The 208248-nt window shown below is 38.2% G+C and overlaps 7 protein-coding genes and 1 long non-coding RNA gene across 12 annotated transcripts; 4 read left to right on the forward strand and 4 right to left on the reverse strand.

The window, feature by feature from the left end:
• Positions 1 to 215: 215 nt before the first annotated feature.
• tmem26b (transmembrane protein 26b) lies at positions 216 to 8409 on the reverse strand. 2 transcript variants are annotated; one of them, XM_088634925.1, is made up of 7 exons: positions 8089 to 8209; positions 7603 to 7741; positions 7224 to 7320; positions 6902 to 6976; positions 3877 to 4082; positions 3428 to 3504; positions 216 to 2280 (listed from the first exon to the last, which is right to left on the reverse strand). In XM_088634925.1, the coding sequence occupies exons 2-7, from the start codon at positions 7626 to 7628 to the stop codon at positions 2012 to 2014; spliced, it is 750 nt and encodes a 249-aa protein (XP_088491051.1). In that variant the 5' UTR covers positions 7629 to 7741; positions 8089 to 8209; the 3' UTR covers positions 216 to 2011. The 2 variants fall into 2 exon arrangements, with proteins under 2 accessions (XP_088491051.1, XP_088491050.1); XM_088634924.1 differs by lacking the exon at positions 7603 to 7741 and having other exon boundaries at positions 8089 to 8409.
• An 899-nt stretch (positions 8410 to 9308) lies between these two features.
• cabcoco1 (ciliary associated calcium binding coiled-coil 1) lies at positions 9309 to 27138 on the forward strand. Its single transcript, XM_088634926.1, has 8 exons — positions 9309 to 9572; positions 11531 to 11631; positions 11838 to 12007; positions 12675 to 12825; positions 16568 to 16640; positions 20900 to 21022; positions 22014 to 22157; positions 24977 to 27138. The coding sequence occupies exons 1-8, from the start codon at positions 9480 to 9482 to the stop codon at positions 25058 to 25060; spliced, it is 939 nt and encodes a 312-aa protein (XP_088491052.1). The 5' UTR covers positions 9309 to 9479; the 3' UTR covers positions 25061 to 27138.
• A 10128-nt stretch (positions 27139 to 37266) lies between these two features.
• On the forward strand, positions 37267 to 106482 carry arid5b (AT-rich interaction domain 5B). Its single transcript, XM_088634928.1, has 10 exons — positions 37267 to 37760; positions 38063 to 38317; positions 45117 to 45351; positions 61176 to 61406; positions 82312 to 82433; positions 83380 to 83581; positions 85263 to 85315; positions 87640 to 87737; positions 99254 to 99446; positions 101744 to 106482. Exons 1-10 carry the CDS (start codon positions 37740 to 37742, stop codon positions 103931 to 103933), a joined length of 3600 nt encoding a protein of 1199 aa, XP_088491054.1. The 5' UTR covers positions 37267 to 37739; the 3' UTR covers positions 103934 to 106482.
• LOC148661338 (uncharacterized) lies at positions 87732 to 108640 on the reverse strand. The gene is made up of 4 exons (XR_015939506.1): positions 108451 to 108640; positions 95313 to 95442; positions 90782 to 91119; positions 87732 to 89137 (listed from the first exon to the last, which is right to left on the reverse strand). It is a non-coding gene; the product is annotated as an uncharacterized LOC148661338 (long non-coding RNA).
• Positions 108641 to 111756: 3116 nt separating this feature from the next.
• rtkn2 (rhotekin 2) lies at positions 111757 to 123361 on the reverse strand. Its single transcript, XM_088634929.1, has 12 exons — positions 123077 to 123361; positions 120826 to 121025; positions 120471 to 120529; positions 120106 to 120159; positions 119466 to 119583; positions 119018 to 119218; positions 118236 to 118330; positions 117333 to 117439; positions 116446 to 116577; positions 115761 to 115926; positions 115057 to 115164; positions 111757 to 113281 (listed from the first exon to the last, which is right to left on the reverse strand). The coding sequence occupies exons 1-12, from the start codon at positions 123209 to 123211 to the stop codon at positions 112719 to 112721; spliced, it is 1938 nt and encodes a 645-aa protein (XP_088491055.1). The 5' UTR covers positions 123212 to 123361; the 3' UTR covers positions 111757 to 112718.
• Positions 123362 to 123493: 132 nt separating this feature from the next.
• Positions 123494 to 130782, forward strand: znf365 (zinc finger protein 365). 4 transcript variants are annotated; one of them, XM_088634931.1, is made up of 6 exons: positions 123494 to 123575; positions 125417 to 125529; positions 126369 to 127026; positions 127534 to 127705; positions 128332 to 128378; positions 128715 to 130782. In XM_088634931.1, exons 3-6 carry the CDS (start codon positions 126380 to 126382, stop codon positions 128908 to 128910), a joined length of 1062 nt encoding a protein of 353 aa, XP_088491057.1. In that variant the 5' UTR covers positions 123494 to 123575; positions 125417 to 125529; positions 126369 to 126379; the 3' UTR covers positions 128911 to 130782. The 4 variants fall into 4 exon arrangements, with proteins under 4 accessions (XP_088491057.1, XP_088491060.1, XP_088491059.1 ...); XM_088634934.1 differs by having other exon boundaries at positions 128332 to 128421; positions 128715 to 128826; XM_088634933.1 differs by having other exon boundaries at positions 123575 to 123593.
• Positions 130783 to 170678: 39896 nt separating this feature from the next.
• adoa (2-aminoethanethiol dioxygenase a) lies at positions 170679 to 172205 on the forward strand. Its single transcript, XM_088634935.1, has one exon. It carries the CDS (start codon positions 170987 to 170989, stop codon positions 171752 to 171754), a length of 768 nt encoding a protein of 255 aa, XP_088491061.1. The 5' UTR covers positions 170679 to 170986; the 3' UTR covers positions 171755 to 172205.
• Positions 172206 to 180592: 8387 nt separating this feature from the next.
• egr2b (early growth response 2b) lies at positions 180593 to 183667 on the reverse strand. Its single transcript, XM_088634936.1, has 2 exons — positions 183254 to 183667; positions 180593 to 182654 (listed from the first exon to the last, which is right to left on the reverse strand). Exons 1-2 carry the CDS (start codon positions 183429 to 183431, stop codon positions 181525 to 181527), a joined length of 1308 nt encoding a protein of 435 aa, XP_088491062.1. The 5' UTR covers positions 183432 to 183667; the 3' UTR covers positions 180593 to 181524.
• Between the last annotated feature and the right edge of the window lie 24581 nt (positions 183668 to 208248).

Consider the following 208248-nt stretch of genomic DNA (forward strand, 5'->3'; position numbering starts at 1 on the left):
TAACTTTTAAAATATTATAATCAAAATCCACCTTTGGAAATAACTACTGTATTACCTACTAATTACTCAACAATAAAACCATTAAAAAATGCTACCTTCAGAAACAATATTTGCATTTGCATTTATGAGTTCACCCAGTAAAACTGATTCCCCCCAACAGATAGTTCTGTTGTTATTGTCTAATTATTTTTGTAATACAGTAAACACTTCTCCAATTCGAGTTTTATCTAAGCGAATTTAATTTACAAACTGAAAAACACCACAAATTGGAGGACATGGTCAAAGGCAGTCTGTCACTACTTCGCACAGTTCTAGAATCTTCTAGTAATGTCTTCCACATAGCCGCGCAACCAAGCACCACAACTTACACGGTCTCGTGGCGGTCTGCTGTTCCCGACGGTGAAGTGGTGTTTTTCTTCTAATTTTTGTTTTGGCTGATGGCCTTGCAAGACAGTATGGACTCAGAATGTAAGACACTAGAAAGTGGAAGTGTAATGAAAAAAAAAACTTTTTTATGTTTTGGACATTAGCATGAAAAGTAAACATCCTGGATAAGCTGCTTGGAGATGAGTGGCCTTTCTCCATTTTGAATTATTCAAAGATAATTGTTTTAGGTAAACATCATAGATATAACATCTGTGATATCTACATGTCATAGATGTTTATACTTTTATTGTACTGTAATGCATACGGCCAACATTGCAGGTTGTGCGAGCCGGCTTACCAGCGCGGTGATGTCACCGCCCTTCCTTGTGAATAGCAGGGACCGCAGCTGTTGAGTGACACCGGAGGTCTAGGTTCAAGTCCCCATCGGTGGGGGGCCGACCTGAGGCGGCAGCGGCGAGGGCACATACCCACATGAACCCAAGAGCGCTACAGTACTATATTTTAAAATTATTTTCATGAAGAGTTAAGTATAGGCAGGACAATTTATTTGTGTGGAGTATTTTGCTATATAAAATGTAGGTATTAAAGGTATTAAAGAGTAACTTTGTTCACATATCCCTATTTATCACATTAGGTATTAAGTTTCTCTAATGTGAATTTGTTAATGAGTTGCTTTGGAGAAACATAACCCCCACATTGGACAAGGGTCAACAGTAGTTATCAACTGATTTCATGTTAATGAGGCATTATTATGTGAGGAACAGATGCCTAATAAATACCTATTAACCAACATCACAGTGACCAGTTCCAGTGAATTTAGATCAAACATGTCAACAATTAATACCTGACCCATGTTTAACTGGCGGTCGGGCCCAACTCCGGTCCTCAAGGGCCGCTGTCCAGCACCTTTTATAGGCCTCTTTTAATCTCCAGCTTCTCAAGACCAAGGAATGGCTTCAACTTGTCCAATTAAGAAAATAATGAGTTCATGGTAGGTTATTAAGGGCTCATGTGGAATGAAAATGAAGAAGCTTTGTGGCCCTCCAGGACTTGAGTCGTGCACTTCTGCTGTAGTGTCTTTACAGTACATAAAGTATTTGATGTGATTATATAGTGAGTACTCTGTGTAGTTCATTCTGGAAGAGCTGCCAAGTGCCTGTACAGTGAATTAAAACCTGATGTTGATTTAAAGTAGAAGTATCGACTTCTGCAGCACACATACGAAGAGCAGGCTTGAATTGCAACACCATTGCTAGGCATTATAAAGGATAGCTGTTATGGCACACTTCCTTCAGATTTAATACAAGCCTGGAACTGTGTTTTCTTGCCGTACTATAACTAGATGAATCACAGTGATATGTACAAAGTACAGCTGTCTTGGCCACATATCATGTAATTTCAACACTCCCCACAACAGTCTTAAGCTATACAATATAACTTCAAAATTCTATTAAGATGAGTCAACAGTAAATAATGAAGTATCACTGTTAATGTGTCAATAAGTCCTCTTTTTGTGTACTTAATTAATGCTCATGAGGATATCTTAATTTGTAATACTGAACTTGCTTTACACTTGAGTATTGTTAAAATGTGATTTGCATACAAGCCCAAACAAAGGTTCCCTTTACAGACCGTACACAGAAGATCTGTAGTCTTGATAGATGACTAGAAGGCGGTATACCTGTAATGATACCACCAGCAAGTTTTTAATGGCGAAGAAGGCCAGCATCTGATTGATGACTTTGTAGTACGTCATCACCACCAGGCGTACCACGAGGAAGGGGCCGTCGTGAATGAAGAGGCTCTCCACGATGCACCAAATGTCAGTCCTGTGCCTTTGCAGGAGGGAGTCTGGTTGCCCTTCAGTAGTGTCCTCAGGTCTTGATGTCAAGACTGTTATTGACAAACAGCCACACAGCACACAGAACAATAACACAATGAGCAAATGATTCCTATCCCTTCCCATCCCATCTGCTTTCAACAGCAGTGTAGGAAGAAGAACATTGACAAAAAGGAAGTGGAATATCTGCACTAGAAATGGACTTCTTAACGAAGGCTTCCACCACACTTACCAAGTGTTACTTTTGATCAGGTCTAGTCAGGCTTTAGCATTACCGAGTATTTGTTTTTGATTTACAGAACCTTTTTAGGCTAAAACAGGTCAATGGGATGCTTAAACAGAAGGTGAAATATGAAGTTAATTTCATAGCTTTTGGAGCCATTAACCTCTAGAATGTGAAATTGACATTAGGCCCAGACTTAAATGCATGAGTTTGCCTCAGTTTAGCCTATCTATGCACTATAAAGATCGTTTAGTCTATCTTCACGTCACTCCAGAAGGGTGGAGGTCTGGATGTCTCTTCTGAGGATGTGTAGCCTCAGGGGAAATGAGAATCCATGACCCTGGCACAGTGCTCTCTCAGGGATCGGAGCCTCCACTGACTGCTTATGTGGCACTTGTGCCCAGATTGCATTCTCCTTTCTCTTTTACTAGTACACTAGAGCAAACTGTAACATTTGTTTTTTATACTGCATTGGCCCATGCGCTCGCGTTCAATCTCTTGTCTGTCTTTTGAAACTGTGCTGCCTCCTGTCTCTCTTTATACATGTCCTTGGGCTCCCCACTGCTTGTTCTCAGTTTTCCATGTCTTCCAATCCCTTACCCTCTGTGCCAGAAAAAGGTGCAGCTCTTTTATTTGTAGTCCTGGCACAGAGGTAGTGCCAGGATTACTAATAAAAGAGCTGCACCTTTTTCTCATACACTTTTCACTTCTGAAAATCCTGCTGGCTCAAACTACATTGCAATGAACCACCAAACTGCTCTGCTGCTGACATATTTTACTCCACAAATACTAACATGTCTTGTATCTGCAGTTGTTGTACTTGTACACTATTTCCTATGCAACTTATACATCTTGTTTATTTACAGTGATTATACTGTATATACAATGAGGTGTTAAACTTCTCATAATCCTTGTATAAAGGCAATCAGTCAAATTAAGAAAAAAGAAGTCTAAAAAAAGGCAAATCGGAGACAGACCTGCAAGATGAAGAGGAAATTGTAGCATACTCCATGTCCACACTGCAAGAATCGCATAGACCAAATTGTTGTTGTCCCTGCAGGTAAACAAAGCCCAGTGCTGTGAAAGCATTGTTCATGCAGTGTGATATAAGACAACTCCTTTAAAAAGATATATATATATAGAAAGCAAGATATGAATCTTGAAAAGGACAGTAGCACAGTAGCACTTTATTCAAAGCGGACACTCTGTGACTTTTCTAAATACTGAGAGCAGGGTTTTCAGTAACTCACAAAGCTGAAATTGAATGCAATTTAACTTGATCTTTGCTGGTAAGGGATGCTCAAATTAAGATCACAATTTGTGTCTGACCGAACCCTCTCCTCCCTCTGATCCATCTATCATTACAGAAAACAAATGCTGTCAAATCATGTTATGGATACTGTGGTATGAATGTATTTAAACTCACTTGACGTCCGAGAGAGTTTCACTAGTGAATTCGAGGATGTCCGCTGCTATGCCGACAAAGATGAGCAGGAGCTGTGAGAGCTCATCCCGGGTGATGCCTGCTCCAATCGGGAGCAGCCACTTCCCTATGATCAATAGAATGAGCAGGATTTGGTGGAGCGCCAGTGTCCAGGCATCATCGCACAGATTAGACAACTGGGTAGAGTTCTTTAGACAAAGAGAACACACTAATCAACACAAAACTTCCCCAGCCGTAATGTGTATAATAATCAGTTAATCTAATGAGGAATGTGACATCATTGCCAATAAGTATTTCCTGGAATCACTCCACTGAGTTTCTAAAGAAATCCAAGAGATTTGCAATGGTCTAAAAAGCACAATGGACAGACACAAATGATTTTAGTAAGTTCTGTCATGTTTAAATGGGTTTGACAGAATGTGTACACAAAGGCTTGAATACATATTTGCACGTGTTCAGAATCACTGAAGCACTTGATAATGATATGCCAGTGCAACATGTCTCACTACTATTGCAATAAATATTTTTACAAAATGAAAAAAACAATTGGCAGTCTTGTAACACACACATTGAGGACAGCGTTTTCTTTGGAATTAGAATCAAAACAAATCTTTAGTTCTAGTGAGTCATATATTGACAAGTGTCTAACTGTTTCAGATTTAGTAGCTGTGGATATATTCAGTAGTAATGAATGTCAGCTTTGTAGTTGATATTTAAAAATGATATTTCGATAATGTTGCATTTCTGAAACGAAGACCATCTTTACATAATTAGATTTGGATGTTCTCCTCTTTATTTACCTTTTGCTACGATATTAGTTGTTTGGAGGAGAACGAGTTTATATATAATCAGTAAAATTGGTGCCTTGGTATTTTGGCTTGGTATAGCTTAGTTCCTGCTTGTTTTAACAAATACATTTATCAACAAAATGTCTATAAATAAAGCAGTCAGATGTTTATCTCGAGTCTCTCAGCCTGTCCTCACAGCTCTAATAGCAACTTCTAATTATTTCCATGTGGAATGGGTCTCATCCTGTATACTGGGTATATCACTACCAAAGATCCTCAAAAATATTTGAGGATAGACTCATCAGCTGCTTGCTTTTGGTGTACAAACAAACCCAATAGGAGAAAGAGTTACACTTGTCACTCTTGGTGCTGTGATAATCTGGAGGAGAAGAGTGGAGAAAAGTGTAATAGGTCTCACAATGTGTAATATGTGTCTCACAGTCTGTCAATCCTCTGAGGTACATGCCTTATGGCATAAAATAAGACTGCTGTGGTGTATTTCACTCTCCAGATGTCTAGCAGCAATCTAGGCCACTGAATATATAGGATAGCCTTCTGGCACAGCAGGCCTATCTGGTGCTTGTGGGGACCTGAATGTGAATGTGAATGTGATGTGTTGAATGTGATGAGCCACATACTGTACACCACATATGTATGATGTCTGATGATAATATAACAAGCTGGAAGATTTTCCTGATTACACATTCATGACAGAACACAAATCTTTTTGCTCTGTACGGAGGATGTGGTAACGATACCACTGCTTGATTCATGAAATAAAGCTGTTGTCTACAGGGATTTGTTTTTACATAAAATCTTTACATTAAAATAAACTTGGAAAAGGAAACAAAATTGGAAATATTAAGCAGGTGTTTGAGTAATGAATTAACATGCATACAAGCAGATGCTACAACATCAAAATCCTTTGTGGAGCCATTTGTTTTTTTCTTTACGGAGAAAAAAGACTAATTTTGCTCCCAATTGATTTGTCTTCGGAGCACCAGCAACCCTTAAAGGTAAATAGTTTAGGTAGGAATAATGTTAGAAAGCTGGCAGCTTTAAGCAGTCTAGTATGACTTTAGCACCTTTCTCCTCCTTAGGTCTGTTTGATAAATTCAGCCATGAGAAGAGTTTCCAGGTTTTTTAGAGAAACCCACTGGCAAATCAAAATCTAACCAGCAACAACAGAGATGCAGTTTTGATGCAGACTAAACAGCATTACTTTGATGTGCTAATTGCAGTAATCACCCCCTTAAGGCATCTCTAAATATTCTCTAAAACTAGCTAGACCTTCATCCTTTCCTTTTGTATTGGAGTGTTTTCAGCAAGGTAATGTTGTCCTACTGATAAGAGAATGGATACATCAGTACAAAGGGTTAACAACTGGCCAACTGTTAACCACTGCAAATAGAACTTCAGCCTGTCAAGATATTCATTCTCGGCTTCTCAGAATGTCAGAATTCAGACTTCCCAGATCTGAAGCAATCCTGAAGATTTACTGTTATTACTATTATATAGTAGTGTTTTGTTAAATCAATAAAAATGATTGCACTTGCCATTCTCAATTCCATTAACTGAAGTGCACAAGCACCATCTTCTGAAATAAGCTACAGTATGTGCTATTAGGGCCATTAGGTCTAGCTTTCACCACATAACACTACTGTCTATACTGCTGTCATCTGATCAATCACACATTGCATTACACCATTGCACACATGAGACCAGATCGCTGTGAAAAGTCCAGACCAACCTGAAATGTTTAACTTGATCCAGAACCTTATTGTACTTTGTGGGTAAATTGTCCACTTCAAGAGTAAATAATTTAAACAGTTTGCCTATTGTGAAAAACTGCATTGCTTATATATTGCTTATATAACCTATAAGGCAGCATAATTGATTTGACAATATGATTCTTACATTCATGTTATACTATGTTATTAGGGATTAATCACACTAAACCTCTGTTAAAATTAATAGGAAGTTTAATGTATTCAAAATCTGTGGGAGAGTGATTCATTCACCTTTTGTACCTGAATCCTATTATTACTTATACTTAGAAGTTGAATTAATCAATCTCTTTCTTCTTAATTATGTTTTTTTCGAGGTACATTCCACAACTTCAGCAATCATTTGACTTTATACATTACTAGTATTTAGAATTAAATCTTTAAGACAAGAATAACAAGCAAGATATATACAATATAAGGTTAAAAAGTCACCTGAAATGTTAAATTTCCACGGCTCCCAATGGGTACAATATCCTTGATGCTCTCATATGAATCCAATTTTTTACACTAGAATAGTAAACCAAATATAATAATTAATAGGAATCAACTGCAAAAAAAATTCAGAATGAAGACAGAATAAAACACAAATGAAATGTCTCTCTTTATAAATGACAAACTTCTCTTGCAACTTTTTTGAATCATGGACGGGTAGGTAACAAGTTTAGATAGAACAGTAGCACTTCTCTACGCATAAATGATATACTGTACGGTGTGTTAAAGGTCATGTATAAAACAGTGCTTTTTACAAACCTACCTTTTGATCTATAACTTTATTTTGATGGGTGTGCAGTTCCAAAATCCAGATGGATGGTATTATACTGACAAGGAACAGCAAGATAGCTGGAGAAAACCTGTTTCAACACAATGGGTAATCGTAAACTTGGCTTACAGAGCACATAGAGCACAAAAGAAGCACTAATCAGAGAAGGACAGAAACTTCATATGGAACTGATTAAGAAGAGTGAATCTGGCGAGCACAAAACTGCAAGAATTAGTTTAAGCTGCAGCGTTTAAAATGTTTGAACAGGTAGTGTATCTTCGTGACTCATTCAAAAATAAACGTTCACCAGCGTATGGCCATACAATAAGAATTAATGCAAAAAATGAGAGCAATGTGACGTTGTTTTTTTTACATTTGATGTCTTCGCAGGTTCCACATCCTGGGTTTTGGAGAAAACCGGATATTTTGAGAAGTAGGTTTTGATGTGGATACAGTTTGTCAGAGTAACTCCAGTCTGTATCCTGTCTGCAACCCCCTCCGCCCCCCCGACCCTGGAATTCAAATGTTTCTGTGAGAAAATTATTTTTTAAAAACGGGTAGTTTTAAAAGAAAATACAAAATAAACATCCAATAATCTTTCAATATAACTAACAGCAACTATCAGTCATATTGTACAGGTCAATTTGATGCTTAATCAATTTAAAAACACTGTATGCCTTATGCAATTAATTTTACACAAAGAGCATACACTTTTTTAACAGGACGTGTTACTATTGTCTATTTAGTATCCATCCACAGTCTCTACAAATCATGTCGTTTTATGAAGAAGCTATTAAATTAGTGCGTTCTGTGTCATTTACCACTCGACGAAAATAATTTTTGTCTCCAGTCATTTTACCATTTGTAATCTTTCCCTTTTCTTCTTTTCAGAGTGTAAATCATCTCAGCGACGAGGGGCAGGTATAGGATGGTCAGTAACCAATACAACTTATTTTTTTTCACTTCAGTCACTCTCCAAACTCCGATGAGAGAGAGAAGGATGAAAAAGAATCTGGTGACCACGGCACACACGAACTTCACAAAAATCATGGTTTCTGTGCAAGGATTTCTTTAAAAACTTGGAAAATAATCGATAAAGCCGGTAGTCTTCAGGTTAAAGCCTTTTTCCCAGATTCATTTCATCCGTAGTGCAGAACTGGCGAAAGACGGACCTGACTCATAAGCGCCGCCTTTTAAAAAGTTTTAATCGTTCAAAGTGGGTGGGCTTTGCTTTCCTGCTTTTCCTGGGTCGTACATCCTTAAAAGCTTCCTTCAGAGTTGGAAGTCGTGTCCGTTTAAAGTACTGTACAGTAGCTTATTGTCACCTCTCTGGGGATCTCTGTAACAATTTCAGGCTGGATCACAGACACTGTATTTGACCATGACTATAGAAAAGATTAACTTCGTGAGATATTTTAATAGCTTCTTCTTTTGGAATTACTTTAGGATATTAAGACTATTGTTTTAATTATAGACTGACTTCCTCTTGTTTGTAAACTATTTTGGCAACAAAATACAGTTTGCTAGTCAGTGGCAAATTACATCAACATATGGCTTTGAATTTACATGGCAATTTAATATTTTTCCATATAAATATTTAAGTATCTTAATTAAAATGTGCTGTTTATTTCAACAATTCCCCGCTTCCATCCTTTCGTTGTCGAAATCAAATTTAAGTGAACTTTACTGACAGTATTGGAATATATATTGTAAATGGCAAACTATGAAACTATCAAATTATTTTGCTGTCACTGCAAGAACTTGGAAGATAATTTACACAGTCGCCAAATTATTTAAATTAAGAATCCACAATTCTAATGCAGTTACATCTGAAGAAAAAAACAAATTACACGTAGACGTAACAGGTTTCATCAACGAAAGTTAAACAGTAAACTTAACTTGTAAAATATCCTGGACTGACAGGCTTCTAACGTGACATGTTAAAGGATCATAAATGTGCTAAAACATGAAACTGAAATGTGAATGGAAAACAATTTTATTCGCCCCTGCAATCTCAAGTGGACGTTTCGTTTGAGAAGGGATCTTTTTCAGTCCCTTTAGTTCTTCCATGATCGTTTGCAAAAATAATAATTGGACTTTGGCGCAGAGCTCCTGCGTACGGGACATGCTCTTGGACTCGGTGTGTTGTCAAGACAGAGGCGGTTCCCAGTCGCACGTGCGGTTGTAGATCCGCCCAAAGGCAGATCTTAGGGTTCCCATGGCGACTACGGGACGCCAATTTTCCTCAACATGGCAGGAAGAGAAAAGGCCAAAACTCAGATTAAGTCTCAGGTGGAGAATTCCGGAGCTAGCGCCAACGAAAAGAAGCACGCGGAGGATCATGTAAGTTGTAGGGACGCATTTAAATAAGGCTGAATCTTTTTCCTCTTGCAGACTATTCCTTTGAAAGGTCTGGTGGGATTACAGCCAAGGCCTGTATCCCCAGCACTGCAAACACACAGAAGATGAGACGACAATTTACAGTGCCTTGCGAAAGTATTCGGCCCCCTTGAACTTTTCAACCTTTTGCCACATTTCAGGCTTCAAACATAAAGATATAAATTTTTTATTTTATGTGAAGAATCACCAACAAGTGGGACACAATTGTGAAGTGGAACGAAATCTATTGGATTTTTGAAACTTTTTTAACTAATAAAAAAATGAAAAGTGGGGCGAGCAAAATTATTCGGCCCCTTTACTTTCAGTGCAGCAAACTCACTCCAGAAGTTCAGCGAGGATCTCTGAATGATCCAATGTTGTCCTAAATGACTGATGGTGATAAATAGAATCCACCTGTGTGTAATCAAGTCTCTGTATAAATGCACCTGCTCTGTGATAGTCTCAAGGTTCTGTTGAAAGCGCAGAGAGCATCATGAAGACCAAGGAACACACCAGGCAGGTCCGTAATACTGTTGTGGAGAAGTTTAAAGCCGGATTTGGATACAAAAAGATTTCCCAAGCTTCAAACATCCCAAGGAGCACTGTGCAAGCGATCATCTTGAAATGGAAGGAGTATCAGACCACTGCAAATCTACCAAGACCTGGCCGTCCATCTAAACTTTCAGCTCAGACAAGGAGAAGACTGATCAGAGATGCAGCCAAGAGGCCCATGATCACTCTGGATGAACTGCAGAGAACTACAGCTGAGGTGGGAGAGTCTGTCCATAGGACAACAATCAGTCTTACACTGCACAAATCTGGCCTTTATGGAAGAGTGGCAAGAAGAAAGCCATTTCTCAAAGATATCCATAAAAAGTCTCGTCTAAAGTTTGCCACAAGCCACCTGGGAGACACCCCAAACATGTGGAAGAAGGTGCTCTGGTCAGATGAAACCAAAATCGAACTTTTTGGCCACAATGCAAAACGATATGTTTGGCGTAAAAGCAACACAGCTCATCACCCTCAACACACCATCCCCACTGTCAAACATGGTGGTGGCAGCATCATGGTTTGGGCCTGCTTTTCTTCAGCAGGGACAGGGAAGATGGTTAAAATTGAGGGGAAGATGGATGCAGCCAAATACAGGACCATTCTGGATGAAAACCTGTTGGAGTCTGCAAAAGACCTGAAACTGGGACGGAGATTTATCTTCCAACAAGACAATGATCCCAAACATACAGCAAAATCTACAAAGGAATCTACAAATAAACGTATCCAGGTGTTTGAATGGCCAAGTCAAAGTCCAGACCTGAATCCAATCGAGAATCTGTGGAAAGAGCTGAAAACTGCTGTTCACAAACGCTCTCCATCCAACCTCACTGAGCTCGAGCTGTTTTGCAAGGAAGAATGGGCAAGAATTTCAGTCTCTCGATGTGCAAAACTGATAGAGACATACCCCAAGCGACTTGCAGCTGTAATCGCAGCAAAAGGTGGCTCTACAAAGTATTAACGCAAGGGGGCCGAATAATTTTGCACGCCCCACTTTTCATTTTTTTATTAGTTAAAAAAGTTTCAAAAATCCAATAGATTTCGTTCCACTTCACAATTGTGTCCCACTTGTTGGTGATTCTTCACATAAAATAAAAAATTTATATCTTTATGTTTGAAGCCTGAAATGTGGCAAAAGGTTGAAAAGTTCAAGGGGGCCGAATACTTTCGCAAGGCACTGTAAATGATGCATTGTATCTGCAATGGGGTCAGTACGTTTTCGTGTTTAAAACCCGGTATATTCAGCATCTGCGCTGGGACCAGTAACGTGGTTTATTATCTAGCCACCGTCATTCATATTTCTGTACTGAAGTGCAGTTGAAACTTGCTTTGCTTTTCGACAGAGATTAATATAATTTTAATTGTCTGAATAGGATAAAGATACCAGTGAAAACGAACACCCCCTTGCGTGGAAATTCCTATCCTATTCACAAGTAAACCTCCTGCTGCAATTGAGTGCTGAAGAAGTGGAGAAGTAAGTACAAAGAGGAAAAACTAAACTCGCTCTGATGTCTTGAATGTGCCTTTCAACTTTTAAATTGCACTGCACCTGGTAACATTTGTGCATATAGACATTTCTGTCACAGGCAATGTCAAGTGTAGGTTGATGCTTCATTTCTCAAACTTGAAAGAAAAATAGTGTTAGTTTTATTAATGCATTAGCCTACGTTTCTTTTCCAGGCAACTGGAGGAGATCCTCAACTTTAATAACCATCAGACGTGTTTGAAGGAAGCAGCTTTATTGGATTATTATGTCTCTGGGTTTAGGTGGGCCAAAGAAATGAACTTCACCTGCCAGCAAGTATCGGGGTTCATGACCCTTTTATGCACGGCGTTGGAGAATATTAGGGGTAAACTGAGTTTCTCTCACGGTATTTTAGCTCTGACTTCTTGTCATCTTTTTAATAATTACAGTAAATTAGTTTCTCAAAGTGAAAGTGGACAGTTTGCATTTTAGGAAATAGTAAAGGTTTACCCCATGCTGAAAATTGAAGAAAAGAAACACAATGTTTTGGCCGTCGAGCCGCCTTTGGGTGTGACACAGCCGAAACGTTGTGTTTCTTTTCTTCTTCTTTCAGCATGGAATAAACCTTTACTTGTTCCTTTGCAGCCTACAAATGCTGACGCAGCTACATACTTGAACTTAGGCAAGCAATCACACCATGTTAAGTGTATAAATTGATAAAGAGGTGGATTATTAACTTTTATTATTATTATAATTTAACTAGAAGGAAAAATATTCTGTTGCTCCATACATTCTGATGTTCCATGCATCTATTTAGATGTTCTGATCTCTAGATTATTTGTTCCTGGTACATTTAATCATTTTTTGGAATATATAATATTTTGAATTTAAACCATAGTCCAAAATGTGAAGACAACGGCAAACCTGCTGTAAATATGATTAATTTTGTATAGTCCTTGCCATCAGAGTTCTGAATTTACAGAACTAACTGCCATAACATACTGTATATTGCAATATGTTTATGTTGCCTTTCTTCGTCATCTGTTTTTCAGATAACCAGATGCCATTAGCAGAAAACTTCAAAGAGTTTTATAATGCAGTAGTGGGGACAAGGCAGTCAACATCAGCGGCAACAGAGGATGGTGACAATGAGTTCTTCAGTGTGGGACAAGTTACCAGTATTACTGAATATATGAAGTCCAGGTAATCTGTCCAGTCCTCCAGATTACCTACCTTCTGTGTTGCGGCTGCTTTACCCTATCAGGCGAGCAATATAGTGCCTCTGTAATTGTCATTGTTTGATAATAATAATTATTAATTAATCATTGCTTGCACTTATATAGCGCTTTTCTGGACACTCCACTCAAAGAGCTTTACAGGTAATGGGGACTCCCTTCCACCACCACCAATGTGCAGCATCCACCTGGATGATGCGATGGCCGCCATAGTGCGCCAGAATGCTCACCACACACCAGCTCTCAGTGGGGAAGAGAGCAGAGTAATGAAGCCAATTCATAGATGAGGATTATTAGGAGGCCATGATTGGTAAAGGCCAATGGGAAATTTGGCCAGGTTGCCGGGGTTACACCCCTACTCTTTTCGAGAAAACTGGATTTTTAATGACCACATAGAGTCAGGACCTCGGTTTTATGTCTCATCCAAGGACGATGCGTGTTAACAGTATAGTGTCCCCGTCACTATACTGGGGCATTAGGACCCACATGGACCGCAGGGTGAGCGCCCCCTGCTGGCCCCACTAACACCTCTTCCAGCAGCAACCTTAGTTTTTCCCAGAAGGTCTCACATCCAGGTACTGACCAGGCTCACACCTGCTTAGCTTCAGTGTGTTGCCAGTTATAAGTTGCAGAGTGATATGGCATGATAAAGGTATAGTTACCAACATTGTCTCTGGAAGAAGGAGGTTATTTGTATTCTTGGCCACATACTTGATCTCTAGTTTACTATGTTGCCAGAAGCTCATCTTCAACGTCTCTTTTATTTAGTAGTTGCTAATGATTTCCAGTGTGGAAACTCTGAGCTATTGTGATGTAATAATTTGACAAGCTCAGGCTTGTTGTGATGTAATTATCTGACCCATTACTGCATGGCAAATCTCCATAGATAAGTGTGAAATATAAAAACAATGACAAGTAGCTAAAATAAAAAAATTTTGTGGCAATGTAATATTTTTAAAAAATTATCCTTAACTGAAATGTTGCATCTGCATTTCAGAATTTACAGATTGCAAAATTAGTATGAATATAATTCTGCCACCATTTAAAAAAAATGTAATCCTTGATTTTTAATTTATTTGAAAGAAAAGATCATGGTTATATTTATGATATAATTTAATATTGCTGTCAAATAGGTCTTTATTTCCTTGTATATGTAATGCTGATTGTTACATCCACCATGCAAACCTAAAGTTTACCAGCAAATAATTGTGCTTTTGTTGGTGTTGGTTAATATTATCTGTTTACTATCTGAGGTTATAAGTGTGGTAAAAACAAAACCCTTCACCCTCAAGTCACCTTTTAATTGCGTACTTTGAAAAATTGAAGAATAATTTTCTTTTAAAAAATGTACCTTCCGTTTTCTCCTGTTTGCACTGGCAAAACTGTCATGAACCTTCACTTTCACTCTGACTTTCTCTTGGCTAGTTTTCACCCTTTGTGGTTTTCAGATTATTCTGAGCATTTTATGTTTTAACAAAGCGGTTCAAGGTGCAACTCTTTATCTGACCTGCGGGTGAAGCTGTTTCCTTAAATGTTAAATGTTTGCTTACCAAAAAAGAAGAGAAATGTGGGATTTGAGTCAGCAGCAGGTTGAGTTTGAAAACTGGTGGGTTTGAAAACAGTTAGCCTTGGATATTTGAACAATCATTTATTTTCACAATGGTCATTTTTGTGTGAAGACAATAGATGCACTGTTGTTGTATCTTATCATCTCCCTGCAGCATCTGGGAAAGTGTTTCAAAGCTTCACATCACTGTCTTTCTCTAGTTAATCAGGCTCTAAAAGATGTTTGCACACTTCTGATTTTCAGGGGATGGTATATTTCATTATATAAGGATTGCAAGTTTAGAAAGACCTTTTACCAGGATGTGTATTTTGTGGTGTGCAGAATTATGGAAAAATCGCTAGCTGTGCATCTAATTTAACAAGATTGGCACAAGCAAAATACTGAAAGAACTGCTCAAATAAGGCTATATAGAAAGCCAGCAGCTGACTGGCCATTTCTTTTAAACAGGGAGCCTGAGAAAGGGCAAAGGAAGTATGTGGTGAGTGAGTTTGTGGGGCAGAAAAAAGGAATTCATTAAATATTTTAAAATTGAAACTTTGTTTTATTTCAGTATAGAATTCTATGTGTAACCTACATTTGAAATTGGAATTAGTTCATTATGACTTCTTGTTAACTATGATTATTATAGACATTGTATTTACTATTCAATCTCTTCAAAAAGTAGGAGCTTGGCAGTTTGTAGATTTTTCTTCTTAGCCTTAGACCATTTTTTCTTTGGCCTAATGTAACCTATTTATGGGACTAGTCCTTAAAAGATTTTATTACCTAAAACAACATAAATTGATTTACTATGATATAATAGAGTTTCCCTTAGCGGATGAACAAAGAGGGTTAGCTCCATCGCTGTGCTATGTTGATAAACACTTATTATGTGATTCCTAAGCATCTCTAACAATAAACACACTCGCCAAAAGTGCAGGTTGAGCTCCGAGGCCCAGACTGTAACCAGGATTTCCGAAGGGCTGATGGGGTATGTCGGAATTTGTTGTCCAAGAACCTCTCAGCTGTTGGCTCAAGGGAAATTCCTGCAACTTGCCTGGTGCCTGCAGGCTTTCAGTTCAAGGGAGAGATATGCTGGTCCTTCAGGCTATGTGCGCTACTAATAATAACATAATGCAATTTTATTCCTTAGTTCTTTTCAAGAAACCCAAACCATACATGGTAGCACACATGTAATACTTTTTACACCAGTAAAAATAGAAAAAAGAAGAGCATGGACAGTTCGCTAAGTAAAACCAAGGTGGTAAATTAGACCTTAAAAGCTAGGGTGAAAGAAAATGTATTTAAGTGCATTTCAAATATGCTGAGAGTCACAGTCTCTCTAATGTATATAAATGATTTCTGTATACACTGTATGTTGCTGGAAGTGAGAAGCCTCCATGGCCCATTGTGTGAAGCCTGGTCTTCTGCAGAGTAAGAAGACCTGAATTCACACATCTCAGATTAAGTCTTAACCTACATTCAATGCAATACAGCCTTAAAATAACCTTAATAGAGACAATTCTCGGCCTTATTGGTGAGAGCCTAAAAGTCCACTCTAAACTTCAGGTGGAGCTAATGCAAATTACAGATAAGTTATGTGTTGCTGCAGAATACTTTTGATTAACACATGAACAGCAAAATTCTAGACATGATGACTCATACTTTATACCTTAGATACCCCTCTGAGTAAGGAATTACAGTAATCTGTCTAAAATGAAATAAAGGCTGGCATCAATATTTCAGCCTTAAACAGGCAGCAGAAGGGTCTTAATCAGGCAATGTTGTGCAGGTGGAAAACTGACCAAGTGGTAATAAATAAAAAGTTATTTTTTCTCCATATTTTATCATTTCCATCACATTAGTTAACGTTTATCTTGGTATCCTCTATCCATAAAACTGTGTTCCAAAACTCTCCTGGCTCATCTTTGTACTTCCATGCAAATTCAGACGTATGGTAGAAGTAATGTCATAGTTCAACAGCATCTCCTAATTAGGTGCATGGGAGAAAGCTCTCCAGGGACATAGGGGGGTTTTGAGGTCACACAATGGTTCTCACTCCCAGTGTGGTGTACGAATGTGGGTTGCCATACAGGAATGAGAACTTTGTGTGGAATTTGTGAGAAACAGTTTATTTAATACTGGATGTCTTTTTTCTTTCTAGTTTATTTCAGCATTACAAGCTGTATGAATTTCTCTTCACCCATCCACAAGAGCAGCTTGTTCTTGGTATTGAAGTAAGATCTTTTTCTTTTCTTTAGCTTGATGTATTTAATGAATAATGCATGTCTAAAAACAGCTCCATTGCTTATTACAGTCTGTCTCTTTAGTATAATGAAAACAATCTATTGGTGAAAATCCAGAGGCAATTTCCTGATTTGTAATGCATAATATTTATTTTTCTGCCATTCATCTGTGCATGGTATAATGAGATTTTTTGTAGATGAATGTCATCCAAAATCACACTTATTTGGTTGTACATAGTCTTGCATATCAGCTTCACTTAAGTGTTGGTGTTCATTTACTCAAGTGAAGAAATCTTTTGAAAAGTTGGGGGACAAAGGTGTACAGTATGTTTTTTTGTTACATTCACAAACTGTAATTGAACATTCAGTGTTTTATCCTAGTAATTATCAATTTGCATATTCATGTCTGCTTATTCTGCAGTGCAGTGTGTTTAATCAAAGCCATTTCAAATAATAAAAAAACTGAGAGTAAGTCTCAGTTACCAGGTGGCAACAGCTGTGGCAGTAGGAAGGATCCATAAACGTTTAAACACTACAATTAATTTGCTGATTAAATAATATTTATAATGAAATTTTAATTAGGATAAAAACCAAAAGTGTTGAAAATGTTAAAGAGATAAAATGGTAAAGGGGTCAAATAAAAATATTACTGCTTTTCATTGCTATTGACTACCATGCAAATAGATGATGTTCTGAAATATATGGAGTGGTCAGACAATCTGACTCCAGCTTCACTCTTTTCTCATGTTGTCGTTTAAAATCTAGCACTGTGATAAAACATTCATGTTCATCTCAGGTGTGTGTCCCGCTTTAAATTAATAAATGAATGTTTCTTTGTTCAAGAATGTCAATATTTTATGTTTTCCTGACATGGTTAGTCAGTATTGGTATAGTAATTTGAGCAGAATTTAATTTTGAAAGTACGTAATTTCAAAAGGATCATACTGTATTGCAGTTATGAAATGTTATTTTTAGGAAATCTAAAATAATATCTTATGCATTTCTTTAAGATGTTTTATAGACAAATTTATTCAAGTTTATTTACCATACACAAACATAGAAATAGAGCACATAACACATTGAGTTACTTAAAATGTAGTCCAGCATTTAGTGCAAAGATACTTTAATATGAAGTAATTTGACTTCTGAGGTATTATGCCCTTTGATGTTGTTCAGACTGTTTCTTCGCTTGTGAAAAATATATTAACTGCAGAGACGTTACCCCTTTGAGAGGAATGTGATTAATATTAATAGGAAGGGCAGTGACCTCTGCAGAGGGGTAAGCCTTTCCTGCCTTTGTTCCGAGTTGTCTTTTGTCCTTTTTCTTAATCAGAAGTTAAAGTAAAACTGAAAAGTCTATTTTATGTATATAAGGATTAACAAAAATGCACAGAAACATTTTAGCAAACTGTGACATTGTTTATTTATAGAGGAGAAAAAGAAGGCATCTTTCTATGGACAGTGATTTAATTAGTCAGTTCTGTTTAGTTTCCAACTAGTTCAAGCCAGAAATCATTCAGTAGGCACATTTCATTGATGTTGTTTCAATTATGTAAATTAATTATTCCCAGAAAATGTTGCATGACTCAACCCACTTGGCTTATCTCATGTTTAAATGTATTTATCAAAATTGCATAAACTTAGGAAGCAAGATTCAATGGATTATTAAAGAAAATGGCACTAAATTGTTGGAAGAGTGATTTAGGATAAGAATTGAGTTGCAATGTGAAAATATACACAACAAAGAGAAAAAATGTATACAGTGTTGCTTCTTCTAATATAGTGTATGTACAGTGTATGTGACAGCTCTGTTAAATGCCTAGCATTGTAGATAGACGTGAGATTATTCGGTTGACAGGGTTATGTACATATTAAATAATTATTAATTTAATATGTTGCACTTATATATACACGTTTGCAATAAGACAGACATCTTTATGGTCTGTTTTTGGTGCTCTTAGTCATGTTTTATAAAGTAGAATTCCATCACTTATGAAAAGAGAAGACCATGAACATCCATTTAGTGATCAAGGATAATAAGCAACTATTGTTTATAATTGACAGATAATCTTATACTACACATGTATACACAGCAAAAATATAAAGTGCTGAGTGGTTTCTTCTGAAGAGAAAAGAGGGCTATACAAGAAATGTTTTCTCGTGTATAGGTGTATAATGGTCATAATTGCAATAGTTTGTAATTATATATATAACTGTATCTTATCAACCAAAGCAATGTCTTATTCAGGTGATCTTTGTTTTTTGTATGAATTATATGCAGATTTTATTTCAAGGTGAACTCTAGATTTTGTTTTGTAATGAGCTTCAAACAGCTTGGAGCTAAGCCTAATGTGTTTTTTTTTTTTGCTTTTCAGTTTCTGTTGTACTTCAAGAAGCAGTCATAATAGGTGCTTACTGTCAGTTTGCATAAATTGAACCATATTTCATTTGTTTTGATTGAGCGTGTAAGACATTTATTGAATATCAATAAATATATTCTCTGAACTGAACACATTTAAGAACGACAGTCTGAAAATAATGCAAATTACATGAAAGTAAAAAAATGAGCATAGTGAGCAATATGCTTTGAGAATAGAGATTTGAAATTTTGTTTTTCTGTGATCAAAATAATAACTAACATTAATTAAAAAATAATTAGTATAAATCATATAGGATATAGCTACGTTATTGATGTGGCTTCAAAAGCCAAATTGAATTATCTTGCTCATAGTCTTTGTTCTACATCTTAATTACCCACTCTGTGTAAACCTTAGAGTCTCTGTGGGCTTCCAACTGATTCTGAATGCAGTTTACATGTTTGCTGTTTGGAAAACTTTCCAGACAATATATTTGTAGATTTTTTTCAGCTTGTTAGGCTAAAAGTTTTTCTCTCAGATACAAAAGGGAGATATTTCTTTCTTAGGGTCTCAGGAAAACAAAACCGGAAGAGATTTTCTGTGAGGATGTGGGGGTGGGGTAGAGTGGTATTTGTGTACAGTATATGCCATTTCACAGACATTAGGCTATAGTGATCTTTTCAAAGCAAAAGCAGCATGTACAGTAGCACTACGGAATCCTTTTCAGGTACTGTATTTTGATGTCTTATTATTCAGACAGTGTTTTGATTTAGAGCAGTAACAACTACACCAACATTAAAGGACTGGTTCTCTGTCCTTCTCCCAGGTGACCTCTGGTCCTCTGTCAGGCTCATTGATCTCAATATTCTATTTGAAGCCTGTTTTAAAATGTGCTTTCAGGACTCAGAGTCGCTGAATGAGATTTGTATTCAGTATCAACCCTGTACTAATTAGTGATCTTCACAACTGCTGTAATTCAGGTGTGCGAGATGCAATGTGATCAGCTGGATAAAGCAGAAGGAAAAACACTCCCTGTGGGAGTACCTCAATATACAGAAAAAAACAAGCAAGTAGGGCACATACAAGAGCCAACCAGCACTGGTTATTAAGGGCCCAAAACCAGAAATAAAACCCAGCAGAAACAGGAGTGTCTAAAGTTTAGCACCAGGATTGACAACCACTGCATTAAGGCAAGATGTCCAGGATTCTCAATCTTCCTGAAAAATACTATAGTTCCACTGTCAGACTACAGGTGGCAGTAGTCTCTGAGATTATTTGAATTGTAACCAAATCTGCTATAACTGTTTTTAACAGTTAATTCCAAGGCAAAATATCTGTAATTCTGATTTGAGATATACAGTACAGTATATGGCAATACACCTACAAATTATATATACAGTATATGCTGTATCTTCTAAAATCTCTAGAGGACTCATACTGAATATTTTTTCAGTTGCATTGCAAAATGCACCCAAGCTTATTTTCTGAATCATTAAAATGAAACAGTTTTTGAAAACATATTCTAGTGAGATAAAAATATTTTTCTTGAAATAATTCTAAAATTATAACATAGTTCTAGTTTACATATAGACAGTTTTTTTAATGCAAATGAAGCAAGAATTTCAGTACAGAATGAGCAATATCAAAGACATGCAGCACACTGAATGTTTGTATTGCATAAAAATTATGTTTTAATAGTAGTTATGTTGAAAAAAGTTAAAACAAAGGACAAACTGGATGTCTCTTGAGTAGTAGCAGTTGTGATAATTTGCTTGTCATGCTTCATAATTTGTTTTGCTTTGTCTCTGTAGTGATAGGGCAGAGACACTGCTAATGTAAAATCAGATTCGAATCAGAGGATGGCCTGAGACTGTCTCTTATTCTGTTTTCAAGGAAAGTGTTGAGGTGCTCAGATCAAGAGACTGCTTAGTTGTGGCACCTTTGGAAGAGGGCATGCCCTGTGAGGCCTTCACTCAATACGTGGCCCCAGCTCCCCCTGAACACAGTGAGGATGAGGTATCGGCACTCTGATGACATATTGCCTTAGATACACCATGGGTTTTGAATCAAATCAGAAGTTTGGACACTCATTTTGCTAACATAAGGAAAACCAGGATTATCATGAAACAGTAAATCAATGTTTATCAAACGCAAGCAGCAAATGGCAATAGAGGTAACAACGTTTATGAGGACCTGTCATGCGCAAATTTCTCTACAAGATTCATTGTCTTGTATTACGTTCATGTTGAGAAGGACTGTGTTGAAGTTAGCTGGTCACAGTAAGATGAGAGTAAATACAGTAGTTCAAAAGAAATTGGATGGGTCAGTAATTCAGGTCAAGAAATTAATTTCTCCATAAATAAATAAATCATGGGTCAGTTTGAAGCAAGTGTGGTACAGACGCCTTGAGCTACTTTTATTTTACATGTATTTTTTCACTTAAATCCACTGACTCATTGATTTTAAATGTGTATATTTTAAATAAATGTGTCATACAAGGACCACATTTCATAGCAGCCACTATGAATTCTAAGAATGTGATGCACTATGCTGGGCTTGTGTTAACCCTTGTTAGGGCTCACCAACATGCACAGCTAACTTCAGCTAGTGAAATGGCTAAGATATGCTTTATATTATATATATATTGATTTGTATATATTAAGTTATTTGAGTTTTAATTAATTTTCTATTAATATATTTGTTTCAAAGTTAAAGTAATTTGTTTCATTGTACATTAAAGTTTCACTGTAAAATTATAGTTATTACTATACTTATAATGTCCTTCTACATTGCAACTGAAGCTTGCTTTGATGTATTTATTATTATTATTTAGCCAAGTCATTGCAGATACTTAAACATCCAAGAATGTGCTTTGAATTCTGCCTTGAGGTTCCTGTGTAATGAAATTGCATTTTTTACATATTTTCAGTCTTACAAGAGTATGTACATGCAGTCCTTTGTTAAAGGTTCAGCTTGTATATGACACAGAATTGTTTGAATTTTGCAGTTTACTGAAGAACTAGAAGGAAACTATGAAGACAAGCAGAACAAAGCTGACAATGAAGCAAAAAATGCATTTGAAGGCTACGCCATAGATGATGTAAGATCAGTGCTTGGACCACTGACAAAAGATGTGCTGGGAAGTTTTCAGGTATGGTATTGAGCAATAAAGGATAGATGGCAGTCATATATTCCCATTCCATTGTTACTTAAAATTAGAACAAGTCAAGAATCATTATTGTGTTGTAATCGGAAAATATTTGTTTTCATGCAACATTTGTAACCATCATAGGGAAATTCTAAATACAAGAAGACGTCGGATAAGCAGGTAAATCACAGGTGTAGAAGGACATGTCTTGTGTTTTTTTTTGTTTTCATCAGTCTGCAGCTTTTTGTTTAACTACAAACTGACCAGTTATTCTTATCAATCAGGTATTGTAAACGGATAATGGAAACCCAATATTAAGACAAAAAGCCTTTTTAAAATATATTTACTTTATCTGATTTCAAACATTGTATAAAGTAGCATAGAAATCACCTGGAACAAACCCTGTCCCTGTACATATACTTGTGTCTGACAGATTTTGTGATCATGAGTTTTAGACTAGTTATGAAATACAACAATCACATTTCATTAGTGATTATTTGTATTAATTTTCTGCTTGCATTGTTAAGCATATGATTCAATTAAACATTTTTACAGCAGCCATTTAAAGTACTATTGAGCACTTTTATACAAAGGGTTGTTAGAGCTTCCCAAAATTTATTTTCGTCACACAGAGAAATCTGAACAGAAATTAGTTGATTTAACCTCAGTGAATTAAGGCGCTTTGATCTATTTAAATCTGTCAGTACAATTAAAATATGGGATAAATACATGTAAAAACAGTTTATATTTGTAACCATTTTAGTATGATTTCAGCATAGGAAATCACTCTTTAGCAGATACAATATGTACTGGTTTAAACATATTCTACTTAAACTAATCTAGCTACCACTTTATCTCAAATGGGATATCTGAAGTTATTTTCAGTAACTCACAAGGGCCTACCCCACCTTAAAATCTGTAGAAGGCCAACATATGCTTGGTTATGTTTCCTGAGTAGTAAAATTGGAACATTTTCCTGCACAATGTTTTAAATAAAAACAAGGGGAAATATGTATTTTCAAGAAGTATTATAAAAATAATACATTGGTTTGTTACTTGGAATCATCTGCTCAATTTTTATCTGTTAATAATATCTGCAGGAAAGACATTTGTTACTAACAGAAAATCTCCTGTTTAGATATATTTAATTTGTGTGCATTAGAAGGAAGCATATGAGAACAGTATATGTATTTTTCATCATTAGTAAATATAATCTTAACTAACTGAATCTTTGAGCCTACAGTAACAACCATAGCATTATTTTGTTTTTTCTTTTTTTTTCAAGAGAACTTGTATGGATTGATGCCTCATCTGCTTTTTTCCTTTTAAGAATGATATTTAATAATAACATCCGTTTTGTAAAGGATATTTTGGTTGTGAAATTTCCCAGGAGCATAATTACTCATGTGGGTTTCATCAGTCTGAACCTTATATGGTAAACTCTAAAATTTACAAATCTCGTGAAGACTGTGGTTGAATTCCTTATTTTTCATACCATATTGTTAAAATTCCATAAGTGGATTGGTAAATTAAAGGTTTTCAAAATGCAAGATTAAGGAAAAAAGTAACACTGAAAAACTAAGCTAAGAATCTAGCAAAGTTTCTTCTCTTTTCTGCTTTCCACCCACAGATGTAACAGTTAGCTTAAAACAGTGGTTAGAAAAAAAAACAATTTTGTCTAATTACACAATCACAAGAGTATCAGAAGTGTTTATTTAATGTACCATTTCAAGATACAATTATTTAAAAATAGCTTATTAAACTAAAAACATACTATCAGAGTTTCTTTCTAAATTGTAGTGTCTGAGGTCAAAAGGCTACACTGTAGTTTTAAATGAATTACGCTTGATCTTCCAAATTTAAGGGTTATGTTTAAACTGTAAGTCACATATGTAAAACATTTGCAGTGATAAACTGAATGCAAATGGATAACATATGATACATCTGTAGTATTAAAGCTGCTCAAATTCTAAATTATTAAACAGTGTGATTAATTTTTATCTGAGTACCTCTATCATTTACAGACCATTAAATTTAATGTAAGTGAAAGTTACATTTTATATACTTGCTGTTTTAGCTCAGGTTTGAGAAGTGAATAGGCTGAGGTAGAAATAGGGAAAAGAAAGCAATTTATGAAAATAGAATAAAACAATTGATAAAAATAGAAGAAAGTACTGTTACCAATTAAATGTTAAATCACGTTTTAATATAATATCTGAAGGGAACCAATTTTTTCATTATTAATGTAAAATACATCTTACTAGTATTTTCTTATGTATCGTTATCTGAGAAATGCTGTTTCTGTACTTGCTGATAAAGGTGTCTTGGGAAATCACATAGAATAGAATAGATCATCTTCCTTTCACTTGGACTGATCTTGCAAGGTCCTTGAAAGGGTGTTGGTGTACTTTAAGACAATCGGAGGTTATCGCTCTCAGACTTCCCTAGGCTGCCTGATGTCTGCACAGGAGGTGCTTCTTGGATCAGGGATTCTGTAGCAGGGCATTTCAGTCACAGGGGAACAAGGGGAACTGGTTCTCTGAAGAATGGTTTTATTAATAATTATTATAATAATAATTGCTTACACTTATATAGCGCTTTTCTGGACACTCCATTCAAAGCGCTTTACAGGTAATGGGGACTCCCCTCCACCACCACCAATGTGCAGCATCCACCTGGATGATGCGACGGCAGTCATAGTGCGCCAGAACGCTCACCACACACCAGCTATTAGTGGGGAGGAGAGCAGAGTAATGAAGCCAAGTCATAGATGGGGATTATTAGGAGGCCATGATTTTGACCATCTTCTTTTGTCTTTACAGATGGAGATCAGTGAGAAGCTGCGGGTCCAGGAGGAGCTTTACACCGCCAGGATAGACAGACTTAAAAACTCTTCCGACAGTTGAATATTGTAGGAAAAACATAGCTCTATTACAGAACATTTATGTGTTGTATGTGATTTACTACTAACATTAATTTAGCATTTCACGTTTCAGCTATGCATCATTCTGCTCTTAACAATTTTCTTCTTGTTAAAAAAGGCTGAAATGCAGTGGGCTTCTCTTGAGAACTAGAACTATGAATTCCAAGCATATGCTTCAGGTCGTATAAAACATTATAATCAAATGTATTTATCTTTAAAATCAATTAATTTTCGAAATTTAGCTGTGTTATCACATTTGATTTTCTTAGAGTACTTAAACAGCTATGAATGTGGCCAGTTTTTATTAGGTTATAACTTCTTCTTTGTTCAGCTAATTTTGTCTGTTTGTTGTAAGTTTAATAAACTAAAGAAAGCAATAAGACTTTAACCATGTAAAACACTATATTGCAAAGCAAAACAAAAGTTCCACCTACTGTATGTCAGCCAATTTACCTTAAATCCATCTAACATGCTTGTTGTGCTATTTACAGCAATCATTCTCGTAAGTCATTAACGGTCTTAAATATACTCAGCTGCCATGGCAACCCAGTGCATTTAACTCACAGCGTAGACCACTGAATTGGCTTTCTGTGTGATCTGTTATTCAAGCTGAATAATTTTACTTTAATTCACTCCTAAGGACTACAGAAATATTAAATGGGTTTTGGAACACAGAAAATGTTGATCATGTTTTTCCTCTTTATTGTGTGTTTTTGCATACACCCACACACAACCCCTACCTAACCCATTGTTCTCTTTTTTTATGTTTTTATTTTATAATATAAAGTAAAACAGCTGCTATAATATTGTGTATATATAAATATTCTTCCAAAGGTAGGTTGGTAATCCTTACCCAAATTCCCAGAAAGCATGAGCAAGATATTTTTTAAAAAAAACATTATTTCTTGTGCGTCCTTGATTGCTTAGTTGTAAATAAACCGTAGGTCTCCTTTCACTGTTTTCTCTAAAGATCTGCGGCGGATGTGGAGCTCTTGATATATGTTGCCCTCTTCTGGTGAAGCTGTGGAACTGCAGCATCGGGTCATATTCGGTTTCTTCAGTTCGGTTTTCCTGTGCTGCTAAGAAATTTCACACTTACTCATTAGCATACAGATATAGTAGATACATATTAACAAAATATCACCAAAAAGGAATAATGTCTCTCGAGACAAATATCAGTTTAAGAATCACGTTAGCGAAAAATGCTAAATAATACAACTAATTATCTTGCTATGTTAAATATATATTTCTCTCTTAATATTACTAAGCAAATGTGCCCCACATTACCCACAGGAGTGTGTAAATCCATGTAGTAGATGTTCTCCTCCAAAGTGCAAAATACAGTGCTGTAAACTCTGCTACTAAATACTGTTTGTGGTCAATGTCTGTTCATATTGTTTATTTTAATTTTTTTAACTTCTCTCTTATACAGTATGTTGCTTTTGTCTCTAACTGACTCTTTAAAGCACTGTTACAGTATATAATGATTACATTGTTTAAAACTGTAATCTGCCTGCTGATAGATGCACTTTGTTCTGCACACCAAGAAACTAGCTGTATAAGGCAGGCAAGACAACATTGCAAGATGTAAAACTAATTCACAATTCTTGCTGTTCAACACTTAAAAGTAATTTATACAAAGACATATTATATATTAATGGTGATTTGATGTCATTGCCTCATGCAGTAGATGCATGTTTTCTTGGCTGTCTTATTTTTAATATTTTAAATTAAAAGTACAAAATCATCCCTTGGTTCTAGCAGTGAAGGTTACCTGAAGACATGTTGAAAGTATTGTTATAAAAACATCTGGTAATGTTTGGTCATTAAATTACAATCTTCATTTCCAGCTTCTTAAAACAAAGTAAAGCACTGTATTTTACAAGTACAATGTCTTCTTCTCTTTGTCTCAAGCTGCACGTGAACACCAATGAGCAATTATATGGTCTATATATTGTTTTATGTTGAATTGTTGAATTAATGTGTTGTTTTCATCATTTATATCTGCTTTTGTTTTGATCGTTTTTTACTAGGGTAAATAAAAAATTCCAGAAAATCAAAGCTGATATTTCACTGTTTATATTTATGTAACCATGAATGTATATGTTCATCTATCCTTTTGGTTGCTTTAACAAGTCAGCACAAATTCCTTTCTTCTTGGTAAATATTAAGTATTTCCAATGTAGTGTAGAAAATACGAAGAATACAAGCTTGCTATTTTCATTATTAAAGGTGCTTTGCAGACAGCCTTGTTTATTTTCTTGGATTGCTTTAGCCGCAGGAAATTCTAACATTTTCTCTGATCTCTCATCAGATAAAGACTTAACACTTAACATTACGATGGAAAATAGCCCTCATGGGCTAACTTTAAACACATGTCCATTTCAAACAAACAAATTCCTGCATGGCGCATTAGGCATTTGTAATTTTTTTATTGACTCAAGATATTCAAACTAGGGCCAGAATAATGAACAAAGCACGAAGGGTTTCTTAAATCTAAAATGAATCAAATGCTGGAGCCACCTGGCTTTCATTAGTCATGTATGTACCATTGTGAATCAATATACAAGCTATAGATGACTTAACGTCCAATATTAAACAATATTATCACAGTTTGATATAAGATAAGCTCAGCTTTCTGTTTAAAAAAAAACTAAAAATATTTCCTTTGTGATCTGAAAACTGTAATTGATGTTTAAATTTATTTAAAGATATAAACACTTGGTCTGACCTCGCCATAAAACCAGATGTTTGATTTTTCTTTTGTACAGAAAAGTTATGAGGGTTATCCAAAACTCTTGACTGTTATAACAGCCTCTTGGCTTTCCACTCATTCCTAAATTACCATGTAATTTAAAACCTTGTTTTCATTGCAAAATACTGGAATGCCCCATTAAATTTCAATGTGGTTGCAGTCATGTTATAGAACACAAAGATAATGTTTGCATTGTTGAGTAGGACATAATCAGTCCTAAAGAGAAAAGAACAAAGAGGTAAAAAAGTACTGTAAGGCTGAATTGTTTGATTCAGAATTCATACTTGTAAGCTCTTGCAAATAATTTGAAGCATGTTCTTTTTTTTAGAGGGTTACTTATTGTTTCAGTCATGGACGAATGACAAAGATTACTTTGTCTTATTTACATCATCTTCATGTGATTTCAGTCCCTGTTTCAAGGTCACATTAATTTAAACTTTGGTCCCGTTAAGTAATTGGACACTTATTCAACAGAAAGAATGTTTCAGCTGACTTCAATAAAAACACTACCCACAAATGAACCCATTAAAGACATCTTCTGTGATTGTTTATATTCACTTCAAGTCTCAGTCACCACCATAAATGTTGCTTATATAACAAAATTCATTGTGACTTAAGGATTTGTTGTAAATTATTAATTCCTCCCTGTAAAGGCAGCAATAAATCAACTTCATGATGTACCTTTCTCCTCTCATTTGTCGGAGTTATTCTTTTGCAGTGCTTACATGGTTTCTACACAATACCAGATTCAATGTATTACTGTTAATCTTATCAGGAGAGATATGCTAATGCACTTACTTCTTTGATTGTGTGAAATGAAAAGGCTGTGGCAAAGTTCAGACCTTATTGACACACTGCCATTTTCTCACAGATATCACAACACTGTATATCTATAGTATGTTACATACCTAGATCTGCTTAAATACAAATGCCTGTATAAACATGTTTTAAGATGGATTATATTTTTTCAAGCAACCTGTGTACTGAAATACAGTAAAAAATATTTGGCATGTTTCTTAAATCGAATCTTGCATTCTGCACAAGGACTAAAATGAACAATAGTTGCTTATTACAGTTTATCTTTCCAGGTAACTGGGTTAGTGCTGATAATTGCCTGTTCTTGTGTAAATACATTAATAATATAGTGCTGCTAAAAGTTGTTCTGTCTGTAACAAATCTCAACTTTATTTTACAATAAGAGTATCTGTGTTTTCATTAATAAAGATCTTCTGTCATAATTAAACAGAGCTACTTACGTTACACTGACTAATTGCTTTCAGTACAATGATTATATTGGTAAATTGGAGACATTTCAGTTTACTTTCCAGTTATATTAGAGATAGAGAAATGTAACATAATAGCCATCTTTTGTCATTTTTGTGGAACATTTGGATTATTGCAGCAAATAGAACACACTGTGTCAGTCTGACAGATTTCTAGAAAATTGCTTTTTATAACTGCTATAGAGGCCTAAGATTTGAACCAATGTTTTCGTGGAATTGGTGAAGGGAAATCTGGTAAGTGTCTGTTAACACAATTGTCACTGGTGCCAGGCTCATAATACAAAACCAAAAATAATGTTCGTCTTCAGGCCATCAGTACAGTAGACTGAAAATGTAAAACTTTGTCTCATGCCCAGAAGTTAGGTATGCACTAAAAACAAATATCTTACTTTAACTAATAATTGAAAAACAGCTGAAGAACTTATGTTTTGGAGTATCTCACTTTTTTCTCTGAAAAATAACATTTTCACATTTCAGTTACAGTATGTACTAGGATCTGTCAATTTGCTCAGGCTGTGAATATGACTTTGTTACACAACAAATTAGGTTTAAGAATTCTGATTTATGTATTTCCTTTCATTTAATCAAAATACAGGACAAAGATCATTTTGTTTTACGTTTATGAATTCCATGTTTAGTGTCCTGTGTACCTCTTTATATACTTCTTCTACACTTACCTCATCCACGTGTGATGAGCCTCATGCATCTTAATCCTTCTTACTTGTCACATGTTTGTTTTCCCAATCAGGTCATTGATAGGAAAATAAATTTCTATGTGGAAAAAATGCACAAGATTTATATTTTAACTTAGTAAATGGCAGCAACATATCACACCACACAAGTATTACCTTCTATCTGTTCTTGTAATGAGCAAGGCTTGAAACAATACTTTCCACATTAGGCCCCTACGACAAACAAGGTCAAAGCATGTGTGTCCTTTCAGGGCCTGCTGCATGGGCGACAACAGCAAACAGCAGTTAAAATGCTTAATACTACTTGCAAAACAAACGCAGAGTTAGAAATCTGAAAAACGAAGTATTTTCCTCTTTGTGAAAAAAGGGGCCAGTACATTTTGTGTGGGTTTCAAATTGTAGATTAGACATGACAAAAAATATTTACCTACAGTCAAATGTGGCTAAGCCGCTAATCTCAAAAGCGCTGGACTTCAAAAAGAATGGTTAGAAACATGATAGGTGTGCGCAATATAATTGAATCAGAAATTTTAAACCTCTGTGAGTAATGAGGTCTGATGTTAAAAGTTAGCCGGTATGCATTATGTTTAGTTCTATTTTCCCCTAGTTTGCTTAAACCTTTATTACTTCTGATAATGTTAATGCTCACATTATTTAAATAGCCTTTATTTGGGAAGGTGACAACAGTAATATACATAGTGTAAGCTAAAGAACGTTGAATTTTTAATAATGTTTCTTAACCAGACATTTTACAATAATGCTTTTTTATCTTACTAAGAGTATAACTAATGTAACAGTTTTTGCATTGCAGGCAGCATACTTAGCTTGATTTAATACTTGTGCGGTAAATGGATGAAACAGTTTGGGGTAATCTTTGGGTAAAATTCAGTCACAAAACGAGCATGCTGGTCTCTAATGAAACAAGTATCAGCACAAAACAAGCAAAGTAAAAGTAAAAAGAAATGTAAAAAGAAATTTTGGATTATATCCAAAGGTAGAGAATTATTATTAGATTATTATGATTTATTATTATTTAAAGCTGTTCTGATGGTATGAAATAGTTGCACAATTAATGCACTCCTAGGCTTTATGCTTGTCATGTTTATTTTCTGTTCCTTCTTTCTGTGATAGTGCAGTTTCAGGAGGTCAGAATGTACAAACCCCAGAGGATCTCACAGACCCTCGATAATTGATTGCCTACTGAATGGGCAGAACTACATGACTTGTAGGCTTTCAGACAGAGGTTTATTTTGATATAATATACAATGGCTAGATTAAAATGTCAAAAAAATTTGAATGCACTATTTTTCAGGAAACAAATGTCAGATATCTGTGCAAGAAAATACAGAGGGACAGACATTTTTAATGCTCAATTTGAAGTCGCCACAATATCCCTGTAAGATCTGGCCTTGAATGAGAAATTCAGAAGGATGTCTCTGTGTGGATTTTTTTTATCTCTGAAACATTGACATTCCAACAAATAAACCTCCCTATTAGGAATGTCTTTCTTGTTATCTTTCTGAATTTGTTTAATTTGAATTTTAATTAAATGCACTCATCCAAGTGCCATTAATCCTTTCCCTTCCAGCCCTGTTTATTGTTGGACTTTCTACAATCTGATTTCAATGAGCATTAATGGAATTAAAAAGCAGATTCAAAGAATTTCTTTAAGACATTAAAAATGCAACCTCCGTGCAAAACTGCTTCATTATTATCACAACTATTAATAATTATTCAGAAAAGTTAATATTTAATTTCTTCTCTACCAGAGAAGAATTCTCCCATGAAATCAAGGTAAACATTTTGGCATATTTTTTAATGCTGTCACCTCGTTCACAAAATTATTCTCAGTAGTATTACAGGAAATAGCTGTTATTTTTGTTCTTTGCATAAGCTAACAATCATTGTTGTTAGGAAAATTAACTTTGGTAAAGCTGTTCAGTAAGCATTTTAATTCATCACATTGAATTAACTGGGGGTTCATCAAGGAGAGTTGTAATTCATTTTTGTATGATTTGTCCAGATAAGAACCTGAACCAAGAAACAGGGCCTGGGTGGAACCTAGTACCACTGATTTAATTAGTTAAGCTGTAGCATAACGTAAATAAACCCAATCCAGTGCATGTCATACATCATTAATCTGAAAATACAGATGTGGGGATAAATATGGATTAGTTCTTATGCAAGATTTTTAGGTTATCAATATCTTGCATACTGTAGATATCTCAATATCTATTATCATCTCTAATAATTTTTATTTCTTTTGTATATGTCAAGCACGTGGTCATTGCTCTCACTTGGCTTCTCTAAACGTAAATACAATCTATTTCAAAATCTGGAAGCAGTTTGTACTGGCGTTGATTTGTAAAAATAACTTGCTTTTGAAATTAACTGAAGTTTAAGTCAGAGGGGAAACCCAATACAGTAAAAGAGAGGGGCTATAAAACTAAACACGTGCATTTTGTGTAATAATTGTCAAAAACGAAAGGAGGTTGCAAATATTTTATGCTACTTTTGGAATTCCACCACAACGTGTGGAATTTCTAATTAAAAAAAAAAGTAAATGATCACTTCTGACTGTACAGCTAGGCCAAAAGGTTTGAGAATATGTGTGATTCCTCTGACTGGGGACAACTCCACCCAATATACGTTCTATTAATCTAGAGGAACGGTATTTTACTAACACAACTGATTGACCTAATCAGCAATCCGCTGGTTGACATATTGAATAGTTTATTCCCTAGTTGTAGACGTATGGAAAACATTGTACACACATATACCTTTACCCAGTGATGGAGGTCTACATAACTTCCATTTCATGATATCATAGTAAAAGTGCATTTACATAACATTCTCCATCCCAAAGTGCTTCCACATTTAGGAGGGAACTGACTATGTCCAGCCCTGAAGTTTTATCACCCTCCTGAATGATGCAGCAGCCACTCTGCACCAGCAGCCCCACTGCACAGCACTTCAAATCACCACTCCAGTTAAATTCAAGATGCTAATCAGACTGAGAGAGGTAGAAGTATGTGCTAATGACATGTCTCAGCAATATAAGCATTCAGTCCATTGTGACTTGGATTGTTGTCTTTATTACAACGACCCCAGCTAGTTCATTCCACAGGAGCAATATACTATGATAGACTATGAACTAATTTACCACCGTATTTAGGTGAGAGATCCAATGTTTGATGCACATTATCAGAAATGTTGTCAAACACATCAGAAGTGGCAAATCATTATATCCAAGGCATTGTACAAGAGAAGCTTTTTGCACCACTTTTGTAGTAAAATGCACTGCTTTACATTTCAAAAGTATGTTTCTTAAGGATCAAGCCAAAATCCACTTCATCACATTCTCCGTTTAGCCTCCACGTTCCATGACTGTAAGGTCTACTGCTCGTAGCTCGTGTGTTGAGCAGAACTGGTGTTTTCACTTTGGTGCTTTTAATTATGGCCAGTGCAAGGCATAAATGACCCAGACCCCTGGTGATAATAGGAAGTGACAACATTTCGGTTAAACCATTAGCAATGAAAAACCTAATACACCCGATGTCCATTCGTTTTCCAACAGTATATTCTACTAGAAAGTTTACTGTCCAGTAATATTATACCCATTGTTGTGTAGTTGATTAGAAATACAACACAGAACTTCACTGAACTGGTCGTTAACTGCAAATGTGCGAAAAAAAGTGAAATTCAATTTTTTTAGCTCTGAAACAATCCCACAGTTGCAATAGGAGAGCGTAAGAAATAGGTACAATAGTATTAGAAAGGGAAATCGACTGAGCGATTGTTCTCTCAGGATTCTCTTTTTAATCTCCATCACTGAAACTGCTGGGATAGAGACTCAGATTCTGGTACACCCATCCTGATGCAATGAGGAATCAGAAATTACTTTATTTCCCAGAAGACATACTTCAGCAATTCCTGTGCCACGTTTTCCATTGTGAGTGTTGCACTCCTTTTGCTGTCAGTCTCACTTTTTAGCTTGAAACCGTAACCCTACAGTTTTATATGTTTCGATTGTGATGAAAATGCACTGTATCTGTAAAAGAAAAATAAATACAAGGGTTTGTGCCACAGACAGTGCTAGAAACAGACAGCCAGAGTGTAAAACAAAATGACAAAAGGTTGCAGTAACAACTTCTTTCCACTGGTGGCGGTATAGAGTTTGTAAAAGCTTGTCATTAATTTATATACCGGTATTATCTCCAAAGCATGGAAAATGCTGACGATGTGTTTATGCTCATGTTCTTTGAATTACTTACGGAAAGGTGAATAGCTTCTGAAACCCCAAAAGCAATCATTTTAAAGCAGCAGTACTCTAAATTCAGAGCAAGTTTAATAACCTCTACAAAACCTGTATAATTTACACATTATATAGATATGTTGCATAAATATGTTGAAAACAGAAATGCAGAAAATTGCAAGTTACTTCCTGCCTTAATCTAATTAGTCCTTACATGAACATGACTGTCCTAGAAATCAAACAATTAAAATCAATACATTTTATATCATCACATGAAATTACTCAACTTAATTGTGATTGGTTCCTAGTCTTCAATGTTATTAACCATTTATGTTGTCTTGATTAAGCAACGTGCCAGAAAGCACAATTACATTACATTGTACATTAATCATTCAAAGCAATATAAATAATTCAAAGCTAGGATAATATCAATTACAGCCTTACCTGGCACTGATCATTTGTGCTGCTATGTTTATGTATGTTTGAATATACTTGTATGCACATTGTATATACACTGTATATAAAGGGAGGTGCAATTTCCCACATGCCCTGAAACTGCACATTTCCACTGCAGCTCAGGAAAGAAGAAAGATTAGGCTATCAATCTGCTATACTCATATTGTCACCTGCAAGAAAATCTGTGCTGAGAAGGAGATACTGAACCATACAGGGTGTAAACCAAATTATTCCCTGCAGCGATATCATCATTTATTATTAGTCTTTGATGTTTGAAGCCATTAACCAGGAGAATAGCAATATTTGAATAGTGTGTGTTTGTGGAGCTATAGAGAAATTAATTGCAATAGTCTATTCCTGTGTACAGCATTATGAATCATTGACAAGCTTTCATTTACTGTCTACTGCTATTTAATAGTTGCCGGAGCTTTAACCGTAAAATGTATTCATTTGAATTGCTAAAACTGCCTATAAAGAATGAGACGTGATCTGACTGATTATCAATTAAAGCTGTTCAATAAAGTAAACATGAACAGACTCTAAATATGTTTCTCTGCTGGTAATGTCATTTGGTGTCACGAACTGATAGCTTCATTCACAAACATTTTCTGCTTCCAAGTATTTATTTCATATTAGGAGCAGTACCGCACTGCAGGAGCATGCCTTCCATTCCCCGGTGTCACTGTGTCAGTGTCTGATGTCTTACATCTGCTGGGTGATTGATGGTGCCTTGAATACACATACCATTACCCTCTCACTAGCTCAAATCAAACCGCTTAATGACTACATCACTTTATAATACTAGCCTCAAAGTTAAATATATTTACTGCCAGCCAGGCACAACACAAAAACCAGAAGACAACAATCAAAAACCGGAATGAACATTTCCGCACTGTTGTGAATGCGTTAGTTATTTCTAATTACCTTGCGACTTTAGCACTATTTAAAACCCTGTGTTACGCTCCACAATACTGCTTTTAGGTCATTTCACTGGGCTTCCATTTGTTAGCATGTGTGCACATACAGTACATCTTACTGGGAAAACGACCTGTCCTGAAATATAACGATTATGTATTTATTGATTTATGGGTATCTGTTTGCCTAGTATCTGGTTGGTTCACTTTACTATCAATTTCAAAACGAACACAAAGGGTACTGGAGTCCAATTTCACATTTCTATTTTTAAACACGAGTCGTACAGTTTACGTTTTACCCGGGTAAACATGCTTCCCTCCATAATCAAATAACCGTCCGAATCAATTTGAACATAAAGCTATTACCTGTTTATACCCAAAGAAAGAAAATGTAATTATGTCTTACATAATGCATCAGTGAATCTAAATAATGAGTGTTTTATACATTGTTTGGACTCAATTATAACTTCATATTGCTTCGTTATAGCACAAAAAACTGACATTTCTTTGTCTAACCTCTTTCATTTCCTCGTTACGCCTACTCAACTCAATTATAACATTTTAGTCACATTCTCTCTTCGCATGCTTCATCCTGCCGGCCCTCCCCCTAAAACCCCCTTTAATCTATATGTAATTAATGGCATTCTTATGTTTTGATCGTATACACACTTTTGAAAATGCCACATGACGCGATCATTGATTTCATGGTGAATAAAAACAACACTGTTGTGCAACGTTATTTCCCCGTTTAGAATTTAATCAGTTTCTTTGAAACGCACTTGTTTAATAGAGCTTTACAGTGTCAGCGATCCTCGTGACTTCAGATCAAACATTGCATAACGTATAAAAATAACCGGCGTAAGCGCCATATCCTGCAATTTATTCAACATTTTCCAACTTTCATATGGTAAAACATCAACACGGTTCCTTTAAATCATCTGAAGGGAAAAAAAATCGCCCCGGGGTATTGCTAAAGTTGCCACACCGTAATGTAATACTTAAACAAAGACTTATTTAAAACCAAATTATATTTTATAGTCAGACGCTTGGGTAGTATTTAGTCTTGTATTTTAACTTTTTTTTTGCTATATTGACCGCGCTTGTTCTTTTGTAGCTGTTTCTAGACCTTTACATCATAATCTCGTTTGCCAAACCATAAAAATGCCCAAAGGCGGCTTAGGAACAATAAACCTACATTTAGATAGTGTTATTATCTAAAAATGTTAATACCCATTGATCCTGTTTTGCTTTCACGAGTTATTCATGCGCTTTAACCTAATTGCAAAAGGCCAGCGTATGCTTTTAGGTTGATGTAATTAACACAAAGCACTTTTAAACATTATGAACCGCAGTTTCACCGACCCATAATGCTACCTAAAAGGGACTGTACGCACAGCTTAAAACGTCATTTCTATTTATTTTCCTAGCGCAGTCTATATACAGGCATTCGCTGCCTGTCACGCTCGTTAAATATTCATGTTCATAAGCATAATGGCAGCAGTTCGCCGTTGCTGTTGTTGTTTCCATATCTCATGATGCCTGTCTATGCTGTGCATTTATTGCCTTCTCCCCACGCCGCCCGCTCCCTGTCGCTACTAATACAGCCCTATCTCCATAAGCAAGCATGATCAATACTCTACAGTCATATTACAAAGAAGCTAACTGATTAGGGTACGCAGTAACGCCCCGGTACTATAAAACGTTCATATCCAAAAACTACTGCACACAAGTCAAACTCTAATCTAATACAGTACACGCATTCGAGAAAATAGGAAGAGCGCCCCTCAATCTCTGCAGGAAATGTTCTTTCTATTATACATATACAGACGTCCTCGCCACAGGTCCTGCTAGACACATATCACGATAATGATGCAATAAGGTCTCACAAAGTCAAATATTCCAAATAATTAATTCTTGCGGGCGCTCGGCGTAATTCAAACCCACGTTTCTTTCTTTTGACAGCAAAACCTGACGCGTTAAGAAGGGCTCGAATTTTAAAACACGAATACTACGAGCAGATATCTGCCGGATCCCGGCGGCACATCTGCCATTTAGAATTTAAAAGCGAGCGATTCGGGGGCGGAAATGTTAAAAAATTAAGGCATTCTAAACTAAACGAAGTGGGAAAATATTAGGGACCATTTTCATACATTTTGTGACGGTTGGTTTCACAACGTGCGAGTTTAATATTGGGAGCTTTGCCGGCGTCGGACGATTATGGACTTTTCCCTTCCAGGACCGTTCGCAATCCATTCAAGCCAACAAGTTTGGAGAGAATGTTGAGTTTAATCAATTCAGAACGTCGAGATGGAGCCCAACTCACTCAAGGTATTATTATCTACTCTCCTTGTGTTTGATTTTACTATCATTTTGGGGGCGCAAATGTGGAGCTTTCGCATCCATGTACATAGACTACTAATTTCTGAACATCTGAAATGAATACTGTAAACTTTTAATACAAACTTTAAATGTTAGGATTTCTAAAAATATGCATTTTTTAGAAAAAAACCCTCCAATAGATCAAATTGATGTTTAATATGCCGGCCGTATTAATGATTATTTAATGACCATGAATGTACTAATTTATTGATGAAATCATTGACTTGTTATTATTCTGGTTATTTCCGCAGTGGGTAGGCTCACCTTGCGGTTTGCACGGACCGTACGTTTTCTACAAGGCTTTTAAATTTCACCTTGAAGGCAAACCAAGAATTCTGTCCCTTGGCGACTTTTTCTTTGTAAGATGTAAGCCAGGGGATCCCATTTGCATAGCAGAGCTACAGCTGTTGTGGGAAGAAAGGACGACCAAGCAACTTTTATCCAGCTCCAAACTTTATTTTCTCCCAGAAGATACTCCCCAGGGAAGGACTGTCCGTCACGGAGAGGTGATTACAAATATTTTCTTGTTGTTATCGGTTTCCCTAAAGTTCGCCTCAACCTCATGGCTCGCATTGCATTGAAAAAAAAAATAACACCGAAGCGTTAGTGAAATATGACCTATAAGTATCTATTCTCCTTTCTATTTGCAGTGACGCACGGCAGTACCGCACGTAGCATATTTACTTTCATTTAGGATTTAGGTGGATTTATCAGTTAAATCATATTGAAAGCTGTCTTTAAGGCGTGAAAACGTGCGTAGAATGAATCAAAATTCACTTCATCCTAAATATTGTTTGCTTGTTGGCAGTGTGGGGTTTAGACTGTCTGTTGTAGCAGGGGACTGGCAGATTAAAAATAGCACCTTTTGATTATGTTTAGCGACCGATCTATTTCGACACTGTACTGTAAAGTTATTGTGTTCTTTTTTTTCATGTTTAATATCAGCGGTGTGTAAAATAGGGCGGAAATTACGAAATGGAGGCAAAGAGAGAGATCAAAAGCGATCTGGCTGGCAGAGGCGTATTGAATAAGGTTATAAATGACAGGTAGTACAATCATAAATTCAAATCACTAGCTAGATGTGCCTGGGCGTATTTTTAAACAGACGTGTAGCTAACTAGCACAAACACGTTAAAGAGTGAGCAAAACATTCGCGCTTTAATCCATAATATATGATCTGTCAGTTTTAATTTACAGCTGAGAATGTTTTACCATGCAATCACTAAGGCTGAAATTATATAGCCTCAGACAAGAAGTATTGTAAGCGGACATTTTCTCCGCAATCGTTGAACTGCTTTCGGTCAGTAGCAATTGATTAATAATAATAGCAAGCCGATAACGCAGTCAGATGCGATGCCTTAAAGTGAGAGTGACATTTATGAAGGTTATTATGTCAGAGCGCTTCATTTTCATTTTTGGTTCCCGATATGCATGCTTGTTTGTGTTGCTGAAGAGAAAAAAAAATGTTAATGCGTTTTCTACACGATTGTTTAACCATATAATAGCCGATGTGGTGAATGTACAGTATCTCTATTATTTGGATTTCTGAACTATTTTCGTTTGATCACACAGGAATCAGATTCATGCATGTGCGCACTCAACTGATCATTTATTTTTATAAAGCCTTTTTTTATTTCAATCTGGGGATCAGGTGAAAACAGTTAAAGGTTACAAACACGTAACGTAATGTGAAGTGAAACTTGTGTCGTCTTGTCCTGGCAGTGTAAACATGTTACGATGTCAGCTTTCCAAAGAAAAGGGCTCTTGTGTGCTGAGCGTTTAATGTGCTTGTTTTCTCTTAAGGAGTTGACTATCGGATTTCCATTTCTTAATGTGCAACAGGTTTCCTTTGTGTCTGTACAGAACTATCAGATTTTAAATTCACAAAATATGTGCTTATGCGAGGAGTGAGTTGTTCACAGTTGTTTGTTAAAGCCATCTTTCTGACTGACATTTGAACAGTAAATACAATGTAACTGGTTAGAGTGGAGGAAAATGTAAGAGACTTGACCTCCCATTTACTCAGATGATCCATTCCGTTCTCTATTTAACTTTTCATCTGTTCCCTCTGGTTCCCCTCCCCCACACACCAGAAAAGCGAATTATTTGCTTTTCAAATTTATTTCGTTTACATGATTGCTGATCTGGAAATGAGGTAGGCTACCCGTCCAAGGACATTGCTCGACATTATATATGCTTAACCTAATTAAGAGGATAAAAAAGGCAAAGCGCTGCATCGTTGTTGAATGAGAACTTGTCGCAAAGAATTACGTTAAGATTTCTGCATTACAGAAATGGTGTTCTTTTATATTTTAACCGTTTTGTTAATTTCACACCTCTTCTGATTCAGCACATTTGCTCTCTATTCCATGCCCCCTAGTAAACATTATCGTACGTTGTGTGCATATGTGAAGTTTTATCCGAACCTTAGATTTTAAAGGGCTTTGGAAATTAGTAGCATATGGTAAATTTAAATAATAATGTGATTTTTGGAGCAGTCCCTTACTTGTGGTAACCTGATCTCTAATCCTACTGCCAGTCACACTGCAATACTCAAATTGAATCTGTTCTTAATATACTGAGACCTAATCAATAATGTGAAACTTAACGATTTGCTGAGGAGTTGGACCAAGTCTCTGTCATGTATGACTACCAAATTTGAGATTCTGTTTCCTGCCCTTGTCAGTAGAGTGTTCGCTAGGAATTTGGTGACATAATATTCTAAACGGCTCTCATCTTTCAGTTTACTCTTTGTTTCTCTTCTGGTATCCACCTTCTGGTTTGTGATGACTCCTATTGGTCACAATAAACCTTTCTCCTAGGACTTGTCTTGAAGGACAAAGTTTTCTTTTCCCCTTCAGTTAATTATTAGCTTTCAGTTTAAGCACTTCACCCAGAAACTCTCTGCCCTAGTATTTTTTTGAAACCTTATCCTTCTATAAGACAGTGTGTAAATCAAGGAACTGTAATAGTCTTTAATATGCTAATTTAACATGTGCGCAGTAAACAGTTATGAGCACTGTGATAAAAGCAGGTAGTATGTTTCCAGATGCTTTTTTTTTGTTGTTGTACGCCCAGGTGATGTAATTTCCCCTCTGGCTTGAGTTAGTCATTCATTAGCAGAATAGCAGCAGCAGAAATGGCAACAAGCTCCCAGTGATCTGGTTCTGGCAGAAGGCCTATAGAATCTAACACTTTAGAGCTTAAACCTAGAGAGGGCAACATTACACTCTCATTAAGACATGTGCTGTTTTTACTTTGTTGAAGTGACTGTATCTTCTTTTCGAGGTCAGCGCCTGCCAAAACTCACAAGCATTGAACTACTTGCTGCCTGACTTAGAAAGCAGACAGACATGAACTGTCTTCAGCTTCAGGCTTGCTGGCAGCATGTAACTTGAATTTTATTGATGTTCATTTACAGCATCACATCAGCACTGTTATTATAACTATTAGTAGTGTTGGTATTATTATTATCATCAAGATTATATATTTTCCACTAACCTCTTATAATACTTTAATGCTTTCAGAAAAGCTCAAAGATCATGGGGTATGTGTTTTTCTAGTCATATTACACTAGACTAGACTATTATTATTAAGCACTAGCAATTCCTTTATTAATAATAATTAGTTTACTTTTAATTTATCTTAATTGCCTTGTCACATCATGCTGATTGTTGATTTATTTTTATTTGTAATACAAATGGTACAATTGAATCAAGATAATTTTCACATTTAAATGACACGAGATGTAGCTAGCCATTGGTTTTCATAGACTAAATATATATGTACACAGTAGCTGGAGGATTAAAAATGTCTAAATGGGTTTCCAAAAATGGTAGTGCAGGTTTAATAACTAGGGCTAAGATGGTGCAATAACAACCTACATTTTACAAACAAAGAAGAAGTAGGTTCAGAAGAAACTGTACAGTTTCTGGAAGTTTTGGTCTTGCTTGAAACACTTATCCTGAAAATAGCTGGATGTGGAACAACAATTGAGCAGTATCTAATTAGTTTTCTGTTCTGTGCTATTTTTTGAATTACAAAGCAGTGTGGTTTGAGACTTGTGACTTGAACATTATTATTGCAGAAGAATTCAATGGCACGAGTCCAGAGATCCCTCTGCTGTTTTGGCAGAAGCCCATGTTTGTATTTAAGGGTGCCCGGGATATATTTATAGTTCAAATGAGATAACCTGTTTTTGTGTTTTTAAAGTTAACATTCTTTAAAATGGAATATTGAGCAGTTAAGATTCAAAGACACTGCTTGAGACATGCTGTTCCTGCATACAGTACACAAATGCCACATACTCAGGGTCTGATTTATTTCATATGGGCTGTGTATGCATCACACCACATGACACAAGTCTCAAATAATGGCAGGAATCCTAAGGACTAAAACAAATCGCTCTATCACTCCAGTAAATTAGTGTGAAAATCTGTCTTGCAAGAATGAGTGTAAATTATTTACAGATTTTGACCTTTGGCCATATGATCATCATTGCTTATTTTCATTGTAGCTATGTAACACAAGAAATACCATGATACATTACGTATCACTTGCAGCTCTCATTAATTCCTTCAAGATGATTGCTTATTATGTTGTTTATTGACTTGAAAGATGAATTTGCATAAATATTAACATTAATTAAAGTTACTAAGTTAAGCCAAAGAATGTAATACAAGATAGTGACACATCTGAGTTTATATAACATTGTCGTCTATTACTTTGCCTTAGAATGTCTTTGACAAATTGAAGTCAGAACATTATGAAAAGGTCTATCAGTGTCTCAGGGGTTTGGTACAAGTTAGTGCATTTTGTGTGTAGAATCTGTAGTTGATTTGGCTGTTGGGGTGTATTCAATTATAAGTAAAGAAAATTACTTATGTAACTTTGTAACTTTACGAAAAAGACTACTTCTTTTTATGTCGGGCACATTTTTCATGTTACCAGGTCAATAATTCCATAGACATGCAAGCAGGTGTACAAATGTGCTCTGACCTGGGGAATTCTTGCACTGACCTCTAGGAGCAGTGAAGTGAAACATTCTCAGCAGGACACAGTTTATGGGCTAGCTGCTTTACTGCTGAGTTCTAGCCAGATAATACTTAAATTCCTCTTAATATGTAATAATAAGTTGCAGAGTTTTCCTTATAACCCAGTGCGTAACCTGAGAACCTTACCCAAATGGCATCAATTATGTAAAAATAATTAATGAATTATTTATCATGTAAATTAAAAATGGAAAACAAATCAGTACTAACATTGAGAGGAAAACAAACATTTTCCAAATATACCCATAGCACAGCAGCTCTGCAGCGCATAGAACATTAGTTTACTATGTTACTAATTGGATTAACAACTTTTGACCCATTTAGTTGTGTAGCAGCATGTAAACAGAAGGCTTTAGAGGGTAGATGGTCCTGTGAGGTTAGGACTAACATTTTCTTCTACCAGATCATTGTATACATTGCTTTTACCGTCTCTGAACACCAGGCTTTAATGGGCCAAAGAAGAGGATTGACTTGATAGTGATATTGTGCTTTCTTTAGAAGAAAGATTTTCATTGTTACTGTATACTACATTGTTTCCTGTGATGGAATTATTATAGCAATTGCACGTATATGTTCTCTTTAATTACACCCATATCATCCCATAAACACATGCGAATGATCTGAAATTACTGTTTTCTTTTGTTTCCCAGAACATTTGGAAAATACTACTTTTTGCTTTTCTTTTTTAAAGGGTGTTTGTTGTAGTACAGAGAGTCTCATTTGAGTGAATGAGAACTGCTTTCATGATTTACTGCACTTCGGCTGAAAGACAGAAACAAAAACCTTGACATGTCTTTAATAAAATCTTTAAATGGGCCTTTTCAAAGATTTTGACAAGGACTTCTCAAGAAACTTAAATTGGAAATGTTTTGTTAATTATTTCTTTTAAATCTAAAGGCCTTTTCAAGCTGCATTACTAGACATGTTTTTTGTATTAAATTAGACCGGCGTTGTAATTAGAAACAGTACAAATATAAGGGAGGGGCCTGGAGTGTGGATTTATATTAACTCCGTAATTTCAGACACTTTTGCTTTTAGCAGTAATTTCATGAAATCATTATACCTAACTCAAAACATTGATTTTCATTTTTTAAACTTAAAAAATAATCCACTTACATCATATTGTAATCTTTACAAGAATTTATTTCTTAAGCTTGGGGCTTAAGACTGAAAGCCAAAATTATGTTTTTTAAATGAGAAAACTATTTAATACACAGTCATCTCTCATTATAATGCAATGGTATTAAAGCCTAAGAGTATTTTTTAATGAGGTGGAATCTTTGCTAATGACTAGAGGCACGGTAGTTTTACAGCTGTTACTGAGTTTAAAATATCTGCTGTTGAGGATTGCTAAACTGCAAACCTAGATTATTCAATGATTAGAAAATATGAATTAAAAAAAATCAACTTTACAGAGCAGCATGTTATTAAATGTTCTGATACTAGATACAGTATGAGAAATAGAATGGGAATTGTTCAGTATCCTAGTAAGTAGTGTGTGTAAATTTAATCAGCCTGAAAACCTGTAATCCACATTCTAGTTAAACCTTAACCTTTTACAGAACCTTCTTCAACAATGTTTGCCTTGCATTTCATAATGTCAGTGAAGGGGTTTATCCCCAAAGATAAAAAGGAGAGTGGGATTGTGATCCACATCAAAGGTATTGATGTGATCTGTTGCTACTCAGACTGTTGAAAACTTTACAGTTTAGTTTTAAAAGATTAAAACATCTGCTTTCCAGATACACAAGCTTAACAGCAATCTTTTGTGATTCTAGCTTGGTTGACAACAGGTTTCTGGTTTACACACACGAGAATGCTCAAAAAGTTTAAACTGACCTTACTGTACTAATAGGTTTTAGGCCTCTAACACAAAAGTGTATTTTAAAGATTTGTTGTGTTCTATAAAACATCTGCTTTAGTACTGAAGAATAAGAGTAGCAATGTAAATTTCCTTCATTTTATTTTTAATTTAAGTGTTTAGTAATCCTAGATTATGCAAACATCCATAACTAACTGTTCATTAGGCCATTGGGTGTTGTCCTTGTAAATTACAATAATTTGCGTTCTGCTGAAGTAATTGTATCACCATACAGTATTTGCATTGCTTCTAGGCCGTCAATCATGAAACCTCAAGCATGCTTGTCCTTTTAAAAAAGGAGCCAATTTAAGAAATACGTGGGGATGTCGTTCAGATGAACCTATGTGTTAAACAAACCTTATGTTTATTTAATGCTGTGTCTGTTCCTCACAGGATGAGATTATTGCGGCCTCGGAGAAAGTCATTGTGAAGTTGGACAACCTTGTGAAATGGACCAGTTCCGATTTCTCAGAATGGAGCTGCGGTCTCAAAGCGGTGCCATTAAAGCCATCTATTCAGAAGGAGCTGGGTAGGATTGGACAGAGAGAAGCCTTGCAAAAATACAGAGAGTCAACACTCAACAGCGGCCTCAACTTCAAAGATGTCTTGAAGGAAAAGGCAGAACTGGGTAATTTCTGTTTATTGATCATTGTTATTTTCTGTACTGAAACAATTTAGCAATGTTTTCACCCGCATTAGGTAATTTTGCTATGCTAACCTGTCTGTGTAGAATATTATGGGAGATTGTGCTGTGCCTGTGCAGTATACTGCAACTTGCGTTGCCCTTTTGCACTCTTGTTTCATTCTGAGCGTGAAGTGACAAAAAGAGTGAGAGCACCTGCATCATGAGAAATATGCACTCTTGTGATTGCACACGGATAGGTGATGTTTGCTCCCACAAAATGATTCACAGGCTTGTCCATCTCTGTAGAAGAAATGTGAAAGGTGAACCAGTAGACACAAATAGAAAGAAAGCGGAATTGCCTTTAAGACTTAGACCATGTCTTTACACCAAGGGTTGTGGGAGTAGGTTGTAGAACCCCAAATGGGCTAGATTGTCTTTCTCTTCTTGCTTATCTAGCAGCCCGACATCAATGGGGGGTATTCAGGGTATAGTTGTCCACCATCACTAGACTTTACCTGCACTTTCAGCTGATGTGAAACTCTTGTGATCAACACGGACTCAGATATTCATACGTAACAAACTTGGCTGGATCAAGTGATGGGCCATGTCTGCACAACAACATCTGGGCACCGTGACAGTTACAGTCAATTTACCCAATTACAGTCACTGGCCAATGGCTGGTTTCTGATGTATGTGCTGCACCACCAGGCTGCATGACTGTAGGTGGCACATGTACATGAACAGCTCTCCCCTTGTTACGTAGGCTGTCATTGTTGATGTAAACCTGACTGATCACCTCTGGGGCAAATAATGTTGCTAATCTGCCAGCAGCAATGCAGATTGACTGGAGGAACAAACCTTTGTTCCAATTGCAATATCTCTACAGTCTTTGTTGCACAGTGTGTGTGTGTGTGTGTGTGTGTGGGGGAGCTACCAGTGATTGCCGATAATTGTGTATAAACAAATTAGATGAAATACAGTAATTGTTTGGTTTGTCTGTGATTCTTACCAGTTTTTGAACCAAACTATAAATGAATTATAATCAACCATGGCAGACTATAAAAATAAATAATTATTAGGGTGTGATCAGTAATGGCTAACACTGAAGTGGGGAACTGAAAACATTGAATGCTCTTGTGTGTTTTAAATCACAATTGAGCATTGTAGTTGACAATTACTAGAAAACATCCTGGAATGTGAAGAAACCGCATTCAACTTTGATTTCTTATGAAGAAAGGCAGATTAAATGACGCCGTGAAAGGTTATGGTTATATTTATTTTACTGTAGTTAAGGGTGTAGTTTAAAACTATATAACATGTATTTATACTTCTCTTTAACATGCCACAATTCTTGCAGAGTCCTTCGTAGTTCAGTGTAAAAGCAGCAGTGTAAGTTTTATTGGCTTATAAATGTCATTTTTGGACTGCATTTCTATGCAGCAGATATCTGTTTGAAGCCAGGAAAATGTTCCACTACAGGTTGATTTTCAAAAGCTTGTAACTGTCATCCTACAATTATATCAGCAGAACACATTGTGTTTTTTGCTGGGAGAAATATAGAGCTCTGTCTGAGCTCCATAGCATTTTATGGTATTTATGATGCTGAGGGAAGACAAGTTTGTAATTTTGCTCTTTACCAGACATCTAGACATTTGCTCTTTAGACTAGATGCAGATAAATAATCACACAATGTATGTACCCCATATCATGCTCTGTGGAAATTTTTTATCTATATTTATCTAGTAATTGATTGTTCTCTTATTTTCCTTTCCCAGGCACTGGTATGTGCAGTCACTGCTTTGTTTCAGTCCGTGGAACCAAATGTTGTTATATTGCCCTTGAATCGTGTCTTTTATTAGATTCTTATATAGAGATTAGATGGGGGAAATCAATAATAGATGTTTTGTCAGTTACTTAGAAGTACAGCTGTGTAAAGGATCAATAGTGGAAAAGAGCAAGTGTGTTAATGGATTTATTTATTGTCAGATCTATAACCTTATTATTTGTGTATATATGTTTTTGTAATGTTAATGAGTTGTTCTTTAATGACTATATCAGCCTGTTTGTGTTGTCAGGGAACTAAATGCAGTTACTCAAAATGCCTCTGAATTCGCTGGGTAAGCTAAATATTTTGGCAGGGTACCAGGGGCCATCTCTAGCTTAAATTTGCTCTTCTTTGTTATGCAGAGAAAGAAAGGGATAATTCAGCAGCGCATTATGCTTTCAATTGCAGAAAGCAGACTTTAAAAAGCAGCGTAGCTGAATGAAATGAATCATTAATTTAACAGCCGCATGAAAGAGCCAGCAACTTTGCTCAGAGAAAGGTGCGTTAGTATTTGAGTAAAAGCTAATTTATTATTCAGAGGTTTATTCAATTATATTAATTCCACATTAAGTGCATTCAAAGTAACCCTTTCATTTAACTTGAAATATTAAACTTAATAACAAAATCAAACCATTGTCTTATTTTAATTCTCAAGTTTTAAATTAATTTTCTCCTTCATCTGTGTTGCCCCTTTTTGGTGAAAGCCAACTGCACTGTTTCTTTAGTTCATGTAGAACTTTCTGTTGGTGAAGTGCTTTCAAATATCTGTGGGGAAATCTCTATCTGTGAAACACCAGAGCACTCATGTTGACAATGAAAGAGTTAAATAATAATTGAAGCAGTTGAATATAGAGGAAATATTCACCTGATGAAATCTAGTGTTTTTTAATAATTAAGGAAAGCTGTTTTTTAGTACATGATCACGTACAAATGCCATGGCAACATGCCAAGGAGAATTAAAGTGTGTCGGTAAGCTTAGATGGCTATAAAAATGTTTTCTCCAATTTGTTAGAAGAGCTCATTGGCAGAGCTGTTGTTTTTGATCAACATAAGATTTGTGAGTCATTATTTGGCCTTTAAAAAGTCCAACCAGAAGACTTTTCAAGTTGAGAGAGAGATGAACTAGGGTCTGTATCAAATCAAAGTTAGATACATAGCTGTTCAGCTCTCTTTGGATTTCCGAATGTCTTGGTTTTTTTCCCCTCTTTCTCTTCCTTGTGTAACACTGCTCTGGTTTTCTCATTCAGATAATACATACAGTACAGTAATTAGTGTAAGAATGGCCTACCTACCCCTGTACCCAAGTGATTATTGCACTGAAGCATAGAAATGGTGTTATAATTTAAGCACCATCTCTGGGGAAACAGCAGAGCTATAATGATTTTCACACGCTAGACTTGGGTCACGATGGAGCACAAGGGGTAATAATAATATTGAGGGTATCTTTGCAGATGTGATTGAAGTAATACCTTTTTGCATTTAGATTAATTGAAATTCAGTTCAGAACTTCTTTGGAAACCTGCTACCAACCCTCCTTTGTTGGAATGGTTGTTTTTGTGGATTTGTGGAACAAGTGTTTCATATCTGAATGGAGCCATGAAGGAAAGAAGGAAGAAAATATTTGGATTACCTTAATGCCTTTATCTCATGAGAGCAGTTCATGGGTGAAATTTCTCGCCCAAATTCTTCTCTAAAATAAAGGCCCCTCTGTATCTTATTAGTGAGAGTAATGTCGTTTTGTCCCTTTTTGTTATTAGTCATACTGAAAGCTCTTGAATTCAAGGAGTGAAAAGTTTGTGAGGCTTTTGCTTGTTGGAACAGGAATGCGAATGTAATCCACTGAAGATACCTACTTTGAGAGGTACACAAATATGAAATTCCTTATCCGTTCCTGAATTGTTTAAAATGCCATCTCATTGACCGCGGTAGCACTATTCTGCAGAGGTGAGGGTAAGGATTGTGCAAGATTTTTTTTCCAGAGCTGGTGAGCGGTGATGTAATCAAAACTGGCTTTTGGTTAAGAAAGAAAATGTACAGGCACAATAGCCTTGGAACCAGAATGGCTGACAGTTGTAATCCTTAACTATTGTGTGTTTTGTAAAATGAGACATCCTCACCATTAGAAATATAGAAGGGAGCAAACCAATGAAGGTTCTTACAAAACCTTGTTGATTGGTTGCCAGAAAGACATTGGTTTGATTCTCTTTTCAGTTTTTTTCAGTCTTTGCACTCTGCAACAGGTAGACCCTGCTGAACAGCATGTTTTCAAACCTTTAACCATTTGTTTAACTGCCCTCAAGAGCAAGACAACCAATCAGCCAACAGAATGTGAATAATAGCTCAAACTGGAAGAGAATATGAACGGAATTGGAAAGCTAGACAATATAAATATAAAGAAAATGAGAAATATAGAATCGATATAACCAGTAATCATGAAGAACTTGTTTTAGAAGCATCAGGTCTAGATCGGAAGGGAAACCTTTGAAGTTGTGTTTACAAAACTGTTTCAGAAAAAGGAAGTTTGTCTCTTTTTATCTCTGCATCAGCTCTGATATATGCAAAATATAACAGCCTTAATAAACATGCTGCTTGTTTTAATTCTGCACATATGCTGCAGTGTCCACTGATGGAGCACAGAAATGATGTGCTGCAGAAAGGAGGCTGTAAAGACTGGACAGACTGAAATGCAGCTTTACTGATAAGCTAGCTGGATGGGCACTTGTGTTCTAAACTAAAATGGACCCATACCTTTTGCCCAAGAGAAAAAGTCTTGAAACATGCTAACTCATCACAAGCGCTTTGAAAGCACATATTGCCCATTTTGTTTCATGTGCAGGGATTGATGGATGGGAGTGTCCTGTTTGCTTCCAGTAAGCTTGTTGTGGAGCAGAAAGAATGAACAGTGATTTATCTGTTAACTGTGTTTGGCATGAAGCCCTTTTGGACGTCAGTGCTCTGAAGGAACTGTGTTTGGCTCATGCATTTTATAGGCAGTATTCACTGACCCTTCTGTCTCAATGACATAATACTTAAAAATGCCATTGATATCAACGGTTCAAAACAAAGATCGACGTGGTTTCACTGACGTCTTTGCCTTGTTCTTCGGAATTGTGGCTTTCCTTGAATGTGTGTGCTGACACAGGCAAGTAGAGAACTGAAAAAGTAAAAACAGATGACATGTTTGTGCTCACAGGCCAGGTAATTTATTCTGGTCTAACTACAAACGATTTCATATTGCAGTACCGTTGATTGTGTGTAGGAAATTGTGTTCCATTTAAAGGCAACCATAAACAAAGATATTCTTATGCAGATGCTATGAATTTAAATGAATATGTTTTAACCACGACTCTCTGACACACGGTTACTCAATCCAATCCTCATTACTTGCAGATTGCAAAACTTGACCCTTCACTGATGATTATTGCTTCGCTCAGTAAATGATATAAACCATGTATTTCTGGAATGCACTTCCTTTAAACTAATTTAGAAGTCCAAACATTCTGAAGTAATTAAATTAATGTTTTATTTAACATTATATTCTGCTACATTCAGCTGAACAGAATTGAGTGGTTTAGTGTTCACTCTGAGCAGTTTTTAGACTGCCTCTTTTATAGTCATCATGTCTTGATTATTTGCAGACATGTTGGAAGTTTACATGGGCTTTTTTTCTATTATAGCACACTGATCTGTTCATATCATTAGTTCCCTTATGACTAAAGTTTGGAAGCGAGCCAAGAATTCTAAATCTGTAAGCAGTAAATTGTGTGCTGGAGTGGAATAAACTCTATTAGTTGCTAAGAAAGTATGAACAGCTTTGAACATGCAGAAAAACATGGCATATGTTTAATCATCTCATGTAAAAAAAAAAACTTTTGTTTTTGTTGCCAATTTCTGTGGTGTTTCAGTCATTTGCAGCTCCTTGTCCTCTTTTTGTTCAGTTTGCTGTGGGATAATAGCTATGCTGGTAGACTGTTAAACAATGTGCACGTCTCCAAGGGGTGACCTTTGAGGAAATGAATAGTTTTATTGTCTGTCCATTACTCTGCCTGAAAAAACAGTGGAGTTATTAATTTGACTTCTTCTATAACACAAAAATCCCAAAACAGCCAACAGCTTTTGTGAAACAGACTTGCAACCATAATAGTCAAATATTTTCATTTATCCGTTTTGTTTGTTTTCTATAATTTCATTTTTTCTGCTCTAAATTTCAGTTAAATGTAATGTTGGATGGCATTGTTCATGTAATAAGTCACCCCTTCAGGCTACTACAGTATACTGCCTTTATTAATTTTAATCTGAGGGCACATGCTTTGTTTGCTGAAATACTGTGGGGTTGTTTGTGATTTCTCCAGCCTAGCTTCATTGGGTTATGGTGAATAATGACCTGGTATTTATCCTCCACTACAGATCAGCATAGTGGTTTTCGAAAAATCAACACGTTTTTTATGAATATTTGTAACCAATTTACAAATATATTCTTTGCCGCAGGTATGAATTGACATTGAGACTGGACAATAATCTGTATTGTCTAGTCTCGAGCAGCTATGTTTTGGAAGAATGTATTTATAATTGAACACATTTTTGGTGCAATCTTAATACAATACATAAAATATAATAAAAATAAATACAATAATATTATTACGCTGATATGTTGAAAATGGGGGTGGTTTGAGTTAAAGAAATGAATGTTACACTTTGCTATTAATATGCTCTATCATAAGCAAGTGGTGATCATCGTGTGAGCTACACATACATTTAGACACCATACATGTACAGTAATCCATGCATCCAAATATGTGAAGTTGACCATTTCAGAGTACTGTGTTGAATGTCAAAAGTATAAGGATTAGTTAGATTCTCGTCACTTGTGATTGGACGATAAGATAAGCGCTCTGCTGTCACAGGATGAATGATGCTTAACATGAAACACACCTGTTCCGGCCTGCCTGGAGTTTCAGCACCTAGGCTGGAGGAACAGAGGGGGTTTGTCCTGCAGCGGACTTCTCTTCATGGGTTTAGAAGATGTGTGAATGGAAAGGTATTGCTCACTGATGTAGGAGTAGATGGCTTCTGGCAAACAGATCCCTAGTTTTAAGTATGTTCAAGCATAACCATGCTTTCTTCTGTGGGTAGAGTGCTCCTGAAGTATGGGCAGCAGTGTGGAGCAGTGGTTAGGGACTGGTAACTGGGAGGTTGTGTGTTTCAGTCTACGTGAGACACTGCTGTTGTGCCCTTGAGCAAGACACTTCACCTGAATTTCTTCAGTAAAACTATCCAGCTGCTTAAACGGACACAAATGTAAGTTGCTTTGGATCAAAACATCAGCCAAGTAAATTAGTAATATGAGAGAACATCCCAGGGATCCCCTGGCCTTTGTTGTCATCTATCATGACTTTAACTGAAGGCCTTTGTTGCAAATTTGGTTGTAGGCGGCATCGAATCTCTGAAATCGAGCAGTTCTTCTTCTCCATGAGTGGAACATCATGCTCAACTTCTTGATTCAGACATGTAAGAACCTCCCTATCTGCCAAACACTGTAAAAGGCTCCCTATCTCCCAAATCTAATTCTAAACTTAATTCTTTAATTCTTAGTCTGTAAATACAATTTATATCTGAAGGGTCATATTGAATGAAGTATGAAGCATATTCCTCCTGATGTGTAGCACAAATTGCTTTTTGTCAGTCCTTGTATATTTAAGCCCATTACTTAAGAAGTGACAATGGAGAGCGATTATGGGAATTTAGCACAGATGCAAAAAAATAAAGAATTGTCTTTTAAATTAATTATATTTCATTGTATGCAGAAGATAACTACCAAATTCAGACCCATATCCAGGGTTCTTTAAATGCTTTTTGTTGTTTGTTTTTTTTTTAATTCTTCTGCAGATAAAAAGGCCTTTAGTTCAGCAGGAATGAATGTAACCAGTCTACATAGGAATTAAATAGCTGTACTGTTAAGTATACCTCCCTGAAGACAACATACTAGTCAAGGGTTTCTCGAGTTTAAATTTGCAAAATAAAAACTTTATTTATTGCCAGTTTGATTGGTTCAGGACCACATAATGTTACATTTGTAGCTGGGGATGTGTTTTAGGGAATAAGCAAAACTAAGGTCTGAAATGTTTATAAAACTAATACATTCTGTAATATGTGTGTTTTTGGTGACGGGTCGTAGCATTTTGAATGATTTATTCTTTGGACAATAATTGAAAAGGCTTGTCTAAAAATGACGGGAAATAAAGAAATCAGCACAATAGTGCATTGATAATGTACTATCTTGTTATCCCAGCCGTCATCTAATCCTTCCTTTGTGTCAGATTCTAAATGCTGTTTAATTGGTTTCATTGAGCAATGCTATTATTCTCTGCCATTCTTCCTGTTCTCAGGAAAATTGTAATCATTTTACCCACTCACAGCTGAAAAAGGGGGTACAGCCATTGTCTAGTATGGCTTGTTACAGTTTAATTTTCCTTTATGAAACAGGCTTATGTTAAGTGCTCTGACGTAATAGGTCGCAGTTCGTTGCTACTGCCTTTTATGACATCTACTTCTTGGTTAATAAATATTTAAATTGCTAATTAAAACAGGAAAAATCATTTTTTCATTCGAAGTGAACGGCTTGTCCATATAAAAGGTTGCTTTGATGTCCCTTGTTATATATGATGCAGTTCCCACTATGCCTGTGTGCATTATAGAGAGCATCTTCATTTCAGGTGCATGTAGATGTTTGACCGTCTTCACTTCAGGATGGATAAGTAGTAGGATATGAATATTCAAGCAGCAATGAGAATTCAACATTCATGTTGCAGTGAAGAACAGTGAAATGTTCCTAGAGGGTAAATAAGGGTAACATATCGTATTGGAGGCCTTTAAATGTTTGTTTTAATTAGCAAAATATATGTATTATGATGCTGGCATTAAACATCAGTTATATTTATCCTTCTTGCAAGCAAATAGCTAATTGATTCGTAATTTTATTTTTTATTGTTGTTTGTTTTTTGCTCTTCAGTGGAAGTTAATGGCTTGTTTGTGTTATTAACATAAGGGTAAAAAAAGAATGTGAATGTTGTTTGTTTGGAGTAAAGTATTTAAGCAAGTATTTGGACTTTGTTTCAAAGCTGCTTCATAGATCTGGTGATTAGAGAAGTGGAAGATAACATTCTGAACACAGCCATTGAGTAGCTACTTCTCCCTCTCTTTCTTATTTTAGAATTTTGATTTGGCTGCTTCTGGGGAATTTCTTTTTTCTTAATAAGTAATCTTTTTTTCAGTTTTGCTTCCTTTTGTATCTCAGAGTTGTTAAATTCAGTTTGTGACGAAAGGATCGTAAGCTGTTTAATAGGATTTTTTTTAAGTGCAGAGACAAACCTCACTAAAAATGACTTTGGAAGAATAACTTTCCTCTGACCCAATTCCATATCTTCCAGACTGACAGTTGGTCCACTGTTTTTTGTTTCACATGCGTTTAAAAAGGGGAGGAAGCTCTCTACTTGTGTTAAAAGCAAGGACTAATAATATATCAAGGACTAATAATAGTCTGCCCATACACAATTGCCAAGTGTTAGAAAAGATGGCTTAACAAAGTTAACAGGACAATAAAATATTTTGTGCAGGTTATGCTTTTGCTCAGAAATAAATCATTGTTCCTCTGCTGCTTTATATTGAAGACAAAGACATTTCACGTTGGAAAGAAATGGATTGGAAAGCCTACATGGAGAACAGACCAAATTCTCTCTAAATTGACTGACAACTCCTGAAGCGCCTTCTGACAAGCATGTGTTTCTCTGTGTGTAACTGATGCAGAGTTACATTTGGAATTGGTTTTAATAGACAAACAATACTATCTTTGTCAGTCCAGAGGATTACACAAAGGAATGATATTAAGCTGTGCTTTGTGCAGAGATCTTATTTGAGCTGTCCTCTGCCGACTCTTGATAAATACCCTTTTTCTATTTTTACTCACCGTTAGATTAGTTTAAAATAATAATGGCTTTCTGGTACAGACATTTACTGGCTCATTTGGGGGGGAAAAAAATCCTGATTGTATTTTAAACAAAATATGCTTCGTCTAGCATGGTCTAATATATTGGTTCTGTTTTTAACAGCAATCTCTTTGTCAGACGAAGGAACGGTTTGGCATGAGGAATTTTATATAATTCTGTCATGTATTACAGAAGCTATTAAATGCAAACTTTGCAATCTACCAATCAATAACACAGACACTTAAAACTGGAATGTTGCCAGCTATATAAAAATCAGTGCAGAGCTTTTGCTGGTTGCTAGGGAGCAACTCTGAAAGCAGAAAGCTTAGAGAATGGAATGTCTAATGTAATAAAATAACACTAGGTAACATAAATCATCAAGAAAGTGTTTTACATTGACATTAGGGTATATTTTGGAAAATGTGGTTTGAGTCAATTTGAATTTGAACAAAAAGGAATCAAATAGAGCAAAAGTTATTGTGGCTTTGGGAGAGATGTAGAATGCAGTTGCTTCTATGTGCATTTTCAGCAAATTGGAATACATTAAGCTTGAAGCTTCAGATATTTCTTTTGGCATCAAAAGCACAATCACACAAATGTGATTAAGGTAACTAGCAGGCAACGTGTGGTATATTTTGCAGTTTAGGTAATTAAGTGCAGGAACAAACTTGCACAGTATTTTTCCAGGCACCATTTTTATATAGAAAGTTTCCTCTAGATTCGTGTAACCTTTGCAGAAATATGATATGCTTTAAAGACTTGTGTACATGCCCTGAATGATGAAAAGAAAGAGAGCTGGTGAAACTCCTAAAGGATCTTCATAAATGCTTCAGCATTGAAGGAGGAAGTTCTTGCGTTCTTATACAGTGCATGTGGAAGTTCAGAGAGTGCACAGAAAACCGCATTTAAGTAGTGGTGGGATCTTATTAAATTCATTTAAATATGAAAAGGTTTTATATCTTGTAGCAACGTGAAACTGTTGCTGAAGATTGGACATCTTTACATTCTTTTCACATATTTTACTGGCAGCTCCTATTTTTAAAATAAAGACTAACAGCTTGAGGAGCTGCTTGCATGCTGCTAACTGTGTCATGTCTTTTGTTAAAAACTGTGGATGTTGCAGAAAAAAAGGGTGATGCAGAGTTGTGTTATACATATGAAAGGGGTCTGGTTAAATGAAAATATTGCAACCCTGAAATCAATACTAGTAGAACAGCTAATAGCACCATATACTGAATACAAAGCAGCCTATTTCAGGGTAATTTGTTACTTCAGATATTTTTCTTGCATTATATTATACTACTGTGGTTAGTATAAGAGCACATTACAGTCATTAACCCATAAACAGGCCTCAAGTGATGGCCTGGATGTAAATGCATACATAATCTGGAAATGTTGGTGAATAGGGGGGAAAAGGATTCAGTGTAATGAAACAAACTAAAATTAAGTCACTCGCTCACTCATTTGTGTAGTATGAATAATGACTTTATTTGTGAAAATTAAGCAGTCGCATGGCTTAGTTCTCCGGCAAAAGTAGTTTTAATATAAACGAGGTAAAACAAGACTGTATTATAGGCAGAGGTTAATGTGTCAGTGCCTGACCTGTGCCAGATATGGGTTAGAATTGCTTAATCCAATTATCGGATCTATTAATTGTGTAAAGCAATGAGGTGAATAATAACAGTCTAAATGTGTAGTGTCATCTCGGCATTAACATCATGACTTTTTCTTGCCTTTGCAATGTAAACAAACCATTGCAGGGTGCAATTTATTTGTATTTCATGTTGTCCGAGTTGTTTTTTTTCTCCCACTAGCTAAAATAAACAGGTACTTAACAACACTGGGGGAAGAGATGGTTATTAAAATTTGTTTTTAGACGCTTGGCAAAGTAACTTTTTTTAAAAAAAAGTGTAATACTTGCCTGTTAGGGTGTGGCTGAATAGGAGTCTTTATTTCAGGAGCAGTGTTTGTCTTTCAGGGAACAAATGTGTGATTTAGAGAGTCTTTGAGGTTTATGCTAAATCTGCAGTAGAAAAGGCAGGAACACACTGCAAAGTGTTTGCACAGGAATTCAATCACTCAACCCTGCTGTCTAAAAAATGTTGAAGGGCCATTTCAGAACAATAACTTTTTCTTTGAGATAGTGAACCAGTGACCTTACAATAGGTTTATTTTTTGTTATTGTTTTGGATTCAAATTGAAATATATTTTTCTTCTCCAAAGTTTAATTAATTCTGAACTTCAAAAGGCATTAGAATCAACATTTTGAAAGCATATACAGTAGAACTTTTAAACCTTAATCTGGTTTGGTTCAGGGAAATTCTCTGGAATTATCTGCTGATCAGTCTGCAATTATGCAATTTATTTTGTAAAATAAAAGCTATAGAGTTCATTATGTCATATTTGATAGTAGGTTGAATATTCACTTTGTACGTTTATGGAAAAGAACGTCTCAGTTAGTGTTTAATATAAATCAGGTTTAGACCCTTAATACAGCTAAGTTAATGTCACATGTTAGTAAAGATTTGTATTGCTCTTATTTTATTGTGAGAAGACATTGGTACTTAACTATTAACTGAAGAAAAATATGTTTAAAAAAGGCCACAGTGAGAATTGAGAAGTGGAAAATTAGTTCAGCTTTTTCTTGAAGGAGCCCCGAGTTTGAGCCTTACTCACTTGTTCCAGACACCTACAACTCTTTGAGTACAGAAAAGTTTCCTGTTAGTCCCAAATGAATTCCCTTTTTGTTTTCCAATTGTGACTGTGTCTCTGTTTCAACACTGAGGGTAAAACTGTCTCATTGGATGAATCTTATCTAAAATCATTTGGATCAAATCGCCTCCCAATCGCTTTTGTTCTAGATAGAAAAGGCTTAGCTCCTTTATTCTGCTGTGCATGACAATCCCCTCAGACCAGTAATCATTCTTGTTGCCTTTCTTTGAACTTTGAGAAGTACTAACTTCATTTTCATTGAAATAGACACAATAATCTCAACTAGGCACCATTTCTTGGCACAGTGTGAAAGCTTTGTCATATTCCAGAGTGTCCAAACTGGTTTTCTGCCTGCTGTCTATGAGTCTATGTGTTTGTTTTGAAAGTAATCTGCATATAAGTGTACAAAATTGTCAAAGGTAATGCAAGATGTATCAAAAGGTATTATGTAAAAATTCCCTCAGGTGACTAGACATTCTGCTTGAATACCTGGGTGCACTTGAACACTGACAGAGTTAAGAGTCTGAGTCCATTTTCCCTGATCTGATAAGACATGTGAAGCTTAGTCAAGCAGACTTTATTTTGCAACCAATCGGTGCTTACCTAGGTTCTTCACAAAGACTGCTTGTCAGAAGTATAACAAGAAAATTGCATAATGTGATTTTCCTTGCTCTCTAATGGTAGTGCAGCCCCAGCCAATTAAATTGCTTATAGAAAGATAAGAATCCCTTTATTTAGGAAGGGTAGATTTTATGAACAAAAGGGCTTCGAGGTAGAAGGAGCTGTAGCTGGGGCTTCTCTCCCTTCTCATCTTTGCCTACAGCAAGACAAATTGGCGAAACATAAGGAAGATACTTGATAAGCAGCACCAGCATGGCAGAAAAAAATGGACATTTTAAGACGAGCTCTAGTCCCTTTAATTGCATGTGAAGGTGGGAATTATCTTGTTGTCAAGGGTTTTCCGGTAATGAAGACTTTACTTTCATTGGAGTATTTATCAATGGAACATATTCTAAAGGAATGGTCCCCAATTTACCCCAGGGTATACAATGTGAAAACCACAATGTGTCAAGGAATCTCAAATGAATGGGTATATTCTCTGGGTTGTATACAGAACACTTAATCAATGCCATGACACAACAAGAAGAATTTATTTTTTCATTTTCTTCAGCCTTTTCTTTTATAGGGGCACGTGGATATGTCTGTAGAAATACACTGGGTATAATGTTATGAACACGGAGAAAAAGCAAACTGTATACTGTAGCTGTATTCGGTTTTAAAACCCTTAATTGGTTACATCTAGAAACAAATAAAATGCTGCATTAGGGTAAGTTGTTACATTTAACAGGAAGGTTTCAACACCAAGAGAATCAATTTGTCACTGTCATCATGACCAATGTGATGTTTCCCAAAAAAGAATTCTTGCTGTTCCATCTCACAAATGGAGAACTCAGGCTTCATGTATCTTTTGTTTCATTATGCACAGAGCCTTTGCTAACATACAGGCACAGACACGAGATCAGAAAAGAATATCGGATTCACATAACATTGACAGAGTCTAAATGACACCAGGATTTTCCTGCTGTGCACTTTTCAGGTCTACAAGAGGGTGCAGATGTATTGCACCTACGGGGACAAATTCATGCATAAAGCACCATTACAAGGATAAGCCCAATAAACAGAACATTTTAATGTTTGCTTTATTCATCTGTCAGAACACAATTGGAAGTATGAAATCCATCTGAATGCATCTAAGTTGCGGGTGCCATGGGCCATAGTGGATCATTGACTGCATTATTGCAACTCACAATTTTGTCTTTTTCTTCCCGGAATGATTCAATGACGCTTAATTTAATGGTGTATATAAAAATAAACGATTGACTTCTGTTCTCTAAATATATACTTTATTGTGAGGGAAACATCACAGCAAACCACTAATGACAACTATCCTTTTTCTAATGTCCTATAGCTTTAAATATCCTTTTCTAATGAAATTCTAAATATTCACCAATGGGAAATTCACAGATTGTTTTTTGGATTTGCTCCTGTCTGTGGAATGCAGTTATAATATAAGAGTATTGGCAGCACTTTTAGTTTATGGATACATTTATGCCCATGGACAACAGCTGTAATCTTGATGTGGCTGTATTGAGTGCGATATTCTCTGAGCTCTTGGCTTCAGTTTAATGTAACAAGGGGCCAAAAAAATTAGAGAATGTCTGTAAAAGCTGAAAGCCTTTAACACCACAATGTTTGGTTCACGCAGCAGCCTTGTAACTTTGAAGCTTGATCTCAGAAGCTGACCGATGCTGGGTTTGGACAGGACCTAGGGAGAAAAACCAGGCTGCAGCTGTAGATAGGGTGGGTAGACCTGTAGGTGGCACTCTTTATCCTTGGACGTGAACTTTCAAGCCAGTGCCCCAGTGTGTTTGGACACCTGTGCTGTAATTGGTTCCATCCTTAGAATGAGATGGGGAAACTTGATCAAATGGCCATTAAAATGGCGCTCTGTTTAAGAGGAGGGATGTTACAATCTGTTCGCTTTCTACTCGGTGGTTGTGCGGTCTGTCCTCCTTACAGTTAAACCTCGAGCCCCCTCTCCCACCTCTCCCAATGTGTGTTGGTATAATTGCTGCCACAGTTCACCCAGGTGGGCTCGGGGACTCAGTGGTGGATGACATAAGTCCCATACCTTGTGTAAAGCACTTTTGGATCCTTTGGGAATGAGTGCGAGGGAATATTGATTACATAGAACTTCATGCAATTCAGATGATCTTTGTGATTGTTGCAACAAATACACTATAATCGCACTATAAGGCCAGGGCAGATTTAGTTTTTGAAGAAAAGAAACCTTGAAAAGAACATCTTAGATGTAAACCGGTCACAGGGAGCAAAAGATTTGTAACACACTTTGAGATGTCTATAAACCTGTAATTCATAAAGTATTTTGGGAAAAAAAAACATAACTTGTTTCCATGACTCATGTTACATATATTGAGTAACTCCTGCTAATGTGCCTGTGAGCTGAAATTCTTCTTACACTTGTGAGTCTTGAAAAATATAAAAAGTAAAAAGCATCCCATAGTCAACTGAGAATTCATGAGCTTGAGCTGTTTGGTGTTACATCAGTTACTATGGAATTGCACTCAGTTTTGCTTACAACTGATTTGGCATTTTGTCGTGGTCATGTATCGCGCTGCAAATGGTGGATTTTGAAATAAGTTTTTGTAGAGACATGCATTCATTTCTGTTCTACTGTTCAACCAAAATAAGAAGGAACGCCTTGCGTTTTGTTTTTGTCTGTGCAGGCGAGGATGATGAGGAAAAGAACGTGCTGGTGCTGAGCTATCCTCAGTACTGTCGCTATCGTTCCATGGTCGCACGGCTGAGAGAGAGGCCGTCATCTCTGCTGACGGACCACGTTGTCCTGGCCCTGGGTGGCATAGCGTCCCTGAATAACAACACTCGGATCCTCTATTGTCGGGACACCTTTGAACATCCGACGCTGATCGAGAACGAGAGCATCTGTGACGAATTTGGTAAGTCCACTTGCTGTTAAACTACATCCGCGCTCAAGCGGACTCTTGTGGTCTTTGGGCATTTTGCTACACTGGTTATCGTTATTTAGCTCCATCTTTTCCAGCATTCAAAGAGCAACCCCTCTACTATAGAGAGTTTAGGAGAATAAACTCGAAACGGTAAATCCAAAAACTGAAAAGCATCGACAGTCCGTGCAGGCTGTATTTTCAGCACTGCTGAAATAATTTAGTTCAAAAGATGCAGGGAAAAGACCGTCCTCTCCTACAGTACTTACAGGAATCCCAAAATGCACCATATCATCTTAAATATGAAAAACTGTATGGGTCTGTGAGTAATCAACAGTATTCATTACTGTGGATATATTTCCATATTATGTTCTGTATGAAGTTTATTGAAGCATTGAAAAGAGTTTGTAGAGGCCAGTAGTTTTTTGTTGCTGGACAATGTTATTTGTTAATAGCATATTTAGGGCAGTGAAGTCATAGTAATTCTTAGAAGTACCACACACTGTATTTATTAAAAAGGGATAGGCTTGAATTTGAAAGTGAAACATGTGCGACAGAATACCTAAATGTATATATTTTTTAAAAAAACAGAGTGACAGTTACTTGGCTTTAAAAGTAGATGTTAACATCCAGCTTTTTCAACTATGTAAAACTGGTTTGTACCCCATAGCTGTGGCGAAAAAAGTCAGGCAGTTCTGAAAAATGGCCAGGGAGGTTATTGAATTTTAAAAATATCTTACACTTAGGAAAAATGTTTAGTATACTCACTCATGGCCTGGCTTTCTTACAAGTGTTTCTAATAATCCCAAGGCTGCTACACATAGTTAACCAAGGTTTTCTCAGTTTGACGGAAGTGCTGTGGGCTGTACAGTACTTTGAGCACATACCGTGTGTTCTTTTTTTAAGGAAACAGTTGGTTGTAAATTCACTAAAGTACAACCTACAGTTTGTCTGGTTCAGTGCCAGGTGGGTGAGTACTAGTAATCACTGTAAGTAATTGGCTCTGTTTATGGTGTTTAGAAGTGCTAACCCTGACCTTTGGAATTCTCAGAGCTCCTTGTAAGAGCTGCTACTATTCCAGTATGTTCCAAATGGCTTCCATGGATTTCAAATTCAGTTCCCTTATTAACACCCTGTATTGAGCAAACATCACTGGGATTTGTAATCCTACACTCAAGTACAGAACAGTCAATAATTCCCATTCAGAGCAGCTGGCTATCTAAAGAAGTAGAGAGGAGCTTGCTGAATGAAGTGTGTGGTAAAACCTATAATGTAAAGGATTTGTTAATCATTGATCCGTTTTTTTCATTTATAAACGTAATCATTACTGTTCTTATTTAAACATTCTTCATAAGCCCTTGCTAGGTCTCTAATGTACAAACATGGAAAGTTAAAGATTGAGATCCATTTTTTTTTTCTGCAAGACCTGGTCTGTAATTAATATTCATTACTGAAACCTTAATGTTCTCATGTCTCATTTCCTGAAGAAGGATTTTAAAGTGTTAATTGACCTTTTTCCTTTTAAAGGTAAACAATACTGATATCTATAGCGATGCTCATAGCAGTGAAGTCTGGATTAATGATTTTTTGCTGCTTAGGGCAAAGGTGGATGCGTGTGTATAGTTTTTACTTCAGGGGGTGTTAGTAATTTGAATTATTTCAAATCATGTGACACTTGGATAAAATTTAATCTTGCTTTCTTGAAAGTGCCATTTGTGTCAAAAGTAATTGTAAATTCGTTTAATGATTTGTTCTCTGTCTTCCACAGTAACTGCTTCTGGAAAAACATAAAATAGATAAAGAGTTTTTTTCTTAAGTGTCATGTTTTTGCTCTTATGAGTGTACCAAGATTTCTTTTTTTGGCAGCAGTGTGCCGAAAATATTTCTAGAAAAAAGATATTTTGCTTTTTTGGAAAACCCAGTACTTTTCTTAGACTTCCTGCCTATTACTAGTTTCTCTGCATTCATAAAGACTCATATTTTTGTTTTGGAATAAAGCTGTTTATGATTACTGTAGTACAATATTTTGAGCACAGCTCTCACATTCTTAAAAGAATTATTCTGAGTAATATAAATATCTCCAGGCCCGATCAAAAAATGTTTTGCCTGACAGAAAAAAAGCAATATGAAATCTGTTGGACTCTGGGAAGCTATAAGGAAGTGGGTGAGCTATTTTGCTGAGACCATGTGGTTCTCATGGAACATTTGAATAATTAGACACTGGGCAAAGATTTATCATTCAGTGTTTGTAAGCATTTGTTTAGAATATTGTGAAATACCAGGCACTCTAATGTAAGTTGTTATTCTTTACTTGCAATAAAGTAAAAAATAAATCTGACTGAATTACCTCTTACCCAGTTCCTTTGCAATCTGATACGGTGCACGGGCATGCTGTTTAAATAAACAGTGTATTTTTAAATCTGATTGACTATTTAGTTTTCTACTTATTTGTAGACGTTCTCATTTTTTTCTATTTATAGTGGATTTTTTTTTGTTGACCACATAGGATATGCATTTGTCCTAATTTTCCCTTAGAAAGAAGATTAAATACTAGTGGTTTGTTTGTTTGAAACAGTGCTGTTTGTATTTCACAAAACATAAGCATTTACTGAAGTGGGAACATTTTCCAGATTCCATCTGAGACCTTTCTCTTATTTGGCCAGGGTAGATTTAATGCAGGTTATTAATGCTGTCCAGATGTTCCAAACAGATCTATTTCTGCAGTGCTGTGAAACTGTGGACATTCCTGAATATAAATGATATAATCATTTAATACTCTCAAGAAGGGATTGTCTGAGTAGGGAAGAAAAAAATTGAAAATAATAACTGTTTTCTGTCTACACACCATGTAATTAGGACTGTTAAAGAATTCTATAGACTGATAATTTGCATTATTCTTTAAAAAGAGGCATAGTATTAAGTCCTGGCTTTTTTGTAGCCATTGGAAAAAACTCCCCAAAACTGAGTTCATACTTTCTTTTCATATACTGTTCTCAGGATTATGTTGGACAAGTTGGAAGTTTCTTTGCTTATTTCACAATCTGGATAGTGTTACCTAAAGGTCATACATTTTTGAATAACCATATGTGTATCCCTTATGTCAGATTAAGATTTTAATAATAGACATACGTGATGTAAAAAAAAACTTCTTTCTGCACTTATATACTGTATGAAGGAGATAGAGGTTTTATATGAAAATGTTCTATTTTGAGATGGCATTAATATCATTAACTGTTTAAGTGCATGATACCTATAATTCTAACTGAAAAACATCCAAGATTTCAAGATACCTTGAGTAAACAACCTTGAAAAATAATTGGCAAGGGGTTTAGTTAAGGTTGTTTTGACATAGAATATCAGATATTTAAAAGACTCTGTCAATTTTAAGTATACTTAGGGCATCATAGCACATCTGTAGAGTCTGTTCAAATCACTAATACAATGACCATGTGTTAAATGTCCTTCAGCGTGTTAAATTTCATATGTTGTGATGAACATGCATTCAGACAAACGTATTTCCTTGAAGACCATTCATATCTCCAGGAAGCCACAGGCTTGTAAAGACAATAATTTGTTGACTCAGAGATCAGATTTACTCTTTATTTCTCTGCAAGTTTACACCTCAAGAAGTCCAATCAAACTTTCTCAGGTTTCCACAGTGTCCCTGGACCACCATGTATGCTGTATCTTTTTAGACTTTGCCTTGAAGGTGGTTTTAAAATCTATCATCATTTGAACATTTACATTCCTAAAGTCCCTCAGGAGTTCCTCTATTGTGGCCAGAAATTACCGTGAATATATACTGTATAGAAATTCAGACTGTTAATGAGTGCCAACATTCCTGAGAACAGTACAATGGAAAAGAGAATTGGTTTATGTTAAAACACGGTCACATAGTTAAGAATACACTGGCTTTTCAGAAGAAAAAAATCAGCCATGTAATATTTTCCAGTAACTGTTTATCGTGCATTACGTCAAATTAAAACCAAATTGCTATTATTTCCCCTAATGCAGCTTGGGGCCTCTTCAGTTCGCTGTGCACTGACAGCTAAGAGTTATATGAAATACTCTATTAAAACACTGTGAAACTGCTGTGTAGGAGGATATGTGTTGTTGAGTTCAAAGTCAAAAAAATATTTACTTAGCATAGCATAACAATTTTCTGTTATTTTTTAAAGATATACTCTCCTTGTTTTGACTACACTGCAGTAAATTAAACATCTGTTGGACTGCTTTATTTTATTGAACACAACCACTTCAGAAGGTTCAAATTAATATTAAATGTGCCACACCTTTCAAATAGGTTGTGACAGTGAATTCTTGTAAACTGCAGAGTTATTTTTTTCTGAAGTAATAAAATAATTTGCTTATGGGAATGGCTTGTATCTTAGGTCGGACATTTGAGACTCTGCAGTTATTTTTAGTGCTCTCCTTTGTGATCTGGACTAATTATGCTCCTGGCTAGGAGCTCTTAAGTCAAAAAGCTCATCCTCAGCAATAAATCCTCAGAGGAGGATAAATTGACACTTCTTGTTCAAAAGTATTGCTTTACCTTCAAGAAAGAACACTGCATGTCAACACTTGAATGGCTTTTGTTGTTGTTATTAAGAAACTTCAGAAATGTACCTATGATGTGCATTGATTTGGAATGCTGTGTTGAGAAGAAAAATATTGAGCTTGATTTTTAGTTGGTCATATCCCCGACTGACCACTTACAGTGAAAATAAATAATTCATGACAAAAAAATTGAGTCTTACTTTCTGGCTCTATGTTCTTTTTTATGCAACCAATAAAAACTTTAGGGTTTTACACTTGAGTGAGGGGAAAAAAGGTCACTTGAAACCGGATGGAGTATTTATTTTTTTAATCTTATCTTATGCTTTGGAAGGTCATACATTAGTTCAGTTTCTAGCATTATTTGTGGCATTTTAGCTGCAGTAGAAGGTTTGTGATTTGTTATCGTGTTGACATCTGCACGGCTTTTGCTATAAACATTTAATGAGTCTAGATAATATGGATATTAAATAACTCACAAGAAATATCTGATAACACTTTTTAAACAAATTGAATTTGAAAGGTTTGTCACTGTAAAAACATTGCTTCCTTATTACAGGTTGAATTCTTTTGTTTTCATTCTTTATTTGTATTGTTTTTCTTTCAATGGAATTAGTCATTACTCAGCTCACTGAGGCTTTTAGGAATGTGACTTTACAAAGATACAGTCCTCTGTTCCGCCCCAGGGAAGAAAGTTGCTTAATCACACTAACCTGACGAATAGTGACAGTGTTGTGTGAATGCTGTGTGTGTTTTGAATGGCCTAACACCGTCTGTGGAAAAAATGTGAGATTTGAACTTCGTTTAATCTTTAATCCTTACATTACAGATAATGTATTCCTGTTTTCAAACATCTGTGTAAATTACTCCCTCCAAAGCCCCTGCCCTTTTGGACTAGGAGCAGTTGACCAGGAAAAATCCTTTTCATATTATTCTCGTCTTGTAGATTTTTTTCCCTGTGTGTTGTGGTAAGAACAATGACAGAGCTGTGGTTCGAAGTGCTGTGTAACAGTTATTGACCTCTAACGAAGAACATACATCAGGGCTCTACACAGCCACTCCCCTGGGACTCAGATTAGACAGAACATAAGTTCTGCTCCTAAAGAATGATTGAAAAAAGGAGTTTATTAGTGGTACTCTGAATACTGAAACATACAAAAAACCTTGGCTTAGTTAAATTACTTGTATTCACTTAAAGGTTGCTGCCTCAAAGATGACTTACAGTATGCTATTTCTTATTTAGTATTTTTGAGTGCTTGTTTTCAGTCTAGTATATAACCTGAGGCTTTTGTGTCTCATTTTTAAGAGAAACCTGGTATTATTGCTGTACTGTGGTTCTATGTAAAACAGCTTGATTTAATTTTTCAGCTATTCCTATTTTGTGTTCTTTCAATCTGTGAATAGTATGAACACTAGAATGGCCGAAGGGTCGTGTGCTTTAATTCCAGTGTAACGTTTTTAATGCCATACAATGTGCTATATTTAGTGCAACCCAAGTGCTTTAACATCAATTTTATCCTTAAAAGGGGATTTTTTTTTCAGTCTAAACAATTGCCAATAAGCACAGGAGCTGTAGCAAATCTGCTGTAAGAGGAACTTTAATAGCATGTGAAATGCTCAGATGTGTATTTTTAGAGCAGGATACTGATTAATCTTTCTTTCCTCTCTTTGCCAACAGAGTCATAAAACATTTTAGTATGGGGTAGGGGGGAGGGATATATGACTAAAGAACACAATGGGAATCTGGACTTAAATGAAGGTTGAAGTTATTAGTTTAGAGGTCAAAGTTCTATTAGCAGAACTTCTCATCCTGGCAGTGTTTCAAAGCTCTGAGCATTGACTCTGACTGTGACGTGCATTAACTAGTAGTTGTGACACTTAATGGAGATCATGAGTTTGTCACATGAACTCCAGTGCATCTTAAGACTTGGTGGGTATTACATTTTTTTTTTAGTAACACAGTTAAAAGATTAATTAAAAAAAATACCTGGAATGCCACTGAGTAAGGGATGATATTTGAATTATTTATCCTCAAGGAGCCTTAGGCTTTGAAATTTGTTTGCACTTCTTTATTTTATATTTTTTGGAAGTCTCCCACTTATAAACCATATGCAGCATACATTATGAAAGAGCTGCAACTGACTCCTTGATACCGCATATTATTTTTTTGATGGACATGAGACAGTTCTACACTGGCAGACAGGTCATGGTGAAACCCAGGAAAAAAAAATCAAACATCTTTCAGTCTTTAAGTTTCTGACTTTTAAAATTTTTATTTAGGCATTAGAGAATTTGTACATCATATTGTAAATTTATTTGGACACAGCTGAGTCGCTCTAAGCAGTGTAATAGCTGCAGGCTGGTGATGCACAACTCTGTTGTGTACGTGAGCTGGGTATTAACTATACTGAAGTGTCTGTTTTCTTTTCTTGCTGGAGCCTGGAACAAACGAGGAGATCCTAATGTTGGCTTTAGCATTTCAACTTCACTTCAGTTCCTTGGATGTTGAGCCCAAAATCATCCTCTCTGGCCACAGTGATAAATGAGACACTGTAGTCTTTCCATCTGCCTTTCATTTGAAATAGTTTATGTGGAACAGTATTAAGTTCTTGTATTTTCAAGCAAAGTGGGCATACAGCATAGGCACTGCTTATCGTGCTTTAAGCTATAAAGTTGTCTTTCTGGATAACAATAGCATTTGGTGGGCTGGTCAGTGTGATAGAGTTCATTGTACATTGTATTTTGTAAATGTCAGCACCTATTTAAATGTATGAATGCTTATTGTGTTGTAAAACCTGTTTTGCGGTGTCTTTTACACTGGGTATTCAGTATGTGCTTGTGTTGGATTGCAGCGATACTGTACCTGGCGATACCCACCCCCTTCACGGTACTCTACCTATAATTATGTTTAGTATCTGGCAAAGATGTTTAGTTGAGATTTTAATGCAACTACCATTGTGAAAATGAAGTTTGAAACGAAAGTTCAGAAGAAGGTCAAATCCTAATCTCACCTACCTTCACCCTAACAGCAGTACCTTGACTTGTCCATATTGTCCAAGAGCTCTAATCTTGGTTGTCTTCTGCAGTTACCCAATAATGCTCATTCATTTGATCACACTGTTTTGTCTCAGTTAGGGTCTGCGTCAGCTACTGAAATAAGAATTATTGTGCAAATCTAAAGATTCAATTTGTACACTAAAGAAAGATTTTGATTCCAAGAAGTGGTGGTAATTCAATGTGTTTTTTTTCTTTTAAAGCAAAGGAAAATTTCTGTGAGCATCTAAGAAAGCTTTGAATGTTTTGAACTCCCTCTGAATTTCTGAGCAGGAGAACAAACCTTTGAACCTTCAGATTTTCGCTGAAATACTATTTGAACCAAAGCACCCTACATTGATCCTTGAGCATTCGTATCACAATAAAAACCCTGAATAAAAAATAATTTCAGTGTGTGCCATTAATATTCTGCTTAGGCTGTAAATCAGAATTTTCTTGTTAGTCATGATTGTGAAACGCATTGTAACTCACAGATCAGATCTGCTACATTCACCTGTTTTTCTCTTTATTTCTCATACATTATCTGGTTTCATTTACCATGTTAAACTTGCACATTCTTCCAGTTTTTAACTGGAATAAGGTGGGTGTTAGTGTTGTTCATTGCTGTCATGCTCCATGCTAAGAACTCAGCAATTGGGAAATTGGTTTATGTCTGGGATAACTTAAATATGATACATGTGGAGTCTCAACATATTGGAATTTCAAAACATGTTTGTCTTGTCTAAACATTGCAAAATACACATAGAAATTCAAACAGTTTCAGTTCCAAGTATCAACACATCGACAGTAAATCTCACTTTGTACCAAAATGCTAATGTGCTTCAGTACAGCAAACAAAAGAAATCATCAAGCATGTCATTTTCATCAGCTTATAAAATTAATGTTCCCCAGAAGAGCTGAAGCAAAAAAAAACCACCACAAAGGGAAGGCATTATATGTTTAGCATTCAATTACTAAATAAGGGAAAATCTCTTGTTAACAGGAAGAATAATCTAAAAGGTCAGTTTTTCACACATTACGATGTGAAACTGCACATTCTTTTAGCTATGTAAGTGAAGTTGATATGAAAGCTGGCTAAAGTAAACTGTGTTGCATATACCCCTGGGCTCAACTGAGCTCCCTCTGGCATCAAATCAGATTCTCTGAAATGCGCAGGGAAATTATGCTGAACTCATTCTCCCCAATTTGACTGAGCACGTAGTCATGCTATAGGACAGTGAAGCTGGGTTACCTGTAATATAAAGCAGACTTCCCCTGAAAAGTCTAATGATTAACCAAAGAAACAAGAAATCAAAAATGTTACTGGAATCTGTCACATAATATTCTCAATCAAATCATAAATGATAAGATAAATGGCATCTTTAGTTTTATTTACATATATTTTGCTTTGTATTTTGAAGGTTAGATTCATTTATATTAAACACAGGGTTCCACTATAAGCCTGTGATTACAATGTTCTTTACAGAACGTTTTGACATAGTTATATCCTTTGGGGGGCATTTGATTAGTTTTTGTGTTTCGTTGTAATTAACTGTCATTAAATAGAGCTGCCGGGGATGCTTAGAAATTCAAATAGTTCTTGAATGAATAACATGATAATTTATCTTTATTTGAAATAACAACAATATTACTTTATTTATTGTGTACATTTCAGATTTATCATAACTAATTTAAAGGCTTCCTTTGACTAGGGAGTTTCAATCTATTATGAGTTAGCATAGCACAATGGCATTCATGCAGAAATAATAGACTACCATTTTGAAGAGCTGTACGACTGCAGTCTTAATAGCCCTTCAGTTCAGTTCAACAATTAATCGCGGCATTGTGTGCCTGAGTCTTTGAAAGCACAAGGATACTTATCCAAATCACACTAATTTTGAGAAAATTAACATAGGCGTAAGTGTAGAAAGTGTGGTACATCAACAAGGTAATTAGAAAGTATGTTGCAAGGAATAGCTGAGTTAAAAAGCATGCCTCCAAGATGCAGTGGTCATGTAGCTGTTGGTGTGACTTGCAGTTTGTTTTTGGACTATATCTGTTCTTTCCACACAAGTGAGTGTGTGTGTTTTTTATTTTTCTAACTCCTGGCAGCTAGTAAGTAATCACCAGCCAGGAAACATTCAGTAGTATTGTAAAACTGCAAGGCTGCATACCTCAAAGGGTCACATATCACAACGCACATACTTTTACAAGACCAGCAGCAGATTGTCCTTCTGGTACATAAAAAAACAATGGCACAAAAGATGCAGGGGTAAGCATTTGCATTTCTTTTCGTCAAACAAGTGAAAATGAACTCCTCCTTAATCAGTTTTCGACTAGGATAATGTTGTTCTTTTGAAATAAGATTGTGATGTTTGCATAATTCGGTTCAGTAATGATCAAGTTCTTATGGAATGCTTACACAATACGAAAGCCTCTGTATTATGTCTCTTCTAAACTATTATTTTACAGTCAGGCATACTTATCCCATTTTAAAGGTCACCACTATGTTATAGAATTCTGCAAAGACCTTATGACATCTCCAGCACTCAGAACTCTGTAAGATTATACATTTTTGCACACTGGTGTGCAGGGTTAGTATGACAAAGGTACTACATTACACTGGATGCATTAAATAAAAGGGTGTAAAGTCTTGGTTTACTTATTTATTTACATAGCATTTTTGTGATTTTGTTTTCCTCTGGTTTCAGATACAGTAGGTGCCAATGGATACACTACACTTGTGTGGTGTATTGGAAAATATTCCTAAGCTGTAAAAAGAGAAATTGGATGATCATAATTTTCTAATGACAATAATCATCATAATCAATGACAATGATCAATAATTGTATGAATGACAAATTTGTTTGTTCTTGTATTCCTTGGCCTTTTTCCGTTAAGGTTAAGAAACTACTTTATGCGTCTTTGTTGCCACTGAGCATGTTGGTGCTGTAATAAGAGTATTATGATTACAAATTGAGTTCAGTGGAAAATTATGCTGTAACCATTGCACTTCATATTTAAAATATAATGTAAGTGCTTGAAATAGACACAAGCATAAAAGCTTTCCTGTTATTGGTATAATAGCAGAACTCTCAGCTGGCCCTATTTTTGTGCAAATTAAAACCTATTTTCTGGAGAAAACTCTAAATTTATTTCTAACGATTAGTGTCCTTGAACAAAAAATTTATTGTATCTTGCCTAATGGAGTTGTTTCTTACTAGTTCTGAATCATTGTACTTGGTATATATACATACAAATTTTCCTCTTGAGCTAGTCTGCCTTTAGAAATTCAAAGTACATAAAAGAAATGTGTATTCTAAGCTGTTTCTTTATTGAAAACAACGCTTCATTAAAGAAAATGTACAGCTGTAATCCATTGGCCCTTGACCCTTAAATAGCATCCCTGTTTATATTGCATGTATTTCACAACGTTGCTTCTTAGCTGTAAAAAAAGGGAATTTAGGCAGTTTGAGGCAACAAATTAAACATCCTCCTTTATTTTATAACATCTAAGTAAAGCCAGACTCTTTATCACATTAATCAGAATGCTTTTTATGTTAAACACTTACTGTGATTCCACTGAATGACTTGAAAGTATCTGTTGGTTGCACTGCACTTAAGGGAAAAAAACAAAATGGAAAAAAAACCTAGCTGTTTACAAACTACAGTGTCTCAGCAGATCTGTTATGCCATTTTGCAGTGAGTGTACAACACTGTGATTCAGGCATTAGCAAAGATATCCAGGTAGGATAATTGAGGGGTTGTGGATTTATTTCCAGTCATTAAGCGCTGTGCAAGTATTTGTTCAGGTTGGTGGTATATTTCCTTGCATTGTGAACACTGATGTGTGTATGGAGAGGGGGAAGGGGAGTGAAACAGATTGGCTATCATCAGATTTCCCAAGAGGTCAAGCTTTGGCATTGTTGTTTTGTTGGTTTGTGTCCATCTGTCTGGTGTCAGCAGATCTGGGTCCTCCTGACAAGCTTATGAGGTAGAGGGTTGCCTGTGTCCAGTGACTGTGCCATGCCTGAAGCATGAGGAACACAAGTTCCAGTGTGGATAAATGACTTTATTATACCATCAGCAAGTAACTTGTAGAGACTTTGAAGAATTAGATTACTTTCCCATGCTCTCTGTTGCAATATAAGGACATTGGCAAAGGTGGGCATTAATTTGAACAAAAAAAACCTCGACATCATTGGGGTCCAGTTTTCAGAATCGATAACGAAAGTGACAGATCCAGATCTTTCTCTAGTCTCTTCCAGCAAACTGTGAAGTCTTTAAAGCCTAACAACTTCCTGTTCTGTTTTTTTAGGGGTGTGCAGAAGCTGAGGAAAAGGGGGGGAAAAAGGAAGGAAAGAAGTCTTATTTTGTAACCTAACCATCAGCTAGGCAACAGTCAAAACACAACCACCTGATCAGTGCCTAGCATGATGTCATCATTTGTAAAACCAATAGAGATGTGTTATTCTATCTAGGGCCCTGTGGGCGGCAGTTTTATCTTGGTACTTTTAACATCCCTAAAAAATAATATGAGGTGTGATTAAAAATCCCCTTGATGTCAGTGTGTGTGCGACTTTTAATGGATTAAGTAAATCTATCCAGTGAATGTTAACAGCTCACCTGTAGGAGGGAGACTAACATCAAAGGTGTATTCAATTTCATGTAAATATAAGTGCAGTAGTCGTTGACGGTGGGTTTTTCCAGCGCAGTGCTGAAAGTCGTTGGGGACTCAGGTTACGAGGCCTGCTGTTTAGTGTGTAATGGTGATCATGATGTAGCCCTTGGCCCCAAACATAAAATAATACATTAAGATAACACCAGCGCTTGTCTGTCCTTTCAAAGGCCATCTTTTGTTGAGTCTTTGAATTCCTTCTGAATTCAAATATTTCTGACTTAGGGGTATTATAAAGTTATTAGTGAATTTTGAATAAGTGTATATCTACTGTACAAGCATAGACACATACACAGGCATACTCCTGCTGTTGCAGTACGTACAAATACTTTTCTATAACAAGTTAAGAATGTTTACTAATGACAGGAGGTCTTTTAGCCCACCTAGGTTGTTTGGTTGTTAAGCAGCTAATTGATTCAAATATTTCATCCAGCCATTTCTTGAGTCGTCTTCAACCATGTGGCGGGGTAGCTTGTTCCACACTCCCACAGCCCTTTGTGTAAAGACATGCCTCCTGCTCTTGGCTTTCAATGCGTTTCCCTGTAGTTTTCACTCGTGCCCACTAGTCTGTGTTTCAGTGTTGATTCTGAAAGGCCCATTGGGTTACCTTTGCAGTTGAGGATATTGAATATCATACTGGATCCCCTCATATTCTTCTCTTTTCAACAATAAAGGGCTCCCTTTAATCCTGGACATGCATGTTGCTCTTCTCTGGATTGGTTACAGAGCAGCTATATCCCCTTAGTAACATGGGGAGTGCACAGCAGTGTAAACTAGGTCTTACTAGTTCATACTGTAAATCTCCTGAAAATTAAACTGTCCTTTCACTTGTTGGAAAATAATCAGGGGTGAAATGTATATTAAAGATGCTGTGTGATGTGAATACCGGACTTATTAAAAACTGACCATAGGATCTTTTCAGCGTGATAAGACGTACAATGTGCTGTGTAATTATATGCACTAGAAATCAAAGTTTGGGAACCAGTAGGAAGGTCTTTTGTCCGCTGCCCCATCTCCTGGCTAATCCTTTCCAGGGTGGAATTCACATTGTTTGACTGAGATGAACAAACAGACGTGGTCATGTTGTCAGGCAGCCAAAAGCACAGTTTCGTTGCATTGGCAAAACAGGGTGTATATTTCTCCAGGTCCCCTCCGAATGATTAAATAAAAATAGTTTTGGGGGTAAAAAACACAAAATGTTCAATGGGAATAAATTGAAAGTGACATAAAGATTCTTAATATATTTGTAAAGTATCTATTTCTAGCCTGAATACACAATGTTTTTTCATGCTGAGTATCTGTTTCAGGCTTTTCATGAAACAAACAGCACATAGCTTGAATATCTTAACTTATGATGTATTACAGCTAGTTTCTCTGCAGTGCTTTTATTTCATTTTTGATTTTTCCCAGTTGGCGTTTAGATTAATACACCTTGCTGAAAGAAATCAAAATGAAGACTGCGAAAAGCAGTCAGATGGGTTTCACGCTTTTCTACACTTGGCTTGAATGCAATATTGGTCTGTATCTGAAAGAATAAAAAACCAGTGTATCCCAAAAGCCAAAAATGATTGCTCTACAAATAAAGCTCATATAGCTTGGACATTTGTTTTTTCTTGAGGTGAAAATGGATCTTTAGTTTAAAAACAAACCAGCTCCTGCACTAAGTAGGAACTATACAATAAACACTGTGTGACTGAACAGATGCTAAAATATCAGATGCAGTGTCATCACTAACCTTCTCTTCAGCTGACTGCCTCAAGCTTACTCCTAAACAAGTTTGTCACTGCACAACGTTAAGATGGAAGAGCAGCCTGGGGAGATGCACAGTGCAGTGTTATATAAGGTCTGAGAGCACATGCATTAGTAAGAACACAAGTACATAGTTTTAATAGCTGTCTGCTGTGTATGCCTTCCTTTTAACATGATTGCATCTATCAGCCTAATTGCTCTCGCACTGCTGTGGCAATAATACTGTTGCATCAGCTATTCTGATGTAAATTTTCAATATGTATGACAGTTTCCCCCAATGGATATGCAATTCAAATGAAAGAATATATTACAAGTTGTATGGTTCTTCTGTTGTATATTCATCACTTGCATTTCAATATCTAAAGTAATCAATCTCTGTATATTTTAATGTTCAGAACTGACATTTGTGTTCAAAAACACGTGAATGCACTATACATACACTGTATATGAATATAATTACAGATTTTAAACATGTTTTCCTCTATGCTTGGAACAGCTAGAATTATTCAGATCCATGACAAGACCAGCATAAATTGTGTTTTCAGAAATGCTAAGTGTTCCATCAAGATGTGATTAATTTTAGTTGAATAATTTTGCAGTTTAAAAAAATCATTGTATGGTAATTAATGGACTGTGTATTAAGTAGGTCTGGATGGAACAAGATCAATATACACTATGGCCATTCCTAAATCTCTCTTGTGTGACGTTTTAAGTGAAGACGAAGTTAAATATATGGAAAATACTCCAGTGTAGGTATTTAGTTACACAGCATCTGTTGTTCAGCAGAGATCGTTAATTTGCGTGTCTATAAATCATATTGTTGTGTGCTGTTCCAGGGTTACTGAACCTTGGACCTGCTGAGGCTGACCCCTTGCCAGTGTCCTTTCACAACATGCATGCTTAGTGCTTGTGAAAGTGTCTGTTGCAAACTGAAACTGCAGGATTAATAGGGAGCTTGAAGACGGTGGAGTCCCATTAGCTTGTTGTTTGTAGCGATGTTAAAAGCTGGTGAAGACATGTCTACTGGAGTATACGTCTTAGTAAGTGTATTGTGTTGTTCATTTTTCCCCCCCTTTTCATTTATTTTTCTAGAAATGGGTGTGAGCTAGGAGATAAAGCATGCAAAGAAGAAAAGATCTTTATGCTAATCCTGCTCGGTGACAGTTAAACAGCCAGAACAATAAGACGCAGGCATTCCTGCATGCTCCAGATCACTTTGAATTTGCAGTATATACTAAATAATCTAGTCATTGTGAACAAGCAGAGGCATAGTTAATCACAACTAAATAGGCTAAGGGCTGTTTATGTCTAGTTTTATATTTTATTGCTTTCTGTGAGAGGAATATAGTAATAACTGATCAACAAACATATTAAAGTGTACCTGAGAATTCAGGAATTTTTTGCTTTAAATAAGGGACCTTAAAATTGTAAAAATGAATGTTAAAAAATGTATCTGTACATTACTGGAGGGGGGAGAAAAGAAAGCAGCACAATGCATTCCTTTGTTCTTTTTCCGTCATGAAGATGCAGAAGGGAACAGGCATCTGGAATATGTGTTTAGAAAATTGCTATTAAAAGAAATGCTGTTTACGTTTTTTCTGACTCAACATTTGCTTTCAATTACTCAACTTCTGGGCCGTAGGTATTCTAAATGAGTAACTAAACAGTTAATTAGTCTGAAAACATGAAGCTGTTTTTTTCTATATCTCTTTTTGTCAGTGCCTCAAAGACATGTATATGCAATATACTGTATATTTTTCCATGTGTATGAGGTCATTGTTGCTTCAGATCTAAGCAATACACATGACTGACACTAGAGGGCAACTGTTTGTCGATATACAGTACAGAGGTTCGTAACACAAAGGATATAAATAATTCAGTGAAGTTTTCCAGCCAGCCTGCATTTATTTTCCTGTCATCATTTTTTTAAAATAATTCTACCTCCAAGGTTATAAAATTAAAAATACATTTGCAAGCTAGTCATAAAGGAAAATATAGTCATCATGAGAGTCAACTAAAGTTAACCAAATAAGGATCTCTTTTGTGTGTGTGTTTGAGAGGGAGTGAAGTCTTTCTGTGTTCGATAATGATCAAATGACAGTTGGTCATGAGTTAATAATGCTGGTTGATGAAATATGCTGCTCACCATGTGGTACAAAGAACTTCTGTGAGTAAAGAAAACCACAGGCTAGAATTAGACACACACATAATTGAAAGAGTCATATTTTTCATTTACGTGAAAATGTAGTACTCTTTGTTCTGCTGTAATTCCCCGCTTATTGTATTTCACAGTTTTACACCTCTCTGACTGTGTTACCAGTGATACTGGATGACAGAGTGCATTGTCTGAGATGATACGCTGCACTTTGATGGACAAAGCATTCCATCTTGATAATTAATATGATTTAAGACTGCCTGGAAAGCTCTTGCCCCTTTTGCTAGGGCAGCCAAGTCTTGAGATCACAATGGATAAAATTGATTGAGTTTGGCGAAAAGTTCAAAGTTTTCATGGTTAGAATTTCACGACAAATAAAAAACATTCTAAATAGATATCGGTGCTTGTGAGCTGCAGCATGTCACGTGTTTTTATTAATTAAAAATATATGAAAAGGGTCAAATTTATCCTCGAATTATTCTCACACAGCTGAGCCAGTTTAAAAACAGACAGGGTACAATGGAGCTTGAAGACATGCTTAAAGATACCCAGCAGGCACATGTCTTTCTGTGCCAGTGGCATCCCAGTACAGCACTGGCACAGAAAGACATGTGCCTGCTGGGCATCTTTTACAGCATCCCAGTGGTGCTATCAGGTGTACATTGCTGTGATTGCCTGTGCTCCACTCATTCACAACTCCATTAGCCTTCGCTTCATCTCATCCTTATCAGTGGTTGGTGTGCTGGGTTCTTCTGTTCTCTAGTGTCATTTCACTTCATTGTTTTCTGGGAGCAATCCTGCATAATTCAATTATTTAAAACCCACAAATTTATATTCTGTGAATGTAGGAGTCTAAAAATATGCAGAGTTTACAGAGTAACATTTTTCATTTGGTAAAATATAGGTCTCTGTTGATTTAGAGGACACTACATAATTACATAAGATTTAAAAAAAATAGAACAGTTGCTATTTTAGAAGGGGATTTAGAGGCGTAGAGCATTATTTCAGTGACGAACGTATCATTTATTCATCGTGTATGTTTTTTTTTTTCCTTCTGTGCTTTGCAGTGCCATCTGCTGTATCCAGCAGTATGGAATCGCACAGAGAGAAAATAAGGGGATTGATTTTCCATATTCCAAATACAGATGGTGCAGTGTGTACAGTTTAGTCAGCTTTGGAAAGAGAGAACTGTTTTCATAATTTTACATGTAATGTTCTTATGTGATATTCTTCATTAAAGTATTTCATCTCTGCATACGGTGTTGGAAAACATGTGAGCAAATCTGCAAAAAGCAAACAACAGTAAAAAGCTGTAAAATCTTTTACTTCGGCTTTGACTGATCCTGGTGTAAAGTCTGAGCTGAGTAACGGGGGTTAATTTGTGCCAGTTGGGGTAATTTAACACTTGACTCAAAGAACATCTGCCGGGTGTGACTGATTCCCCCATGCAGAAATTGTTAGTAGATCACACGTCTTCTGTAAATACGCAAAGCAAAGCCAGTAATTTAGAAACATTGTTCAATTATAATAATGTTTCAATAGCTTCTCTAGTAATGCGACCTATTGTACTTTTCCTTGAACTCAGAACTGTATCTCAAATGTAAACTAAAGGAAGGACTAATCCCATAACCTCTTGATTTCTTTATCTTTATTTAAAATACAGTTTGTCTTAATTTCTTTGTGGTGCCTTTTTTCATTTTTTCTGAAGTCTGGATGCATTTGTTCTAAATTAATATGAGACCTTGTATTTAAACATAGTCATACATTTTGAAGTCTGTTCTACTGTATTAGACATTTTGTTGTCAGAGCTGTCTTCTGTAGTTGCTCTCTTTTCACATTGTCGTTACCACAGCACTAGCAATATACAGTGCAGAGTAATTGCCGTGAAAATGGAGAGTACGGCATTGCCATACATTGCATTAGTGAGCGAATGGAAAATGTGAGTAATGGAGTCAGAACTATTTCAGCAATGTCTTGTTCATATCCTTGTTCAGAGCTCTTGTTTAAATGCACAGCTTGAGTTTTCTGTGAGTGTGAATCACATTTGTGAGCTTCAAGTTGAGGATTGTTTTTTTTTTGGCAAGAGGAAATGCAATAACTGTACATAGCAACACAGAGGTATAAAACATAATTCTTTTCATAGTGGATATTGTCTTTTAAAGTTTTTTTTTTCATTTGATTCAATTTCCTGACAGCCTTCCGTGTAGATTTAGAGATCTGCCTTTCCAGATTCTGGCAGTGTCCAGAGGTGGATTTTAAACTTAAGACATTTCCCCCACAAAAACTGCACACGGAAGGGGAAATGTTTTATATGTATTGAGTGACAGTAAGACAGTTTCTTTTTTTTTTCCTGCTAAATCTTTCTAACCTTCGATAAGTAAAGTGCTGCATCATTGTTAAGCCCTTAAAGTAATGCATATGCTGTCAGGGAACGTGAAGAAATAAATTACATGTGGAAAAACCTGAAAAACAATTGCTCAATTGTTCTTTACAAAAGCAACAGCACAAAATAACAGACTTAATTTAACTGTTTACATAGTTTGCTGCATTATCTAGCTAGTGATTACATTTCCAGTTGGCATTCTTAAGAGGGTTTCATAACCATTTCTTACGAAGAGCTAGCTTCCTTGTGGTTGTTTGTCTTCCATAAGTAGTACAGTGACGCAGCTCCAGTGTGACTGTGCTGGACAGAAGTGTGTGACGCTTGCTCTGGTGCTCACCAAGCCCAGAAAGTAGGTCCAGCTAAAGTTGGTCAATTGAAGGCACGAGGGTCACTGGCAGCCTGGTAGCTGAATTCCACTGTCTCCCGCCCAGCCCCTTCATTCTACCATTATTTGCCAGTCACTAATCTGTTTATGTGTGAGTAATGGAGTGCTGTGGAGACCTAAAAGAAATCATAAACTGAGACCAGAAAGCCAAACTGTTCACACAGTCTGAGGCGCCAAATGCCTCTAAAATGCAGTGCTGCTCTGGATTGTCACACATCATGCCCCACTTGTTACAGGCTCCAGCAAGGACTGGGTAACGTTTTTAGTTGGGGTTTTTTTAAGTGGACTTTGACGTTTTTTTTTTTCCTTTCTTCGCCAAGAATTTTAATTGATAAATTGGAACGTGTTTAGATGATGCATTTATCCAAAGCAATTTACATTTGTAACCATTTACACAGCTGGGTGATTTACTGAAGCAGTTCCTGTGAAGTGCCTTACTCAAGGTTACAACGTCACTGTCCTGTTTGGGACTTGAACCAACAACCTTCCAATTCGGAGTCTCAAGTCTTAACCACTGCACCACACTGCTGCATTCATATGTATGTTTGGAAACGTTTAATATAATGCTTGAATAGTTATACGTTTTATTTAGGGACACTTTATTTAGCATGTATTTGTATATCGCATTGCAATAAACAGGATACTAGCCATTTAAAATCTATATGTGCAGAAATGTGGAAACAGTTCAGATTTATTGCATAGTAAAACAAAGTAGAATAGAAGTTAATGTACTTCAGTTGTCATGAGTAATTTGTTAGTCATGAGTTTGGAATGTAAATTGTTATAAGGCTTGTAGTGTTGAAAAAAAGAAGTATTAATCTTCTGGACAAACACAACTGATATTTGAGAAACAAGCTTTTTATTTCCAAATATGTCTCTCTACCCCTTGTGAGGTCTGTGGTTTTATTCTGAGGCCTGAACAAACGTGTTTGTTACAGTGCTGCATGAAGAAAAAAATAACCTTGTGGTTGCCAAGGTGATAACATGTAGTAAATGTTTTCTTAGTAAAACTGTTTAATTCTGTTTGCCATTTTGTGCTTCTGGCTGAAAGATCATGAGGGAAAATGCCATGCTGTCACAATAGATTTTGCTTTCTGTAATTACTTCATCTCTTATTTTAAAAGATGATTATATTTTGATTTAAACTACAATGAAAATATGATCTGGCAAATAGGTATTACCCGTGGGCTTGCTATAACCTTGGATATGATTTAATTATCACTCTGCATGTCATGTTACTTTGAATCTCCTCATTGAAATTATTAGATTCGATTTCTGCCATTCCGTTCTGGTATAAATGGCTTATCTGACTTTTTTTTTCATATGGCCAGACTGTCTGTGCAGGTGGCATATAGATATTGCCGTTCCAAAAATGTGATTTCGCTGATTGTTTAATAACACGCAGCGGACAGAACGAAGCAGTTAACGGGCTGATTGCTTCTCCATTTAATTGACCTGACAACTGAATCATTAGGGATACATTGCCCTTTTGTTTGGACAAACGTTGGTCTTTGCAGGCTCTTTTTTTTTTTCCAAGGAAGTTTAAGATCTTATCAGACAGTTAAACAAGGGAACATTGTATTGCAGTGTGGGATGTAATCTTATAATGTGCCAGTCCATGTGTTTTAATTGTAATGTAATACTAGTGATAATAGCCCACATTTGGGTTTTCAATCAGTAATTCATTACACCACAAATAGAGTGCTTGTTATTCATCACTGGAGTATATTTACAGTTCCCAACATATGGTGGTAAACATTGCATTTTCCTTACGTTCTGAATACAGTTTTTGAATTGGCTTTTGAACACATTTTTGCCTGTTGGAATGAACCAAAATGATTGCCTTTTTATGTACTGTATATGCGCTGGCACTCTGTCAAGCGTGCCATGCTTGGTAGCCAAGGTGGCGCAAATCCCACTGGCGCAGTGGCGTCTGAGCCGCCTCCTCTCCCTGCGTTTCAGCCCCGAACCTCAAAGGCAGGCCCCGCAAGAAGAAGCCCTCGACGTCCCAGCGCCGCGACTCCCAGGTGCTGAACGGTGTGAGGGAGTCCAGCAGCGCGGGAGAGGGGAAGGCCTCTGCCAAGGTACACCACTATTCACGAGCTTCCCTTCTCCCCATACGCCGCCTTCCAGTCCTCTGCCGTTTCCATGCCTGGCCTGGGACTCGGGTTGTGCTTGGATGAAATTTCGGAATTAATGTTAACATCAAATATTTAAAATATCCCGGTAATTATTTCCTGTTATTATGGTGACCTCTGTTCCGCATAATGTACGATTTATCCATTACAGGAAAAGGTATTGCATAAAACCCTCCTCCTGTTTTTTTTTTTCTTTTTCCAAGAGGCAGAAAGTCAACTTCCTTGTGATCTAAGCTATCCGTAACTGAGCTTAAGATCTTGGTGTTACCATGTAGGAGTATGGAAAAATGAACATGACTCACATGCAATGTTCAATAGAAAACAATGTAATTAAAAATCCAAGAATTTTGTTGGTTGTTAATACACAGTACTTTTAAAAAGGTCATAAAAATACCGTTGGCCACCTTTTCCTTTTGTTGCGTTATGTGATTGGAAGATGCACATTGTTAACGTGTCATGCTGAACACTGGATTTCTCTGAACATACAAGAACAAAAGAAAGGTTACAAACGAGACCAGGGCATTTTGCCCATTTAGGCTGTTTTGGATGGTAGTACCTCTGTAACCTGAGTGTCTCACCCAGCCACTTCTTGAAAGAACCCAAGGTATCGGTTTGTTCCATTCTCCCACAACCCTTTGTGTAAAAGGGTTTAAGCCCTGGAATGTATCCGAGTGCTTTTCTCTGGACTAATTATAGAACAGAGCAGAGCTCTGGAATGCCAGTCTGCATTCCACTCAGATGCATGTGTTCCACCTACTGGCAGACACTCAGGTAACAGGTTAAATTTTTGACTGAAAAGCCACATTAACCTGTTGTCTTTTTTTATGGAAGAGCTTTTGTGTGCATTTTTGTTGCCTCTTTTCTCATCTACCCAAACGGTCTTTAATTCCAGGTAAAAACTGAATCTAAGGCAGTTGTGGCCAAACCCAAAAATAGCAGTAACTGTAAAAAAGTGGCAGCCGAGGAAAAGCCTCAGCTTGGGGCAGGTGAGGAGTGCAGAGCTGATGAGCAGGCTTTCCTTGTAGCTCTGTACAAATACATGAAAGAAAGGAAAACACCCATTGAGCGGATACCATACCTTGGTTTCAAGCAGAGTAAGTAGAAGCAACTATTTACTATATACAATACCAGCATCAAATCTGAGCTGTCTGCAGGGGGTAATGTCTATAACCCTGGTTCAAGTTTTGTGTTCTAAGGCATTATTATGAAAGCTGACAAAACCTGGAAAAGTGGGCATGGTATATTGATCTCGAGATTTTTCAACTCAGTAAGATGGGTGTTCTTTACCATTGCAATCTCTTGTACAAAACCTACTTTTGTTCTTAAATAGGTCAGTGTAGAAAAAATAAATTAATGTTGCCCATCTGACTCCATGGCACAAGGAGGCCTCAGCCAAAGCTAATTACTTCAGCATCAATGCCTCCAATGACAATATGGAGAGACCTTTCTGTTCTGAGGGGTGTCAGAAACAGCCGTCTGAATCTACTGAAAATATGAAAAGAATGTCTCTTCCCAGATTGTATTCACATCTTCCTTTGTGTACTAAAATACTTCTGAAGTAACAGAACAGAGCTGCTTACGGGAATAGATATTGCAACTATTGGCGACAAGAAGCTGTAAGGAAAAATGAATCACTTTGTTTTGTACCTCACTAACAGTAATCCATGTTTTAGCAATTTGTATCCTAATATTACAGCACACTTCGTTTGTTGTACCAGCTGTTATGTTGTTATGTTGGCCATGGGGTCCATTTAGTTATATTTTCCATCCTGCTGAGAGCTTTAAAAGCTACTAGATTTCTACAGGGCAGAAACAAAAAGACAGTAAGTCAAAATGGACATGATTGCCTGTCCGGAAGCATGTTGTGTTTTTCTCTCCCAGGAGTAACACAACATCTAGATCCAATAAGCCCTCAACTAGGAATATTATAGAGTACTTGTGAGACATCACCGTTAAAATGTACTTGTGAGACAACACACTTAAAATATTAATTGTCTGGCATTCAGTTCAATAAATAGGAATGCCTACAGTTACTCTTTAGCAGTGTCCTTGTGAAGAGACGATGACATTTGTTATATTGGCATCTTGCTCTGATACCCTTCTCAGCGTTACAGATATTGAAAATATTTATTGCCCACATTGGAGGTGCCTGGGTCAGATGTGTGCATGTCTGCAATAATGCTTTTTTAGAACAAGAAGCTGAACAGGACAAGGAAATATACAGGATTTGATCATTCTAACAAAATAGTACTACAGCAATCACCGTTAATGCAAACCTTAAAAGTGTTAAGTCCTAAATGATTTAGCTGAATCCCTGAAGTCATTCACCATGGTAAAAAATAACTCCCTTCGTTATCCCTGTGGTATATTTGTAACAAGAGAAAAAAAATCAATACAGGCTTATATGTGGATAAGAAAATGTCATTTTGAAAAATACAAGGCTTTGTGTTTGTGTGGTGATTGACTCTTGATTGATTACCTTTTGTAGAGCCTGTATAATTTATTGGCAGACATTTGAAAACTTAACACAATCATTTTGAATTAAAAAAACACCATTTCGTTGTTTCTTCAATTCTGAATGCCCATTAATCTGACAACTGTGTGGGAAAATGAAATGTCAGGAGTAAAGTGACTTAACTATGACAGTAAAATGTTAACAGACAATAGTTTTATAACAAGGTACTAAATAGTTTCTAAAGAATATTCTGTATTGTGTAGGTGACTGATTGTTTGGTATTGTATTGTTGATCTAAATGCTTATTGTCCCTCTAACAGTAAACCTTTGGACTATGTTTCAAGCTGCTCAGAAACTAGGAGGATATGAACTGGTAAGTACTTAATTTTATTGCCATTCAGTTCTCTAACGTTAATGTTTTCCTTTAGGTTTTTAATATTTAACAATAGCAGAATCAGTGTCCTATTTTAGACTTGCTGTCAGATGTGTGTTTACTAGACAAAGCTTGGATGAAGCTTCCCCTTAGATCTGCATTTGGCAAAACGACGCAGTTGTTGTAAAATCTACAAGTGGAAAACATATGTAACTCTTTTCTGTCAAGGAAATTAGTAGACTCTGTAATTTTTTCCCATGTTGAGATTCAGAAGGGACTATTACTGTACAACAAGCCAACAGCACAATAAAGAAATTTCACTTGGCAGCATACCTGACATCTGTTCATTTCCAATATGGGGGGAAAAAAGTATTTAAGACTTTCAATTTAATCAGTTAAGGCCATTAAGATATTGTAAATGATTCTGCCTTTGTTAATTAGTTTTGTAAAAAGAAAGAGAGAGTGCTAGCCAAGTTGTTTACGCTGTGAATAAACAGGAAGTTATTCATGATATTTCAAAGGTTTCTTTCAAGCTTTCTATCTGCTGGTTTTATCAGGTAGTTTAGCCTACTTCTTTGTGTACAGGAAGCAGAGTGGTTTGCATGTGTACTGTACAGAAATTATTCAAAATGCAGTTATGAGTTGCAAGTTACCATTAAAATCATCCATTTCTCTGCCTACTTTCAATCGGTTAAAAGCAGATGACATCTGTAATAAAAATCAGTTTACACAGGAAGATGATGTCACTGGAAATATTTACATTGCACACAATGATCAGATTAAGCTCCACAGCTAGCATAGTAGTTTGTCAGACAATACTTTATATTCTAGCCAAAAGTCAACTTTAAGCCTTACTTACAGATAGTAGCAACATGAAAGCAAACAGCAGTGGAGTAAAAGTAGAGCCCAGCAATTAGGATCTGTGCCACAAGCTGAAGTAAATGAATTCTATGCATATGAGTTCATATTTTGACCAAAACCAAATTCAAATCCGTAGAATGTAAGTAATAAAGTGAAAGGTTACACTATAAACAATGTATCAAGTGGTTTTACTCAACTGCTTGAGAAGGGTGACGTAGGCTGTTTATACAAAGGCACCTTAAAACCTTTGACATCTAAAAATGACACCCTAATTGCCCCATTTCTAGAATGTTTTTTTCTTTCACTTCTCATACTGTGATTGTATGGTAACAGTTCTGCAGATAGCGTTCTGTTTCTACATTTGTAATTTAAATCAGATCTTTGTGGATAGATTTGTGAGAGCTCTTTCTAAAGCTTTCATCTCCAACCAGACAAACAGCACATAAAACAGCACTTCAGCGGCATCTCCAGCTGAAAGCTACTGCTTTCACACTTTTCCAGATCAAGGTTGTTATTAATTGGGAGACTTTAAGGTTTTAACTCAGTAACCTCTGGCTTTTCAGTGCTAGTTGGATGCTGGGCAAGAACACCATCCATTAAAATGTATGGACCATCCCATTGGTTTCATCAGGAGAGCTCCTGCATGCCTTTCAGGGGTCCAGCCCTTCCTGTAATTCTGAAATTTGACAAACCCATTTGTCCTCGTCTGAAGGGTACTGCAGTGTTAGCACGCAGTCTGATAAAACATTACTCATGTATTCGAAATTTTCATTTTAAATTGTAATTTTTCACTTTTACAGTTTCAAAACAGTAGCTGTCAGTTCAGTCAGTTTTTATTCCTTTTTTGTTCATGTTGCACGTTATTTTGTTAGTTAAGAGGTTTTGGGCATTTCCCAGCCCGTATTCCCATTGGAGCATATCAAATGGTGTAGCAGAACTGCATCTTTCAGATTGCATTTTGGATAGAAGTAACTTACTTTTGATATAAAGTTGATTTAAATGCTTATTTGTTTAATAGCAATTCCTTGCATCTATATACAGTGGGTCTCTTCCCAAAAAGCACTTTACATACAGGGGGTGGCCCACTTATTGTACTGCTTATCTGGGGTGCTTGTTACTTTTGAGTTCTGCAAAGACCGTGTAGCACTGATGCAAATATTGGAGTGTCATCACAGATCACCCTTGCATCATTGTCCAATTAAAAGGCATTAGCTTTAATTTCCACAGTGGCCTGCTGCTGCTGTGTCAGATGTACAAGAGCTGTTCAAGGATTGGCTGCTGTAAAGATTTTTGGGGGGGCCTCTTTTTGAATACATGGACCTCAGCAATGGCTACAGGTCATCAGGGATGCAGGTCACAAGGCCCAGAAATAGAAGGCAGACTGAACTGGAACTCCCCTTCATAGATATGGCCTTTCTGTTTTCCTGTCTACCTAATCCCAGCTGTCCACTCTCTCTTCCCAGATCACGGCCCGCCGCCAGTGGAAAAACGTGTACGATGAGCTTGGCGGCAACCCTGGGAGCACCAGCGCAGCCACCTGCACACGCCGGCATTACGAACGGTACGGCCGTCCGTTTCCCTGTTTGCGAACCATCTGGGATTGGGGACCCACTGCTTCTCCTGTGCTGGGTGTGCTTGGTAATCAGCCAGAGGAAACGATCAGCGTCAGGCAGCAACATAATGTCAGGCCTGGGCCTACTAGCGTTTGTAAGTAGGGCTACAGGTTCCTCAGTTGCAGTGGGAGTGGCTAAGGCAGGTGTTAAAAGCTTGGCTGGCCAGGTTCTCCACTGGTTAGATGGGGGTCTGTGGCAGGACGGGGACTGTAAAGCAAAGCAGATTAGCTCTGGCAGGTGGGAACAGTTCAGAGGCCGAGGAAGCACGTGGTCTTGATTTGGATGTAGCCTTGGCGGATGGTAGCTTGCCATCTCAGCAGGCTCATACCTCGTCCTGCATCATTTAAAAAACCGATTCGGTTCTCGGCACGTGAAATAATATCGTGCGGAGTAAGGCAAAGAGAACTGTGACTCTGAATGGATGGTTTGCTGATGCTTTTCAGTTTTGCAGCAGCAAGTGTAATTAATGAAATTAATTGGTGCTCTGAATGAAGCTGTTCTTTCCTTCAGTTGAGGGTGAAATATGAAGCAGCCCGTGGTGAACTAGTCTATGCTTTCAGTCCCCAGTTGGATCTTTGCTTTCACATTGCAGGATGAGCAATGGTTCTGCCTAAAGTCTCCAGTTGAGTTTTAAACTGCGATTGCCTTGTCATGGAGTTTTACTGACAACACAGCCATCGCAGATCGGAATATTAATTGTTCAGTTCCAGCCTGTTAAAGACAAAAGATTTTTTTGATCTTTGTTAAAAAAAGGTGCCCGTGCCCAGTCAATATGTTTTTCCTGGCGAAAGATAAATTGGTGTTTCGAGTCAATCTTTCACAATGGAATAAATAAAAAAAAAGCTGCAATAAAAATGTTTTGACCTTCTCATCATCCCTCTAATTCTTTGAAGGTGCCCATTGTTTTCAAACAGATTTTCCATTCTGGATATCCTACAGAGATGTCCTGTTTTGCAGCTTCCAGTCTCATAACGTTATTGTAAAGTTTCTTGGTGTGGTAAATTTTTATTGTGGCTTAATTAGAAATCTTAATAGTGGCACAGAAGTTAGTGGTGTTGTCTCAGAGCCCCTGAGTTCTGGGTTTGATTGTAGACGGGAATCTTCTGTGTAGAGTTTGCACGTTCTCGTCCAGGTTTGGTTTTGTTCCTGCTGTAGTAGGTTGATTGCCCTGTCCAAATTGCCCCCTGTACGTGTATGTAAGTGCATGCCCATGTGTGTGCCATGTGATGGACTGGCCAGGTGCATTCTGCCTTGCTCTTATTGCCTGCTATGTTAGGCTCTGGCTAACCACAGCCCTATATTGAAGTAAGCAGTTACTGAAGATGGATGGATATATGGAAAGGTGAATCTGAAATTCAAAATGAGAAAACTGTTATATTCCCCCAAATATTGCTCATGGGAACACTGATGCATTAATGTAGATAAGACAGAGAAAGAAATGATTAATGCAAGTGACTTTTCTGTGGTTCTTCTGCCTAAGCAATTCTATTTCACTGTTCTTTCTACCAAGAATGGGAGTCAGTAACTAACGTGTACAATATCCCAAACTCCATCCTGTAAGTGCTTATTAAAAAATGTATTTAAGTGGTTCCCAAGATTAGCTATCAGCTGTAATGCTTAGATTAAAAAATTAGGTCATAAAAAATTACATTAATAACCTTGAAACAGACTGCAATTTCTTTCTCCTCCATTTCACACTGCTTTTTTTAATTATATAGGTCAATGCCATTGATCAACTGTGACCCTGGTATTTATTTAATCTTATAGTTTACCGAGAGCTTTCTGTTCTAGAAATATTCAGATTAAAATACTGTTCTACAGATAACAGTCCGCAGGTCTTATTGTGTACTTTATATCGTTTTAAAAATATGCGTACTTTTTATGTACATAATTACATAAAAGATCCATGGCAACAGTGTAATTTATAACAGTTTCCATTCTGTGTGGGGAGCACTTTGTTCCCATTGCTGGAGAATGTAATATTTCACAGAAACTGGTGAAGCCCACAGACCTCAATTAAAGTTCTCTTTAAATTGCTATCAAATAGGTATTTTTGTGAAAAATTCAAAGGATAGCTTTATTTAACGTTTAGCTGATAAAGTAAAAAAGCTCTGTACTGTGAAATATACTTACTACAAGGAATTGAATTTCAGAAAAAAACAGGCACATCAATTCTTCATAGTGCTTTATTGATTTTTTTTTTATTCTCATCTGAATTAATGTTTGCCCTAAATTCAGATAAGGTATGGTTCAGTGAATGTATCTTTTAACCTATGGTGAGTAAGGCAGACTTTAATGTAGGGTATCTGAGTGTATTTTAATGATCTAGTGCAGAACCACTGCTCTTAAACTGCGTATTAAATCAACTGTTCTTTTCCCCTGGAGATTAATTCCTTATTCACCATTGCTACTGCAGTAAAACACAAAGGGGGAAAAATGTTTGTTTAGCAGATTTTAGATGCCAGGCATTTCATGTTATTGAAAAATATTTTAATATTTTGAAAAGCAATTTAGCTTTTTATGTAATGTCTATTATTATTCATGTATTTCACCATAAAATTAATGGTTCAAGGTAATTTCAATTGTTTTGTGGGCGTTATAAATAGAAAAACATACTTAAGTGAATCTCTGATTTGTCTAATGACTTTGTCACCTTAATTAGCATAAATAATTACATCCTCATGTGTCCTGCTAAGCTGTTGCTGTTTCCATTCTTTGACAGCAGAAAAGCGCCTGTTCTAATGGCTTAAGTTGGAGATGATTAGCAGTACAAGAATTTTAACGTATCGCAATTAGACAACTGCTGTTAGGTGTTTTGTCTGGGCTGTCTGCAGTTTGCCTTGCCCGACTCTCATCTTTATTCCATCTTTTATTCTGCTTAGATCAATATGCTAAACCAGTTAATCCTACTCTCTCAAGTAGATATTTTGCTCATCTGCCACAAATGCGTAAATGGAGTTTCCTATGTGTCTCAACCAGTAAGGGCACTCACCCAAGTCCAGGTGGAGCTCTGTGGTCACGGGTTCAAGCCTGGGTCATGTTGCTAGCTGACTATGCCCAAGAGTCCCTGAGATGTAGCACACAATTGGTTGAATGCCGGGAAAAGGGTAGAGTGGGATCAGTTGGGTTGGGTTCTCTCGACTCTCCACGACCCCTGACGTCTCCTGGGCACTTGCGGGCAGGTGCTGTGTAGGTGAGTGACAGGTGCCTTGTCCAATCAGCTCTGTGCTTTGCCAGTGACATGTCAGAAGAGGAGGGGGTAGTATGTGGGCGGAGTCAGAATCCACCTACACTTCCTCATTCTCCCCTGTGTGGTCTTGGGGTTCATGGCTGCAAGCAGAAAACACAATAGTAATTGGCGGTTTCAAATTTAAAAATTAGAATTAAAAAACTATGTGTGACCTGTGTTACTATAGAGGAAGGCACCACAGCTGTCTTTTCACTTTTCAGCATGGAATTGATTAATGGAAATAATTAACCTCTCTATATTCAGTTAGAAAGGTTCCACTTCCTTCTTGTTGCTTCCAGTATTTGCTTACCTAATCTGAAGATGATGACTTTTCTTCAGGATTTAGTTTTGGATCACAGTTTTATTTGTAAGCAGACACGGAAATGGTGTAGTTTCATGTACGACTTGTGCCACTGGCATGTGTCTTCAGCAAAATCAGGGTCTTTGTTTGTATTGCACCAAAAAATGTTCCTAAGGACTTGGCAGAAAGACAGAAGCTTTGAATTTTATGTGTTTTTAAAATCATTGTTAAGAAAATTGGCACAAATAGAAACTAAATCAAACAGCAAATTCTGCCTATAAAACTGTGAAGAGAGCATTACACAGGGCATTATTAAATACAAAAATGCAGCACTTGCAGCAAATTATTCAACACTTTCAATAATTAAAGTTTCCTGTTCAGACATTAATGGGTTTTAGCCTTTGGGGATCAGTGAAGTAATTTTAGGCCTAAAAAGTCAGGCATGACAGAAGGCGTAGTTTGGCATTCCTTAAAAGCCGTGTTTAACTGCGTGAATCAGAATTAGTTCAAGGGTCAACTTCTTGACTAAACCTTTGAGAGAGCTACCACAGCCTAATGCTGAAGGACCATGTTTTTTAGTGAGTGTCTGAGAGAGAGAGTGGTTCTTTTCGGCAGCTCCATTGCTAAAGAGAGATCTTAAATTTAAAGGGACTATATTATCTTAATTATAACCGTGCTAGTTGAAATCATGACTTTCCAGAAGTGAGAATTGAAATCTTGTTTTGGCTTTCACCATAAGCTACAGCAGGTAGCCCGAGGCTCTAGGTCTGCTGCAGCTTCCATCGTGTCCTGATACAGTTGTTTGTTTAAAATTCATTTAGCATCAAAAACCTGCTGGACTGCAATCTACAAGTGGTTCCCTCCTGCCGCCTCCCATTGTCCCTTGCTTTTATTGCTGCTTGGCAGTAATTTAAGCTGTCAGGAACCCACATTTTAGAAACCTCTCATTCACTGGCCCCCTAAATTGAAATATTGGCTGGGATATGGGGAAAGAGGCAACTCAAGAATTTCTGCTCAGAAGCAATGCGTTTATACAAATTGTGAAACTACATGTCGGAGGATATGTGTAAAACAAGTGTAACAAGTGTAGTATGGAAAAGAAAATGTAGTACTGTAATTTAACGATACAGTAATAACTAATAAATAAACAATCACGGGCTGTTCAGGGTATTAAATGTTTTGGTTACCTGTTCTTACAGTGGGCAGTGTGCCCTCTAGTGACCATGAAGAGTAATTGCATATTATTATTATTATTATTTGTCATTTTTGTTGTTGTTGTTGTTTTATGAGTTTGCAGTTTTGTTTGCTACAGAAAAGCTTGCATTACTTGGTGATGATGACTTACAGAGGCTGGTGACTGAGACAGAACTGCTTTCATGGTAGAGAGGATTTGTGAGTGTGTGTTGCTGTTAATGCTAGACCAGGCTGAGACAGCCATTCTTGTATCACAAGTGATCTGGGCCACGGTCCAATCACAGTACTCCAATGTGTGAATATGGAGAGGAGTTCAATAGCAGAATCTGAAGGAAATTCATTGTTATCATGGTCATGTTACTTTCGAGAAGTAAAGTACAACTGTGGTATGACAGGTAACTTATTTTTTAACTTTTTGCTTTTGCCACATTTGTTTTCACTTGCCATGTGCTTTTCATTCAGTGTGAGTTTTTTTTTTAAATCAGCTTGTTTGACTGTTACTCTGGACAAAGCAAAACAATTGGATGTTTAATTTAACTGCTGAAGGAGGGCTGAGTGTATTTTTTTAATAGGAGAACATTATCTACTGTAGGTAACATTTCTGAGACACTTAGTAACACGGGCATAAAATGTAAAAAAAAAAATCAATCACCGCTCTGTTTTTTTCTGTTTATGTATAACCATACAGTAATGCACAAATGAAGGTTTACGTGCAGATAAATACTGTATAAATACTGTATACCCCAGTGCTTATAGAGAATGTTTTTCTGTCCACTTCCTCAGTGGTGGTGAGGTTGTGGTTAAGAGCTGATGTTAATAAAGAATCACAGGCTCCGGAGCCCAGCCGTTACTTTGTTTCTGTAAAAAGGGCTTGAGAATGGAAAGCATCATTTATCTAAATGAGGCCCGGCTTCCTTGATTCAGTAGTAATGATGGTTTTCCAGGATATTGTGAAATGTGTTTGTGAGGCTCTCTGAAATGAAGCTGTGTGGTGCCTTGAATAAAGTTTCCACTGCCCTTTCAGGGAATTACAGTTTACATAAACCGTTTTTTTTTCTTATTGGTAATGAAATGAAAACATTTATTTATATTGGGTCGCTTTACAGTGCTGTTAATACATGCATTGCTTTTTTTTTCATTCTACTTTATATTTTATAGGCTCAGAATAACCTGCCGCTCTTTGTGTAATTATTATGTTCTTTGAGTAAGATTATATAAAGAGCTATGTGCTGAATACTTATTATGAAAATTAATGTTATATAAGATTAGGCTTAGAAGCACTGTTGAAGCAGACACTGCAAAAGAATCTTATTACACACTCAGCAGCACTCCCAGTGGAATAACGTAGCAAAGACCTTAGCACAGATACAGAATGTGCACAGAAGAATTTCAATTCACCTTCGTTTTGGAGCCATGCATCTGTCTTTTGAACAATGCCCTTATCCTTTGAGAACAAAGATAAAAAAACAAATGTGTAACGTTTGTAAGTAATAACAAGGTTTATTTTTTATTCCAACTTTCCTCCCCGTTTTCTCATTTTAGAAAATAATTACTAGTAAACAAAATTACATACAGGAGATTCTTATTTTAAATATTTCATTGAATAAGTACTTGCTTCCTAAATGATAAAGTTATTGACCATGAATTAATTCATCTTGATTTCTCTCATTTGCACTGTGGAGTACTATTCAGCTCTGTGGATGTTATGGTGTGGGAAGAACATAGTATTTGTAAATAGAAATATTATACATAGAAACATGGTAGTCTTTTTTTCCCTTGGGTTAGTGGGCAGTGGCACAATGAGAACATTAAAAATGCCAAATGTAGAAAAAGAATAATAAAAGAAGCAATATAATGCACATTTGTTGTATGCTTCAGGAGAGATTTATTACCCCCATATGTCAATTAAATTACTGTGTACAATGCTTTGGTCTGCTCTGAATGTCATATGGTCAGTGATGATCTTTGACCAGCAGGCCAGGAGTCACCCTGACCCTGCTGACACCCAGATGACACTTAGCCACTGTGGATTAAATTGACTTGGTGTATTTTTCCTCAGTCTGTTTGGTGACTGGTTTTCAATTTCAACATTCACATTCTCCCTTATTTTAAGAAGGTCATTGTCTCAAAAGCAGTGACTATGTTACCCCGATCCTCAGCTCTAAAATCCTGTGTGTGTTTTCGATGCTGATTTTGCAGTGAACTCTGTAATTGTGAATGCAGTAGTATTAGGCACCGCCTAGTTAAATTTCACAGCTGCAGCTGTGCATGCAGACTGTGGGCCATAGTGAAACACAACCCCCAGTGGTTACTGAGACACTTCTGTAAATAAGTGCATACATCCTGTAATGGAACTTTTATCTGAGCTTGACGCCAAGTTTCTTCATTAAAAAAAATGTAAGAGCTAATATTGAGTTGCAAAAACAAAAGTGGGCCTTTATTACATAACTTTTAAATCTGGGACAAAGACACCTTGTAAGTCTTTTTATGGTCCTGATATTTCTGTAGAAGTCATTTGGTTTTTTTCAGGGAGCTTGTACACGCACAACAGAGGCTCTGTCAGATTGTATTTTAAGTAATATTAAAGCTAAAAATATTTATTTGCTTAAAGGACTCAAAAGAGATTGGTGTGTCTGCATCCAGCTACGAATCTGTATATATGTTTTTGTTGTATTTTATGCTTGAACTGCCCTTTATGTGTATCATTTCCAAATGTTCTTGAGTTAAAACATTCTATTCAATAAGTATAAGATGTTTGGTTTATTATAAAAAAAAATCAGGATCGTTTTCAGAGGTTACCTTTGCCGTCCAGAAAATAATCAAAGTATTGGGACGGCAAAATCAAAGCTGTTATACTTCCTCTTCCAGAAGTGCTCACAAATGCCCAGGTCATGATATTACCTCAGTACAAAGATGATCCAAGAGAGAACTGGAACCAAAGAAACAAAAAGGACAGATGAAACCTTGATAAACTTTTAACTAAGTCATGGACATATGTTAAACATATCCTGGCTTGGGCACGCAAGGGCATGCCATCCCTGGAACTGGTCACTTGTTTTTATTTATGATGTAACTTCAATAACGATGGCACCAGCAGAAATTTAGTCTGACGTTTACAGAAACATTTTATCTACGTATGCAAAAGAAAATGCTTCCATATTTATTGGGTGGTACTTACAACAATGACCCCAAACATATAGCCAATGCAACTGAAGAGTTCATCAAAGAGAAAAAAGAGTGTAAAATCTGCAGATTTAAATCCAGCTGAGAATGCATTTTACAAACTGAAAACATGCGAGCTCAATCAGTTGTAGAACTCATGAAGTTATTGCCTATGCAACCAAATACTCACTTTTTAATACTGAAATTTACTTCATGTTTATGTGTCCCAATGCTTATGGTCACTTGAAATTACTAGGTTGAACAGAAAGTATGTTTTTGTTCCAATAAGATTAAGGGTATGCATGGAATTACCCAAAACAAAATATATATTGTATTGTCTTTACCATTCATATTAATCTTATGATCACAAATATATTTGATTGTAAAGAAAAAATAATGGTTTTGAATTAACTGTCCCAATTCATTTGGAAGGCACTGTAAATGTTCCTTGCACTTCCAAGTTTATGCCACGATTACACCTGAACATGTTAATTTCCCACATAATGAAAACATGGTTTCAGTATGTTTAAACAGAGGACCTTAAATAACTTTCTAAGTCGATAATTACAGCCAGATTCTCCGCTGTGGTGCAGCTATTTGGGGAAAAAAAGGAATTTCATATTAAGGGTTCCATTTACCAAAAATTCTTTAGCTGCCTCACATGATGTGTTTTTCTGTTTGAAAGAGAACATAATTATACCGCTTCCTTTGAAAACACTGAGTGCATAATTTTTAGCACATCCTGCATCTCCAGAGAGGCTGTTTATTTTTATTTCTGAAATGCCCCAAATGATTATTGAAGAGAATGTTCTGTGTTAACATTTAAGTCCGTAGTGGCCGTATAGTATTACAAGACTTGCCTGACATGTTTTTACAGCTCATGGTTAGGTTTTTATGGCCTTACATAGTCATATAGCTCATTATCTTATTGTAACTTTTTTTTCAGTGCTCCTTAGCTAGTACATTAAGCTTTACATAATATCACCAATAACATGATACAGAGTTAACCATAGTTTACTGTTATGTGTGCATATTAGGTTAGATGTGAGTTTAAAGAGATTAAATCAGTTACTTTAGACATGGTGTCAAATGTTGAAAGAAGGAAAAAGTCACATCCTGTGGGTAGTTCTTGGCAAAGAATGTCCTCACTGCTGAAACCCTTGTGAGTAAACACAGTAAATGGATCGCGCAGTATGGGCACTTAAATTATTTTTTGTAGCCCAGAGCGAGTTCACATCATGAACATCATCTTGTTTTTGGCTTGTTTCTCAGTGAACTGTTTGTCCATTTGCCAAAGGGGCAGTATTGCTGACGAGAAACAGAAAAAAAATGAACAGCGTATCACCATGTTTTAAGAAATAAATAACAGCTGATAATTCCACCCTTTTCTTTCCAATCTTTCTTCCTTACCGTTTGTTTCCTTTTTCTCTTTGCCTGTCTGCCCTTCTCAATCTTTCTCATTCCTCTTTTTATTCTCTCTCTCATAAAGGAACATTTAATTGCAGATTTCCTGCTCCTGGCACTAGGCCTTTGACCAGCTGTATGAAATGTAGTTTTACTGCTGTCTTGCTGCCAGCTGCTGAGCTCAGTGAAAAATAACAAAAATTAAAATCTTGCAGACCCACTTGAACTCTTAAAAGCTTTTTTTTCCTTCAGAAAGGAAATAAGCCACTCTACCTAATTTGCAAAGAGATGATTTTTTTTGCCACAGTGTTGTTTTTTTCAGTGCAGTACAAGAGGAAAGGGGCTGTTACTTAGACATATCCAGAGTCAGGAATGTGGAAAGAATGATGTTTTTTTTTTCTCATTTGGTTCTGTTCTATGACTTCTCACCTTGCTGAACGGGCCATTTCCACTTTTGTTTAAACACTCTCGTAAGAAAAAAAAGAGTCAAAAAGGCAACAAGGGGAATTTTGAAACTAAAAACACAGTGATGCAAATCTTACTCTGCAGGACTTAAGAGACAGAAATCGGGTCAAAAGGTAAAATTGTGCCATTTAATACAACTAAATGAAGGCAATCATAAAACCAGAGTAAATACTGTGAAGCTAGGCACAGGTTCTAAGAGACACACTTAGGTTCAGATTTTCTGATTTTGCAGGATTAGCTGTGAACAGGGTGAGTCTTTGTGCGCATTATTATGCTTTCATTATATAAACATTAAGTGAAACATTACAGTGGGAATCAGGTATTTGGCAGCTGTGTGCTATTTTGATTTGTCTGCATAGAAAGAGCGTTTACCAGTTTTAGCAGCTGTAACATGTTTAAACTCTTTTGGTAATGGGATCTGAAGATGAATGTTCCCTCTGGGCTCCTGCTTAGATTCATTACTGGACTGCTGCCAAATTGTAGCCATAGTTTTAATTCATGCTTCTCTGCGCCATGCCTGAGCATGCTCACTGAAGGCTGTTTTCTCTTAATGCTGTGCTAAGGTCTGGGGGTCTGATCTTGGTATTTGGGTAAATATTACAGAGGAATTATCTAGTTTCATGACGTCTTAAAAAAATCATTAAATAAATCTAGTTTGTTTAGTGCGGTAGAATTTTTAATAACTCCTTTAAAAAAATTCATCTTGTGTTATTTATATTCTGACAGCATTACCTAACTCAGTGCTGCAAAATCTGTTTTGACTATGTCTCCTGTAGCAGAGTTAATATTTATAATTCTCCACGCTTTGAATTATTCCCACTGTGACTCATTAATCACACAAAGCACATTATAAAAACTTAAAACTGCTGGAGCAGAAACTGATTACAATGCAATATATGCCCTCCAATTACAAACTCTGTATCAGGTTTTCCCATCAAGAATGTGGAACAAAACAGATTAAATGCAAAATATCTCCAAAGTGTGTTTAATCAGGTTTGAAAAACATTACATAACGCTTAAAATATACAGTGCTCTCATTTCACATTATCCTTGTGAGACTGGCAACACTGCACATTTCTGCACATTGCAAGGACCTTCAGAGAAGGGATTTGATTAGGATGTTGTCAGTGTGCGATGCAGGAAAGAGCTGTCCTTATATTAATCGGCAGCTATGACCAAAAAAGGCTTTTAATTGAGATCAAAAGCACTAACCCGTTCACGGTTGAGTGACACAAAGGCTTTTGTTGAATGTCATTTAAAATGTGCTACTTTATTATCTCTGTAACTAAATATTTTCCTGTTCTCTTACTTCACCTGGGACTAAATTGACCAGAAAGTGCCCTGTTCTTTGATTGTGGAATACTTGAAACGTACACTGACAGAAATACATTAGTGTTAGTTTCTGTTATTGCAGACCTGAGGCTGAATGGCCCAGTTTTTACCAGGTACTAGTATGTGGTATCCAGATCGAATTTGCATCACATTAAATGCTGCTTGGCTGTAAAGTGGGGGCAAAATATGCACTCCATTTTGGTCTAGACAAAAATTGGACTGTAACATGCTGTAATGTCTTGTCTGGAAACGGTTTTCTCTTGAAGGGCGAAATTTTCAATCGGATAAGTGCTTCTGTTCTCCTCTCTCTGTGGTGGTTGTGGAATTTCAGGGGCTTAACTCTTCACCTGTTGCTTTCTGCCTTTCCTCCCCTCCAGGCTCATCCTCCCGTATGAGAGACATATTAAAGGGGAAGAAGATAAGCCCCTGCCCCCCGTGAAACCCCGAAGACAGGAGAGCAGCTCTCAGGAGGGGGGCTGCAAAACAAAAGTCGCCACAGCAAAGCGTCTCAAAGGAGAACCCAACCAAAAGCCAAGAAATGAAAAGGATGTCTCTCAGCGAAACGTGGGGGTCAGTTACTCATGCTCACATTTATTTCATCCCAGCCCGGGGGCAGTTTCAGCTTTCTTTTTAAAAAAATACAATAAATGAGAGTATACTTTAGATGGGACCCTTTCTTTATTTAACAAATAAGCTGTCAAAGTCTTTCCAAAATAGCACTGTCAGGAACAGCTGGTTTTAAAATAATTGTTTTAGCTTGAATAGATTTTTCTAACCACTCCACTACATCATGTTAAATATAATGGAAGACTGAATAATTTCTTTGCTTCGGCAACTCCAAACAATTTGCATATTTGTCTGGAGTTGTGTTTTTTTTTAGGCTGGAGTAAAACACGTTCTTTTTGCTTTTTTTGCATTATGGGTGTGGGTGCTATTAAGCTTCCCTCAGAGCAAGAGAAATTGCACTGCCAAATTTATTATTATGAACAATATTTATTCCATACAGAACAGGACAAACTCGTGGTTACTGTGGAAGTGCTTTATATCAAATCTGATCAGCTATTATGTGGAAAGTGAAGTGATGCCATATGTTGGTCTTACATAAACCACATGCTATTTTTGTCCCAAAAACCCAATAAATCCAGAGTGATTTTCAAATGTCTTTCCAGTTAAGTACAAATAGGAGGAAAAAAAACTCCTTAAAAGGAATACAAAAAGGGAATATTTTTTCACATATAAACAGAAATTGATTACAGGAAAGAAAATGCTTTTAAGTTTTATTCTAAAGTTTTATAGTATTGCATTAAGACTCGTTTCCAGAGCACCTCCAAAGCATATATTAATACTGCAGACGATAGGATGAGTGATAGGCAGAAACAAAGAAGCCCATTAAAAACTCCAAATTTTTTCCTGTGCCATGCTTTGCTCATCTGTCTGGTATGTTCTGTAATTATAAAGACTCCTGAGATCATTGATTGTACATTGTAAAAAAAAAATCCAATGCAGGGAGAGAAAACAAATCACAAAAGCCACCCGACAAAACTGAAGCTTTAAATAAATCTTGTAAACCCATGTAATGAGTTTATATCTTTTAAAATACAACCTATGGGATCTCCAAAACTGATCCTGTATAGACGTACAGTACGTGGGTGTGTTTATGTTTGAAGTAGAGGCCTTTGCATGTAAATATTGGTGCAGGCTGTGACGCTCAAGTGACTATTCATTACCACTGGATTTAAGGCAGATGTCCCAAACTATAAATCCCGATCACATCTACAGCACCCAGTCATGACTCCTTGATGAGACTCTAATCTTGACAGTTGTCACAAGAAACTAAAAGGCTTCAGACAATGTGTTTCTGTGTGTTGCCATAGAAAGACTACAAGCTTGAAAGGGGCTGTCACTCAGCAGTGCCATGAGTGGAGTTCTGCTGTGACCTCTGGGGTTAAAGTGCATTGTCTATACAACAACCTGAATATCAGGATATGTGCACACAAGCATTATTACTATAGAAACATGCACAAAACAAGACCATTTCATTACTACATATACGCAACAACAAATACATAGATATTTTGTAACTTTGCCTACTCTGACACTAATTTATTTTTTAATCTCCTTTTTTCAAAGAATTGACAGTGATGAGCTTGAATGATGTAACTGGTTGATGCTGTGCAACATCTGTTTGAGTTATTGTTGTCAATGTGAATAGATTAATGGGGAAAAAAATTGGCTTTTTAGATTAAAAAAAATGTTTCAGTGTCTTGTTTATATTAAAGACATATGATGTGTGGCTTTAATTTACAGAAAGAGTACTTATTATTTTCCAAGGATAAGCAGATGTCTCTCACATTTGCAGCCTTTGAGGGTTTTAAATTCTTGCTTATACTTTACAAAAAAAACATAACTAGACCGTGGAATTAATGTGTGTACCTTAGCAATGCAATATCCATCCTGGCTAGAAGTTGCACAACCAAATCATTTATTTAAAGCAGTCTTCTACTTTAAGGACGTGAAAGACATGTTTTAGTGGCATGTCACAGATAAACTTGATATTTACCGTTGCTGCATTTTACCTGACTGCCTTAGTCATCCGTCAGCCACTGTTGCTTTACATAACTTAGTTTTATTTTGCTATTCACTTTGATGTTTGCCATTTGTAAATAATGCACCCCACTTGTTCTGAATTAAATGACTTCACTCTCTGGGTTAAGTTTCAGTTAAGCACATCCATTTTTTTAAAAATCTGACTGACGGATTATTTGCTTTAAAGATGACGATCAAATACTTGTCTTTGCATGAAGACTGTGCACACTAATGAAGTGAGCTTTCTGCAGAGGATAACAAAAGGCCATGTCTTGTTCCAGGTGCCTGACAGCAAAGAGGGGTTCCCCGAGATGGCCGACGTGAAGCTGGTGCCCCAGCCGCAACAGCAGCACAGCCTGATGAAGGAGGAGGTGAAGGATGAAGAAGAGGAATTGGGGCTTAGTGCAGAAGAACAGAACCTCGAGCACAAGACCAAGGAAGACGCAGCAGGATGCAACACACTTCTGAACATGTCCGCGCCCTCTGAGAAGACTCCGTCAGAAAGGGCCAGCAGCGACGCCGCAGTCCCTTCTCCTCCTGCCGCTGTCACAGTGGCCACACCAGAGCAGTGCGGACACGGACTCCTAGACAAACTAAGCAACGAACTGCAGGAGAAAGCTGCCAGTGGCTTCACAGTGGCCGCTCCCCAGTTGTTACACGTCTCCCACATGCAGGACCAAAGGCAGAAGTGCGTGCCGGAGTACAGTACGCCTTGTGTGGTAGGCAAAGTGGACCCATCCATACACAAAGAAACTCCAAACCAAGTTGGCATGGTTTTGCCTACGTTGAAGCAGCAGCCTCCACAAGCCCCGACAGCTCCAGAGAACATCCCAGAACAAGATCTACCCGACAAGGAGGACTCGTGCATTAGTTACACACCTATTTTGTATCCAAGGGCTAATCCTGGAATAATGTCTCCCTTGGCCAAGAAGAAGTTGTTATCCCAAGTTAGTGGAACGGCCTTGCCCAACAACTATTCATTTGGCCCACCTCCACCATTAATTAAGAAGGGCATGAATAACAATGCTGACGATTTAGCGGCGTTACATAACTCACAGGTTTCCAGTGCAGAGACTATTGTGATCAGCAGACCTTCTGTAATCCAACATGCGCAGAGTTTCAAAATCCGAAATGCAGAGGAAAGGAAGCCTCTGGGTGAACCACTGAAGCACGACCTGTTGGGCAAGTGTGAAGCATTTCCCTGCGATCTTTCCAAGAGCCAGCAGAGCTCCGCGGGGGAGACCAGCACGGAGAGAACGGACGCTCACGACACCGTGGACAAAACCTCGGAGAAATGGACAGCTCCCCTCTCCCAGTTACCCCACTTTCTGACAGAGTTCTACTCCTCTCCTCACCTACACAGCCTTTACAGGCAGACAGAACACCACCTGAACAAGGAGCAGTTGTCCAAGTATCTGAACAGGGAAAGCCTCTTCTCCAGAGAACATGAAAACATTTCTTGTTTCACACCGACCCAACATTCGGATAACATTGGTCTGAGTTATTGTTCTCCCTTAAGTCAAAAAGAAAAACTGACCTCTGCTAAAATTTCTTCAGATGACCAACCGACGGACTTAAGTCTTCCTAAGTCCTCTGCTCACAAACTGCCTTCATCCAAGCCTTCACCGTGTGGTGTCCCTCAATCGGCAATGCAGCAGGACCGCAAATCCCCGCCGCTCTTTCAGGTAGCCGTTAGCCAAGCCTCCAGCCATGACTGCAACCCCAAAGCGTGCCGTGTGCCACCGATGACCATGTCAACCCCGAAAAAAGCCGCTGATCCTCCTCAGAGAGCTCCAGGCACGACCCAGAATGGCCGGGTGGAGGATGTCGTTGTGCACAAGATGGACGAGATAGCGCGGCCCATTCTGAGTGTGAAAAGCAGCCCACAGAACATTGGGGCTGCTAGGCCTCTGAAAAGGAATCTGGAGGAGCTGGAGACTGGAGCTCCGGAGAAAAAGATCAGGGCTGTGACCCCCATGCACGCAGTGAAGGAGACAACAGGCAAAGCGCACATGTCTGAACAGGACAGTGAAGTGGGCAAACCTGTAGAGTCTGCGCATGCTGTGCATGCCAATAGCTTCCTGGATAGCCATAAGCTTCCCTTGCATTCCCCCATTTTCCCGGGATTGTACCCTGGAGCCTTCGTATCTCAGGTACAGGACATGTGTGACAGCCTGGGCTCCCACATCCCCACAGGCTACTCTCATTCTCTGCAGTACTTGAAAAACCACGCTGTCATCTCTCCGCTCATGCCTCCCTTCGCCATTCATTCCTTCATGATGCAGAGACAGCTCCTCGCCTCCTCTCCAAACCCCCCTCAGATTTACAGGCACCTGACATCCACAGCCCCTGTAGGAACCTCCTATGGGGACCTCTTGCATCACAGCCTGTACCCCTTATCTGCTTTAAACCCTCAACCTGCATTCAGCCCCTCCCAGCTGTCCTCTGTTCACCCCAGCACCAAACTTTAATACAGAAAAGACAGTTTTGCTCACTGGACATCATTGATTTTGGGCAGAGCAGTATAAGAATCTAGTATTTGTTCCCCCGTACACGTGGCTATGGTATTATATTTACAGACAGTAGATTAACTGAGATGCCTGAATCTGGGAACAATCACTTTTTTGCACCAGATTTTGCCACTTAATACAAAATTTGCACATTTCTTTGAATACGGGCCAACGGCTGAGTCCTTTTCATTCCTGCGGCTTCAGTGTAGGTTTCATGTAGTGTTCATTTTCAAATGTGTCTAAAGGAGGCATGAGCAATAATGCCATGGAGCTTCTAGCCAGATGACAGGTGGGTATTATGGTAGTTATTGCTGGGTATCCAAAGGATAATAAAATGTTGTAAGACAAATCAATGCAATGTACAGTGCAATTATGATGGATTCTGGGTTTTCTTGTATCTGAGAACACTATGAACTATTGCAGAACACTGTTTAATCAACTGTATTTGAATCAAGGTTTACTGTCAGAAAAGTTGTAATATTATTCGTTATTGCGCATTTATTTTTATTTAATTGTAGAACCACAGAGTCCTAGCTGGGGGAGTTCATTTCAAGGAGACTTCTGTATGGGGAGTGAGCATTGGTAGTGACTTCATGCTGTTCATGCTGTTGATTCCAATCACACTGACTGGAAGGTTGCTGTAGGAGTTCACCCAGATTCATAAGAAAACAAGCAGACTGGTTGTCTTTGCTGAAACAGTTTTAGCTGTGTCCTATACTACAGTATACTCTACCCTACTTGTAAGTAAGTTACATTACTCAGCTGATTTGAATTTACCACAATGCTGTAAAATACTTTTTGTGAATTATTGGACTAAGGTATTTGTATAAACTTTTAAGAGAACTATTCCAACATTTTATAATATTATAATATTCACTGGCTACTCCAATTCCTGACTGTTTAAAACTACAGGTTACTGTGTACTCATGTCTGTGGGGAAAGCTTCAATGTCCAGGACTGCTTGGAAAACCAATACTTTTTTCCCCAGTTTTTCCAATATTTTAGAAATATGTATTCAGGAGCCACTGCTTAGTTATAGAATTCAATGGAAATTGTTTGTAAGGCTTTTAGGAACCTTCTTATGAGCACTTAACTAAGCACACAGATCGGAACCTTCACATTTTTAGAGCCATTTGAAGGAGGAGGTGGGGAGAATTTAAAGCAGATGTAATGGGGAAAAATACAGCTTGATGACAGCAATCAATGAAAAGATTATGTACCATAATGATACATAATGTTGTCTTCAAAAAGGGTGTAAGCAGTGACGAGTAATAGGGGCTTATGTCATTCTTTTTGCACAAAGGATTTTGGGAAAGAAGAAAAATGGTTCAAATACATGGTAAGATAAAAATCCAGTTTTGTCAGAAATAATCAATTTTAGTGTGTTAGTGATACTTAAATATTAGCTGAGAGAAATGTATTTGCTCCAAAATGTTTGGAGTAACACTCAAGGTTGCTATGTAACTTTTTTTTAAATAAGTAATAAAATATTTTATAAGCATTACAAGGCTGATGTCTGTCCAGTTTGCACTGCTTTTGCTGTGGGTTTCACATGACTTTAAAATCATTGTGTTACTTGGAGTTTGGTGCATACAGTTCTGACATATTCAACTGTGACTGTTCAATATGGAAAGAATTGTGTTCAGTACATTTCTGCTTTGCAAGTATTTGTGCCTTTTGTACTTGGTTCTAAAGATCTGCTGTTTGGAAAAAGAAAAAAATTAAAAAAAAGTTGCAGAAAACATAGAGGTGGTCTAATTTTTATCTCTGTAGAGAACATTGTGGTTTATAAAAAGTATGTTTTAACACTGGGATTGATGAATAAAATCAGAGAGGTGTGCATTTCCCAGCCTGGAGTCTCATACCGTGCACACTCAAATCGGAAGAATTCATGACTGCTGGGGTCCTGTACTGGACCGCACGTTCAAAAAGCCCAGAGTGGGGCGCGTCTGGTCTAGTTTTACAATGATCATTATAAATATAATGACTGGTGGGAAATTCTAGACTGCTCCCCCTCCCACACCCTCCCCAAGTCGAATGTTTGTCATGAGCACTTAATGACCCCCCTCTTTCAGTGTGGGATTGTCTCACAGAGTGGTGTGTTGGTTTAAAAGGTTAGCTCATGCTATTCAGGCTTTTGACACAAAATGTATTTCTTTGCTGTTTGTTGTAAATAATGTTTACTTTTGTCGGTCATCTTTTCACTTTTTGTTATTATGTTGTACGGTGATTATTTGTATATAGTAAAAGTAGAACTGGTAACACTATAGTTCTGTTGTTGTTCTTAAGGTTACTGAGTGACCTTGTTATTAGTTTAAACACTACAGTTATGAATACTGAGCCAACTATACACACTCAGTTTTTTTGGTCTGTTTTTTTGTTTCCAAATTGTACTTCTTGAAATGCTTTTGATACTATGTGCCGTTTAGTTTCCTGATCACACAGCTGGCAAAAAATATTTTGTACTTTATGATCCACTGTATATTTAATTAAAAATATTTTACTACCTACTTCGATGTGTTTTTACTCAGCAGTAGTATTCTGCCCTATTGGCTTTCTTAATCGTAATTACTGTTTATCGTATTTTTTTCCAACGGCAGAGAAACACTTCTTAATTAGAGCCATGTTTAAAATCATGCTGAACACACAGCCTCAACTAATGATTGTCCAGTATGGGTATTACTGTGAAACCACTCTACCATAATGAGCAATAAATAGTGCACTTTTATGTAGTAGCTACCTATGAGAACCACGTTGCTAATCTAGATTTAGTGGTTTGCAACCTTGAGTAACTGCTCCCTCTAGTGTTCGAATGCATTGTTTTGACACACTTGTACAAGAAAAGATTGTCCCAGCAACTTTACATCTGTCGTGATCATACCCGCTCATCTGAGGAAAAGTTAACGTAATTATCATATTCCCAGTTTTAAATATATATAGTTTTAACAAGGACAACTGCTTATTTCTTCAAGAACCGTTTCCCCCTAAAGTCTGTTCAGAATTACATCCCATGATTTTATATGGACTGAGATGAGCTAAAGATTCAACTAAAACATTTTCACTTGTGTATTGTGTTGTGAAAGCTATTTTATTACTAATTTCAAGAAATATGTTGCATTATATGCAGCTTGAGGTGTTAGTAGACATTTTTCCCCTTCCAGGGCTATTTTATTGCTTGAGGGCTGCTTACACAAGATGTGATGGTCATAGATTAGGAAGTGCACTGGTATAACAGAGAATGTGTTAAATACTGTAATTTGGGTGCAACTACAAACCTGAGACAGCCTTTTATCGTTTTATGCATGTCTTTTAATATCCGCTTAGGTTTCCTTGGTGAATTAAGTAAATACTCTGACTTCAAGATAACAATTCCTCAATTTCACTGCTTCATTGTTTGCTAAAAAATATTGGATGTTCTAATTTGAGTTTGTTCTCATTAAAGTTGACTGACAATACTCAACCGGTATATGACCATGTACTTAACTCCTGTACTAATGAGGTTTCCTAATAAATTCTCTTTGAATGTATGTAAAATGAATCGCTTGTTTCTGACATCTCATTTGTATTTACAGGACATCCATGGCATGTATCTAGCCCACTCTTTATGCCTGGAAACATTGATCTGTTTCCTGAAATGAAATGAAAAGATTGTAATTGATATACTGACCATCAAAAGAAATTTCACTTATAACTGCAAATAATTCAGAAAGAACTTTCAGTAAAAGGACTGACTCTTTTCCGTATTAGGTGCACTAATGTTTTAGTGAACGCATGCCAAAGATCAATTTAATTGTGCCAGATAGCATTTGTCAGCAATAGGATTGATCCACTAAGAATCTACTGTCAAGGTCACTCTCTTGACGCGTGGCCACCATCTGTGACACATGCTTTGTAGAAGCTTGCAGATGCTGTCTTGTCTTGTTGGAGTCTGCCCTGTTCGTAGTGTCAGGACAAGCCACACCCTTTCACTGGTCTCTGAGCCCAAGACGCCCCATTTCATCCCAGCTCATCCCACAGGCGTTTCCTTGTGACAAAGCTGGGGAGTAGAGACATCCATGGCATAACTCACAGTCCCACCCAGACATTATTCCACAACCTGCATGAGGATGTGTGCTGTGCTCTCCTGCTGGAAGGCTGGCATGTCAGGATGGTGCTACAGAGAGGGCAGCAAGTGAAGTCACAGGATTTGATCAATCACTATAAGTGATCTATGCAGGTGAAGCATACAGTGGCGCCTCTCTGTTTTAGTCTTTTCAATAGGCTGGTCATTCGACAGCCTTTAAATCGCTTCTGCCGAATCTCAATAATGAGGTGACCTCATGTTTGTGCAATAGTTACAGTCACTCCAGTGTATCACGGTCAGTAAACACATAATCAGGACTCACAAATGGTATACTTTGTTTTCTTTGAGTGCCCTTACATTACACATAGTATAAGCGTATATAACAATCGGAGAACATAATGTCTTTGGTACTCACCAAATTCCAAAACTGTCACTTTCTTAGTACTGACTTATTGCTAAGAGTGTGTTTACGTGGAACAAACATGTCTTCACCAGCAGCTACAATCCCTTCGACCTCACGGGGGGGGGGCAAATGCGGAAGTGATGGCAGAGCCCTGACTCCGCCCACCCCCGAGCCACTTTTATCTGGAAACAGCGCCGATTGGAGAAGACCGGCGCCCGGAACGCCGCAGGGGTCGCTGGGCCGCCGGGCCGCCGACAGCCGAGAGAGCCCTGGCCGACTGATCCCGCTGCAGCCTCGCCCCCCCCTGTTTGGGGAATGCCGCTCACAGTCAGCTAGTGCCTTGACGCAGGCTCGAACCTTCGATCACAAAACTCGGCCGAGTGACTGCACCGGTTGAGGGCTTCGAGAACCGTCGAAAGTATTTTTTGCTTAAATTAAGAATATAACGAAATTAAAAAAAAACATTTCGGCACCTGCTGAGCAGCTGAAATCTTTGTAATTCCCATGGGAAGCGTTTTTGCTTTTAAAATGTCCACGTTCAACCATTTAATTTCAGGGATTTACCAGCAAATTGTGAAGTACTTTTTAAGTAGTAGCATTTTTTTCTTCTTATAATGAATAAGGGAGATCTGTCGGTTCAATTGTGTTAATAACCGTTGTGATTATAAAGCATGCCACTGTCCTACACTGAGTTTCTACTCACGCTTCTTTAGTTAAAAATTAATACAGGATGTATACACAATGGAAAAATGTGTATTTCAGCAAACAGAGCAGACCTACAGTCAGACAAACCTAGATCATGCGGTTAACGTGTGATCTGGTGGTTTCAAAATTAGAAGGTCACACTTATACTCTGCATATTTCAAAAATCAAATAGGAAGAGCTGTTTTTTTACGTTATCATCACTTCTCGTAACCATCCTTTGATCAAGTGCATAATTGGTGTGTATTTCCTTTAAAATATCACGTCCTATTGCCTGAGGCATTAAATTCTCCTAGAATTTGGTTCGATGTGTTTTTCCCTTTCCATTACCAAGAAAATGGTTTGCATTTTTAGAGGCTTTTCTTTGATTTTTCAGATGAGAAATATCACTGTAATTTGTCCTGACTTGACATTTCATTTGTTTCTAACTATACTGGACTTCAGGTTAACGTGTTCTGTAACAGCTATCCGCAAGCTTCACTTTCCTAATTAAAACAAAAAACGTTTTTCATTCATTAGACAATGTTCTTATCTGTCTCCACCTCCAAGACTGTAATAAAGCATGTGAAGCTGCTTTAGATTCGGTTAAAACTATAATATTCCCTCTTGTAAAGCCCGAGAGAACACAGACACATAGCGCAGAGGCACATAGCGCAGAAGAGCTACACGAAATCTAAAACTAAAATGGTTTTAACGGATTTGTAATCGTGCTCCGTTGGATTTTTTCCACTTGTCATTTCACTGTTTTGCGACAGGAACGTAATCTCATACAGAATCTCAAAATCTAGTGGAGATCTCTTCTCAAATTTGTATCACAATGTGTGTACTTTTACCGCTTCGAAGATGGAAGTGTTCTCATTCTATTTACCCATTCCTCCGCTTACTTAAGGACATAGCATGGGCAGCCACGTCCTTTTGGAGTGCAAGCGTTTACCCGACTAAACCAGAAGAAAAAATACCCTCGACTTTCTCCGCTCCCTATCCAGGATACACAGCATGCCGCCATCTGCCGGTAATGTGCGGGTATGATTATTGGTCACATTCGCCTTGGAACACTGGCTGCTCCGCTTAATCCAGAGCAACACTGAAGCGGTTACATGCAAAACAGCATAACACACTTTATTCACAGACTCTGATGTCATTCATTCAACGAGATTGGCTGGACTCGTTTACAACTCACATTTATTATAAACTCATGCTGAATTTTTAATCTGAGTCTAACTGTCGTTACAATGTAACTATTCACTAGAATACAGAAAACTCATAAAATTCCAAGCTGGAGTCTTTGAGAGACTTCCAAATCAGTTTGAACCTTGTTTAAGAGTGCAGTGTTAGTTCTCAGCAATTATAGTTTATAAAAAATATTAATTTAAAAATTTCTACCACCTTAGCTATTTCCTGTTTTTTTAATGTAACCATTCCAGCTTTCACAAGGGATATAATTATTAAAGCCAGCAAGTCCTGGCACAGCTTTCTCCCTGCCTCAAGACACATTTAATCAACAGCACATTGTTATTCTTGGAAGAGAAACCTCAGCAGAGTCCATTAAAAATAAACTCCTCTTTTAAACTTACCCCAACAATTGTTTTAGAACTTGAGATTTGCTTTGGCTGTTTATGTTATTTAACAAAAATATTTCATAAACATTTCCAGGCAAGAGCCCAGTTTGCAGAATGAAATGCCTTCTAGGCCACTGAAATCTAGTTATTTGCTTCTCCAGAAAAACACATAATGCGATTGTACACATCTTGCCTTGTCCCCGATCAGCAAGCACACTGTATCTGGCCTTTGAACCTGGCCAATATCTTTTTAATATTACATAAAGGAAACTCATAGTAATAAAAAAAATCAGTTCATATATGAAATCAGTCTTTTAACCACTGGATAGCAAACCCAACCAGGTGAGATTAAAAGAGGGATATTCCCCTCACAAGAAGATCAGGTCTCTTCTGATCATCTACGTAGCAACAAGCTTTCTGTATTCTTCCTTGTATGAAACCATCCTTTTAAGAGCAATTAATGAAAATGGAAAGCCATGTAAAAATACAACCCCCTTTATTTCTGCATCCGATTTTGTTAAATGTGAACTCGGGGTGGACAAATCGAAACTAAAGTCTCAACCACAGAACCACACATGGATTTTAATTACTCAATCTCAGTTCAACATTGTGCATTGTTTCAACTTTTTGTTTTGTTTCTGTTACTGTGATTTAGGACTCTAGGAGGCTAACATGTTAGAACCAAGAGTTTTAATTATTTTATGATACCTCAAAATGACAGACTAGCTGTTTTTTCAATAACTATACACCCAGCGTCACCAAATCTAGTATATACAATAGATGTATAATCAATATCTTGTTCTACTGTAGTAAAGACTATATTACAATTAAGGTAATATAAACTATAAGAAGGGGTAAATGGAAATTGTGCTGTCATCCCTAAATGAGATGTTCACAATTTAAAATAGTTCATTAGCACCAATAAGAGTTTGTACACATACACATTGCTTAGTAGAGCCACTACAATTTTGTAAGGAAAATGAAAACTTAAATTGCCTAAAACAAGAATAAATAATTACTCTAATGTGAACAAAACCAAGATGAAAACAGAGGCGAGTTTTGTGTTTCATAGAGAACAAGCATGTTTTTAATCCTTTTCTTCAGTCACAGTAGGTCCGGCCTGTGAAGTGGTCATCAAGATAAACGATGATTAGTCTTGCTGAAAGCAGGCAGTCACTTTGCATGAACAGGCTCATTTGTAATGAAGGCATACTTTAAAGTATTCATCCTAGAGGACCACAGGAAAAACCATGAGATCGCACAGCCAGGAAAAACAATTCTATGGGAAGTAGCAGCTGTATAATGTAAAAAACAATTAAGCAGATTAATTACACCCAGGAAAAACTGAAATGAAAGGAAAATGAATTGCACACATTGCTTGTTAAAGAAATGTAAAACAAAATCACAGCTTCTTCTCTTATGAGAGTTCCCTCCCCATCCCCATATCGTTTCCTCACATTTGTCCATTAAAAAGAGAAGATATTACCTAATTTAACTTATACTGTAACAATACAGAATAAGTCACAATAATATCTTCCGCAGTTAAGGTACAGGCTAAAGATATTAGTCTCAATGCAACAGTAAATTGCTAAAGAGACATCTTTATGTAGAAGTTCACAGCTGTAAGAACTATGATTTTTTAGGATGTGCAAATTTTAAATGCAATCTGAGAAGGTATACCAAAACTATACAAGCTACACAGATTTAAAACAAAAAAACTTTGTACAGAAACACATAAAAAGTAAATGACCACAACAGACATTCAATGTGACACAGACCAACTGTTTAAAAGATCTCCAGGGATCCTTCAAGGAACAGATGGATCAATGAGCTACTAACACCTAAATGATCGGTTTGATATGCTCTTATGTTTAAACTCTACGGAAATTCACATTTTGAAAGTTACAAAAAAAGTTTCTGTTGCAAGGGCCTCATCTCCTGTATGGTGGACTGATCAGAAAACCCGCGAGACCGCCACGCCAAACGGGTCACAAGGCATGAGACACGGCCACAGTGGCTCTAGGAGGCCATGCCGTCCAGAGCTGGGATCCGAGATTTCGGCTTCATCTTCTCCTTGAGAGAGCTCAGTCTGGGGCGCGGGGCGGGGACCGGCCGGGCAGGTAACTCGGGGGGGCGGTTCTCCGCGCCCGTCTCCTCCTGGTGCCTGGGGGGCTTCTTGCGAGACGGCACCGAGGGCCTCTGCAGCTGCTGGATCACCGCGGAGAGCTTGCTGTCGAGGGAGGGCCTCCCCGCCCGCACCGCCGGCCTCCTCCAGGAGCCGGCCTCCTCCCGCGGAAGGGCGTGGCTCGCCGCGGGCCCAAGAGCCGCAGCCTTGGCGGGAGGCGGGGGCGGGGCACGCCGTTTCTTCGCGGCCGCGGCAACTGGGCTTGGGGTCTCCGAGCCCCGGGCGGGGGACAGCACGCACTTCTGCACCACCATGGGGTGGGAGCCCTCGAAGAGTGAAGCCCAGCGAGGGGCGACGGGGTCTTCCTCTTGCCCAATGAGAAAGCGCCCTCCCGTCTCCTCGATTTTATGGTGGATTAGATCCGTCAAGCTTTCGAGCTTCGTCGGGGAATCAATACCTGTGTAAAGAAAGGAACAATAAGAGGACTGTGATCGCAGCAGGCCAGCAGTAGTTACCCCGGTAATTTCACAACAGGTCGTTTAGGCCTCTGTTGCGTAAATAGTTTTGCATGTGGAGAATTAATTAATTGGTTAATTGGTGAAGAGGATGAGTATTGCATTCTCACATGGGTTTAATCTAGAATAGTTTAGAACATAAAGGGATTCACAGTGGTAGTTGCTGCTGGGTTGTCAGCGTTTCTTTCACATGTGTATCTCGAGGAACTTTACTAAAATTCAATCTTTGTTTCCCACTGGTGTTTGTTCATGTGCTCAGGCTTCACAAGTCACCTGTGGAGGGGTAGGCCTGTCAGTGTTTTTGTTTAATATTCCATTTGGCAGCAGGGCCCACTTTATCACCATCACAACCCACCTCACACGTCACAACAGTGCAAGCTTATGCACAGCCCTCCACACAGCAACACTGTTTATTTCATTTGTGAACACATCGTTATACATTTTTAATATTCTTCCAAACCCGCCCACACATGCTGCCTTCCAGCTTGCTACCAAAGGAACCCTAGGATGGTTCTAAAGCTCCTCTAGAAGTACCATGTAATAAATATTTGACCACCTGAGCAGCAGAACTCAGAACTGTCACCACCTTTCCCCACAGGCGTCACGGATTCAAGCGGCAGTGACCTCCATATACAGGACATGTCAGGACAGGGCAGGACCCAGGGATACCAGGACAAGGAAAGCAGAGGATCCCAACATCTTATTAAACACAGCGGGACAATTGCAATGAACTTTCAGATTCATCACACAGCTGCGTACTAGGTTGCAGACTTGTTAATACAGTACTGGCGATCAACTCCAGCTCTGAGCTCAAATGCAATGAAAAAAAAAGTGTGGAATGAAGTTGGAGACTACTCGAATGTGCTTAAAGCTCAGCAATGTTGTTGTTCTAATGAGCACAAACTGCAGGGGGCTCAGAATCAGAACATTTCAATTAACCTGGCCACATTAATATGTAATTATTACTTTGTCTCGTGTTTGTATAGAACTGAATGTCCCTGACAATTTAATATTAGTTTTTGATTGAAGAACTGCATTTATATTAAAATAGTCCAGATGCACTAATGCGATACTCAATAGCAACTTGTCACAAAACAGCAGCTGCCAAGCTCATTGCAATTGGTCTAAAGGTAGCCCTCTAGTTTAGCACTGAACTGTGTGCGACCCATGGAATGAACTCCAGTTAGTACACTGCTTTCAGTTCATTGGGACTGAGCCAGTGAGACTAACCAATCCGACCCATTTCTGATACTATAAAGTGGCCAATACTGGAGTTATCATTTAGCGTGACAGCAAGGAATATCCTTGCATAGAATCATAAAAGTGATTAAGACCTAAAAAAAAAAGGAGTAAGACCTAATCCCTTTTGAACATTTCCAAAACAAAAAAGATGCCAATAGAGCTCTACTGACAGTGTCTACAGTCAATATTCATATGATCTTACTGTTCATTACTGCACTATTTATATAGCACAGCAATGCAACCTATATGCCACATTTAGCAAATAACTGTCTGGGAAGTTTCCATTACAGTGCTTTCTTTTTCTATTTCATTATTCAAACATGTAGCTTCTTGATGTAAACGACATGCTTTGAGGTCTGTACTGCAACAAATGGTGAATGGATCGATGCGCCCTTAGCATCACTGCAAACTCAGCATCAAAAGTGTTTCTCAGGTACAGATTAGCAGTTTTTATGGACTAAAAATAAACACTCACTTAGATCATGGTAGACCGAGGTGGCCTGTTTTGTAAGGAACAAAGGGGGCCTTCTGGGAGACACGACCTCAATCTTCATGAGATCGCTGCAGCAGTGTTTCCATTGGCCTGAAAAGAAATTTGCAGTATATAATGACATATTATTCTCTGTTAGTTTAGCAAGGCATTGTTTGTCCTTATTACCACCGCTGGGATTCAATGGAAAATAGGTGTGTTAAGCTTCTTTGACGGAGATCACACTGGGATAACTGGAAGCAGCAGAACAAAACATGCTTTTCAGAGACCAGGTGTGCATTTTAGTCCACTGTGAAAACTTCAAGGCACATAGCAATCTGAACTATTGACTATTTTACAAAAAGCCTGCTCAAAAACCTGGAAAATGTTAAAAAAGTAGACAAGAAAACTTTAAGTTGACAACTTTTTGTAACCGATATCATAATCCTGGCCAACATTTTAGGACTATCTAAAAAAATATGAACCGCACATAAAGAGAAATGCCTTTAAATTCTACTGGTTTTCCTCACCATGTGCTTGAATGTTATTTTAAGGAAGCTGGGGTTGTAGAGAATTCACGACTTCTACGCCACGATTCCAAATGCCAGTTAAAATTCCACACTGGCAGCTGTACGGATCCAGTACTCTGATCTTTCTTTAACACTGATGAACTTCCTTTTGAAACCAATGCTCTTGCACACTGTACTTACTCAGATCATAAAAATGCTGCCAAAAACCCTCCATCCATTTTTGGAGCTCCTCTTTGCACTCGGCCACAAAGACATTAGTCACAGCTTCTCCGGCTCTAGGGTTGATAATTGTGAAACTATGGGATCTTTTCTTGGAGTCCTTATCTATTGCTCGTATCCTTGTTTCCTGTGTAACAGAGATCAAAGCATTATGTCACTTACCCCTGCTTTGAAGTCCAAAATTGTTCTTTTAACTCTTTATAATACAGGATTTTACACTGTTTTGTCTTGCCCAGATATGCTTATTAGACCAGTCCTCAAGCCTCATCAACCTGGCGGTGAATGTAGTGACGTTAGTCACTTAGCAAGTTAGTGAAGCAGAGCCATCTTTTCCACAGAATACCAAAACACTTTGAATGAAACGCATTTTATATTTATGAAGAACTAACACTTGACCATTTATGGCTCATCATTAAATCAAACCTAAAAAATAACAAAGGAATGACAAAAGATGCCTCAAGTCCTCTAACATTCAGTAGACAGACCTAGATTCAGAGGACGCGCTGACACACCATTCACTCATCAATTGCTCAGCTTTCTCCTCAGAGATATTCTTTGAATGTTTTATTTTTAAGAAGGAAAGCTCACAGCATATATGGAATATGTGGTAGGATGAACAATACACACTGCACCAGTTCAGTGTTACCTTGTTGATAGGAATGACAATGGCAGGATCCAATTTAGCTTCAATTTCCTCTGGGGTGTAGTAGCAGAGGAGCTGGCCTGCTCTAAGAACACAAAACAGTCTGCTGCACCTAGGGACGCCCACGATGTTTTGCTGAGGGAAAACAATTGATCAGTAAATGCTTTTACAAGGTACATGACACAGCGCAAAATACAAACTTATAACTCTATTTAAAGTGCCAATGGTGAATACATTCACAAACAGTTAATACTTCTCTGAACCTTGAAAAGAAGCATGCCTTGAAATTATGTATTGCGCAAGATAACACAACCCAACAAATTGCCAGCGCTGTAATCTCAGAGAGGTTTTGCCATCACTAAAACAACCCCTCCCAAAGGTTTCTAGCCCAAGACACCTCTTATTGCTGACAGTCAGCAGAGTGCATCACACCCACTGGGAGGGAATGTATTTAAGAGAATTATTCTACAAAGCTGCAGAGGTTGGTTAACAGCTGTTGGCTTATGCTCTAAAGCATGGCACCCTTTATTCTGTAAAACTTTCCTTATCTCCAGTTACCACTATCTGCCAGATGACTGAAAAAGAAATGTCAAGTATCTGAAAAGGTTATTAAAATGGTAATAAAGGGATGATGATGTACTGTACATGCCAGCACAAAAGACTAAAGGTTTTCAGTTGGTTGTCAACTTCGAAATGCTAAGAAATGACAGACCCACAAAAATTAGGACAGTCAAACAAAATAAAAGGCAGGAATTAAAAAAAGAGGATTCAAATCAAGGTCTTTTGTTCCATTTGTCATCATGTTTCCTGCTCCGTACACCAGTGCCTCTAAGGAGTAAAAACTAGCTGACAGCTGAATTAATCACTTGAGTGTGCTATTTATGGATTACCTGCTGATTCAAGAATCCACTCATCATATCCTGTGTCATGCACTCAGGTTGTGCCACCAACCGGCAGCACACGTTGCCATACAGAGGCAGCCAGAAGGAAGAGTCCTCTGAGGAAGAACAGACAGAAAGACATCCTCACTGGCTTAAAGGTTCGCAATTCTTAAAGCAAATGTGCACTGAGAGCAGGGAAAACTTACCCTATTAAAACACTGCTTTTAAACCATAAGAAAATGCTTTTTGTATTCAGTACTCACACCAAACATTTCTAAATTGACATTCTCCTATGAAGAAAAACATCTCTCTTCCTTCAGAAGGTCTAAGGCTTTGTTCTAGCTAGTGTTTTAATGCAACAACCATGGGTCTTTTATGTCAGAAAATACTGTACATCACACTAGGTACATGCTGTCCTTTTTGGGGTATATTTCTGAAATTCTATCTGTAACAAAAGCCTCTCTCTTTGATATTGGTAAATCCATTTAACATTATTTGAGGAGAATGCATTACCAAAGCCAGTAAATAATTTAACAGCAGATAATACACCCAAGATTGCAATGTAAGCAATGAAATACTATCGCGGATCTATAACTCACCACGCTCTTAATGTCATGAAGAAATATCTGCCCCTTTGATAAAGATTTGGCAGCACTTCAGCATGCTATTCCATCCTAATTGGGGTTTGTAAGCTTTCCATATCAGATAAACGTGAGCACCAAATTCAGCCGTGGAACCAGCTGTGGGTTCAACTATGCTTTCTGGATGTATGATTTAAAAGCTTAAAGGCCAATTAGGACTTTTCAATATTTTCTAGCCACATAATTAACTTTTTTTGGCAAATAATATCACCTTAGGAATGTTGTATAAAGCCAGAGAAGAGAGGGCTTATTTAGGCTCGGAATGACTTACCGTTTGGTGGTACGGTGAGCGTATGGGACTGGAAGCCCTCCTCAGCCTGTGCCAGGCCCAGTGTGGTATGAGCCAGCAGGCTATATTTTGCACCTCTAGGATGAAAAGAAGTATATTGTAACGCATACGGCCGCCATTGCAGGTTGTTCGAGCCGGCTTACCGAGGCGGTGACGTCACCCCCCTTCCCTGTGAATAGCTGGGACCGCAGCCAGCGGGCTGATGGGAGATTTCTCTTTAGCTCAATTGGCTGGGTCCCTGTTGAGTGACGCCGGAGGCCTGGGTTCGAGTCCCCAGCGGTGGGGGGCTGACCCGAGGCGGCACTGGCGAGGGCGCATACCCACGTGAACCCGAGAGCGTTACAATATGTTGCAACACCCCTAGTGTACAGGTACTAGTGGTACTGTACCAGCAGTACTACTCTACAGGTATTATTTTTTTACAAGACAAATCATCTAATCATCTGTATTCAGATGTCCCATATTTCTAATAAATAATGACATTGCAACTTGATCTTTTGGAAGAGCTTCCTCATCATTTAGCAGGCATTAATTAGCAGACTTAGAAATGAAGAGCAACATCCATGACTTTAATATCTAAAGAGTGAAATTCAGAGAGCATTCACTATTGTATTGAAAAGAGCGAAAGAAGTCTGCATAAAGTTTTCAGGCCAATGCTTCTGATATTTACTTAACTACAACTTTTAGTTAAAAAAAAATCCAAAGTTTCTCTCGCAATCCTATTTGTGTTTTAAGTTGCAAAAAAAAACAACGGGGAAACATACAGAGCTTGGAGACTGGACTGAAAGAAAGACTCAGGATCTCCTCCCTCCTGAAGAGGGCAGTGTTTCTTTCCTGTGCTCTTGCTAAGTGAATTCCCCAGCTTCTTGGCTAGTTTTTTAGGAGTGTTGACCAAGGACATCTCCTCCTCCATGGCACAGCTGTAGACCTCCAACTTCAACTCAAAGTCTGGAGATGCCTCTTTGCTGCAGGAGAATGAAGAATGAGCAGAAAAGTATATTACTCTTGAGTCTATGATACACAATGGGCTCATGGGGGTGTCACCACTAAAACGAGAAATGCCTTTTGGGTAACTCTGAATAATGGAAATCAGTCATATAACAAGATATGAAGGGATTCACTTCTAACGTCATTTAAAACAAAAATGATTAAACAGTCACAAACTGTACCAGAGATGGACGCCGGCAATGGCAAATCGCTCTAGATACTTACAAAATAGTTAAACCGTCGAAACAGATGTCCGTCACAGATCGATCCACAATGACCATGTCTGTGTCAAAAACCTCTGCTCCCATCTTCATCAGGCAGAACACAGCCACACGGCGTGAGCCTGTAGAAGAAAAAGAAGCACTGGGTTTGCACCTTGGCGCTGACGTTGCTCTAAAGGTGTAGAGCTGTTTAATTATGGGGGAGGGTGGCATGGTGGCGCTGTAGTAGGCACTGCTGTGTCGCAGTGCAGGGGCCCTGGGTTTAATTCCAGACCTTCAGTACTGTCTGCATGGAGGTTGTTTCAAATCCCAGCTGAGAAACTGCTGAGGTACTTCACCCAGAATTGCTCCAGCCAAACATACAGCTATTTAAATGGGTTTATAAGCATAAGTCACATTGGATAAAAGCCTCCCCCAAATAAATAAATGTAAAATATAAGTTGCAAGTTGAGTCATATGCTTACATGTTCCTGTCATTAAGGTGCCTTGGTTGTTTTTACCTTTTACAGGGTACAACACCGACTACACAGAAAGTCCATGTTTACTAGACACCAAAAGTGGCAGGAATTTATTCAAGTTTATCTCACTATTTTTGCAGCAATTACCCATCTGAATTTTTGTGCATGGACACAAAAAAAACTCACTTCCTCTGTTGTTGAAGTGGTCAGTATCCTTCCACATCAATGGTATCCGAACACCTGAAGAGGAAAACAGAATAAGTTTTTTCGCCATTCTTTGAAAATGTGAACTCAGCCAAGTATCCGTTTAAGAGTTTTTACAAGGTTTTTTAAAGACAGCAGATTTAAACTACTGGCCCTGCATTGTGTAACCACATCCAAACAAAACCTGTTTTATTGGACACAGAAACTGCATTAACAGGTTAATGAAATCTCACTCAGGTTAGGTTAGATAGACCAAATATCCAGGATATTATTCCATCATTTACTCCCTGCCATAACAAGGAAACTTGCTTCAGCTCGGAAGTTTATAATGTGTGGCTTTTACTTACCAGATATGGCCACTTTACCCTTACATGCTATGCGGTCCTTTGGAACACCATCAGATGATCTGTAGACCAAAAATATAAATTGTAACCTTTCAATTTTTTAACTTGGATCCAATAGCAGTTGATATTCATACCACAGCCATAAGCGGAATTAGGTAACTGACTTCTCAAACTAAAACCAAAAACTAAAAGCCGATATTGTGGAGCATCTTTACTAATAAGGACCACTCAAATAGGACATGCTGGCATTTCTAATGGTTATCACTGGAGGTCAGGTTCTAGGCAAAAGTAGACAAGATACAGGAGAAAGAAGTAGACAAGAAACTCGTACTGCACAGAAGAGGCCAGAGAGCCTCACCTCCTAGCTGCATTTATCAGGATGTGCACCTCCCCCTTCTTCTGAAGCTCTGCCATGTAGGCTTCTATACGAGCGTTGCAGGTGAGCAGATTCTTGGAAGCACTTAAAACCTGGTCTCTCTGTGTGCTGGCGACAAGCAGCTTGTAAGCCCCTTCGCGCATCCGGATCTCAAAATCGATTTTCTCTTGGAGGTCGCAGTCCTACGAGGAGAAACGGAAAACCGCGTGGTGAAACACCTTCTCGCGCCAGAGCGCGGCGGCACGCTGCTACACCGAATGCTGCAGGTATTCGGCCTAGAGGCCGCCCCTGACGTTAACCACTAAAAGACACTCACGAGGTGGGCTGGGAGAGTGGGATGAGCCCCTATGTGGAAATGAATAACGATACATGACTGGAGGCAATTTTGTTTTTAAAAAAAATCAAAATGAAGAGTGCAGACGAAACACACCTTCACCGACTTGCTTAAAATACAAATCTGGCGATTCCAAAGAGGAAAAAAAAAGAAAATATAATTCACTTCCATCAGCAATTTTGCTGGAAAAGGATTCATCCAAATGGTTGGCTCTGAAAAAGCAGATCTGCAATGAAGATGAATGTTAACAGACATCCCTAAAACTGTATATCTCTCACATTAAATACAAGACCTGGCTGGGGATAGGAACCTAATTAGGTGACAGAGTATGGCTTTTAAAGATGAAGCTAGGCATGTTCAGTGTTCCTTTAAGTTTACCTGCCTACTTTCAATCTCACGTTCTCTGCTCATTTCAGATTCCTCCGGCTGTCCCACCAATTAACTTCGTTCACAACCCCTTCTTTACTGACCTACAGTATCTACTTTGAATCCTGAAGTTCTTCATGAGAAGTAGCTTCGGAAAACTATGAGCAATTGAAAAGAGCTGAATTTAAAATCATGAGTCTTCTTTCAATTTATTTCATATAAAAAAACATACCATTTCCTTTCCATAACAGGATAAAGCCAATACGCACAAAATTGCCTTTGAATTCTCTCTGATGGTGAAACAGGTGCAACCGTGACAAACTAACACAATAAAACTGAATCCACACAGTGGAAAAACGTATTTGATGACGCTTAAACAGAAAATGAGTTTGTGTGAATTTTCTTTTTACTGACAATTCACAGAATAATTTAAACTGGTCTTTTAAATGTACAGATCAGAATGGATCATGTAACATTTTTTTCTAAGGAAAACGATTGTTTGCATGTGGGAGGCAGGGCAGCAAAAAAAAAAAGATTGTTCTTACATAACTAGTAGTTTACAGGTATAAATCTGACTAAGAACACAAATTGCAAAACAAAATGATCACAAATTTAATCTCAAGTGTGGACACTTGAGAAATCAATTTTGACTTCCATTTTGATTGCATTTGAATATTTTGTTGTCATTTAAGATTGCATTTAAGTGTGCAATCTTAATGCCAATCCAGTGTTTTTGGCCTGCAGTGTTTTCACGAATTGTTTCAAAACAACCTACTACGGGCATCTGCCTGTTTCAGAAAATAGTATTTTCAAACAGACAGGTATTGAAGTTTCTTCTCTGTCACATTAGTTGCTACCTTAATTTCTTAGAAATCTGTCGAATGTACAACAGGTTCATGTCGTGTATAATCTGAAGAGTGTCATTCAGGCTCGTACATCTTTTCGTGTATTTTGCCTGTAAAGAACATTATAGTTTAAAGCAGTGAAAGAAATAATCTGTAAAAATCGAAAAGGCAGAATAAACTATACACAAAATACACGTAATGAATTTATCCGTCTTTTTTTGTAATTCGCAGTTATCATTGGTTTTACTTTACAGGGTATGCAAACATATGCTGGCATTTATGAAAGCATAAATAACGTAACGTTTCAGAAATGTCAAAGCAACCTTAAAGCGATTGATTTGATGGACATTGTAGTGTGCATCCATCTCCTACCAAACCCGAATTAACGTGCAACATTCTGCTCTGACACAAAAAGCTTTTGTTCATTTAAAAATCGCACTTAATTTGCATATGAATGGATAGTCCTGGCAGTTCAGGGGTTTGTCATTTTTGACTCAACATCTTGAATCACCTGTAAATGACTAGCAAATAAGGAGATTCAAGGCTCAGGATCTCTCCAAGTGTATATATTCTTTAATTAACTGCAGCAATCAACCTTTAGTTGCAAAGCTCATCAAAATGTGTATATTATTTGCACTTCGCAGAGTGGGAACGTATCAGATTTAAGTAACTCCGTTGAAGTCCTTACCTCCTGCTGTAGAATGACTGTGCTCTCCTTGATTTTCTTTCTTTTGATCTCCATTCCGAGTGAAGAACAGGAGGACACTGTAACCCTCGTCCTTTCGTTTCTCTTAAAATTTTGAATATCCCGCCGCTGATCCATTTTTGCTATTCGCCAGCGGCGCCTTGACGAAAACAGCTTCAGGTCTGAGAGAAACACTATAACCACAGTCCTGGGTCAAAGTTCGGCACCGAACAAACAACAATAGGACTGAACCATCTATTCAAATTTAAAAATATATAATTTTACAACCGAAAAATCATATCTGTCTCATTCTCAAAAACTGCGATTAAAATGGGCAGGTACAAATGGGAAGGTTTGTGTGGAGGGTTTTTGGAAGTTCTGAAGGTTTGCAGTCATAATTGCGAGATTTGTATTCGCCTGCTCCCCCGTCTGCTGAGAAATGGTTTCGTTCCATTGTCCGTGCCTTCTGTCTGTGTTTTCAATCCGCAATGGAAGGAAGCGTGTAAGTGAAAGCATTAAGGTGTATATTTGTCCGTGACAACCTAATCTTCAGGCGCTGTAATGTGAATATATCAGAGCTCTACACGTTTTGATGGTTCGTCGGTTTTTCTTCGCACAAAGCGATCGAAATGCGCAATGGAGACCTTTGTTCATGTATTCGCAGTGTAACAATAGTTACATTGTGCGTGCATCGAAAAGTGATATTATCTGATATTATAGGAAGAATGGTAAATGCATTCTTTATTGGTGCAAAGATAGTGTTCAAATTCGTACGATACCCTGTACATAATTCCTATTTCAAGGTCCCTTCGAAAACCTTAATTATTAGTTTTAAAGAATATGATTAGTTACATATTCATTCGCTTGGAAAATTCGAATTGTTTCGCATTTTTATATACAACATATGACACAACTACATCCTCACCCGTGCAGAAATGGGGGGACTATTTGCACAACCCCTATTTCTTTTAACAAGGCGTGTTTTGCATAATTGAGTTTGTAGACCTGTGCTTTTAATACTTAGAAAACTCCTAGTTTGCCGATTGGTTGGTCTAAATTGTCAAGCTAGGTAAAGCAGGTGATTTACCTGACAAGAATTAAAAGCAATAAAACTTCATTTTTTGTAACATTGCGATCGTACAGGTAAAATGTCGTGGGCGCATACCACGGAATTCTGTTTTTTCATTCTTTTAAAATACAAAGTGTTATTTTAGTTGATTATCCTATTTACATTTTATGCAGAGATCAAAAGGCTACTCAACGTATCCACCTCTTTCACTGACCAGTTGTCATTCAATTAGCCCATCGCATTTTAAATGCAGGTAGGGATAGATATAGAGAGATAGCTTCATTTTGCTTCCAATATACAAGGTATCTTAACACTCATTTGCGAATCTTTGTATGTTTGCTTTTCTCTAGTGACTTGTTATGATGTGTAAATTAGACTGCGAATGGTCGCGCTAAACTCTAATTAGGATTGAACTGCCAGAGGTTTTTTTTTCAGTCTGCTTCTGTTAGTATTGACAGCGCTGAATCAGTAGACTGCGGATTATCTGCAGATAAATCTGAAGCGTGCTATAATGTGTGGTGCATGTTAATAATATAAAAATAATATTATTTTTCATTCCTACATCGGCTGTGTTCGTGAGTTCTAGAGTGTAGGGCTTTTCCCCAAATTGTTACTGGACTGTTTTAATTATTTTTTTAAGCGTCATGTAGGGAAAAACCATTCATGCTAGTGTCACTTTTTCATTAACGAGCAACTCGAATAGCTGTTTAGCGCTTATTACTACATGTCTGCTTGTGCGCAGGAACTGTAATCTTTTAAACCCCGATACACTCTAGACAAGATGCTTCTTCAGCAGACTTCAGGGGTTCAAAATCCAGCAGGTTATGTCTCTTGAAATCGCCATCAGCCGAATGCTGTGGAGGGGAGAGGAACGAGTGAAAATTAACCAAGCTGGATCAATTGAACTCTTCTGCCAGGCTAATAACAGCGGGAAACAAGGAAATCCTACTGGATTCTGGATCCCAAGGTCTCTTTCTCCTGCGATTCTGTGAAATGGACATTGGAGAATTCTGAAAATCTGATTCATGAGGCCTGGTATTCCGAAACAAAAAATATTTTTAGCCCTTTCTACTGCTTAGAAATACAGACAGGAAACCAGGGTATATTTTAGAGTCTGCTAAAGGATTATCTACATTATGTTTTTCATACTGACAAACATTTTAGTATAGCTTATAGTACAGGGTTTTATGAACCTTTTTATTAATGGTTCCATAGATTGCTCTATGATTATTGTCAGCTCTTGCCAAAGATGGGACATTTCTTCATTTTACTAGGTCTCTCCAGTCCAGGCTGCAGTGTGGAGTAGTGCCTTGGGCTCTGGAGCCGTGACAAGGGGGTTGATGGTTCAAATCCTGTGTGAGACACAGCTGTTATATCCTTGAGCAAGGTAGGTAACTCGGATTGCTCTGGGAAATAAAGTACCTTTCTTTTAAATGGTATTCTCTGGGCCACCATTCTAAATAAGAATGTGCTAGTTCCAGCATTGCCTAGTTAAGTAAGGCTTGGCCTGGTCAGTTTAGGATGGTAGATCTCTTGGGTTAGTGGTGTTGCTGGACCAGTAGGTGACACTCCTTTCTCTGGACTAGAATGTCCAAACCAGTGAACAATTGGATGCACTTCACTGTGATGAACAATAGTGCACAATGAACTGTATATGTAAAGCATCTTGGGGTGAACAGTGCTGTTTAATGCAGCCATATTACCCGGAAACTCACAACTGACAACCCAGTGAAGCTCAGCAGATGTGAGCCTGGTCAGTACCTGGATGAGACCTCTTGGGGAAAAACTAAGGTTGCTGCTGGAAGAGGCATTAGTGGGGCCAGCAGGGGGCGTTTCTCAAAAAGAGTACGGGTGAAACCCTGGCGTCCTGGCCAAATTTCCCATTGGCCTTTGCCAGTCATGGCCTCCTAATAAACCCCATCTATGAATTGGCTTCGTCACTTTGTTCTCCTCCCCATTAATAGCTGGTGTGTGGTGAGCGTACTGGTGCACTATGGCTGCCATCGCATCATCCAGGTGGGCATTGGTGGTGGTGGTGGTGGTGGAGGGGAGTCCCCATTACCTGTAAAGCACTTTGAGTGGAGTGTCAAGAAAAGTGCTATATAAGTGTAAGGAATTATTCATAAATGCGAGTGATTACTATTCTGAAAATGTCACTATGTTTTGTGTGCATGTCTGGGGGGGGGGGGGGGTTATGCAGTGATTTAAAATTGTTTTTCACTTCAGGTTTCAATGAAATGCAGCAAAAGCTCCACGAGCGAAACTCTCCCCTGTGCGAGGAGACGGCAGAGGCCTGCGTCGCTGGTCGGCGGCTACCCTTCCGCTGCCCGAGATGCGGGGAGCAGGAAAGGTTCCGAAGTCTGTCTTCCCTGAGGGCGCACCTGGAGTACAGCCACACCTACCAGGACGCGCACGGCGTCCGCCCAGCGGCGGCCTGCATGCCCAAAGTCTTCCTGCTCGAGAAGAAGTTGGGAATCGTCCGCTGCACGGCCCCGTCAGTGCGATCCGGGGGTCAGACGGAGGAAGTGGGGAAAAGGAACGTCGCCTTTCGGGACATGCCTGAGAAGCCGGAGCCACCCCCCGCCCCCTGCAGGTCAGGAGGGGATGGCAGCAGGGCCGCTGGGACGAGCCACGAGAGTCGAGGGCTGGGAGCGGCGGACGGCACCACAGAGAAGCGTCTGCGGAGGGTGACCAGCGAGCTGGCGCAGACCGACTCGGAGCTGGTGCGTGCCCGGGCCCGGTCCAGGCACCTGGCGCGGGAGAGGCAGCGGGTGTACGAGCGCGAGAGGGCGCTGAGCCGCCAGGTGGACACGGCCGTCGTCGTGATCGCCGCTCTGCGCCGGCAGCTGGCGGAGTCCGAGCAGGAGCTGGAGAGGAAGGAACAGTGAGTTCGCCATTGGAAGTTGTTTAGAAACAGTGCCGCACAAAGAGCTCATGTTAGCAATCCGTTGACTTTGTATTGCAGAGTGGCTGGGAATCCCTTTTTTAACACAGCACTTTGTGACTTGAGCAGCACGCTGTGTTTTTTTTAGAAAGATGAGGAAGAGTCCTTTGCATACAGTCTCATGAGGGGACTAGATTCTCCATGGACCTTCAGAATGTTGAATATTACTGGATTGATTGCGTCTGTGGCAACTTCACACGTCGCAAAAAGTATCATTTTCCCACAGAAAATCTGGGAGTGAAAAATGACAGCTTTAGAACAAATGCCATGTCTTAATGGGTAGGCTTACTCTTTTATGTCTGCCTCATATAATACTGGCAGACGAACCTAAGATTCCTTAAAAATGACAAATGGAAGCCAAACCAGAGAGCTCTTCTAAGAAATGAGTCAAGAGGTACTAAGCTTTTCATTTTCTGCATCTTCATATGGTTATTTTTTTTTTTCCAGGGAAGTGATCAGTATACATAATTTTCTGGAAGCGGCTGTTCAGCATGAAGTCTGTGGGAAAGTCCGGCTTCAGCACTTCATAGAGAATCTCTTACATCGGATAGCTCTGGCGGAAAAGCTATTGGAATATTATCGAAGTGCTTCCAGTCAGCCCAAATGCAGAACGTGTACTGTAAGTTATCAGATGAATACGGCCTGCCAAGTTCTTTGTTGCACTGAGATGAGCAAAACTCTTTCTAATCTATACATGCACTGCAGTTAGTATTTATTGGTAAATGACTTCTAATAACAGTGTTTAAGATTCTTATTCATCTGGAAGATTTCTCCTTTTCACTTCTCTTTGTACATGATGTATCTATTACACAACAAAGTTCGTATTGCTTATAATGGGGTTTTTCCACACCTGTCACATAATTGTTTTATTTAATGGGATGTCATGGAGCTTGTTTTTTGTATTGTCTTTGGTTGCACTGTATTGTATATGGTATTTGTTATTTGAAAAAATGCTCTGAGAAGATTCTGATGCTCCCGATTTTCTAACAGGGCTTCAAATGTGGTTTGTACTGCAGTGGTCTAATGGCTTTTCCATTTTTAAACGGTTTCTGGTTGAATTCAAAGGAGAAGAGGGAGGCTGTATGTTGAAAATTAGGATTACCTGTTTTGAAATCTTCTTTTTCAGAATAGAAGCAGAGGAGAAGAAAGTTACAAGTAGACAATTAAAGGAAACTGTCTGACAGGTGTACCTGATATTTAGATTACGTGAATGTTTCCCATTGTTTTTATTTTGGTGTTTTTTAGACAACCAAGACGTCTGAAAATGGACCCCACAGAACAACCAAAGCCAGGTGTGGTGAGAGAACATTTCAAACACTATTGCACTATTAAAATGTAGGGCATCATTTCTTACCTTAATGCTTGTGTGAATGTATTGTCTGTGTGTATTATAAGTGGTTTTCTGTGCGTCCTGAAAGATGATGTTCCTTAAATGTGGTGTTATTCTACTATGTGACATGCGTTTTCCCTTGACTATGGAGTCCTGCTGCCTTCCCTTGCATTAAAGCCTTGAAGAATCCCTTAAAGCATCGCTTCCGGGACCATTTGCTTCTTGTTGCCTCGAGAGCTCCAGCTTTTCTCTGCAGTGTCGAAATGTTCATGCTTGGGCTCCGGGTCTGTGATTGCAGGTCACCTAGTGGTCAACCAACAGCAGCTGTTCCAGAAAGGAGAGGGCCTTCGCTCCAGAAGGGCAGGTCCTTCCCAAAATCCTCAAAGGAGAAGCGTGGCTCCGGGCAGAGCTGCTCACATTCAGGTCTCTATAAACCTGATTATGCAGGCGAAATGTGGAATCGGCAGAGAAGGTTATTGGAGGCTGAACCTTAAGCATCCTCATGCAGGTCACATTAAATGTAAATAGCACTCTTGCCCTGAATGTCTTGAGTCTTTATAGCAGTTGATTTGTAATGCAAACCATTCCACTGTCATGGAGAATAAACTATAGATTTTTTGCCACTTGAGGAAAGTTAAGTTAGCATTCAGAGCCTGACATTCTGAGTTGTGCACTCCACTGCTGGCTGTTTTTCAACTGCCCACTCTCTTCTCTGCCAAGCGTGGTGCCTTTGTGTTTTTCTTCTCTCTTTCACGTGCGCAGGCACTGTGCATTAACGAGGGGAAAACATGTATTTATTTTAAATTGGGCACAAACGCGCTTCCAAGTGTGCCTGTGAGGTCGCAGAGGGAAGAACTACTTGACTGACCCTCATTCTCAGGCTCTGGTGAAAGCTTTGTATTACAAATCAACACTTTTCAAATGAGGTAGCTTGAGTTTTCAATACCTCAAACATTTGTGGAGCAGAGGATGCAAGTTATAGTATTGGGTTTTGTGCCTGCAGTTTGTCTGTGATGCTTAAGACGTTGGCTGTGTTTTTAAACCTTCTTAAACTCATGTTTTAATTATAAAATTATCCACAAACGGTGGGATGAGAATCGCTGTCAGTTACAGGAGTAGTTGCCTAGTGCCATAGTTTGCCTTGTATAACAGGGTAGTTTACAGAGTGCATACATAATGCATTAAGTTTTAACGACTTATTTTTGCAGTTGTGATTGTACAGTATGTGACAAATTTAGTTGAAGTCCAGTTAAATATTACAAATTGTAAATCATTTGGTGGGAATACCAAAGCTAGAGACAATAGCAGTTCCTTATTTCCTTGTTGTGCAGCATCTGTCTTTTGTTTTATAGCTAAATCGATCTAATAGTAGAGCCAAATACGGGCATTTCACTCACCGTATTTTTGTTGGAAAGCTACTGCCTGCAACCTGTGTTGTGTTGAATGAAGGATTTGAGATTTTGAGCAATAATCCATGAAAGTTGATTTTTATTTTTCCTAATGTAGATGCATTTCTAACCCCATCTTGAAATCTCAGTCATGGTTCAGTCCTCACTCCTGCTGCACCAGTGCACTGTCAGGAAATCTACACACTGAACAATACTGTTTAGCACTTAGCAGTAGTGTGTGCTGTGAAAAGTGTGTTTCGAATCAATGAACATAATAGTGCAACCATGTAAAAAAATATATTAATGAGTGGTGTAATGCAGTAATAATATTATGTCTATTCTTATCAGAAAACTACAGATTAGTTGTAAATGTTGTGGTGTCATAAACCTGTCTGTGATGCACAGGACAGAAGTTGCATTTTATTTCATTTTAAAGTAAGAAATAAAATAGTGGATACGTGAGATTCTGGTCCATTAAATCCTGTTGACCTTTTATAAATGTCTTTTAAAGAAGTGTTTCTGGTGCAAGGGGCATGAGATGCTGGTATATTATTGGTGTATGAGCTCTGCCTTGAGATCATTTAGTCTGTTAGGTTATGCTTAACTTACGCACAATCCGTTCACGTATTTCTCATGTCTAAAGCCATTTTTGCACTAAAATAAAGCTGTGGGTTTGAAATGAAACAGCAACACTTGCTAATCACACAGCTGGAGGAATCTTCGTGACTTATGTGTGTCTTAAATTTGTAGGCATTTGCATTATTGGGCTACAAAATGTGTTTGTTTAAATATTTGGTATTTAAAATGTAGTTTCAACTAGGTCTTGCCAGACTACTCAGATGTGTGTGCCTTCCTTTGCTAGAGTTTGTAAAGCACTGTGCTAATTGAAATACTGTGAATGTCCTCACTTAGGAAATAACCTGTGCTGCTCTGTTACACTTATTCTAAAAATAAAATCCAAGACCATATGAAACCGAGTGACTTTCATGTATCTTGTCTATTTTTTCAAAGAGATCTATTACATGGCTCCTATGCCATTATGCCACTATTGTTTTAAGATGTACTAACATGGATACAGTTAGTGTACAGTATTCTGAAGTGATATTTAACTTATTTTTTGTGCATTGCAGTTTAAGTGAGGGGAATGAAAAGTGCACACTCCCTTTATATTTACATTGAGCACCTAAAAACAAAAGACCAGGTTGTAGTTTGTGGAAAAACAGGCAAAAGACCATTTGGGCATTGTTGGCACAGGACAGAATAGATTGTCAGTATCCACTTACTTGTCTTATAAGCTTTTCATGACATCTGCAACTTGCTATTCAGCAAATATCACATTCTGAAATCTGTCCATCAATAATGGATGTGACAAGGATATCTCTATTTGACCCTCACTTCAGTAAGAACTGTATTTTCAGAGTAGTCATGCTCATTGAAGTTGTAAACTGGTAGATTGACAGAATGCACAAAAGGCCACAAATGAGAGATGAGGATTTTTCATGTGGTTATTTTGACAGCTAGTAACTTATCCAAATCCCCCCAGCTGTTGCTTGAAAGACTCTAGGATGTTGGTTTCAGCAGTAGGGTTGGTAGTTCATTGCAGAATCCCACCACACTTTGTGAGGATAAATGCAATTTTTTCTCTGTTGTGCATGTGGAAGCTAAAGAAAAAAACATCTATCCTCTTTGTTTCTCTCTTGATCCTTATTATTTATATGTAGGGGAGTGGGAATGTTGTAATGTTGTAATCAGCATCTATACCTGTCCACATCCTGCATTTACTGTGTGAATGTCAGATTCTTAAGGCACCGACGGATTTAGACTACATCTAAACAATTCATTTTCTGATGAAATAGACAGCTGCCAAAAGACCAATTCTTCAGCTGGTTGGTCTTTGGCACTTTGAAATGTGTAGGATCATTGGCAGGAAAGTGTAGGTAAAACATTTGGTAATATTAATAGCTGGGCCATAATCTTAATTTCTGGGACTGATGAAATTGGTGGAGTACCTCAAGAATCTGTATTACTACCTTAGGAACATATTATTTATGTCACTTATCTACATTCTGGAATAATTAGTAAACTAGTTGGGTTTAGCCTGCCTGCCTGTCAGCAGCAACAAAAATTCAGAAAGACTACAAACACCTGGCAAGTAACATTGAATGTAGAAAATTGCATGAAAAATATTTAGTGTTCTTGTTGACTTATTACTTATTTCTTCCAGACAATGTGTGGAAGCATGAAAAATGGCACATAATGGTAGGATACTGTTTATAATTTGAAAAGTAGAGTTAACAGTGAGGGATCCTAATTCAATTGTCTAGTAAGACCACATGTAAAATGTTATGTATGACTTTGGTCACGGTGTTATAGAAAAGCTATTGCTGGAACCAGTCCAGGGAAAAGGAATAAGATACCAGGGATTAAGAGAATGTCCTATATTCACAAACTAAGAGAATCACATTCTGTTATTCAATAGGCACTGACAAAAGTCAACCCAGTAGATTTCTGCATCATCAGGAAATGGGAATTAAAGAGTACACTAGTGGAAACTACATGCATTTAAAACTGAGAAAAGAGGGTCTTCCTTATGCAAACCATTATGGGAGTATGGGCCAAGCTAATTGGATGTGTTTTTGCCAGTTCCTTCAAAATCCAGCTGTATAAGATCCTTGGATCAATTAGCTACTAACTACCAAATGTTCTGGGATGGGCTGAGCGGTCTCCTCTCATTCGTAAGATATTTTAAGATAAAATACGAGGTTATACTCACCAACTGTGACTGGGATTTCCTGAGCATTGCCGGGTCAAAATCACTGGGATAATGGGTGGATTTAATCAGACAGGGTCTCTCTTGGTTTCCACCAAAATAGCAATGAAGACTCGAAGTACCTGAGGGACCTGCCTCTCCCCTCTAGCCAGTGATGCGTTGCTGCACAGCCTGCGGGTGTGAAGGATCCTGTCCATACTTCCTCGTTCAACCCTCCCTGGGTATATAATAATGAAAACTATTATCAATTTCTTTGAAAAACAATTCAGTATATGTACCAGAAATGTACATGTTTATTTTGAGAAACACGCCTCACACGTAGACCTAAAACCGAATGTACCCCTCTAATAGGTTTTACAGCAATTGCAAGTGTGCTTCACAGAACATGAAATGAGCTGCAGTTATAGCTGAAATAATCTGACATGATGGTTTCTTCCTCCTTGCATCTACTTGAGCGGAATCCTTCCATTCCACTCTCGGATTTTGCGTCACTAAACGCTTGCTCTTCTTTGCTTTTGCGTCAGCCTTTGTTGATTATTCTCGTACATCCTGTCTGAAGTGGCTGGAGTACACTATTTTTGTGTTTCATGCACATGCAGTGGGGTTTAGAAACATTATCAGCTTTCCTGAATGAAGCATCCAGTACACTTAATTAAAAACTCCTATAATATGAGTGAAATGCCCCTTCAAATTCCTCAGACAGCTGTTTTAAAAGTCTGACTGTACAGCCTTTACAATATCTTCTCCATGCTCCTTTAGGAGACTATTACCAGAGTAAATGCTTTGCTTTGTCTTTAATACAAGTTAAGTATAATAAAATCTGTTTGAGCTCATTGGTCTCACTAAAACGTGGAATGATAGAACAAAATTATTAGGTAAGGAATCAGGTAAAAAACCTTTTGCATGTTAACGTTTGACCTTATGTTTAATACAATAATGTGCAAGTAAAGCGTTCTAACATTCTGACAGTAATAATACAACATTTGTAATAAGGTGATTATTTCAGATCTGCATGTCTGTGTCTGTGTGTGCCTTTCAATGGACTGGCTTCCAGTCCAGGGTGTATCCCACCTTGCAGCTGTTGCTTGCCAGGTTAGTTTCTGGTTCCCCCGCAACACAGTACAGGATCAAGGATGGATGAATTGCTCCAGATCAGATACTCTCAATATGATTCACTTGATAAAGCTACCCAAGGCTTATGGTTAAAGCTGATGCTCTGGCGTCTTTCAAGAAACAGCTGGATGAGTTCCGGGGATCAATTAGCTGACTGACTCCAACCCATCTAAGTAAGACAAGAACGTGGTTAGTTTTTTGACATCCATAAAACATCCTGTCCACAGTTTCCTAGCCTGAATTCAATTTGACCGCACATTCTAAGAGAAGGATTTTTTCAATGAAATTAGTTTGTGGCCCCAGTAAAGGGTGGCTCCTATGTAGAATTTGTTTCTACATATTGATGCCGATTGAGTGAGACTGTATTGGGTGTCATCAGTCATAATAAGACATATTATTATACATATAATATTATATAACAAAAAGGAATATCTTTGGTGTCACATCATCTCTGACTGTTTAGCGTTTTAGTGTTTAGGGATCAATTATTCATGTCGCGAGATGTAAAGAGTTTCAGTGTTCACGTTATTGTGGCATTCTTTTTTTAAAATGTTTGCCTTGAATGCCTAGAGGATGAATTCTGTGTTCTTACTTAAACAAAACAGTTTCAATGTGTTAAAAATAAGGAGACTGTAGGACCTGGACTCCCAAGGCTTTACTTAAAGGAGAACCCGGAACTGTGGCTTTAATAAGTGTGTTACTCAGCACAAAGTCAGTTTCGCAGTAGTGTCTTAACATGGTTGAAAGAGAGGGGTAATTATTTTAATGGCTTGAGATTTTTTATGCAATTATCATATAATAGACACTTTTATTCATTCATTCACATGCACTGCCTTTTTCCTTTTAGCTGTGAGTATAAAAATAAAGAGCCTGCTCTGAGGTAAACAGGATACAGTAATAGTAATACTAATAGGATAATAGTTGCTAGATGCAACTATTCAGACACTGAGTACAGAGATTAGGAAGCAGATAGGATTCAGTATCCTACACGGATTCCACACTGGCTCGGTTGTCTTTTTTGTCTTTGCTACAAAGTAAAAATAATTGGTGAAGTTGTCCTTTTGGGGTGGTAGAAAAATCTGATGCTCGGAAACAGCTATTAAATCTAGTTTTTCCAGCTCTGAGAAGGTAGAAAAAGAGATGGCCCAGCTAATGTTTATTATGTGGGAGGAGGACAGCGGGAGCGACGATACCAGTTAAGAAGACTGGTCATTCTTAAAGTGATTTCTCAAATACACAGAGTAAGATAAGAGAGTTAGCTTCTAGGGAAACAAATGAGTTTCAGCTCATCATTAAGCTGCAAAAGAGAGGGGCTGACCACAGTTCGGAGAATTGGAGTACTTTCCTAATGCAGCCCATTTCCACAGAAACTTGCCTGCATGCTGTCATCCAAGTCAGTTAAACCTTTGAATCAGAACACTGAAGTGCACGCAGTACATTATGTCAGTCTGTGTATTAAACAGAGGTCCTTCCTAACCAGGCAGCCTATAGAGCTCATTGAGAAACCCGAGGCAAGCAAGTTGTTCTTGGTGAAATGGAATGCACTTGAAAAAGTTTTGTTTCTCAAAACAAACGTGACGTGAACTGACTAAGATGTACATGTTTTGAAATACCTGTACTATAATAAACAGTGGCTGGCCGAGTATTAGGACAGAGAGTGACATTGATACAAAGCCAACGTGGTAGGTGTTGAGTTAGTTTTGTGTACGGAAACCCAATAATACTCACGCTGGCCGCCAGATGTCACAATTTTTCCACGTAGGGAGTATTCTAGTACTCTACTCCTGTCTTTTACTTGTCATTTCATTCAGTTTTTTCTTTGTATGAACTTTATTTATAGCCCAGATTCTTTTTTGATTACCGCAAAATTAAAATCTCTGACTTGACTTGAAATGCAAATCACATTAATTATTTGGAGGTCTACACAGAATATATTTACATATCATGTAAATGCCTAATACATAATTATATGATTAGTGCTTTGTGCCTGTGTCCATGCATTATTGTCTTTTTGAACATTATTATTTCAGTGATTGTGTGTGATTTTTTCATTAAGGTTCCACCCAGTTTATATGAAATGTAGTGTACAATACTGTATATGCTGTTTTTCTCTTTCTTCTTGCTAAACAATAATAGAAGTGGTTTTGGATAAGTAGTTCTTTTTCATGTTAATTTGACAAACTTGTTTAATTTTTAAATTATATTCAAACCAAATCAGTCTATATATTTTTTATTTGTAAGAAAAAAATGATTAATCAACAACCTCACATTTCTTTTGAACATGAAATAAATTTGACTTTTCAGAGAATTGTCAATATTGTTTATGTCAGCTTTTAACATCCAAAAAACAGAAAGACAAATGAGAGATTACATCATTAATGGTCATCAAAATCATCACAATGGAATTGGTGTTAAAGGCAGTAATAAAAGTCATAGTATAAAGCCCACTGTCCACAGGGGAACATGTGATTAAAAACAAATATACTGAACATCAAAAGAAACTTATCACCCTATTTTATACATGTGTTATAAACTGTACAGATATTGGATATTGATTAAATGGCATTCTAACTAATTGATCACTCAGGACAAACAGAGCATTCAAACAGTCTTAACTGTTGCATCAGCATTAAATTGTCTCATTAGTGCGAGAGTTGATTGGGCGCAGGTGAGGAGGTGACTTAACCTGTTGAATGTCAATACGGTTGAAAATCAAACAGAAAACACAGAAAACAACCAATGTGCCTGGTTTATTAAGAGAGACCGTCCATGCCATTGGTAAATCAGAGGCTGGACTAAGTGAAAGAACTGTCACCCAACTCTGGGGTGTTAACAGCCAGCAGATTCTAACATAGCAAGATGTCACAGACATCACAGACAGGTCAGGATACACGTGACCATGAGCCGCAACACCACAGCTAAAGGAGGTCCAAGTGTGCTGGTCTGGGCAGGTGTGTCTAGTTGCTACAGATCTCCCGTTGTAGCGATTGATGGCAACAACGACTGCATGGCACTACAATGATCAAGTCCTGGGACATCACCTGCTACCTTCCCTATATTACAATGTTCCAGCAGGGCAATCCATGTCCTCATCCTGCTCATGTAACAAGGGCTAACCTGTGAGATGAGAGTGTGGTAGTGATAGTTATGTTGTGGTTGACCTAGTGTCCAGACCTGAGCCCCATCGAACATGTGGGATGGACTGGGATGACACGTGGCATCTGGTGCTTAGAGACCTGTGAACAGGCATGTGCTTGTCTGGACTGAGTGGATTGGAACAGAATTTCACAAGACAGCTCTACATATCCGTCACAGATGGACTGTATTGCTTCTAATGATGGTTACAGGCTACTGGCCTGTAACGTCCACAGTTGACCTATTGATCTACCCTGTTAATGACAAACCAGCATCATGAATTTACCTGCTGTACAGTATGTAACAGCTGTCCAGTAAAACTTCAATGCACTTGCTGCAGAAAGGATTATTTTTTCTTTTCCTGAAAATAACTTCGTGATGTTTTTTGCTCAGTGTAGTATTTAAAAAACGGAAGTCGGCTTAGCACGCTGCCTTTGTGTTGAGTCAGAAAGTATAATTTAATCACACAAAGCCAACTCTATTACAGCTTCACAAAGGGGAGAGCGTAACGGGACTGTAATTGTTATTGAATCTATTGGTGCTAACTGATCATGCCCAGCGAAGTTATTTTTAATTGATCGTGTAAAGTCTCACATATTACATACATCTTGCTGTTCTGGAGCATTGAAAATGTGTGGGAGGTACGGAAATAGATAATATGTTTTTAAAAGCAGACGGCTCAAAGGAGTTGAAAATAGGAAGATCGGAAGTGATGTGAGAGGGACTGACCACGCAGATACAGACACAGCTCCAGTTTCCCTGTGCAACTGAGACATCAACAGAAAAGGAACACCAAGTGATGGCTGTTGTTGATATCCCTCTGTGACAGAACATGACATCCGTATTTTGTTGGGATCCCCTTCGGCAGTTGATATTGAGACCCAGTTCTTCTCATCAAGTTTTATAAGATAAGAGATAAGTTAGAGGTGTTGTTTCTCTTAACAGGAACATACCACTTAACGTGTATCCGTAGCCTTTTAAAAATATTTTATTCCTACAAATAGGCATTGTAGATGAGTCAGAAAACCAACTTTAAAAGGGTTGCAAAGAGGTTATTTGGTTCTATTTCTCTATAGACAGCCATAACCTGTGGTAAACCAAACTCCCTAAATATGAACTCCTTAATTATTGAGTGGACAATTTTTGCTAATCGAACCTGACCTGTATGTGTTTTAGGAGGTTGGATAAAATCAGACCACCCTGTGAAAATCCACGTGAATACACAGAAAACATACAGACTCCACACAGACAGGTGCCCCGAGATTAGATGACGCAGATCCAGCCAGCAAACTGTGAATCACAGCCCAGGCACCTGGCGATGGACATCCGTTGCCATTGACAAACAGGGGCCTCATCTGCCAGGCCTGAAACCTGCAAGAGGCAGGACGAGTTTACAGCTGTGGCCGAAACAGGCCCACGGGTTCCCTGTTGTCTGCGATATCTAGACACTTCTGCCTCGATGGTTGCGGTTACGTTGTGTGAGAGTATCCGATAGCCAGACATTTTCAGGCAACACAAGATTCTCTTTCCAGATATAACTTTCGGTACTTAAATCCAGTGTAGAGACTTCTCAGTTTAAACTGCTATAAAACCGGGCATGAACAAGGTGACGTGATTGCTGCGCACTACCCGCAGCCTAGGGTGAGTGCCGCCGCTTCGTCAATGACAGCCAGTTCAGTAACCAGCTTTACCCACTAGGTGGCGCCAAAAGCTAACCAACGGTGAAATTGAAAGACTAGGAAAGCGCGCTACTCCCAAGTCATCGTAGCAACGGGCTGTAATTTATGCAGCGGACACAGCAAAGTCCTGATTTTTAATGGCTCTCGTATAACAGGCACTGTTCTACTGTGCGCGTTTGTGTGTGAGTTTCTGATGAAGGGGGGCTGTGGAGCTGTTGTTCAGCAGTTGCTTCGTCTTGTCACACAACTTTGCCAAACGTATTTTATAGCATTTTGCGCCACATGGAGCAAAACAATTTGAAAGCTTATAATTTTAAGGCTGGCTTGCTTGTAATTAGCAATGCAATGGGTATATTTTCAAGGAAACCACAAAAAATATTTAAAATGTTATTAGTTGCCTTCTGTGTGGAAAAACAAAACACATTCCAGTTCTTTTGTCTTTTTTGAGGTGTAGTTGAAAAAGTCATTACACCCATTTCTGTTGTTGTCATTGCAACAGTCTTGTGTGTCTATGGTCATGATGGTTGAGACACTGTGAAGCTGTAGGTCATTTGTTTTGACTGGTTTAAAAGAACTGGTTTAAAAACTATTAGGTTTGTACTCTTTTCTGTGAAATTACCTTTTTACTAGTAATGTGTTTCAGATGACAATCCTCAGCCTTCTAAGTATACAAACTTGGTGGATGACTTGAAGCATTTTCTAAATTAACAGAAGAGTTTTGATCTTGCAATGTGAGTTTCACCATTTATTTGAACAAAGTACAATAAAAAAAACATTTGTGTCTCTTCTACCAAATATAAATGTATGTGCTTTGCAGTTTGAAATTCAGTAAGTGAGCAATTCAGTTCCAGATTGTTAAATACATACTATACAGTATAACTGCCCCACCCTTAGACCATTAGATATACTGTACTCTAGCAATTCAAAGGTTTGTGTCAGTGGATTCTAAGAACATGTGCTACTGGTTTCTTATGCCAATACTGAAGTATTTACAGAGCTGGGAAGGCTGTGGATTGAAGACAACAGTATCTTCATAGTAAAGGCCATGCCTCTGTTAGTGTTATTCAATGTAGCTCTGATGAGTAGCTTTAGGCCCAGGTTCTTATAATGATAGACCTCATAGTGGTAAACAACTCATATACTGTATAAGAGTATGCTGTAGAAGATGAAGCAACACTGTTTTGGCCATTTCTGACATTCATGCAAATCTATGGATTTACAGGTTAATACTGTTGACTAATGTCATTAATAGTTTTTGCGTCTTACAAAAACACTTAAATACTTCTATCAACTGATTGAAGTGCATATGCGCTCTAATATTTTCATGAAAAGAAGAAATTTACTTTAATGCAAGAAGAGCAGTTTGAGCAGAAACAAAGCAAATGAGGATGAGTCATCAGTCTTATAATTGGGTTCAAGGTAGATACAGCCACTTATCTGCACTGCCTAAATGAGCCTTTTCTTTCTTTAGCAACACAAGTGCACAATCCATTAATTTGATGAAGTTCAGTTTAAAGCTGCAGTGTCTAGCTAGTGTCTCTCTAACCACATGAAAATATTCTTCTTGGTGTGATTTCATGACGTTTTCCTGCAGATCATGCACTACAGTGCAGTGTTGACTTTATTTCCCTAGAATAATTGATCAATAAAAATTAAATATGTAGTCAAATGAAACAAAAACATTTCTCAAGAAATATATTTATCATATAAAAGACTGTAGAGTAAATAATCAGACCTTTTCCAAGACTGCGATTATTAAAGGAATGGATTATACAGGTACATATAGAATTAATTCAGCTATCGTTATCCAAAATGCATGTATGTTTCAATCAGATGTCAGGATTTTTTAAACTACTTCTTCACAAGTTTAAAACTGTGAAAAAAACAGATTAATTGATTTTGCAAATACACTGTATGTATTCCAGTTCTTATTCTTAATAAATAACTCTCCATCCTGGTCACACTTTTCAAGGTGCTGCTGTGCTATTATTTATTTGTAATAATTGCAGCACTACACTACTGTACATGTTTTGCAATTTTCCCAGAGTAGCCTTGATCCTCCAGCCTTCTCATGTTGTTGTTGCACCATCATGGGACTCAGACCAGCTTTGAAGTGAAAAAGAAGCACGTTAACAACAGACACAAGTGCAGTGCTTGAAGGAGTGTTAGCATGTTCCAACTAAAGCAGTAATATACTAATTAAAGCAGAGAGGGATGCGTATTCAAAACGCATTGTTGGGGTATTTTTAAAATTCACAGTAGATTGCAAATAGGTTGTTTTTTCATCATAGGCACACAGACAATTGTGAAATCAAAGGACTCATTACATTCACACATGATATCAGCATCTGCAAGATAGCGAGGAATCTGTATTTTGTTTAAATGTATTATACATTTTGCGACCGATGTATATAGAGAGGAACTGACCAAGTGAACTTCTTGGTGTCTGCAGACAGCAGGTGACATTTTCCAGACTCAAAAACAATGCTTTTTTGTGACATTGTTCGGCAAAAAGGGTTTTGTCTTATTGTTATTCAGCTGAATTAATTATTGAGCGTCTAAGCATGAGTAACATGTAGACTCAACATGGGAACATCCATGGATTTCTTGTTGTTTCCAGTGCTTCAGGGACGTACTGTAGGATATACAGTAGATTGATAAGAACTGAATCCTGTGGGACACCATGTGACATGCTTCTCTATCGTCCTGCCAAGGAGACTGGTTGTACACCCCTTGACAAAGAGGCAACACTGATATGTGTGTTGTAAGGCAGATCCATGTACAGTATTTGTCAAGATGATCTAAGGGAATTGCATGGTCAGGTGTCAAAAGTATTAGTTAGATCTTCAAGAAAAACAAGTGAGGGTGCATCAGATCACCATTAAGAATCAGATTGTTCACAATGCTCAGGGTGAAACAAAGAGTTACTATAAACAGTAGTAAAATGCCTCACTTTAGGACACAGGGCAATGAGTCTGTCTTGTGAAGCTGGTTGATAACGCAGTACAGATCCTTATCCATAAAGTAAACCAAAATGAAATCAGTAGGCCACGAATCATGCAATCATGTTGAGGGATTTGATTTCTTTTTGTAGATTGCACGCACTGTTAAAGGAGACCAAAGTAGCAGAGCACCGGTAGTTCAGGGCATGACAGAACAGATGCTGAAGAAAGAGAAACTGAGGATGGTGCATAATGAATCGAAAGGAATGTAAGAACACAAGCAGAACGTGGGTTAGCTCAGTTAATGGATGTCCTCACCACTCACAAGAGTAAAGATCTGGACAAAACCTATGAAAAACACATTGACATAACTATAGTTGGTTCTGATGACAAGATAACTGCTGTTTACAAGCTGCGGTTTCTATCTTGCCGTTTCTGTTGCAGAGTTTTTTTTGTGAAAAAGAACCTCAGTTCCTCTTAGGTTTGTAAAATGAATTATCTTAATTTCATTTGAACTAAATACAGCAGCAAATTACCATCAAATCTATAGGACAGATGTGATACAGGTATTAATGTCAGCACCAGCAGTGAGAGCAACAAGATAGGAAAGAGGCTGCATGCTGTTCGGCAAGGAAACTGAAGCCACGGTGGGGTGATACAGGTAACAGGTCAGAATGTATCCTGACACTTAGGGCAGAAATAGAGAATAGTGGTACTTTTCTATCCCAGTAGAGAGCAGACAGTTCCTTGTTGTTGCCTTAATATCACATTTTGTCCCATGGTTCCCTCACAAAGGGAAATGCTTTGTAATGAAACTCTCAGTAGGTTCTTATAGTTATTGGACATTGGTTCTTTTCTGTGAGGTCCATACTCTGGGTTTTACGTACATCCCTTGACCTACAAAGCGCTAAAACTTTTCTTTGTGCTGTCAGGGGGGAAAAAAAACATGTTTCGGTATTGTAGTGAAGGAAATGAAATTTCCGAGAGTGGCTGCCTTGTGTCCTTGGTGTGCATTTGGCGAATCAATCCTCCCTTTCTTCCGTTTCCCGGGAAAGGTTGAGTGGTTCACAATTCTCGAATGAATGAACATGTTGTGGAGGGAACAAGCAGCCACAAACTTCAGGATTTTTAAAAGGCAGTGAGTTTGCCCTGGGTAAAATGTGATCTTTGAAATTTACAGCAGTGGCTGTAATGAATGAATGACATAATGCTTGCTCCCTGAAACAAAACTCCGATCATGACACTGTAATGTACAGCTGATTCAACTCAATGGACAATGGGACGTTGAGATCATTGAAGGAGAAAGGAAAACTTATTTCCAAGTCAGATTTTTATGGTGTTCCAAAAGGGACCGTCATATACAAATTTAATTGGGATGACGGTGGTGGGAATTGGGATGACGGTGGTGGGAACCTTTTTACTCCATAGGAAAAATGAGTGAATGCTTTGATTCTAATTACAGGGATACTGCTAAGCCATACATATCAATATCTGAACTTTATGGCTGTAGAGCCTTCTTCAGGTGTTTTCTTCATTGACCTTTACTTGTTCCCTTGCAGCCTCAGTTCACCGCTTGAACACGTGAACAAACATACACATGCACACATACGTAGTATTATTCATAGTAGTGAATGTAGTATTTATGTAGCATAGTAACATACTGTACATAGTTGGACCAGACGCAGTGGTGCAGACCTGTAGTTGAGCTGCCTGCTGATGCCTGTTTGTGTGAATTATTGAGTGGTCTCACTCTCTCAATGGGTGCTAGCACTTCAACAGAACAGTACTTCAACAGTGAGAGGGGCCGAACACTGGTACACATCCACATAGCTCCCTCACATCATTACGAAAATGTCGGGGACACAATAGACTCATTCACATTTTCAGCGAGAAAGCAGAAAAGCTGTTTTGCTTTGAGAGCTAACGATCTGAGGCTGATGGACTTAGACTGGGTTACCACAACACAAACAGGCCAAAGCTAAGTCCACGGAATAGAACACAATTCTAAAACGAAGTATTTATGTCCTTTGTGACTACAGAGGAAATGATACCAGTGTTGATTTCACCTGTCTGTTCTTCACAACAGGCAGAGAACCTCATAATTAGGATGGTGAATATTGGTGATGCAGTGGGCTGATGGATTACTAAGCAGCATTTGAAAAGCTCCACTCCTGATGTAAATACGCCCTGCTCTGTCCCATTCACCGCCGCTTCTGACTCCTACTGAGGGTGGTAACTACCCTCCTACAAGGTGCATTGTTTGTTTAAATGTCAAAAGGAATGTGGAACACTCTGCTTCCTCTCCCATAGACTGAAGAGGTTCTCGGCTAATAAATGCTAATGGGCCCTGCAGGACGACAAGCAGAGCAGAGAGAGCTGAGTTCATTAGCAAGTACCACTAACCATTTAGTTTTTTTCTACTTAGTAGAACTGGACACATAGAAATGACTAATCACGCAGTGCCTCTGTGCTACATGCACAGCTTGTATTCTGTGATATTTCCAAGCTACTGTACACTTGGCATCAAGTTCAGTGTACTGCTTGGCTCTCTCTGCAATACCTTTAAGGATACTGTAAATATTCTATTTGTTACCTATGATCCACAAAGCCTTAACATAAGTGGGTTTTGGCTAAAGCAGGATAAAGCCTGAGTTTTCTGATAAGTTAGCATGCACACTGAATGGCTTCCACTGTACCAGTACGTACTGGAGACACCGAAAGTGACCAACAATCTCTTCTGCAGTTACAGTTTACTCGGTCATGTGGCCACATGTGTCTCTGACTGACAGCTGCACTAGAATCTTCTCATTGTTTTTATATCCCTGTAGCCTCCAACATTATTCATAGCCTCGATGAGCTGGAACTAAAATGGGATTTAACAGCAACTCCAGGTATAGATCAAGCAAGATAATGAATTAGAATGTGTGGAAAGGTATGAAAATGAGCAATGAATATGTTAATAACAGAACTATAAAAATTAATGACGTATTTCTAAATACAAAATGTTCATTTTTTCATGCCCTGTTAATATTTTGTAAGTAACGTCATAATGTAGTGTTTTTCAGTCATCAGGTAGTTTCACATTACAGTTCATAGAAGCTTTTGGAAGTCTTGATTGCCACTGCATATTAAATGAGATTGAACACAGATGCAAAACTCTCATTACCACGTCATCACAGGGATAGTTAGAGAATATTCTGAATATCAAAGTTCAAAGGTATCAATCAAAAACTCTATTAACAGCTATAAAAAATCCATAAACATACCAGTTTATACTGTGGTGTCCGTTGTCAGGAAGTTCAAGGCTAATAAGGTGGTTTCTACTCCACCAAGAAGAGGACTTAGGAACGTTTTAACCAAATGGTCAGAAAAGTGGTTTGGGATAGTAACTCACATCCAAGGGCAAAATGTGGGAATCTTCTAAAAAGCTCTGGCATCTTCAGGGTATAATGTCAAACTCCCATTTGAGGTTGACCTCATGAATATGGGCTATGTGGCAGAGTTGAGTGGCAACATGAAAAGACATGAATTTCCTAAACAGCAACCAATTAACTGCTAAGTAAAATGGGAAGACATACAGTACAAACTGAGATTTTGGGCAGTCTTACCAGAAGTATGAATAGCAAAGAATAGTGCAGCTCGTGATGAAAAACTGCCATTCCCTCAGTGAACAGAAACAGAACTATTGAACTATTGTCATTCAGGGCTGATTGGTGTTCTGTGGTCCTGGTGTCCTTTTTAGAACTGGTGAACAGATGGGAAGTTTTTTTTAGGATATTTTAGTCTTAAACCTGTGAATTCTTTTGAGAAGCTCAAGCTTAACTGCTGATGGACTTCATGATAGGGCAACCATAACAAGTATGCATAAGACTCAATGCCGATAATCTCTGAAAGCATAAACGTCAGGATTGTAGCAGATCATCTGCAGTATGAGCTAAAGACAGCAGATCACAGACACAGCGTGTGCGCCCTGGAGAAGCTAGAGAGATTCTGCAAGAAGGAGTGGTTCAATTTCATTTATAAGAACTTTAAATTAAAACCATATATATTTGCTACTAGCCACATCACCTTGGAATTCACAACTGGCAACCCACTGAAGCTAAGCAGGTGGGAGCCTGGTCAATACCTGGCTGAGAGACCTCCTGTGAAAAATTAAGATTGCTGCTGGAAGTTGTGTTAGTGGGGCCAGCAGGGGGTGCTCACCCTGTGGTCAGTGTGGGTCCTAATGCTCCAGTATAGTGAGGGGACACTATACTGTAACAAGGCCCCATCCTTCAGACTCTGTGTGGTCATTAAAAATCCTATTGTGTTTCTTGAAAAGAGTTGAGATGTAACCCCAGTGTCCTGACCAAATTTCCCAATGGCCTTTAACAATCATGGCCTCCTAATAATCCCCATCAATGAACTGGCTTCATCACTCTGCTCTCTTCTCCACTGATAGCTGGCGTGTGGTGAGTATACTGGCGCACTATCGCTGCTGTCACATCATCCAGGTGGGACTGCACATTGGTGATGGTGGAGGGGAGTCCCCATTACCTATAAAGCGCTTTAAATGTGGAGTGTCCAGAAAAGCACTATATAAGTGTAAGCAATTATTATAATATATATATATGTATTACTGTAGAGGGCCCCAACTAATGGGCCAACATCCATCCACATCCATTCACATCCATACTACTGTAGAAAGCTACAGGAAGTATCCCCTAGAAGTTATCAAAAAGCTCAGAAATACATTACAAATACATTTGAACATTATGCATGTTAGACATACAGTTCAGTAACATATATACTATAACTGTTTTTGACAGTTCTGCTTACACAAATAAAACTAACTGTCATCAAGTCTTTAGTCTTTGCCTCATTAGTATCAGAAAAATGGAAGGTACGACTGTATTTAGTTGTAGATCAATGATAGATGAATAAATATGGAGGTTACTTTGATAAAAAGTTTACAAAGGTCTTATCACTAAAAGCGCACAGTGAAAACCGTTTGCACTTTAATGCATGGCAGCTGTCCTGTGATGAGGTCATGCATTTTCTAACGCCACGCCTGTGCCAGCTGCCACTGTCAGGTGCATTTCAACTTGCCGGACAGGACCAGAACATGAAGAGTGCTGTGGAGATCGAGGAGGTCCAGCAGTTCTCCTTTGCTCTTATATTAAACAAAAAAGGAAAACTTCAATGAAATTGTTTCTCTCCATTCCTTTCTTCTTTCTGCTGTCACTCAGAAGTGGTTCCAAGAAATAAACACATTCTGCACTGTTTATGAGTACGGTCATTAATACCAGACTTCTGTCTGGAGAAAAAGGGACATCAAAGGAACAAAAAAAGAAGGATAAAGTGAACATCTGGCAGACATGTATGGCATAATAAGAATTAACTCTCTTTACTACTAAAGTATTGTCAGCTAATTAATATATTATTTTACTGTGTCTGTGTAATTTGTTTCAGCTGAGAACACTATACTTCATTTATCATATAAAACAGCAGGGATGTTAAACACTAATCACCCACAGATCAATCCTTTTCATCTAATAAGTTACTGTTGGGATAGGGCTTGGTTTCAGACTTGCTGACCAGATATCTATTCACTAGCGATCTGTTTGAGGCTGCAGTGAAGGGCTTGATCTTGGCATCACTCAAACACCAACATCCAACTCTGAAAAACTTGAAAGACTTGAATTTGAAAGAAAGCAACTTTTGAGCTCAGTAACGTGCTCACATCATAAAGTCATTTTCAGTACAGAGAAACATGCATGTTTAACACATCTAGTGCTCTGTCCTCAAAGCACTCTACCACTGTATTTATTTGTCCTCTTGGTTTCTGAACTGTGTGAAAGATTGTTAGCATTAGAAGGCTAGAGCTCAAAGGATTCAAAAAATTCTCTCAGTGCAGTTTGAAAAATCTGTGATTAATTACAGGCCGTTCTGAAATAGCCACTATTTGTACTTCTTTTAAAACTGCAGATGGTAGGACAAAATAGAATAATATGGTCAGTATATTCTGATCCTTAGTTTATGTCGCTTAGGGAGAGATTACTGGAAATCCTCAGTACACAGAAAAAACAAGCATTAAGCCAGAGCAACCTTTCAGAGCAGATGTTTGTTAATAATACAAGCTCATAAACCATTATGAGCCTCCCAAATCACTGCATAACTTTAGCTAATCCTACAACCACTTCAAAAACGTGTTTGTATCATTATATGATACTCACATTGCATCATGGATTTTGTTGCCAAATCTGAAAGCCCTGAGGTTTTGTCTTCCACAGGAAGAATTCTAGACATTATATGAATTGAATGTGAAGGCCTGTTGGGAATAAGGCTAAGACTCTGAAACAGACGGAGAAAAATAAAAGACACAAGGAATTGCTATTAAATGTTGTTGAGTGTCTTGAGGAATCTGTATGGTCAGTAAAGAATTCAAAACGATTTTTTTTTCAAACTGCAATACACCTGGAATTCATTAACTGCAAGAATCTTAATCTGTGTAATTTGTATATCTCGCAGCACAAATCGTGCATGTTTATGAAAACTGTAGAACAGTACTAATGTAGCACATGTCATTGTATTAGCTGGTAATTAACTTAAGCCACTTAAGTTCAAAATAAGTAACACAACAAATCCTAATCAATTGCACCTTGTTGTTGTCATAGAAGCCAAGGAGACATTTTGCCTGGCTTTACATAAACGTCTACACCTTGGGTAATAGTCATAAAGTTAGAAAGAAAAAGCAAATAAATGAATGAATGTTTAAATCATTTTTGTTATTATTTCAGCACAGTAATGTCTCATAATATACAAATGATGTATAACAACAAATTTGATATAAACATTTTATTTAAAAAAATATCAAAATACAGTAAATTGACTTTATACAAAATAACATTTTTCTAACTTTGTTATAGTCCCAGAGGAAGAGCTGCCCCTCTCCCTGGCTGATCAGTGACACTGAACAGCACTGTTTCGGGAGTTCAGCCCCTGCTTGCTGCATGTTGTCATCTAAAGCAGGCTAAAATGATGTTATTCTGCCAATGAAAACTGAAATCCCATTTCATATTCAATTGACACAGGAAAAGGTCTTAGAAAATACGTCATAGTCACATTTTGGAACATGCAAAATCTATAAGGGAGAAACCACATGAAAATGAAAATAAAACCTGAAAACACATACATTTCCAACATTGGTAGTTTCTCGCATTATACTCTGGGCGAAACAGCCTGGGCTACTTGACCTACATCCAATCATGACTGCTTCAACTCCCTGATAACACGAATGACAACATTACCATGACAACAATAATTGTGAATATTGTAATTGGGACGCAAAGTTTGGAATGAACCAGATCTAAGATCTCTTCGCCTTTCCTCAGTTCCTCAGCAGAGAGAACACTCTGAGAGTTACACCAGTGCAGATACTGTACATCTTCTTGGATGGTTGCAGAAATAGGCTAAAGCTCTGTTGGGGGGAACGGAGGACAGATAGTTCTAAGAGGGACAACAGAATGGAGAAATATGGCAGTGGGAATGTGATTATACATATAACAATTATGAAAGACAAACCATTGTTTCTAGCATGCACTCGCTGCTTAGTAATTAATTGCCTCAATGCAGAAGACATCAAGACTGAAATATTTCAAAGCACAGGAGAAAGAAATAATGAGAATATATATATACAGTACAAAACCCATATGATCTACAGTATATAGTATGTATATACAGTAGTATATATATATAGTATATTATGTATATAGATATTGCTATTTGTTACTCATTCTACCATACAGATTCTGTACAGAACAACAGAAAACTTTAAGCAATGCTAAAGCATGTTTGGTATCTGTTACACACAACTGATTAATAGAGTGTCTGATCCTTTCCTACTTTCATGGTTTTAAGATAAATTAATATTACTGTACAGCATTAAAAAGGATTATCTCAGGCAGGGCTGCAAATTTGTGTTTGTGAATTACACATATGGCTCGGTAAATTACACAAACTGAATACACAAGCTTGGTAAATTGGTAACTAGGAATATATGTTACATTTTTAATTGAAAATGTAAACATCAAAAGCAATCACCGTTTACAGCTAATTATGAAATTCCAAGTAGCTGATTTCCACAAAAAAAACTGCAATGCAGCAAAAGTCCTTGTCACAAGCCAAGGTTTTGTCCCAGAGCCAAAATCCATAACAGGGTTTGGAACTCTGCTCTTTTATTTGCTTGTTGTTTGACATTTTTGTAACCTCAGAGTCATAAATCAAAGTGTTTGCCTTCTTGCATATTTCCATCATGATGAGAAGAATGTTGAGTAGTGGTCTGCTCTTCGTTAATTGTCCTTGTTTCAAGGCTGCAATAGAAGTCATGTGCCACTTCTGTGGTAGAGTCCATATCCATGCTTGTACATACGTAGAGAGCCATTCTGGGTAAAGTGTGTTTGCTACCAGAAACCATGTTACTGTCCAAACCATGCTACCTAAGAAGTGCACAATAATTACAATTAAATTGAACAAGAGAATTGTTAATTCAACACATTGTTGTCATGAGATGGGAGTGGGAATGCATACACTGTATATACTGTATAAGGACGCCTGATGAAGTTAGATGGTGTCAAGTTGTTAGCAGACATCAGATTGGATTTTTTCAGAGTTTGGGCATGGATCCCACTGCAGTGTATTTTACTGATGTGCACCATTGGCAGAAATGGATGTGGCTGTATCTTGAGATACATCAGGCCTCCAGAACATGAATAGACTAATAGGGCCATTATATATAATAAGCTGCATAGTGAATGTTCTGTTATGATCCCTTCCCTGGACTCAGTGTGTAGGATGTAGGATGACAGTCCTACACACACAGGGGCTGGCCTTTTAGTGCAGAAGATTTCACTACTGTTAAGATGAGTCTCAGTGGCTCAGAGAAGGATATATGCCTGAGGGATGGCTGGGAGAGAGCTGTACATGTCACAGTGATGCCAAAGCTGAGAGATTCTTAGAGAAGCATAGTATAACAATCCTATACCAATTGCTAGGGCGGAGTCACCAGTGGAACAGCGGAGCGGAGCTGAAACCCAGATCACGTGCTGCCTTGGTCCTGCCGATGAGACAAACACGAACTGTGTTACATGAATTTCTCATTGGCAGGACAGGCTGCAGTTCTTCAGTATGACATCAGCGTGACACCAAAACAAGAAGGGTGCTGATCATAGGGGGGAGATTGCAGAAAAAAACTACTTCTGAGTCTTTTGACAAACTAAGAAAAACCATTGCTGGTTGATTGAAAATAAAGATATTACCATTTGGCATCACCATATGATTCCGCATAATAATAATAAGAAAAATGTATTATTATTTATAATCAATAACTAATGTACCACTGAATGGAAAAAACAACAGTTGCAGTTCTCAGATCTCTGCATAGAATGTAGTTATCTACAGTATAGAAACAGAAAAGAGCATGATCTTAGCAAATCTCTGGGATATATCTGGGTAATCCTGCATATATTTTTAAAGATTTGAAAGCATTGTATAACAATGGGGATAACCTGAGCATTTTCCGATCCATGCCGACATCATTACATGCGATTAGAAAACACTCTGTCTTCAACGTGTGCAACAGGTTAAAGCAGAGCCTTTTCACTGTTTAATTGGAGGTTCTTAGCTGAGGATCGGAAGGGTTGACGACAGACGAGCCGCTTTTTCCCCAGCTGTTCCCAATGCCATTTCTCAAAGCTATTTATATCATATACAAATCTCTGCCTTTTTCTGCTTTTGGCCTCATGCCTCCCTCCTCCACCCCATCTCCACCCGTGCAGCAGTTTCGAGGTTCACTCCTCATTCTGCGGGGGGGGCTCCCAGCCTCCTCGACCTGTGACCGCAAGACTCCGAAGCCAAATCTCATTATACCTAAATACTCAGTTAACATTCTCAAACGCATCTAATTCTTGGGTGTCGTAAATGTCTCAGAAACATATGTCTTAGACCAATATCTTGTTCAAAAGGAGGTATTGAATGGTGTATGGGAATTGCTCTATAAACACTTGTATAAATGCATTCATCCCATGACAAGTTTATTTTTTCTACTTCCAAATGATGTCTGTTATGCAATTTGTCTAAAGTATTTTCCGTTTGTTTTGTTTTTTTGTGGCAGGATAGAATTTTTCTATTGCAGTTGTGAATGATGAGTACAACTCAGATGCTGTTGTGTGTTTATCTTTGCTTTGCTCATAAGATCAATCCTCTTCACATTTGGAACAGATTATACTCATCCAAGATGTGTATCTTATCATTCCATTTGTCTTTGCTGTCATGTTTATCTTAAAGGAAATTCAGATCTGGGTCAGAGAACAGTGCACAAACATTTACGCACCCAAACATAGAAAGGGATGAAAATGATGATTTCATTTTTTTTGCCAAAACGAAAACACTGCAAACTGACTTTTGAGCTTAAAGATATTTTTAAGGGAGATCTGGGGAAAAGCCAAACAGACAACTCATAGAAACCTCTGCCAGAGTAAATAAATGTGCAAACAGGACACACGCACTAACCGGAGAAACCATGCTTTCTATGATATGCAAGATTTCCAAGCTAAGCTCCAACACCGAACAAAACAGAATTACAGCACCAACCATTCACTGTCAACAGCATCAATGTATGTAAACATGAATTTCCAGTGTCACTCATGGACTGTATCTTATGACCCATTTATAAATTAGATAAGAGACAAAAACATTGTGAGTAACTTCAAGCAAGAAAATAGCCTGAAGTGTAGTTTTCTATTTCTGTAGTACATAATTCCGAAGATTACTAGTTTAGCTATTAATGTACAAATCAATTATTTGTTCCAAAACAATAGTTTAATTTTTTCAAAGTTTTTTTTTCAACTGATGTCTGAAGGAGAAATGAATGTAGTTTGAAAGACTGAAGTGTTTCTGTGACTAAATCCGTTTAATCAAATTGCAGTTGTCGGTGAAACCTGTAGGGGGCACAAGAGTCTAATATTAATGAGAGTGAAGGAAAACCCAGCTCAGGCCAGTGAGCTGTGTGGGTTTACAGGGCAGTGCTGTCTGAAAGCCTAAAGTTCATGGCGTAGGTGAAGCAGCAGGCAGTCTTGTGAGCAATGCTATTAATAAATCCTGTTTGTCATCATAACTATCCTACTCATTTTGTTTGACATTTACATTTTTATTTTATTTGAAGCCAGATGCAAGACATTGCAGTTCACCTAGTGTTTTCTTAAACATTTTATTATATAAACTATCTTTAAAACAAACAAAAAAAAACAAATGGAAGGAAACTTGTTGAGAGGGAAAGGGACTGTGTTACTGCAGGGATTTTCAACAGCAGGATTATAGAGATTAGCACTTCATCACAACATAACATCTGAAATGTTTGTGTATTTAAAGCATTGACAAAGGTGTTGACAGGAAAATACAAAATATTTATTAAAGTCTTCATGAGCTCTTTATGTACAAGTTAATGAAACAAATCAGCATGCAATTAAGTGTGTCTCAAGAGAAAATACTATTAATAAACCTAACAGTTACTTCTATTATGAGAATCATCATCACCTTGGGGACTTTACGGCATTTGCACAAGAGTTATTGAAGATCTCCCTCCAATCCAGGGCTATTTCCTGAATATACCCAGTGGACTAACAAAACTGAATGCAGAAGTTCCACGCATTAAAAAAAAAGTTTTTCATGACAATCCTGGTTCCCTGAAAAGAAATGTAGTCATTATTTCTTGGGAGGTGCACCATTTCTGCCCCCATGCGGAGCACATGAGCCAAATTTGGCCATTCTAACTGACAAAGAGCCTTGTCACCAATATTTGTGGAGTACTACTATTGTAAGACCATCTGAGAGCAACCCAGAAAGATAATGATTTCATCACATAGCAGGGAACCAGTGTTATGATGATAACCTAGTGTTTACAGCCAGGCAACATAGTCATTGCAAACACTAAGGCAAATAGCCAGAGATAAAAGGCAGATAAAGGTCATGGATCTAACTGGGCCACAGTCTGCAGAATTTTGATTCCATCTGTGTGTTGGGCTGGATTCACAACATTCAAGGATTAGAAACAAAAACATGTACTGGGTTGTTACCCAGCTGAATTAAGATCCTGAGGCCCTAGCCAAGTGAGCCCAGGAGGTAAACACCTGCCAAGGCAAATGGTCCCTCATTTCCAATATGCCAAACAGATTGTGCCCAAAGATTCAATAGGCTGGGCAGCTCTGAGATATCTGAGAGCCTGGTGTTTGTTCCCTGGGGGACTCAAACATCTAGTCTGTGGTCCTGAACGACATTGTCCAGTGCAAATGGACATCCTGGACACAGCAAGCACACCCCCTGTTACTCCTCAGACCAGAAGCGAGGAGACAGGAAGGTATTCTGATGCACCAGCAGACTAAAGTCAATCTTAGGATGAAAGGTCAAGTTGGTGAAAAGGAAGGTGAAGACAGATCTGGGCTGGGCGGAATGGAAGATACTTTGGTGGTAAGCATGTAAGGGTCCCTAGTCCAAATTAACAGCAAGACAAAAACCTTCGGCCCACTGAAGCCAAAGATTCAAAGTCAGCAACAGGTCTTGTGGAAGCACAATATTTTCCCAAATGGGGTGGATTCACCTAATCCCTCACAATAACTGAGTGGCCTGGGTCTCTGTCCATCCGATCATAGCACTGCAAAGTAGCAGCTGTCTGAGATTGTGTGCAGCACTCACATAGTTGTAGACAACGCTTGTTACTAGACAGGGAGCTGAGGAAGAAAGCTGTGCTTGCTTGGTGGTCAGGGCATGTCAGAGGCTGGGGTGGTTCTCTCAGAGACTGGGGCTTGATCCACAGTTTCCAATGGGTGACTTGAGTCAGGCTTCTACACAGGCTTCTGTGATACACTTCACAAGCTAATATGTGGACTCCTTGACCTTCAGAAAGACCTGCGACACATAATCCGCAGCCTTTCTACAAGTGTGACTAAGAGTACCTGGCATGTTCAAAGTAAAGACCTGTTTGAAACACGCAGCCACACCCCCGTCAGAGGATCCCAGACCCCTGGGGCCTAAGGCATGTTCCACTGATCTTAGACCTTAGAGACTGCTGGGAAGAGATAAGCCAAAGCTTGGAAGAAGAGAGTGATGTCGCTGCGGTTCAAGGGGCTACTGCTCTCTCGATCATCTGCAGGGTGTCTTCTGGAAGAGTCCCTTCTGGGAACATGGAACCCTGGGACTGGTCCACAGATAAACCAATGTCTGTTTTTTGAGAATGTCTCCTCCCCCACAGATCCCAGTGGGACAGGACATGAATCTGTGTCTAATTACTATGGTTCAAGCACTGCTAGTCATTGATGTTGGAACCCAAAGCCTCTTCTGTCGGACCAAGCCCTTGAGGAAAACAATAAGTAATACTATCTACAACATTTCTAATATCCATGTGTAGAGTCTGTAGCCATTCTCATTCATGTTTATGGGGTGAAGTTAAAAAATGTTTCTTGCTTCACCTTATTGCAATAAAATATTTTAAAAAAAGAGTATACATACTGTAAATTGTATAGAGGACACTGGCTGGATATTTAAAGGGCACTGAGCAGAGATATGAGATATGAGATAAAAGGTCTGTCATCTTGGGAGCAGCAGAACAGCACAAACTATCAGGAATAAAAAGGAAGAAGGGCAGGATCAGATGGTGGGATGACAAAACATATTTGCTTCTGTTTATGTGTGTTAATGTCCAAGATTGAGGAGAGTTCCTGAAAAAATGGTGGTGAGAAATTTAATTCTATGGTAAAAAAATACATTAAGACATCTGATGGGGGTGGATCAAACACTTCAAACTGGAACAGAAATTCCCCAGTTTGAGAAATAAATCAACAAGACAAATATATAAGGCAAGTCACAAAACTCTCTTCACTAGCAGCTGTTAGCAGCCTGAAGTGGAATGATCACTCATTTCAGGGAGACGTCAAGATCATATCAGATGAACAGTTCACTCAAAGCTGTCAGTGGCAAAAGTCTGAGATGAATATAATAGCCACCTACATTGTCAACTGCTTCGAGGTCAGCGACTAGTAAATTGCAGCTTTAAATCAATACCACAAGTCCAAAAGTGAGTCTTAAACTAAAGGCTGATGTTTATGAACACCAAAATCACTTTGGTTCAGAGAGGGTTCAGAGTCAATATGCATTCTAGGACCTCAATAGATTGAAGAAATACATAGGGATATAATTACTAATTACTCAAGGCTACTTAGTTGTGCTTTTCAGCCAAAAAAATGAACCTCTCCTTTTCCCTTTGCAACCTGCACATTGATGCAGCCCCCCACTCTCTGAGAAATACAAGACAAGCGTGGAGCTGACTGGCGACTCAGGACTACAGACATTGCAGCAGTTTACATTGTCTTGGAACACTCTTGCCAGGAGGTCGGCTGTTTATCTTAGCCAGCCTCTGTGGACATGAACCCAGGAAACACCGTGGGAGTCAGAATGAGAGAAACAGTGCCCCTGATGGTGGAATTTTGTAAAGGTCAAGTGTAGGATTTCTAAACAAATGTTAGCAGTCTAAAGTGAAGAAATAAAAACAAAAACGCTGCTTGCAGTTATCTTTCTCATCTGCTCAAATATTAGTACAATTTTTACAAATAGGGGTATTCTCATTGTTTATGTTGTTAATAAAACTAAAAGCTGTCAACAGCTGTAAGTAAAATGGAAGACAAGGTTTTAAACTTGTTTTTTAAAAGTGTTTTTTAACAATGTTTTTAAAAGTGGTTTGTAGGATGTCAAAGACACAAGAGGTATCACAGAGAATTCTTCTGTTCCTGCTGAAAAACAAGTTGGGCATTACTCAGTGAAATGCGCTTTATCGTTTTCCATCATCTGTTTTACAGTACAATTTGATTGTGATTCTCACAGAGCCCAGTATAAACTCAGTCTTTTATAACATTTCTAAATATAAATTAATTTGTAATGTTTTTATTTTCTTAAATAAGGTTGAAAATGACCTGCTGAACAAACAAACTAACAAGCAAAAAACGTGGGGGCATGCTGGAGAGGCTGTAAGACTTCCTGTGTGTTTTTTCATTTGTACTTTTTTCTCTGTGGGTGTAGATGAGGTACTGTACTTTTTAATTCATGAAATATGGAAATTAAAAAAAAAATTCTGAGTAAAACACTCACTGTTGGTACCTTGAAAAACATACAGATATTCAAGAAACAAATGTTTCCTGACAATAAAATTGCCTCGCATATGTAAAATTCAGGAGAATTAAAATACTGTACCTCTAACCATTATATTTTTATGCCCACTCATAATTAGAAACTACTGACTCTTTTATTGAATGTGTTAAATATGCAGACATTTCATGAAAGTACAGATAAACAAACACAGGTAAACAAAAAATAGAAGTTTGGACTTGCACAAAAGTCAAAATGCATGAAACAGGTGAAAATGTATCCCAGATAGCGCTATTTTGTTTAAGCAGCGTGCACATTTTGTAATAAAAAGGTCTGTGGTTCCCAGCTCAATAGGTGAACATATAGCCAGGGAAGATCTATAATCTGTCTGTCTTAATGCTGTGTCACATCCCCATGTTGCAACTCTGTGTCAGCACACCTTGTCACAGCCCAGTTTCGCAGCCCTTGTCTCAGCCCAGTGTCGCAGCCCACTCTCTCAGCCCAGTGTCTCAGCCCAGTGTCGCAGCCCAGTTTCACAGCCCAGTGTCTCTGCCCTTGCCCTTTCCCTTGTTGTATGCTGCACCTACAGATGCAGTAAGAGGGTTAGAGCTTAAAAGATGGAGTTCAAATAAAGTGTGTGATGATGAATTGATACTCTATCCTTGATAACATACTTCAGTTGTGTTTGTTGGCTAAATTCTATAAGAAACATTCCTGTGACCATCTAACCAGCAAAGCTTGGTTTGGGCTATGTTTTTTTAACAACAAGCACCATCAAACCAACAATTCCCTTAAAGGAGCTATTGGAACTACAGGCTAAAACAACTCCTTACTTTACTCTGTGGGCCTGTATGATCACCTAACCACTCTTCCAAAGACTGCACTGACAGGGTCATATCTGCGTGAGGAACTGAGGTCATACCATATCTACCTCACCCTCATCACGCTTTCTCTCTCTTCTGGCCTGTGTCCCAGTGGTAAAGTACACTTCACATTCATGTGAGCTTCTCATGGTCCTCATCCAACAGGAATAACAACAGCAGATCTAGCAATCATGCTGTGCATTGGGTTTCAAAACCCTATGCATTCATTCAATGACTAACATTACAATGACCGTAGATCTTCCAATGAAAACAACTGCATTTGTTTTGTAACGAGGCGTTCAGAGAAGACAGAGGAGGGCCAGCAGAGTCTGAGCTGTATTTACTCAAATAGAATAAATCAGAGATTATGAAAACAATTACTTGATTTTCTTATTTGGTGGTTCTCATGGTAGCATGAGCAGATAAGGGAATGGTAGTTACAAATGAAGGTTTATCTTCTTCTTTTTCAAGAAGTCTAGAATTGTGCCCGCGTTCGGTTTTAGGTTTTCTCTCCTGCTTTAAAAAATACCAAGAATCGCAATGTAATTATTAAAAAAGAGGTCAGAAAAAGACTCGCCCATCATTCTTAACCGTATTCAACTCAAGCATAGATTTTCTTTCACAACAGGCTCAAACACACTTTGGATGTCATCATATTGTGGTACAGTATGTATGCAATGCAGTGTCCCAGAGTTTAACCTACATACTGTAGTACTAATAGGGAACTTTATGTCCAGGCCAGGGCTTGACAGATAGAACTTTCCTGCATATGTAGGGAAGTGGTTTGGTGCCATTGTCAATTTGAAAGTAGACTTGTTTGGCAATATACTGAGCTGATGGTCTATCACAGCTGAAGATGCCATGACTAAATGACCAGTGATGACTAAATAATCTCCACATTCATCTTACAAAAGAAGAGAAAAAAAAGCAGAGGAAAAGCAGAAGTTTCCACTCCAGCTCACAGGTCTGTGATTCAAGACTACATGTGCAATGACTAAAGATGTCAAGAGTCTGAAAAAGAACATTTCATTAATGTGAATAGAATTTTAAAAGCATAAAACACTCCGTTATCGAACTCAAATGTTAATGGCTCACAGCTTACAAACATATTAGTGTTGTTGTGAATAGTTTAGAATGGGGAGGCACATCGGTGTGCAAAGGGAAAAGGAACATGTAGATGTTACTTCCATCCTGAAAAATAAAAAAGAAAGAAGGAAAATGGCTGAAGAGTCTATTCAGGAATATTCTTCTTGAAACTTAAGAGTGTTTCCTTACTGAAAGGCTTGTTATTCTTTTTTGTTTTTACTTTTCTGGATGGAATTAACACCTACTTGTTCTGTAGTGTATTGTAACTAGCTGGGACTTAATGTGATTTCAATTTACTGTGTCCAGACGAGAATGCCCCAGACTAAATCACACATTAACCACAATGTGGAGAAAACAAGGAGCCCATTTGGTTTGAGTTACAAGTCAGTCGTTTGCAATGAATTTGATTAATCTTGCAAAAAATAATGCAGCAGAAGCTACAATTACAAATGGTAACTAAGAATGTTCAGCGATGATGTCGTAATTCTTTTGTTCCACTTTGTTTTGCTTTGTTGGAGTGACAATTATTCTACATCTTCCACATGCTTCAAAAGGGGAAGTTCACTTAAGTCACAATTTATATATAGATACTATCAGAGTGATTCAAGCCCATAGGTCACAATGTTTTGTCAAAAACATTCTAGACCAAATTGACTAAATTTTAACACATAATTGATATATATATATATTCCATATGGAATTGACCTCTCTCTCTTTTACAATAAAGCCAATTAACTTACATTTGCACTGTTTCTGGGTGAGTTTATCAGAACGTAATACAGTGGAAGAAATTGATAATTATTTACATACTGTACAGTATATTAATTTATTCATACAGGTTAAAACAGTCTACTCATATACCAAACAGGCTTTCAGTACAGGACCTTTTAATTAAAGTACCACTGAATAAATGTGACAGTGGCCCAGAAACTCTCTAGCTGTAACCTGGACTCAAATCCCAGTTCTATCAAATATAATTTTTAATCTTTTTGCTTCTCAGCCCTCTCTTAACTTACATGTGTCATCTTGATTGATGCTCATAGTTACTGAAGATCAGCTGCGAGTTTGACCAAAACATAGCTAAGGAACAGAACGTACAGAACTAGATCTTCACCGAATTTTCCAGTGACAAAAATCTAAGCTCTTACACCATACAGAAGTTCCCTGTGATCATAGATTTCTGCTGTGGGTAGCATGTGTGACCTGGGCTCAACCAACCTACTCCTTATTAAAAAACAGACATAGAAGCATTACATATGACAGAAGGCAAATATATTTGGAGGTAGAGATTATGTTTTGAAAATGTTTTAATGGATGATACTGTTACATTTTAATGAATTACTATTTGTCTGATCATTTTATCCAAATTAATTTGCATTTTTACCCATTTATGCAGCTGGTTATTTTGCTGAAACAATGAAACAGCACTGGTGAAGGACATTGCTCGGGGATCCAATACTAGACTCACTCCTAGGATCTGAACCACAATCCCAGTTCTTAGCCCACTAACACTAACCACTGTTCTTCACTGCTGCCCAGCAAGCAGCAGGCTATAGGTGGCTCTATCTTGCAGGATCTAGCTCTTTGCTTTAAAACACAATGCTTTTAATACATCCTACTAAAGTCATGACCTTTAGACAGAAAAATGAAAGGGGAGCAGCTTTTTGATAATACATTTTTAGCAATCTCAGCAATCAGGAAAATTGAACTCCGAGACAAGTTCCTGTTCACAGGAAAACACAAGTCTTAAAAAATCACCCTCAAGACATTCTACAGTAATTGTAATCTTAGTGTATATATTAGGAGTTCAGTGTTTAGCATTTACTCATGCAAGTCAAAAGCTGATCTAAATATAGGAGCTATTACCAATTATTGCATCTCAAGGGTCTATAATGACAGTTTATTTATTCTTCTCAGGGGGCTTTTGTGCTTGTTCCCTGTGATTAGAGAGAAAAGTTTACTGCTTGTATATGTAAGGCTGCATTAATATATTACAAATACTTTTGGGGAAGGGTAAAGTTTTACCATCTGTCAACTGATTTCTGTCTTCAGTTTCCCCAACTTAGCCTGCCCAGTAATAGAGTTACAAACAGAGGGATGTGTGGTGATAGGTTGTTCGTGTTCTTAGGTTATTTAGATGAAACTTTAATCCAAAGTGACTTACTTTTGTGGCCATTTCTAGATCTGGACATTTTACTGAAGCACTCCGAGTGAAGTACTCTCTCAAGGGTCCCACCGCAATTATACACCCAGAGCCCTAACCACTAATTAAATCATGTTAATATTGGCTGTACGTGTTTGTTTCTTACAAAAGAACCAATAAGATCATACAAAGTTTGAGTTACAAGTGCTCTTGCAATTAATAACAAAATGGTATGCTGCCTTGACCGCTGACATGTTTAATAGCCTAGTATTACTTATTTAAAACATCTCTCATGAGCAATGTAATCGACTGAATCATCAGAACTTACTTATAAAATGAGAGAAAGACATTAGGCTTATCAAGCCCACGTGGTAAGCATGAATTTGAGGATCTGCTCCCTGGGTTGACTGCCAGTTCCTTTGACGGTGTTGAATTAAAGTGTAAGTAAGGCAGCCTGGAGCCCCTCTCAGAAGCATAAGGCACAAGGAGGGACTGCAACCTGGTCAAAATGCAGTCCATCACACGACATAGACACAAAAGCATAGGGGGGTGATTTAGGGAAAAAAACACTACCAGGACCAGGGGAGGAACATGTAAACTCCACACAGAAGGTGGTCCAGTCTGAAATCAAACCCAGAGAGTCAAAGCCTGTGAGGCCTCACCACTAACTGCCTCGTCATCATGCCAGCCCTGTTTTAAATAGAGAAATTGAAGTATTCAAAGCATGCATCTGAATACTTCAAGGAATCTGTGCTACCCAATGAAATGCTCCTGTAGTTACAATGGGACTCTCAGCTCCTGTCAGTAACAGTGCCCTCGACGGAAGGCTACCACCGAGGGCAGCGTGCCCAGCAGACGTGAGCTGCCACAGCACCAAGCTCCTCATATGAAAGCTCATTTCAATCTTGATCAATAACAATCACGAGGAGACAGGACAAGGCCATCAGTCTCAATTATGAGGACAGTGTTTTCTCCCAGATTATCCACTCTGTCGTGTTCTCCTCAGGTTCCAAAGGAGACCCTGTCTCATACATCATTTTCTCACAAAGGTTGAAAGCCCTGGGGGGGGTCCTTCCTGCCTCCTGGCCCTCCCTTCGTGTCTGTCCACCTTGACAGGGACATCTTCAAGCTACAAGGAATGAATTAGCATAGCAATGGAGCTCTTCTCAGGATGGGAAGGCTGAGCGCTGTATTTACCACAGACTCCCCAATGCCACATCCCAGGGCCTGCTGGAAAACTTCCCTTATTCCAGGATTTGAAAACGTTCAGTGGGTCCACATCCCCGTGAGATACGTCCACTCTTCTCAGTAAATATCCAATGACTTCTTCTTTGTTTTGAGGTACTAGCAAACAGGTGACAGATTATATAAACACATGTTTATGAAAGTGTGAAATTAACCACACTAGTATTGCTTATGTAAATAACATGTGTCTTTATCCAAAATAAGTGATGATTTATACACTAACAAAGCTTTCAAAGAGTCAAAGATTTTGAGGCTCTTCCCTCAGAAATTTGTAATTAAGTTTCACAAACCAGGCTTCAATAATAAGCATCATTTTTAGGGTGATGAAAATATGCGCATTATGTGTGACTCCCTCCTCTCAACTTATTGATAACGTATTGTTGAATCAGGTGGAAGATCTGAACTCCCTCGGTTCATGGCAGTAAATATAAGAGTTTAATGAATTCGGTGGAAATAAATCTGAAAATCTGAAAACCAATCAATGCTCTAGATTTTAATTGACAAAATCCATGACTGAATGAATAAACAGTATTTATGTGCTTTCGGGTGCAGCTGGTAAAGGGGGACTACCTTTCGGACTACTCCAGGATATCCGCTGTGTGATATGTACATGTGATGTACACCAGTACTTGTATGTTTGTACCTCCTTGATTACCACCATTTTTAAAGTAACTGAATACTGAATCTTGCTTTACTTGTACAGTGATTTAGGAAGATGGTAATTGCTCAAGGGTGGCACAGTGGTGCAGCAGTTAACATTGCTGCCTTGCAGTGCTGGAGCCCTGCAATCAATTCCTGGGGTGCTGTCTGCGTGGAGTTTTTATCCCATGCTCATGTGGGTTTCCCCACAGTCCAAAGTCTGCTTCTTCCCACAGTCCAAAGACATACTGGTAGGTTAATTGGCTTCTAGGAAAATCGGCCCTGGTTTGAGTGTGTGGATGTCTGTGAGCGTCTTGTATCCCGCTTTACACCTGTTGCTTTTTGGGATAGGCTCCATCTCCACCGTGACCTTGTACTGGATAAAGCAGTTAGAAGATGGATGGATGGATGAATTCCTTGATCGTCCTTCATTTGGTGCTAAATAGGTTTCCCGTGTGGGTTTTGATGATGTGAATTGAAGCCAGACCATATTTGGATTTTATATTACTCAAATGTTTGGGGAGAAGGTGAAACCCTGCTTTCCTAAGCACAAATATCACATTTCGTGCTGTCTTGCTTGCATGTTTCATTTTCGCATCCCTCCCTCCACCCTATCACCCCATCTTCGGCCTAGCAGCAGCACCTCAGTCTCCTTCATCAAAAGGGGGTTCCAACACCCCCAGCCTTACGGACGCACTGTTGCTCCTCTCTATCTAGTGAGTTACCCCAGTAAAGCCTGCTATTCCAATCACGCTGCGTTTTTTCCTTAATGAGGCTCTGGCAGAATGTACTGAGACACTGCTTGGTCCATTTTCACGTGGAGGTAATGAAAATGAATTGTTGCACACGTAGAGCGGCTGTCAATGCTCAAGCTAAACGAGCAGAAACAGAACAAGGTTCTAAATTTACTAGAGAGCGTGAAGCCACTCTTCTCATCCTTTCTAATCCTTAACACTTTTAAAGCCCTGTTCCAGTCCGCAAGCCAAGCATGAAAGACAGTGGGGGACACTCTGTGATAGATAGGATATTACTACAGCTGTCAAGACCTGTTGCTCAAAACCAACATCCCTTTGGGGACAACTTCATTTAGAGATAATGGAAGCCAGCAGTAGAATAGGTGCCATTTTTCTTATCAGTCATTCAGCTGTAAATTACTTGTTTCAAAGTACTCCTTAACTTTCTGGAGTTAGAAACAACAAATCGGTGACCAGCAAGCCAGCCTTTTGCCAGCCCGTACTGCTTCTTTCAGCAACACGATGAGCTCCAAAGTGTCAGCAACTTCTCCTCATCCACTCCTGGCATTTAGAGATAGGAGTTTTTGCTCTTTTTAAAATGAATCCATGGGCTCAGAGGACAGGATTTTGGAACAGCTTTTTCAAATAACGGCACAAACGTTGTTGTTCTTTCTGTAAGGTGTGATATTTTTAACTCTTTTAAAAAATCATTATTATTCAGAATTTGTAAATGTGAGCCAAATTAGTGTGATGTGGTTCGGTATAAAGCATGGCAAATCTTGTCCAGTTTCAAAATTCCTTGCATAATCACAACAATGACAATGTTTTGAAGTCTTTCCTTAATATGATCATGTAGTTGGAGAGCAGCAGTATGGAAGAGAGGCCAAAGTTCTGAACTCTCCAGATAGCAGGTTGAAGGTTCAACTCCCCAAGGTACACTGGTGCTAGACACTTGCGTGAGGTACTTCATCCAGTAAACTCCCTGCTGTACAGTATAAATGAGTCTGTATGCAGTATGTAAATGAGAATTTGTTCTCGGTTGACTAGCCTGGTGGAATAAACAGATCAAAGCTAGAGTCTGGTAAGGAATTACTCTACATGGTATCTTGCTGCTAAGAAAAAATATTAATATGAAACAAAGAACAGTACTGAACAGCACTGCTTGGACACCGTTCAACAGAACATTTGCATGAATTGTTTCCTACAGCAACATTCAAATTATTAAGCGTAGAGTTATTTTTAAAAAACAAGAAACAGACAACGTATTTTTTCCCAAGGAAAGGTAGAAAAGAATGTTTTATTGAACGTGAGAACAAAGTAACAGTGAAACCAAACTGAATAATGATCTGATATGGAAAATGTTTGTTAATTCATAAATTGAAGGAATCAGGAGAGGAGCCCCTTCACAAAGAATGCTGCCTACCACTCAGTGTAAAGAATAAATATTTGCATTTCATCTCAGCACTGAAATATGCAGATATTTCTGTATCAAGCGGCCAACTAATGAATTTTTATAATGTTTAAAAATTGCTAACATACTTTAACGTGCAGCGTTTTTTCAGTGTCTTAGTGTCTCAATAATGGTTTCTCTGGCTGGAGGAAGGGGGGCTATGGAAAGGGGAATGCATGCAAATAATAATAATGACAAAACAGAACAGGCCGTGGATTCAGTATAACAAAGAGGATGTTCATGAGAATCCATAAGCAATTAAAAAGTCATAACGTGCTGCATGCTGATTTCACAAGTGAAAAGAATTACTCCACTTATTGAAGACTTCTTGGCCAGATCTCTGAAAAAATATGAAGTCTCTATATTTGACTTCTGTGCAATGTAAGTCATGCACATTTTAAACAGTGCAGAATAATGTTTCCTTTCTTCTGTGGAACGTTATGCTGGAGAAACTTGCATCTTGTTTAAAAAACTTGCTTCTGCTTAGCAGCTAGACTCTTACAAATTGCAAATGTATTTCTGAAGATCATCCAGCGATTGTGAGATGAATCTCTCTTGTTCTTCCTATATTGTATTGTAGAACAACAACACTTTCACAAGAAGGGACAATGTTAGTCATGTGGAAATTAGCAATGTTCCGAAACCTGCAAATAATTACAAATCAGAGCAGAATTTAGAATGCTGGTGAGATGAATAAGCATGAGCTGTTTTGCTTCTGCTAGGTTAAATGAAAGTCAAAACTGGAAAAATACATTGTCAATTTTCAATTGATACACATTTGAAATAAAAAATAAGGATAAGCATACTTTCACTGTTGTATAGTGGAGATTTAGTCAGGAAAACCACAGCATGCTCTGGTTAGGTAGACAGATTTTTTTTTCTTTTATTTCTTTTTAGAGATATTTAGACGTAATTAATTGAAAGACAGTTGTCCATTCAAACCACCAAATGACGGCACTCCTTACCTTTTTCCCCTCTTCCACAAAGCATAGTACACTAGGAAGCCCTGATCTGTCTAAGCCCTTGATTCATGTATTGATTCAAAAAAACGTAATTTAATTATCTGGACGGAAGTGGAATTTAGATTTGTTGCACTTTAGTGTGAATGAGCGTGCCTCATTATTTGTCAAGAGTATGGGCTTTGAGGTATTCACACACAGAGCACATCGCTTAAGTACACAAGTGTACTCGGTTCACTGACTCAGCCCCAGTGCTCTTCCGATCCCAACATGATGGGACTGTGTCCTGCCTACCGTCCTTATTGTGTATTTCCAGTTTACTCATTCACATTTTATATTGTGCTTAATCTATGCATTACAACACCATCACTGATATGTTCAACATATATTTTATTCATACAAGAAATTGTAAAATAAGGGTGGCATGGTGGCACAGTGGTTAGCTGGGGCCCTGGGTTTCAATTCCGGATCTGGGGAGCTATCTGCCTGGAGTTTGTATGTTCGCTCCGTGCTCATGTGGGTTTCCTCCCACAGTCATAAGACATACAGGTAGGTTAATTGGCTGCTGGAAAAACAAATGGCCCTGGTGTGAGTGTTTGTGTGACTTTGCGTGTCCCGTGAGGGACTGGCGTCTTGTTCAGCGTGTGTCCTGTCTTGCTCCCATTGCAGAATTCCCCACCACCCTGTACTGGACAAAGTGATTCAGAAGACAGATGATTAATATTTTATTATATAAATAAGATGCTGAAGTAAAAGTTCATTGTTAAACTTTTTTCATTAGAAAGTGTGTTGTAGATGGTATTTTATAAACAAAGTGTATATGAGCCTCACCTTTCCTTTTTCAGTCCAAAAATGGGAATATGCGCATGGATTAAGCTTCCCAGCCATGCTGCTGTTGTCAATACCCTGGCTTTTTTCAGGAAATCACTGGATCAGATTCTTTATTTAGCTACTAATTATGAAATGGGCCAACAGTCCTGTTCTGTTTTGTAATCTTTCTTATGTTCATTTGACTGTTCTTGGGTGCCCTCTGCTCAGACAATCAATGAACAGCAGCACCCATTGTCTGACAGACCTCTGTTACTGCTGCATCCCACAACGCAGGGTGCACAGCTCCAGACCTGGAGGCCAGAAGGTTCCATCCACTAAAGCCAATAATTAACCAATCGAACTCGTTAATGTCTTAAATGGACCAGTTGAAGTCTTTCCTTGTTCTTGAGCAGCCGAAGATTTAAACAGAGTCATAAAGCCTGCTGCACAGTGGCCCTTGTGGACTTTGTTGGACTCCTTGGGAGATGGGTTCCATTGCCAATAAGAAGTTCTATTCATGAAAGCTCCTTTAATTTTTCATTTTAATATTTGATTTAAGTTGCATTTTAGAGGACGTTCTTTAAAAGCTGTCTAAAAAGTTTTTTATAAATATTTTTTCCTAAATTACAGTCAGCAATGATATCACATTCAGCTCCTCACTGTGGTGCTCTTTTGGCATTGTCTTTCTACTGACCTGTCGCACACACATCGTATCAAAAACATATCACGCCCTCCTTATTGACATTATAGCATATGCTTCTGATTACCTTCAGAAAAATGAGCCCAACATGCATACAAACATATTAATGCACGTTAAAATAGAAAATGTGTAGCGTGTTTTCAAGGCGAAGCTTTTATATTGTTTTTCTTTAATTTGTACTTTAGTTTCAGGAAAGATTTTTAAGTCTAAACTATTGTCAACAGTCACATTGTGTCCTGGACACATTGGCATTACATCTTATAGACAAAAGGGATAATTCCTTTCTCATTATCTTGCATTTTCTTAGTTATTTAAAGTTATTTAAAGGTGTCGGGGAAAAAAAGACTAATCATTACCGGAACAGTGCCAAAAAGAGAGATGGTACATACAGCATGTAGCGCTAACTGGAAACAAGACTTTACAGACTCAAAGCATTTTGTTACAGAGTTAATTCCCTGTGAAAAGTGCACTCTCTCTTTGTGCATTGTCTTTCTGGGAGTAGCAAAGAATATTTATAATCTCACCTCCATACAACCATGGGATCGCCGTTTACTGTATATAAAAAGAAACGAGAGGAGACGGTTAGCTTCGGTGTTTTCGCTGTACCTCGTTTATTTTAAACTCGGAGTCCGGCTGAGTAACCGTTTCTCTGTCCGCGCTCCTAACGCGGTTTCCAGCCGCACTGTAGCGAATTGAAGGAAAAACTACCTTAAGGCACCATGAGTCAAATCTTATCTGCCCCTTACAAGAAGACCACGTACAGTAAGTACTCTTAGTCAAACCGTCTCTGATAAGAACTCCATTTACAGTTAGACTTCATTCTGAGGAACATTGCCACTTAAAATGATTTAAAAAATGGTTTTATTTCTTATTGAAACCTTTACCTCATATAATTTAAAATTCAATATATAATTACAAAGTTTGGAAAGTAACTTTGTTTTTTTTTTCTAAATATCCTAAAACGTAATTACTAATAGATTTAAGATTAAAATTACTTACATACAATTTAAGAATGCTTAATTGTTGATTAACTGTTTGAATTGCCTTCAGGAATCGATGTTTATAAAAACGATATTCTTCTTTGATATCAGTGATGTAGACTGATAAAATTATTAAGAAGCTATGGAGATGAATACAAAATCTTTAATAGCAGTTACTGTATGGCAACGGTTTCTGTTTCAATCCCTTTATGATCTAGTGTCTTCTGGTTTTTGTTCCAACCTCAATAGTTAGCTTAACGATTAATCTAATTATTTTCTTATACATAAAATTGGTCTTTTTAACAGTTGAATATAAAAACTTTTCAATTCGATGAAGGTACAGCTACATGCAAAACACTTCGGAGTCTCGTTAGAAGTACAGTATTACAGTTATGCAGATAATTACAGTTTTAGCTAAATTATGTAACAAAAAGCTTGATTGGAAAAAAACCTAGAAGAGATCAGGCCCTCCAGGACCTGAGTTTGACACCTTCAGACTGTGGGGAGCAAAGTGGACAAACACAGCAAATTAAATATAAGGAACAATAGGTTTATTCCACGCTCTTTTCAGCATGGAATAAACCTATTACTTCTTCCTTTGCAGCCTACGCATGCTGACGCAGCTCCCCACCTGAACTAAATTAAATATAATGTAAATAAACAACACGTGGTTACCATAGTGATCGGCGCCGCTGCCACCACAGGGCTCTTGGGTTCTGGATGTCATTCTGGCCCGGAGCACCTTCTGTGTGGAGTCTGCATGCTCTCATGGGTGGGTTTCCTTTCAGTGTTCAAGTCTCTTCATTTCTTTGAAATCCCCGGAACCTCCGAATTGCGTGGACGTGTAATAGGCTCACCTTGTCACACGTGTGCCAGTGGTGGCCAGAGTGTGGTCCCGCTCCGTGTCAGGCTGGGCTCGGACTCGCGGCGGCCCCAGAGGCTGAGACACCTGTGGGTGAGGGGTGATGTTCAACCATGACGCCTGACTGTAAAATAATAATAATAATAATAATAATAATAATAATAATAATAATAATAATAATAATAATAATAATAATAAACTTTATTTTATATAGCGCCTTTAAAGGTGGCTTCTCAAAGCGCTTTACAGGATGACAATAACAATAAATAAGAAGACTACAACAATAAATAAGAAAAATTTCACAAGACAGGGCACAATTATAATTACAGCAATACAACAATAACAATAGAGGAGACCGTGGAAGATGGTATTAAGAAGAGCAGAGGGGTGAAGAATGGAACCAGTTAAGTAAAGGCTTTTCTGAAAAGGAGGGTTTTGAGTCTGGATTTGAAGGAGTTTAGAGAAGGTGACTCTCTAATATCCTTGGGCAAGGAGTTCCAGAGCTTGGGGGCATAGCAGGAGAAGGCCCTGTCGCCCATACAATGTAGACGGGCTTGGGGGACAGTAAGGAGGGCAGAATTTGAAGAGCGGAGGTTGCGAGGTGGGGAGTAGGGCGATAAAAGTTCAGACAGGTATTGAGGTGCCAAGCCATGTAAAGCCTTGTAGGTGAGCATGAGGATTTTAAAGTCTACGCGGAATTTGACCGGAAGCCAGTGCAAGGACTCCAGGATAGGAGTAATGTGAACACTTGCACTAGATCTGGTCAGGATTCTGAAATAAATGATCAAAAACGCGTTGTAGAAAGCAAATCAAGAGTCGAGTAATTGTTTTTGCACAATGAGTGGTAATCTATGTATTGTTTAACTGTAATCTAATTTGGCTAGACACAACTTCAGAATCGCTGCAGACTGGGACTGGGACAAGATCTTTGATTTCGCAATGATCCTCTTTTACAAATACACATCACAACTCTTCTCTACCGCTACAGGGTAACCCGGACCTCTACATACTGGTAACCTAGCAAATAATCCAATTTATAAAAATGCATCAACCTCATAGATTACAGAGAAAAGACAGGTGCGGACGTTGATTGGGGAAAGCCATAGATACAATTATAGTTTTTTAAAAATCGTTTTTTCGTTTTTCCCTAACGAGAACTTTGGACCGTAATTAACATTAATACGTAAACACATTCTGTGAGTAATTGTGTCTCAAAAGTGTCATTCTCTCCTGTCCTGCATCATTATTCGCATCTGCTGTGTTACGCAAAAACGTCTCTTATATTATTATACAGATTACCGTGAACTAGTAGGAATGATGTCAGAAGAAAATGGGTCATTGACCTAGATTGCGTTACCCTCGCGCACACTGGAAGGAGTTCGTAGGCTTGTGGGTATTGTAGTTCATTGATTATTAACCTAGGATTCTGTATCCTGATTTTTGTGTAGATGAGAACAATTGAAATCTGAACAGAACGGTTTAGTATCGATACGCTGCACCGTCTGTCTTGTTAGTCAGCCCTCTGTAGATTATGCGATAATAAAGAACTTTCTTATGACGAAAAACTTCAGATCCCACAAGCCAACATTGTAGTCACGCAGGCGCCGTCTACGCCTCGCTGCGGACGTGTGGATCGGTTTTCCATGAATGGGTGGTGGATATCTATGTCTGGGCGATGAGTGTTTTATAAAACGGAAATCGTTTTCTGATATTATGGAATATTTTTTATTTTAGTCTCCGGAGCTGACGGATGTTTATCTTTAACGGAAATCTTTCTTTCAGAACTCCATCTTCTGTCTACGGAAGAGCAGGGATTGTTTTGAAACAGCGCAATAGAAACGCAATCTCACGCAACTGTGCGAGTGTGTACCCTGCACTCGAACTAGCCTGCGGATCCACAGATAATGCCTCGGGACAACATGACCTCTCTCATCCAGAAAATTGCCAGGCAAGCCCGCACGACATTCAGGAACCGCGGCTCGTCCTCCATCGGCGAAAACAGTAAAGTGTTTCTGGAGAACCACAGTAAACTCAGGGACCTCCTAGCCGAGATCAGGTCGGAAGATCTTAAAATTGTCCCCAGGAAAGTCGACAGCGCCGCGATCTCCCTACCTCACACGCCTCCGGTGACTTACATGCACATATGCGAGACCGACGCGTTCAGCATGGGGGTGTTTCTGCTGAAAAACGGCAGCTCCATCCCGCTGCACGACCATCCGGGAATGAACGGGATGCTGAAAGTCCTCTACGGCAAGGTGAGGATCAGCTGCTTTGACAAGTTGGATAAGCCCGCAGACGCCGCTTGCGAGGCGCAGTTCACAGCGCCCCAGGTGCCCTACCGCAAGGATGCTTTGAGGAGGTCGGTGCTCAGATCCATTGGGGAGTACACGGAGGAGAGTGGGCCTTGTATCCTGACTCCCCAGAAAGACAACCTCCATCAGATCGATGCCGTGGACGGACCCACGGCGTTTCTGGATATCTTGGCACCGCCTTACGATCCCGATGACGGGAGAGACTGCCACTATTACAAACTACTGCAGCCGGTGTCGGACAACTCGGGCAAGAAGTCAGAGTCTCAGGAGCAGCAAGAAGTGTGGTTACTGGAAATCCCGCAGCCCCCTGATTTCTGGTGCGGGGGTGAATCCTACCCTGGTCCCGAGGTTAAGCTCTGAGGAGCGGTTCCGTGATCTGTCGAATTACAGTAGTTACAATAGTAGCTCTAAAACTACAGTAACGGATCTGTTGAATGAGCCACAGGACCTACAGGCTGACATGTTGGTTGAAATTCACTTTGTAGATAGTTTTACATAAAAAGGGTTCATCAGCCAGCTTAGAGCATTATTAATAACTGTCTTTTTTTGAGAATTGCTTCTGTAGACAAGGCGTTAGCGTGAAAGCCGTGTCATCTTATATCCCTTGTTATGTTTAATCATTGTCTATACTTAAAACGTGTAACTCAAGTAAATTGATTTGAAAAGCATTTATTGCGGTTCTTAAGTGTGATTACCTTAATGCCTTCAATTGCATTTAAATTATTTGAAGTGAGAAGATTATTCTACATTGTCCTAACTGCTATCTAAATGTTTTTTTAGCTTATCTAAATAAAATATACACTCACTTGTACTTGCTTTTCTCAGTTTCGGATTGATTCATCTAGAAAACAAAATCAAATTGGGAATAGTATGTTTGAGAAAGATACTCATGGTAATGTTTAAGGAACACCACAAAAATATTTAACAATAGACAGATACTCCATATTTCAGAATAACGTGTGCAATAGTTTTGTTATATGGTCTGCAGTTTATTGAACAATGATTCAGGAAAACGTTTTTCATCATTCAGTAATAAAAATGGCAATAAGCAGCTAAATATGGCAGCCGAACGAAGTTTTTTCCTGCACAATAGTTTACAGGAAATAAAGGAAGGTAATGTTCCCATTACATGCGAGATTGGGTCAGGAGTTCTATGGTACAATGTTCAGATCCTTCTCTAAGTGCTCCATAAGCCAGTGAAAAGTTAATGATTAAAAGATTGTATTGATGTCCAAAAGAAGGAGTATTCATGAAGCACAAATATAATTAACTTAATGGGTGCTAGAATGATTCTTAGCATAAAAACGTCTCAGATACAAAAATGAAACCCATCCATTTCCCTATGTTTTAATTTTTCTTATCCATGGTGTCTCTGTGACATCCAAGAAGCTGCTTTACAAATGACAACTATTTGAAAATGATACAAAACAGAAAAAAGTTAATCTGCCCTTTTCAAACATATAACCCAATTAAAAGCATGTAAGGGGAAGACACGCCAAGACAACATCATCAGTACTCTTATCAGGGGAGTCTTTAATTGTTAGCTGAAAACTAATTAATTTATAACCGACAATAGGAAACATTTCTCCACAAAAAGAGTTGTGGGTGTCTGGAACAAACGTCTCAGCCAGGATAAACTGATGGACAGAAGTTTAGGTTCAAAGTGAACTGTGTAATGTTCTGTGGTTTGGAGATGTCTTTTGTACAAAGTCTTCATGGTGTGATACTATGCTGCAATGTCCCAGGTTTTCACCTGCAGTAGTTTTTCTTTACCTGCTCTGTTGGAACTTTTCCTGTGGCTGTTTTTTTACTCTCGTGCTTCTGCTCATGAGAGTTTTACCACAGGGGGGGTCTCAGACTGCATTCCAGGCGGGACCAGTTTTTGGCTGCTTATCCGAACCTCACAGGTCAATGAAATAACTTCATTATTTTTTAATCAGATGCATATAGAATTTTTTTCTTGGGATCCACATACTTCAGATTTCTCAAAACATTCGCTTCATTAAAGATGCAGTTATGTCAAAAACACTTAAGAGTCTGGTTAGAAGTGTTATAATTAGGCAGTTTATTAACTAATTACACCAACTGTGTAACTGAGAGCGCATTTTGAATGCAAGATGCTGGTCCCTCAAGGAACTGAGTTTGAGACCCCCTGCTTGGCGTTTGTCATGATTCAGCTGTGATTAAGAGCTCGTCCACGCACTGTGGAAAAAGCAGTACAGCCTAATTGAATGTTTGAATCAGCATGGCCAGATGTAGTGCTGGATTCATTGTTGCAGCACTCTTCGTTTTTTTTTCAAATGTGTGGGAATATTATAAAACCGAGCAAAAAGAGCTTTTGAAATCAACTAAAAATCAGACAGGAGTGGAAGTAAAAGAGAGTTAATTACCACCCTCTCCCATAGACATGCTGAGCTTGTGGCTCTGAGGGTGCAGAAACTGCTCCTCACAGATGAGCACAGATTAAAAAGTTTTCTGATTGATGGCCAGGACGGTCCAGAATGGATGGGGTTTGCCTGGGAGAACTGGCAGGTACATCTTCTTTTGAAGGTACATCTTCTTCTTCCTTAACAGAAGTTGCGATGCACGGACACTTGACACATGAAGATTAAGGACGTGTTTTAGAGCCGTGATGGAGAGTAGAGAGAGAGAGCTTGGGTCGAAGTTGAAAAGGCTAGTGGTTTGTGGAGGCGGGATGGGCAACCTCAGTCTTTGAGCCACTATCAGTCCCTCTGCTCTATTTTTTCATCCCTTCTCTGACCTTAATTCCTTACCTGAGCGCATTCTTCAGCTAAGAAGTCAATTACTCTTATTTAGGTCTTAAAAAGCTGTTAACTGGAACATGGTACAAACTGCAGGATTCTGAACCTGAGGGACTACGGTTGTCCATGTCTGGCGTAGAGCTTGGAACCACTCTATGAAACGGAACTTTCTTGATGGTTAAATCTGCATAAATTAACATTATTAACCTTTTATGCTAGTCGCATTGGGAATGATGGACCATTTTTATATGCCTGTCCCAAACAAAGAATTGTGTTGCAGGGAAGACGGGAAAGTGTAAATTATACCTGCAGTATTCAAATAGGCTCTTCTACAGATTCCTTCCTGTTCCCACTAACCCCAGTTTGATTTTGTGTATAAACCTGAATGCTCCACATGAGAGACATGCTTTAAAATGTGATTCAAAGTTGCCCTGTGCTTTGTTGATGTTTAGGCTTTACATAAAACCAGTTTGCTCCTTTATGTGGTGTTGGTCGTCCAATGGGTAGCCCTCTCTCTTCTGGTCCAGAATTAGTGCCCAGTTATTGGCATGGTGGGTAGCAGCGCTGGGGCCCTAGGTTCAGTTCCAGACCTGGGGTGCTAACTCTGTGGAGTTTGTGTGTTCTGCCTGGGTTCACATGGGTTTCCTCCTGTAGTTCAAAGGTACAATACGCTGGTAGGTTAGTTGGCTTCTGTGTGTGTCCGTTGAGGGACAGGCCTCCCATCCAGGGTGTACCCTGCCGGAATAGGCCCCAGCTCCCCCGCGACCCTGTTTTGGATAAAGCAGTTAGAAAGTGGATGGACGGATGCCCTATTATAGTGACCTGAGGGGCTGTGCTGTAGCAGGTATCAGCCTTTGAATGGGATGTTGAACTGAGCTCCTCACTACTTGAGCATTCAAGATCTCGTGGCTCTGTTAAGGTAGGAGTGACTTCGGCATCCCTACAGCTCTCCCCTGATGTCGCTGGTGCAGTGAGTTCTCACTCCCCCGCCAGGTGAGCAGTGCAGTGGAGCTGCTGGTGCAGGTTGGTGCTGCACTGCGGTGGTGGGAGAAGTGGTCTCCTGTGTGTGAAGTGCTCTACGGTCCTCTGGGAGGACTGCAGTTACTTAAGTGAGACATTAGTAGTGAATGTGACTTCCTGCTGCTTTATGTCAAATTTAATGAGTTTGACACTCTCAGACAGGACTCTAGAATGAATTCCTCTGGTTTCCTTACTTTCATGGAGCTGAAATAAAGTATGTGTATTTTATTGGATGGTTATTAGAATTACTATATATTTACAGTAACATTACTTCTTTTAAAAAGTCCACACTGCTTGCTTTTGTGGCATTTGACCCATTTTTGCTAACTATTGTGAACAGTAAAGGCAGTCATAATGCCCAGTTCAGTTCTCAGTGTAATTGCCTCTAATTGTCAATCTAGAATTATAAAGCCGCTTTGTCAAACTGATGATTAGGTCTGTCTTCCACTGAAGTAGTTTCAGTTAACAGTTTAGCATACTGTACTTCATTGGTAACAAATATGTCCTGTCACTTCACAGAGTAGATCGTGAAACTGATACATTTCTTTTATTCTTATGAATGCACCATTTAACGCCAACATTCGAACTCTTCAACAGCAGAAGCTGCCTCTAGAAAATAGGAATATTAAACTTTTCAACATGATTAGCACAACATGAATAGCTGATTCTATAACAGCTATTTATTCATTTTTCACTTTCATGCTTATTTTCAAAGGTTGTTTTTGATATTATTTTTTATTTTCCTAGAGAATAGTATGTGCTGTTATACTGGAATGCATAAGGCAGTGAGAAAGGTTTCTGTCATGTGGGTAGAGCTGGAGTATTTTAGCCTGGTGTGTCTTAAGCATCTGCTCAATTTAGTAAAATAGTCCAGGTCATGAGCAAAGAAAATATTGTGCCAAGTGAAAGAAAATGAGAGAAATGGCATTTTCTTTAATTTTGAGAGCTGCATCTACAGACATTTTTGACTTTTTGTTTACCAGATATTTGCATCCATGAATTTGTATTTTACATACATTGTATATATTCTGTACACAGCAGTCTCAAGTCTGATAGTCTTATAGGTAAGGTTCTAACACTACGCTGCATGCTATGCTGTCAGTATTGAAATATTCACAATATTTTTCACACAAGGTGGGGAAGGGTCTTTATCACAATAATTATCTATGTTTATTTTCCCTGTGTTTTGCTTTCTTGCTATACACGTGTAGTGACAAGCAACAAGAGGCTTAGTGGTCTGTCTAATTACAATTCTGTCTGACCTCACAGTTCATTGCCCTCCATGCCTCTGGAGGATTCCTAGTTTTATGCCTCTCCCATTTTGAAAAACCTAAACCACATTGAGCAAGATCACAAACTCATCTGCTAGGGTAGACATTTTTGGAATGGTTTGGTTGCTGAACATACTGGCGCAGTGTGTTGTTTTGCTCTGTTTGTTTGTTTTTCAGGACTACGTTTTAAGTGTGTAATCTGCTGAGAAACATTTCAAATGTGTTCCATACAGAAAACAATACAACTGAAGATGGCTGTAACACAGAAGAGGACTGCTGTAGTTTAAATCACTAGAAGGAGTAGTATGCTTTATGGGTGACACTGAAAAGCTTTGGTGGACCATGGTTAGGTAATTAGTCAATTCTTACAAGAACAAATTACTGTTAATTATATAAGAGAGTATAAAACCCAGAGTCCTCCGTTTGGCCCATTTAGTAGTTAGGTAATCATCCTTGTCTCTATCTCATTGTATATCTTATTTCCAAATGTTATATTTTACAAATGCCATATTGAAGTTCCAGATTGCTTTTGGAAGGTATAGATTTGTGAAAAGCAGTTTTATATACATTATGTTGTGTATGTGACACTTGCCTTGACATAACTGAGAAATATTTATGAACAGTCCATAAACATTACAGGCCCTACTGAACATATATGTAATTTCTGCACTTTTTCCCTTAGAAGTTGTTATTGTTTTTCATAGTAGCAGCAGACATAATAAGTAGGTAAACCTTTGAGTTTTTGTCAGCAATCAAAGTAAAGAATTAAGTTATTGTAAAGATTAAATGATAAAAGTAGCTCTTGCCTAACTATAAATTTTGTCTTAATGTAAACCTTTTATTCCCCTTAAGTGGAGTTTCTGAAATTGTAATTATTTTTGTGCAGTGTTTCTTTTATCTTTGCTTGGCCATTAGCAAAAAACGACATAAATACAACAAAATAATGTATCTGATTGCAAGTTTTTGCTTTCGTTAATCTTTTGCAGTTTATGTAACAGTGTGGTGGATCATGTGTGGTTAACTGGTTGCTCATCCTAATTTATCTTATTAGTTCTGAATTTTATTATGATGGTGTTGCATTTCTTGTTTGGTTTTTTCATGAGCAGGCTAAGGTGGCCCAGTGGAGCAGTGGTAAGCAGTGCTGCTTCACTGGGGCCCTGGGTTAATTTCCTGGGGTGCTTTAGAGTGGAGTTTGTGTGTTCTCTCTGTGTTTGTGTGGGTTTCCCCAAGATGCTTCAGTTTCCTCCCACAGACCAAAGACAGTGTTCAGTTAACAATGGGGAAATCGGCTCTGGTGTGCGTGTGCTCTGCAATGGTGTACCCTGCCTTATGCCCATTGCTTGCTGGGATATGCTCTGTGTCCCATGTGACCCTAAATTGGATAAAGCAGTTAGGAAATGGATGGATTGATGGATAGAATTGGCTACCTTTGTTAAGGATCACCCCTTAAGTGGCACATGCATAATGTACATTTTTCCCATTGGCTTGCATGTGTTTGTGATGTAAAGACAAATGTTTACATCTTTTTTTTATGTTGTCATTGTTGTTGTTTCAGCTCATCTTAGATTTTGTTAAATATAGTTACACCATGATACCTGTGTGGTTCCTGTAATGGAGTCCCCAGAGAGCCCCAGTACACAAGGTTTTATAGGCAGCCTTTTAACTGTCTTCTCAAGGCCTGGAAGAATTTAACTATGATCAATTAAATAGGTGGTGTGTTCAATTAAGTCATTTCAAATACATTTCATTTCAAATTCGAATTCATGGAACTTTATTGGCATGGTCGATTAATTATGGTGTAGCCAAACTAGTTACAAATAACATAAAAATTACATACATTTATAGTGTAAACACATTATTGGACATATGGTGAGACAGACTCCCTCTGTGTTCCTCAGGATGTGATGGGAGATCACATACTGGGCTCCAGTTTTATTGAGTTTCCTCCCCCAGTAAGATTGGAAGCTGTTCCTATTCTGGCAGATGTGGGGGGATTGTGGGATTAGATTTGTTACTTTAGGGAAGAATGTCTAATCCCAATTTTTTTCTCACAGTGTATCAGAAAGTGCATCTCTGTCTCTGATTCTCCCTGCTGGCACAATTGGTGGAAATTGACACCACTTAGCACGTTTTACATAGTCCTAGTCACGCCTGTTAAAACTGACCTGATTTTCGCAAAAGGGATAATTAACAACACTTTATTAGCCCTATACAATTTCTTGCATTAGGAATTCATCTTTTCACATACCCCAACTTGCTCTCCATGAGACACAAATAGGGAGAGAGCCTGAGGTCAGAGCACAGGGTCAGCCTTTGTACAGTGTCCCTGGAGCAGTTGGGGTTAAGGGCCTTGCTCAGGAGCCCAACAGAGTAGGATTCCTCTGCCAGCTGCAGGATTTGAACTGGCAACCTTCCAGCCACAGGCGCAGATCCTTAGCCACAGAGTCACCGCTCCACCCCAAATTGTAAGTCTCTTTAAACGTCTGCGCCCCTCGCCCTTTTAAAAAGCCAAAGAGCTCATTAGTGTTCCTTCCCATGATTCCCAGGGACCGACGGTGGGGAGGAAGGGTTTTTAGTAATTGATCATTTCTTTTTAACCTCGACTGGCCGGGACTCTCCAGGCCTACGGATAGAGTCCTCTGTCCTAACTGCTGAAAACATAGTTTGTTCAAGAATTACACCAATATTGGCAACACAATATGTTACTTTAGGCGGTAGTTATGAATAAAGGGCTCTGCTTATTTTGATGTTATGCTAACATCCAGATTCCATTTCTAAAATGCCCAGGCTGTTTTCAACTTGATGAAGTCGGTAAGGAGCGTTTTCTACTTCCTATATTTTTTTTGTATTTTGGATCAAAGAAATATAAATATTTCGAAAAAATGTAATATATTAGACTACACTACACACCCTTCCTCCTTCTTACCATCATTAAAACCATAACAATAAAAATAATAGTCCTTGATAATGAAATCATGAGCTCACTGGAAGTTCGGACAGAACTACATAAATCATGAACGGAGTCCCCGTTACATTCATTCCTGCATCCATAGACAAGTTCGTGAAGCCTTTCGACATGAATCATAACGCAGACAACAATTACACGCAGTAAGTCACATAAAATTACAATGGGTGATATAAAGTGAAATCAGTCATGTAAGTATGTGAAACCTACGGTCTTGGACGCAGGTCTATACAGCTGTTGCAAATCAACAAAATTGATCGATTCTCTTTACGGATGAGCACAAGTCCTTCACTTGCCCAGTTATGTGCAAATGATATAAAAACTTTATGTACACCCTTGAATAAAAGCGCGCACTTGGTAAAGTATAAAAGGTATGATTCCTTGCTTTCCAATCACAAGTAGCTCATAATCAGAGAGGAATTCAGACTACTTGGTTGGCTTGCGATGCACAGTACTCGAAGCGCAGTCGCAATTGGGAACCAGGAGCTGAAGCGCGCCGGAAACTGTACTTCTGATTTCGCTCTGATTAGGTTACCTCACGAGGATTTGCCTGCAATTTATAGCATAACTGTATTAATGACTGTCTTCACCACTCATTGAAGAAAACGTGCAACTGTTTTGTAAAATAAAGAAAAGGCCAAACTGATACCCTATATACTGTACAAAAACAGGGGGGAAACGCGGTGCTTCCCCCCAAGTATATATCTATAGAAACACTGTAAGCGGGTAAGTCTGGTGACTTCGAAACGCAGAAGGGAGGTTCTAAGGATATTACCGAGTCTTTTCTTGCAGCTCAGTGTTAAGTTTACCCATTGTTGTTCTGAAAATCACCGCCTGTAGCTTTTTAAAAATAAATTGCCTTTCCTGTTTACTGCGTGCGTAGCTGTAGCTTTAAATGCAACAGTGCAGCGCGAAGGTTGTTAAAGATGGTTTGCCGTAACAGTTTTGAAAAAAAAAGTCCAGACTTCAAACTTTAGAACTATTTGCTGTTCCAAATACCAGAGCGTGCTTTGAGTGGGTGAATACACTTGTGAAACGGTGAGTCACAAGATTAATTGATATGAGCGCTCATTGGGAAATCCCCAAGCAAACAGCTTTATTTTAGACTTTTACGTCTGTATACTTCTTTCCATTGCTTCACTGTAACTACTGGCAGGTAATGATGCTTTAAAACACCGAATACTGGTCAAAATCGTTTATTTTTTAATTGACAATAAAACAATACACATCCGCTGTGACTGACCTTCGTTAGTGGTTTTGTACCAAATACATTGATTTCAGTCTTATTAAACATTCAGGGCAAACAAACGTCACATCGGCGTGAGTAATAAAGTATTTACATTCCCCCTTTACTACAAATGCAGCACTTTTCAAAATGACACAAAACAATGCGTACAAAAATATATAATTCTAAAAAATATTAAACGGCTTGAATATTATACAGCTTGGTTGAAAACGTCCTTAGAAATATGTACAAATAAAGATGTAGATGACCTAGCAAAACAAGGCACAACGGGAAAGCAAACAACAAGCAATTTTACACCAACACATTTGACCTCTTAAATAACTTAAAATATTTGTATTCACAATTATTGCAAATCTATATTTTCCCTTTCATATTCATTCCGAGACTCCTCCGGTTCAGATCAAGGGCTGATAGGGACAATTTATCATAGTACACAGAAAAAACGATTAGTTATTATAGCAAGACACGTATGAAAACACTGTTAGGTAGTAAGTAGAATAAGCAATTTTAACTTTTGCCCTTGTAAAAATAAACACTTTTAGACGTCAATTGTCTTCTAAGCTCATAAAAAAAGTTTAACATACTTAAAACAGCAAAGTGCGTATCAGTCAGTGGTCTGTAGTAAAACCAAGGAAACAGAGCAAGGCGCGCCGTAGTTACAGCAGGCTAAACTGCAACTCAAAAGTGCACATTAATATAGAGATGATGCGGGTCTGACATTTTGTTCCAGCGCAGGACATATTCACGCGCTTTAGTAACATCCAAAATCTCTACAGAAGAAAAAAAAAACATTCAAGTACTCTTCCTTTTAGAACATGACCCTTATCGTTATTGATGTTGTAGATCTATTAGTGTTTGTTACGTATTCAGACCGCCCTGGAGGGACACGCTGAAAGCTGGTTGGTACCTGTTTGGCAAACGCCCCCAGAGGATGTGCTAATACTAACCGACCTTTCTGAATTCTGAGCTCCGGTGTTTGTCGGGGCTACCGACGCCGATTTCCTTTCCTTCTGTCTGAGGTGGATTTTCGTGTGCCTCTTCCGTTCGTCGCTCCTGGCGAATTTTCTGCCGCAGAAATCACAGGCGAAAGGCTTCTCGCCGGTGTGCGTGCGGATATGGGTGGTGAGGTGGTCGCTGCGACTGAAGTTTCTCATGCAGATCCGGCACTGGAAGGGCTTGTGCCCGGTGTGAATTCGGATGTGCCTGGTCAGTTCGTCAGAGCGGGAGAACCTCCTGTCGCAGCCTTCCGCTGGGCATGGGTACGGCCGCTCATGGACAGGGGTCTTGCTGGGGCGATTCGGGTACTTCCTCGGCCGCAGGATAGGTCTCAGGGGTAGATTCTGAGGACTGTAAGCGGCTGGCAGCCTGGGTCCATCTGCAGCTGGCCCCCCTAACGTAAAATTCCTTATAGTGTTCAGAGGGGTGAGAGGCGGTGGGACCCTGATTGACTCCAGTGGGCATGGGAAAGGCTTGCGGTCAGGGACAGACTGGATGTCCCTCTGGCACGGAGGCTGAAACAGGCTAGAGTAGTCCGGGATAATGGGGAAGAGAGCGCTGTCCGAAGCTGGCTTGGGCGACGAGTAGGAGGGAGGGGGGTACGAAATAGGGCAGGTGGACGTGGACAGAAAGGCGGACGGGTCTTGATAGACCTCTCCGCAGCCCGAGTACGGAGGAGGCGGAGAATAGAGGTGATCCATTTCGGGCTGGTTCTGTGCCATGGAGCAGCTCAGCGTGCTGGAGAAATGGTTCGGTGAGACCGAGGATGCCGGTGACGAGGACGACGAGGAAGGCTGACTCATGCCCAGGATCCCAGCGCTGACGATGTTTATAACGCTCTCCGGATTCCAGTTACTACCTGGGTACTGAGAGTCAATGGAGAACTTTCCCATGTAGGTGAAAGTCTGATTGCGAGGCGCTGTAGGCTGGGCGAAGCTGCTGGAGTAAGCCAAGTCTAGAGACCTTTTTTCTGTGCTCATGTCCCCATTGATCATGCCATCTGTGAAATGACAAACACAAAAAGAGAATTAGTTACCGATCTTGAAGGTATTGCTGCTCGCTTTCCTATGTGAGATGTTAGCGGCTGCTCGGGCTTTTGAACTCCTCGCGTCCCCCCAGGTCGAGAGTTTTCATTTGTTGTTGTTTGAACGCGCAAGAGAGTTAAAGGCATCATTGTCTAGGGAATGCTTGTTAAGGTTCGCTTGATATCCCGACTTTATCTAGAAGACGTAACGACACTCATTTCAGAATAAGTAAACGATACGCAGATACCAGACTGCCGTCGCTCAACTGGCGGTTCGAATGAACACCTGTTTTAAGGCAGCTTGGTTTAGCGCCCGCGACAAGAAACGCGACCGGGTCGATAACGTGCTGAGCTGCTCTAGCGGCGCTCTAGTAATTTCACATCAGTTAACAGACTAGTTGTAATCATTCCCTCCATCCTCTCCAGCTTATCGCATTTGATTAGCTTGTAATATCAACAGCGGAGCCGTGATGCTATTATGAAAAACACTCCAACGATGCTGTCTGTACATTAGGAGACCGGTACACACCTCCCCTCCTGAAAAGAAAAAAAAAAGTTTTGTAGGCGAAGCTTACCTCCTGAAACTCCGCTAATGTGGTCAAAATGCCCTCCTAAATCGCCATTTGGAAAGATTGCCACGGAGGCTGGTAAAGTAGTGGAGATCTCATCCACTGAGTAGATGTTTTCAGGAAGAGTGTGTACAAAACCACTGAGCGATACGGGGGTTTTCTCCAGAGTTTTGGCTGTCATCATTTAGCCAGTGATCGGCTTTGCACAAGCTTGTTGTGTGCAAGTATGTATTTAGTTATTATATAGTTGTATGAATTTGTTCTTCTTCCCTCAACGAAAAGAAAACCGTTAACTCAAATTTGCTGTCACAGAAGCAGACTCCACTGCCACTGTCATATGTTGTATTGTAAACACACACCTAATGATATCCGCAGTAGCCGATCTGTTTAGTGAATGACAGATCTCGGTGGTTGGGTGAGTGCTACTATGTATTTATGGAGTGTCTTTGAATACCCACTACGTCAGTGCCCATATAAGGACTGGGATGGGCTTGGAAGGCTTTGTGACGACATCAAAGGAGACTTGTCAATGGAGAAACCTCGGGCGAGAGATGTCTGTGACACCCGCAAGCAGAAGAGTCCTCGCGGAAAGCAGAATTAAAGGAGAAAAAGTTTACCGATGCTCATTTAGAATTATATCCTTGAACCCTTTTCTTTATCTGAGTTTGCATCTTTGAAATTCGTGTATTTGTAGTGATTTAGAAAGGAGGATATTTCAATTCTGCTGTGAGAAATTCCGGTTCAACCCCTACTCCATACATGGCACTTATCCGGTAATTGAAGATACACCCATTAATCCATATATGGGGCCCATTCCGGAAAATGAGCGTCGGAAAATAACGAGCCGTGCCGAGCATACACAGAACAGCCACTCAATTCTCGCTATCATCTGAAAACCACAATCAAATGAAAGGCACAATCACGGAATTTTCACCTTTTATGAATTAGTGGCGGAAAGTGTGCTATTTAAATGTGTTTGTGGAAAGTAGAGGTGCTATTTATACAGTAGGAAGTGGAAATTATGTTCGTTCTTCATAGGCAGTAGTTTTAAATAGTCAAATAACACTTCATATTCAGTCTAACGCTGTAATATGAAGCGTGCTTACTCTCTGAAAATCATTTGTGCCTTTCAATACTGTTTCTAGCCACAGCGTGTCTCGAAAGGAACAAGTAAAGGTTAATTCCACACTGAATAATAGAAAGGGAAAAACAACGTCCCGCCTTTTCAAGTGTCTCAAAATACTGTAAAGGAATACACGAGCCGGTTTTGATTATTTACCTATCAAATGCAAATGATTCTCTTGTGGTCATAATAAAAAGGATCGTATTGTAGCGTGATCATTTTAAAATGTCCCGTTTCCATCTTTAACCGGCGACTTTATGAACATGTGATGTTACCAGACTATGTTCACATATACCGCCTGTAGTATTTGTGTCTAGGGTTCTTTTGCGGTCTTTGTTCTTTTAAGTAAGTCTGTTGTATTTTTCTCTTTATGTGTATTTTTGCCTTTTTTAAAGTTTAGCGAATAAGTTTATAAATTGTAGAGACAACCTTTTTTGTTAACTTTATCTACTTCTATTGCGGCTGCTACAACTCTGTTGCCGAGGTGATAGTAATGCGCGCGTGACTTCTACGGTCGCCACCCAGTGGCAGATAAAGGAAGTGCGAGCGGAGTAGTCGAAAAACAGCGTCGCGTCTTTACTGATGTCTTGTAATTTGATGGTAATTCGTTCGTTCTCTCTTTCTGTCTCCCTATGAAAATATAAAAAAATCAAGCCACTTTTTTTTTCTTTCATGAGCCCTGGCTGTATAACACAAAGACATTCTTTGGCTAAACTGTACATATGGTGACGAGGAGATAAGAAATTAAGAATGCATCACAGTAAACTTTGGTCAGCGACGCAAAAAAAAAATCTTACCATTGAGTAGCTAAATATAGGTTTTTAAATGATTCCATTCAGAGTGGCAATATCAGCGACGCCCCAAATAAAGCAAGAGAGATGGTTTGGGTAGTTATAAGTAAAATTCCCCCGTGGGCAGAGAAACCTAACTGTTAATAAAAGAGACAGGGGAGGGGGGAGTGAGAGGGGGCGGAATATTATTTCCATCCGAGACTTAGGGTACAACAATTTAGGCTTGTGTGTGTGACTAAACAACGGTCTCAGAAGTCTTTTCTGTAAAATAAGAAATGATATAGTACGTCATGAAGTAAAATAAGAAATGATGACGTTAGCGTAGAATGATATTATTTGTGAGTAGACATGCACTTCATCAATCAAAGAGAAAACCTGACTAGATAAATATAATTCACTGATGGGTAATAAGATCAAAATATTTTTTGAGACATTTAAGGCAGTTCAAACCTCAGCTTTTCTCCCGTGTTGCGCTAAGGTAAAGTTCGTGACATCTTTGCAACAAGAATAAACTTGCCGATCCAACAGCAAATCTATTCTAGACTCTTTCAAAGACTAGAGAGAGAGACTACTGCGTAAGGTATAAAATTCTCAAATACTGGTTTAGTGTGTGACAAACCAGCAATTAAGCTTTTATACTCGACATAATGTAATAAGTATTGCCTGCGTCAACCTCAGGACATTTCAGAATGAACATTTGTATGTGCCACAAGCGTTGGAGTGAAAAGTTACATGTTTTCTTTATTCCACTTTGTTCCTATATTATGTTATTCTTCCCGGAATTACTCAGTAGTTTGCAACATCGTTTTAATAAAAATGTATTAAAAATACAGGTTATTTCATTCAAAGCAAACAGAATCCCGGAAAGCTAAATCCATCTTTTAGAGGTTAATCTGTAACTTTTAAGTGTTTTCCATAACTGAAACAGAACTGAAATGAATATTTGCGTTTGGCTATATTTAGCGGGAGTTCTGCATCTTTTAATCGTATTGTCAATGCGACGTTTGGCATCATGCATCTTAGACATCATGGATAGAATTTAATTGTCGATAATATTACAGACTCTGTTTAATTGTCATCGTATTGTTAAATACAAATACTCAGGGACTATTAATCAATCGTGAGGTGGTGACTGCGTTCGCAAGTCATACAGTAGGTATTGTACCAAATCGAATAATAAAGAATCGATTACTCTTGTTACTATGAGATGTGACATTCTACAACTACAAATATTTTGCCCTCCGAGAAATTAAATAAAATGGCTAGAATAGCATGCAGCCACGATGCACTGTACTAAAATGATAGACTGGGATTGTTAGTTTTCTAATATTCCTATACTTACGTGCAACTCCTTAAATGTGTATACCTGTCCGTTTTCACTTTCCGTAAAATGGCCACATCTGAGCGTCCTACATTTCCTTTCTGCCAGTTCAAAGTGTTCTGTGACATGTTTACAAGACGGATTTCCGAATTCCCTTGAGAAGAATCAAGGGTTTGTCATCAACCCATCTCTACTTAGGAGTGGCGTTAGCAGCACTAGACATTTACCGTGGAGCTAAAATTCGGGGATTTAATCTCAGTTAAGAGAAAATACGAGTTGGTATTTGCAGACACTTGGAGAGCGCATGACCCGTGGGAAGATACAGATCACCTGCGTAATTTTATATATACTTAATTGCTTTGCTTGTTCTGTATGATGTACAGTACAGTACATGCGTTGCTTGTCTTCAGCTAAAATAAGCTGTTGTCAATCACGTGAAGGAAAGGCTGCGAATAAAATTAATTCCGTACCGGCTGTGTTGTTTAATTCTGTTATTTTTGTCCGTGGGATGTGCAGCTAGGTGTGAGAAATTTCAGACATTGTGTTGGAACTCGATGCTGTCCAAGCGCGTTGAAAACCAAATCGCAGTAATAGTTAAAAGGGGACACGTCCGTGTGAGACAATGGATTGGTCCAAATCTGGCGTCGCACAAATGTGTAATTTACAAAAGTTGGAGTAAATGCATTGGTTACATAGTGGGAGATATTTGCATCGTTTTCATTTAATTCTTTGATACGTTGAAATATTTATTACCGTATACAAGAGTTATATGACCTCTTTCATGTCATATAGATATCACTAATAAAGATAAATATGCGGTATTGCATTTGTCGATGTATTGCCACTGACATTGCTTGTGACGGAGAGAGTGCCATTGTTACCGTTTTGTATTCCGGATTTTTGCTCGGGAACAAAGTTTGATCCAGGTGTATGAGATCTGCACAATGTGATGCACAAGTTGGGGTTTATTTATATTCGTGCGCAATGCCACTCCAACAGTATGATGAAAACGTAGTGCACCGAATTGCAAGTGCTCTTAAAAAACTGGAAGTCATGAATAATTTCACGTGATTGTTTCAATTTAGTTCCATTTCTTATATTGTAATTTATTTTCGCTTCTTATCAAAAGTAAGTATCGACTGCAAAACGTACAGTACGTTTTTGTGTATTTCAACGTGTAAATAGCCTTCTCTAAAACGTTTAACAGTTAAAAAAACTCAGTTAAATAGCTTTAAGTAGAATACTGTTATTAGATCATTTAGAGTTTTTATCAAACAGGGAAACGTCTTTCTTTTAATAATTAACAACTGTGCTTTATTCGAAAAATAGCTAATTAATCAAAGTGAGATATGCATATTAAAATGTATTGACAAATCCTATAATGCAAAATGTGGCATTTTCATATCTGAAATGTCAGCAACACGATTATTGAATACGTCTTTCTCGTGTACAGGTCTGCTTTGGAAACTTTTCTGTTTCTTCTAGACTTCACTCTATCCGTTTGCTTATTTAAATATAATTTACATATATTTAAAATTATGATTTTAATTTAACTCGCCTTTATACGAGGTTATAATATTTTATAGACAAAATTGGTCTCACAGAGAAATCATACCCTGTGTTATATTCAATAAGGCAATAAACTTTAAAGGCTGTCATATCACAGAGAGCTTCATTCTCCTCAACTCTTAAAATCACATTCAATGTGCAGAATAGCGTGGAATATCCCTCTTTCAGGTGCTCCCACGCATTAGAATCACATGGGATCTGATCAGGTGATGCGAATGGCCAAATCAGTCCCGAGCTCCGGGTATCAAAAAATCAAGTTATTTTAAAGCTCGATTGCCTTTGGCTTTGCTCAGAAATCTCCACATCATTCTATTTTCTCTGTGAATGAAAGCTGCCACTCTAATTTATCAATATTTTTCTACTATAGGCTTTAATTAATGCATTTATTGTCTGTGTTGGCATATTGAATAATAACGATAAGGTCGGGCTGTGGTATAACGGTACAGGTATTGGTTATCAACTCTTTTTAGCCTAATGGGAAAAAGCTTATAGTTAAATGCTTACAGTTGTATGACGGATAAAAAAAAACATACTGTAAAGCTTTAAAAACACTTTTATTTTTTATTAATGCATTGAAAGCTAGACGTGGTCTTTTTATGTTTCATTTCAAAAAGCTTTTGGACATTTTAGCAGCGGACCTACTCATATTTTCAAATACAGCAAGAATCCAAGGGTTTTGAATATGTTGCTGACAATTCTCTTTCTACACGAAACATTTCTACGTTCAAGTAAAACACGTTTTACTGACGGGCGCTGACAAAACGCGCGTTTTCAACTTTGACATTAGCCAGTGCAAGCTGAGGGGTAGTGCAACCTAACATGCGATATTCAGGACTCGAGCGGACAAAGTATTACTCCAGATGCAGTATTTCTGCATTCTAACAGACAGAGGGCAGCAGTCTGTACGAACTGTAAATACAGAAACGCTGGTGTTCGAGAAAGGAGAGCTTGGTATGGCACGGAGAATTCCAAGAGGCATTGAAAATGTCGTCCGAAACCCACTCTTCAAACTCGCCACAGAGACCGGAATCAAAATCATAAATGTATCTGAAAGGCACAAGTTAGTGGGCGCATGGAGCAAACAGCGAAGCACTAGGGTGTGTGCTGAGCCAGTGGGAGTATTGAAGAATAGTCTTGATGGGGTCTTGTGTTATTGTTAACCAACCAATATTAGTTCCATGTGACGGTCCAGGTAGCCGCTTTCTTTAAATGCTACAAAACAATAATAAATTTACCGAAATAAATTACATTATTTCTTATTAGCTGTGTCTGTTTCTTCTAAAAACCTGAAGCCCCCTGCCTTTTTTCAGCAGGCAATTGCATTCTGCTACAGCAGTGTACATTGATTGCTAAATCCTAATCATATTTTTCTGGCACTATAAAATATGATTGTTCCTAAGTGGTAAAACTTTAATATTTTAAATGCTGCAAAAGCACTTAACTATGTTATCTATATCCCCTCCTCATTTTGTGTAAATATTGTTGTAAAATCTTGTAACATTTAGAAGGTGTTTGGTGTAGAGTATAAAGTATAAAAGTGCCTTTTGCATGTGGACCTATCATTAGAAATACATTCATTTACTTACAGCATACGAAATGCTGAAAAGTGAAAGAGGTCATTGAAAATATTTGACTCTGAAGAAGGACAAAAGCCATCCACATCTCAGTAGCGAGTGCAAATATTTTTGCAATGTATCACTTTGAATAAAAAAAAACCATGTATACTGTATTAATGTTGAATCATAGAAACCACAATGCCAAGAATGAAAGAGTGTTACCAATGTTATGAAAGATGAATTAGTTTTTAAAACTTAAATCCTTAAAGCCTCAATATATAAAATAACTATGGTTTTAGCTATTGGTCTAGCATTTTTAAAAAATCTTTTCATGAGAAGATATGAGATCACAACTTAAGATACAAAGATAAAAAAATATTTGACATCACTGTAGAGTGAGATCATTCAATTATATTTACTATCACCCAGTCTGGCATTTACTAGCAAGAAACAACATGCCTTCCTGCGAAAGTGTAATGACACTTTTTAAGGAGTGGCAAGATTTTAAATTGGATAATGTTCTTATAAACTGGATAGGATTATTTCTCATGAAAAGGAAAGCAAACATCTTACATTAACAGAATGTCTAATAGTTCTGTAGATCCATTTCCAAGGAGCTCTAAATATGAGTAGTAATGTGGCCAAAAACGACTTTAAAACCATAGGAACCAGCTTTAAAGCCTTTTCTTTATGGTACTATTTAAAAGTACAACCTATTACAGATACTTTTCTTCACCACAAATAACAGGAGCAGACAAAGTGCACAAAAGTTCCTCAGACCGCTGAAGATCAGTGGGCTCATAAGAATTAAGATGTGGGGAGTGGATGTGGAGCTGTAAGCTTAAGTTTTACCTACACTTCGGAAAACGCACAAGAGAAAGTAATTATGCCTTTCATACTTTAAAAGTCAGGGTCATATGATCCATTTATAAAACCCAACACAAGGAAACTTACAGTAGGTTAGGTAATGAGAGAATTTCAGTCCTCCTTCTACAGATACTTTCTGTAATACATGGAGAACCCATGTCATTGTTGATTTCAATATTACAGCACTCTGTCTTTTGGATGGGCCGCCTTTGTGAGGCTCTGATGTGTTCCGGGGTGACATTTTTTTTAATCATGCCAGCAACATTTCAAGCAACTTCCATCAGATTGTGAAATTGTTTTATTTTTAGTCTTTGTTTTGTTCCTGTGCTCCATAAGCTGATTTCACATTATCATTCATAGGGGATATTTAATACCATTCATCTGTGTATATGATGTTAGAATGCTCGCCTACATCAACAGTGTGACAGTTTCTGTGAGGCTCTATTTTCCAAACTACAGCTATTAATGCACAACTGCTGCCTTTGGTCCAGGCTGACAACAAGTATTTTGTTCAAGTCATCACTTTTCTAGTGCCTTCAGTTCTTTCACAGTATGAATACTGCCACTGTCCTCAGCAAACTGGAAACTTCTCTTTGATCACAGCATTTAACTAGCATTAAAGTGAAGAAATTTTGCTTTAAACAATACTGTAGGCTTTTAGGAAAACGGGGGGAAAAACAGTAGAATATGTATCTCTCAAAGTAAATTACATTCAAGGTTTCATATTTATAAACAGTGGTATAAAGCAGTGAGCATGCTGTTCTTAACATGTGCCCAAGACAATTAGTAGGAGTTGCAAATTTAAAAAGTTCTATAATACAGGTTTGCAACAGCAGAAAACTGAAATGTGATCCAAAGGAGTACCTGTTATTACATTGTACATGTATTATATATAAATGCCTATATATGACACCTGAAGAAGGCTGAAACATTGTGTTTCTTTTCTCCTCTTTTCAGCATGGAATAAACCTTTACTTGCTCCTATTATATATGCATATATGTATCAACATAAATATTTAAATAATTGTTCTTAAAAAGATAATAAGCCTATGTAATGATGTAATTGTAATGTAGTAACAATGTACTGTATGATGTGCATGTAAAGTAGATGGAAAGGTAATAAGAACAAAATAACAGTGTCAATAGGATAGTGTCAATACACCAGCCTATACTAGTCACTGTGCACAACAATGGGTTCATTCAAACCATTAGCTATACAGCCCCTGACTGGACGTTCTGCATCTTTCACTTAATTAAATAGTTTCTGGTTGATATATTTGGATTACTGTTAATTTACAAAATATCATACTCAGTACTTCAATAAACCTCCAAACATCCCTTGCATTTTATAACGGGAAAAACCCTTGATGCCGAGCTGATACCCAAGTCGAACGTGATTGGTTTTTTATTGTTTTGCAAGAGACAAATTGTGAAAGAACACGTTCTTCCAGCAGCAGTAATGAGACTTCCCAGGATATTGACTTTAGAAAGGCTTGGCAAATCACCTAGTGCTTAGTAGTATTTTAGCCAGGACAGGGTGCCCCATTTACATCTCTCAGTCAGAGCCATTTGTGAAAGAAGCCTGTGTGTCTGTCACCCACAGTAACATTTTTTACCCTTAATAGCACAAGTGAGAATAAATATTCCCAATGTTTATGTGACAGCCCTCTGACAGAACAGCCACTGGCCCTGTTGATTAGGAGTACGTGTCAGGAACAGATCATGGGGAAATCCCTTTTAACATTGTCACTGGGCCTGAACACTCATAATGAGACAGCTTTAATGAACCTGCTTCCTTTACAAGCGTTATTAATTGCAATTCTGTCACACAAGACTGTGAATTTAGATCTCTGAAAGCAATCAAAGGATGATTTTTTAAAGGGAAATTGGCCAGATTCATGAGATATAATGTTTCTTAGTTCCAGAGCTTTGCATAAACCAATAGTGTTTGTCCCTGTCACTGGTATTCTTGTATCCATGTATGTTTTCGAACAGGCCAAACATTCAAATCTTAGGCTGAAATAAACTCTTTGACCACACCACCAACTAATGTGAAAAACATTACTTATTGGGGGGGTCATTGCTCAAAAGGGCCACTGTGCTTTAACCAGATGGAAAGCTCCATCATGTCCTGGATATGCAATTTCTGATTGGCCAGTGGGACAAAGTTTGTTAAATAAAGACCTTTGTATACAAACACAAGCACCTAAACATAACATCTTCTGTACAGTTACTGTAATAAAGTAAGATTTTAAAAATATTTAACTGAAAATATTAGTTTAATTATTGTAGCATTGGATTCCTGGAGCAGTTTTAAAGGATTGATTGGTCTATAGCTGTTTTGAAAATCTATTTGCCTACACATATTTTTCATAGAGAGATCAATACACAGTTTTAATGGATTCTTGTGTGTTATGTCATTTTTAGTTTATTTTGTGAAGAAACATACATTGATTAAAATAATTTTTTAAAAAGAGAAATGGGGACAGTCTGATGACAGAGATAGAAACTTCTTCTGAGTTTTTCTGTTTTTTGCTAGGTTTTATAAAATAGTTTTTTGTTCTAGTTGCTGCGGTTTAAGAGAAACAAATGAGGGAAACAGATAATGCTTCATAATCTAGAAATAATTATTCTGTCTGTGCTCACTGCACGAAAAATCCCCACAATATTTAAAAGAAAACTGATATATTTATACATATACACAGAATTTTTTCTTATGAGGTCTAGGAATTAAATTTAATTTTCAAGAAGCCCTCCTATATTAATATATTAGCTTGCGCAAGACATTTAGCACTAGAATAACAACCAAGCCTAACAAGTACAATAACCCCAAATTCGACAATAGAAATTGGCTATTGAAATTGGCAAATTCAGGATTGTAATAGCTAAGGCTGTTAAGGCCACCCAGAGGGAATCACATAATATTTGAATATTTCAGATTTTCAGGAATTTTTGCATCCTCCCCTGCAACTGAAATAAGGAAACCATTTGAAATGCTCTTGTCTTTTGTTGTACGCCCACAGACACAAAAATGTTTGCACGCTGTGTAGAAATGGCCCTCTTTTGGCAGATGGGTTTGTTCCAGCGAATGCCCATTGGATACAGCACAGTTGCAGTTCCTGCTGGGAATGCCTTCTTCTCCCTGTAATGCGCATTCTGCACACTGCGCCCACACTGGTAAGCCTCTGAAATGAGAATCTTTTTGTCTGTGTGCGCCCAGTGTCACTTTAGGCCAAACGGCTCCTGCTCCTGGTGATTAATCAAACAGTTTTTTTTCCACATATTGCCTTGTTTGGTTTTGCATGCAGGTCTAAGATAAGCTCAGTGAATTCTTCAAAAGTTAAATAAAAAGTGGAGGTGAGCCCAAAGTGCTCACATTAGCTCATTTTGTGGCAATGGGATCATTGTAATGTGTTCGTGTGGCACCCTTTAATTTTATCTGGTGATGTAAATGCATAAGAAAACCAATCTATTAACTGTATTCTTGTAACTGTTTGGGGAGAATAAGATCTTATAGTTTGAAAGGTTGGCTCTAATGCTCTAAATTCTGGTTGCTGTTTGACAACGAAGCCAGTTCTCTCACTTTTCTTCTGACATGTACGAGTTGGAAGTGTTAAGGGATGAAGAAAATCCAGACTGCGCTCTGTTGCATTATGAATTGATCATATTTAACTGAAATCAGGTGAATTGATTAATAATAGAGTATCAGTGGATTCAAGAGAGTTTGCAAAGCTTACGAATGAAGAAACCTCTTTTATTAGGTTTCTTCATTTGTAAGAAACAAAAACAAAACAGAAACTAAACCAAAGAGCAAAAATTGCAGCCTAGGCCTTTGTGCGTCAGGTACCAATTCAGGCTTAGGAAGGAATTAGATAAAGCAACTGGTCAAGTACCACCTACAGAACTCAGAAATTGAAGTCAGAGGGCAGTGAATGGATATTGACTATTGATTGATTTTGGATGAGTTAGTTCACACAATTGTCCAACAGAAATTCAAAAGTAGTGATGTCTCTTTTTCAGATAAAGACAGATAAAGAAGTTTTACCAGCTTTGAGGCCATGTTTATCAGTCAGTTTTTCTTTTATGTCTTTTATGTCTTAAAAAAGACATACCTTAAAAAGAAAACAAGTAGCTAAACATAAATATTATCTTTTCAGATTGCTTCCACAGCTAAATATGACTAATTGTGTTAAATCATTTAACACTGTCTTCAAATATGTTAAGGAATGTTTCAGACAATAATAATTAAATGTGCTGGTGGTACTGTACATGTCTATTTTTTTATTAATTCAAAACAAAATCCAGATTATGAAGTATTCATACATTCGCAATGCATTTAGTACATCTGTCTAATAAGTGTGATATTATTTTAAGTAACCTTACAAATAGGTTAAACTTCATTAAGATGCAGTAATACTGCAAATAATTTATGAGTGTTTTATTTGCAAGCCTTAAAGAAAGCTTTTCTTAGATTGCTTGAATATCTGTTTTGTTGTTTTTGTTTGTGGCTTTGTTTTACAATTTTTCAACAGTTGTTGTGGTTGCCAAGAAACCTAAGCCTTCACTTGTTAAATATCACAAAATATAAAACTGAAGAACATGCAAGGCTGCGATGATTTGATAGGTTAAAGAATAACATTTGGTCCCATTGAAAAGCATATTTAAAAACATTTAACCTAAAGCAATTGCACAAATTCAAAAAGTTTTTAAGTATGGTTTTGCAATAAACCACCTAGTCTCTGAAGTTTCCAGACACTCCTTCTAAAAATGCCTCTAAAGAGCAACATCAAGCCGTAACATGATTTCTGGGAGGTCGTTTTCACTATTTGTCTATACAGTATGATACATTTACAATTTCATTATTTTAGCCTATCTTTTTTTTAATCACGACTCCACAGCATTACTTTTGTTTCTCTTGTAGATTACTTGCAGTGGAAATTCTTTCAGTCTTCTAAAGATTTACAATTCAAAGAAATTAACACCAAAACCTTGCACTGCTTAGCGAACACTATCACGATGATGATGTGGTGACAGTTGTCCAAAGCCCAGTATTATAATTCAATTACAATCTGCTTGCGTCCACACAAAGATGCTCATCTAGACACAAGAGCTCAATGGCAGGAAAGCGCCTTTCCCCAACCTCATCAGACAGGATTTACAACTGAGAGCAGAAAGTCATGCACACTTGTGTAGGAAAGTGAGGCGAAAAATCCAGGAGACTTTAAAAATGGAAAACAACAGTCTTGACGGTATACTTACATTGTCACCGGAGCCAGGAACACAGAAGGAGAAGAGCAGATTTCACTGGATCATTACCACATAATTAGGTTTCAAGGAACATAACAGTGACTCCAATAACTGGCGAAAGCAGGAGAGATCCTCCAGGGATGACAGTTGCCTCACATCTGACAATCTCTCGGCAATGTGAGAATCTATATTCTCGTCTCTTGGAAGGAGTGTTGTATGAAGATTTGCTGGCAAGTAAAAAAAAAAACGAAATGAAAAACAAAACAAAAGGGCTGATCCCACCGCGCTTCGGGTCTTGACATTGAAATTGTCATGGTAATTTACTGGAGTGAGAGGCAAAGGATCCCTGCGATAGGAAGGATACTTGGATAGGGAGGACTGTAGGTGTTGGTGTCACTCACAAGCCGCTCTCAATGTGTGTACTAAAGGCTGTAAAGGAGTGACTGCTGCTCCCACACTGAAGCCCCAGGCAGGCCTAATGCCCCAAATTCCATCTCATTAGAGAGGCTGTGCAAATTGAAGCTCACTGTGGGTATAACTTTCAAGGTATATCTGAAACTACAGCTATATACCGTACCTTGTCTTCATATTCTTCAAAATAAAGTGGAATTAGACAACTTTCTTCACCTTCTTTATTGCGTATCCTGTATTTCATGAGGCAGAACCAAAGAAGACAGTAACGTGTAGAAGAGAATCTCGGCTTTACATTTCTGTCCTCGGTTTCACCCCTCTGAAGAGGTACAGTCTTTTAACACCCGCATCAAGAGCCAGTCTCTGCACAGCCTTTAAAGGTATTCCCGAGTTTCATCTGAAACATCAGATTGCCGCTTTAGTTGCGTATTTTATATACATGTGCTGAAACATTGATCTCCACAGTATGGAACAGAGCTATTAAAAAGCTATTAAACCAGAAAAAAAACAGTGAGAGTAAACGCTCTACAGGACAAAGGTGCACTCTGGTTATCATTAATGGTGTTTAGTGACTTGGACCCAATCGCAGTTACATTTAGGATGTGCAAAAACATGATGCCTCTTACGTAAAAAGACCCAGATTTCCATGGCAAATACAATGTCATTATACCTCATTAGAAAAGCCTTACCAGGTCAACAATCCAGTGCAGAAGACCTGAAGGAAATGTGATAGTGTGTCAATAATGTCAACAGGCTCTCAAGCTGCTGTTTCACACACACGGGTTAATGCAGATGGTCCATGAATTTAGGGTAGGTTAAGGGATATTAAAGTGTTTATTTCACGTCTAAACTGCTAATAGATACCTTGCGCCATTAATGTTTAAAAATAATTTTGCTACAGCTGCTAATAGTATGCACAATTTATTATACAGGGCATCTGCTTTTCAATTCATTCCTCCTGGAGCTCCAGTTAAGGACTGGTACAGAATTTAAATCCCTTCTCTTCATCTTATTATGATCAGAACAGAAAGGCAGGTGAATGCAACCATCCTTTTAACGTGTAAACCAACAGAATAGAAACCACGTCTGACTGGTTGTCACTCTTAATTACCAGAACAAACCAGAACAAGCTCACACCCGAAGAAGGCTCCACAGCCGAAACGTTGTGTTTTCTTTCTTCTCTTTTCAGCATGGAATAAACCTATTACTTGTTCCTTTGCAGCCTACGCATGCTGACGCGGCTCCCTACCTGAATTGTTTTAACTTAGTTGTGTTCTGACATTGCTTTTATGGAATATGCATGCCTTCTCTAGCTTACATCTACCCATGATAGCTTCATAATCTAGTTCATGGACAACAGCATGAATCTGAATCTGGATCTCAATAATGGTGTCTGAACAATGATCTGTAAAGTAAAAGGATGAAGGGACCAGCATTGGCAGCTTCCATGTTATTAATACTTATTTCTCAGTTATTCTACCCATGTTTTTAAAACTGTAAAATTATAAAGAGGGAATTCTGCTGTTGCAGTTTTCAGAACCGCTGTGCATAGGTTTGGCAACAAAACACCACAATATAAACCATGTCTGACTGGTTGTCAGTCTCAATAACCAGAACAAACCACCCACCAACATAATAGACTTCCCATGGTTTCCTCTCATTGGCAAATATACTGTATAAAAATCCAATAAGCGTGGAGATACCATAATATACCCAGAAACCTTGATCATATTAAACGCTGTGAATGGTACCAAGAAATAATGGCATTTTCCATATGCAGGATAAAAGCTCTCTTGCAATCATAATCCATAACACTGCTTATACAGAGATGAATGATCTGTTTACCATAAGCAGAATGGCAGACCTCTTTGCTCAGAGAGAAATATGCTCTGTATTTATATAATCACATTGAACTTTCGCATTAAAACACCAATATTAGAGAAGTATAACTGATGTGATTTTTATTCATAAATACTGTAAATATTAATAATACTGTACAACCATGCTTATTGTACACCTCTTTTTCTCTGAACAGGGAATGGATGAGGTATCCAAACTGCCCCGCCTTTCCCATTTCACAAGATATTGAAACATTAGAGATGTGGTATCACCTAATTTCCTTGATTGATTATAGGGAAACCAGTGAATGGGAATCTTGTCCAAGATGAGTCCAGAAAAGCTATGAAAGTCTATGGGATCTGGTGCTCATTTCTAAACAGGTAAGTAAAAGCAGTGAACAAAATAAAAAACATTATTCTGAAATGTTACTGGTTACTTTCCTTAGCCTGTAGTTACATATCTGATTCCTTTTGTCACTGAACAGTTAAATGTCTATGGTACAGTGAATCTGTGTAATGAACAATGGAATATTCTTCGGAAAGGGACAAAACAGCCTCACAGAGAAAATTCCTTCAAAGATAACATTTTGAGAGAAAGACTGTGTGCACTATATTGAAATATTCAAGTCCTTTTTCAGAGCAGTTTAAATCATTTAAGGTTTACACCTGTGCATGTTAATATAGTATACCCAAGTCAATTTCCCAGCATGATGCAGTGGTACAGTACTATGTTTAGTGAGGTTGAGATGTTTCTGTTGAAACCTAACAATAGCTACCAATCCTCAGTCTTGTGGGTTTCAGTCCCACTCAAAAGCCACTTGTCCCAACCCACTTGTTTTAATCCCTCCACAGCACCTTCTGCTGAAAATGACTGGATGAAATGCTACTTGAGCCCCGAACATTATGTAAAATTAGATCCAGCCATTTCTCTCATTAAAAGCAGACGCACTCTACCATTGACATTTGGCTTTTTTATTATCATGAACAGCCATTAACACTAATGTCCTGTAAAACAATGAAGATACACAACAGTTTTCTTTCCTTTGCTTGTGTTACCACAACTACCTCATCAATAACCATTTAGAATAATGCTTTTTTCAGATGCAGACAGTCACTGGGGATCAAGAATGAGCTCTGGCTTAGTGAACTCTTCTTATCGTGGACTGCTTAGGATTTTGTCCTGCCAGATGTAACAGCATCATAATTCACTCAGCAGCCTGGTGCATGGAGGCAGTGTGGCACAGTGGTTAGGACTCTGGACTGTTACTAGAGGGTAGTGGGTTCAAGTCCCAATGCAGACAATGCAAAGTACTCTATCCTCTCCTGATTACTCCCATTTACCCAGCTGTGTAATTGGACCCCAGCAGATGGTAGGGTGTATCCTGTGATGGTTACCATCTCTTTGATGGAGATTCTTGTTCTCTGTCTACTTCATTTGGGACAATACTCTACCTCATTTGAAATTATATGTTTTATCATGTCTGTTCAGCTCGAAAGAAGGGTGCAAAAACTGCTGCAGATCTTCTCTCGCAAAGCTTTAAAATATAGAGCAAATCCTCCCTGTTTTTGCCAGAGCTAATGTAAAGGATACCCAGCCTGTACTCCTGCAGCATGGCGGTGTGTGTACCAAAAGCAAAGCACAAAGACCCAGCAGTATGCCATTATCACTGTGAGTCTGAGGAGGCACAACCACCTGCAGGGGCTGAACCTCTTCTGTGTGCCCCAGCAGCACTTTCCAAATGATGATTAATCACTGAATGAGCAGAGCCCCTGACACCAGGATAATGGCTTGGAAGACGCAGGATTGGGGAGAGAAGTCAGTGGGTGCATTTGGTCATTTGGTCCAGTCTGGGTGGGTGGATGTCCGAAGAAGATGGATGACCTCTGTAAAGGCTTGACGGTTTAAGAGTCCTGACATTAACAAGAGAAGAAAGAGAAAAACAGAGGGGAAGGGGGGTGATGCTACACCCCAAAAAACTAAAAAACCTAAGTAAGAACTTCTCACTGTGCCAGACTGACACACTTTCTGCAGGGAAATCCTACAACTTTCTGCAGGTTTAGAAAGTTAGGATTTGCCCCTAGGAGTTTACATTTCCATTTTGAATAGATTGTGTTTTACGTTTCACTTAGGGGGAGGGGAGAAACTGTTGACAGTTATAAATGAAGCTGCAATGTATTATTTTCCAGGGAATTCAACGGAGTTTACAGATTATGATATAAATGTAACCCAGTAGTGCCTCTACTAATTTGAAAGGAGATGAATCATGGGCTTCAACCAAGAGTCATAGGAGACAATTATATCAGAACTGATATCAAACTCTCACATTTTCCACACTGAGGGATCTGGTGTGTTCTGGGTAATAATGTTCATGCAAAGTCCCATTAAGGGAATTCTCAGATGAGTGGCTCATTAAAGAGGAAAAATATTCCTCTAGTTTTTATGTAATTTTATGAGATGTTATTGCTTTGACAATCCCATTCTTTAAGGCGGCTAATAACTTGGAGAGTTTATTGGTTAATGGGTAACGGTCTCCTACTTTTCAGCTCATATTCATTTTAATTTGGTGTCCAGTTACGGGCTTCAAAAATCTCTCATGTTACAGCTTCTTTAATTAAACACAGAAAGAAAAGTGAAAGACAAAGAAAGTAAAGTGAAAGACACGGAGATCTTCTCAGCATCTCAGTATCAGTATGACAATGAGTACCTTCACAGTTTGTTGTTGAAATTTAAAAAGATTTACTGTGTTTGATTAACTTAAGGATGTCACCGCCCTTTACTAATGGAAATAACTATATGAAAGGACACTAGAACTTTTCTTGTCAGATATGCATGAATGTGTCCAAAAACAATACCAATACGTTAGGTATATAAGGGAACAAGTAATAGGTTTATTCCATGCTCAAAAGAGAAGAAAGGAAACACAACGTTTCAGCTGTGGAGCCTTCTTCGGGTGAAGGTAGATGTTAGGTAAATATCAATTTCGATTGTATATGAGACACACCTTGTCTGAAATCAATATATGCTTAGGGAAAACACTTAATTTATAATGGACAGTTTTGCATTTTGTTCTTGACATTCCCTTTACAGAGGCTTTTTAAAAATGACCTTGTTTTTTGATACTTGGTATAGACGTTGTGCAGAGTGCTATACGACATCTCTGAGTTTCTACAATTAGCCTCACTATCTAAGAAGTTGATAACAAACTGACTTGAGGATAAATATCTTTTTGTGATTTATTTCAAGACGATAGTAAATATGTATGCAAAACATCTGTAGCACTGTTTTTGTAGCACAAATACAGTACATTAAATGGCCATATGATAATACAAATCATGCTTTCATTCTAATTCTATTTGGTGATATTTGTACTTTTTTGGAAATCTGTAGTAAATTGCTCAATGTACAGGTAGACCAAGAAAGAAATACTCTGGTCAGTCGTCTTTATGAGATAATGTACATGCACATTACTAATGATAAGTACAAAGACTGAAATGGTTTTAACAGCAGTTTTGTACTTCTCAATGGCTGGTGACCCCTATTTTCATACTGCATTTATTGGTTTCAGCATCACTTTTGTCTCAGTACCTGAAACTGAGATGTAGGAGGCCTTCAGTCATATTGAATAACAGGAGATGACATTCATTGTTACTCAAATTTTTTTGTCTTTTTTACCTTTGTAGATTTGACTGGATAGTGCTCAGAATATGTGGATAAGAACACATTTCAATAATCACTTTCTCCTTGAAATGTGTGCCTCTTATGAACAAATTCATGAAAGCTGACATTGTGTATTGCTGAAAAACCTCCTTGTAATTTCTATTCATACAAGCAAGCAGAAGAAACCAGCCACTCAGCAGAGCATTAATTCAGCCATGAGTGTGTAATTTTGTATAGGTATGAATCATTCTGCATATTACAGCAACTTATGCAGCCTGCATGCCTGCATTACCACTTACATTACCTAATGCTCTCAATGAGGTGAAGTGCAGAGTGAACTAAAGTAGCACAGTCACAACACATTGATTCCTTCTAATACCTGCACAGCTTTACAACTGGTCTGCTATGCATACATAGATTCCATAACCCTTTGTGATTTACAGTTCATCTCTGTGTATTCATTTTTGAATTTTGTTCACGTTGACACAATAAAGCAAAGATTGTGTATGAGGGACAAAGGTTTACCTTATTCCCTGAAACTTACAGCTGTCAACTGGGACCTGACACTATGAGTGAACATCTGGTCTTCACTCTTTTTAGGCCCCAACACGCTGCTATTGCTCTTTAAATATGACATATGACGTCGCCTGTTGGTGCCTTTCACCTCCAGGTTCATCATTCATTTTTCAAATTAAAATGATGGTGGTGCCAAAGTGAGGTCCAGGGAATAATTCCACACTCAGTTTCCATCTTCTCCACAGGCCCAGCTTCTCCGTTTTATTCAAGTATTTTATTTCCTTAAATAGAACTTGGACCCAACTAACTGTGGTCCCATTTTACATCAACATGCTAAGCTCAAAATTGTTTCCCACTAGAAAAAGGATAAAAGTTCAAATCATAAAAAACAAATCTAGTCCTTCCTTTTGCCTACTAAATAAACACCGACATTGACTACAACAAAAACTGCTTAGCACCCTTAATTTCCTAGAATGCTGCTGTGTACCCAGTCACTGCTCCTCCTGCACCTTCCTTTAATGAGCAATGAGCACCCACCCAACAATTCCACACTTAAGACTGAAATGTCATAAGCACCCTAGTTTTACTCAGAATTCATGGGAAATCTCATTCTTTCTTAATCCTTCAGACATGAGATCTGAGTCCCACACAGAGCTCTTTATTTGGGATTTTTGGTTGATCAAATGGTAGTCTGTGCTTTTCCTTTGCTCGCAGCTCAACGTCATCTGAATGATCTTTTCTTTATCTCATGTAAGATGTGTTGCAGCTCCTGAAAGTGCTGGTGTTGTGAATTTGCCTTTGTCTTTCCTACGTGATTGTAATTGTATTCAGGCAGGCTCACGGTATTACTGTAATATATCTGCAGGAAAGGAAGGGGATATGGGTTGTTGTAATAAATGATCACACTAGGTCATGAAATACATCATGTCAGCCAGAATAAATGGTGGGAACACTATTGGCAGGCACTATGTAATGCAGACTCAGATTAGTCTAAGCCTTGTTAATCAATCTCATTCTCTATAAATTACATTCCTAGGCTGTGCCTGAAAATTGAGAGAATGGTGAAAGTGCTCTTCAGGTGGTGAATTTTATTCACCTATTAAATAAACCTGCTTTTTACAGACATTAAAGCAATTATATTGGCATCTGAAATCCTAAAACTGCACACAAAGGGTAATTTTCATTTGTAAAAGACAACTGCTTATTCAGTCTCATGTGTCTCTTAGTGCTCTGATTGGTGAAGATGATAGCAACATTTGGTAAATGGTTCATTTCAAAATGTTCAATTTTAAAAGTCACAATCAGATAAATGAGATACAGAATATGGTACATCCAATTCCTGCTTTACATGCGTACATACAATTTATGTCTAATATTTTATTAAAGTTGTGTATAATCAATTTTATAGTGGCCATTAATATTATATGTACTCTATAGAATGTGTAACTTGACACAGTTTCCTAACTTTCAGTTTGTTGATTACAAGTAAATTTATTATCTATTCAGAATTGAATGTCCATTTGATTACTTTCACCATTTCATGCGGTTATGCTCTAACTCCTGTTTTATTTTCCTGGCTCTTCCTGTCGTCTTCCCTCCTGCTTTCTCCACTTCCTCACAATTTTCCCAAAACAAAGAATGAATGAGCTTCGAGGAGTAAAAAGCAATGTACACACAGTGCAATTTTCTCTTCAATGCATTGCCATCTTGTCGTGTCCTGCAAAACAAAGAATGTAAGATTGATGCTCGTGAGGGAAAGCCAGCTTAACAGTATTTCAGCTGCCCGTGGCCCTTCACGGCTGTCTCTGCATGTGCCAGGATGTAGCTTAAAAAAACAGCAATGTCTCCATGTTAATGTTCAAACCAGGACAGGAACTGATCTTGCACTACACAGAATGGAGCACCCATCAATTTGTGAGCTCTAGTCTTCCAGTCTACTTGGCTATGCATGTACTTCACTTGTAATGTGCCTTGTCCAATTAGCTTACTAGGTGCTCCATCTTCATCTCTATAGCCTCAGTGCTGTAAGAAAGTGAACTGAAGCAGTGTCACTGACCATGATGGAGGAGGCCTTGATAGGCCTACAAGATGTCCTGTGGCCTGAGTCCAGACTGGGCTGGCTAATGATCAACCTCACAGCTCCCTGCCTGTGCATCTCTGACAGTCGTCTCCTTCCTAGGCAGGAAATCTCAAACTGAGAATCGCTGTACTTTAATCACAGCAGTGAGCCAAGCCTCTGCAGGACGTGTGCAAGTTCTGTAACAAGATGCCTGCAGTTTTCCAAGCAGTGGCAAAGATGTACATCAAATAACTTGAACAAAGTCTGCTCTTTTTTTAGGAAAATGCTTAGGAAATACAGTATCTCCCATTGGCATCAGTGAATGAAACAGACATGCCTGTAGTTATACTGTAGTTCTCTGCTTCCATACAAACACACAAATACTGTAACTGCTGATGCGTGAAGGAAAAGTAGCTTTCAGGCCTGATGGATTTAATCAAGTAATTTGAGCACAGATATCAAACAAAATGAGAGGAAATTTGAATAAAAATAGATCTAAGTATTGTGATAAGATACATGCCGCATTGTTGAAATGAAAACATTACAAACCTAGTAATTGATATGCACTCCCTGAGATTTAATACAATCCTGGAAGTGACCCAATGAAATGCAACAAAAAGTAAAAACAAAGATAACTTATACCTGCTACACACCAAGAATATATTTAATAAAACCTAAATCTGAGCAATATCAGTTTCTTTCTGCCGTGGACCTACGTGAGAATAAACTCACCCTTTTTCAAACCCATTCAAATAACCTTTCAGCTCCATCTCATAGGTCCTATCTCATGAGCAGGAGGGTATAGAACACTCTTCATTTTAAAATAATATTTTTTGCAGTTTTGGCAAAGAGGTAGTTAACTTTATGATAGTTAGCACTGGGTAGTGAGATTCGACTGACATTAACCATCCATTCAATTTCTATAGGGCTGTATTCAGTACAGGATTGTGGGGAGGACAGAGCCTAACCTGGCAAGCAATGGACACGAGGTGCGGTACACCCTGGGCGGGACACCAGTTCTTCACAGGGCCGACACTCAGACACAGACACACACGCTCACACCACAGCCAAGCAATTAACCTACCAGTATGTCTTTGGACTGAGGGAGGAAACCACAGCACCCTGAGGAAACACACGGAGAGAAGAGACAAGCACCCCAGGAATTGAACCCAGGGCCCCAGCACTGAAAGGCAGTAATGCTAACCACTGTGCCTCTGTGCCACCCCACTGACAACAACTTTCTTCTACTGTATATTAATTATTTCATCCACAGTGATACCCGACTCCTTGCATTTCTTAGGATACAGTCTAGCACTTCTATAAGACAAGTTGTTGGTCATGCTTTTAGCATTTAGAATGTTTTTTGTGGTTTGTAGGAGTGAAATGTTTTCTAGTGGTTATTGACTAAGACGTGTAATTCGTGTTTCTAGTCTGTGTCTGTGACGTTTTTCCTTTTCTTGCCAGTGGAATTTTTTTTTTTTGCTTTGATGACTGAATTGCAAGGGGTGGATTTCTGGGATTCAGGCAGGGGTGTGGAGATTAGTTAGACAGCGGCTTCCAGATGGAGTCCCTTTCCTTCCCCTGGGGGAATTAGTTCGGGCTCTTCTTGTTCTTGTTGCTATTTGGGCTAGGGTGGTAATGTTGATATTCTGTTGAAAGCAAGGTTAAGGATTTCATTTAGTTTCTGTCTCTGTTATTGTGTCTCTCCATCTCTGTCTAGCAGAAACTATGTGTACACACTTTTCCACTCAAGACATTAACAATGGTTTTGGTCTCTGATACCCAGGACCGAGATTTCTTCCTTGTCCTGGAACATATTCTCCACCAAGAGTGCTAACTCTTTAGATTGTTACAGAGAGGAAAACAGGATACAGGAGTTTCATCTGAAACAACATAGTGTTTATAGATTTGCTTATAATTACTACAGTGCGGTGGTCTCAGAAAACTAAACAAAGGGTCTTTTAACTATATTCCAAAGGAATTTTTAAATTTCTATACTGGGGTCAAGTTGTGATAAATGAGGTTGATTAGAATATAAAACAAGATTTCAACCTGTTTTGCAAGTCAAATCGCTTTCGTTTCAGTTTATGAACCTGTTTATGCACAGATTTGAGTTTGATTATTTTAATCACCTAAACAAATCCCTGCTATAACTTGCAGAGTTTGATGTGATTCCGGGTGCAGATATGAATGTTGTCATTAATCATGAATTTGACAGATGGAAGTTAAAGCAGACAAATGTCCAGTCTCTGGCATCTACAGCATGGAGCAGTAGTGTCGGACCTGGTGTGTGATAATTAAATATAATACACTTACCTGCTTCATTTGGCGAATCTGTATTCTCTAAGCATTCACTAAAAGGATCGTGTTCATGTGGCTTTGTTTTTAAAATGATTCCTTCTCTCTTTGTCCCCACCATTCCTACCCTCGAAACAATGTCCAAATTGTGATTTTTGTTAATCTGAAAAAAAGAAAAATGAGGATTTTGGAAACACAACACATGAAGCTGCCAGACACTGGGAGATTGTTTGTACATTGCAACACTGGGAAAAAGACCGCCGGGGGCACACAGGAGGAAGACAATCCATTACCTGGATTTAAAAATAAAATATTAGGCCAGACAGGTAGGACTTAGCAAACAGCTTGTAATTTAACAATCAAATCATGACAGACTTGACTCTTTCCTCTAGATAACAGCAGCCACATTGCTGTTTACACAATGACAGAAATGCACTGTAACACTGATGACTAGGTAAGCTGTCATTTTTTTAAAAAAAACACAGTGTCATGTAACCTATTCCACAGCTGTCAGCCAATTGAATAATTAGCTTCCATCAAAGTTGTGGATTAGCTGTTCACTGCGTCCACTTGGTCATTACAGAGACTCACCAATAAAGATGAATTACACCTTATCGTCCATGTTCTTCTCCATGTCTGATTGATGCTTACAACATCACCAGTATAATATGAGGTTAAAAACAAATAAATAACATAAACCTGACATTTAGACCTAAATTATGTGACAGAAAAGGAAGCAAAACACAAAGATTGTCCAAGTCCTGAATATAAAAGACCTTAAAATGGACAGAAGCAGAAACTGAATTCAAAAGGCAATGGATGAGAGTCACATGTCTGCACACCCAGTTAATTGTATTATAGACAGGGATGCCTGACATGTGCTGGAAACTCTTATAGGTAGAGACATTGACTTCACCAAACTCAAAGCCCCTGTTTGAAGAGGACACGTGTGTAACCAGCATGAAAGGGACATCTTAATTAGACATCCCCAACTTCAGAGACAGAAAGATCAAATGGAAGACATGCTTCAGATATTTCCATTTAAAAGCAGCAAATGCCAACAGTAACACACTGATAGCTTTTCCTTCTCATGACATTTTGTGCTAATGTTTCTGTTAGGGGGCAGCAGTAGCATGGCTGTGTGACAGTTAGCCTTGGTGCCTCGCAGCTCTCGGGTCTTGCATGCCATTCCAGACTAAAATGTCTTCTGTGTAGAGTTTGCACATTCTTCTCCAAGTCCTTACTTTATTGTCCCATGTGAAATGTGTTTTGGAGGCAGGTAAAAAAAACATTACACAGTACCCAACACAATAACACAACATGAACACATTAACAAATGAGAGACCTACGCGTATTATAAGAAAGAAAATATATAAATAAATAAAGGAAGATACACAGTCTGTTGTCCAAATTAAGCAGCTGTGGGAACAGAAGATGACTTTTTCTGGGTCCTGCGGTTTCCTTTCTCCTTCCAAAGACATACTGGTTAGGTTACTGTGTTTAAATCTCTGGTTCGTGCCCTGTGATGGACTGGCATGTCCCATCCAGGGAACAGTCCAGTCTTGCTTCCTGGTTAGGCTCTGGGCTCCAGCCCTCACCAGGACCAAGCAGCTCTCTGATAAAAAAAAAGATCATTAAAAAATGTTGTTACCTTACATTTCCTAAGGACATTTGAAGTTATTATTTATGTTACATTAAAAAAGCAACGGCTCTGACAGGAATGTTTGACCCATTTAATACAGTCTGT

This window comes from Lepisosteus platostomus, chromosome 6 (genome assembly GCF_059453375.1).
Source record: "Lepisosteus platostomus isolate fLepPlt1 chromosome 6, fLepPlt1.hap1, whole genome shotgun sequence".
NCBI classification, from domain to species: Eukaryota; Metazoa; Chordata; class Actinopteri; order Semionotiformes; family Lepisosteidae; genus Lepisosteus; species Lepisosteus platostomus.

Bases quoted from the DNA above. Each gene is read 5' to 3' on its own strand.
- arid5b (XM_088634928.1), top strand. From the start codon at position 37,740: ATGGAGCCCAACTCACTCAAG. The intron at 45,352-61,175 runs GTAATTTCTGTT...TTGTCTGTGCAG, and splicing joins GAAGGAAAAGGCAGAACTGG to GCGAGGATGATGAGGAAAAG. The intron at 61,407-82,311 runs GTAAGTCCACTT...CCTGCGTTTCAG, and splicing joins GAGCATCTGTGACGAATTTG to CCCCGAACCTCAAAGGCAGG.
- cabcoco1 (XM_088634926.1), top strand. From the start codon at position 9,480: ATGGCAGGAAGAGAAAAGGCCAAAACTCAGATTAAGTCTCAGGTGGAG. The intron at 11,632-11,837 runs GTAAGTACAAAG...TTTCTTTTCCAG, and splicing joins AGTGCTGAAGAAGTGGAGAA to GCAACTGGAGGAGATCCTCA. The intron at 12,008-12,674 runs GTAAACTGAGTT...TCTGTTTTTCAG, and splicing joins GGCGTTGGAGAATATTAGGG to ATAACCAGATGCCATTAGCA.
- rtkn2 (XM_088634929.1), bottom strand. From the start codon at position 123,211: ATGGATCAGCGGCGGGATATTCAAAATTTTAAGAGAAACGAAAGGACG. The intron at 115,927-116,445 runs GTAACACTGAAC...TCTGTTACACAG, and splicing joins TTGTCATTCCTATCAACAAG to GAAACAAGGATACGAGCAAT. The intron at 115,165-115,760 runs GTAAGTACAGTG...ATTTCTTTTCAG, and splicing joins GCAGCATTTTTATGATCTGA to GCCAATGGAAACACTGCTGC.
- znf365 (XM_088634931.1), top strand. From the start codon at position 126,380: ATGCAGCAAAAGCTCCACGAGCGAAACTCTCCCCTGTGCGAGGAGACG. The intron at 127,706-128,331 runs GTAAGTTATCAG...GGTGTTTTTTAG, and splicing joins CCAAATGCAGAACGTGTACT to ACAACCAAGACGTCTGAAAA. The intron at 128,379-128,714 runs GTGTGGTGAGAG...CTGTGATTGCAG, and splicing joins CACAGAACAACCAAAGCCAG to GTCACCTAGTGGTCAACCAA.
- adoa (XM_088634935.1), top strand. From the start codon at position 170,987: ATGCCTCGGGACAACATGACCTCTCTCATCCAGAAAATTGCCAGGCAA.
- egr2b (XM_088634936.1), bottom strand. From the start codon at position 183,431: ATGATGACAGCCAAAACTCTGGAGAAAACCCCCGTATCGCTCAGTGGT. The intron at 182,655-183,253 runs GTAAGCTTCGCC...GTCATTTCACAG, and splicing joins CATTAGCGGAGTTTCAGGAG to ATGGCATGATCAATGGGGAC.
- tmem26b (XM_088634924.1), bottom strand. From the start codon at position 8,279: ATGATTTTTGTGAAGTTCGTGTGTGCCGTGGTCACCAGATTCTTTTTC. The intron at 6,977-7,223 runs GTAGGTTTGTAA...TTACTATTCTAG, and splicing joins ATAAAGTTATAGATCAAAAG to TGTAAAAAATTGGATTCATA. The intron at 3,505-3,876 runs GTGAGTTTAAAT...GTTTACCTGCAG, and splicing joins GAAACTCTCTCGGACGTCAA to GGACAACAACAATTTGGTCT.